The sequence below is a fragment of the Neoarius graeffei genome, chromosome 19 (genome assembly GCF_027579695.1).
Source record: "Neoarius graeffei isolate fNeoGra1 chromosome 19, fNeoGra1.pri, whole genome shotgun sequence".
NCBI lineage: Eukaryota > Metazoa > Chordata > Actinopteri > Siluriformes > Ariidae > Neoarius > Neoarius graeffei.
Genome location: NC_083587.1, coordinates 38,031,224 through 38,319,581, shown reverse-complemented (window position 1 = coordinate 38,319,581; position 288,358 = coordinate 38,031,224). Strand labels below are relative to the sequence as shown.

At 41.7% G+C, this 288,358-nt stretch overlaps 3 protein-coding genes across 5 annotated transcripts; 2 read left to right on the top strand and 1 right to left on the bottom strand.

Annotated features, from left to right (window-relative positions):
• Positions 1 to 71,359: 71,359 nt before the first annotated feature.
• On the top strand, positions 71,360 to 84,827 carry LOC132867244 (arf-GAP with SH3 domain, ANK repeat and PH domain-containing protein 1-like). Its single transcript, XM_060900043.1, has 6 exons — positions 71,360 to 71,568; positions 80,613 to 80,691; positions 83,544 to 83,608; positions 83,711 to 84,228; positions 84,327 to 84,446; positions 84,710 to 84,827. Exons 2-6 carry the CDS (start codon positions 80,645 to 80,647, stop codon positions 84,782 to 84,784), a joined length of 825 nt encoding a protein of 274 aa, XP_060756026.1. The 5' UTR covers positions 71,360 to 71,568; positions 80,613 to 80,644; the 3' UTR covers positions 84,785 to 84,827.
• Positions 84,828 to 86,349: 1,522 nt separating this feature from the next.
• LOC132867242 (elongation factor 1-alpha-like) lies at positions 86,350 to 88,543 on the bottom strand. The gene is made up of 7 exons (XM_060900042.1): positions 88,400 to 88,543; positions 88,131 to 88,310; positions 87,748 to 88,044; positions 87,495 to 87,645; positions 87,121 to 87,377; positions 86,650 to 86,884; positions 86,350 to 86,462 (listed from the first exon to the last, which is right to left on the bottom strand). The coding sequence occupies exons 1-7, from the start codon at positions 88,541 to 88,543 to the stop codon at positions 86,350 to 86,352; spliced, it is 1,377 nt and encodes a 458-aa protein (XP_060756025.1).
• Positions 88,544 to 90,477: 1,934 nt separating this feature from the next.
• Positions 90,478 to 252,588, top strand: fam49bb (family with sequence similarity 49 member Bb). Of its 3 annotated transcripts, none has more exons than XM_060900048.1 (12): positions 90,478 to 90,779; positions 159,491 to 159,573; positions 197,094 to 197,175; positions 207,492 to 207,613; positions 209,305 to 209,410; positions 218,668 to 218,807; positions 227,355 to 227,432; positions 233,219 to 233,335; positions 233,445 to 233,524; positions 233,621 to 233,747; positions 234,051 to 234,121; positions 252,148 to 252,588. In XM_060900048.1, exons 3-12 carry the CDS (start codon positions 197,103 to 197,105, stop codon positions 252,191 to 252,193), a joined length of 960 nt encoding a protein of 319 aa, XP_060756031.1. In that variant the 5' UTR covers positions 90,478 to 90,779; positions 159,491 to 159,573; positions 197,094 to 197,102; the 3' UTR covers positions 252,194 to 252,588. The 3 variants fall into 3 exon arrangements, with proteins under 3 accessions (XP_060756031.1, XP_060756030.1, XP_060756032.1); XM_060900047.1 differs by lacking the exon at positions 252,148 to 252,588 and adding an exon at positions 240,806 to 241,596 and having other exon boundaries at positions 90,479 to 90,779; XM_060900049.1 differs by lacking the exons at positions 90,478 to 90,779; positions 252,148 to 252,588 and adding an exon at positions 240,806 to 241,597 and having other exon boundaries at positions 159,516 to 159,573.
• The last annotated feature ends 35,770 nt before the right edge of the window (positions 252,589 to 288,358 follow it).

Here is a 288,358-nt window from a genome sequence, read left to right as displayed (position 1 = left end):
TCTCTGGTGTGACTTTCTGCCTCAAATTGTGTGATTCCAAATGTGTTTGGAATCTAGTCAGTGCACTAGGAAGTGCATCAGCTATATTTGTTTTATGTTTATTCATGAGTGATTCATGACAATAGAGCAGAATCATGATTCCTCTAAGATTTGGGATACTGTGTTCTTCTCTGTGGGCACTAAGGGACTCAAGCTTGGTTGGAGGGAAAACAAAGGGAAAATTGGCAGATATACTTTCCTGTTGCTGTGTGCAATGAGGCCTCTGTGGCATAATAACAACTCATTTTCTTTTTGATGAAAAGGCTTGAATTAAAAACAATCTAAATATTATTTTCTCTAAAGCCTTGTATTTTGACACACATCAAAGAAGGCACAGGGGAAATTAAATCAGCTTAAAAAGGAAACAACACTTCTGATGGCTTTTTCAGTGCAGGCTGTGGAAGCATGTAAAAGGGAGATGGGCAAGGTACTGACGACACTGCAGAGCGCATAGCAGGACACCAAATACCCGTCTACAATCAAATTTCCCTCAACAGTCATAGGGGCATAGGCACCCAAGTCCTTTGAGTCCTGGACATTAGTGACATGGCGAGCCACCAGTGAGCTAGTCCATGAGTCATGGCGGTAGACCAGGTGACCCCTCTTCAGATCTTTGGCGAACACTGGGATCATGTCACTGGCTGAGGTGGCTGTTCCACTGGATGTGGTGATGAAAGTGACGTGGTCATCTGACAGGGCGAGGGGCTCTGAGGATCCTTCTGTGGTCAGCAGGACATAGAGCTCCACTGCAGAAGGGTGACGGTCCAGCCACAGGATGACCTCACTGAAGACCAGCTGTCCGTCAGCATCCATGGCAAGGACCCTGTCCCCCAGCCTCAACTCTGCCATTGTCTTCTGTTTCCCCTCACTAGTGACCACAGTGGCATGAGCAGGGAAACACTTATCCACCTGACAATCAGGATTATAGTGCAACTCCTCATGGCTTGGTAGCGTTGCCATTTCTGCCCTCACCTGAGCAACTGTCCAGTCATTGTATTGAGACCAGTAATCATGTCTTTTGTTCGGGGAAAGATCAGCCTCTAGATTACAACCGACAGAAGTCCATAGCTTTGCCAAGCAGCCCACTGAATGAGGTCCTCTTTCATAGTCATAGTCACACTCTCCACTCTCTCGAAAAAATATAATTCAGTATACACAATAAGTATTAATTATTGTAAATACTTGCAGATTCTGGACAATCCGCCCTACCCAAATATGTACAGATATTTCTACTGGCATGCTTCTATGGAGAGAAAAACAGGAACAATCATTAGATGCAAAATAGCTTAGGGTTCAAAAGGCTTAGGTTGTTCCAAAATAAAGCACTCAGCACAGAGGAGTAACTATGTACTTCATAAGCTTTCTTTTGTAAAGTGCTCTTTTGAACACTTATTTTCCACAGGTGTAATTCGCCTATCTCACCATTTCCAGGTTCGGTGTTTGATTTCCTGCCGCTTTATTTTATGGTAGAAAACAATGGCAGTGCAGTTTAAAATCTGTCATGTGCCTTAGTGCACTGACTCAACTTAACTTTTCACATTTTTCGTTAATTTCCAACAATTGAAGACAAGAGACAACAGTGGGGTGCAAGCAGAAGAGATGGTGTTAAATTTGTTATTCGCAAGGGAAGTAACCTACACTGGTTTGTAGGCTATTCTACACTTTTATTACAATGACGGGAGTACACGGCTGAAGTTGGACTGTTCCCAGTCGCTTTAACTGGAGTACACTACAGTCCAGAAAAAAAAACAGTGTGTGAAGGGGTGACAGCTCAGCAAGTAAGAAAACTCAATGGAGAGTAAGACAGAGCAAATACAAGCACAAATGGGAGAGGTAGCCTTCCAGAGACACGCTCCCCTGCCCCGGTGTGACCAATCCTCTTGGGGCGCTTGTTAACTGGGGATAATCATCAATAAACATCTGGGCGTCATCACATGCAGTTAGATTTACCTTTCTGAGTGCAGTTTCAATACGCCGTGATACGATGAAATGGTGCTATCTTTTATGAAAAAAGCCATGATTTATGCTGCACTGAAGATGGCTATAACGTATCATTAAGCGTGATTTGCTATCTTATCAACTCATGGTCACATCCGCAGTAAGTAAGGTAAACCTGACCTGGTTTGAGGTGGCTTTCAAGCAATGCATGCTAGGCTTGATTTTGACTGAATGGAAGTTTTTCATTGGGCAAAAGTCCGTGAAACATAACCAGAATGCATTGCTTTCAACCAGGAATCCAGGCCCCCCGAACAAGCCCATTAATTGAACGTGATGACGTCCAAATGTTTATCCCAAGTTAAAGGTGCACTATGAGTTCCTGCATGGTTTCAGCGCGATTTCATTTTTGTCAAAAATCGTAGGCATCTTCCTTTGATTAGCTAGCTGCCTGCCCCCTGAATACATTGTGAAAAAGCCCGGTCTCTGGAGACAACACGGGGCTGTAAACGCCAAACAAACACTAGGGGGACAGGTTGAGCACCAAAATATAACAAACCATTCCAGCCAATCACCAGCAAGATGGTTGGGGGAGGGGGTGGGAGCTAACAGAGTTGAGTAGCGTGAATCTGCGAGCCTATCTAGCTGGACAGCGCCGATAATTTTTTGAAAATGGCTGAGGCACGACCGAAGAAATGACACATAGAGGAATATAGGGCGAGAAGAAGAGAAATTGAGAAGGAGCGAACGAAGACCTGGGTTTACATTAGGGAATCGTTCCAAAGGTGGAGAAAACTCCGCTGGCAGAAGGGCTTCCAATCCGATGCACAGGTGGTTAAATTCTTACTGGACAGGTAGGTAAAGTCAAGATTGGTTGCAAGATTCATGCACACTTGAGCCCTCGTGCCAATCAAGTGATTATTTTCTAAAGCTTTCTCACGACAGCGAAACTACAAAGTTGTGGTAACTATGGTTGTAGGTTGTACTGGCTAAGGTAGCTATGTAGCTATTGGCTAACAGCTAGCATTGAAGTGCATCTAACAAACTGGTAATGGTAATGTTACTTGTATAAGCGGGATAAAGAAACTTGCGTGCATCTATCGGTGACGAATGCACGGTCGAGGTGTTCGTGTCGTTCATTATCCCTTACTTAGTGACTAACGTTACCTAGACTTGTCTTGTACATTACCTAGTCCAGCACTTGCTAACCTAAAGTTTTGCTGGAGGATGTTGTTCTATAAATGTCATCTCAATTGTTTTAATGGGACAACTATGAACAGCTTAGCACAAATCCACTTTCCATTTCCTTGCGTGTTCATGACAGTTACAGAAACATGGGAGGGAGGGCGAGCTTGCTCTGTTTTTGTTTGGTATTTACGTGGAACGTTAACGGAAGTGGCATTATGCACTAACCCATCCAACCTGCAGGATGATCTTAACAAACTCTCTACGTGGACTGAAACCAATAAAATGAAACTGAACCCGGGAAAGTGTAAAGCCATGCAGGTCTGCTTTGTCCGGAACCCACCTCCACCCCCTGTTCTCACCATTGGCGGCCATGAACTTGAGGTCGTCAGTATTGCCAAATGTTTAGGAGTAATCTTTCAGTCAGACCTGAAGTGGGGCACGTATGTCACAGAAATGACTAATAAAGGGAAAGAGAGGCTGTACCTCCTATGTAGGCTGAAGCAGTTTCAGTTACCCATACAGGACCTGCTTACAGTCTACACAAGTTTCGTATGACCGGTCCTGAAGTATGCAACACCTCTGTGGCATCCAGGCTTAACGGACAGCCAACGGATGAAGATAGAGAACATCCAAGTGCGTGAAACTAAGATCATCCTTGGCAACAACTTTCACAGTTACTCTGCAGCTTGTGAAGCTCTACGACTCCAAAAACTTGAGGACCGACGTGTTATGCTGTGTCTGAAGTTTGCCCAGAAACTGTACAAGTCTGAACAGTACAAACATTGGTTTCCACGACTGCGGGGACAGATAAGTGGTAGGGAAACTAGACAGAACAAAAAACTTGATCAGTTGCCAGTTCGCACTGTACGATACTCTAAAAGTCCACTTCCTTACCTTGTTCAACTTCTGAATAGCACATTGTAATTGGAATGGCTAACTATGATGTTTTACAACCCCGATTCCAAAAAAGTTGGAACAAAGTAGAAATTGTAAATAAAAACGGAATGCAATGATGTGGAAGTTTCAAAATTCCATATTTTATTCAGAATAGAACATAGATGGCATATCAAATGTATAAACTGAGAAAATGTATCATTTAAAGAGAAAAATTAGGTGATTTTAAATTTCATGACAACAACACATCTCAAAAAAGTTGGGACAAGGCCATGTTTCCCACTGTGAGACATCCCCTTTTCTCTTTACAACAGTCTGTAAACGTCTGGGGACTGAGGAGACAAGTTGCTCAAGTTTAGGAATAGGAATGTTAACCCATTTTTGTCTAATGTAGGATTCTAGTTGCTCAAATGTCTTAGGTCTTTTTTGTCGTATCTTCCGTTTTATGATGCGCCAAATGTTTTCTGTGGGTGAAAGATCTGGACTGCGGGCTGGCCAGTTCAGTACCTGGACCCTTCTTCTACGCAGCCATGATGCGGTAATTGATGCAGTATGTGGTTTGGCATTGTCATGTTGGAAAATGCAAGGTCTTCCCTGAAAGAGACGTCGTCTGGATGGGAGCATATGTTGCTCTAGAACCTGGATATACCTTTCAGCATTGATGGTGTCTTTCCAGATGTGTAAGCTGCCCATGCCACACACACTAATGCAACCCCATACCATCAGAGATGCAGGCTTCTGAACTGAGCGCTGATAACAACTTGGGTCGTCCTTCTCCTCTTTAGTCCGAATGACACGGTGTCCCTGATTTCCATAAAGAACTTCAAATTTTGATTCGTCTGACCACAGAACAGTTTTCCACTTTGCCACAGTCCATTTTAAATGAGCCTTGGCCCGGAGAAGACGTCTGCGCTTCTGGATCATGTTTAGATACGGCTTCTTCTATGAACTATAGAGTTTTAGCTGGCAACGGCGGATGGCACGGTGAATTGTGTTCACAGATAATGTTCTCTGGAAGTATTCCTGAGCCCATTTTGTGATTTCCAATACAGAAGCATGCCTGTATGTGATGCAGTGCCGTCTAAGGGCCTGAAGATCACAGGCACCCAGTATGGTTTTCCGGCCTTGACCCTTACGCACAGAGATTCGTCCAGATTCTCTGAATCTTTTGATGATATTATGCACTGTAGATGATATGTTCAAACTCTTTGCAATTTTACACTGTCGAACTCCTTGCTGATATTGCTCCACTATTTGTCGGCACAGAATTAGGGGGATTGGTGATCCTCTTCCCATCTTTACTTCTGAGAGCCGCTGCCACTCCAAGATGCTCTTTTTATCCCCAGTCATGTTAATGACCTATTGCCAATTGACCTAATGAGTTGCAATTTGGTCCTCCAGCTGTTCCTTTTTTGTACCTTTAACTTTTCCAGCCTCTTATTGCCCCTGTCCCAACTTTTTTGAGATGTGTTGCTGTCATGAAATTTCAAATGAGCCAATATTTGGCATGAAAATTCAAAATGTCACACTTTCGACATTTGATATGTTGTCTATGTTCTATTGTGAATACAATATCAGTTTTTGAGATTTGTAAATTATTGCATTCCGGTTTTATTTACAATTTGTACTTTGTCCCAACTTTTTTGGAATTGGGGTTGTATTTTGTATATATATTTGTTTGTGATTTTAACTCTAAGTATGTTTGACTTGTCAGTGTACCTTTTATCTAATGTACAGAACATGTAATTCAGCTCTTGGGCTGCCAAATGCTCTTTGAATAAAACTCAAACTCAAATGCAGGGACTCATATATAGTGCGCCTTTAACAACACCTCGAGAAGATCGGTCACACCGGTTACCAGCTATAGAGTTGGCAAGAAACCTGAACCTGAAGCCTGTAGTTTTTCATGTTAGCATTGAATGCCCCCTGGTTTGTAAGGTGAAAATCCCTATGGGAAAATTATAGGCAAAATTAAATTAATGCAGGCACAAACAAAGTGTCAATGACAGAACATGTTTAGATGACCTCGGCATTCGGTAGGCTGAGTTAAAATACATACACTGGTAAAAATAAGTATTTCACTAGTTCATGATCTGAAATTTGAGATGCACATATAAGACAATGGTAGGTGCGGTCCTGACGAGCCTCTCTTGATCCAGTTGGCTCTGCGCTGGCAGAGCTGTCCTGCACGTCAGGACCAGGATCACAAAGTGTAGGCTACCGCCGGATGCTGCCACATCCCCACGAGCACCCAAGAAGCTCATAAGATCAGGGCAGATAACCGCGCCTGTGTGGTAACAAGGGAATGAGTTAAAGATGAATGCTACAAGAAGAGCGTGTTGGGCAAGGTCATAGGTTGAGGTCCAAGAGTGTGAGCCGAATCGTGCAGAAGTCAACTGCACTGGCAGGAGTCAAGAAGGACCTGGTCATAAGCACCCCTCTGATCTTTTCAGTTACGTGGCAAACGTTTCCCAAAAGCAACATATAATACAAAACATCCACTATACATGAACTGGATCACATGATCATGTGAAGGGCAAATTAATTACCTTCAAACGCTAAGTAGTGGTTCTAGTGTAATGCTAGCTTAGCTGTGCGAGTAGAACATAGGTAAAACCTCCCTCCCGAAAGCCTAACAGACATGCTAGTGAGTGACGCTGGCACCCTAGGGTTTTAGCTCACTCGCTCGCGTGCTCGACTCCCAGTCCATGGTGCTGCTAAGTCGCAGGTTCGATCCCGGGCGTGTGCAGGGCTGGACCGTGCAGGAAGAGGCAGGTTACACTAGCAGAAGTGAAAATGTTCTGGAGGGTGTTAGGAAGGTTTGGTGTACCCCATAGGCATAGAGACCACTAGTTTAAAGTGCTGATGACACGTTTTTGACATCTTTGGTGATGTTTTATAACATAAAAAGTAATTCCCGATGATCCATATATTAATTCATGAGGGCGCCTATTTTACAAGTTATGATAAAAAAACGCGGCTATTTGGGCAAATTTGACAGGGCTGCAGCACCCAGGAGACGGAGGAGGAGCTATATGACGTCAGCGAAAGAACCTTCCTCCTAACTTACCAGTTTATTGTTGATGCGACAGGTGTTCAGTTTGTCATTATTAGTATTAATATATATATATATATATATATATATATATATATATATATATATATATATATATACACACACACACACACACATATATATATATATATATATATATATATATATATATATATATATATATATATATATATAGTTATTATGCCTTCGCGTTGTGTTGGCTTTTGCTCCAAAACCTACAAGGATGGGGTAAGTTTATTCAAGTTTCCCAGAGATCCCGAGCTGCATGCGAAGTGGGTGAAGCAAGTCAGGCGCACTCGTGACAAGTGGGAGCCCTCACCAACATCCGTCCTGTGCTCTGAACACTTCGATTTGGATTGTTTTGACACCCTTCCCAGCTTAAAAGAATCTCTTGGGTGTTCAGTTCATCACAAACGTGTTTTACTACCATCAGCAGTGCCTACACAGTGTTGCCAGATTGGGATTTTTACCGCCCAGTTGAGCGGTTTCAAGTGCATTTTGGTGGGTTTTGAACATATTTTGGGCTGGAAAACGTCAGCAGTATCTGTTGCCATATTTTGGGCTGGTAAACGTCAGCAGTATCTGTTGCCATATTTTGGGCTGGTAAACGTCAGCAGTATCTGTTGCCATATTTTGGGCTGGTAAACGTCAGCAGTATCTGTTGCCAGATACTGCTGAAGTTTTCCAGCCCAAAATATGTTCAAAACCCACCAAAATGCACTTGAAACCGCTCAACTGGGCGGGAAAAATCCCAATCTGGCAACACTGCCAGTATTCCGGAGGGGGTCTACTCGTAGCTATGCCAGATCCAAAGACAGTCCTCCTGTCAGAACATGTGTTGTGAAACGACATAAGATAAAGGTGCGTAGAGCTATAGATTCTACATGATAATCATAAATGTAATCATAAAGTCGGCGTGATATCAGTCATGTATTTGCTTGTGAAAGCTTGCAGCTTTCATGTAACTGCCGCCTAGCAACGAGAGGCAAAGGGTAAAGAGGGTAGACTATCATAGATTCTATTCGGAAGAGATCAACACAATTCTAGACTCCCAGAAGAGGAAGAGCTAGCACTAAAGAGTTCACCGGCATTTTCATGCCCCATTTCCATTGAGTAGAACCAGAGTAGAACCATACGATGTCTATGAGTAGAACAGCCAGTGAACCGCAGCGTGTTCTCCCGCTGACGTCACAACATGGCCGCGAGCCACGGACCCAGTTTTCTTGCGCTGTGCAATTAAAAGTTGGATATTCGCATAACAACAGCTTCTTTTCACGTAATTATAACAGAAATCTAACATGTTTGCCATGTTGTATAGTTTATTTAAGAAATTGCATAGAGTCATGTTCGTGTCATCAGCCCTTTAAAGGCAAAACTGCTAAAATAAAATTAAGGAGAGGTGGTGGGTTGCAGGCAAATGTTGGAGCAGTCGCTAGCACCAGCTGATAGGCAGAGAATGAGTTTCAAGCTAAATAGATGGCAAAGGGCATGTGGCAAATTTCATCACACTTCTCCTGAACTTATGTTTCTAAAACACCATTTAATGCGTAATTTTTTTCAGTATAGGTATTTCTAATTGGACTATTGACATTCAAACATGTAAAGAAATCAGAACTTTAAAGCTCAAAAATATTATGTGTAATGAAGCAAAATGGAGGGGGGGAGAAAGTATTGAACACACCAAGAAAAAACTAAACCAGGACCAGAAAAGTCAAGGAATCAACTATTATGTAATAAGTAATCTGAAGGTAATTCTTCCTCCTATCTGTGCATAATAATACCAGCCAGATTAGTACATTTTGGTGGGCCACAAAAAGATTTTTCAATATTTAAGTGTGTCACAAGAATGTCTCATGATACAATGGCGAAGAACTCTCCCGAAATATCTACAACCTTATTGTTGCATATCAAACATATGGGTCGGTGAGAGGTATAATTACCTTCAAACTATAGATTCAAGCTGGTTCCTTATCTTTCTGTGCTTTGGTTCGCTGGTTTTCTAGGTGCATTCAATACTTCTTCCCCCTGCCATTTCACTTTATTACACCTGATGATATTTTGGGGGATTTCTTTACATGTGTGCATTTCTTAGGTTGATGCCAATGTCTGGTCAAAATTTCATGTCAATAGTCCAATCAGAAATATCTATACTGAAAAAAATCTTGACATGTTAAATACTTATTTTCACTGCTGTATCTCATGAAAATGTTTGTCAAAATAACGATGTTGCTACTAAAAAGCAAAGCAGGAAATCTAACGAACTACAAAGTGCCAGTTGGCATGAGTTCACACTACAGACTATAGTGATCAAACTCTTCTGTAATCAGTATGCTAAGTTCTTGATTGTTGTGAGAAAACTACAGTTAGCATCTGCCGCTTTGGTGACGCACTAGCAAAGAAACCTGGGACAAGGTATTCCTGTAGTCCATTCTGGTGTCCTGATAGCGAAGGCATAGCAACAGTCAGATTTCTGAGATATAATGGGTCGGAAGACCACACAGACCCGAAACATGTACTTTTTATTGACGGGCAATAAACATGGAGGGTCTTGGACTGTTAATTAACCATCAGCACCTTTATTTTGTTGATTTCCTGAAACATCATTAATTTTCTCATAGGAATTTTTCCTTGGGAGCCTTGGTCAACATAGTCAAACTCTAAACTCATCATGGTGAAAATACCCTGGTTTCAGGTTGCCCTTAACTATCACTTCAACCTTTGTCTATATCCACCTATGCAATAGGGGTTACTAGACCAACCAATACTTGTGCACAAGATTTCAGAGGATCCTTGGAGGTTGAATAGTTGGTTGCAAAACACAGAGCACCTCTCTCCCTCAAACATGGAGTTACAATTGGCCTGGCCATTGGGAATGGAGAAGAGATCACACCTGGCTCTGCACTGGATATGTGTAAAGCAAGACTGTGATTCTTTATGGAAAAGACATCCATCATGATGATTACAACGGTAGGAGTACCCAGCAGAGAAACCTGGGCTCCTCACAACAGATGCTGTCCACTCTGTGAAGACAAAATCACAACATATTGGCAGGAATGTACTGTAGGCACAATTCAAACAGAGGTATTAGATGCCTGGATAAATAGGAAAGGTAATATTATGTATTATTCAATAATATTGGTTTACAAGAATCTACATTTCAGTGGACATTTACTCAAAACTACAAAATATTAGATATAGAACTTGCAATACAGACCTTGATTTTGAAACAGCAGCTGACAGTATGAGCTGGCTGCAGAGTGGTTTTCTATACATATATCCTTCCAGCCATTTCCTTCAATGTTTCCTTTAGCTTTGCCCATGTATTCACTGCCATAGGTCTCAAGTTTTAGTGTAATACATTCTACTTCGATGGGATTAGAAGATGTTATTTTATGGAACTCTAACTCTTGATTTGCACAGCAGAATTCAGAGAGATGTTTGGCGTCTGAGCGGTTGTGACGCCCCAGCTTGCCTGTGCTGGGTTCGTCACATTTCCAGTTCCGTTTGCCAGTGTTATTGGCTCTGTGTTGTGTCTGTCTTTGGCCTGCAGGGGGAGCTTTCCAGTCCTAGTGACGTAGGCTAATTGATGGCGTGATTGGAAGGTGGATAAGTATGGGCCTGGCAGTCTACCGGGGGGTGGCCTACTCTCTCCTGGCTACATCGCATTGGGGGTCAGAGCGGGCTGCGCTTGACCCCTTTTTGATTTACTTTTGCAGTACACTTCATTATGCTGATGTACACTACAGTTTTGCTTTATCTTTCATGTACTGACTTTTGTATATAGTTACTTTACTTTAATAAATGTCTTTTGTTAATTGTGCAACGGCGTGGTTTCCCCTTTATGTTGTGGCTGCCTTGAGCCAGGCGGGCATGACAGAGGTCAACAACCCAATAAGTCCATTCACCTGACCTCCATTGCTGGACTTTTCCATGGAGTTTGTAACCTTTTCTATAGGTATGGATCAGACGGGCATTTGGTTCACATGAAGAGACATTTCCCCATTCACCCTCTCTGCATATTATCTGTTCATGGCCAGAAGGATGATACTGGTCCTCACATTCCAGCACTAAAACATCCCCTTCCTTAAAGTCCTCTGATTTCAGTGGTGATGTAAATCTGCCATGGGAGACATGAGGTGGGTCTGGACAGCGTATTGCAGAACAGGATGGCAAAAGAGAGTAAGGCCAGGTCCACTTCCCCGTTGTCAGGTCACAGCTAAGGCGAGAAGATCCCAAAAGTATGTATCCATGCTCACAAGTGAAGTTAATCCTAACTTCTCCAGCATCAGAATATAAATTTATAAATCTTGCAGTTGTGTTTGAGATATATGGAAGTGGTGGACAACAAACTGGTATAGGAGGCTGAAATTCGCCAAAGTGACATCTATTTTCAAAAGATAAATATAGACAAGTTTCTGTAATAGATGAACCATGGCTGATGATGCTTCCCTGATGAATGCATTTCTTAGGAACACATGGTTGGAGGTGACTCTCTTCTGAACAGAGGATCAGTGGGCTGGAGACAAGCTGAAAACCTTCTTGGCACTTAATCACCACTGCTGGACCAAACTGTGTCATCTTCTCCTCAGTAACTGTAGTGCCCTCAGGTGCACTAAAGTGAGGGCACAGACTAGGAGTCACTATTTCTATTAATTCTTTAGATAGACTTTCCAATCCTTCTATACCTGATGAGAGAGATAGTGTGTACCCCATCCGTGGTTCTAAATCTGTTATCTTGGCACTGGTGAGGGAGGTTTCAATCTTCTGAGGTATTGCATCCCTATGACCATACAGAACTAAATATGTATACCTGCAGCTGTTTGGGTCAGATTCAGTAGGTGGGGGAGCCCATTCAATTTCTACACTGTCATGAGAGATAGGAGTTACAGTTAGATTAGTTGGGGGGGGGGGGGGGTTGGTGGTGTTCTCTCCATAGCCTCAGTGAGCACAAGGACAGGTAACTCGCACAGAGTCGCATAGAATCTAACACTGTACATAACACCTGAGAGAAGCCCAGAGTACCTGATGACAGATTAGTTTTCCCAATGGAGACTGTGACTGAAGAATAACTGATCAGAGATCTCCAGGCAATACTTCAGTTGAACTGTATGGCCTCTCTCATCATCCAGGACATTAACCCAAGCGTCTACTACTGTTTCATTTACTGCTTTCAGAGAAAGGGTGTGACTGGTAGAGTTTAATTCTAGGAGAGTTGGATCGATATCTAAGGCAGAGTTGACGAACAAGCTCATTTCTGTTGTATCATTAGCAAAGACAAAATCCACATGTTGATAAAATGATCCATTGTTGTTCCAGTTATCCAGAAGAATAGTGAGAGAATTTCGTTGGAGGAGACTGAGCAAAGAGTTGTTACGGCTGAATGAAATGACAAGGGTCCCTTCCTGCAGGAAAAAACAGGCATCCTCAGGATTGAAGTCTCGAATGAAAATGTGGTCAAGGGCTTTATCTGAAGCAAAATTATTAATGCGTTTAACGCCACTGCTGTTACCTAAAATATACATATAATTTCCAGGTCCACCAAAGAGGAAGTCTGACCCATGCCATGGTATGAGTGTGTCATTACCAAACTTCCCCACTAGTTCATTGTTTTCATCATCGCTGATGATAACGTTATTGAAGTTGGTTCCACTCACTGCCTCCACATCTGTATAGGTATCATTCTCAGCATCTGCCCATTCGCCTGTACCCAACCTCAGGTCCACTTTGACACCTGTGGATGTCTTCACATCTCCACTGAAAAAGATGGTATCTACTCCTGACCCCCCATCTATCTGGTCAGCTCCCCAGCCACCATAAATCATGTCATTACCTGGGCCCCCACTGATGTCATCATTCCCAGTTCCACCAAACAGAACATCATCCCCACTGTGACCTAATATGACATAATTTCCTGCGAGACCCTCTATTCTCACATAGACACCCAATATGCCTGTCTGGTATAGCGCCACCAACTGGCCAAGGAAAGAATAGGGTTTTGAATATGTGTGTTTTGACACATGATGAATTTTAACATGCTCCTCCTAGACGGTTCATGAGATTCATGTCAAATTTTTTATACGTGATGCCAAGATATCCAATGGGCCTGCCTGTTATAGCGCCACCACCTGGCCAAGCAGGAAATGTGCCAGAAATTGGCAATGCCTTAACTGATTGATCTGACACTTTACAAAATATCGTGTATTATGATTGTGATGATATTCACATGTGTAATTCAGATGCCTAGCACAGCGCCATCATCTGGCCAAGCAGGAAATGGGCAAAAAATGTTCAATTCATTGACGGATTGATCTGAAACTTTACAAAATATTGGATATCATGATTCTGATGATATTGACATGTCTAATTCACAGGCCTAGCACAGTATCACCATCTGGCCAGGCAGGAAATGTGCCAAAAACTTTCAATGCTTTTACGGATTGATCTACGACATGCCTGACATAGCACCACCAACGCACTCACATGCATGCGCGCACACACACTCATACATGTAGCACGCACACACTCATACACATACACAGTTGCAATCATATACACACACATGAATACTCACACAAGAATGGGTGACATACAATTCTGTGCACACACATACACACACAGTCGTATGCATATTTATGCATACACACAAACACTCTCAGAAGTATGCACTCACATGCACACGCAACATCTATAAACACTCTCTCTTTCACACACACTTTCTCTCTCTGTCTCTCTCTCTCCCCTCTGACAAACAGACACACACACACACACACACACACACACACACACACACACACAATAATAGTGACCTGCCATCATTGTGCATTTTGTTGCAGACATATGAAAACTCTGCATGTATATATACACACACACACACACACACACACACACACACACACACTGCAGACAAAGGAAAGCTAAGATGACTTAAGATTACAGCGTGAGATAGAGATAAGGAGGAGACATATGTATAGTTTTGTGCATATATAAATGTACATCTTCACACCATGGAAACAATCACACACACACACACACAGTCTTTGTCTGTCTGTCTCTCATCCGTCAAGCGGTCATGGCATTTGCAACATGCACATCACCTTTGAACATTTGATGAATATATGACATGTGACTGTTTTGTTGGGTGGCAGAATGTCCTGGGTTGCAGAACCACACGTGCGAGGGCCCGTCAAGGCCGTTAGCGGCTTTAATTATTATTATTATTATTATTATTTTTCTGTTGCGCTTGGCTTTTTTTGAGGCATTTCCCATGCACGAAAACTCATGAAATTTGATACACACATCAGTCATTGGAACCACTTCTCACCCACAGACATTTGGTCCCAGGCGTGGCCCAGGGACTTCATAGCGCCCCCTAATGTCATGGAGTCCTTGGATTGGCATATAGTTTCAGCTACGCATACCAAATTCAGTACGTGCGTAGTTCGTCCCAAGACGAACAACTTTCCTATATACATTGCATTAGCCACGCCCAGCAGGAAGTGAGGTAATTGGGCTTATATGTGTTTGGACACATGGTCATTTTTAACGTACTCCTCCTAGATGGTTCATCATATTCATGTCAAACTTGGCAAACATGATGCCAAGATATTGCTGATGTTGAATTGTGAAGGGATTTTTGATATGTTGTAATATGTTGAAATGGCCTTATGATTTTAATATCTTGCCACATAAACAGGAAATGTGTCAGAAAGCCACAGTGCATTGACTGTATGGTCGGACACTTCTTACTTCAATAGATATTATGATTATTATGATAACCTGACGCCCAATGGGCCTGCCTGTTATATCGCCACCACCTGGCCAAGCAGGAAATGTGCCAGAAATTGGCAATGCCTTAACTGATTGATCTAACACTTTACAAAATATTGTGTATTATGATTGTGATGATATTCACATGTGTAATTCAGATGCCTAGCACAGCGCCACCATCTGGCCAAGCAGGAAATGGACAAAAAGTGTTCAATTCATTGATGGATTGATCTGAAACTTTACAAAATATTGGATCTCGTGAGTCTGATGATATAACATATACAATTCTGTGCACACTCATACACACACAGTCATATGCATATTTATGCATACACACATACACTCTCTCACAAGTACACACTCATGCACACGCAACATCTATGAGCACACTCTCTCTTTCACACACACACTTTCTCTCTCTCTCTCTCTCTCTCCCTCTGACAAACAGACACAAAATAATAGCGGCGCTCCAGTGGAGCACCATACCTGAGAAAAAATGGTAGACCCATCGGGTCGATTTTTTTGTGGTTTGTCCGTTTACGTTTACCACCAGTCATACACACCGCCTAGTGGCCAGTGTTAGTAATTACCAGTCATACACACCGCCTAGTGGCCAGTGCTAGCCAGTAAAGAAATAAAACAAAAGAGACTGGCTATGATATAAGAAAATTCTGCAACCCAGAAACAGATGGGAGCTCCGCTTTTAGGCAGTGCCTAAATCTATATATTGGTGACCTGCCATCATTGTGCATTTTGTTGCAGACATATGAAAACTCTGCATGTACACACACACACACACACACACACACACACTGCAGACACAGGAAAGCTAAGATGACTTAAGATTACAGAGTGAGATAAAGATAAGGAGGAGACACATGTATAGTTTTGTACAGATATAAATGTACATTTTCACACCACAGAAATACACCCACACACCCACACTGTCTATCTCTCATCCGTCAAGCAGTCATGGGATTTGCAACATGCACATCACCTTTGAACATTTGATGAATATATGACATGTGACTGTTTTGTTGGGTGGTGGAATGTCCTGGGTTGCGGCACCACACGTGCGAGGGCCCGTCAAGGCTGCTAGCGGCTTTAATTCTTATTCTTATTCTTATTAGGCCCCGAGCACCGAACGGTGTGAAGACCCTATTGTTTTTTGAAGGATTTTTTTTTTTCTGTCGCGCTTGGCTTTTTTTGAGGCATTTCCCATGCATGAAAACTCATGAAATTTGATACACACATCAGTCATTGGAACCGCTTCTCAGCCACAGACGTGTGGCCCAGGGACTTCATAGTGCCCCCTAATGTCATGGAGTCCTTGGATTGGCATATAGTTTCAGCTACGCATACCAAATTCGGTACGTATGTAGTTCATCCTAAGATGAACAACTTTCATATTTACATTGCATTAGCCATGCCCAACAGGAAGTGAGGTAATTGGGCTTATATGCGTTTGGACACATGGTCATTTTTAACGTACTCTTCCTAGACGGCTCATCAGATTCATGTCAAACTTGGCAAACACGATGCCAAGATATTGCTGATGTTGAATTGTGAAGGGATTTTTGATATGTTGTAATATGTTGAAATGGCAATATTATGAATTTTAATACTCGCCACATAAACAGGAAATGTGTCATGAAGTCATAATACATTTAATGGCTGAAACCTTTCAGGTTATTAGGGAATGTGATAGAGATAATGTAATGTAATAATGAGATAATAAAGAAAATGATAAATATGACAACTTAAAACTGTTTTCTGCAATAGTTTTTTTACTAACTTTAAGAAGAATGCACACAATTGGTGAACAACAGGGTGCATCAATGGCAATTGTTAGACATGCAAACAGCTGAAGCAAAGTCGTGTGTTTTGGGCCTGCAGAACTACTGTAGCTGCAAGGAGAAGACTGGTGTTTACTGGAGAAAACACCATGAATCATTTCAAAAATGAAAACAATAAATGGCAAGTAGAACCAGCTGAACAACCTTAGCCGGCATTATTTCAATCCCCAAAGATGATCTTTTTTAAGATTTTTTGGGGGCTTTTTTCACCTTTATTGGATAGGACAGTGTAGAGACAGGAAATGAGCTAGAGAGAGAGACGGGGAGGGATTGGGAAATGACCTCGAGTCGGAATCAAACCCGGGTGCCCGGATTTATGGTATGGCGCCTTAGTCGACTGAGCCATGGCACCCCCCAAAGATTATCTTTGATGATGTGAGATTTTGTGTCCGACAGCAAAATCAGTCTGAGTGTCGTACAGTATACAGCTGGCTGAGGAAGTTCTCGAGTATCTTCTTCATTATAGCAGGTAACAGCATAAACATGTTTATGCAGTCATACAATCATCAGAGCATTACATTAAACACAGAAAAACAACTGTCACCTTTCATAACCATTATTATCAATATTAATCAATGTGTTGTAATAACTGTAATTATCATCAGTGCAATTGTTATATCAATGTTCATTATTCAAAAATAATCATTATTATCTATAATCCATGAATAATTGTTTGCATTACTACTACTACTACTACTACTAATAATAATAATAATAATAATAATAATAATAATAACAACAACAACAACAACAATAATAACTTTTTTAATAATAATTAAAAAAAAACCTCACTTTTATAACATTTTAATAATCACTACTTATTAGCTATATTAATAATTAATAGAGTAGCAATTATTATAATTCAGTATTATTGCTACTTAATTAATAAGCAGTGATTATCAAAATGTAATTTAATAATTAATAAGTAGTAATTATTATCAACTACTACTTAATTATAGTAATAATTAGTGATTATTAAAATGCTAAATTGTGTTATAAGGTTAGTTAAAATTATTATTTAAAAAGTAGTAATTATTATTATTATTATTATTATTATTAGTAGTAGTAGTAGTAGTAGTAGTGATACAAACAATTATTCATGGATTATAGATAATAATTTGTTTTTAATAGTGAACATTGATATAACAATTGTACTGATGATAATAATAATATTAACAACAAGTATTACTAGTAGCTCATGACCATAGGTGAGAGTCGGAACGTAGATCGACCGGTAAATTGAGAGCTTCGCCTTTTGGCTCAGCTCCTTCTTCACCACAACGGACCGGTAAAGCGACCGCATCACTGCGGAGGCTGCACCGATCCGCCTGTCGATCTCACGCTCCATCCTTCCCTCACTCGTGAACAAGATCCCGAGATACTTAAACTCCTCCACTTGAGGCAGAACTTCTCCACCAACCTGGAGAGGGCAAGCCACCCTTTTCCGGTCGAGAACCATGGCCTCGGACTTGGAGGTGCTGATTCTCATCCCAGCCGCTTCACACTCGACTGCAAACCGCCCCAGTGCATGCTGAAGGTCCTGGTTTGAAGAAGCCAACAGGACAACATCATCCGCAAAAAGCAGAGATGAAATCCTGTGGTTCCCAAACAGGATTCCTTCTGGCCCCTGGCTGCGCCTAGAAATTCTGTCCATAAAAATTATGAACAGAACCGGTGACAAAGGGCAGCCCTGCCGGAGTCCAACATGCACTGGGAACAGGTCTGACTTACTGCCGGCAATGCGAACCAGACTCCTGCTCCGTTCGTACAGGGACCGGACAGCCCTTAGCAAAGAGCCCCGAACCCCATACTCCCGAAGCACCCCCCACAGAATACTACGGGGGACACGGTCAAATGCCTTCTCCAGATCCACAAAACACATGTGGACTGGTTGGGCAAACTCCCATGAACCCTCGAGCACCCTATGAAGGGTATAGAGCTGGTCCAGTGTTCCGCGACCAGGACGAAAACTGCATTGTTCCTCCTGGATCCGAGGTTCGACTATTGGTCGAATTCTCCTCTCCAGTACCCTGGAGTAAACCTTCCCTGGGAGGCTGAGAAGTGTGATTCCCCTATAATTGGGGCACACTCTCCGGTCCCCTTTCTTAAAAAGAGGGACCACCACCCCAGTCTGCCACTCCAGAGGCACTGTCCCTGACCGCCACGCGATGTTGCAGAGGCGTGTCAACCAAGACAGCCCCACAACATCCAGAGACTTGAGATACTCAGGGCGGATCTCATCCACCCCCGGTGCCTTGCCACCGAGGAGCTTGCAAACCACCTCAGTGACTTCGGCTTGGGTAATGGACGAGTCCACCTCTGAGTCATCAGCCTCAGTCTCCTCAGTGGAAGACATGACGGTGGGATTGAGGAGATCCTCAAAGTATTCCTTCCACCGCCCGACAATGTCCCCAGTCGAGGTCAACAGCTCCCCACCCGCACTGTAAACAGTGTTGGCAGAGTACTGCTTCCCCCTCCTGAGGCGCCGGACGGTTTGCCAGAATTTCTTCGAGGCCGACCGATAGTCCTTCTCCATGGCCTCCCCGAACTCCTCCCAGTTCCGAGTTTTTGCCTCCGCAACTGCCCGAGCTGCAGCACGCCTGGCCTGCCGATACCCGTCAGCTGCCTCGGGAGTCCTGGAGGTTAACATGGCCCGATAGGACTCCTTCTTCAGCTTGACGGCATCCCTTACTTCTGGTGTCCACCACCGGGTTCGGGGATTGCCGCCACGACAGGCACCGGAGACCTTGCGGCCACAGCTCCGAACAGCCGCGTCCACAATGGAGGTAGAGAACATGGTCCACTCAGACTCAATGTCCCCCGCCTCCCTCGGAAGCTGGGAAAAGCTCTCCCGGAGGTGGGAGTTAAAGACCTCCCCGACAGAGTGCTCGGCCAGACGTTCCCAGCAGACCCTCACCATACGTTTGGGCCTGCCAGGTCTATCCAGCTTCCTCCTCCGCCAGCGGATCCAACTCACCACCAGGTGGTGATCAGTTGACAGCTCAGCCCCTCTCTTCACCCGAGTGTCCAAGACATAGGGCCGGAGATCAGATGAAACGACTACAAAGTCTATCATTGACCTCCGACCTAAGGTGTCCTGGTGCCACGTGCACTTATGGACACCCCTATGCTCGAACATGGTGTTCGTTATGGACAAACCGTGACTAGCACAGAAGTCCAATAACAAAACACCACTCGGGTTCAGATCGGGGAGGCCGTTCCTCCCAACCACGCCCCTCCAGGTGTCACTGTCATCTCCCACGTGAGCATTGAAGTCCCCCAGTAACACAATGGAGTCCCCAGTCTGAGCACTCCTCAGTACCTCTCCCAGGGACTCCAAGAAGGCCGGATACTCTATACTGCTATTTGGGCCATAGGCACAAACAACAGCAAGAGCCCTCTCCCCAATCCGAAGGCGCAGCGAGGCGACCCTCTCGTTCACTGGGGTAAACTCCAACACATGGCGGCTGAGCTGGGGAGCTATAAGCAAGCCCACACCAGCCCGCCGCCGCTCACCACGGGCGACTCCAGAGAAGTGGAGTCACCTATGGTCATGAGCTTTGGGTAATGACCGAAAGGACAAGATCGCGGATACAAGCGGCCGAAATGAGTTTCCTTCGCAGGGTGGCTGGGCGCTCCCTTAGAGATAGGGTGAGAAGCACAGTCACTCGGGAGGAGCTCGGAGTAGAGCCGCTGCTGCTCCACATCGAGAGGAATCAGCTGAGGTGGCTCGGGCATCTTTTTCGGATGCCTCCTGGACGCCTCCCTGGGGAGGTGTTCCAGGCATGTCCCCCCGGGAGGAGGCCCCGGGGAAGACCCAGGACACGCTGGAGGGACTATGTCTCTCGGCTGGCCTGGGAACGCCTCAGTGTTCTTCCCGAGGAGCTGGCCGAGGTGTCTGGGGAAAGGGAAGTTTGGGCTTCCCTGCTTAGACTGCTGCCTCCGCGACCCGGTCCCGGATAAAGCGGAAGAAGACGAGACGAGACGAGAAGTATTACTAGTAGTATTATTGTTTATTATTATTATTATTAGTAGTAGTAGTAGTAGTAGTAGTAGTACAGTTATTTTATATCAATGTTCACTATTTAAAAAAATTATCTATAATCCATGAGTATTTGTTTGTATTCTACCAATTACTACTTTTTAATAATTATTTGTAATAATTTTTACTAACTTAATTTTATAACATTTAATAATCCCTAGTACTTATTAATCACTAATTCATAAGTAGTAATGATTAATAATCAATAATAAGTACTACTAATAATAATTATTATTATTAGTGGTTATTATTATTATTATTATTATTATTATTATTATTATATTAAAAACACTGTTGTAGACGATAGGTAATAAAACTAAAACACTTTTTGTACAAATTATTTATATTGTACGATATTTAGAATTATTGTATTTTCTGTAGCTCTTTTTAATTGAGTTTTGAAATAAAGGTTGTTTATATATTTATATTAAACTTAGTACAATAAACAATGTTAATTATGTAAACAAATGATGCTAATCATTATTATTATTATTATTAGTAGTAGTAGTAGTAGTATTATGTCCTATAAGTCCCATTTTCCACCTGACTCTTGTGCGCATGTGCGAACCCCCCTGCGTTTCACTCCGGAGCGCTTGACCTCTAACACACGCGCGCGCCTCGTGTCCATGAAAAACCAGTTGCCCAGTCCGCCGTGTCCCCAGCGCTGCGTTACCGTCTTTAAACACATTTGTGCAATCCAGCGCTTTTTATCGTAAACGGTTCTTCTCCTTATTTTGGGGGTATTTGTCATCCCCCAACCACTTGTCGTTAAACAGACATCTTCCCATAATTATCAATGGTTTCTAGTGCCCACGTAAGCTACCTGCACATCTCTCACTCTTCACAACCACCGCACTACACCACACTTCCTCCAGTAGCCTCCTAACATTAGTTCTTGATCTACGGAATGCACAGAACGCACAGAACCAATGCTGCCCCCAAAAGGTACGCTGGTCACTTTTAAAGTTATGGTTAAAAAAATACCCCAAACCGGATGGAGACATTTCACTCGTTCGGTCCAATATTAAATTTAATACCTCCCTTTCGAAAATTCCAGTCATTCCAAACAATTTAAGACGTTTTTAGGCCTTGAAAACTGAAAGTTGTATTTAAGACTTTTTAAGGACCCGCGGGAGCCCTGGCACCAAATGGTGCTCGGGCCCTAATTAAAGCCGCTAGTGGCCTTGACGGGCCCTCGCACGTGTGGTTCCGCAACCCAGTACATTCCGCCATCCAACAAAAGAGTCACATTTCATATATTCATCAAATGTTCAAAGGTGATGTGCATGTTGCAAATGCCATGACTGCTTGACGGATGAGAAATCATCATCATCGGCGGACACTCGTGGTCGAGTACGTCTGTCCTCCTTCATGGTCCTTATGGGTCTTCAGATGGGCAAAGAGGCCAATCCTGGATCCACATACTTTGGGGCAATGTGGGCATGGGTGGGCAGGGGTAGTTAGGGGTTTTGGTGGAACTTTATTGGTGGAGGTGATCCCTTTCTTCTGTTTGCGCTTCTGCTCTGCAGCACTGTGGAGATCATTGTTGTATTGTGCAGCCCCCTCTCGAACCGCTCGTCTCCAGGCAGGCCTGTCCTTCACTGTACTCTCCCAGGTGTTAAGGGGTATATGGCACTTCCTGATGTTGTCTTTAATGTTGTCTTTGTACCTTTTCTTTTGGCCTCCTGGAGCACGTTTCCCTTGGACAAGCTGTGAGTACAGGACTTGTTTGGGTAGCCGATAGTCTTGCATTCGGATGACATGGCCAGTCCATCTGAGCTGGTGTTGTGCGATGATGGCTGTGATGGTAGGGATGCCAGCCTCCTCCAGGACGCTGGTATTTGTTCAGCGATCCTCCCAGGTTATCCTGAGGATTCTCCGGAGGTATCTTTGATGGAAGGCTTCGAGTGCTCTCAGGTGCCTACTATATGTGGTCCAGGCTTCTGACCCATACAGGAGAGTGGGGAGCAGTACCGCTTTGTAGACTAGGATTTTGGTCTTTGACTGGAGATCACGGTTTTCAAACACCCTTTTCTTTAGTCTTGAGTATGCCGCACTGGTGCAACTAAGGCGGTGGTGTATCTCTTCATCAATGGTGGCTTTAGATGACAGAAGGCTGCCAAGATATGGGAAGTGGTCCACATTTTCCAACCTGGTGTTTTCAATAAAGATGTTTGGGGGAGTGATGCTGTCAGGTGGTGGCTGGTAGAGGATTTGAGTCTTTTTGATGTTTATGGCCAGACCAAGCTGTTTGTATGCTTTAGCAAAAGCAGTCAAGGTGCACTGTAGGTCCTCTTCTGAGAGGGCTACAATAGCATTATCATCTGCATACTGCAGCTCTGTAATGGATACGGTGGTGGTTTGACCTTTGGCCCTGAATCTGTTGATGTTTAGAAGTCCGTCAGTCCTGTACATAATTTTGACTCCCTGTGGCAGCTGGTTCCCTGTAAGATGGAGGATGCTGGCAATGAAGATGGAGAACAGTGATGGTGCAATAACACATCCCTGTTTAACTCCTGTGTCAACCCGGAATGGTTTGGTTTCATCTCTAAAGCCAGTCAATACAGTGGCAGACATGTTGTCATGTAGCAGCCTCAAGACTCGGATCTACTTATCAGGGCAGCCAATTTTTGCCAGGACCAGCCATAGAGCTTGGCGGTTAACAGAATCAAAGGCTTTAGTGAGGTCTATGAAGGCCATGTATAGAGGTTGATTCTGTTCTCAGCACTTTTCTTACAGCTGACGAGCAACAAAGATCATATCCATGGTGCCTCTGTTTGGACAGAATCCGCTCTGTGACTCAGGAAGAGTGCTTTCTGACAGGGGGGCGAGTCTGTTGACCAACACCCTGGCTAATGCCTTCCCTACGGTGGAAAGGTGGGAAATGCCTTGATAGTTCCCACATTCTACCTTGTCACCCTTCTTGAAGAGGGAGATGACTAAGGCATCCCTCAACTGTGCAGGTATTTCCTCTTTTTCCCATATTTTGACAAGCAGGGTGTGGATGTGTTCAAGAAGGACAGGCCCGCCTTCTTTCAGAACCTCAGCTGGGATACCATCAGGCCCAGGAGCCTTGTTGTTTTTCATCTTCCTGATGGCGTCCTGTACCTCTCCCAAACTGGGTAGTTCTCCCATACTTTCAATGATGGGCAGTTGAGGGAGTTGGTCCAGGGCCTCAAAGTCAGGGGTAGTGTCCCTGTTCAGAAGCTCTTCATAGTGCTCCTTCCACCTATGTGTTATAGCCTCTTTATCCTTCATCAGGGAGAGCCCATCCTTAGAGTGAAGGGGGGTCAGGCAACGATGGCTAGGTCCATATACGGCTCTTGTGGCTTCGAAAAAGCCTCTGGTGTCTCCAGAGTCAGTAAGCTGTTGGATTTCCAGGGCTTTCTGTGTCCACCACTGATTCTTGAGTGCCCTAACCCTTGATTGAACAGCTGCTTTCACTTTAGCATGGACTTCTCTTTTAACATTGCAGTTGATGTCATTCTGCCAGGTGATGAAAGTTTTTCGCTTGATGTTGATAAGCCGCTGGATTTCGGTATCATTCTCATCATACCAGTCTTGATATTTCCGCGTCTTCTGACCAAGGATGGTTTTGCAGGAGTTCATGATGGTGGAAGAGAGGGTATCCCAATGTTTTTCAATATCCAAGGGGTACTGATCTGGCAAGTCTGCACTCATGGCTGCCTGCAGCTGTTGTTGATAGGCTGTTTCTCCCAGTCGCTCGATGTTGAACCTTCGTCGAGGCTGTCCTTTTTGGTGCCTCCTTTTCTGCATCAGACGGATAGACATGGTGGAGCAAATGAGGCGGTTATCAGTCCAGCATTCATCAGCACTGGTCATTGCTTTCGTGCTGAGTACATCTCGATGGTCCTGGGAGCGGACAATGACATAGTCAATGAGATGCCAGCATTTTGAGCGGGGATGCATCCAAGATGTTTTGAACTTGTTCTTTTGACGAAAAAGCGTGTTGGTGATGACCAGGTCATATTCGGAGCACTTGGTTAACAGCATTAAGGCATTGGAGTTAGTGTTTCCAACCCCTTCTCTCCCCAGCGTGCCTCTCCATAGATCATGGTTTTGCCCGACTCTGGCATTAAAGTCTCCAAGAAGGATTAGTTTGTCTTCCTTGGGGATTTTGGATAGAATTGTGTCCAGGTCAGCATAGAAGGCCTCCTTTACATCCTGCTGCGCATTGAGTGTTGGGGCGTAAGTGCTAATAACAGTGGCCATCTGACTGCTAGAAAGCATCAGGCGTAAAGTCATTAAGCGCTCTCTGATGCCTACAGGAAGTTCATGGAGCTGGTTGACGAGGTTGTTCTTAATGGCAAAACCCACACCATGGATTCGCGGCTCATCAACAGGCTTCCCTTTCCAGAAGAAAGTATAGCCCCCTTTTTCCTCCTTCAGCTGCCCTTCATCAGCCAGGTGGGTTTCAGAGAGAGCTGCAATGTCAATTCGGAATCTTTTTAGTTCCCTGGAGATGATGGCTGTTCGTCTCTCGGGCCAATCACTGGCTTGGTTGTCTATGAGGGTTCGCACATTCCAGGTTCCAAAATGAAATTTGTGTTTCTGACCGCATGGTGGTGACCCCTCTGGATGCGGTAGTCCAGACAGGGTCATAAGAGGCAGGCTATGTTTAGGGTACCTTTTCTAACCCTCTCCTCTCTTGGGGTGAGCAGAGCAGATCCTAAAAAGGGCTGCTCAGTCATGGGTGCAGCTACCGAAAAGCTCTTTCTGCCTCATCCAAGAGCTTAGCGATCTTCTTGCACCCACCGCCTGTGTGCCGGGTTGTGGCTAGGGGCTGCCAGACTACACAATCCTGCCCCCGTCACCACTTCCTGATCGCCACAGGGCTTTGTATCCAGGATGTGAAATGGAATGGGTTTCCTTTCGGGAGGATGCCTGCGCGTGGCATCTTTTAACGTGGGGAGACTGATGTGCCTGCAGCCACCACACGGTCCTTGGCAGAGAGAGGCCTGGATCCAGTGACATGGAGTCCAAGACAACTGGAGGTCACCCTCTGTTGCAGCCTTCATCCGCCCTCTCAGCCGTTGTGGTACGTCTCCCTGTTGCCATCTTCCGCCTGGTCTGCCGTTGAGGTCTTTGCTATTTACCCATAGCTGGGACAGGGGTTGACGGGCAGCAGGGCATGTCCACACTGTAGTGGGCCTGCATGCCGCGTCTCTGGGGCCCCCTGCTACTCCGAGATCCCGTACAACTTTGCCTGGAACCGCAGGGAACCAGTTACCATGTGTGGCCACGAGGAGGCATGTACGACTCTTGGCAATGGAGAGGCTATGTACCGGCAGAGGAGACTTAGGCACTCGGCTCCTCTTTTCGCCCCCCGAAAGAGGTGGCTAGCCAGCGGTGGTAGCTGAAAGCAGAGAGCAGCAAGCAGAAGCAACATGCAGCATGCACTAACATGCACTAACCGCAGGCACTATTTCTACTCCAACACTACTGCACTGATGCATCACATGCCCTGTGGTACAACACACACAACATGAGAGATAGACAGACAAAAACAGTAAGTGTGTGTGTGTGTGTGTGTGTGTGTGTGGTGTAAAAATGTACATGTATATATATGTACAAAACTATACATGTGTCTCCTCCTTATCTCTATCTCACGCTGTAATCTTAAGTCATCTTAGCTTTCCTGTGTCTGCAGTGTGTGTGTGTGTGTGTGTGTGTGTGTGTGTGTGTGTTTCTGTGGTGTGAAAATGTACATTTATATATGTACAAAACTATACATGTGTCTCCTCCTTATCTCTATCTCACGCTGTAATCTTAAGTCATCTTAGCTTTCCTGTGTCTGCAGTGTGTGTGTGTGTACATGCAGAGTTTTCATATGTCTGCAACAAAATGCACAATGATGGCAGGTCACTATTATGGTGTGTGTGTGTGTGCCTGTTTGTCAGAGGGAGAGAGAGACAGAGAGAGTGTGTGTGTGAAAGAGAGTGTTTATAGCTGTTGCGTGTGCATGTGAGTGCATACTTCTGAGAGTGTTTGTGTGTATGCATAAATATGCATACGACTGTGAGTGTATGTGTGTGCACAGAATTGTATATGTCACCCATTCTCATGTGAGTATTCGTGTGTGTATATGATTGCAACTGTGTATGTGTATGAGTGTGTGCGTGCGTTTGTGCATGTGTGTGTGTGTGCTACATGTATGAGTGTGTGTGTGCGTGTGCATGCATGTGAGTGTGTTGGTGGCGCTATGTCAGGCATGTCATAGATCAATCCATCAAAGCATTGAAAGTTTTTGGCACATTTTCTGCTTGGCCAGATGGTGATACTGTGCTAGGCCTGTGAATTAGACATGCCAATATCATCAGAATAATGATATCCTATATTTTGTAAAGTTTCAGATCAATCCATCAATGAATTGAACATTTTTTGCCCATTTCCTGCTTGGCCAGATGGTGGCGCTGTGCTAGGCATCTGAATTACACATGTGAATATCATCACAATCATAATGCACAATGTTTTGTAAAGTGTCAGATCAATCAGTGAAGGCATTGTCAATTTCTGGCACATTTCCTGCTTGGCCAGGTGGTGGCACTATAACAGGCAGGCCCATTGGGCGTCAGGTTATTGTAATAATCATAATATCAATTGAAGTAAGAAGTGTCTGACCATACAGTCAATGCACTGTGGCTTTCTGACACGTTTCCTGTTTATGTGGCAAGATATAAAAATCATAAGGCCATTTCAACATATTACAAGATATCAAAAATCCCTTCGCAATTTAATGTCAGTGACATCTTGGCATCACGTATAATAAATTTCACATGAATCTCATGAACTGTCTAGGAGGAGCATGTTAAAATTCATCATGTGTCAAAACACATATTCAAAACCTTATTCTTTCCTTGGCCAGTTGGTGGCGCTATACCAGACAGGCATATTGGGCGTCTAGATGTCTTAATAATCACATTCCCTAATAACCTGAAAGGTTTCAGCCAAATCATTAAATGTATTATGACTTCATGACACATTTCCTGTTTATATGTGGCGAGTATTAAAATTCATAATATTGCCATTTCAACATATTACAACATATCAAAAATTCCATCACAATTCAACATCAGCAATATCTTGGCATCGTGTTTGCCAAGTTTGACATGAATCTGATGAGCCGTCTAGGAGGAGTACGTTAAAAATGACCATGTGTCCAAACGCATATAAGCCCAATTACCTCACTTCCTGTTGGGCGTGGCTAATGCAATGTATATACGAAAGTTGTTTGTCTTGGGACGAACTACATATGTACAGAATTTGGTATGCATAGCTGAAACTATATGCCAATCCAAGGACTCCATGACATTAGGGGGCGCTATGAAGTCCCTGGGCCACGCCCGAGGCCAAACGTCTGTGGCTGAGAAGCGGTTCCAATGACTGATGTGTGTATCAAATTTCATGAGTTTTCGTGCATGGGAAATGCCTAAAAAAAATCCAAGCGCTACAGAAAAATAATAATAATAATAATAATAATAATAATAATCCTTTGAAAAACAATAGGGTCTCGCACCAAACAGTGCTCTGGCCCTAATAATAATAATAATCCTTCAAAACACAATAGGGTCTTCACACCGTTCAGTGCTCGGGCCCTAATAATAATAATAATAATAATAATAATAATAATCCTTCGAAAAACAATAGGGTCTCGCACCAAACGGTGCTCGGGCCCTAATAATAATAATCCTTCAAAAAACAATAGGGTCTTGCACCAAATGGTGCTCGGGCCCTAATAATAATGATAATAATCCTTCGAAAAATAATAGGGTCTTCACGCCGTTCGGTGCTCGGTCCCTAATAATAATCCTTCAAAAAACAATAGGGTCTTTGCACCGAACGGTGCTCGGGCCCTAATAATAAGAAGCCACCGGATAACAATACAGTGCATTGCTTTGCATTGCACTGTAATAATAATAACTAGATTTGCAATTCCCAGGAATTATACGGTTCATGCAAAGCAAACATTTAAAAAAAGTGCACTTACAAATTGACAATAGAAAAAAAGAAAAAATGTAGAATAAAGAGGAGAGTTGTTTAGACAGTAAAACAGTTACTAGACAAGTAGCAAAGAAAATGTTAAAAAAGGACTTCAGCTGATGTTACTGGGATATGCATTTGAAAAGTAGAGTGGTAGTTCTAAGGACTGATAAAGGGAATCAATTAGACGTGAAGTTAACACAGTTGGAAAGCTGAGGTTGTGCAGTTTCATCTGATTTGCGAATGCTATCTGTGTGACGAAGACTCTGCGAGCATTCTAACAGAGAAACGGGTGTGAATTCTCATGCACTTCTCACACACTTCGCGTGTGTCAGGCCCATTGGTTTAAGTGTGGGCACATAGCTCTGAGCCCTGTGTGGAGAGCATGGATCTTAGGGATTTGCTTAGGGTTAAAGTAAGGTATGGCAGCCATCCCTAGAACTTGAAAGAGCGAGCATGATGTTTGGGGTTGGGCTCAGGGGTAGGGTAAGGGCTGGCACGCAGCCTTGGGCCCTGTGTGGTGGGCCTGTGGCTAGGGGCTGGGCTCAGGGTTAGGGTAAGGGCTGGCAGGAAGCCTGGGCCCTTGTGGGGCAAGCCTAGGGCTTGGTGCTGGGCTTAAGGTCAAGCTGGCATGCAGGTCTGGGCCCTGTGTGGTGAGCCTGGGGCTTGGGGCTTAGGGTTAGGGTAAGAGCTGGCATGCTATGAGGGTTGTCCTGTTCAAGCCTACTCCACCATGAGGGACAATGAGGGGTCAAAGGAGAAAAAAAAATATTCCTCAACATTTCTTTGAATTTATGTGTAAGTGCCCTGTAAAGTTCAGATTAAATCAAATAAATAGTAATAATAGGTGGTTATGGTGGTTGCCATGTTGGTTGCTATGTTGATTGCTGGGTCATCATTGTTGAAGTGGTTCCCAGGAGGTTGCAAGGGTACTTGAGGTTGTTGCTATGCCGTTGCTAGGGCAGATATGGTGGTTGCTATGCTGGTTGCTACGTTGATCATGTTGGTTGCTATGGTGATTGCTGGGTCATCATTGTGGAAGTTGCAAAGGAAGTGGGTGATGTAATGTAAAGTAGTTCAAAATAGTTAGGTAGGGCTGAAATATGTAATAATTACAAGGTCTGATCGTCGTGGAGCACATGTTAGTAACACTACCATCCATTCCTTGTCTAATTCTGCCATCTAGTGGGCACAAATTGCAATCGCATGAAATTTAGTAGCTGCATGTTGTGGTTATTGTGTGGTTGTTTACACTTGACAACTGTAGTATATTAACAGCTAAATAATTAGTTGTTTAATGACCTAAATACTGAATAGATAAATAAGTTGATGATAGAAAACAGAAGAAGCAGTTAATTTATTTAATAGAAAATAATTTATTAGTTTAATACAGTTGATTGGTTACAGGTAATAGTTGATATTCCATATTACACATTACCTGTTTAAATGATTTATTGAAGGTACATAATAAAGACTGACAGCTCAAACCACATGACTTCAGTTTAATTAACATTTTACATTACACAACACCAACTTTTATTTACACCCACTTTTATTTTATACACACTGAATTGAGATGTATTGACCTGCATTTGACATTTTATAACACAGAACGCTTTTTCTATATAACCTGATTGGTGTGCATGTGTTATTGTGGGTTGGAACGGCATAATACATTGATTAGTATTCACTACTGCAGTCCTCTTGTACAAACCCTAGGATAAGACAAGCAGACCTGACTTATCAGAAGATTTATTATAGAAGATTTATCAGAGCCTACCTAGGTAGGCAGGGTTACAATCACATCATTGTTTTTATCAGTTAAGTAACTAATTATTAATCTCTCAAATAACTATATACTGATTGACCTGTTAACGGTCCATTAACTATTAACTAACTGTTAACTATTAAATAATGACTTACTGATGTTTAACAGTGTGTCTATTTATCGTTTCTAGGCGACGGTTATTACACAGCAAATTCCCCAGTGTTGAATTCACCCAGAGTGTTTATATTGGTCCAATTGGGCATGGTTACCGCTAAGGTCATATCCATCGAGGTCAGTTTACTGGAATCCATAAACAACAAACTTGATATACTTGAACATCTTCATGTGGACATCGAGGAATTAAAGGCCAGTCTCGCATTCTCTCAATCACAGATCGACACACTCGTATTAGAAAACAGTGGACTAGAAGGAAATGTCACAAACATATCCAACCACGTAACTCATCTCATTAGCGAAAATAGAATCATGAAAGAAAAAATACTAGACCTCCAATGTCACAGCATGTGCGACAACCTCATTTTTTCAGGAATCCCACTACCAACAGCTACACCTGATGATCCGGAGAAGAATTCATGCAGTCTTCCCTGAAAATCCCATCAGAGGCAGTCAACAGGATTACCTTTCATCGAGTCCACCGTCTCACTTCCAAAGACAATAAAAAGCCACCTCCGATAATAGCCAAATTCGAACACTACAAGCACAAAGAACTCATTAAAAGCAAAGGAAAAGAAATGAAAGGCACATCATATGGATTAAACAACCAATTCCCATAAGAAATCCAGGAAAGAAGAGCAGCCCTCTTGCCTATAATGAAACAACTCAGGCAAGAAGGTAAACGAGCCACACTGTCTGTCGATAAGCTTTAAGTCAATGGAACACTCTACCGCGACCGCAATATCACCACCTGGTTATAGCAGCTCATACCCCACGCCAATATTTATCTTGATTGTAATTTTGTCACCCTCCCCTCCCCCTAACTTACTCTACTGGCTCTGATGCATCGAACTCTGTCTCCACACCTTTTTCTCTTCCTATGCCTCTCTCTCTCTTTTCCTCCTGTTCACTCCATCTCATTTTTTCTCACAATGTTCAGTGTATTTCAATGTGTTGTGTCTTTATATGTTGGCTCGTATGTCCTGTCTATTTTTGTTCAATATGTCTATAGGCTGAATTTAAATTGTGATTATGTTTTCAATACTAAACAGGAAATTATCATGTTGACACCACTCCAGAACCAGATTTCTACCTCTGTATTCATTGAATCTATCCCACCCCCTTTCCTGTACAACTCAAACACATGCTATGCTACATACCTATCCCTCTCCCTCTCTTCCCTCTCTCCTTTTTAAGTCATATACATGCCTGCTCACACCCTCACACACACACACAGCCCATCTTCTCATCACACGTTTTCATACCTTTAAGATCATAACATGGCATCACTTACATTGCTGACTTGGAACATCCGTGGGATTGGATCTCAGGCAAAGAGGATCAAAGTCTTAAATCATTTGGATAATTTAAAAGCTGACATATGCCTCTGACAAGAAACTCACCTCTCAGAATCAGATTACACCCGTATCAAATCAACACAATTCAGTTACCTGTTTTCAGCACATTACAACACAAAACAGAGGGGAATTTGTATGTTGATTAACAAAAGAATCTCTTTCACTCATAACACCACTATCACAGACCCAGAAGGACGTTTTATCATTATAAACATTTCAATTAACAACACCCCTGTTACAATTGCTAATGTTTATGGCCCTAACACAGATGATCCAGTTTTCTTTCAGAACCTTTTTGCTTCCATCTCAACTTTATCTGACTGTCCCATCATAATTGCAGGCGACTTCGATACAGTTTTAGACCCCACAACAGACAGATCTGATCATTCAAAAAACAAACGAATCTGGCAATCAACAAAAATAAAACAGTTCATGAGCGATTTTGGCCTTGTTGATAGTTGGCGGCTTCAGCACCCAGATTCCAAAGACTACTCTTTTTTCTCACCAGCCCACCACTCTTATTCCCGCATTGACTATTTTCTCACCAGCAATTCTATCATGCCAAATATCTCTGATTCAACAATTCATCCCATAGTCATTAGTGATCATGCCCCTGTAACAATCAAATGGAACAGAACCCCCCCCCCCCCCCCCCACAGAAATACATTAATAGATGGCGCTTCAATACTTCCCTCTTGCAAGACCCCAAGTTTAACAGTTTTATTAGGAGAGAGTGGGCATGCTTTCTAGAAATGAATGATTCCTCTGGATCATCTCCTTCCCTTCTGTGGGAAACAGGAAAGGCAGTGCTTAGAGGAAGAATAATCCCATTTTCAGTATACAAAAAAAAGAAAGAAAAAGAACAGGAAATAGAATTAAATAACAAAATTAAACAATTGGAAGAGATCAACGCAAGCAACCCAACAGAAGAAACGCAGATTGAACTAAGGTAATGTAAATTCAAAGTCAATGAAATATTTAATGGACAAACTCAATTTATGATCCATCGTTTAAGGCAAGAAAATTTCCACCATAGCAATAAATCAGGTAAATACTTAGCAAATCAAATCAGACAGAACATAGAAAAAGCAACAATCCCAGTCATAAAGAACTCAGCAGGGAAGCTAACCAGCTCACCTGAAGAAATAAATCAGGTTTTCTACAATTTCTACAATAAACTATACTCTTCAGAAATAAACCCCAACCAGGATGCCATTGACTCAATTCTTAACAGCATCAACTTACCACAACTCGGTGAAAACCAAACAAATAAACTAGTCACCTATAACTCAACAAGAACTGTTCAAGGCTCTTAAACGTATGCCTAATAATAAAGCACCAGGTCCAGATGGCTTCCCTACTGAGTTCTACAAACAATTTTGGTCCATTTTGGCTCCACTTTTTATCAGGATGCTCAATGAATCAAAACAAAAAGAAAGACTTCCAGCTAGTATCACCACAGCTTCAATTTAACTTCTCCTTAAGCCCAATAAGGATCCAACAATGCCATCCAGCTACCGGCCAATCTCCCTACTCAATGTTGACGACAATAAAATAATCACTAAAACGTTAGTGCACAGATTAGAAAAGGTCTCCCCATCCATTATCCACCCAGATCAGACTGGGCAGAATTTCTTCCTCCAACACCCACAGATTCATCTCATCTCATTATCTCTAGCCGCTTTATCCTTCTACAGGGTCGCAGGCAAGCTGGAGCCTATCCCAGCTGACTACGGGCGAAAGGCGGGGTACACCCTGGACAAGTCGCCAGGTCATCACAGGGCTGACACAGACACAGACAACCATTCACACTAACATTCACACCTACGGTCAATTTAGAGTCACCAGTTAACCTAACCTGCATGTCTTTGGACTGTGGGGGAAACCGGAGCACCCGGAGGAAACCCACGCGGACACGGGGAGAACATGCAAACTCCACACAGAAAGGCCCTCGCCGGCCCCGGGGCTTGAACCCAGGACCTTCTTACTGTGAGGCGACAGCGCTAACCACTACACCACCGTGCCGCCCACCCGCAGATTGTTTAACATAATGTACCACTCCTCAACTACTGTATACAAGTAAAAACCATTATAGCAACTCTTGATGTGGAAAAAGCTTTTGATAGGGTCAACTGGAATTTCCTGTTTTCCACATTAGGGCGGTTTGGTTTTGGGGAATCATTCATTAATTGGATTTAAATTCTCTACACTTCACCTTCAGCCACAGTGATCACCAATGGACTAACATCACACAGTTTCACTCTACACTGGGGAACTAGACAGGGATGCCCACTCTCCCCTTTATTATTTACCATCTTCATTGAACCTCTAGCTGCTGCCATCCGTCAGAACCCCCACATTAAGGGAGTTCAGACTCTAAATATGCATCATAAAATCAGCCTCTATGCCGATGACATCCTACTTTTTCTTCAAGACCCCACAGTATCAGTAAAAGAAACCATTAAACTCATTGACACATTCTCTAATATTTCTGAATACTCAATCAATTAGAATAAGTCTGCAATTCTTCCATTACACTCCAACAGCTGGGATGTGACAGCCCATTCATCACCTATCCCACTATGTACTAATTATATCACATATTTAGGGATAAAGGTTTCCCCCAGGCTGTCAGACTTATTTAGTCTAAATTTTACCCCCCTGCTCAATTCAATAGATGATCTCCAGCGATGGATGAACCTTCCACTATCCATCATGGGCAGGATATCAGTCGTCAAAATGTCAATATTACCCAAAATAAATTATTTATTCTCAATGATTCCGACACAGCCCTCCCCACCCTGGTTTAAATCACTAGACTCAACAATTATTAAATTCTACTGGAAAAATAAGACACCAAGAATCAAACTGACCACTCTACAAAAACCTAAAATACTGGGAGGACTAGAGGCTCCACACGTCCAACATTATACCCTGGCCAACCAACTTTGTTACATCCTACCCCCTCAGACAACACCTGGTTAGACACAGAACAAACCATCTGCAAGGATATTCATATCTCAGACCTTCCTTTCTGTAGTCAGTCAGTTAAAAAACATCCATCCTTCAAAGCGCCAACAATATCATCTAGTCTGACAGCTTGGTGGAAATTCTATCACATCACTGATTCACCTGCAGCGCCGTCAAATTGCACCCCAATTTGGAATAACCCCGATTTCACTGTCAACACAAAAACACTCAATTTTCTCACATGGATAGGCAAGGGCATCACTCAACTTCATCACATCATTCAAGATAAAAATCTGGCTTCATTCCCTTGTTTGGTCCAGAAGCACAGCATTGAGAGTAAACACTTTTTAGAATACCTACAAATTAAATCATCTATCCAAGCAAAAATTAACATCCAGACAGCGAACCTAGACATCCCCTCACCAATCATGGAGTTGATCAACATTCCCTCCCCCCAAAAAATTCTTTCCAAAATATACAAAATTATATCTCGTTTAGAAAAAACTTTAAGCCTACCACATCACAAATGGGAATCAGATTTGTCCATTACTCCCAGTGCCGACTTCTGGACCCAAATCTGTAAAAACATCTACCTCATGACAAAAAATTGCAATCTACAATTAATACAATACAAGGTACTTCACAGATTTCACTTCACTGCACAGAAACTGTATAAAATGGGCTTTGACTCTGACTTGTGTTCTCACTGCATCATAGGCGGTTTTAAACGGGGGCCAGGGGGGGCCAGTGCCCCTGTAAAATTGCTCCTGGCCCCTGTTGTGGCCCCTGTGCTGAACAGATAATAAGCTTTATTAATTTCGACGTGCACTGGCTCGAAGATCGGAACTGACATGACGGAGTGTTCTACACGGACTCCTTAAAGCGCTGCACGCACACTGTTACCTGCAGCAGAAAGACCAGCAGCAGCGCGAATTGTAAACTTCGGACGTGAGAGATAACAGCTGCAGCCCTGCAAGGACTAGGCTACTGCAAAGAGGCGAAGGTAAGGAAAATTATTCAATTTCGTAACGTCAGTGTTTGCACATATCCGTGTTTTACTGTTGTTGTTCACTACAATAATAAATCCATTTTATTGTGCTTTCTTAAAAGTGCGTTGCACAGCAATAAGTAGCCTAACTTAATATTTTTGGGAAATGGGTAAAATAACCGACAGTGTTTAACCTTCTTGTAAAACTTGAATGGCCTTGTGATATGTAGAGGCTACATTCCTCTCCGTTTACTTTTTAGTATAGGCCTACTGTAGGCTATCATCATGAAAAGGAGCAAGAAGGACATTATGTCCTTTCCTGTTGGCAAAAAGCAACATAGAGAGAGTAAGGAAGATGAAGATTATGAAAGAGGAGAGAGAGCCAGAGGTGGAGAGAGAGCCAGAGGTGGTGGTTGGAGAGGTGGAAAGTGAGGCATCTGAAAGGCAATCTGAGAGTGAGGATGAAGACATTCAGGATCAGATTGAGGAACAGAATGAGGGACAACCCAACGAGTCATTGGGACAACCAGATTCACCATGCATATCAAGTACAGCACCATCAGGTTTGTGATGTTGAATAAATGTGTGTGTGTGAGCAGTGTCGGCCTATAGCCTACCCTGAAAGTGTGAAGTCTGAATAATAATTAATAAATATAAAATAAAAATAATAGATATAATAATAAATTAGGCGGCACGGTGGTGTAGTGGTTAGCGCTGTCGCCTCACAGCAAGAAGGTCCTGGGTTCGAGCCCCGGGGCCAGCGAGGGCCTTTCTGTGTGGAGTTTGCATGTTCTCCCCGTGTCTGCGTGGGTTTCCTCCGGGTGCTCCAGTTTCCCCCACAGTCCAAAGACATGCAGGTTAGGTTAACTGGTGACTCTAAATTGACCGTAGGTGTGAATGTGAGTGTGAATGGTTGTCTGTGTCTATGTGTCAGCCCTGTGATGACCTGGCGACTTGTCCAGGGTGTACCCCGCCTTTCGCCCGTAGTCAGCTGGGATAGGCTCCAGCTTGCCTGCGACCCTGTAGAAGGATAAAGCGGCTAGAGATAATGAGATGAGATGAGATGAGATAATAAATTAATAAATGAATAATGATAAATAAATGAATAATGATAAATAAATGTTGTTCTCAGTCGAACTCTCATTTTTACTGTATTCATCTTTCTCCAGATATCAGCAAGTGCTTGAACGACACTCCAGTGCAGCCACATCTGAAGAAAAGGTTCATTGTGTGCAAAAATAGAAATCTTATTTTACAAAAAAGAGAAACATGGTTTTAAGATTTATTGAGCACAATTTATTTTATGTTTAGGCTATTGAGGTATTTCACCTGACGTCACAGGGTCACAGGGTGTCTGCCATTTTGAAGGTCAAGCTAGCTAATGTCAACAACATAGTAGCTAGTATGTTACTGTAGCAATGTTTACGTTCAGTCATTTGGATGACTGTTAAAACCTTTCAGTCTCAAGTTTTTCCTTTACTGTATTTACTAGTTTACTGTAATTATGATCCGGCAGCTATTTACACCGGATCCAGTGTAAATAGCTGCCAGAGCGCGCTCCGGCTTGCTCCCCCTCAAATTAAGCAGCACGCTCCGGCTTGCTCCCGGAGTGCTCCGGCCGAGGTTCCGGAGCACGCTCCGGCTTGCTCCCCCTCAAATTAAGCAGCACGCGCCGGCTTGCTCCCGGAGTGCGCTGCTTAATTTGAGGGGGAGCAAGCCGGCGCGCGCTCCGGCAGCTATTTACACTGGATCCGGTGTTTCTGTGTATATTTATCCTTTGCTTCTTTCCGACTAAGATTATCCAAGTAATCCGGTAGTAGAGATTTGTTAGCTGTAGTTTTCATCAGACATCTGACATCTTTGCTTATCTTCAGTATGTAAAAGTTCGCATGTCCCCCAAGACAAGGATAGCGACGGTTGCTAACGTAAATGTGACATCAGTGCAAGGGGTCTATTGATGTATGTTGCATCATGAAGAGGAGAATCAGACAACAGTGACCACGGACTGTTGAGTAGCTGAAGTCTTGTATCAAGCAGTAATGGGCAAACATTTCCAACTGCAAATCTGTAACAATTAGCATCCTTAGATCCTATACAATTTAAAAAGTGTTATTAAAAGGAAAGGTGATGTAAAACAATTGTAATAATGCCTCTCTCCCAACTTCTTTGTGTGTGTGTGTGTGTGTGTGTGTGTGTGTGTGTGTGTGTGTGTGTGTGTGTGTGTGTGTGTGTGTGTGTTGCAGGCATCAAATTCTAACTTTGTTTTGATTTCCAAATTACAATTAAGTTGGTCAGTAAAACTATTGAAAAATATTTTTCTTTGTACTTTTGTCAGTTAAATAAAGGTTCACGTGAACTAACAAATGACATTTTTATTGCATTTTGGAAAGTACCACAACTTTTCTGAAAATTTGGTTTGTACTTGAAAAACAAACAAACAAAAAAACATGCATACAGAATGCTGAAATGCAGACACTTGGGTGCAAAGATGAAGACATCACTTCAATTGGTTATATAATCCTGCCTGGGAAAAAAATGTCAGAAAACAATAAAGCAAACTGTAAAAAGAACGGTATTATCTTGTATTAGCAGTCAGTAGTAAATTCAACCAAGTGCTACATATAATATAGTAAGAAGCTAGTGATGGGGAAGAAATGTTAAGTTCCTTTACTGAGTTTATTTAAAAAAAAAAACTGGTCAGAAAAACAAGAGAACTTTAAAGTGCATATCCTGAACCAAATTCAGTTGTTTTTTTTTGTTTGTTTTTTTTAAATATGAATGTCCCTTTACACACTCATCCAGAAGGGTAATTTTGCACAAGGCCATCTGTCTACAGCAGAAAAAAATAAAATAACAAAACGCGTCTGGAAAAATCCCAAGGGAGTCTGGAGCCAGATTCGTGACGTCACCTGTGGAAGCGCCAGCAGGCTGCGCGAGCTTGCATGGTTTCAGTGCACAGCCTGTGTAGACCAAGTTTAGCAGCTAGCGATTTTGCATTGAAATATGGAATTGTCACCTGAGCGCAATGCTACTTCACCTTTCAGGGATGAGAATTTTCCACCGATCGGCGGATTTCCGACTTTTTCAGACCAAAATGATCATTTTTGAGATCGATGTAAATCCGTTGAGAAATTTTCGGGGGGGGGGGGGGGGTGTATATGGTTAACGATCTGTGGTCACCTTATAACGTCTTGATTCTTGGTGGGCTCCGGGTTAACACACTCGAGTCTTTCAACATGTCATAACTAACATTCACTTTTGCGACAATGTTTGACTTATTTGTGGTAGAATTTTCAGGAAATCCCATCGCGTGCAGTGTATAAACACAAGTACGCAAGCTCTCCATGCATGGCTTGCAATCACCGTTCACCAACCGTACACACTGACGATATGCATTGGTAACATCGGAAAGACGCATGTATTCAGGTGGGATATTTTAGCATATCGACAATGGCAAAAGTCCTAGATAAGAAAGAAGAGGATCGAGCAAGGGAGATTGATAAAGGTGCAGGAATAAAGAACTGTTTTCGATGGGCTTGGTTAGAAAGAACACTGAATGTCGAGATCGACAAGCAGACTGTCACAACGAAGCTCGGTGATCACATACGGAAAATAGATGTCCCAGGAAAAGTACTTTGCTCATTGTGTTCTGACATGACAAACTACGCTAGTAGAGGGGCAAGGACTATCAAACTTCACATATACACCAAAAAACACAAAGGTAGGTTGAAAATTATTTTGCCTGTTCAATGATTCATTATATTTATAATGTATATCACACGAATCAATGCCATGGTGTGTGTGTGTGTGTGTGTGTGTATCATAATCAAATACACGTCATATATAAGTGTGTATCTTTTATAAATGGGGTTAGCTTATCTAATGTACAACCCCGATTCCAAAAAAGTTGGGACAAAGTACAAATTGTAAATAAAAACAGAATGCAATAATTTACAAATCTCAAAAACTGATATTGTATTCACAATACAACATATCAAATGTCGAAAGTGAGACATTTTGAAATTTCATGCCAAATATTGGCTCATTTGAAATTTCATGACAGCAACACATCTCAAAAAAGTTGGGACGGGGCAATAAGAGGCTGGAAAAGTTAAAGGTACAAGAAAGGAACAGCTGGAGGACCAAATTGCAACTCATTAGGTCAATTGGCAATAGGTCATTAACATGACTGGGTATAAAAAGAGCATCTTGGAGTGGCAACGGCTCTCAGAAGTAAAGATGGGAAGAGGATCGCCAATCCCCCTAATTCTACACTGACAAATAGTGGAGCAATATCAGAAAAGAGTTTGACAGTGTAAAATTGCAAAGAGTTTGAACATATCATCATCTACAGTGCATAATATCATCAAAAGATTCAGAGAATCTGGAAGAATCTCTGTGCGTAAGGGTCAAGGCCGGAAAACCATACTGGGTGCCCATGATCTTCGGGCCCTTAGACGGCACTGCATCACATACAGGCATGCTTCTGTGTCGGAAATCACAAAATGGGCTCAGGAATATTTCCAGAGAACATTATCTGTGAACACAATTCACTGTGCCATCCGCCGTTGCCAGCTAAAACTCTATAGTTCAAAGAAGAAGCCATATCTAAACATGATCCAGAAGCACAGACATCTTCTCTGGGCCAAGGCTCATTTAAAATGGACTGTGGCAAAGTGGAAAACTGTTCTGTGGTCAGACGAATCAAAATTTGAAGTTCTTTATGGAAATCAGGGACGCCATGTCATTCGGACTAAAGAGGAGAAGGACGACCCAAGTTGTTATCAGCGCTCAGTTCAGAAGCCTGCATCTCTGATGGTATGGGGTTGCATTAGTGCGTGTGGCATGGGCAGCTTACACATCTGGAAAGACACCATCAATGCTGAAAGGTATATCCAGGTTCTAGAGCAACATATGCTCCCATCCAGACGACATCTCTTTCAGGGAAGACCTTGCATTTTCCAACATGACAATGCCAAACCACATACTGCATCAATTACAGCATCATGGCTGTGTAGAAGAAGGGTCCGGGTACTGAACTGGCCAGCCTGCAGTCCAGATCTTTCACCCATAGAAAACATTTGGCGCATCATAAAACGGAAGATACGACAAAAAAGACCTAAGACAGTTGAGCAACTAGAATCCTACATTAGACAAGAATGGGTTAACATTCCTATCCCTAAACTTGAGCAACTTGTCTCCTCAGTCCCCAGACATTTACAGACTGTTGTAAAGAGAAAAGGGGATGTCTCACAGTGGTAAACATGGCCTTATCCCAACTTTTTTGAGATGTGTTGTTGTCATGAAATTTAAAATCACCTAATTTTTCTCTTTAAATGATACATTTTCTCAGTTTAAACATTTGATATGTCATCTATGTTCTATTCTGAATAAAATATGAAATTTTGAAACTTCCACATCACTGTATTCCGTTTTTATTTACAATTTGTACTTTGTCCCAACTTTTTTGGAATCGGGGTTGTAGCATGTTGGGGAGAATCATAGTATCATATCAATATTTCTGATAAAATTTTAGGTATGATACCATGTATAACTCTCCTGCTTATTGCTCATTTCATAGGGGGACGGGGGATTGCTGGCATGTGCCGTGCGGGAGTGTCTGCCCCAATTTTTTAGGCCAAGATGAACTTATAGTTTTTGATTTAAAAAAAATTTCCAATATGTAATGCCAATTGTACATGCCTGTTCTTTCATTCAAAATCACCATCTTGATCTTCAAATTGACCATATGGTATATGTATTACATTACACAATATCCTGTCCAGATAAAATCTAGTTAGTACACACAACAGTTGAAAGGGAAGTGATAAGTGATGTTGAATGTTGCCTGCTTAATATACAAGACCTTCTGCTACCATGATAACATCAGAAGAAAGCTTAAGAGAATTATATGATATAACTTTTTTCTGGTTTGCACTTCATTTTAAACGATTAGAGTATTCAAAGACATGAATAGCAAAAATGCAGAAATATAATACTGTAGAGCTCGTTTATATTAAAAGGTGCATTGATTTTTTTTTAAATCATCAAATCTCTCAAAGTTTAATATAAAATAGGAGAATTACATTGGAGCGGCACGGTGGTGTAGTGTAGTGGTTTTCTGTGCGGAGTTTGCATGTTCTCCCCGTGTCCGCGTGGGTTTCCTCCGGGTGCTCCGGTTTCCCCCACAGTCCAAAGACATGCAGGTTAGGTTAACTGGTAACTCTAAATTGACCGTAGGTGTGAATGTTAGTGTGAATGGTTGTCTGTGTCTGTGTCAGCCCTGTGATGACCTGGTGACTTGTCCAGGGTGTATCCCGCCTTTCGCCCGTAGTCAGCTGGGATAGGCTCCAGCTTGCCTGCGACCCTGTAGAAGGATAAAGCGGCTAGAGATAATGAGATGAGAATTACATTGATCTTGCTCCTGAATTTACCCGTGATATGCAGTTTAATCTTTAAGACTGCCACTGAGACTTTGTCCACTGGATGGCAGCAGAGAATTACACAGAAAATGAAATGACGCCTGTGTGTTTTTTGTCTTAGTTGATGCAGGCTGCAGAGGGGAAGTTTAATCCAAAGGTTCATGTGGAGTATGACTGGAATCTTCGACTGGAGGACATGGATGAGAGTGACGATGATCTTGACGACAAGGTGTGATATTCCACACCCCTCTTTGCTCTAGTAATTTTCCATCCTCTGGAAAAATAGACATTTTCTGTCTAAAACCATACACAATTAAGCACACAATCGTGCTTTTGCCTCACCTCTTCTCTTCCTCAGCGAAGTCCAATTAAGAAAGACCGGAGACCACAGAGTTTCTGTCACTCATCCAGCCTGTCGCCTTATGATAAGCTCTCCCTCCCGGCTTTCTCTGGCCAGCGTGATAAACCGCGCCTTTTAAACATCTGTGCTTTTTAAAACCTCTTCTTTTTTTTTTTACACACATTTTAAACATCTGTGCTTTTTAAAACCTCTTTTTTTTTTTTACACATTTTAAACATCGGTGCTTTTTAAAAACATCTTTTTTTTACACATTTTAAACATGTGCTTTTTAAAAACATCTTTTTTTACACATTTTAAACATCTGTGCTTTTTAAAACCTCTTTTTTACACATTTTAAACATCTGTGATTTTTAAAACCTTTTTTTACACATTTTAAACATCTGTGTTTTTTAAAACCTCTTTTTTTTACACATTTTAAACATCTGTGCTTTTTAAAACAACTTTTTTACACATTTTTGCACATTTTACACATCTGTGCTTTTTTAAAACCTCTTTTTTGCACATTTTAAACATCTGTGCTTTTTTAAAACCTCTTTTTTACACATTTTAAACATCTGTGCTTTTTAAAACCTTTTTACACATTTTAAACAAAAACCTCTTTTACACATTTTAAACATCTGTGCTTTTTTAAAACCTCTTTTTTACACATTTTAAACATCTGTGCTTTTTAAAACCTCTTTTTTTTACACATTTTAAACATCTGTGCTTTTTAAAAACATCTTTTTTTACACATTTTAAACATGTGCTTTTTAAAAACATCTTTTTTACACATTTTAAACATCTGTGCTTTTTAAAACCTCTTTTTTACACATTTTAAACATCTGTGATTTTTAAAACCTTTTTTTACACATTTTAAACATCTGTGTTTTTTAAAACCTCTTTTTTTACACATTTTAAACATCTGTGCTTTTTAAAACAACTTTTTTACACATTTTTGCACATTTTACACATCTGTGCTTTTTTAAAACCTCTTTTTTGCACATTTTAAACATCTGTGCTTTTTTAAAACCTCTTTTTTACACATTTTAAACATCTGTGCTTTTTAAAACCTTTTTTACACATTTTAAACAAAAACCTCTTTTACACATTTTAAACATCTGTGCTTTTTTAAAACCTCTTTTTTACACGTTTTAAACATCTCTGCTTTTTAAACATTTTTTACACATTTTAAACGTGCTTTTTAAAACCTCTTTTTTTTACTCATTTTAAATATCTGTGCTTTTTTTAAAACATCTTTTTTTTTTACAAATTTTAAACATCTGTGCTTTTTAAAACGTTTTTTACACATTTTAAACATCTGTGCTTTTTAAAACATCTTTTTTTTTACATATTTTAAACATCTGTGCTTTTTAAAACCTCTTTTTTACACATTTTAAACATCTGTGCTTTTTAAAACCTCTTTTTTACACATTTTAAACATCTGTGCTTTTTAAAACCTCTTTTAACATATTTTAAATATCTGTGCTTTTTTAAAACCTCTTTTTTTACACATTTTAAACATCTGTGCTTTTTAAATTTTTTTTACACATTTTAAACATCTGTGCTTTTTAAAACCTCTTTCTTTACACATTTTAAACATCTGTGCTTTGTAAAACCTCTTTTTTTACACATTTTAAACATCTGTGCTTTTTAAAACCTCTTTTTTTACACATTTTAAACATCTGTGCTTTGTAAAACCTCTTTTTACACATTTTAAACATCTGTGCTTTTTAAAACCTCTTTTTTACACATTTTAAACATCTGTGCATTTTTAAAACCTCTTTTTTTTTATTTTAAACATCTGTGCTTTTTAAGGCCTGGTCCCACTGGCCGATGGACACAAAACGTATGCAAAAAGGACACAGCGGACGAGCAAAATTTCGGGGGTGGCTCTATCCGTTTTCATCCGCTCCAGAAATGGACAAAATTGGCGAAAATTTGCGAAAACAGAACGGAAAAGAACGGTCGTGGGTAGTATATAGCGGGGATGTTAAACGCATGTTCATAGGAAGCCTAGCGGATGAAAGCGGATGGAAGTTGATGACAGCTCCGAAGGGGTTACCGGTGATAACTGAGAAGCGGACGCATAGCAGAAAGAGCGGATGCATAGCGGATGAAGGGGCTGCATCACGTACGCCTAACGGAAACAAAGGGGATGTTGCGCGGATGTATATCGGATGCAGACCGTTCACTGCGCTAGGTGTCCTTCTGCATACTCTAGACATACTCCAGACATTCTAAATATACGAGATACATCCCAGATATAAACGCTTTGTCCGTTTTGAATACTTTATATACGAGATGCATACGCTTACATCCTTTCTATTTCCGTGCTACTAACGACGAATAGACGTTTCATGTACCTTATGTTTCCTCCCTCTTTCCGTTTTCAGCTGCAGCGGATGTGAGTTGCGAGGATGCCCAGAGGATGCAGAGAGGATACAGCAGACGTTTAACGGATGATGACGGACATAGAACGTTTGTTGCTCGTATATGTCGTGGATTTACATCGTACATGGCGGAAAGTTCATCCGTTCTAAAAGTTTTGTGCAGCTCAAAACTTTTTGCGCGGATGAAATCACAGTGGACGGATGCTCGATGGATAGAGCGTATGAAGCACGTATGCAATGAGTACACAACAGATGCATAGCGTTTTCCAACGGATGGCAAAGATTTTTTTACGTTTTACATACTCTTTGCATCCGTAAGTGCAGTGGGACCGGGCCTTTAAAAACATCTTTTTTTTACACATTTTAAACATCTGTGCTTTTTAAAACAATTTTTTACACATTTTAAACATCTGTGCTTTTTTAAAATCTCTTTTTTACACATTTTAAACATCTGTGCTTTTTAAAACCTCTTTTTTACACATTTTAAAAATCTGTGCTTTTTTAAAACCTTTTTTTTTACAAATTTTAAACATCTGTGCTTTTTAAAAACATCTTTTTTTACACATTTTAAACATCTGTGCTTTTTTTAAAACATCTTGTTTTACACATTTTAAACATCTCATACCCTAGCATCGTTAGCTAGCACCTCTTGGCAGACAATGCACTGTGGCAGTGGAGCATCTTCAGATCCAGTCCATGAAAATCCAAACTTTAAATAATCATGGTCATACTTCCTTCTTTTTTTACTTGGCCCAGACTCTGTCTCCTCACTCACTGTAGCTTTAGGTACTAAAAATCGATCCATTTTGTCTCTGGCAAAGGCTAGCTGAAGTTCGCTAAATGTCTGCAATAGTAACTTATTCTGGTTTATTTTTCCTCACGTTGCACCCCCCCGAAGAACTCTGGTGCCCCCTAGGGGAGGCGCGCCTCACACTTTGAAAAGCCCTGGTCGAGAGGATATTCAGGTGTGCTCGTATTTACTCACTGATTGATTTGTGAGGGTTATGTAAGCCTCCAGTAATCTATAAATCCTTCATTGCCACAAAAAAGAAAGATAATCAGTTAATGCTAATACTGTAAAAGAACTGGGTTTCACTAATTCATAATTTTTTGTGTAACTGTAGCAGTTCGTATGGATGGGTGGAGCACAGAGGGACGGCAGGCCAGAACTGAGTTCACAAAACTCTTTTATTTTCACTTTTCAGTGTCAATTTCACTCTCTCAGCCACACACGCACGCACACACTCCAGTTGTCTGGTTGGGGAGAGAGCTCCGTCTGCTCTCGCTCTCTCTCCTTAAATAGGGCGCGGTCACTGGGGAAGACACACAAACACATTAATTAACCTCAGGTGCAGTGATTCTGCCACTTACCTTCCCTGACTCTGCCCTCCAGTCACAGACCAACGCTTGACCACGCCCCCGCTGCCACATACCCCCACCGCCCGACTCAGGCCGGGTGGCCGTCCGGCCTGCAGCCGACCCCCCCCCCCTTGACGGGAGAGGAAGTCCGCCACGACCATCTGCGCCCCCGGCCTGTAGATCACCTTGAAGTTGAAGGGTTGGAGTGCTAGATACCAAGGGGTGATCCACGCGTTGGCATCCTTCATGCGGTGGAGCCACTGGAGGGGTGTGTGGTCCGAACAGAGGGTGAAAGGGCGTCCCAGCAGGTAGTAATGGAGGGCAAGGACCACCCACTTGATCGCTAGGCACTCCTTTTCAATGGTGCTGTAGCGCCCCTCACGCACTGACAGCTTCCTACTGATATACAACACTGGGCGGTCCTCCCCCTCCACCTCCTGGGACAAAACAGCCCCCAGCCCTCTGTCCGATGCATCCGTCTGTAACATAAAGGGGAGAGAAAAGTCAGGGGAGTGTAAAAGTGGCCCCCCACACAGTGCAGCCTTTACCTCAGAAAAAGCCCGCTGGCATTGCTCCGTCCACTGGACGGGATCTGGTGCCCCCTTTTTAGTCAGATCAGTCAGCGGGCTGGTGACATCCAAATAATTAGGTATAAACGTACGATAATAGCCAGCCAGCCCCAGGAACTGTCTCACCCCCTTTTTGGTCTTGGGCCTTGGGCAGGCCGCAATTGCTGCTGTCTTGTTAATTTGGGGACGCACCTGCCTGTTGCCCAAGTGGAAGCCCAGATACCGTACTTCCACCCACCCAATCGCACACTTCTTCGGGTTGGCTGTGAGACCCGCTCGCCTCAGTGACCTAAGGACGGCCCTCAGATGTTGGAGGTGCCTCGGACAGTCATTACTATAGATAATGATGTCGTCGAGGTAGGCGGCTGCATAGATGGCGTGGGGGCGGAGGACCCTATCCATCAGCTGCTGAAACGTAGCGGGCACCCCAAACAGCCCAAAAGGAAGTGTGACAAACTGGTGTAAGCCAAACGGTGTGGAAAAGGCCATTTTTTCTTGGGATACTGGAGTCAAGGGGATCTGCCAATAACCCTTTGTTAAATCCAGTGTCGAGTAAAAGCAAGCCATGCCTAGTCGATCGAGCAACTCATCGATATGAGGCATTGGGTACGTGTCGAATTTAGACACTGCATTGACTTTTCTATAGTCTACACAGAACCGGACCGACCCGTCAGCCTTGGGTACCAAGACCACCGGGCTGCTCCAGTCACTTGTTGTTCTTGGGCCTGCCGCAAATTCTCCTGGGTTAGGTGGGTGAGTGTGTGGAGTTTTGCGCGCAGGTCAATAACGTATTGGATTTCATTTTTACTTGGTGAAGGTCCCTCCTCCCAGTTTTCCCGCAGCACATCTAGAATGCCGTGCGGCTTACGCCCATATAACAATTCAAACGGGGAGAACCCCGTGGAGGCTTGGGGGACCTCTCGCTCTGAAAACAACAAGGGTTCGAGCCACTTATCCCAATTACGTGCGTCCTCACTTATGAATTTTTTAATTATATTATTGAGGGTGCGATTGAACCGTTCAACTAAACCGTCCGTTTGTGGGTGGAGCGGATCAGCTTAATACCCAACAACCCATACAGTTCGTTCAGTGTACGTGACATAAACGAGGTGCCTTGGTCAGTCAGAATCTCTTTCGGGATTCCAACTCGGGAGATGATGCAGAAGAGCGCTTCCGCGATACTGCGTGCTGAGATATTGCGAAGAGGCATCGCTTCCGGATATCGCATTGCATAGTCCACCAGAACTAATATAAAGCGGTACCCTCGTGTTGACCGACACTAAAGGGTAGTTGTGAACATCCCCGTGCACACACAACACCTTCACCAATTGTGCTCCCCCCAATGCCTCATCTTGCACCAGGTTTTGGTGGATTGAGGTCTGATTACAACCAGAATCCACCAACGCCTGATATGTATCCCCTTGGACACTCACCGGTATGCGATACGCTCCGTCCCAATCGAGGGCGGCTCCTGGTGTGTCAGGGATCCGAACCACCGCGCCCACCTCCATTACCGAGCACTGCTGTTTGGAGGTGGCCCGGCTCCCCACAGCGCCAGCAAACCGGCCCGGGCTTCCTCTCCGCACTGGTGCTCTGGGGCTCACTCACCTGGGGGGGGGGAGAGACAGACACAGAAGGGAGAAACGGGAGGGCACCATGGGTGCGGCGGGCCGGCTGGGGTGGCACCGGCCCCCGCCTCCGCGGTGGGGGAACGGGGCGAGGATGAGACACAGGAAGAGAGAGAGAGGATAGGAGAGAAGAGGTTGTCTGCTGTCCTGCCGTCGGGACAGCCGCCAGATGGTCCTCCGCCAGCTTGATTGCTTGATCCAGCGATGCCGGGCGGTGGCACTGGACCCACTCTGCAGTTCCGGCTGGTAGGCGCGCGATGAACTGCTCCAGTACTACCTGGTCGATGATTCCCTCGGCATCGTGGTTGTTGGCCCTCAACCACCGCCTGCAGGCGTCCTGGAGTTGCTGGCCAAACGCGAATGGCCGGCCGACTTCCTCCAAGCGCAAAGCGCGGAAGCGCTGCTGTTGTTCCTTGGGGGAGCGCCTCACACGCTGGAGGACAGCCCGGCAAAGGTCCACATAGGCCAGCCGGCGGTCGGCGGGGAGCTGTAGCACGGCCAGCTGCGCCTCTCCCATTAGCAGGGGGAGGAGGAGCGCAGCACACTGTTCCACCGGCCACCCCGAGTTTTCTGCTACCTGCTCAAAGAGTGTGAGAAAGGCCTCGGGGTCGTCCTGCAGGCCCATCTTCGTTAGGGTGAGGGGGGACGGGCCCGTGGCAGTGGAGTTGGTGGACCCCGCTGACGCGAGGAGGTGCTGGAATGCCTGTCTCTCTTCCTGCTGAGCCAACACCAGGGCCTCAAACCACTGTTCCTGCTCCTTCCGGAGGGCAATTAGCACCTGGTGCTGGCTTTGCTGGGCCGTGGTGAGGGCGTGGACCAGGTCGGTGAAAGGGGAGGACTCCATGGGGCTGTTCTGCTTCTGCGCTCCAATTCCCGGGTTTCGGCACCACTGTAGCAGTTCGTATGGGTGCGTGGAGCACAGAGGGATGGCAGGCCAGAGTTCACAAAACTCTTTTATTTTCACTTTTCAGTGTCAATTTCACTCTCTCAGCCACACATGCATGCACACACTCCAGTCGTCTGGTTGGGGAGAGAGCTGCCTCTGCTCTCGCTCTCTCTCCTTAAATAGGGTGCGGTCACTGGGGAAGACACACAAACACATTAATTAACCTCAGGTGCAGTGATTCTGCCACTTACCTTCCCTGACTCTGCCCTCCGGTCACAGACCGATGCTTGACCACGCCCCCGCTGCCACAGTAACTAAAAACATACAAACAATTTAAGCTTGCTGGCATAATCTGTAGAGAAAAATGCAGCAATTTGTTAAGACATAAAAAATGAACATTGAGGTTTATGTTGGATCGTTTTATTTACAGTGGGGCAAAAAAGTATGTAGTCAGCCACCAATTGTGCAAGTTCTCCCACTTAAAAAGATGAGAGAGGCCTGTAATTTTCATCATAGGTACACTTCAACTATGAGAGACAGAATGGGGGGAAAGAATCCAGGAAATCACATTGTAGGATTTTTAATGAATTAATTGGTAAATTCCTCAGTAAAATAAGTATTTGGTCACCTACAAACAAGCAAGATTTCTGGCTCTCACAGACTTGTAACTTCTTCTTTAAGAGGCTCCTCTATCCTCCACTCGTTACCTGTATTAATGGCACCTGTTTGAACTCGTTATCAGTATAAAAGACACCTGTCCACAACCTCAAACAGTCACACTCCAAACTCCACTATGGCCAAGACCAAAGAGCTGTCAAAGGACACCAGAAACAAAATTGTAGACCTGCACTAGGCTGGGAAGACTGAATCTGCAATAGGTAAGCAGCTTGGTGTGAAGAAATCAACTGTGGGAGCAATTATTAGAAAATGGAAGACATACAAGACCACTGATAATCTCCCTCGATCTGGGGCTCCACGCAAGATCTCACCCTGTGGGGTCAAAATGATCACAAGAACGATGAGCAAAAATCCCAGAACCACACGGGGGGACCTAGTGAATGACCTGCAGACAGCTGGGACCAAAGTAACAAAGGCTACCATCAGTAACACACTACACCGCCAGGGACTCAAATCCTGCAGTGCCAGACATGTCCCCCTGCTTAAGCCAGTACATGTCCAGGCCCGTCTGAAGTTTGCTAGAGAGCATTTGGATGATTCAGAAGAAGATTGGGAGAATGTCATTTGGTCAGATGAAACCAAAATAGAACTTTTGGGTAAAAACTCAACTTGTCGTATTTGGAGGAGAAAGAATGCTGAGTTGCATCCAAAGAACACCATACCTACTGTGAAGCATGGGGGTGGAAACATCATGCTTTGGGGCTGTTTTTCTGCAAAAGGACCAGGACGACTGATCCATGTAAAGGAAAGAATGAATGGGGCCATGTATCATGAGATTTTGCGTGAAAACCTCCTTCCATCAGCAAGGGCATTGAAGATGAAACATGGCTGGGTCTTTCAGCATGACAATGATCCCAAACACACCGCCCAGGCAACGAAGGAGTGGCTTCGTAAGAAGCATTTCAAGGTCCTGGAGTGGCCTAGCCAGTCTCCAGATCTCAACCCCATAGAAAATCTTTGGAGGGAGTTGAAAGTCCATGTTGCCCAGCGACAGCCCCAAAACATCACTGCTCTAGAGGAGATCTGCATGGAGGAATGGGCCAAAATACTAGCAACAGTGTGTGAAAACCTTGTGAAGACTTACAGAAAATGTTTGACCTCTGTCATTGCCAACAAAGGGTATATAACAGAGTATTGAGATGAACTTTTGTTATTGACCAAATACTTATTTTCCACCATAATTTGCAAATAAATTATTTAAAAATCAGACAATGTGATTTTCTGGATTTTTTTTTCTCATTTTGTCTCTCATAGTTGAAGTGTACCTATGATGAAAATTACAGGCCTCTCTCATCTTTTTAAGTGGGAGAACTTGCACAATTGGTGACTGACTAAATACTTTTTTGCCCCACTGTATGTGTAAATTTACACACACTCGGAGGCATGAGTAGCATACTTTTTTTCCCCATCTCTTTGTAAATAAGACATTCATGAATAGGGGAGAGCGGGGTAAGATGAGCCACTTTTTACATTTTTCATCATAACTACATGTTAAAGCCATTTTTGCTTCCAGTCTACACACCATACCAAATTTCAAAGTGTACTGTTACTATATGAGCAAAAAATAATTGATAAGCTCTTATGGTTAGAGTGATATTACCTCTTGAAAAAAAAATGTCAAGTGGCTCAACTTACCCCATGCATGGGGTAAGATGAGCCACTGTGTGGGGTAAATTGAGCCAACACAAAACATGTTAGGTTAACAAAGTAAACAACTTTTATTATTAGAAATGCAATCAATGAATCAAGTCAAGTCAATCAAGTGGGGGATAGGGCCGTTGCATAGAGAAGGGGAGATGAAGAGAGAGGTGATAGAACGAGATGGGATAGGGAGGGATAGATAGATGGATAGAGAGAGATATGCGTAGATCATGCACATGATGCGCATCATGCACACCTGTAATAACAGAGGGCATTATTTTATTTATTAAAAACCTTTTAAACATCTCATCTCATCTCATTATCTCTAGCCGCTTTATCCTTCTACAGGGTCGCAGGCAAGCTGGAGCCTATCCCAGCTGACTACGGGCGAAAGGCGGGGTACACCCTGGACAAGTCGCCAGGTCATCACAGGGCTGACACATAGACACAGACAACCATTCACACTCACACCTACGGTCAATTTAGAGTCACCAGTTAACCTAACCTGCATGTCTTTGGACTGTGGGGGAAACCGGAGCACCCGGAGGAAACCCACGCGGACACGGGGAGAACATGCAAACTCCACACAGAAAGGCCCTCGCCGGCCCCGGGGCTCGAACCCAGGACCTTCTTGCTGTGAGGCGACAGCGCTAACCACTACACCACCATGCCGCCCCTTTTAAACATATTATTTATATTAACATGTTATTTATTTGTTTGTTTATTTTTTGTTGTTGTTGTTGTTGTTGTTGTCATATATGACCAGTAAATGTGAAAACTTAAGTGTCATCCATATTGGGTAAGCTCAGCCACCAATGGGGTAAGTTGAGCCAGTGGCTCAACTTGCCCCACATCTAATGGCTCATCTTACCCCGTGGCCACCATTTTGTAGAAAAATGCTAATAAAGGGGATTAGGCTAATCAAAATTATTTTTATTAGCATTCATATCATAGCTTAGAAAGCCACTAACTTAACCCTAATGTGTCTAAATATTATTCTACTTTTGTCTTCTCTAAATCATCTTCACTGTGGACAAACATGGAATTGACTTAGAAAGCACAAAAACACATTTTTATAAATATCTCCCTCACCTAGTTTGACATGTGGTGCTCCTCTCCACAAGTGTAAGTAAATGGTCCCGCCCCCCTTTGAATGTGGTCACATGGTCACATTTGTTTACTGTTTCTTAGAAACAGGGGGTGGCTCATCTTACCCCCTGGCTCATCTTACCCCGCTCTCCCCTACTAAATTTCTTGTGTAAATGTGCCGATGGATGATTTACAAATAAATCCATTGTGTGGAGAGGAAAAAAAACAACCACCACCTGTCTGTCGGTCAGTGACTTCAGTTTTCTAAACATGAAAAGAGCTGCTTCTGTAGCAGATCTTTTGTTGTAGCCAACTGCATGCATTTATGTAAATTATTTCACTCAAGGCTCATCATACCAGACAGTAAATAGACAGAAGTCTGTGTTTCCACAGTCTCTCCACTTCACAATCTGTGTATCTCGGCTGTTCACAGAACGTGGCACGAGGCCACTCCTCTGGTAAGGTGAAGCGCCACTGTTAAACAAACTATAACCACGTCACATTATTATTCCTGGGTTTCACGTGACGTCACATCCGGCTCATTAGTTATTCAAAACTTTAGCTGGTGTTCTACCAAAGTTCAGTTGACAAAGCGCTTGTATGGAGAAGGTGCATTGCTCGCATGAAAAATGCCTTACACTTGCGTTGTTTTAGGTTGTTCAAATCGATCAAACCGTGAAACTGATAAAAGCTTCTTCTGGGTTCCCCGTGAACTAATAAAAAAAGGGTGAACAAACACAGGATTTCACAAAAAGACGTCAAGAAAGGTGGCTTTTGAATGTCTCACTGAAATCGAAGGGAGCCGAGTCGAAGCACACTGGAGTTTGCAGTGATCACTTGGTGAAAGGTTTGTATCTCCCGCTCAGCTATGTCCTTAGCATTTTCCAAGTACTTTTCTTTTTATGTGTCGTTATTTTACGGTACTTTTTTTTTTAAGTCACGAAGCGCTAAAGCCCCCAGCTGTTTCTTTGTGTACTCCTCACGAAGTCCATATGCATAAAGGTCGCGACAAAATTCTTACCCAGCCATACAGTTACAATGTGCTGGGATCACTTCTCTGTCTTGTTTAACTAAGATCCAGGTCTTTAAAGGGGTTTCTGATGATCTTTGTGAATGATTTACCTGAGAGATAAGAGCCAACACAAGTGAGAATCAAGTGAAAATGTTATATATTATAGACTCATTACACATAAACTAAAATGTTTCAAGCATTTTTCTATTTTAATTTTAATCAGTATGGCATACAGTACAAAAACATTTTAAAAAAATCTCAAAATATTAGAATATTTCATTTCGAGTTTGAGTAAAACAGTATGAACACAGTGTATCTCTCGGTCTAGTTCAGTACACACAACCACAATCATGGGGAAGACTGCTGACTTGACTGTTGTCCAGAAGATGATCACTGATGCCCTCCACAAGGAGGGTAAGCCACAAAAGGTCATTGCTGAAAAGGGTGGCTGGAAAAGGTGCACAAGCAACAGGGATGGCCGCAGTCTTGAGAGGATTGTCAAGAAAAGTTGATTCAAGAACTTGGGAGAGCTTCACAAGGAGTGGACTGAGGCTGGTGTCAGTGTATCAAGACCCATCACGAACAGACATCTTCAAGAAAGGGGATACAACTTTCGCATTCCTAATATCAAGCTACTCCTGAGCCAGAGACAATGTCAGAAGTGTCTTATCTGGGCTAAGGAGAGAAAGAAATGGACTGTTGCTCAGTGGTCCAAAGTCCTCTTTTCAGATGAAAGTACATTTTGCATTTAATTTGGAAATCACGGTTCTAGAGTCTGGAGGAAGAGTGGAGAGGCACAGAATCCAAGGTGTTTGAAGCCCAGTGTGAAGTTTCCACAGTCTGTGATGATTTGGGGTGTCATGTCATCTGCTGGTGTTGGTCCACTGTATTTTATCAAGTCCAAAGTTAACACAGCCATCTACCAGGAGATTTTAGAGCACTTCATGCTTCCATCTGCTGGCGAGCTTTTTGGAGATGCTGATTTCCTTTTCCAGCAGGACTTAGCACCTACCCACAGTGCCAAAACTACTACCAAATGGTTTGCTGACCATGATATTACTGTGTTTGATTGGCCAGCCAACTTGCCTGACCTGAACCCTATAGAGAATCTATGGGGTATTGTCAAGAGGAAGATGAGAAACACCCGACCCAAAAATACAGATACGCTGAAGGCCACTATCAAAGCAACCTGGGCTTCACTAACACCTCAGCAGTGCCACAGACTGATCACCTCCATGCCACACCACATTGATACAGTAGAGCCCCAACCAAGTATTGAGTGTATAAATGAATATACTTTTCAGAAGTTGGACATTTCTGTATTGTAAATCCTTTTTTGATTGATCTTAGGGAATATTCTAATAATTAGAGATACTGGATTTCTGATTTTCATGAGCTATAAGCCATAATCATCAAAATTAAAACAAAAAAGGCTTTAAATATTTCACTTTACATGTAATGAATATAGAATATATGAAAGTTTACCTTTTTGAATTAAATTATGAAAAAAAGGAACTTTTTCATGGTATTCTAATTTTTTGAGATGCACTAGTATATCTAAAGCGAGCAATGGCTTCTAGATTACGAGCATACTCTGATTAAGTTATCACTAGTTGTTTGCACTACGGCAGCCGTTTTGGTTTGCTAGACCACCAGCTGTTTTACTCAGAGCATTTTTTAACATAGTTACTGGGAGACCAAATGGTCTCCCAGTGGCTAGATTTGGTCTCCTAGTCAATGCCAAACCAGCTTCACTGGGAGACCAAATTTTAAATCAAGTTATGTCTTATCATTTGGTTCAATCAGTTGCAATTAATTAACCAAGTATACATTTAACAAGGAAAACGAAGATCTATGTTATAAGATATACACACAAGATCATGTTGGTTAAGAAAAACAAAACTAAAATTTGGTTACTGAGATGGCTGATGTCAGAATCCGATGTCACTACTGTGTAACTTTGAGTGTCTTTGACATAACATTTGTGCTTGGTAATTGCTCTTGATAGCTGTGTAGTCACTGTAGTGTGTTTGTCTGTATGGTGATTGGTGAACCATGAATATGCCGCAGCGGTGCAGCCGCATGGACTCTGGGGCCTGTGATTGTATTGCCCAGACCAGTTGGTCTCCTAGTGGAAAATCCTTAAAAAATGCTCTGGATTTACCAGAAGTGAAATCGCTAAGAAAAGTCACGTGACTGAAACCCAAGAATAGCCACCACATTGTCTTATTTTTGCCAAAGTTAAGCATTTAACTCCTCTTGCCTATCACTCATATTAGTTGTTTGTCTAGACCGTTGTAAAGAAGGAAGTTTATAAAAATGGCCCTCCGCAAATTTTGAATATAAGCTGAATGAAAATAATTTAGAGCAGTTTCATCGTGCCAGCTTGGCAAAGCCAATTCTTTTGTTTTTGCTATACACTGAAGACATTTGGGTTTGAGATCAAAAGATGAATGAGAAAATAGGTCATAAATTTCGACTTCCATTTCCTGATTTTTTTTTTCATCTAGAATGTAATTTCCCTAATATTAACAGCCAGATGTGTTAAACCATGCGAAAGTATCAGAGATGTGAGAAACCATACTATACAGAGCAAGCAAAGCTGGACTCAAAAGAAAAAAAAAGAAAAACAGAGATGATACAAACCCTTTGTTCCCATGATCATTATGAGGAACGTGAGGTCCCTTGCTAATAAGATGGACAAGTTCAAGGTGCTGATCGAGACCCAAAAGGAGCACTGGGAATGCAGTTTTGTTTGTTTTACAGTGCTGAGGCTGTATGAGGGTATTCCAGACCCAAATGCCTCCGTCAGCAGCTTTCAGACAATAAGGGTACACAGAGACACGAGACTGAGCAGTAACAGGAAAGGTGAAGGGATTGCACCATTTGTGAACATGCTGTGGTTAAAGATTGTCACTGTTTAAATGTTGGCTTTTGGTCTAAGTCCATCTTATCCATCAAGGGAATTCACGGTTGCCATTGTGTACATTCCACTGGCAACTGATGTGGAAGTCACGTGACGTCATCCACTCTGCTGTCATGAGACTTCAGACTCTGCACCCGAAGGTTTTTCTTTTGATTTCATTCCTAGATGACTACAGACTTTATGAGGAAGCTCAGGTCTTTTAATGTTTCCAGAAAGATGTTGGAGCTCTTTTACCAGTCTTTTGTTGCAAGTCAAGTTTGTTTGTATAGCGCTTTTAACAATAAACATTGTTGCAAAGCAGCTTTACAGAATTTGAACTACTCTAAACATGAGCTAATTTTATCCCTAATCTATCCCCAATGAGCAAGCCGGTGGCAAGGAAAAACTCCCTCAGACGACATGAGGAAGAAACCTCGAGAGGAACCAGACTCAAAAGGGAACCCATCCTCATTTGGGCAACAACAGACAACATGACTATAACATTAACAGTTTTAACATGAAATCAGTTTCGTTGATGTTATAAACTCTTCATTGATGGAAACTTGAGTGCAAAACTGTTCATGACAACTGCAGTCCTAAAGTTAGCAAGTCAACTGTAGTCCTCAGCCATAAAAGCATTACTGTAAGAGTCCAGAGCGTCCTCCAGGTGTGACTTTCAACTGTCCTCATGGGGCCGTCCTCCACAGGAGCGATGCAAGTGCTGTTATCTTTGCAGGGAGGCAGCATTCGAGCAAGGAAGCTCAATAAACTTTAGAAGACTGGCTCTGTCCTGGGATGCTCCATTGACAGTTCTGATGTGTTTGTAGAAAGGAAGACACTAAATAAACTAGTCTGACAATGCACAATGTCCTGGCACAGCGAAGAACTGTTGGCAAAACAAAAAAAAAAAACAGACCAATACCATTCCTTGCTACAGCAGAGTTGGAGGAGTCTGTTGCTGAATGTGCTCCGCTGTTAGACCCATAAATAACGGAGGGGATGTAATAATACAATATCCAGGATGGATTGTTTTGATTCGGGTCTGGTGGATTCTTGCAAATGGTATTACGAGCACTAGGTGGAGCCAGAGGAGCCTATCTCTCGCACATCTACTGCTGGTGGGACATAGTAGCAGTTTTAGCAAATATGACTCTTTTTATTCAGGTTACCTACTGCAACTTTAAGTGTTATTTACTTTCAGACTAGCTGTTCCTATAGTTTTGCTCGCATAAAAATTGCATGGCCTGCCACCAAATGTGCCATGTTCTAACATACTTGGATATAAAGATAAGGAAATGAAAGCTGAAATCCTGATCTGTCGTCTCGTTCATCTTTTGATCTCGGACCATACAGTATGTCTTCAGTGTATAGGAAAGCCAAAAGAATTGGCGTTGCTGTTCTAAAACTTGAGGGCACTGCATGTGACGGGCAATAGAACTGTATCACAGATCACGAATAAGTGCCATCACTAGTGACTGGTTTAAAAGCTAAGGTACAGTGAGCACATCTTCATGGAACACTTCTGCAACCTCCATGAACAAAATCTTTATCTTCTGAAGGCAGCTTTAAATGATCAGATATTTGATGTCAAGTTAAATCCACTTTTCATTTATTATTTGTTTGCCACTACAGGTCTGGACAGGAAGTATCAAGAAGCATCTGTTTTTAGTAACCACATATACTGAAAACTTCGATGCTTGAATTTAGGTTTCGTAATTTCTATCACCTGATATTCATACAGAAACAGGCAGATGTTTCTCCCAAGAAAACCGTAGCTGTAGTCGATACAGAGCAGAAGCAAGGAGAGAGTGAGAGAGAAGGAGGGCTTGAAGTGGGAGGAGATGAAAGACAGGAAAATGGAGAGATTCAGTCAGAGTAAACGCTGCTTATTATACACATCTTCAGCACGTTTCATTCTGAGTGAAGTGAAAATAAATAGCTAAAGCATCATCAGGGAGGAGAATAGTCAGAGAACAACAAAGCAGTGTCAGGTTAAATGTTGAAGACTGGAACAGCAGTATGGGGGTAGAAGAGTATATGGAATAAAAAAAAAGTGGGTAAAGATGTTTTTCTGTCACTTACATACGATGCATTCTATTATGAATTATTCCACAAAATCGGGTCGTACATGAGCTGATAGGCAAGGCACGTGGCGCAGAGTCGGCTATAAACCATGTACGATAAGATTTAGTGGAATAATTGTTTTATTCTATCCACATTCACTGGATTTTGAGAAACAGAGCATTTTTATTTTTTGCAAATTCGATAAATAAAAACTTTATACAAAATGTCCGACAATCATTTCCACTTAGAATCTAAACAAACTGGCAAAATGACAGCAGCAATTTGTGAAAAATGCAATAATAATAATTCTTTAAAAATAAAAAAAGACATGTTCTTACCATCAAATACTTTTATTCCATATTTTGTTGCTTTTTTTTGGGAGGGGGGGAGGAATGATTTCTTCTTTCTTCGGGTTTTTGGCGGTTGGTGAAAACCCACCGACTAGGCTGGAGTGTGGAAGAGGAGATTTTTTTTTTTGGGGGGGGACAACTATATTCTTTTAGCTACTTCTGTTTCTTTTAAATACTTTAACAATTTTTGGGGTGTTGTTCTCGAGTAGAGCTTTTATTTCATCCTCAGTTGGTTCAGTAACACGTGCCGCCATTTTGTTTTTCTCTACTCACGGTATACAAGCTGATAGCCTAATAGTAGAGTAGCCAATCAGAGCGTGGGATTGCTCATATCCAGTGAATGCGGATAGAATATTTCTCAATATGTCACGCTTGAGGATATTGATTGTGATACATTTGGGTACTTTTTGTTTGCGAAGGTGTTTTATATCATAAAAAAAGCATCACACCTTGACTTGGAGATATGAAGTTTATCTTCTCGTGTTGAAAAATTTATCACTCGTTCACTTCATATGTTCAGCATGCTCACCACATGAAGACAAGCTCTGTATTATCACGCCACCATGTTATATTCTTTTTATTATACAGACACATCCACAAAAAAATAATAATTTTGAACCAGTTTGCCATTTTAATGTATATCACGTCAGCAGGAAAACACTGGGAATGACGTCATCGGAGTGAAATATCGGGAATTATTATACATACAGGACACTTTTTTTTGATGGAATAAAAAAAAAACGTATTCTGTTCCATTCTAGCGTGTTTCATTCATTTGATTTGATAGCATGTAGTATTGTTAGTACATCGCTTATCCTACGTGTATTATGTCATGTGGCCAACGTGCGATTTTTCTTTTTATTATATGAAGAAGAAGAAACCTTTATTCGTCACATGCACACTTAAGGCGCAGTGAAATTCATCCTCTGCATTTAACCCATCTGAAGCAGTGAACACATGCACACTTGGAGCAGTGGGCAGCCACACTACAGTGCCTGGGGAGCAGTCAGGGGTTAGGTACCTTGCTCAAGGGCACCTCAGCCCAAGGCCGCCCCACGTCAACCTAACTGCATGTCTTTGGACTGTGGGAGAAACCAGAGCACCCGGAGGAAACCCACACAGACACGGGGAGGACATGCAAACTCCACACAGAAAGGCCGCTGGGTTTGAACCCAGAACCTTCTTGCTGTGAGGCAACCGTGCTAACCACTACACCACCGTGCTGCCCTATATAGACACATAGGCCAATAGGCTGTCCAAGGTAATGGACCAGGTCATCCATCCGGACCAAACATATTGTGTTCCCAGTAGATTCATTTTCAATAATGTATCTTTGATTCGTGATGTTATTCATGTTTCCAAACTTCTTGGAATTGATGTGGGGCTGGTTTCACTAGATCAAGAAAAAGCCTTTGACAGGGTGGAGCATAGGTATCTATGGGACGTTCTACTTGCCTTCGGTTTCAGTGAAGGCTTTGTAAGAAAGATCAGGGTTTTGTACAGTGATGTGGAGAGCATCCTCAAAGTCAATGGTGGTTTAAAGGGCTGATGACACGAACATGACTCTATGCAATTTCTTAAATAAACTATACAACATGGCAAACATGTTAGATTTCTGTTATAATTATGTGAAAAGAAGCTGTTGTTACGCGAATATCCAACTTTTAATTGCACAGCGCAAAAAAACTGGGTCCGTGGCTCGCGGCCATGTTGTGATGTCAGCGGAAGAACACGCTGCGGTTCACTGGCTGTTCTACTCTGGTTCTACTCAATGGAAATGGCGCATGAAAACGCCGGTGAACTCTCTAGTGCTAGCTCTTCCTCTTCTGGGAGTCTAGAATTGTGTTGATCTCTTCCGAATAGAATCTATGATAGCCTACCCTCTTTACCCTTTGCCTTTCATTGCTAGGCGGCAGTTACATGAAAGCCACAAGCTTTCACAAGCAAATACATGACTGATATCACGCCGACTTTATGATTACATTTATGATTATCATGTAGAATCTATAGCTCTACGTACCTTTATCTTATGTCGTTTCACAACACATGTTCTGACAGGAGGACTGTCTTTGGATCCGGCATAGCTACTAGTAGACCCCCTCCGGATTACTGGCAGTGTTGCCAGATTGGGAGGTTCCCCCCCCCAGTTGGGCGGTTTCAAGTGCATTTTGGTGGGTTTTGAACATATTTTGGGCTGGAAAACTTCAGCAGTATCTGTTGCCAGATACTGCTGAAGTTTTCCAGCCCAAAATATGTTCAAAACCCACCAAAAAATGCAATTGAAACCGCCCAACTGGGCGGGAAACCTCCTAATCTGGCAACACTGTGTAGGCACTGCTGATGGTAGTAACACACGTTTGTGCTGAACTGAACACCCAAGAGATTCTTTTAAGCTGGGAAGGGTGTCAAAACAATCCAAATCGAAGTGTTCAGAGCACAGGACGGATGTTGGTGAGAGCTCCCACTTGTCACGAGTGCGCCTGACTTGCTTCACCCACTTCGCATGCAGCTCGGGATCTCTGGGAAACTTGAATAAACTTACCCCATCCTTGTGGGTTTTGGAGCAAAAGCCGGCAACACAATGCGAAGGCATAATAACTATATATATATAATAATGTATAATAATGTATAATAAAAATACTAATAATGATAAACTGAACACCTGTCGCATCAACAACAAACTGGTAAGTTAGGAGGAAGGTCCTTTCGCTGACATCATATAGCTACTCCTCCTCCTTTGTCTCCTGGGTGCTGCAGCCCCGTCAAATTTGCCCAAATAGCCGCGTTTATCATCATAACTTGTAAAATAGGCGCCTTCGTGAATTAATATATGGATCATCGGGAATTACTTTTTATGTTATAAAACATCGCCAAAGATGTCAAAAACGTGTCATCAGCACTTTAAGTGCTCCCTTCAAAGTTGGGAGGGGTGTAAGACAGGGTTGCTCTTTGTCTGGAATGCTGTATTCTTCCTACATAGGTTAAGAGGGGCCTTGAGTGGTGTCATTACCTGGCTTTTTCCTTCCTGTTCGTCTATCAGCCTACGCTGATGACATAGTCCTGCTAGTTAGTGGGAAAAGGGATATAGAGGTAATTGTTAATATACTTGGTGATTTTGGGTCAGTTTCATCAGCCAGGGTTAACTGGTCTAAAAGTGAGGCTCTATTGCTTGGCCAATGGGAGGAAGGGGTGCCAAGGCTCCCTGATGGACTGGGGTGGAAAAAAGATGGTTTCAAGTATTTGAGTGTTTTTCTGGGGAATGAGACAGTCCTGAAGAAAAATTGGGAGGGTGCAGTGGAAAGTGTTCATGGGCGGCTTGAAAGGTGGAAGTAGCTGCTGCCGAAAATGTCTTACGGGGGCGTGTGCTTATTATAAATAATTTGGTGGCCTCATCTTTTTGGCATCGCCTGGCTTGTGTGGATCCCCCACCAGACCTTTTGAATAAACTGCAATCTGTTGTTGGGAACTTTTTTTGGGATAAATTACATTGGGTACCACAGTCTGTTTTGTTCTTGCCTAAAGATGAGGGGGGGCATGGCCTTATACATTTTCAAAGCAGAACTGCTGCCTTTAGGCTGCAGTTTGTGAAAAGACTTTTTACTGGGCCCACAGTTGTGGCCTGGAAGCTTCTGAACTGCATGATTTTAAGAACTTGTGGGAGTTTGGGGATTGATAAGTCACTTTTTTTGACAGCACCGCATAGGATCGATGGCTCAAGGTTACCTCCTTTTTATCGTTCTCTTCTAAAAGTCTGGAGCATGTTTAATGTGCAAAGGCAGGGGGCACATACTTCCTTACACTGGCTCCTACAAGAACCTGTTATTGGTGGTGCAAGAATGGACATTTCCTCACCCGATTTCCCTTCGCTCCAGAGGAGGTGTCTTGAGTCAAGGATTATCACACTGAAGGATGTAGTAGACCTGGCAGGGTCAGACTTTCAAAACGCAAATAGGTTTGCTGTCTCCATGGGGCTAAGGTCTCTTCGTGTGGCCAAACAGCTGCTGGATAAGTGGCGCACCACCTGCACTGCAGATGAATCCATGCTGCTTGGGCGGTATTGTTCAGGAGTAGTGCATCCAGATATGTATGATGACTTCCCTGGGTTGGAGCTCTCACCCATCTTGGATGAGGGTGCCAATCTACTTTTATCAGGCATAACCACAGTTGGGTTGAGTGTTGCTACTGGGAAACAGTTTTATCATCTCATCTCATCTCATTATCTCTAGCCGCTTTATCCTTCTACAGGGTCGCAGGCAAGCTGGAGCCTATCCCAGCTGACTACGGGCGAAAGGCGGGGTACACCCTGGACAAGTCGCCAGGTCATCACAGGGCTGACACATAGACACAGACAACCATTCACACTCACATTCACACCTACGGTCAATTTTTTAGAGTCACCAGTTAACCTAACCTGCATGTCTTTGGACTGTGGGGGAAACCGGAGCACCCGGAGGAAACCCACGCGGACACGGGGAGAACATGCAAACTCCGCACAGAAAGGCCCTCGCCGACCCCGGGGCTCGAACCCAGGACCTTCTTGCTGTGAGGCGACAGCGCTAACCACTACACCACCGTGCCGCCCCAGTTTTATCATGCTTGTGTAAAAGTATTTAATAAGAAATGTTTACTGAGCAGGGATGACACGCCTTGGCACACTGTTTTAAAGTTAAGTGTAAGCGTAAAACCAGAATGGAGAGCACTTTACAAACCACCATTGCCTAAAAGAGTGGGAGATCTACAGTGGAGGCTCCTTCATGGGGCGGTTGCTGTTAATGCTTTTGTCACTGTCTTAAATCCAGCTGTTAGTCAAGATTGTCCTTTCTGTCTTCAGAGGGAAACTGTTTTTCATGCTTTTTTGCACTGCACAAGGCTCTTGCCTTTGTTTACAATTTTGAGACGCTTGTTTAATTGTTTTAATGAGGAGTTTTCCTCAGAGACTTTCATCCTTGGATTTAGATATAAGAAAAGAAGACAAAATGAGTGCAAACTGTTGAATTTTATTCTGGGTGAAGCAAAAATGTCTATTTATGTCAGTAGAAAAAACAAAATCGAGAATCAACCTGGAGATGATGTATTAGTTCTGTTTCCTGCTCTTGTCAAGGCTAGAATCTTGATTGATTTCCAGTTTTATAAACTTATGCAGAATCTAGAAACTTTTGAAGCTGTGTGGTGCTGTGGGCAGGCACTATGTACTGTTATTGATGACAACTTGCACTTTAGCCATCTCCTATAGTTTTTTCTTTTCTTTCTTAATTTACATTTTATTTTACACAAAAGGTTAACTGTATGAATTTTGCTGGGTTTTTGTAAACTAATAAAGAATCATTTAAAATCTCAAATCTCTCTCTCTCACAGCACCTCCTCTGGCATTCCTTGGTTCTCATTCACACTATGCTACTGTGACTAGCACTCGGCCGTGCATCAGTGACTATCTGCCTTTTTTGCATCCTTGCTCTCCTTTTTAATCCTGATATGACCTCATTCTGAGCCTCTAGTGGAATTTAACCCACTGACACTGCATTGTGATTAGAATCAGAGCTGTTTGTAGTTTACAGTGAGGGGAAATAAGTATGCGCAGAGACACATCCGCTTCAGATTTACACATATATCTTTTGCCTTATGAACAAAAGTATGTATTCATAAGCATAAACTAAGTGATGTTTAAAACAAGATTGATTGATTGATTGATTGATTGATTGATTGATTGATTGATTGATTGGTGGGGGGGGAGCGTTCAGACCCCACAAATGAACAACATTAGGACTTTGTTGCAAAGCTGTTGTTGGCAGTTACAGCTTCGAGACATCTAGGGGAAGAGTAATTCGGCGTTTGCAAAATTGTGGTTCAGTTTTAGCTCATTTCTCTTGACCAATCATCATCATCAGCTCCCCAAGGTTACAGAGGTCTCTTTGATGAACTTCTGTGTGTAACTTGTGTTCCTGTTTTCAGGTCATCCTTTTCGACAGCTGGCTTCTGCCTTCCTTATCATGAATCCGAGAGCATGCTGTGAAATCTTGCGTACGATTACCGGTAGTTGTAGTGCTGTAAACTTTTCACCTGCATATTACTGAATCACTTCGATTGACAGGGATGTTTATGGGATGCTTTTTGCTTCGAATTTTGTAGCTTATGCTTTTGAGTGTTGTTTGCCCTGAGACCTTGAGGAAGGTCTTGAACTTCAACTTGATTGCTACCAGTTGTGTGAAAGCTTTTGAACATCTTTTACACCAGGTGCAATTTGTGAAAACTTTTTTTTTTTTTTGCAGAAGCAACAGTTAAATCTAGAACTTGATTTATAAATTATTTGAATTTAGTTTTATATAAACCCGACATTGACAGTCAGGTCCATAATTATTTGGACATTACATTATTGTTGTTATCGGTGTTAACCTAATAATGAATGTTTGTTTTATCTGTAACTGCTTATCCCGTGGGGGGCGAGCTGGAGCCTATCCCAGCTGAGCATGGGCGAGAGGCAGGGTACACCCTGGAAAAGTCGCCAGCTCATTGCAGGGCTGACACACACACAAAGACACAAACAACCATTCACACTCACGATCAATTTAGAGCCACCAATTAACCTAACCTGCATGTCTTTGGTTTGTGGGAGGAAACCCACGCAGACACAGGGAGAACATGCAAACTCCACATAGAAAGGCCCTCGTCGGTCACTGGGTTCGAACCCAGAACCTTCTTGCTGTGAGGCAACAGTGCTAACCACTACACCACCATGCCGCTAATAATAAATATGAGATTGAAATGCAGACTTTCAGCTTTAATTTAAAGCTGTACCTGAACAGTGTAGGAAATACAGCACTTTTTGTATGTGGTCCCTTTTAAAAGGACCAAAAGTGATTTGGACAGCCAAACACAATCATTTAAAAATGAAGCTCTCGTTTTCGGTACTTAGTTGCAAATCCTTTAGTTGCAAAGTCTTCGGTTGCTTTTGAAGCATTTGGTGAGTTCCTTCTTTTCTCTGTACTCTTCTCTTCCCATCATTTTGGTAGACACTGATCTTTGTTTCATCTGTCCATCGGATTTTGTTCCAGAACTGTACAGGCTTTCTGATATGTCTTTGGTATGCTCCAATCTGGTCTTCCTGTTTTTGAAGCTTACCAGTGATTTTACTTATCTGGTGAACCTTCTTGATTTAGTCTCATGAAAACTTCTCTTGATTGTTGACTTCGACACGGATATACCGACATCATGGAGGGTCATGTTGTGAATGGTTTTTACTTCATCACAGGAAGAATTCTTCTTCCAGAGTTTTTTTTTTTTTTTTTTTTTGGGGGGGGGGCTTTTGGTGCTCCTTAGCTCACCAGTGGTGTTCTTTCCTTTTAACAGCAGCAGATTCCAAACCTGCAGTGCTGTACTTGGAAGCAACTCTAACTGCTTACTTTTAAGTGAAATAATGAGGGATTAGCACACATCAGACCATATAACAGCCAAGCAGTCAATACCCTCAAATGAAAGGTGGCTGCACTTTAACTCATATATATAAGTGTGTGTCTGTTTGCCAGTTTGTAAAATGTCTGCCTTGCTAGATCAGCCCTGGTCCACTGTAAGTGCTATTAATGTGAAATGGAAGTGTCTAGGAGCATCAATAGCTCAGCTCCTGTTAAAGCACAGTGCATAATGTGTACAATTTCCATAGCCGCTGTTCCAACTGCCTCTGGAACCAACGTCACCACAAGAACTGTTCGTTGCAAGCTTCATGAAGTGGGTTTCTATGCTTTCGGCTTTTATGCTTAATGAATACATATTTCTGGTACATTTTGTTCATATTCCCTGGTACAAAATCAAAAGACATTGTGTGTAAATTTGATGTGGATATATGCACTGGAGGTATAATAAATGAGAAGAAAAATGTCTACAAATACTTATTTCCCCTTAGTATACACCGACTGACCATTGTCATTGTTTGCTACTTAACATGACGCCGACACTAATACTGACCTGAACCTTTAGGTTTTGCTCGATGTCCCTTTCCATTGCAGTTTAACTGCATGATCTGTTGCTGAAGGAATGTCTCATCGTAGCTTTGCCCGAGCTGTCGCTTATCTTTTCTTGATGATCTTGGACTGAGCTTTTCATTGGCTGCTAAAGTACAGAAATGATCTCACTGTTGGCTTTAGCATAAATGACTAACATTCCTTCAAAAGTATCATTTTTAGTTTTAGAAAACCTCTCTGTTGTAATCTTCCATGCGGTCTGTGTTGAGTTGTTTGTCCAGCGATTTCTATTAATGCATTTCGTTCATATTTGCACTTCCCTGCTGCCACCAGTGTCTCTGGTTCTGGAGTCACTCATTTTCTTCTAACATAAACCTGAACTCTCCCCTTTTCTGAAACCCCTCTGTGGTTTAGTCTGGTTTCAGCTTTGTTCTTTAATATTTATTTTTGTCACCATCTTAATCACCACTTTTTCATTCTGGGTCATGTTCAGTATAAAAATGTTCCCTCAAAGCTGGTGTAATGTAAACATCATACAGTGATGCTTGAAAGTTTGTGAACCCTTTAGAATTTTCTATATTTCTGCATAAATATGACCTAAAACATCATCAGATTTTCACACAAGTCCTAAAAGTAGATAAAGAGAACCCAGTTAAACAAATGAGACAAAAATATTATACTTGGTCATTTATTTATTGAGGAAAATGATCCAATATTGTATATCTGTGAGTGGCAAAAGTATGTGAACCTCTAGGGTAAGCAGTTAATTTGAAGGTGAAATTAGAGTCAGGTGTTTTCAATCAATGGGATGACAATCAGGTGTGAGTGGGCACCCTGTTTTATTTAAAGAACAGGGATCTATCAAAGTCTGATCTTTACAACACATGTTTGTGGAAGTGTATCATGGCACGAACAAAGGAGATTTCTGAGGACCTCAGAAAAAGCGTTGTTGATGCTCATCAGGCTGGAAAAGGTTACCAAACCATCTCTAAAGAGTTTGGACTCCACCAATCCACAGTCAGACAGATTGTGTACAAATGGAGGAAATTCAAGACCACCGTTACCCTCCCCAGAAGTGGTTGACCAACAAAGATCATTTATTTTTTATTTATTTAGCTTTTTTGCCATAGGAAGATATATATATATATATATATATATATATATATATATATATATATATGTACATACATCATGGCATGGGAAACCACAACAGCTTGCGCCAATTACAGTGGCCCCATTGTACCGAATCTTCATGTCTTTAAACTGTGGGGGAAACCGGAGCACCCCCACGCGGACACGGGGAAAACATGCAAACTCCACACAGAAAGGCCCCTGTTGGCCGTGAGGTTCGAACCCAGAACCTTCTTGCTGTGAGGCGACAGCGCTAACCACTACACCCAAGAGCAAGGCGTGTAATAGTCAGTGAGGCCACAAAGGACCCCAGGGTAACTGCTAAGCAACTGAAGGCCTCTCTCACTTTGGCTACTGTTCATGAATCCACCATCAGGAGAACACTGAACAACAATGGTGTGCATGGCAGGGTTGCAAGGAGAAAGCCACTGCTCTCCAAAAAGAACATTGATGCTCATCTGCAGTTTGCTAAAGATCACGCGGACAAGCCAGAAGGCTATTAGAAAAATGTTTTGTGGACGGATGAGACAAAAATAGAACTTTTTGGTTTAAATGAGAAGTGTTATGTTTGGAGAAAGGAAAACACTGCATTCCAGCATAAGAACCTTAGCCCATCTGTGAAACATGATGGTATCATGGTTTGGGCCTGTTTTGCTGCATCTGGGCCAGGACGGCTTGCCATCATTGATGGAACAATGAATTTTGAATTATACCAGCAAACTCTAAAGGAAAATGCCAGGACATCTGTCCGTGAACTGAATCTCAAGAGAAGGTGGGTCATGCAGCAAGACAATGACCCTAAGCACACAAGTCGTTCTACCAAAGAATGGTTAAAGAAGAATGAAGTTAATGTTTTAGAATGGCCAAGCCAACATCCCAGAGTTGAAGCTGTTCTGTACGGAGGAATGGGCTAAAATTCCTCCAAGCCGGTGTGCAGAACAGTTACCAGAAACGTTCAGTTGCAGTTATTGCTGCACAAGGGGGTCACACCAGATACTGAAAGCAAAAGTTCACATACTTTTGCCGCTCACAGATATGTAATATTGGATCTCATTTCTTTAATTGGGTTCTCTTTATCTACTTTTAGGACTTGTGTGAAAATCTGATGTTGTTTTAGGTCATATTTATGCAGAAATATAGAAAATTCTAAAGGGTTCACAAACTTTCAAGCACCACTGTAGATGAGGACTTAAAAAAATGTAGATAGTCTAAATCATAACCTATAGAGAAATTATGGAAAAATGCCTTTTTTCAGTATACTGCATCTCAACCTATGATCTGCAAGATGGAGCATTCTGCTGAGCTTAGGGTTGCTAGATAATGGCTCGTGATTTAATTCAGTTCAATTGCATTTATATAGTACTTTTAACAATGGACATTGTCACAAAGCAGCTTTACAGAAAACTGGTTATCCAATTTAAATTTATCCATAATGAGAAAGTCAGCGGTGACGGTAGCAAGGAAAAAAAAATCCATGAGGCGACGAGAGGAAGACACCTTGAGAGGAACCCCTCATCTGGGTGACACCAGAAAGTTCAATTATAAATAATTTCTGTTCTGTAACTGTGTTATTGACTAAGTCAAGTCATCCGGAGTGTATTAACTCGAGTATGAGCGTTTTTAATTTTAAAGGTCTTGTATCAAACTGAAGTTATCAGCTGTTCTTAACATTTGCTGTCCAGGCTAATCAAGGAAGAACATTACAGCCATTTTTAAGGTGTCTGTAAAACAGCCATTGTGAAAACAATGTATATGTAAAGAACAGTAAGGTGGTGCGATGTATGTGTAAACCTGTTACAGCATGTTCGATTTTATTCCTCTTATACCACTGCAGTTTGTGAATGATTTGGGTTTTTTTTTTCATTTATTAATGAATGACGTACTTTCCACACATTTTATAGTTTTGTTTAATGTTGTGCAACCTTTCCAGCAAGTTATCAAATATAGTAGCCGTAAACAATCATTTTAATACATTTTTCTTTCTTAAACAACACAAATTATTCTAAGTAGCTAAAATCATTTTTCTGAAATCACAAATGACCCTGATACTAGAAAAGTAATGACCCATAATTGCACTACCCGGTGTAACCCAGAAGGGGACGAATTCCCTTTTGACTCGGGTTCTTCTTAATGTTTCTTCCTCATGTCGTGTCAGGGAGACGCATTCCATAACTGTTTTTAATAAATGTTTCCGTACAGAATAATTCAACACATCAGCGATTTTATGCTTAGTTAAATAACATTTGTTTTGATCTGTTTATTAGTAACCATGCACATGTATTATGTAGATTGCCTGTCGTACATGTCTCTGTAAATTAACTGTTACTATAGAAACAATAACACATTAGAATGAGCGCATCGGTGATTTTACCTTACAGTTGGCTCTGTTATCAGAATTGCTGAGAGAGAAAATTTTTAATCAGCAACTTCTAACCCATGAGATTTGAGAATTCGCCAGTGCTGTGCTAGTAAAATGTGACTGCTGCTTATTCGCATGAATCATTTGAAGCTGTTCACTCATAAATCTAAACACAATTAGTCTGCAAAAAATAAATATGCCAGTCCAGAAAGAGGAATGAGGAAATCCTGTTTAATAAACCAGAATCAATAAAACTGGTATTTAAAGTTAGCTAGCAATAGCTAGGCTTACCAATATCACATTTAATAATGCTAAACGTGGTATGCCAAAAGCAATGTTAAATGAAACGCATGTTAAATTAATTAAAATATAGTTAACTGTATTGCGTCTCTCTCTCTCTCCCCCCCGACCATTTCATCTACCTCATTCTGTCTTCTCCTCCCTTGTTCCCCTCTTTCTATTTGTCAGAACAGAAAAAGATATCAGTCATTGCTCTTGCCCATGATTTCATTGCATGATGATTTTTTTTTTTTTTGAGTGTGTTTTGTGTTCTTGTTTGTTTACCCTTGTTCTAGCTCCGCCATCGTCGTCATCCTCCCCGCTCTCCCCCGGCTCCCAGATCCCTGCTAACAGCAGCTCCACATTATCCAAGAAGAGACCCCCACCCCCTCCCCCCGGCCACAAACGCACGCTGTCAGACCCCCCTACCCCACTCTCTCACTCCCCTGTGTGTAAAGGTGCGCTCTTGCGGGTTTATTCCCATCACAGAAGCTAAAAACAAGGGCCCCTTTCCTCTCGCCTGGCTTTAAAATATTAGCTATGATGGTATAATCCAAGATGGCAATGTGAGGTGTTTGTGTAACACCTAACATTTAACATCTAAATCCCCATCATCCTCCAAAACCTTTATGTAACTTAATATCACTATGACAGGAATGCAATCCAAACAGGAATTCAAAATTAGTCAGATGAAGAACACGAAATAATTTGCTCGGTTTGGCCCCTCATCGCTCACTTTACCTGATGAATGGTCACAGAATGGACATGACTGTGAAGGTTTATTTATAATGATTCCCATCATAATTAGTCAAAAACCATCTGCAAATACCCGTTCCAATATTTAGTTTTATAGACTAGTTTTAAATGCTAACTTGATTTCGCATTATTAGGTAGCAGTTGGAAGCATTGCTAGTTCTTGCCAGCATTTTAAGAAGGGGGGGGGAGCGAGCACCAGTAGCCCCACTCCCACTCCCACCGTTCCCCCCCCCCCCCCCCCCCCCCCCCCGAGTTCTCAGAAATTTACAATGGTGAGATTTTCAGTTTTGATTTCTGTTTCAATTTCAGTTTTAATTCACATTTGATTGTTACTTTGTTTTAATTTAAAATGCAATATTTATTGCTGTATTTCATACCAACATTTTTTAAATCAAAAGATTAGACATTATTTTGTGTATAAACTGAAAATTTTAATTGTAAAATATATTTTTCCCCACTAGTGATGGGGCAGTATGCAATTTTAACTTTTGTGCTCTAAAAGTTTGTTGGTTGATTTTATTCTACTTATCTCAATCATAAATTAATTGAAAAGTTAAAGCGAACAGTAAATGAACCTTCTGCTTAAGAATTGTGACTTTCCTACATGACAGCTCAGAATAGTTTCCTGTAGCTCTTCTTTTCTTTCCATGTACACGAAAATGCAGCTGTCTGGCCGAAGTGACATTAAAATAATTGTGTTTCTGCTTCACACTGATCGTCTCCCATCAGCAGTTGAATTATGGATATTTTATTTCAGAGTCCAGTTTCAATACAAATACAATGTTTTAACATTTGAGAAATTGAATTAATAATCACATCACATTATCTCTAGCCGCTTTATCCTTCTACAGGGTCGCAGGCAAGCTGGAGCCTATCCCAGCTGACTACGGGCGAAAGGCGGGGTACACCCTGGACAAGTCGCCAGGTCATCACAGGGCTGACACATAGACACAGACAACCATTCACACTCACATTCACACCTACGGTCAATTTAGAGTCACCAGTTAACCTAACCTGCATGTCTTTGGACTGTGGGGGAAACCAGAGCACCCGGAGGAAACCCACGCGGACACGGGGAGAACATGCAAACTCCACACAGAGAGGCCCTCGCCGGCCCCGGGGCTCGAACCCAGGACCTTCTTGCTGTGAGGCGACAGCGCTAACCACTACACCACCGTGCCGCCCCTGAATTAATAATAATAATAATAATAACTTAGCTTGGAGGACCAGGTATGAGGAATGGGACCCTGGTTAATTCACAACATGTTCTTGTTCATGTCTACTCGTTTAACACCAGTTAATGATGGTGTTTTAACCATACCATTATGTGTATATATGTGTGTGTGTGTGTGTGTGTGTGTGTGTGTGTGTGTGTGTGTGTGTATAAAATATAATATAATTTTATATTTAAGTTATTCCATGAAATTGAGTCGTATATGTGCTGATAGCCGACGAGGCACGTAGCACCAAGTCGGCTAATAAGCCATGTACAAGATTGAGTGGAATAATTTTTTTATTCTGTCTACATTCACTGGATTTTGAGAAACGGAGCTTTTTTGTTTGTTTTATTTTTAATTTGATTAAAACTTTATACAAAACATCTGATAAAATAATTTCTGCTTAGGCGGACTTCTTAAAAACTTATCGATGGCTGCACGATAGGGTTTTTTGTTTGTTTGTTTGTTTGTTTGTTTTTGGGTACAACATTGTAGTGTTGTATTTTTGTAGAAAGTGTCATCTTGCTGTCATGCCGAGGTATAGAATAGATTTAGACATTTTAATTCTTTCTTGGGTATTTCAGTTATATAATTTTCAAACTTCGTTGAGCTTTTGAACTAGTCTAAAAAATAATTCAACAAATTTTAATGCTTAAAGATGAAGAATGGAAACAAACCGGTGAAATGACAGTCGCAATTTGTGAAAAATGCTGTAATAATAATTCAAAATAAAAAGATATGTTCTTACCATTGAAAACATTCATTTTATTTTTTGTATTTTTGGGGGTTTTGTTTTTGAGTAGAGTTTTTATTTCGTCCTCAGTTAGTTCAGCAACATGCTCCTCCAGTTTGTTTTTCTCTGCTTACTGTGTATGAGCTGATCGCTTAGTAGAAGAGTATAGGGTCGCCAATTAGAGCATGCGATTGCTCATATCCAGTGAATGTAGATGGAGATATAGAATACAGTGGTGCTTGAAAGTTTGTGAACCCTTTAGAATTTTCTATATTTCTGCATAAATATGACCTAAAACATCATCAGATTTTCACAAGTCCTAAAAGTAGATAAATAGAACTCAGTTAAACAAATGAGACAAAAATATTATACTTGGTCATTATTTATTGAGGAAAATGATCCAATATTACATATCTGTGAGTGGCAAAAGTATGTGAACCTCTAGGATTAGCAGTTAATTTGAAGGTGAAATTCGAGTCAGGTGTTTTCAATCAATGGGATGACAGTCAGGTGTGAGTCGGCACCCTGTTTTATTTCAAGAACAGGGATCTATCAAAGTCTGATCTTCACAACACATGCTTGTGGAAGTGTATCATGGCATGAACAAAGAAGATTTCTGAGGACCTCAGAAAAAGTGTTGTTGATGCTCATCAGGCTGGAAAAGGTTACAAAACCATCTCTAAAGAGTTTGGACTCCACCAATCCACAGTCAGACAGATTGTGTACAAATGGAGGAAATTCAAGACCATTGTTACCCTCCCCAGGAGTGGTCAACCAACAAAGATCACTCCAAGAGCAAAACGTGTAATAGTCGGCGAGGTCGCAACGGACCCCAGGGTAACTTCTAAGCAACTGAAGGCCTCTCTCACATTGGCTAATGTTAATGTTCATGAGTCCACCATCAGGAGAACACTGAACAACAATGGTGTGCATGGCAGGGTTGCAAGGAGAAAGCCGCTGCTCTCCAAAAGAACATTGCTGCTCGTGTGCAGTTTGCTAAAGATCACGTGGACAAGCCAGAAGGCTATTGGAAAAATGTTTTGTGGATGGATGAGACCAAAATAGAACTTTTTGGTTTAAATGAGAAGTGTTATGTTTGGAGAAAGGAAAACATTGCATTCCAGTATAAGAACCTTATTCCATCTGTGAAACACGGTGGTGGTAGTATCATGGTTTGGAACTGTTTTGCTGCATCTGGGCCAGGACAGCTTGCTATCATCGTTGGAACAATGAATTCTGAATTATACCAGCGAATTCTAAAGGAAAATGTCAGGACATCTCTCCATGAACTGAATCTCAAGAGAAGGTGGGTCATGCAGCAAGACAACGACCCTAAGCACACAAGTCGTTCTACCAAAGAATGGTTAAATAAGAATAAAGTTAATGCTTTGGAATGGCCAAGTCAAAGTCCTGACCTTAATCCAATCAAAATGTTGTGGAAGGACCTGAAGCGAGCAGTTCATGTGAGGAAACCCAGCAACATCCCAGAGTTGAAGCTGTTTTGTATGGAGGAATGGGCTAAAATTCATCCAAGCCGGTGTGCAGGACTGATCAACAGTTACCGGAAATGTTTAGTTGCAGTTATTGCTGCACAAGGGGGTCACACCAGATACTGAAAGCAAAGGTTCATATACTTTTGCCACTCACAGATATGTAATCATGGATCATTTTCCTCAATAAATAAATTACCACGTATAATATTTTTGTCTCATTTGTTTAACTGGGTTCTCTTTATCTACTTTTAGGACTTTTGTGAAAATCTGATGATGTTTTAGGTCATATTTATGCAGAAATATAGAAAATTCTAAAGGGTTCACAAACTTTCAAGCACCACTGTATATATATTGTGTGTGTGTGTGTGTGTGTATGTGTGTTTAGTAATGTAATGTTTGGTTTTTAAGTTATATATGGTTATAATACTCTCAGCTACATATAGTACTGTGTGTCAGTAAACATTAGACACAAAAGATAGCAAGTGTTAATCGGAAGGTTCACATGCTCATGTAACTGGAGTGTTATTTGAATGACTAACTCTTTCAAGGCCCAACACTGCTAATGGAAAGCTCAGACTAACAATCCTAGTTTTCACCTGACTCCTCTGCTGATTCCACTTTCAGCACTTTGCATGATGATTTTTATGTAACTGCCAAAGGCAAGCCTGGTCATAGTCTTTAGGTTTAAAAAACAAAACACAAAATATGGACTTTAAATTGGAAAATAAATAAGTCTATATACCCCTATTAAAATTGCAGGTTTTTGTGATGTATAAAATAAAATTAAGCCAAGATAAATTGTCCAGGATTATTTTTGCACTGAAGACACTGGAGTTTGAGATCAAATGATAGATACAAGATGATTGATCAAAATTTCAGCATTCATTTCCTGATATTTATGTATAGAATGTGTAGAAGCAGCCCCACAGCATGCTGCCACCACCGTGATTCACTATGGGGATGGTATTATTGGCTTTCTTTTAAATTTTATAATAGAATAACATTTTCCGTCACATGGCTTGAAGTGATTTAGGTAGACTTGGATATTATTTATTTATTTATTTACTTACTTACTTACTTACTTACTTATTTGTTGAGGTGGGCCTAGCCACCCTAAACCAAAGCCCAGAGATGTGAAGAATGAGATATTATTGTGACATGCAGGAAGTGAGCAGTACTTGCCCATATACTGCTGCAGCCAGATTCCTTTAATGGTGCTGTTGGTCTTTTGGCAGCCTCCCTGAAAGGTTTTTGTCTTGTCCTTTCGTCAGTTTTGGAGGGATATAATGCCACTGTGGTGCCCCATTTTCTTTATTAGATAATGATTGTTCCATGGTACATCTGATGATGTGGAACTTCTCTCCTGATCGATACTTTATGACAGTGAGATACTGCATGTGCTTTGTGAGCTCTTTATGGACCATGGCATCAGCAGTTGGATGAAAAGCAAGATTTCAAGAAAATCTTCACAGCTGATCTTTATTTTCCATTAGTCAGGATTATTTCAGTGATGACAGTATGATCATTAGATTTGAACATGGGTTTGAATGTGATTTTGGTTATTTCTGAGCACAGTGACATGCCCCGTTATAAAAGGGTCTGCACACATGCAGCCAGCTTATTTTATTTTATTTTTCAGTCCAACACCCCCTAAATGACTAAATCAAAATAAAAATTCCGCTTGTTTTTCACTTGAGTTTTCTTGGTTGCTATATTGCGTTAATGGTGGAAAAAGATCTGACATGATTTATCTTTCATTTTATCTTTGAATTTTTTTTTTAACATCACAAAAACCTGCTATTTTTATATCCGTTGTATAAAGCTTAATTTGGAAAATTAGGAGATGATGTGTCTTGGATCATTGGGCATTGCCTGGTTCTGAAATTCCCGAAGCTTTAGGACTGAATTATACTTCTGCAGTTGCGTATCCGAGTACGTCATGCATCATGCGGTGATGCTTGCACATAACGTGAACATGTCCGCTGGGGCGGTGTCACAGGAACCACGTGAGGATTGACAAAAATTTCAAAAATAATCATAAAGGAGAGTTCTGTGTTTTCACTCTTGGATTAATAAAAATGACAACATGGGTGTAACTTTACTTTGAAAAATGCTTGGGGGGGGGCCTTGCACAGTCAAATATAAACCAAATCAGTTCTCACTGAAGACATTACTGAAGCATTTTTACTTGTCTGTATTAAAGCAGTATCAGGTGGTTCATGTACAGATGCACTTCATGTAAAAGTGTTCAAATTTAATAGTGTTCAAGATTAAGTTGACCGTTGTAATGATAGCAGCCAGCATAAAGCCTTGCACTTTATTGTTCACACATCTCGGGGTTAAACTGCACAAGAAATAATTGTTTAATCCATGTTTTTCCTCCTTTTCCCCCCCATGTGCAAGTTCTCTGTCTTCACCAAATGTTGCATCTGCCTCAAAATATTAGTCTGAGGCCAATTCAACCTCAAAGTTATTTTAAATATGTTCAGATCTGAAACCATAATTCTTAGTCTTTGATTCCACAAGGACTGCATTGTGACTCAAGCATACCTGTGCAAAATGCACATGCAGCTATGAAATGCACTCAAACACACAATATTTGCATGGCTGCTGTTCTATTTAAAAGATTATTAAAATCATTATCCACCATCATTATCCAGTCAACTGTCAATTAGCTAGAAATTTAATTCGAATTGCCCGCTATTCTAACGAGGAGTATACATGAGCATTTTTATTGATCAGTTCTATCTTAATTGAGACACCATGTCCAAATTTGTTGTTCTGTGGCCTAGTGATTAGGTTTGCTAACTACCCTCCATAGTCCATAATCTGATCTCGTAAACCATAGATTTTATGCTAGAGGTACAAAAAAGTGCTAGCCAAGTGAATTAATTGAAATATAAAACCTGTATCTCAGTGCTGAATTTGCTTTCCATGCTATTCCAATTGATGTGTCCCAGTGGATTTACAGCAGGACCCCTGACCCGACTCTCCTCAGTCACAGATATTGAGCTTGTCCTGCTGCTCTGAGATTTTTAATTTTTTAACAATTCTGTAATATATTTTGTGTGTGTGTGTGGATATCAAATTAAATCTGCAGCCTTCTCCCTGATTTATGTCAGAGTTCCATCACCTTTTAAGGTCCATTTAAACCCCTGCACATGGCACAATATCATGATCGCAGTTTTCTGAAAATTAATCCATTTAGAAAATGATGTGATCATATTGGTGTATGACTGACATACAACCCCAATTCCAAAAAAAGTTGGGACACTGTGTGTAAAAAAAACAAACAAACAAAAAACCCCAGAACATGAAGATTTGCAAATCATGGAAACCCTATATTTCATTGAAAATAGTACAAAGACAACCTATCAAATGTTGAAACTGAGAAATTTTATTTTTTGAAAAAATAGGCTCATTTTGAATTTGAGGTCAGCAACATGGTTCAGAAAAGTTGGGACAGGGCAGCAAAAGACTAAAAACAAAAATGTGTAATGCGCAAAGAAAAAAAACTGAATTAGGTTTCTTGGCAACAGATCAGTAACATGATTGGGTATAAAAAGAGCATCCCAGAGAGGCAGAGTCTCTCGGAAGTAAAGATGGGGAGGGGTTCACCGCTCTGTGAAAGACTACGTGGGCAAACAGTGCAACAATTTAAGAATAACGTTCCTCAATGTACAATTGCAAAGAATTTGGGGATCATTTTTGGTACATAATATCATTAAAAGACTCTGAGAATCTGGAGAAATCTCTGTACGCAAGAGACAAGGATGAAAATTGACATTGGATGCCTGTGATCTTCAGGCCCTCAGGCGACACTGCATTAAAAGTAGACACGTGTCTGTAATGGAAATCACTGTATGGGCTCATGGACACTTCAGAAAACCATTGTCTGTGAAGACAGTTCCTTACTGCATCCACAATGTAAGTTAAATCATATATAAACAATATCCAGAAACACTGCCACCTTCTCTGGGCCTGAGCTCTTTTATGATGGACTGAGGTGAAGTGGAAAACTTTCCTGAGGTCTGATGCATCAAAATTAGAAATTCTTTTTGGAAATCATGGACACCATGTCCTCCAGGCTAAAGAGGAGACGGACCATCCGGCTTGTTATCAGTGCACAGTTCAAAAGCCAGCATCTGCATTAGTGCATATGACATGGGTAGTTTGTACATCTGGGAAGGGATCATTAATGCCAAATGATTTTTACATGTTTCAGAGCAATATGCTGCCATCCAGACAAAATCTTTTTCAGGAAAGGCCCTCCTTCTTTCAGCAAGACGATGCCAAACCGCTTTCTGGACGTATTAAAACTGCATGTCTCTGTAGGAAGAGAGTCTGGGTGCTAAACTGGCCTGCCTGCAGTCCAGACCTGTCTCCCATTTAAAACATTTGGCAGATTATGAAGCGAAGAATACGACAAAGGAGACCCCAAACTGTTGAGCAACTGAAACTGTATATTAGGCAAGAATGGAACAACAAAACTACAGCAATTGGTCTCCTCAGTTCCTAAACGTTTACAGAGTGTTATTAAAAGTAGACGTGATGCAACACAGTGGTAAACATACCCGTCCCAACTTTTTTGAAACATGTTGCTGATATCAGATTCAAAATGAGCATATATTTTTCAAAAAGCAATAAAATTTCTCACTTTCAATATTTGATATGTTGTCTCTTGTACGATCTTCAAAGAGATATAGGGTTTCCATGATTTGCAAATTATTGCATTGTTTTTATTTACAGTTTACACAAGCGTCCCAACTTTTTTGGAATTGGCGTTGTAAAACACAGGCCTGAGAAACTAATAGTGAGAGTCAGTCTAAACTTTTTACAAGGTGTATTTCAACCGCTTGTCTCAGTCGGTTCTATATAAAATTTGTAGACTTTCAAAAAAAAAAGCGTCTTCAGTTTACATAAGAGAGATGAAATGTGGGAGAAATTGTATTGTTTACTTTTCATATGGATTTGAAACAAAGTCTGAAACCTTTAAACCTGAAGGAACTGGCACATTTGAGTACACAGACAGACAGGCAGCACCACCCACCAGTCATCAGTCACTTGGAGGCCAGTTGACACAGAGCACCGTATATACAGTTAACTTTCTAGAGGAAAGCAAGCTGGAGTGTCCGTGTGTGTCTGCGCCTTGTGATACAAATGTGCAAATGCGCATCACTGCAGAAGTATAAACCAGGCCTTTTAACTTTGTGATGTTCTGTTGTGTTTGCTTGAGTGGCAGAAGTTTGAGATGAGTGAAACTAAAGCATGTATTTATTATTATTATGTACCTTGTACTTTAGGAAGTGACTCCACACCACCTCCAATCAATAAAATGTCTCCCATAACAAACCGGTTTGAAGGCATACTCCAACAACAGAGGTAAATAAACTATACAAGTGATTTAAGGCCTCAGTCAAAATGTTTCTGAGTTGAATTATGCCATTTAGTTCAAGTTACATTAATGTACGTTAAAGCTAGACGGCCTTTCGATTTCATAAAATTGGTGAAATTTAGTTCCCTCTGAAATTTGGTCATTGTGATGTATGTTTATTCCTGTAATATCTCACAAAATATCAGGCCATTCTGTGGTTGGGAAATTATTTAATTTGGGGGGATTCCCGAGCAAATAACGTGCATGAAAGTGCTCACTTCGCGCAGTCGAGCAGACAGAGGAAGTCTGTGAGCGCATACGCATGCATACGGCAGATTCTACCGTAACTGGATCCATTAACCACTTGCCCACAAAATAAGAAATTTTTCTTGTCCTTTTTTCAGTGAGGTAATATTTTCAAGATTGAAAATATGGTATTTGGTCTTCTAAAACAGCACATGTCATTTAAAAATACACTGAGTATATCAATAAAAGATTTTTAAAGAATAAAGTTCTATTTCTTTGACATATCTGACAGACATAACTCCCATTTTAAAAATCACTTTCATTATCCCTGTTGCTATCGTCAGTGAATTTCTGTCAGATGACCTGACGATAGACTCAGCCATTGTGGATCTTTGGTAGTTATCGTGTGGAAGTAGGCTTTATAATTTTTGGGTGTCAACAGATAGAGTTGAAATAGATTAACAGCGAAAAAACTATTTCGTTCATGACGAGAAGCCCACAGTTATTTTTAAAAAATGCTATCGTCAGTCTGTCAGTCAAATGCACCTGACGATAGCAAAATTCAAGCCCTCACCATGCACATGTTGACTGACGCAAAGAGGAAATTCTACTGCGCATGATTTTTGTGACAGCAGACATTTACTTCCGGGCAAGACTTGAAGTTCTGACAGCTAGATTTCATTAAATAAATCAAGGTAAGATTTTCAGTCAGCTATCCTGACGATAGAAATTTTTGACGATAGAAACATTGAGAATATATTTGTGCATTCATATTTAAATTTTTCTGGAGGAAAACTATCGTAAGTTGAGATAAATCAGAGCCACTTGTGACCCTTTCAGCCGACAGGCCATTTCAATGTGTTATTTCCCCGCGAAAGTGACACAGTCGTGTCTATCGTCACTGTTCTGACAATTATTGTTGATATTTCAATTTTGAAAATAAACTTTATCTTTTATATTTCAATATTTTATTTTATTATTTGGTTCTAGTGATGAGGTATTTAATATTATTACTAAATTTGTCAGATTAAAAATGTAAGAAACAGTTTTGTTGCTATTGTCATCTAGAGTGTCTGTCAGAATATTATGGTAGACGTTAGTTTGTCTGTCAGATTTTGATGATAGAAACCGATGTGTTTCTATTGTCATTTAGCATGTCTGTCATGTCAGGCTTTTATTAATTAGTTACCAGGACTACTGTCCTAAAATTTACTGTGAATGTCCAAGACCCCAAATGCTACTAGAAAAACTTAATAGAATGATCAAAATAATCAATTCAGCAATTTAAGGAGATGGGACTTACAGTAACTGGCCTCTGTTATGGTAGAATCTGCCATACCTGAGTCGTTGTTGTTTTCATCTTTAGGGTTTTACAGCAGCTGACATCCACAGTGTTGCATTACCGCCATCTACAGGTTTACCTTTGACAGTACACTGACAGTTACATCATTCTGTTGCTAAATGAACAGCTGATCACACCGAGGTGCTCGCTGACTGCCGATATTTATTATTAGCTTGGTCCTGTGTTTCCTTTCCTTCGCAACACAACATAACGTCTTTTCTTCTCGCTTTCCATTACTGTAGTCGGTCTTTCATGTTTCATTCGTACACTCATGTCTTCCATTTTTCTCTCCGGTTTCAAATTTGTATCCCACAATGCCTTGAGCGAACGGGGAAAGCCCACCACGTGATGTATGATGTAGTATCTTGAATTGGGTCATGGTGAAGCAGGAAAAAATAGCAGAGAATTTAGGGCCACATGGCCCTAAATTCATTAATTGTTCTTTTTTTTTTTTAATTGGAAGCTTTTGGTCCACTAAATAAAAATTACTGGGTGTCAGGGAAAATTCTTTTTATGACCTACACTTGAAAAATCTGAAAGGCAGTCTACCTTTAATAAAATAGAACCACCCTTAAGTTCAAATCTATGACATTTTTGCTGCAATCTGGTTAGAATTAAAATCATTGATGCCATAACATCCTCCAACAATCTGTCTAAAGAAACAGGAATTTTAACTGAAGTTTTAAGCTTATCATTCCTGGGCTCCGTTTCGCTCTATGCTCCTATGAAACCATTCATGCTGCTGAGCACAGTTACTTTGCATTAGAAAGGTCACACAAGACAATAAAGATGTTTGTTTTAGTTCAAATGTTTTGAAGTACCGGTAACTTCCTGTCGCCAGATTTGTTTAGACATACAAAGCAGATATGGCCATGTGGACAGGTGGAAACATGGTTACACAGAGTGACTTTTCCTAGCATTTCAAATTTGCTTTCTTAGCAAAGCATTAATTTTAGGTTTATCACAACACACACACGTAATTTTAAATATAATGAAAATGCTATACTATGTAGTTATAATTGGTAATACCTGCTACTGGCTCTGATCAGCAGGCATATCCTTGATTCCAAGATTAGATCTGTAACAGAACCAGCTCTTAGACATCATATATAAGCTTCTACAAGAATAAATATTTACTATTGTTTATTTCATGTCAAGTAAGTGACTCAATTTAAAAGTTTCTTGTAGAATTAAATAAGGAACAAGCCATTCATTTGGTTGTTAATTATTTTGTATCAGTCTCTCAGCTGGGTTGTTTTAACTGTTCTTCAGCACAGCGTCAAGTACCACTAAAGCTACACTGGGCCCCAGGGTCCTTCCCACACTACCTCAAAAGTGTAAGTTACTTCTTCTGTAACTTGGAAGATTTCAAGCCAAGGATCATGGTGTTTTGCAGTTATATTTGGTAAAAAACTGATGCTTCCTGCTTGTGCCCTTAGTTGTCCTGCGTAAGACAGAAACAATTCACCACCCCCCAGTGGACAAACCCAGCCAGCCTCCAGAGCCAGTGCTGTTCCAGAAGTCTCCTCCAGGGTCAGACACACCACAGAAAGTCCCTTTACCTGATAAACCCCAGCCAGGGGACCTCCATCCTAAACCCCAGGTCTCAGAATTACCACCTAAACCTGGAGAACTACCCCCAAAACCACAGCTCTTTGACCTGCCTCCAAAACCTCAGCTGGGAGACCTACCACCCAAACCTCAACTCAAAGACTTCCCACCCAAACCACTACTTTCTGATCTCTCCATCCCCAAACATGGAGTCCCTGAACCTGCACACAAGCCCCCTCCTGGAGAGATGGCTCACAAATCTGAGCCCTGTGATGATATGCCAGTGACTAATCAACAAGCTGAACCATCACCTCAGTTCACCCACTCCACTGAAGACACCAACTGGAGCCTGAAATCTGGCCCAGAAACTCCAATACCACTTCTGAGGAAAAGGAAAATCAGTACAGTAAGTTCGTGAAACAGGCAGCTAATGTTGTATATAGAGCCATACCTGTGTAGGAAGTATGGCATGCATAATTTTTTTCCTTCTTTATTTGAATGTAGGGTAAGATTAAACTGCGGCGAGTAAAGACCATCTATGACTGTCAGGCAGATAATGATGAGCTCACGTTTGTAGAGGGCGAGGTCATTGTGGTAACAGGGGAGGAGGATCAAGAGTGGTGGGTGAGTAGAATGTCTTAAATTATCAATATCTTTTTGGTCTTAAAAAAAGTCATTAAAATGCATTCAATTAATTTCAGTGCAATTCAATTTAAGACCAGAGTCATTCTGCAGTATTTGCTATCTCTCTGGAACTATACAGTGTTTTAAAGAACCAGCCCCTTGCTAGTCTGTTCAGACTTCAACTGTAATGTGGTGTATTGAAGATCCCCCCCCCCCCTCAAGTTTTCTTGCTTTTCTTATGTACTTTTTTTCATCCTCCTCAGATTGGACATATAGAAGGACAACCAGAGAGAAAAGGCATTTTCCCCATGTCCTTTGTTCATATCCTGTCTGACTGACACATCAATTACTGACCTGAGGCCCACAACCTTCCCACCTTGCTCATCTATAAAGAAAAATCTGTAAATAGCTGTTGGAACCTCCCTGGGACTTTAAAACAAGAACCATGAAAAGATGCAAAAACTGAAACCTCTTATTAACTTCTTCCCCAACAGAGGTGCAGTGTGAATGATGAGTATCTAGTTTCACCAGTGTTTCCATTCCTGTTCAGCACAGCTGAAACTGCACCCAGCAGTTAGACACATCCTTCAGTTCAGCTGTTTCTTCAATGCTTTTGTATAGGATAACTGTACATATATACACAGGAGTTAGTGTTGTGTAAATATGCAAACCTGTGTTAATGTGGCAAAAAGTAAAATGTGTACACTTGTATTCTGCCTGACACCAGTCCATACCAGGGCCAGTATTGCACTAATGCACATGGAGCAGTGTTGGTATTGTATCTCAAATGGCATGGTGATGGGCTGTAATTGTTCAGGCTTATTCCCCCCCCTCCACCTCTTTACAGACCACTCCAGTATATCCAGTGATTAAAGTTATCAGGAGTTATGAGTTCAAGTTATTCACTGTTTTGCTTGTGCGACATGAACCTCTAAGCTGTGCACCTGCTTAGTCTGGCTTTGTCCTATGCATTACCGACCACATCTACTGAGCCTGATCTCACCCTTCATACACAATCTTCAAGCATTGATCGATTTCTTTTCCCCTTTTGGAGAACAATTGTGGTTCGTCATCCATTTCACCCTCCACAGTGAAGGTATTAAGATAGGGGATATTGGAAGTGTTCTGTGCATAGGAAAATTGGTCCACTTCATTCAAGTGAGGTACTGGCTGCAACTTTTATAGCCATTTTCCATAAGTTTGATACATTATTATGGATAATTAGGTGCTTTGTTCATCTTGAGTAATATGCCAAGTGTCAGGCTGAAGGGAAAGTCGTTACTAGGCCACTCAGGTTACTGCAAATGAATTAATCCTAAGCCTAGAGCAGAACTACTTGCCCTTTATTCAAGCTCTACCCACGGAGAAGTTGTCATGCTAACAGTTGTAAGAGACTAAATAAAATGCCATTTCAGGTGGACAGCTAAAACCAAAGCGTGTTGGTATGTTAATTTATCATACTAGGTCACAGTCTCAGTTCAGAACCAGAATTAAGTCATTATGTGCAAGTAGCATCATAATTTTAATATCATGCCTCCCCAAAAAAAAAGCCCACACCCTCAGCGTTCACTAGTCATGCTTGATAGCAGAGACTCCAGTTACAGGAAGACCTTAAATCAAGTACATCAAGATGTACTAAATGAATTTTAGGCTTGATACCAAGTGTTACATACCTGTACAAGAGCAAAGCCAGAAATGCGCACACAAGTTTATTTTGCAGTCTAGCAACAAAATTGTTAAGTCAAGGTCTCCAGTTATTCACTACATCATTCCACCTTGACCTTCAACTAAAAGCAGAAGCTTCACTTGGTCAAAAAAAAACAACAAAAAAAAAAAACTCATTCAACCTCAAAGTTTCGACTGCTGGTAAATAAAGGATTGCAATAAAAATCTAAATGAGCAACTATTTTAATACTTTCACTCTTTGTGCAGTTCTTCTTGCTTGATCCACCTTCTCCACAGACTTGATCACCCCAACAGCAACAGTCTGCTTCAGGTCCCTTGCAGCAAACCGCCCTGAAAGGAATAGGATAGTAGCATGCAATGTTCACACCCCAGCAGAATCCATTTCATGAAATAAAATGGAATTACCAACCCTCCTTTAGCTACCTTACTGCAAATCTGAGGACCAACACTCCTGGTGCATTGCATCCAGATGTTACATCTACAGGTGGCAAGCTAGTGCAAAGTTACCAGAACTTACCTAAAGGTGGATAGCTGAAGAAGCTTTCTACACAAAGAGGTTTGATAGGAACAAATTTAACTGTGGCAGCATCTCCAGAGACCAGAAAAGGTGGCAAGTCTTCCAGTTTCTTCCCTGTGCGACGATCAAGTTTCTCCTGTAGTTCTGCAAAGCTACATGTAACATGGGTGGTATGGCAGTCCAGCACTGGAGAATAGCCCCTTTTGATTTTGCCAGGATGATTGAGAATAATAACCTGCAAGACAACACAGTAGTGTCCAATAATGGACCACATACACCCTCTCCAAATTCCAAAGCATTCAAATAAGAACTAGAGGATATGCTCAAGTCTAGGAGTGAGGACATTTGCTTTCAAAACAGAACACAGACCAACCACAACAAAAAGGTCTAGTCTGATTCAGTTCAAGTGATTTTACCGAGCTAGTCAATGCTTATTGGTAGCATCTGGCCATCTTTGCATCTCCACATCACCTGAGCAATGAAGCTGTCGACATCAGATGGTGGGTCTTGCTGGGCATTACCAGCTACATCTCCACGTCTCAAGTTTTTGACTGCCACATTCTTGATGTTGAAGCCCACATTGTGGCCAGGCAGGGCTGTCTGCAGTCCCTCATGATGCATCTCAATGGATTTAACCTCTGCACTCAGCTTAGCTGGTGAGAAGGTCAGAACCATCCCAGGCTTCAGAATTCCAGTTTCAATTTTGCCCACAGGAACTGTGCCAACTCCTAGTCAAAAAAACCCACCAATAAGCCACAAACCTTACTCCCCTACCAAAACTAGGTCCAAAAGTCATTTATTGCAAGGAATGAGTGATTAGATCATTGCACAGTGATCAGCACAACCTCCAATTTTATAGACATCCTGAAGTGGTAAACGAAGTGGTTTACTGGCAGTGCGCACTGGTGGATACAAGGAGTCTAGCACTTCTAACAGTGTCTTGCCACTTGAAAAGCCATCCTTCCTCTTGAGCTTCCATCCTTTAAACCAAGACATCTAACAAAAAGGGTTCAGTATAGAATTACATATAGCCCTTCCACTGAGGCACCAAGGACCATGTTTAAGAACATGGCCTTTAAAAGAAAATAAATGTCTTACCTTCTGTGATGGTGCAAGCATGTTGTCACCACCCCAACCAGATAGGGGAACAAAAGGCACAGCAGTTGGGTCATAACCAACCTTCTTGATAAAAACGATTACATTTTTGACTACCTCCTCATAACGTTTCTGGCTGAAGGGTGGCTCAGTGAGGTCCATTTTGTTGACACAGACCACAAGCTGCTTGACTCCCAGGGTGTAGGCCAGCAAGACATGCTCCCTTGTCTGACCATTGCGGGATATGCCAGCCTCAAACTCTCCTTTTGCTGCAGAGACTACCAGCAGAGCAGCATCAGCCTGCAGATGAATTAACAACTTAACACCAAGTCTGTAAGAGAATGTCTGCACCCTGAAATATCCTGGAGATGAGGAACACTCATTACCTGTGAAGTTCCTGTAAGCATGTTCTTAATGAAGTCACGGTGACCAGGTGCATCAATTATTGTGAATACATATTTCTGAGTGTTGAATTTCAACAAGGAAATGTCAATGGTGATGCCACGCTCTCTTTCTGCCTTAAGTTTGTCAAGAACCCATGCATACTTGAAGGAACCCTTCCCCATCTGGAAAAATAATTTCCTGGGTCACCTTGAAAGAAAAGTTTGCTTAAAAAGAAAAATCATGACGGAACAAATAACCAACATACACCTACCTGGGCTGCAGCCTTCTCATACTTCTCCAGGGTTCTTGGGTCAACACCACCACATTTATAAACAAGATGGCCTGTGGTGGTTGATTTCCCACTGTCAACATGACCAATGATGACAAGGTTGATATGTATTTTCTCTTTGCCCATACCAGGTTTTACCTAGAACAAATTAAGCTATGAAGTACACCAAACGTTTTAAACAGGAAGGGGAAAAACCCCCAATGCTTCAATTAAATAGAGTGCTGTAATGCAGCTCAGGTGCATTAAAAAAAAAGACCCGCCCATCTGCTTCATTGCGTGCCCTAATAACATCATTCAGGCTGTCCAATTAACCATCACTGAACATGTATTAATCGTGCACAGGTTCCCAACACCATATCCTACATATATTAGTTCTTTCTCTCCCAAAACAACTGATCCAATCAGATAAAGCTCTTGCTGGCGTGAAGTGGGTGTTTCAGATGGGAATCTGTGAAAGTGTTTTAAGTATATAACACAATTTACAAATCTATATAATAAGTGGCAAAGTTTGTCAAGTCAAGTTTATTTGTATAGCGTTTTTAACAATAGACATTGTCGCAAAGCAGCTTTACAGAATTTGAATGACTTAAAACATGAGCTAATTTTATCCCTAATCTATCCCCAGTGAGCAAGCCTGTGGCGACGGTGGCAAGGAAAAACTCCGTCAGATGACATGAGGAAGAAACCTCGAGAGGAACCAGACTCAAAAGGGAACCCATCCTCATTTGGGCAACGACAGACAACATGACTATAACATTAACAGTTTTAACATGAAGTCAGTTTCGTTAATGTTATAAACTCTTCATTGATGGAAACTTGAGTGCAAAACTGTTTGTTTGTCTTGACCGAACGTTGCCATTTCTCGACAGATTTTCACCAAATTTGGCAAGTAGGTTGGGGGATGACCTGGAATTTTGCAAATATAAACAAAATTCATGAACAGGCCCCAGGGAGGTCCCTAGAGGGCACAACATCCATCCATCCCCCCCCCACCCTCCCTCAATGCCTGTCACGTTACATTTATCAACATAAACTCTTGACAGATCTTCACTAAACTTGGCACATAAGTACAGAAGATGGTCACAATTTGGCAGAACTCATAAATTCCATATCTGGGCCCCTGGGTGGCGAATGTTTGGATGTTTGTTTGTCTTGGGTTAACGTATTGTATATCACATACTTAAAATAATAATAATAATAATAATAATAATAATAATAATAATAATTACATTCGGGCGGCACGGTGGTGTAGTGGTTAGCGCTGTCGCCTCACAGCAAGAAGGTCCGGGTTCGAGCCCCGTGGCCGGCGAGGGCCTTTCTGTGCGGAGTTTGCATGTTCTCCCTGTGTTCGCGTGGGTTTCCTCCGGGTGCTCCGGTTTCCCCCACAGTCCAAAGACATGCAGGTTAGGTTAACTGGTGACTCTAAATCGACCGTAGTTGTGAATGTGAGTGTGAATGGTTGTCTGTGTCTATGTGTCAGCCCTGTGATGACCTGGCGACTTGTCCAGGGTGTACCCCGCCTTTCACCCGTAGTCAGCTGGGATAGGCTCCAGCTTGCCTGCGACCCTGTAGAACAGGATAAAGCGGCTAGAGATAATGAGATGAGATAATTACATCCATGCCTGGGTAACCTGCTAGTTTTAAATATAGACACCCACTGTTTGTGTGTGCAGTGTTTCACCCTGCTCCTAACACACCCGATGTCGTTCATGAGCTCATAAAGAGTTCTTCTCATGTGGGCAAATAAGAGCAAGGAAAACATTAAAATGTGCTGGACAGGATGCAGGACCAGGGCTGGGAACCTGTGATCTGGTTTAACTACTGCAATATGCCATCCTGGACGTTACATCCATGTTATTGCTTGTATACCTACCATAAAAGATCTGGCTCATTAACAAGCCTTCATGAAGTCCAAATGTGCCTGTTCGAGTTGGAGATAAGGACCATGTGCGGCGCATGCGCACTTCAGGGGCACGCTTGGGAACCACAGTGCCCGAAATAACGGGACGAATCAGGTGTGGCGTTCGGGCAATTGCTCCTTTAAACCACAGGGGGTAGTAGACAGTCATGTGGAGCTTTGCTATGAAAGGACATCTGAACAGATATTCAGCTCAAGACCTTATTTACTGTAAACAGTTGTAGTCAGTGCATGATAACAGAGAGACATTTTATTGTTATGATTGTTCAATGCCTTGTTGCTTTTGAACCTGTTCGAGGACAGTGCGATGACGTTTCACCAACCCGGAAATAGCAGTTAGACAGCTAAGAGAGAGAGAGAGAGAGACAGAGAGAGAAGTAAATCACTCTTCCCGGATCCCAGGCGTCGGAAGTGGACTTCTAAACATTTCTACTCCGTTTATAGGTAGGTTTTATTTGCAAATGTGATCCTTCATTTCGGTCACAGGGTCGTTGTTTGTGGTGTGGTTTGGATAAACAGTGGCACTGAACTGGGTTTAAGGGTTCATAAGGCGAGGCGGCTCCAGTGAATGAAGCAGCGTGTGAGTGGGCTTCAGCTTGTTGAGAAGGCATGGGCAACTTTACAGATGTGCTGCTTTAACAATCCTCTGCTCAAGCAGATCCACACAAAGCCTACTTCGATAGCAACATAACGGTAACTACAGTAAACAAGCTGTTACTGTTCCGGTCTGAACTTACTGTTAGGCAGCACGGTTGATTTTTATTTACTAACTGGGGGAACATCAGTATTCTCATCTTGTAGCAATTAATTAATAACAGTTCAAAGCATGTAAAGTGTGTGTGTGAGCTAAAATTACCGGAAGTCTTCATATACTAATAGGAATTCGTTCTTCTTCTCAACGGACATCACTTATGCAGATCAAAAATGACTTGTTGGCAAAAGTGACCTGTCTGTCACATTGTTCTATTCTCATTCTCAATAGACCACAGTGTGAACCTGGGCAGTGTAATGGCTTTGCGGATAATATTAGATATTACAATGTGGTTAAGCCAGAATGTGTGTCGGTTTTAAGATCTGTATTGTAGTGCATTCATTAAATGAATAAAGATCATTATCTCTTGTCATTTTTAATCATGGTGTGATTTAAAAAAAAAAAAAAAACTTTGATCATCAATCAATTTCATAAATCATCATATTAAGCTGTCATTTATATTTTTATATTTTTATATTTGTATTACCATTTCATGGCTTTTATATAAACGCCACGTTATTTGCTGAGCCGAGCCTCCTTCCCCTTTTATGGTATGGTAAGGTAAGGCTTTGAAAGTGGAAGCAAAAATCATACAGGAAGTCTGTGTGCTGGTGGTTATGAGACATTATGTGTCAGTGTGTGTGTGTGTAGCATAACCAAATCGAATACTGCTCCCAGCATGGCCATTTGTTCTGTAAGGCATCCCATCTGTGCGAGTGGGAGGATGCTGAATGCTTGCATTTCATTCCTGCTACATCAGGTGGCATCACAGAAAACCTGGGCATCGTGCCATGGTACGAGGCTCCGTTGCACCATCATGCCATGGTGCGAGGCTATGGCATAGTGGAATGATCAGGTCTGCTGCCTTTCCTTCTGTAGACTTGCATGTTTTGACAAGCTTCCAGCATGTACGTTTTTGCCATCACTGTTAATATGACTGGTGTCTGTATTGAAACGGGGCACATGTTAGGACTGAACCATCGAAGTAACGCTGAAACCGTGAATCATTGGATCAGTATGTAGAATTACTATTGCTTTTGGTGTTGTTGGTATGATATGTTTGATCTTCATTTACATTTCACTTTTAACAGAAGGCAGACTCAGATCTGAACACCCAGCTGAGAGGTTAAGGATGTTGCTCAACAGATGTGGGGATTAAACTCACAACATTCTGCCACTAGCAAAGAACCTTAGAAGAATACTCCACTGTCTTTCTGAAACTAATATTGACTTTATTGTGTCTGTAGCCTGTGTGTGATTTTCCACTGACAATAATTTCAACGTTTCTCTATACTGAGAAAAGGACAAAAACCCCTTTCTGAAGCAACTCGCTTATAAGAGAAGTTGAAGTACAGTTGTTGAAATGATCTCAAATACACATGTATGCATATTTTTGTAGAGTATAAGCAATTCATCCTTTCAGTTGCACCAGTGTGGGAAAGTTGAAAAAAGTTTATCTAGAAGCATCTGACTTGGTGTTTCTCAACCACTGGGCCGCGGCCCATCAGTGGGCCGTGAAGCACCATCTAGTAGGGCACATTTTTCTTCAAGTTAAAGCTCATTTTTATTAGGCCACAATTGCCGAGTTGCAACCGACGTCATGTCTGCCTCATTAGATATGCAAGACATGGAGTGGTGGTCAGCTAAGTTCACTGTTCACAAAGCGCTTCTATCACTAGGGTGCCTTGCTAGTTGTTAAAATGCTCTACGCTTGTTGTTCTGGGCTGTTCAAATTGAACAAACCATGAAACCGATAAGGTTTCTTCTGTGTTCCCCGTGAAGTGATAAAAAAGGGTGAAAGGATTTTACCAAAAGATGAAAAGAAAGGTAGCTCTTGAACCGTTCACAGTGATAGAAGGGAGTTGAGAAAGAGAACGCTCGAATTTGCAGTGACCACTTCGGGAAAGGTTTGTAAATTCCTCTGATTTATTTCGTTCGCGAATCACTTTTTTTTGCCATTTTCTGTTATTTCATGATGTTTTGAAGTTCAGGAGACGCTGAAGTCCTTATGTGGTTTTGTTTACTCGTTGATTGTGATGGCCATATTATAAACTAATGCATATATAATATGCATAATACCCATGTCTTTAAAGGAGTTTCTGTGCCCATGTCTTTAAAGGAGTTTCTGTGCACCTTTGTGAATGACTGACTTAGCTGGAAGAGAAGAGCAGGGAGGATTGAGAATCCAGTGGCTGTGGTTTGTTTACACCCGATACTAAAACGTGTAGCATCCTAGCAATCATCATGAAGATGCGTACAAAAAGCCCAGAAATTCCTCCTTACCCGGGTAAAAAAGATACAGGATTTATCTTGTCATGTCCTGATCCCCAGATCTTTAACCCAGCCAGATATAAAAAGTTGTACTCCTCCATGCTCTTCCAGGTTTTCATCTGTGTGTCCGTATAGAACGATGTCTGCAGCAGCAGGTGGTTTGAGATGTTAGGGAACTCAACGGATGGATCATTTTCCAGCTCCTAGGAAAACAATCCTTTTTCTGTTAATGTGTAAGGCTCTATCCCATTGAGTGGTTTCTATATCCACTTCTTTTGAGTGTACTTGTTGGTTTTAATCACTTGCTTGTTTGCTGGGCACAAACATGGCAATAAGTTCTTGTGTTAATGGACCAGACTCCACTTTTGGATCATTAATCCTTTTTGACTGAGAACGCCCTGCATGTATGGTTTGGTTTCTGGCACATCCATAGAGTTTTAAATACCCATACAATACCTACAATTAAAAACAGTTTGCTTTTATTACATTTATTTAATTCCTGGGCTCCCATCTGTAACAGGGAGTTATGTCGCATCCCATTAATCCACTTTACAATAGATTCTCATCTCATCTCATTATTAGATTCTAATAGAATAGATGAGCCAAAATAATTGGGGCTCTTTTTTTAATGGGCCCCGACTCGATACAAGTATGAATAGGTGGGCCATAAAGCAGAAAAGGTTGAGAACCCCTGCTCTAACTAACTAACTTAGCTTGCTATCTCAATTTACTTTATTACTGTGATCATCTGTCATAACAGATCATGTATTGCTTGCCTGGCAAACTAGTGAACTTGGCTAAGAAGCGGTAGCTAGCATAATTGAACCTCAAATTTGATTATTCAGATATATTCTGTCTAAATCATGCCTTTGATATAGCGTGTGTTTCCACCCACAGCAAAATGGTAAGATATCTTTGGATAACATTTTGGCGAGGAGCGGAGGTGTTCTCTTGCAGTACACGTAAAAGATGTTATTTGATTCTGGACACATCTTTATTTTTGGCAGCCTCTGAGTTGACCCAAGCACATGAACCCTGAGGTGCTACTGAAGACAAGCCTCAGTTAAACAGTAAGATGATCTTGTCCTAATCTCAAAACTTCAACTTAATAGTAGTTTTTGGTTATTTTGGCTGTAAATGTGTATCAAAGGATGTGGGAAATGGGGGTGCTGAAGGTGTTAGAGCACAACTGACTTTCAGGATTCCTTTAATGATGTATAGATAAAAGAAATTTTAAAAATGTAAGTAGTTATGTATGTCTGTTATTTTCTAGCCTGGGCCTGCTCATCCTAAGCGTGACGCAACACGAGGGCCTGTTGCGAGCTTAGTCTGGCCAGGCAAGCTATCTACAGCTCTTCCAAGCTCCTGAAAAATCGGGAGCCAATCAACTTTGAGCATCTCCAACGGCCCTGAGTAGAGGCGTGTTCAAGGCAGTGACGTAGTAGAACTGCGACCGGAAGCCATAGATTGTTTACAGAATCTATGCCGGAAGCGCTTCATTCACTAGAAACATTACGAACATGGAGCAAGTTCTCATTGAAAACGGAGCAAAGAGCAGCCCTGGAGGTATTTATTGAAAGGAAGGATGTTTTCGCCTTGCTCCCGACCGGCTTCGGTAAGAGTTTAATCTACCAGTTAGCCCCGTCGCGTCACATACGTCAGAGGAAAGAGTGATGTGATTGGTTTAAGCTTCGTCACAGCCTTTTCTGGCTTCGACTAGTAGCAAACTGAGGCATTTCAGGGAGGCGGGTCAACCACGCACTTTGGGAAACGGTTGGGCTTAATATCTTTGCCAGACCAAATGCTCGCAGAGCTTTGAAGTCGCGTTAGCCAGACTAGTTATTTTCCACACCACAAACTTTACTTGCTTTATTATCCCCTGGTATATAATGTAGGGGGGATATAGTTATCACTCTGTCCGTCTGTAAACATTTTAGTTTCCAGAGCATCGGTCAAAAACTATTAGGATTTTTTTTTTCCATGAATCCTGACAGTTATGTTAAGTGACTAGAGCAGTTGTGCCTTTTGACATTTTGGAATTTCTGTGATTTTTTTTTTTCCTGTATTTCCATGGCAACCAATTCAACTTTGGGAAATTTGGAGTGGGGTTTCATGTGGGGGGATATGTCATCTCCTGATGACTCTTGTTATTCTTTTGTAATGCTGTACTATGTATTTGCACCCAGAAAAACACTTATGTATGGAGAAATAAATAAAAAAGCCAATTTTGAACTTGGATATTCTATTTGGTTTGTTTTTCTTTTCTCGGTGCTTTTCTTTTAAGCATTACTCATTTGTTTCCTCTTCAAATGCGATGGTTGAATTTGAATTCAGGTCAGAAAATGGTGCTTTGACTCTTAAATGCCCTGAAATGTCTCAAAACCAGACGATTTTGCAAGTCTTCATATATTTTGACTAAAATAAAATCACTTAAAAATCAAATCAGTTATAACCAAAACATGGGATTTGGAAATCACAGTGGAGCTTCCACTTACTTGGTGGCTGTGCTCAGTTCCACAGATTTGAATGAGTGTGTGAATATATTGTCCTGTGATGGGTTGGATCCGGTGTGAATGTGAATTCTCCCTCCATGTGCCCAGTGTTCCTTGTTGTATGACCATGTGGTCATATTTACGATTGAAAGATTCAGCAGTTACTGAACCGTATCTGTATGCCTTTGATGATGCGACAACAGATGTCAAAGAAAAAAGATTTTGATTAAATTTTCTCCATTCCCTGGAGTATCACCCTGATTGCTGAAGAAAATGGTTAGCAGCAGTCAAGCAGGGGAAAAAAAAAAGTTTGCTGGCTAGTTACATTAGCTGTGTATGATGAAGTGGTGATTAGTGATTTCATTACTGCTTACTTTTAAAACAAAATCATTGGGATTTATCGGACTAAACTAGTGTTTAGCATTTTTTTTTTACATATTTTATGTTAAACATTAGTAAGAAGATTTCAAATTAACAAAAAACAACTGATTTTCTTTTCCTTATTTTGTACAAAATTAATAGAAGTGTAAAGAAAAGCTCGGTAGAGTATGTCCTCGTGTAGTCAGTGGCTTTTTCTCTGATTTATGTCTTTTAAAATGTGATGAGAGTTTGCTGTGGAGAGTTTCTAACAAGTTAACGCTAATAAATGTGGCTTGTGCAATCGAGAACCAGGTTTTTTATATATATATATATATATATATATATATATATATATATATATATATATATATATATATAATGTGTGTGTGTATAATATAATATAATATGTGTGTGTGTGTGTTTTATTTACCAGCTGGGAGGTCTGTATGGTGAAATCCCGTGACCGAGGTCTTGAAAGTACTGAGCGAGGCCCTCTGGGCTGAGGTCAGTATTCAAGACCGAGGTCATGGTATTTCACCATACGGACCGACCTTAAGCTGGTAAATTTTATATATTTTTTTTTTTTTCTTTACCAAATTCTAACAGAAAACGAGAGTGCCCGAAAGGGAAAACTGAGCCGAGCCGCCATTTTGAATCCTCATTCACGGCTGTAATGCAAATGGCTTCCTCCTCGGTATACAAGTGCGCTTCCATGGCAGGAGAAAAAATACATTTTGCCGCCTGTGTAGTCCCCTATTTATACAAATAGGAGTCATTCAGGATTCAGCCATGTTTTTGCTCAGCGTAACGGAGGTTTTTAGCTTTCTCCTGAAATGTTTTATTTTATTTCTTCTTCCTCAGGGTAGTAAAACTCTCTTTTGCTGTGAAGATTGTCGTTATCGCTATCCATGATGTAAAATTAATGCTATTCTCCTGAGAAATGCTGGCAAAAATTTATGATTTTTGATAATCTTCTTATTAAAAAAAAAGATAAATGTTGACAAAAATTGCTACTATGTTTGTTGTGAACGAACGAGTCGCCAGAGGTCCGTAACCGGGGTCCGTGTCGTAGGATACGGACCCGCTCGCCAGCCAATCAGAGCGTGGGATTTGCTGGAAACCGGACCGCGAAAAAAATAATGAGAATTATTATACATAAAGGCCACTTTTTCCATGGATTAAAAACATGTATTCTGTTCCCATCTAGTGGGTTTATTGATAGCATGCAATATTATCATATCGCTTATCCTCTATGTATTACGCCACTCTACCCGATGGAGAATGAGCGTGCAATATTGTTATAATATTGCACATTGTCAAGATAACACGACGTCACACATCGGAGATGTAAAACTTCCGCACAAGCGAGTTACAGTGACAATTTGTAAACAAACATGGCTGCCAAGTTTGCTTCATTTAAAACAGAAGATTTTGAGAGAATTTTGGCTGCCAGGTGGCTCCACTGTGTGTAGCTGTTGTTGTTTTTAAAAGTAACTAAGTAAATTACACAGGGAAAAAAATAATATTCAGCTTGACTGCGCTAGCGTTGGCCTTTGCTAACATTACACTGGCTGAAAGGTAACTGGACTGCCGCGCTAACAGCACAGAGTCAGGGGGTAAGCTAGCATTGGCATTCGCTAACACTAGTGATGAATGCTACACTGGCTAGAAGGTAACTGGACTGCTGTGCTAATGGCACTGAGTCTCAGCTAAGCTCACATTGGCCTTTGCTAACGCTCCTGCTCAATGCTATATTGGTTGGAAGGTAACTGGATTGCCACACTAACAGCACTGAGTCTTGGCTAAGCTAGCGTTGGTTTTCGCTAATGCTCATACTAAGTGCTACACCGGCTAGAAGGTAACTGCATTGTCGTGCTACCAGCAGCGAGTCGTGGCTAAGCTCGCATTGGTCTTCGCTGACACTAGTGATGAATGCTACACCGGCTAGAAGGTAACTGGACTACTGCACTAACAGTACCGAGTCGCAGGTAAGCTAGCGTCGGCCTTCGATAATGCTGATATGAAAAGTGTGTATGTATAATAATAATATTAGCTGGCTTTTTTTTTGTGGTCTATTAGATATATTCCGTTCAGCTAGCATGTTACTAAACAAGTCGAAGATGAGTTCAATATGGAATATATCTGATAGACCACAAGAAAAAGCCAGCCGATATTATTTAAATGTTCCAGTGTGTAATAACAATGTCTTGCTAAATGTGGAACCTCACTACTTAAAAATAACCATAAAAGCCGACAGCTTTACCTTATCCCTCCACACAGTTTTACTTAATTACAAACCATCAAGGAATATTTCAGCCTCTCCGATCCCTTTCTTTATTCACTGCGTCAGTTCATGGGTTCAGTTTTGTTTCTCTATGACCTTATGTTTCATATTGTGTATTATTTTGGGCCAGCTGTTATCAGCTAATCAAGTGTTAAACGACAGGGCGTATGATGATATGTTGATTAATCTGTCCTTGTGTAATAAAGTATTTCTGAGATGAATTTAGGACAGATTTGGCTCATGTGCATCCTGAGCTTTTCTGACCAAGTTCTCTATTGCTATACATGTTGTTTCTTCCTTGCTGTATGTTCACTCTCGTGTCTCTTGTGGGCGTGTGGTGACCGATATTATTGCTGCTTGTGGGCGCGCACTGTTCAGTGTTTTGTAGTTGTGATAAGAACAGTAGTCGGCAAAGTTGAATCCCATCTATGGTTAACTCGTTGAACACAAATTAGGATAAATAACAAACTCCTCAGTGCGAAAAGTTTATCTGATTTCCATGTTGCATGCTTTGTGCAAGCCTTTTGTGCAAATGTAACTAACTGCACTTACTACATACAATCACCAGAGGCACCAGTCGTCTCTGCTTCTTCTTTCCGTGATTTTAGTTTTGTTCATAATGTCTCTCAACATAATTTAATGAGATGTTTTATGTGACATGATAAGAAGAAACTACAGCTTTTTTTTTTCTTTCAAGTCGAACAGTAAATTGGAATAATTACAGCTAGGAACTAAAGTTGTGAGTGGGGAACCAAAAAAAAATGTTGCACCATATGTGAGTTAGGATTGACCTGAGCAATCATTCCAGCCAGATATTTTGATGTGTTGCGTCATAAAGACTATAATTTGTGTCAAGTTGAGAGAATTTCAATTAAAATGTCACTTATCACACTGTGATGCTGTCGCTGAAATCATGGCTCTGTGTTGGGATCGAGCAACCTGTTACTTGCTAGTATGAACACGGTGAGATTTTGTTTCAAAATGGTTTCTTTCCACCGTCATCCACTGTATAGTCCTTTCTGCAAATGAAGACACATCCCACTCATATTATTTGGCCTATTTTTACACTTTGGTTTGGATTTTTACTTCATTTTCTCCCAATTTGGTCATTTGCTGGCTCTCGCTGTCACATGACCACGACAAACCATGGAAGGTGAAGGCGATCATGTGATTATTTGTGACCTGAGAGATGTGTGAAGCCAACTGCTGCTGCTTTTAATGCTGTGTCGCACACTCTGAGGAAAACACTAACTGCCCTCTTCAACATGCTGTACGTTCACCAACACTCACAATTGCTGTGTTGCTGTGACTGACAGGGTCTGATAGGGTCTCGTTTATCAAGCTGAATGTGAATGAATTTATTTCTAAATTGTTCATTTGAAGAAGAACTTTATCACACGTACACTTAAGCACAGCGAAATTCTTCTCTGCATTTAACCCATCTGAAACAGTGAACACACTTGAGCAATGAGCACACACACATACCCAGAGCAGTGGGCAGCTATGCTACAGTGCCCAGGGAGCAGTTGGGAGTTAGGTGCCTTGCTCAAGGGCACTTCAGCCCAAGGCCACCCCATGTTAACCTAACCTGCATGTCTTTGGACTGTAGGGGAAACTGGAGCACCCGGAGGAAACCCACACAGACATGGGGAGAACATGCAAACTCCACACAGAAAGGCCCCTGTCAGCCACTGGGCTTGAGCCCAGAACCTTCTTGCTGTAAGGTGACAGTGCTAACAATGACACCACCGTGCCACTACACCAGCATTTACATAAGAACTTTTGGTATTCATGAAATTCCTGTAAATTTGGAATTGTAGCCTATTTGTGCTCCTGAGTGTGTGTCAATTTACGCTGAAGAAGACTAATATAAACTTTGACTTGATAGACTTCAAATCATGACATTCACATGGATTACTTCTACTTTCACGGTGATGTAGTGGTTAGCACTGTTGCCTCACAGCAAGAAGGCTCTGGGTTCGAGCCCAGCGGCCGGCGAGGGCCTTTCTGTGTGGAGTTTGCATGTTGTCTGCGTGGGTTTCCTCCAGGTGCTCCGGTTTCCCGCACAGTCCAAAGACATGCAGGTTAGGCTAATTGGTGACTCTAAATTGACCGTAGGTGTGAATGTGAGTGTGAATGGTTGTCTGTGTCTATGTGTCAGCCCTGTGATGAGCTGGCGACTTGTCCAGGGCGTACCCCGCCTCTCGCCCATAGTCAGCTGGGATAGGCTCCAGCTTGCCCATGACCCTGTACAGGATAAGCGGCTACAGATAATGGATGGGCAGACTTCTACTTTCACATATGGAATCTACTATTGAGTTTAAATTATATTAAAATGATTTTATTATGTTTACAGTATTTAGCAGATGCCCTTATCCAGAGCAGCTTAATCAAAGTCCTTTGAAGTCTCTATCAAAAACTCCTCCTCATGCTCGTTTACTAGGTCAGGGACTAAACGTACCATTGAGAAAATTTAGTATAAACCAGTTGCTTAAAGTTATTGCACACTTTCACACAATTTTACTAAAAGATTGGACCTCATTAACAATATATGTGGGCTTTAAAAAAAAATTTAATTTTGGTTTTCTCTGTAATTGAGGCAAGGTCAATTCCTACACACCGGACACTGTCTCCACTATCACATGACAGCTAGAAACCAGGGAGGATGAAGGCTATCACATGCTTCCTCTAAGGCATATGAAGCCAGCTGACAGCATCTTTTTGAACTGATGCACATGGAGAAAAATGCTATTCACCCACTTCTATATGCACACGCTCCGGACGCTCATGATTGGCGAGTGCCACTGTACTTGACAGGGGAAGATGGAGTATGCCATGCCTCGCTCAGCAGCCACCACTTAAAAGAAGAAAAAAAACCCTCCCATTCTCAAATCTGATTGGTCAGAAGGTGTTTGCGTTTTTATTAAAATTTCTAATCACCTCAGCTTGGACAGTAGTTCAGACTGTAATTCACATTTTTATTTTAATACACTTGTAATATCTTGTGGTTTCCATGGTAACAGCTAATTCACAGAGATTTAGTCTGTCTGTCTGTCTCTATCTATTTGTATGGTGGATGATCCACATAATCTAAACCTAATAATAAGTTGATTCAAAATACTCGTTATTTAACAAGGTTAATCACTGATATGGTGACATTTTCTGTCAAAAGATAATAAAAAAAACATTTTTGGAAGGAGTCTCCAGTGTCGGCACTTTCCTAAGAGGGATAAAGTTTTCAACAGGAAAGTGTGAGGACAGTGGATATAGTGGTTTTTCACGAACATCATGAGCAGACAAGTTGCCAGGTCATCACAGGGCTGACACATAGACACAGACAACCATTCACACTCACATTCACACCTACGGTCAATTTAGAGTCACCAATTAACCTAACCTGCATGTCTTTGGACTGTGGGGGAAACCGGAGCACCCGGAGGAAACCCACGCGGACACGGGGAGAACATGCAAACTCCGCACAGAAAGGCCCTCGCCGGCCATGGGGCTCGAACCCGGACCTTTTTGCTGTGAGGCGACAGCGCTAACCACTAGACCACCGTGCCGCCCAAGTAATAATAATTAAGATGAAAAAACAGAAATCTGGCGTGTGCATAGGTATTCATCCCCAAGTCAATATTTAATCGAGGCACCTTTTACTGCAATTACAGCTGCAAGTCTCTTGGGGTATTAGCTCAGCACATCTAGCCACTGGGATTTTTGCCCATTCCTCAAGGCAAAACTGCTCCAACTCCTTCAAGTTAGATGGGTTGTGTTGGTGTACAGCAATTTTCAAGTTATGCCACAGATTCTTAATTGGATTGAAGTCTGGGCTGTGATTAGGCCATTCCAAGATATTTAAATGTTTCCCTTTAAACCATTCCAGTGTAGCTTTGCAGTATGTTTAGGGTCATTGTCCTGCTGGAATGTAAACCTTCGTCCCAGTCTCAAATCTCTGGCCAATAAACAGGTTTTTCTCCAGAATTGCCCTGTATTTAGTGCCATCCATCTTTCCTTCAGTCCTGACCAGCTTTCCTGTCCCTGCAGATGAAAAATATCCCCACAGCATGATGCTGCCACCACCATGCTTCATTGTAGGGATGGTGTACTCAGGGTGTTGGGTTTGCGCTACACATGGCATTTCCCATGTTGGCCAAAAAGTTCAATTTTAGTCTCAGCTGACCAGGGAATCTTCTTCCATGTGTTTGGGGAGTCTGCCACATGCTGCTGGGCAAACTCCAAATGTGTTTTCTTACGCAATGTTTTTTTTCTGGCCACGCTTCCATAAAGCCCCACTCTTTGGAATGTACGGCTTAAAGTGTCCCTATGGACAGATACTCCCATCTCCACTGTGGATCTTTGCAGCTCCTTCAGTGTTCTCTTTGTTGCATCTCTGATTAATGCCCTCCTTGCCTGGTCTGTGAGTTTTGGTGGTCGGCCTTCTCTCGTCAGATTTGTAGTGGTGCCATATTCTTTCCATTTTGCTATAATGGATTTAATGGTGCTCACTGGGATATTCAAAGTTTGGGATATTTCTTTTTTTTATAACCCAACCCTGTTTTATACTTCTTCACAACTTTGTCTTTGACCTGTTTGGAGGCTGCTTGGGTTTCATGTTGCTTGCTTAGTAGTGTTGCAGAGTCAGGGTCCTTCCAGAACAGGTTGATTTACACAGACATCATATGACAGATCATGTGACACTTTGATTGCACACAGGTGGCTCTTAATCAACTAATCATGTGACTTATGAAGTGAATTGGTTGGAGCAGCTCTTATTTAGGGGTTTCATATGAAAGGGGGTGAATACCTATGTACACTCCAAATTTCTGTTTTTTTTTCATCTTAATTATTGTTTGTGTCATAATAAAACAACAATTTGCACCTTTTAAAGTGGTAGGCATGCTGTGTAAATCAAATGGTGCTAACCCTCCAAAAATCCATTTTAATTCCAGCTTGTAATGCAACAAAACATGACAAACTCCAAGGGGGATGAATACTTTCGCAAGACACTGTAGGTTCAGCAAAGCACTCTTCCTGTGCCGAGAATCAGGGTGTGTGTGTGTGTGCACGTGCGCGCGCACACCTCTTAAACTTGATTTCACCATTATGTCTTCTAGAATGTCTTCACATTGCACGTGTCTTATACAGCAGTGTGTTGAACACTTCCTGGTAGAACATGTTGGGTAATTTTTGTGGCGACATCTTGAGTCAGCTTTAGTATATTGTATGAGATGATCTCAAAAAAAACCTTGGCTGAACTTTATAACTGACTATGTGATGACGTGTTCTTCCTGCCAGCTTATAAGGTGAAGATGTAATAATAGACCTGTGATGAAAGAAAATTAAAATTCTGCTCACGTCCTCAATCAGCACAGTCTAGGCTTGTGTAGAAAATGGGGACTCATTAACAGAAATGTTCTTTTAAATTGAGTTTGAAATAATGAGGTCCCCCCTGCCCATTAGCATCATTTGTTTGCATTTCACCACTGTCTCTACCATACCGGTATTTGTCACACTACCCAGCCCACCTATTGCTGGGTTTCACGTGACGTCACATCCGCCTCATTATTCAAAACTTTAGCTGGTGTTCTACCAAAGCTCAGTTGACAAAGCGTTTGTACGGAGAAGGTGCATTGCTCGCATGAAAAATGCCTTACGCTTGCGTTGTTTTAGGTTGTTCAAATCGATCAAACCGTGAAACTGATAAAAGTTTCTTCTGGGTTCCCCGTGAACGAACACAGGATTTCACAAAAAGACGTCGAGAAAGGTGGCTTTTGAACGTCTCACTGAAATCGACGGGAGCCGAGTCGAAGCATGCTAGAGTTTGCAGTGATGACTTGGTGAAAGGTTTGCATCTCCCTCTCAGCTGTCCTTGGTGTTTTCCAAGTACTTTTCTTGCTATGTGTCGTCATTTTACGGTACTTTTTTTTTAGTCACAAAGCGTTAGAGTCCCCAGCTGTTTCTTTGTTTCCTCCTCACAAAGTCCATATGCATGAAGGTCACGACAAAATTCTTCCCCAGCCATACAGTTACAATGCGCCGTGATCACTTCTCCGTCTTGTTTAACTAAGATCCAGGTCTTTAAAGGGGTTTCTGATGACCTTTGTGAATGATTTACCTGAGAGATGAGAGCCAACACAAGTGAGAATCAAGTGAACTGTTGTTCGTTTGCACTTCAACTTGCAGCGCTTCGTCGTAAAGATGTGAATGAAAAGCTTAAAAAAAAACAAACGTAATTACACGGGCAAAAACAATACAGGATTCATTCAGCAGCGACTTGATACCAAGGTCCTTTACACAGCCACATACAAAAAAGTTGTAAGCCTCCATACTCTTCCACACTTTCATCTGTTCTGTGGTGTAGAAGGATGTCTGCAACACCAGATAATTCAAGATGTCGGGGAACTCGACTGAAGGGTAGTTTTCGAGATCATATGACACATCCTTCTTTCCTAGGGTGACCAGATGTCCCGGTTTTACCGGGACAGTCCCGATTTGGGGTTGTGAGTCCCGACAAAAGTCTGTCGGGACACGGATATGTCCCGGTTTTCACCACTCACTACGTTTGCGACTGAGCAGTGTGGGAATCATTAGCGGAGAAATGTCTGCATTTACTATTTTTGATGAATTGACGGGAATCGCAAACTTTCCTGGTTACTGCCCCCTGGCCCTGTGGCATGGGTGTTTATTTAGCCACATTATTCCAGACAACAGAACGGGTTGCCATGCAACAATAAAATAAACATTAACTGGTGCGAATGTTCTTTGTCTAGCAGCTAGCAGCAGTAATGCCGCAGAAATTATGCCGAAAAGAAAATGTACCTTTTCCAAAGATTTACAGGGCACCTACCCCTTCCTCCAAGAGGTGCAGAACAATGCGCACGAAGCCTACTGCACACACTGTAATGGCCCTTTTCCACTACCCTTTTTCAGCTCACTTCAGCTCGCTTCAGCCCGACACGGCTCGCGTTTCGACTACCTTAGAGCAGCACGACTCAGCTTGCTTCAGCCCTGCTTAGCACCCAAAACTCGCACGGTTTTGGAGTGGGGCTGAAGCGAGCCAAACCGAGCCAAGTGGGGCTAGGGGCGTGAGCAGACACTCCCCTGTGCACTGATTGGTGAGGAGGAATGTCCTCACATGCCCACACACGCCCCGCAAGCACGCTGGGATCTGTAAACACCGTAAACCCGGAAGAAGAAGAATTACGAATTACGAGAATTTCTGAAGCCTTATGCGCCTTGCCTCATCTATACGCTCTTGCCAGTATCTGTTGGCGTTGTCGGTGACAACAAGCCACAGAACCAAGACCAGCAACACTAACGACTCCATGTTTATTGTTTACTATCCGGGTCGTGAGACTACCGCTTAAAAGATCACTGATTTCACTGTTTGCGCCGCCTAACGATATCACGTGACGTCCACCCACTTTCGCTAACTCCACCCAATGTGTCCACCCACTTCCAGCCAGCACGGTTCAGCGCGGTTGTAGTCGAAATGCAACTCTAACAGCCCCACTCAGCTCGACTCAGCCCAACTCAGCACGGCACGGCTCAGCCCAACTCAGCCGCGTTGGTAGTGGAAAAGCGGCATAAGTGTTCCTTCTCCGTAGCCCACGGTGGTAACGCCGATATACAGGATCACATTAAAACGGCTAAACAGTCGCCTTAGCTTTGTTCCTGTGCTTTGTTCCTGTACTGAGTTGGGTAGCCTATGTTGCAAATGATGTGCGCTCCTGTGGGGGCTTTCCTCGGGCTGTCGCCCTTCTCCTCCTTTATTGCTGTTTTGTTTGAGTGTATATTCTCAAATCACTTGTCTCTTTTTTTTTTTTTGTTTCTGTTTAACATACCATTCTGACAGTTTGGCCATATTGCTGTGTTGAACAGCTTGTTGCACCTTCCATTAAAGTGTTCACTTTTGTACACATCTTCTTGCTTTATTCATTCAGTTGTGGGGAATGGTTAGTAAGGTTGATTCTGACCTAGGCTATGTTGAGGTCACATATCTACTTTAAGTTCATGCTATAGTGCATACAATTTTAGAGATATAGCCTACATGTGCATATGCGTTCTTCTTGGTGTTCTCACAAACAGGTGAAATAAATCAGTTTAAATTTGGCCTATGGACATAGCCTGGCCTATTCTCAGCCATTACAAAATCTGTTGTCTGACCATAATTTAACTGATCTGTATACCACTATGCTACTAGATAACAAAATGCCTGTTTGTTTTATTTCATGTGAGATGTTGATAAATGTGAGCTTCAACAAAATGATAAGAGCACCTCTCTGAGTGTCACGTTTACGTAAAAAAAAGGTGTGCGTGCACGAGCATGGTCACGCGCAAAAGTGTCCCGGTTTCAGACTAGGGAAATCTGGTCACCCTATTCTTTCCCAGACTGTAGGGGTCGATTCCATTGCACATAGCAATCTTCTGAATATATCTAAAGCAAGTAGTGGCTTCTAGATTGAGTGTACCACTGATAAGTTATTGCTAGTTGTTTGCACTACGGCAGCCGTTTAGACCATCAGCTATTTCACTTCTGGTAAAACCGCTAAGAAAAGTCATGTGACTCAAACCCAGCAATTTGTAACTTTTAGACAAGCATCATAGCAATGGTCACACTCTGAGACTTTAATTAAACATCTTGTGATGTGCAAATTATTATTTTTCCCTGAAATGACAAAATTGAGGGCGGCAGAGTGGTGTAGTGGTTAGCGCTGTCGCCTCACAGCAAGAAGGTCCTGGGTTCGAGCCCCGGGGCCGGCGAGGGCCTTTCTGTGTGGAGTTTGCATGTTCTCCCCGTGTCCGCGTGGGTTTCCTCCGGGTGCTCCGGTTTCCCCCACAGTCCAAAGACATGCAGGTTAGGTTAACTGGTGACTCTAAATTGACTGTAGGTGTGAATGTGAGTGTGAATGGTTGTCTGTGTCTATGTGTCAGCCCTGTGATGACCTGGCGACTTGTCCAGGGTGTACCCTGCCTTTCGCCCGTAGTCAGCTGGGATAGGCTCCAGCTTGCCTGCGACCCTGTAGAAGGATAAAGCGGCTAGAGATAATGAGATGAGATGAGATGACAAAATTGAGTCACAAATTTGGGCAGTGTACCGCCATCTTTGCCAGAGCAAATTATATTCACCTCACAATCATGCATACTCTGTCACGTTCATTTAAATCAGAGAATTTGGTTTAAGTTGGGTAATGCTTTTGAAATTCAATCCAAACGATACAGCCTGTTTTAGGAGGAAATGCAGCATTTCCTCCAAAGCCACGCGCCCAAAACATGCCAGCTAGTGTAAGTGTTGAGAGCTCATGCTACATGTACTTTTGCTAAGTAGCTAGGTTGACAAATCCAAATTGACTGGAATATAACAGTGTTACTTAATTTGTCTAATAACACCTATGTTCGTAAAATATGAGTGACTATGAAGTAAATATGGGATTTAAAGTGCAAAATTGCGAATAACTCACTCCCTGCACGTATTCTTGACTGAACTATATTACTTATAGTTGTCTAAGCAAAAAATAAAACATAATGTTTAAGGAAAATGATTAATGACAAGGTGGTTTGCCTGATGTTCTGAAATTTTTTCCTGCCTAAACATTTTACTACCCATAACATAAATTAATAACCATATCTGTTGTTTTGTCTGACCTTGAGAGAATATCCTACCAGTGTAAATATGTTCTTCCCTTAGTGTTTTAAAGTGGTAATACATTATTATTGATAAAAACACTCCATAAATACACTGCAACCCTGCTATAACAAACTCCTTGGGGGATGTCCAGTAGTCGTAATATTGAAATGGACCCACTCGTCATACCAAACACTCTCATTATATGCGAAATGTTCTGCACATTCTCCTCATCACGAATTTCTCCTTCCGAATCACTATCGCAATTCATTGACTGAGTTAAAGGATCACGAATGGAGGTGATGATTTCTTTGTCTGTTATGGAAATGATTGAGGTTACTGGTGTATTATTCTTGGTGTCCGTCCACTGACTCTGTATGTTTTCAAAATCTTCATCATTCAGTTCATTCATGTGTTGAAAATCACTGATGATGTCATTTATGTCATGCCGTGGGGCTGGGAGGAGGGTATAAAAACGCTGCTGGTACACTTTAACTAGGTGTTAAGTTTAACTATATCGGCGGTCATTTCATCCTTTTATCGATCCTTTGATCACCATTCTTGATAATTGTTCTTGATTGACACCTAAGCGAGGTTCGTTAAGCCTTTTGTTTTATAGTGTTAACATGTATTGTTGACTTGACTGCAGACTCGATTACTTATTGTTTTGTCTCTGGTGGGAAGAATGATGGTTATAATTTAAGGAAGAGTGTTTATTTACAAACAGGTAGGCAAACAGTTCCAAAACGTAAGACAAAGACGGGTTGTGAAACAGGCAATGGTCATGCGAGACAAAAACAGAATGGTGGAAGCAAAGACGAAAGGCAGAGTCCAAATATACAAAAATAAAGTCAAAACCAGAAAGGCAAAAACAGATACAAGACTTGGTAACGTGAGACACAAGGTTCAGTGTGTACACTTTACCAAATCTGTGTGTTTAGTTCCTTATAAGCTCATGCTGTGATTGCGCTCTAATCCGGAACAGGTGCATAATACTGTAATGAGTCCTAATGGCGCTGAGTGTGTGCGCTCCGAGTGCCAGTGCGCGTGGATGTGACACAGTGATTGATTGATTTATTATTTTATTCTATTTTTTTGAAGACTCCAACTTGTCGTCATTAAAGGTGGGAGACACAAACTTAGTTTGTTATATGCAAGAGTTTGTTGTAAAAGAGTTCGTTATAGCAGGGTTGCAGTGGGCGTGCTTTGGATATGTGATTAATACAAATATTCTTCACTTTTTGGGAGGAAAAAGTTGACAGAAACGAAACACAAATCTGTTTCGTGTTTCATAAGCTAATTATTTATGAATAGATAATAACCAGAGAATACTCTGTGATTTCTCACATAACACCTTTTAGAAAGAAATATGAACAGCAATCATGATATCAGAGAGATATGCACGAACACTACAAAATACTAGAAAATGAACCTCGTTTCTTTGTATAAAGGCAGCAAACCAACAGTCATTCCATTCACTCGATGGCAGCATGTATTTATGGGCTTGTGTGGAGTAGTGAATGATCTATTGTGCTCAGTTAACTCGAGTAGGACATTTTCATAGGTAGGAAGAAAATTTTTAAACGCCGACACAAAGTAGATGATCCCACTCCCAGTACTACCCGACTTTCCAGTAACTGCATGTCCCAAAGCATTTTATTCCCTTTATATAATAATTTACTATTTATTGAATAACAGCATGTTGTCTATTTTATCCCTTTATTGTTACATTATGTTGTGGAACATCCACAGTCCAAGCTAGTTTCTGCATTATAACCGCTAAACAGTCTTTCCCTCACCAGCTTCTCTTTTTCTCTTTCTCGAAATGAATAAGACAAAAAGTGCAGCTTATCAAGTTCTGCAAAGCTGTCCATCTTGAAGACTTCCCCATGTCTGAAAACCAATAATAACTTTTACCTCGTGCGACCATTGCCTGTTTTAAAGCTCTGACAAAGATCTGACACAATAACATCCTTCCATCGACGTTAAATATCCTTCTTTATATAATGAACATATCATGTAAGTGCACACCTTTTTAGACGTTGTTCAAGTCTGTTACTGTAGGAATGATAAGAATGATAAAATTAAGCACATTAATATAAACTTTGCAGCCTGCATTACTGTCAGAGCTGCTGTTATATAAACTTAATCAACTTCTTCTGAGCAGTCAAAATCGAATGTTCATAAATGATGAAAAAATAAATAAATTAGTGCCTCAACTGCATCCGAAACATTCACATCTACATAGAGCCGTGGCTTTCAGCAGCCCGTGTGTAACTCGACTGAAAATGAATCACTTCTGGTCCATCATCTGTCATTTATCAGAAGCAGTGAAAATGGTGCATTCATGCATCTGAATAGTCGCTCTTTTTCATGTCTGCAGATGAGTGCCTTTAAATTCTTTTCACACTTTCTATATTTGGGGAAGAAATTTGTAAAAGTTGTACCAGTGTCACTATTTTGAGTTACCCATTAATGTTAAACAGTAACACTTCATTGAAGAGTGGAGTAGGCCTAACTTTTGCACAGTCTGCATATTTTTCCTGGCTCTTGTTATGACAAGTGTTGGTATGCAGAATGAGCTATGCAGTTCTGCTGATGACCTGGAATAAAATGAATCCTTTTAAATATAAAAAAAAAAAAACTTGTGCGTTGTGTGGTTTTCTGCTTTTCCTTGTTTCACCATAGACTGTGCAGTGGTTATCTTGGTGTCAACATGGAAACATGCAAAGTGGCCTTTATATACAGACACTTATTGTGGCTATAAATACAGTGGTATGCAAAAGTTTGGGTACCCCTGGTCAAAATTGCTTTTACTGTGAACAGTTAAAGTGCCATTCCACCATTGGATGTATTCTTTGGCATAAAATACAATATATTTTATGACAACATGACTAGACAGAGAAATCTTTTAGCTTCAAAGTGATATATCAAACATAATTTTTTGACAACGACAAGTATATTAATTTTGCGACCAAAGTCACCTACCCTTTTAATTTCCGCGCGGTAGTGAAACGTGATGTCATTGGCAGGTTCCCCTTCTTGTGTACCATGTGTCGGTCTATTTTTAGACCAGGAAACCCCCAAAGTGAGAGAGTCATTTCTCCTCGTATATGGGGGCCAAAAAAATTGCGAAAAATTGCGTTAATTTTTCAGTTAGCTAGATTTATTGGTATTATCTAGATTTATTGGTATTATTTTTATCGCGTTCTATCCGCCATTGCTGATAATATGTCACACGTCACGTGGTACACAAGAAGGGAAACCTGCCGATGACATCACGCGCGGAAATTAAAAGGGTAGGTGACTTTGGTCGCAAAATTTAATATACTTGTCGTTGTCAAAAAATTATGTTTCATATATCATTTTGAAGCTAAAAGATTTCTCTATCTAGTGATACCATTTATATATGTTGTCAAAATATATTGTATTTTATGCCAAAGAATACATCCAGTGGTGGAATGGCACTTTAAGCAAGTTGAAGATGAAATGATCTCCAAAAGGCATAAAGTTAAAGATGACTCATTCCCTTTATATTTTAAGCACAAACAATTTTTTATTTTCATCTTTTACGTTTTCTAAATGACAAAAAAGGAAAAAGGCCCGAAGCAAAAGTTTGGACACCCTGCATGGTTAGTACCTAGTAACACCCCCTTTGGCAAGGATCACAGCTTGTAAACACTTTTTGTAGCCAGCTAATAATCTTTCAGTTCTTACCTGGGGGATTCTCTCACATTCGTCCTTGCAAAAGGCTTCCAGTTCTACAAGTTTCTTGGGCTGTCTTGCATGCACTGCTCTTTTGAGATCTATCCACAGATTTTCAATGATGTTTAGGTCAGGGGACTGTGAGGGCCAGGGCAAAACCTTCAGCTTGTGCCTCTTGAGGTATTCCATTGTAGATTTTGAGGTGTGTTTTGGATCATCATCTTATTGTACAGTAGGACCCATCCTCTTTTTAACTTCAACTTTTTTACAGATGGTGTGATGTTTGCTTCCAGAATTTGCTGGTATTTATTCGAATCCATGCTTCCCTCGCCCAATGAAATGTGCCCTGTGCCACTGGCTGCAACACAACCCCAAAGCATGATCGATCCACACCCATGCTTCAGAGTTGGAGAGGTGTTCTTTTCCTGGAATTTGGCACCCTTTTTTCTCCAAACATACCTTTGCACATTGTGGCCAAAAAGTTCTATTTTGAGTTCATCAGTCCACAGGACTTGTTTCCAAAATGCATCAGGCTTATTTAGATGTTCATTTGCAAACTTCAGACGCTGAATTTTGTGGCTAGGACGCAGGAACGGTTTTCTTCTGATGACTCTTCCATGAAGGTCATGTTTGTTCAGGTGTCGCTGCATAGTAGAACAGTGCATCACCACTCCAGGGTCTGCTAAATCTTTCTGAAGGTCTTTTGCAGTCAAACAGGGGTTTTTATTTGCCTTTCTAGCAATCCAACAAGCAGTTCTTTCAGAAAGTTTTCTTCCTCTTCCAGACGTCACCTTGATCTCCACTGTTTTTCTGTTAACTGCCATTTCTTAATAACATTACAATCTGAGGAAACAGCTACCTGAAAACACTTTGCTACATTCTTGTAGCCTTCTCCTGCTTTGTGAGCGTCAATTATTTTATTATTCAAAATGTGAGGGAGTTGCTTAGAGGAGCCCATGGCTGTTGATTTTAGGAACAAGTTTGAGGAGTCAGAGAATTTAGACAGCTTTGAAATCAGCATCATCTGACCTTTCCTAACGAAGAATTTGAACAAGCCACAGCTCAATAAGTTAATTAAGGTCTGGAACCTTGGTAAAAGTTACCTGAAAACTCAAATGTATTGGGGTGCCCAAACTTTCACATGGTGTTCCTTTTCTTTTTTCACTCTCCAATTGTACAAAACAAAAATAATACACACATCTTGCAGAAAACGCTGAAAAGAAATCTGTCGCCTTTACCTTTTATGCCTTTTGGTGATCAGTTCATCTTCTGCTTACTTAACTATTCACAGTACCGGTAACAGACATTTTCAGTAAGGGTGCCCAAACTTTTGCATGCCACTGTATGCAGAGCTCTCTTAAAGATAAAAGGCTACAAATGGGCCTCCTATAGTTCAGTAACTTCCTGCAGTGATGCATAATGGTTCATAACAAGGCTATTGCTCATTAGTCATCACTGTGTGGGATCCATTTAACTACCATGAACCAGAACAGTGTCTTTTGAAATGAAATGAAGTTGGAGGTTATGTTGATTTTTACATCTTCATGAAATATAAGACAACTTAGGGTGGCACGGTAGTGGAGTGGTTAGCACTGTTGCCTCACAGCAAGAAGATTCCGGGTTCAAACCTCATGGCTGATAAGGGGCCTTTCTGCATGTTCTCCCAGTGTCTGCGTGGGTTTCCTCACACAGTTCAAAGACGTGCAGATTAGGTAAAAATACCCAGCCACTGGGGTTGCACAAGACAGTGCATACTTAGTGCCAGTCCCAAGCCAGAGGGTTGCGTCAGGAAGGGCATCTGGTGCAAAACCTATGCAGAACAGATCTGCTGTGGTGACCCCTAATGGGAGCAGCCAAAAGAAGACGACGACATCTTAATGAAATCTTGCCTTGGGTTGGTCATGCCGTCACAATGTGAACTGGCAACCTGCATGGTGACCAGGCTTTTAGGCAGGATTTTTTTTTAGGGAGTCTAACTTTTTTGCAGGTGTCACTGTATGTGGCGAGGTGTAGCGGCGCGTTGAGCGCCGCTGGCACGAGTGTTTTAGGGGGTTCCGGGGGTACAACAGATTGGTAATACAATATCAACTTTGGGAACACCAAAACAAAATACACTGCAAACTGCGTATATTTTTAATGAATATTATTATTAAAATGGGTATATTTCTGGGATTTTTTGAGCTGGAGTTGCATATTAAGCATGACAAATTAGCTATAAAGCTTTCTGATCGCAGAATACTACATAAATAAAGCTTGTTGTAGCTGTGTTTGTCTCAGTCAGTAGTGCACCTATTGCAATTGCATTACATGTGACAACCAACCCCGAACACAGTGTGACAACCAACCCCGGCTGACCAGTTTTGCTTTCAAAGCCGCTAGCGTCCAAAGATTTAGTATAACCTACTATTTAGTATAGCCTACTAGAAATACTACCCGCCGGCTCGACTACCACACTCTCCACTACGTAGCCTGTAATGTTGGGAAAATCTGCATGAAAATGTGTTATTTACTGTTAAAAGGATTTATTCGGGATAAATAACATGTCAGGTAAGGCCGGTTTTCTATAGACTACATTCCACATTTAGCTGCGGCAATATAGTCTACGGCTATATTGTCTGGATATTTATGCCAGTGTCTCCTAGGCATACATCTTTTCCCCCTCTGCTCTGGGAACGCATATTACAAGTGCTTTGTACACCAAATTTATTTAATAACCCATTTATTTATAACGAGGGCTCTCACAACTTTGAAATTAGTGCAGCCATAGAAACGCGTGTTTCTGTAGCTCTGCGGCGGGTGCCTATATTTTGTACTCTGGGCTCGTGCTGTTGCTATGGTAACCCTGGGCGTCTTCGGGAAAGACAGCTGTCAAAGCGAGACTTCTGAAATTTCCAAAATGGCGGTGTCAACAAAGCTTGTAGATCCTCGGAAAGCTCAGACTCGGCGATTTTTTAACATATTCAGCTAAGTTACCGGACATAACACGGGCGGAAATATTAGGGCGTCTTTAGGGCGTCGTACTAAAAAGTAGGGCGTCCAATTTCTTGTTTTTTTCAGTACAGGGCGTCGAAAAGACGCCCAGACGCCCCTCTATCTAAAAGCCTGATGGTGACACTTTATGAATAATCTACATAAAGTTTGTTGGTGACGTCCAAAGTTATTAAAACAAAACCTACACACAAGGACCCATGTTGAATTAAATTGCTTGCTTTTTAAATTTTTCTTTGGTCAAATAATTGTAGGTTCTCCAGTCTAAAGACAACTCGATTAAAGCCCTGTCCACACAGATATTTCTGTAAGAATACTTTTTACCACTTGTCCTGTCTACTTGCACATACACAGCATTTCTGAAAATATATGTCCATGTGAAAATTCAGTGCCAGTTTGCAAAGATGCTGGGGTCATGATACAATGCCCCGGACCATAGAGGATTAAAGGCCAATTTATGCTGACAACGCAGTCCTCACAGATGGCGTCGCAGATAGCGTCTGCGTAGCCCCCCCCTTTGCAGACGCTCTGCGCGCACCTCCCAAAAATTGTGACCACCGCAGAAACCTCGCAGACAAGAGGGCTCTGATTGGTCCACTCTACATCCGCTGTACACGCACTTCCGCTTCCCTACTTTCCCGGTTTGGTTTGTTTGCACGACCACCATTTTTAAAAACACGAGCGAAGATGGAGCAGCACGAAGAGCGGTTGATCGAGGAAGTGAGGAAGTACGTACATCTATACGACTCCAGTTCTAGTCATTATAAGTAACTGGAGGATAAACACTCCACTAACCACACCCACCAACTACTCCTAGCGATTTTGCGACTTCGCGCCCCCTTGCGTTGTAGCGGTGAATAACATCGCGCACGCCTATTACTCCCAGCTCAACGATAAATTACAACTGTCTGCGAAAAGCTATCTGTGAAAGCCTTGTCGCAAGAGCATGCAGAGGCCCTAACGCTTGAATCTTTTGACCTTCTGATCAGTACTCCAGAGCCTTTAACCACTGAGGCACCACTGCCCTCAAAGTCAACACTGCCCTTGTATTCCCTATCAGAAACATCCTCATGCGAGTTCACTAGGTCAGGGACATAGAGTACCATCAGTCTAAAAATGCTGTTGGGGAGGTTAATACAATATGAAAAGAAAATGCATGAGAAGGATTTTGTTTAAATATATGATGGATAAAGTGCCAGTTGAAGTGCTTGGTGAAGAGGTAGGCCTTCAGTTTTACTTTGAAGACAGTGTGTGACTCAGCTGTTCAGATTGCCTGGTGGAGTTCATTCCACCAACTGGGTACCAGGACAGAGATGAGTCTTGATGCATGTCTTCCTTGTACATTGAGAGATGATGGAGCCAGTCAAGCCTTGCTTGAGACTCAGAGGGAGCATGGTGCAGTGTGTGTGTTATGGTTGGCAGTGGTCCATTTTTGGCTATGTAGGCATGCATCATTATTTGACATCTGATGCAAGAAGCTAAGGAAGCCAGTGGAGAGAGTATAGCAATGGAAAGAATTTGGTTGAAGTTGAAAACCTCCATGTAGCTGCATTCTGGATCATTTCTGGGGGTCAGATGGCACACAGGGACAGACTTCCAGGAGAGAGTTGCAGTAGTCCAGTCTCAAAATTAGAAGAGACTGAAAAAGCACATGATTGTCCTCTGTGGATAGAAATAGCCAGATCTTCCTGATGTACTGGGGAAACCTGCATGAGTGGTGTGGTTGTGTAGTGGTTAGCACTGTCGCCTCACAGCAAGAAGGTTCTGGGTTCGAGCCCAGTGGCCGACGGGGGCCTTTCTGTGTGGAGTTTGCATGTTCTCCCCATGTCTGCATGGGTTTCCTCTGGGTGCTCCGGTTTCCCCCACAGTTCAAAGACATGCAGTTGTAGGTTAACATGAAGTGGCCTTGGGCTGAGGTGCCCTTGAGCAAGGTACCTAACCCCTAACTGCTCCCTGGGCGCTGTAGTATGGCTGCCCACTGCTCTGGATGTGTGTGTGTGTGTGTGTTCACTGCTTCAGATGGGTTAAATGCAGAGGATGAATCTCACTGTGCTTGAGTGTGCATGTGACAAATAAAGGTTTCTTCTTCTTGAGTGAATGCAGTGACTGATTGTGAAATATGAGTGTTGTCCAGGGAGATCACAAAATCTTGACAAGGGGATGTGTCTCCAGGAATGCACAGCAGATTATTCTTTCTGGCAGGAATCTCCAGAAAATCTGAAGTAACTGGCTAAAAAAAAAAGTTGTAGGCAGCTCTGGAATTTGCAGCGGTGAAGCTACCACAGTGCAACAAAGGTGCGCTAATGCTTAGGAGGTCTGGGGGCAGCAGGGGCAGCCCCCCCCCAAAAAAAAAAAAAAAAAAATTTTTTGTAATTTACATGCCTTCTGGTGGCTTCTGGTACATTCTCAGCTAGTAAATTACTAACCATTTGCCTGTAAAATACTTGCAAAATATGTATGAAATTTCCCTCCAGATGTGTGTATGCTTGGCTTTCTCATTTACCCGCTGCCTGGCTCTGTAACATAACTACATGGTATAACATAACTACATATTCTACAGTGTGGTCACATGATCCAGTTCAGCCATTCAGAGTGCGAAAATCGACCAACAAAGATGGCGTCGCTTCCGGTCATGTTGGACCCAAATCAAAGGCAATTTTCTGGTGAAATAATTGGATCTGCAGCAAATTATGGGCAGCGGAGATGATATACACGTAAATTGCTTGAAGTTGAAAGACACGGGTTTTTTTTTTTCCTGGGCTTGAGTAGGTGGAGAAAACCGCCGGTTGCAGGCGCTTATGGACATCTCTGTTCTAGGATTTAGTTTCAGCTGATGAGCTGCTAGCCATGATGTCTGCCAGACATTACAAAATCCAAGCAGAAATATGAGTTTCTGAGGAAGGCAATGGAGAGGGTGAGTTGAGTGTCATCAGCATAACAGTGGTCTGGAAACCCATGTGAAGATATGACCTTATTAACAGAGTGGGTATATTGAGAGAACAGAAGAGGATCTAGTACTGAGCCTTGTGGGACACCATTGGAAAGTTTGCATGGAGCAGATGTGGATCTTCTCTATGGAAGATGAGGACTGATGATAGTTTGGCTGGTCTTGCAACATGAAGCTTCTCAGTGATGACAGTTTCTGTGGAGTGTGGCTTTTTGAAGCCAGACTAATTAGGATCTTGGATGTCATACTCTCTAAGGTAGAGAGACAATTGATTTGTACAAGAAAAGAGAGAAGTGATACTGGTTGGTAGTTCCTGAAGTCTGAGGTATCTAGAGTGTTTTTGTCCAGAATGGGAGTAACCTTGATGTCTTGAATGCAGTTGGTACATGGCCAGATGTTATGGATTCATTAATGAAAGAATGGAAGAATTTACTAATCTTCTTGTCAGAGTAGGTTGCAAAGCCTTCAGCTGTCAGTGAGGAGTGTGAAAGAGGAGGCAGAGGGTTAAGAAGTGGGGGGGGGGGGAAATGATGTGCAGGGGCATGCAGTTTTCCCTTGTACAAGACAAACAAGTGTTGCCAGGCAAAACAAACCTTGCCCGGCAGCACTTATTTTATACCTATATGTTGATAATAGTAATATTGCGCAATCATCAGCTGTCAGGTTATAGTCCTATGAAAACCCATGACTTTGAGTTTGACATTTCAGTCATTTAAGGTCATGGTTCCAAATGAAAGCCCATATGACACTTCCTGTAAGTTGATAATGGTAAATATCTGTCTACCATCAACCATTTCAAGTTATAGTCCTCTGAAAATCCGTGACCTTGAGTTTGATCTTTAAAGGTCACTCAAGGTCAAAGATCATGGTGCCAAATGAAAGGCCATATGGGATTTCCTTGATGCTCATAATAGTAAACATTTGTCTATCGGCAACTATTTTTGAGTTATAATGGAAAATGTTATTTTGACCGAGAGATTGACCTTTCCGGTAACCTTGAGCTTCATCTTGACCCGATTACCCCAGACGGTAGATTGTTAACAGACAGACACACAAACAAACAAACAAGGTCAAAGGTCATGGTGCCAAATGAAAGCCCTTATATGACTTCCTACATGTTGATGATAAACATCTCTCTAACAGTTTTCGAGTTATAATGGAAAATATGCAAATGTTAGCAATGGCCTTGACCCCCAACCGCTAAGAAAACTATGAGAGATACTCAATCATGCAGCATATCCGTGGAAGCAGAATTGAAAGATGAGCATTTTGGAATTGGTTTGAAGTAAATATGATTAATATGAAGGAAGATATTGCGAAAAAAAACTATTTTGACCTTTTTGGTGATCTTGACCGGATGACCCTCAAAATGTTGGGGGTTCTATTTGAGATCAATGCCCATCTATCCTGAAAGTTTCATGAAGATTGATCCAGCCATTTTCCCGTAATGTTGCTAACAAAAACAAACAGACAAACAAAGAAAACAATACCTTGCCCCCTGGTGGACTCTGTCCCAGGTGAGGTAATTATAAAATCAGAAATTACAGAGCACAAGGTAGCAACCTGGTGAACAGCACATGTGCCCTAACTCATTCAGAACACATGCAAAATTGCAATCGACTACGCAGTTTGATGCTATGAGGTCAGCATTTTCAAAAACGTACATTTTCCGTCCACACAAAAACGGGGAGAAAAAGGAGTTTTAAAAATATCAAATTTCTCGGTGTTTTTGAAAAGCTTCATTTTCAGTGACCTAAAGCACTGCTTTCGTGTGGACAAGAGGCTAAAACTAAAAGAAAGTTCAGTACTTACTTTGGCTTGATTTAGTACTGTACAAACAGTACATGTATAGGAATGCACCAGTCCCACATTTTCTATTTTCAATACAATATCAGAGTTCAGTGTATTTTGCTAATACCCAGTACAGGTCCAGTACAGACATCCTCTTCGTAACTGTGAGATTGATTCCTATGTCTGGCAAAACATTAGAGGAGTGGTGCCAGAATGCTTTAAACAAGTTGTATCCTGTGTTCACATGCAAGATCTGCATCGTGTTAGTCATCACATGGCCATGGCATAAAATACACCGGGCAAGTAGATCAGAAAATTTGGCAAATCCAAACTTGTACTCAAGTATTTCAGTACAGTTCCGGCCCCAACACAATACTCAGTACTGATCTGCAATCTCATCTCATCTGATCTCATTATCTCTAGCTGCTTTACAGGGTCCCTGTTCTACAGGGTCGCAGGCAAGCTGGAGCCTATCCCAGCTGACTACGGGCGAAAGGCGGGGTACACCCTGGACAAGTCGCCAGGTCATCACAGGGCTGACACATAGACACAGACAACCATTCACACCTACGGTCAATTTAGAGTCACCAGTTAACCTAACCTGCATGTCTTTGGACTGTGGGGGAAACCGGAGCACCCAGAGGAAACCCACGCGGACATGGGGAAAACATGCAAACTCCACACAGAAAGGCCCTCGCCGGCCACGGGGCTCGAACCCAGACCTTCTTGCTGTGAGGCGACAGCGCTAACCACTACACCACCGTGCTGCCCCCTGATCTGCAATATTCCTATTAAATAAATAGATTGTTTGTTCTTGAATGTATTAGGAAAACAGGAAAACGCAAGTTCAAATTCCAACATGGCTGGCCATCCAAAAGACTTACAGGCCTTGCTTTCTGGATGGGAAGGTAACTCGTTGTGTCTGTGTTTGAGCTCATGTACAGAATACGCTCAGCTGACTTTATAAAATGTAGGAATGCATTTCTGACCGCTATTTTGTCACTGCCATAACAAGTTATGAGTGTTTGAAATATGCTCTATAATATATCAGTCGGCGGCACGGTGGTGTAGTGGTTAGCGCTGTCGCCTCACAGCAAGAAGGTCCAGGTTCGAGCCCCGTGGCCGGCGAGGGCCTTTCTGTATGGAGTTTGCGTGTTCTCCCCATGTCCGCGTGGGTTTCCTCTGGGTGCTCTGGTTTCCCCCACAGTCCAAAGACATGCAGGTTAGGTTAACTGGTGACTCTAAATTGACCGTAGGTGTGAATGTGAGTGTGAATGGTTGTCTGTGTCAGCCCTGTGATGACCTGGCGACTTGTCCAGGGTGTACCCCGCCTTTCGCCCGTAGTCAGCTGGGATAGGCTCCAGCTTGCCTGCAACCCTGTAGAACAGGATAAAGCGGCCAGAGATAATGAGATGAGATGAATATATCAGTCCATATGTCAAAGCAATGGCTGTAAACGAGATTCGCTGAGACCTGTCCGGGACATCGAAGGACGGAAGTAAAACGTACAGCGGAAATCAAAGTGATCAACATCTGCCAATGTTGTCAAAAGACACGCATGCCCTCCTTTGAATGCTGATGTAATCAAGGCGGAAGTTTTGTTTGTTTTCATAGCAATCGGGAAAGTTTGAAAAAAGTAGGCAGGAATTGTCATTTAAACTCGGTTTTTGTGCAATATTTAATTTGGAAAACAGTTTTCAAAATGGTGGCACTGACACCTGGCTGACACGTCACGTTTTGAAGTCTCGCACAAGTCTCGTGAAGATCGCGCGGATAAGCGACGCCTGCCGTCGACCGAACAAACTAAATTCAACATGGCTAAAAACCGAATAGGCCGATAAGTATAATATTTAATTGCAATTAGTTGCCAATATGAGTCATGATATAAGGTTGCTAAAACCGAAAACGTAATTGAATAACACGTTAATTAAGAAATAAAGCAAGTTTAAAAAGGACTTCAGTTTCCCTTTAATCGAAACTGGCTTGTATAGTACTGTGCAGAAGTCTTAGACACATAGAAAGAAGTGCTGTTGACCAAAAATGGCTTGAAAATAATGAAATGTTTCAATGTTAAAAAAAAAAAAAAGCAGTAAGCCATAATAAATTAAACAAACTCAATATTTGGTGTTGGACAACCCTTTGCTTTAGAAAAATGGTAGTCTCAGGTACAGTGAGTGCAGTTTTATAAGGAAATGAGCTGTAGGTTTTACTGAGCATCTTACAGAACCAGCCACAGTTCTTCTGGACACTTTGACCATCACACTCGCTTCTTTAAGTTTGCACCAAAACCCAGTAGCCTTCATTACATTTTATTTTTTAATCTGAAAAGTGCTCTCTTATGTAATATGCTGCTTAGATACAAACTTTTTTTTTTTTCTGTAACATTTAATTTTGTGGGCGGCACGGTGGTGTAGTGGTTAGCGCTGTCGCCTCACAGCAAGAAGGTCCGGGTTCGAGCCCCGTGGCCGGCGAGGGCCTTTCTGTGTGGAGTTTGCATGTTCTACCCGTGTCCGCGTGGGTTTCCTCTGGGTGCTCCGGTTTCCCCCACAGTCCAAAGACATGCAGGTTAGGTTAACTGGTTACTCTAAATTGACCATAGGTGTGAATGTGAGTGTGAATGGTTGTCTGTGTCTATGTGTCAGCCCTGTGATGGCCTGGCGACTTGTCCAGGGTGTACCCCACCTTTCGCCCATAGTCAGCTGGGATAGACTCCAGCTTGCCTGCGACCCTGTAGAACAGGATAAAGTGGCTACAGATAATGAGATGAGATGAGATTTAATTTTGTGCTGGAAAACGAACGTTTGGAACTTTGTAATGACTCAATAGCGCAGAAGTCATAAAATAGAAATCTATAACAAAGTTTGTATGGGGAAAAAAATAGGGGGCCTAAGACTTTTGCACAGTACTGTATTTCAGACTTGGCACTGCTTAGTAGCATGTATGGAATTGGGAAGAACTTTGCGTCTAACAGAGGTGGACAGTAACAAAGTACATTTACTTGAGTACTGTACTTAAGTACACTTTTTGAGTATCTGTACTTTTACTTGATTTTTTTTTTAAACTTATGACTAACGTCACTACATTTGAAAGACAAATATTGTACTTTTCACTCCGCTATATTTCTGTCAAGGTCCACGTTACTATGAAGCAGCTTTGAAAGTGGATGTTTTTTTCTTTTCTAAAACGCAATTGATTTTTACGCAGGTGACACTGAGACAGCCGATCAGTAATCACTCAGGTCACGTCCATAGACTGTATAAAATCAAGTTCAATGATTTCTCCGCAGCATTATTTAACACGATCAGTTGATGGCAGAATGGAAGGAGGCGGTTCTTCTGGGAAATGCACGCACTCGTGGCTTTACCTAGAACCCATGTTTCAGTTTTCTGAAAGGATTAAAGATTCGTTTCGTTTTAAATGTTTGCTTTGTTTGCCGAAAACGAACCACATCATGGCCTTCAAAAACCCACCGTCCGACCTGCGGAAGCATATTGAGGTATATAAATGTTTTATTCCAAGAGAAAGCTTGCACTGAAGTTGTCTGTGCTTTTAGAGCTAGCGATAACGTTGCAATAGCTATGCAGTCTGGTTAGTCAAACGACTTTCTATGGATTTGCCCACCAAGTTGCCATCACCTTGTCCACGGCTAATGTTTACACACAGCTAGTTAACTTGGACACCGTTAGTTAGCATGTAAAAACGGAGTTTTGCGAACATGCATAACGTTAACTTATCTGAAGGTGCTTTCAGAAATAAGTTTTAGCATAATCTTGCCAAATAAACAGAATGTAGAAATATTTCTTTTCTAGTAGCGTTAGCTACCCAATATGATTTGGAGTTTGAAAAGAGTTTGCTAGCATGTCAGGTGGAGTTTCACTGACTAGCTAGCTTAACATTAAACCACCATGATGACACAGCATGCATTCATTTTGTGAATTCACAAAATAATCCAGTCGGTTGCTTCAGAGGCATGAGGTTTTGTAAGCATTGTGTCAATAATACAACAATGTGTTGACAGAAAATGTACTTTTAATACTTAAGCATTTTTAGAAGCAAGTACTTCAGTACTCTAACTTAAATAAAAATATGACTGGACAACTTTCACTTGTATCAGAGTAACATTTAATCAGCAGGATCTGTACTTTGACTTAAGTAATGAAGTTGGGTACTTTGTTCACCTCTGGTGTCTAATTTACAACAGAATTTCAATTTTTTTTTTTTTTTGTAAATTACTGCTGGAATCAGTGGCATTTCTGCCTCTTGCACGAGACACATTTCCGTTTTGCATTAGATTTAGAATAACACAACAGTATTGAACTTTTCCCCTCAAGCTCATTCATTTTTAATGACATTTTCTCATTTACTAAGAAAGACCAAGATCAAATCACTTTGTATCAAATCAAGTGATAAGTCTGACTGTGAGTAAGGAGCTGAGGTTTAACTACTTTTTGATGCATTAATGAGCTTGGCATTGCACCCACCCTGTTTTATTAGTCTTCCTTTAACATTGCATATTAAACTCCACCCAGGAACATAATGGAACATTGAGCACATCAATTTGACTAAGCTCACTGTCAGTATATTATTACAGCTGGAAAGACTTGTGTCTGTGACGTCCCTGGTCTAAAGAGAGCATGTCTCCTTTCTTGTCTTATTTGTAGTTATTTGTGCTGAAGCTCACAATTCGCACATTGAACAGACAGCTGGTCATGATGCAGATTTAGCCAGTGCTATACTGGTTAAAATTATGGATGGTCTAAAGTTCACCATGAGATTACTGTGGATGGGACCACATATTGTAGAAATCATAAAGATGGCTGTGGATGTTCTTCTTTGGGTAGCCTTAGGACTGCAATTGCTTAGAACAGTTTGCCTTCAAGTCTCCATTGCTATACAGTTAAGTTCGGTTTCAGGCAATAGATGTAAAGTTAAAACCGTAACTGATTCAGAAATTAATCTGATGCTCATATGAAATTTCTTGGCACAATCAGCAGGATTTGACACTATAGTATATAGCTGTAGAACAATTTTTTTTTTTTTTTAATAATTCCACTATTTATTTGGTGTCACCCAAATGAGGACGGGTTACCTTTGAATCTGGTTCCTCTCAAGGTTTTCTTTTTTTCTTTTTCCTTGCTTACATAATCTCTGGATCACTCGTGATTTAAATCTAGCCTATACATTTATATCCATATTTCTGTGAAGCTGCTATGTGACTGTGTACATTGTTGAAAGTGTAACAAATAAAACTGAATTGAAAAACACAAGGCTTTAAAGACATCCAGTACTGTGCAAAAGTCTTCAGTGCCTTATTTATTTATTTTTCATACAAACTTTATCGATTTCTGTTTCATGACTTTTACATTATCGAGTCAGTACAAAAACATTTGTAGAGTTCCAAATGTTCGTTTTCCAGCACAAAATTAAATGTTACAGAAAAAAAGTTTTTGTATCTGAGCAGCATATTACATAAGAGAGCACTTTGTTTCATTTATTATGGCTTATTGCTGTTTATAGTATTTTTTTTTATGTTGAAACATTTCATTTCATTATATTTAAGCCATTTTTGGTCTACAGCATTTCTTTACATGTGCCTAAGACTTCTGCACAGAACTTTAAGCCGTGAACAACTTCTGTGACCATGTTAACATTAATTTCACTGAGTTTTTATGATGCGTAATGTTGTCACAAACCTCTCTCTCTTTGGTATAGCACCCTGATACCCCTATTCGACCAACAGGGAATGGGTTCTTGAACCGGTTCCATTCAGGATTCTTTGAACCTTGTTGCCACTTAATGAACCAGCCCACATTTTCACCAGTTTTGAGCAGAACTGTTATAATCAAGAATGCGTCATGAATGGAGGGTGTTCCACAATTCACAACAGGAGTAAACAGTAGTAGCAAGATGTTGGTACATGTTGATTACCTGCAAGCTTTTGTTCTGTTATTGTTGATGTTTGTTTTTGGTCCATTTTTTTCTGAAGATGATTCCTTTTCTGTTGTGTTTTCCATTGCTGCGCTCCGCTTCCTCTCCAAACTAATGATGCTGACTGATGATGTCATAGTTCGCACTGGAAAAACTAGCTATATTTTTGTTTCAGCTGGGAAACAACTTTTCAGGTTCCAAACCAATTTATTTTTGGTCTAAATGCTCAGAGTGATGAAAGATTTGGTGCGCAAGCAAGAATGGAACCTGTTCCCTGTTGGTCGAAAAGGGCTATCAGTGGACTTGTCTGATTAGTTCCCATGTAAAGCAGGATTCTTTGTTTTATCTTATCAGATAGATTTGCCAGTGTTTATTCAGCCTTTATTCGTTTTCAGATTTGGAACCAACCAATAAAAACACTTGCCGTTTACACAGAGGCCTGGCGCAACAAAGTGGTTAGAACACAAGCAATTTTTTTTTTTTTTTAAAGAGTCTGGATTTGGAGCATAGCAACTTTTGACAGTTTTAAAGTGGAAAGAGGTTTAACTTTAGGTAAAAATGTGAAGCGACGTGAAGGTAACTGTGAAGTAATAACTGTTTTACACTCACAGGTAATACAGTAAGCCCTCAGTATTCGCGGGGGTTAGGGACTGAACATGGCCGTGAATAAGCCAAAATCGCGAATACTTGTAAACCCCCCCCCCAATAAAACTGCTCACAAATGCTTCATTACGTCATTACCTTCTTCTGGCGCTTAGGTTCCTTGGCAGGAGCCTTAGAAGATGCAGAGCGTTTAGGAGCCATTTTAGGGCGTAAAAATTATTCAAAAATACCAAGAACGCACAACACGTGAACAAGTCTAAACTACGGGAACCGCGAGACTGTACTGTACAATGCGCTCATTCGCATCAGCCAATGAGCAGCAGCCCGCCATTCAAACTTCAGCCAATAGCGAGCGAGCATTCGGCTCCGAGAATGTAGCAGTGTGTAAACATTCGATATGTTCGCCGCAAATGACAGTGAATTGCTGAGATTTCCGCGAATGTATAGGAGATATGTTCTATATAAAATCCCGCGAATATGTGAATTCGCGAATACTGAACCGCGAATAGGCGGGGGTCTACTGTACATGCTATAATGAGTAACTTGAATTGTATATAAAAACATACAGGAGCTCAGGCAAACACCCTTCATAAAGCCCAGCATCCCCTTTTTTTTGTGTTAAAGATTTCATAATTTTAAAGGCACATATGGAAGGTTGCTAATTAAAGGAAAAACCGGTGGCTCTTTTGTACTGTCGGAAGCAATTTTGTTGTCATGGTTTGTTTCCAGTTGTTGCATTAGAGGAAAGCATCACTGCAAATCAATACAGGGTTTTCCAGACTGAACTCCTTTATCCTTTGATGAAACATTTATATCCTGACATCTTTATCTATAGCAAATTAGTCAAACTTGCTGACTGGTAATACAACAAAATGGACAGACAAACCTGACATGCAGGGTAAACCACGCAGCTGGTTGACAAATCAATCAAAATGGAGTAAAAAAACAAAACAAAAAACCCCCACCATGGTGTCTTAAGGCCAATTTATGCTGACAACGCAGTCCTCGCAGATGATGTCGCAGATAGCGTCTGCATAGCCCCCCCACCTTCGCAGACGCTCTGCGCGCACCTCCCAAAAATTGTGACCACCGCAGAAGCCTCGCAGACAGCGTCGCAGACAAGAGGGCTCTGATTGGTCCACTCTACATCTGCTGTACACGCACTTCCGCTTCCCTACTTTCCCGGTTTGTTTTGTTTTCACGACCTCCATTTTTAAAAACACGAGCGAAGATGGAGCAGCACGAAGAGCGGTTGATCGAGGAAGTGAGGAAGTACGTACATCTATACGACTCCAGTTCTAGTCGTTATAAGTAACTGGAGGATAAACACTCCACTAACCACACCCACCAACTACTCCTAGCGACTTCGCGCCCCCTTGCGTTGTAGCGGTGAATAACATCGCGCACGCCTATTACTCCCCGCTCAACGATAAATTACAACTGTCTGCGAAAAGCTATCTGCGAAAGCCTTGTCGCAAGAGCATGCAGAGGCCTTAAGTGTGTCTGTGGAGGTTCTCAGTCATCAAGGTCATTGTAAACCGTAGGTGCGAAAGAAGGCAACTTGACTTGCTTGAAATTCTTGAAGACGTTTCACCTCTCATCCAAAAGGCTTCTTCAGTTCTGTCTGACTAGTGGGGAGTCAGTATTTATCCTCTAGTGGACCAAAAGCAAACCTAAGGAGAGTCGTTGAAGTCATATGGGTCGTTGACCCTCTCAGCCATCCTATAGGTGTTAGGGTCACTGGAGGCCGGGTGTGAATGGTGTTAGCAGCCTAGAGGGTTGTTAGGGTGATCTGTGGGCCGTTGGCTCTCTCCGCCATCATGCGAGTCAGCTGAGGTTACATCCACACGACAACAGCAACGAGATTTAAAAAAATAAATATCGTGTCCACATGGGCAACGGATCAGTAAAATATCAGGTACATATGGCAACGGCGGCACGGTGGTGTAGTGGTTAGTGCTGTCGCCTCACAGCAAGAAGGTCCTGGGTTCGAGCCCTGGGGCCGGCGAGGGCCTTTCTGTGTGGAGTTTGCATGTTCTCCCCGTGTCCGCGTGGGTTTCCTCCGGGTGCTCCGGTTTCCCCCACAGTCCAAAGACATGCAGGTTAGGTTAACTGGTGACTCTAAATTGACCGTAGGTGTGAATGTGAGTGTGAATGGTTGTCTGTGTCTATGTGTCAGCCCTGTGATGGCCTGGCGACTTGTCCAGGGTGTACCCCGCCTTTCGCCCGTAGTCAGCTGGGATAGGCTCCAGCTTGCCTGCGACCCTGTAGAAGGATAAAGCGGCTAGAGATAATGAGATGAGATGAGACATATGGCAACGCAACGCTTGCTGAAAATGATGCAATACACATGCCACACCTCTAGGTGCGCTGTAAGACGGTCCCATCGGAGACACCACAACAATAGAAGAAGTAAGGATGCATGCGCATAAACTATTATGCGCGAGACTTCATATTAGCCACAAAGTCAGAAAAATCTGTTCGTAAAATTACGTTATAATGACCAAATACAATGAAAAGTATTTTTCCAGTCTCACCTGTGAAAGGTAATCCCATGTGATCTCGTTTGGACGGCAAACCTGTTGGTACAGTTAAACGCAGCACATGAATGAGGCATCTTTATTCTCCGCTTTGACCCATCCAATATGGCGGCGAGGATGACGTATGATTCTACGCGGAAGGCGGCGTCTTTAATGGTCCGGAATAAATTGAATGCTACACGTTGATGGGTTAATTTGTTCTTCTACGCCCTTTTTGAGGAATGTATTGTAGGACTTAAACCAACATCTGAGGAGGTGAGATCGCTCCTTTTTTTTCCTCTGTTTTTGCTGGCGGGATTGACTCTCTCTCTCTCTTTCTCTCACTTTGCACCATTACACAATAAATATTCACAGTGAAAATATTTTGTAAGCGCGTTTCATGAACCAAGTTATAGGATTTGTTGACAACTCACATCGAGTTCGTTACACTTCTACCTGGAGTGAAGCACATGTGGTTGTGACATCATCGTAAACAAATCCGTTCTACTCATCCAGACGACTTCGCAACGGCGCCGTTGCCAGATCTTTCCACTCTGGAACCCATTCTCAAAATATTTCGTTTTGGGGCACCCAAAACGCCAGTGCCGTGTGGACGCCAGGCCGAAACGATAAACAATTTTATCAGATTCACCTGAATCCGTTGCCGTGTGGACAGGGCCTGAGTCTTGGTGCGGATGTGTATTCAGTTTTCTGGGAAGTGTGCCAAGGACTGCATTGTAGGTGGCTGATAAGTGTCCTAAGTTGTTGCATTACCGCAAGACATCACTTCAGCTTCAATGCACAATTCTCCAAGTCTCTGGAATTGTACAGTACTTTGTGGATGAACACTATTCTTCTACAAGATCTTCCCTTAATTGGTACTCTGATGATGGCTGTGAAGAGTCTTAACATATCACTCTAAAATCTCCCATAGGTGTTGAGGTTGAGATTTGGTGACTGTGAAGGCCATTATAGCATACGATTTATATCCGTTTCATCCTTATTCGGTACCCAGTGGATGGGAGCGCTATCATTCTCAGAGAATAAGGCCCTGTCCATGCGTCCTACTACTTCTTCTATTGTTCTGGTGTCTCCGATGGGACCATCTTACAGCGCACGTAGTGGTGTGGCATGTGTATTGCATCGTTTTCAGCAAGCGTTGCGTTGCCATATGGACCTGATATTTTACTGATCCGTTGCCCATGTGGACGCGATATTTAAAAAAAAAAAAAATCTCGTTGTCGTGTGGATGTAGCCTAAGTTTTTAAACTTTTCTGGAACTCATGTTTAACTCTCTAATTATACTATTACCAACTTGGGATTCAGAATTATGGAGTCATTGTTATTAGAAAAGTTGCCTTGAGTTTGTAATTGTGTACCACAGAAATTATAGAAATTAGAGGACAGCTTTGAAATTAGCTTTATGGGAACATGTATATGCCTCAGCACATTTGTGCTGCCACAAAATCTTTAATTTATTTGTTATTAATACTTATCACCCCAGTTTTATCATAGTAACCATGTCAGAGAAATTAAGTGAGCTGGGGAAATTATTAAATAATATTGTCTGGCTTTTTTTTCGTTGTGTGTGTGTGTGTGTGTGTGTGTGTGTGTATGTATATATATATATATATATATATATATATATATATATATATATATATATATAATTTATTATTATAATACACTATTCAAATCAGCATTCTCGAAGGCCAATGTTAGCTGACCCACGACTCGGTGCTGTTTGCGCGGCAGTTCAGTTACCTTCCAGCTGGTGTAGTGTTAGCGAAGGTCAGTGTTAGCGTGGTCAAGCCAGATATTATTATTATTTTATTTTATTTTATTTTCCCTGTGTTATTTACTTAGTTACTTTTAAAATCAATATCGATAACTACACACCTGGCAGCCAAAATTCTCAAAATCTTCTGCTTTTAACGAAGCAAACCTCGCAGCCATGTTTCTTTACAAACTGTCCCAGTCACTCACTAGCGCAGAAGTTTTACATGCCCGATGTCTCTTTTCCAGTTTTTCGATGTCCATTGGTATGTTTTTCTCTTGTAAATATGCATGAAGAATATATAATGAAGTTTTGGTAGCCTTTTGGGTGTTCAGCGCATCTTCAGTTTTCAGTTTATTTATTTAGTGCTTAAACCTAGCAGTAGCACTGGATTAGCCTTGTCTTCTCTTTTTCCTGGCGGACAAAGAAATGATTGTGTGCATTCGCAGCAGAAAAGTTTTGTCACTGGATATTCGCATGAACTCTGACATGTGATGTTGTGTTGTCTTGACAACGTGCAATATTGTAACAATGTTGCATGCTCATTCTCCATTGGGGAGAGTGGGGCAATACATGGAAGATAAGTGATATGCTAACAATATTGAATGCCATCAGTCAACCAACTGGAAGGGAACAGAATACATGTTTTTTATTCCATGGAAAAGTGGCCTTTATGTATAATAACTGTTAATAACTGATAAACCACCTACATGGGTAATATTTTATACTGGACTGTTAAAGTTACTTATAAACCAGAGATTTAAAAAAAATGAAGATCATGGGAAGAGCGGTATGAGGACTATCAGCAGCAAAATGTCATAAACTGAAGGAACAGAAAGTAAGAGGGTAATCTGCACATCTCTCCAGTGGTGTTATGGCTGTGGAGTTAAATTTTAACATCTTAGAAATGTTGAGGTTGTTTCATATGGGCTGAATCTATTAGTTCTAAAGGGACAAGTTTTGCCAAAAGCAGACATAATGAACACTGGATGGAAGCTAGACCCCAAGATTGAGTCTTCTGGAGATAAAGCACATTAGCAAAGTTTCACAGACTTTCCCACAAATGCACTCAGTGAGTCTGAGCCCTGTGCTGAACTGCTTGAATGCACCTGATTCAGTCCATTGATTCAGTTCACGAAGTTTCATAGTTCACAGGCCTTGGGTTGGGATTATAAATCACGCCAGACATGGAGATGGGGAGATGGTTCATCGCCTCTGCTTGTCGTGTGTGTGTGTGTGTGTGTGTATGCACACACACACACACACACACACACACACACACACACACACACACACACACAATACTGTGCAAAAATCTTAGGCCCCTTTTTTTTCATGCAAATTTTGTTATAGATTTATTTTATGACTTCTACATTATAGAGTCAGTACAAAGTTCCAAACGTTCATTTTCCAGTACAAAATTAAATGTTGCAGAAAAAAAAAAAGTTTGTATCGAAGCAGCATATTACATAAGAGGGCACTTTTCAGATTAAAAAAGAAAACGTAATGAAGGCTACTGGGTTTTGGTGCAAAATGAAGACGCGAGTGTGACAGTCAAAGTGTCCAGAAGAACTGTGGCTTGTTCTGTAAGATGCTCAGTAAAACCTACAGCTCATTTCCTTATAAAACTGCACTCACTGTACAACCCCAATTCCAAAAAAGTTGGGACAAAGTACAAATTGTAAATAAAAACGGAATACAGTGATGTGGAAGTTTCAAAATTCCATATTTTATTCAGAATAGAACATAGATGACATATCAAATGTTTAAACTGAGAAAATGTATCATTTAAAGAGAAAAATTAGGTGATTTTAAATTTCATGACAACAACACATCTCAAAGTTGGGACAAGGCCATGTTTACCACTGTGAGACATCCCCTTTTCTCTTTACAACAGTCTGTAAACGTCTGGGGACTGAGGAGACAAGTTGCTCAAGTTTAGGGATAGGAATGTTAACCCATTCTTGTCTAATGTAGGATTCTAGTTGCTCAACTGTCTTAGGTCTTTTTTGTTGTATCTTCCGTTTTATGATGCGCCAAATGTTTTCTATGGGTGAAAGATCTGGACTGCAGGCTGGCCAGTTCAGTACCCGGACCCTTCTTCTACACAGCCATGATGCTGTAATTGATGCAGTATGTGGTTTGGCATTGTCATGTTGGAAAATGCAAGGTCTTCCCTGAGAGAGACGTCGTCTGGATGGGAGTATATGTTGCTCTAGAACCTGGATATACCTTTCAGCATTGATGGTGTCTTTCCAGATGTGTAAGCTGCCCATGCCACACGCACTAATGCAACCCCATACCATCAGAGATGCAGGCTTCTGAACTGAGCGCTGATAACAACTTGGGTCGTCCTTCTCCTCTTTAGTCCGAATGACACGGCGTCCCTGATTTCCATAAAGAACTTCAAATTTTGATTCGTCTGAACACAGAACAATTTTCCACTTTGCCACAGTCCATTTTAAATGAGCCTTGGCCCAGAGAAGACGTCTACGCTTCTGGATCATGTTTAGATACGGCTTCTTCTTTGAACTATAGAGTTTTAGCTGGCAACGGCGGATGGCACGGTGAATTGTGTTCACAGATAATGTTCTCTGGAAATATTCCTGAGCCCATTTTGTGATTTCCAATACAGAAGCATGCCTATATGTGATGCAGTGCCGTCTAAGGGCCCGAAGATCACGGGCACCCAGTATGGTTTTCCGGCCTTGACCCTTATGCACAGAGATTCTTCCAGATTCTCTGAATCTTTTGATGATATTATGCACTGTAGATGATGATATGTTCAAACTCTTTGCAATTTTACACTGTCGAACTCCTTTCTGATATTGCTCCACTATTTGTGGGCGCAGAATTAGGGGGATTGGTGATCCTCTTCCCATCTTTACTTCTGAGAGCCGCTGCCACTCCAAGATGCTCTTTTTATACCCAGTCATGTTAATGACCTATTGCCAATTGTCCTAATGAGTTGCAATTTGGTCCTCCAGCTGTTCCTTTTTTGTACCTTTTAATTTTTCCAGCCTCTTATTGCCCTGTCCCAACTTTTTGAGATGTGTTGCTGTCATGAAATTTCAAATGAGCCAATATTTGGGATGAAATTTCAAAATGTCTCACTTTCGACATTTGATATGTTGTCTATGTTCTATTGTGAATACAATATCAGTTTTTGAGATTTGTAAATTATTGCATTCCGTTTTTATTTACAATTTGTACTTTTGTCCCAACTTTTTTGGAATCGGGGTTGTACCTAAGACTACTATTTTTTTTTTTTTTTTAAGCAAAGGGTCATCTCATCTCACACAAATATTGATTTTGTTTCATTTATTATGGCTGACTGCTGTTTATAGTATTTGTTTAATGTTGAAACATTTCATTATTTTTAAGCCATTTTTGGTCTACAGCGTTTCTTTACATGTGCCTAAGGCTTTTACGTGTGTGTGTGTGTGTGTGTGCGCGCGCGCGCGCACACGTGTGTGTTAGAGTACCAGTCAAAAGATTGGACACACCCACTCGTTCATAGTTTTTTGGTTTTTTTTTTTAACTGTTTTTTACATTGTAGAACAATTCTGAAGACATCAAAACTATGAAATAACATATGGAACATATCTGGAATTATGTGGGAAACAAACAAACAAAAATGTTACACACCCTCCCAAATTTCATATTTTAGAGTCTTTAAAGGAGCCACTGTTGACCTTGATGATACTTTGCACACTTTTGGCATTATCTTGAGGTAGTCACCTGGAAAGCTTTTCAATTAACCGGTATGTCTCGTCAAAAGTTAATTAGTGGAGTTTCTTTCCTTCTTAATGTATTTGAGGTCAAGTAGTAAATAATAACAATACAGTAAATAGCCCTATTCCACAACTTCAGTTATCCATATTATGTTAAAAACAGCTCAACTAAGTAAAGAGAAACGAAAAAAAAATATCATTGAATCAGGTGTGTCCAAACTTTTTACTGGTACCATATTTTCATGCCGGTCCTTCTGGCATGAAAATACAGTACCTTACACTTGGTTATCTGTAATACTGTTATGAGTGTATCAGGTACTCCAGTATTGCTGGGGGTTTTACAGATAGTAAAGGTTATAGATCAGCTTTTTTTCTAACCTGTCCTGAGGTCCTATACACTCCACTCCTTACCAGAGGCATAAATATTTTATTACCTGCTGCCAACACACTTCTACCAAGCTCTAAAGTGCATTCAGTGCCAGGTGAGCACACCTGTGGACTGCCATAGATGCTGGTCTCACTCCTTTAGTTTCTTACCAAAAGCTGTTCTCAGACTAGTAGTGATATCGGGGTTTTTAAAGAACCCAGCGATGCTGTTGTGTGCAACCATGGAACGCTTTCCTGTCCTTTCGTCTGATCTAGACATCTAGCTATCTTTTGAATAGATCACATACAATACTTGATACTGACAGACTGCCAGGATAAAAAAAAAAGAAGCAAAAACAAAACACGCAACATAGTTTTAACTAACCATCAGTTTCTTCTGCTATTACAGCAGATTTTATTCTAGATCTTATGAAATCCCACTGGAAGTTTTTGCAAAGTGTTGCATCACTGTTGATTTTCTTGATACTCTTCCTGTCGCAACCTATTGTGGCTTTAACTGGATTTGTTTGCTTCTTGAAAAGAGACTACTTAGAAAAAGCATAATTTGTCCAATGACTGTCTTATAAGCCACTTTTCAGGGCAGGTCCAGCATTGTGGATATAAAATTTGTGCTTGTAGTACTTGTGCTGAACTGCTTAAATGCACCTGATTCAGTTCACGAAGTACTTCAGAGTTCACAGGCCTTGGCTTGGGGTAATAGATTACACCAGACACTGGGATGTTTTATCACCCTGCATCTTTTGGACAAAAATAATTGGGGGGAAACAATCAACACGCACATTATGTTCTATAAAAGTTTCGTGAACAAAATAATAAATAATAAAAACGGTACAGAGTTTTTGATTACAAGAGTCATCTAGACATCCTACAGTAATTTCACTTCAAGTTTAGTTGCATAAATCATTTAATGCTCAAACGTAAACAAGTCTTTAATTTCATACTAATATAGACAACATACATTAGCAGTAATGCTACACTGTACGTGACGGTAAAAACTGCAGCTTTTTTAAGCAACAGAAATTCCATGGTTTTATTAGAATCCTTTGTTTTAAATTAATTTAATCTATTCATCTCAGAAAAGCTTCACACATGAACATGCCAGATTGCTGAATCATAAGTAGTTTCTTCTTATTATTATTATCTCACACGGCCATAGGCCAGTGAGCTGTTGCCATCACGCGGCGTCCGTCATCCATCTGTCTGTCTGTCCAAAATTCACAAAAATCGCTACTCCTCCCTGAGTTTTCACTGGCTTTTGATTCTGACGGTTTTGTTTGGAAGATCTAACCAGTCTGCACAAAAGTTACTCCCTGGTTTTGTGATCTCTCATCAAGAAGTTGCTAATTAGGCCGATTAACGAACTTTTTCAGGAAAATCACTACACCTCACTGAGTTTTCAATGGATTTTGATTCTGATTATTTTGTTTGGAAGATCAAAGTGTTCTAATTGTCCCCATGAAGAGCAACTTAGCTAATTATAAATGAGTCTGGTTTCTCATGGTATGGCTGTGTGAGCTACTGCATCACTGACGCGCCGATAGCCACTCATTAAGCTATAAAATAACGATTGTAGATCTTATAGTGTACTGCATCCATAGTAGAATTCCATTTGAGAGTCAACCACAGAATCATACATGCAAGTGTGTACAGGAAAGTATTACATGTAATATCCCATGTCTCAGACACACTTTTTTGTTTTCTATATTTTAATTAGAAATTTTAAGCGTAATTTACAATTCCACTCTTCATGAAGCATCTATCTTGAAGGATAAAAAGTTTAGGAAATGTATTATTTTGATATACTTGAGGCAATAAAATGAAAGCATGATAAATATTTGATTTCCTTTGAATACATGAATAATAAAAATAAATACTTTTTTGACTCAGCTTAATTTCATTTTTAGATAACAAGCAGGTTTTCTTGGTATGTGGTAAAACAGGAAATTATTATTATTATTATTATTATTATTAGGGCGGCACGGTGGTTTAGTGGTTAGTGCTGTCGCCTCACAGCAAGAAGGTCCTGGGTTCGAGCCCCGGGGCCGGCGAGGGCCTTTCTGTGTGGAGTTTGCATGTTCTCCCCGTGTCCGCGTGGGTTTCCTCCGGGTGCTCCGGTTTCCCCCACAGTCCAAAGACATGCAGGTTAGGTTAACTGGTGACTCTGGATTGACCGTAGGTGTGAATGTGAGTGTGAATGGTTGTCTGTGTCTATGTGTCAGCCCTGTGATGACCTGGCGACTTGTCCAGGGTGTACCCCGCCTTTCGCCCGTAGTCAGCTGGGATAGGCTCCAGCTTGCCTGCGACCCTGTAGAAGGATAAAGCGGCTAGAGATAATGAGATGAGATTATTATTATTATTATTATTATTATTATTATTATTATTATTAACCAACTGTTAAAGATCAAAACAAAAATACAATCTAGGGTATACACAAACATATTGTTCACAAAGCTATTATTTATTATTATCCATTATATAATTTTGAAAAAAAAAAAGATTCTTTACTTTAACTGTTTCCCCAGAAATCAGTATAGAAAGAAAATATTAATGAATCCAAATTTTTTTTAAAAATGTGTAAAATGTGAACAGAGTTGAACTAGAAGTATGACTCTGCTGTTCTACAGGCTGTTATCTGGTTAAAATGTGCACTCAGACCAATAACCTGTCCAAGGCAGTCATTATGGAAGTGCATTAAGGAAAGTCTGTCGATCCATCCATCAATTATCTATAGCACTTATCTGTAGGGTCACGGGTAAACTGGAGCGCATCCCAGCTGACTTCAGGCGAGAAGTTACCTTGGGGAGGTTGCCACTCTATCACAGGGTTAACACAGAGACAAACAACCATTCACACTCACATTCACACCTATGGGCAATTAATGCCGCTTTTCCACTACAAACGCGGCTGAGTCGGGCTGAGCCGTGCCGTGCTGAGTTGGGCTGAGTCGAGCTGAGTGGGGCTGTTGGAGTTGCATTTCGACTACAACCGCGCTGAACCGTGCTGGCTGGAAGTGGGTGGACACATTGGGTGGAGTTAGCGAAAGTGGGTGGACGTCATGTGATGTCGTTAAGCGACGCAAACAGTGACATCAGTGATCTTTTAAGCGGTAGTCTCACGACCCGGATAGTAAACAATAAACATGGAGGACATGGAGTCGTTAGTGTTGCTGGTCTTGGTGCTGTGGCTTGTTGTCACCGACAACGCCAACAGATACTGGCAAGAGCGTGTAGATGAGGCGAGGCGCATAAGGCTTCAGAAATTCTCGTAATTCTTCTTCTTCCGGGTTTACGGTGTTTACAGATCCCAGCGTGCTCGTGGGGCGTGTGTGGGTGTGCTCCTCCTCACCAATCAGTGCACAGGGGAGTGTCTGCTCACACCCCTAGCCCCATTCGGCTCAGTTTGGCTCGCTTCAGCCCTACTCCAAAACCGTGCGAGTTTTGGGTGCTAAGCAGGGCTGAAGCGAGCTGAGTCGTGCTGTTCTGAGGTAGTCGAAACGCGAGCCGTGTCGGGCTGAAGTGAGCTGAAAAAGGGTAGTGGAAAAGCAGCCACTTGACCAAATCCACATGTCTTTGGACTGTGGGGGAAACTGGAGCACCTGGAGGAAACCCACGCAGGCATGGATTTGCATGAATATGCAAACTCCACAGACAAAGGCCCCAGTCAGGCACGAGGTTCGAACCCAGAACCTTCTTGCTGTGATGTGACCGTGCTAATCATGTTGATCAAAGTGTTTGGGTAAAGCTGACTTTGAAAATCAGGAGGTAGTCATGATGGAAAAGGTATGTAAGCTACCGTATAGCAATAAATTAAATATTCTGATAATTGTTTTCTTGTTGCAGGATAGATTAAAGGGGAACTGAAGTCATTTTTAAACTTGCTTTATTTCTTAACATGCTATTCAATTACATTTTTGGTTTTATTAACCTTATATTGTGACTCGGATTGGCATATTATATTACACTTATCGGCCTTTTCGGTTTTTAGCTACGTTGAATGTAGTTCGTTTGGTCCACGGTAGGCCTCACTTATCCGCGCGATCTTCATGAGACTTGTGCGAGACTTCAAACGTGAAATGTCAGCGCCGACATTTTGAAAACTGTTCACACAGCGACCAGATCACCATATCATATAACTTCGAACCAACGTGGAGTAGAGAAGAGTTGGAAAGACGACAGGATAAGGACGAGTCCGTCGCGCTGGTATTTACATCATTACTGTCGCACAATTAAAACGTGCCAGATCAGGCGGCTGGTGGGTTTTTAAAATAATAAATACATGCATGTATTTTTGTGATAAATACATATTATACTGAGCGCATTTTCCACATAATCCTCACTAAGGTTTCGGACAGCACTACAAAATGGCGTCCCCGCTATTATAGTGCCCTATATAGTGAGTAGGGAGCGATTTCAGACACAGGGAAAACTTCTGCCTTGATTACGTCAGCATTCGAAGGAGGGCGCGCGTGTCTTCTGACAACGTTGGCAGATGTTGCTCACTTTGATTTCTGCTGTACGTTTTACTTTCGTCCTACGATGTCCCGCACAGGTCTCAGTGAATCTTGTTTACGGCCATTGCTTTGACATATGGACTGATGTATTACAGAGCATATTTCAAACACTCATAACTTGCTATAGCAGTGACAAAATAGCTGTCAGAAATACATTCCTACATTTTATAAAATGAGAAATAGAATTTTGATAAAAAAATTTGCCTTCAGTTCCCCTTGAATAGTCACAAAGTTCAATCAAATTGAATTTATTTATTTATTTAAGATCCTTTGCATTTTCCACCCGGTGATTGAATAATGTATTGTGTAACCTCTCAGGCAGAATGTGCTAGAGCCATTTGACTGAAGTATACCTTAGGGTAGTATCAGGCTGCGACAGCCTGTGACTAGTTGGAGACACAACAATTGCGATAAAATATGCGAATTAGCGACAGTTTTCACTTGGAATCACACTGAATTGATATTCGCATATTTTATCGCAATTGTTGTGTCTCCAACTAGTCGCAGGCTGTTGCAACCCAGTGAGATACACTCGCACTTCCTGTCTCACTGAAACTGACTTGAAAAGGGTTCGTGACGGCTTTGCGACACCAGCGACGCATTTACGGCTATTTTGAGAGAAATTTTGTCGCTTGAATTTTTTGAACATGTTCAAAATTTCAGCGATGAAGGAGCGACACTTTGCGACTCATGCAAGGAAATTGAGAAGCCCCGCGAATGTTTCAAGACGCTTTTGAAACTCTCTCGCGAATGACGTTCACAATTTGTCGCAAGCTGTCGCAGCCCAGTGAGATACTGGCTTTAGTTATCAGACGTCACATGGACACATCATTTTTTTTTTAAAAAGATATGACCATACTAGGCCTATCTGCTGTTGGGTTTGAGTACAGTCTTATTACACTTATATATTTTATTCATATCTATACTACTAAAGGAAGGCTGTCTGTCTCTCTGTCGGTTCACCCATACAAATCGACGCTTTCAATTTTCCAAAACATGGGATGAGTGCCAATTCAACACACTATTCATTTCCCGTAGGCTACGTGCTCACGCTTGCACACTGCTAATCCAAGACACTATCATTTCCCATAGGCTACTTGCTCACACTGACACACTGCGCACAGCCTCAGCGGGGAATCCCCTCCCCCACTCGCCTGAGAGTTTCGATTGTATGCGACCTCGCAATCAGCGCTCCTCGCCAAGGACTTCCGCTAGGGCCGAGTCTACATCACTGAGGAGACCCGGGGAGCGATTTACGTCATTTTGACAGAACACAGTGAAAACGTATATCTCACAAAGGTTCACTCAACCCTCCACTGCGCACCATTCAGAGGAAATCAGGTTCACAGGCAATAACTACTAGTTTATCTCTATGACGACACTGCAGCTTGTTCAAACATGCAGATTTATGTGAATCCTTTATCGTTTGACAGCACTAAAATATAGGCCTCAGTGGACTGTTCAGTTTTTTGTTTTTTTTTTACTGTGTTTCAGTATCTGAGAAATTGTCGTTTTTAAAATGTTGATCTATATATTTTTGCCTTCTAATAACATCTGTACAACTTATCAGCTTTTTAATTTTTTTTTAACTTTAAGCAACATTTTGTTGTAAAACATATATTTACACAGTAGGATGCAATTTATATCATTAACTCATTTATAACCTTATAACTCCAAGTTCCCAATGTGCATAGCATTTATCTTTAGTGTATTTAATTGCCAGGTATTTTTTTTATTTTCTTTTTCCTTCTTCCCCTGATGCATGATAGACTCTGGGATTTTAAAAGGCAAGCTTGTTGCCTCCTTTAGTACTCATGCAGGGTGCAGTGTTTTTTATTTTTTATTTTTTTTAAAGGTAACCATTAAGCAGTATTGTCTTGCATTTCACCAAGCGTCTGACCCTTTCGTAGGCCCCTAGCTCTATGTTGCACAGTGATGGAGGTTGTTTCCTTCCTTTCCCCTTCGTGAGAGTGAAGCCTATTGTGTTCTTCGGGACGCTGAGGGCGGTGTAATGACGCAGAGTTACCCCTTGATGTTGTCCGAGAGTGTTTTATTCCTTTGGTACCACAGCAATTTGCTAAAGATGCATTTTGTTTGTATTCATGAAAGAACACACTGTACATTTTATTCATTTCGTGATGTTGAACTCTGGCGAAAGATCCACAAAAAAGGTTGGTTACTGTTATTGCTTATGTTGTAGCCATTTCCTTACCAACTTCTCTTTGATTCTTGAAAATAAAGATAAGATAAAATAAGATAATAAGAAAAAAAAAACAATTGCAGCATGTTTTGCTACCAAGAAACTGTAAAGCTCTCTAAACTGATATGAGCTGTCCACTATACAAGTCCCTGTGTATGTTGCTATAGAAATGATAATATATTAGAACTAGCATATTCATTTCAAGCTTGTGCTTTATTTTGCAGTTGGCAGGACTGTCTGAGCTGCTTAAACAACATTTTCTGATCGATAAGAATCAAACTTACAACTGTGCTGTGGTACATGTACGTAACAATATATATAACATTGTCTCCATCAGAGGTGGAAAAGACACCCCAAATTGTTGGTTGCCTAAATTTTGGAAAAGACACTCCAAACATTGGTTGCTCCTAACCAGAGGTGGACAAAGTACCCAACTTAATGATTTGAGTCAAAGTACAGATCCCACTCGTCAAATGTTACTCCGATACAAGTGAAAGCTGTACAGTCAAATTTTTGCTGAAGTTAAAGTACTGAAGTACTTGCTTTTAAAAGTACTTAAATATTAAAAGTACATTTTCTGTCAACGCATTGTTGTATTATTGCCACAACGCTTACAGTACCTAATGCTTCTGAAGCAACTGACTGGATTTCCTGACTAGCTTGCAGAACCTGTAGAATAAACACCTTTAAACACAGATTTCTACATTTCGTTTACTTGGTAAGGTTATGCTAAAACATATTTCTGAAAGGATTTCAGATACATTAACGTTATTCACGTTAGCGTAACTCCGTTTTTACATGCTAACTAACAGTGTCCAAGTTAACTAGCTATATGTTATCGTTAGCCATGGACAAGGTGATGGCAGCTTGGCAGGCAAATCCATAGAAAGTCGTTTGACTAACCAGACTGCATAGCTATTGCAACGTTATCGCTAGCTCTAAATGTACAAACAACTTCAGTGCAAGCTTTCTCTTGGAATAAAACGTTTATATACCTCAATATGCTTCCGCAGGTCGGACGGTGGGTTTTTATAGGCTGTGATGTGGTTCGTTTTCGGCAAACAAAGCAAACATTTAAAACGAAACGAATCTTTAATCCTTTCAGAAAACTGAAACATGGGTTCTAGGTAAAGCCACGAGTGCGTGCATTTCCCAGAAGAACCGCCTCTTTCCATTCTGCCATCAACTGATCCTGTTAAATAATGTTGCGAAGAAATCATTGAACTTGATTTTATACAGTCTATGGATGTGACGTGACCCGAGTGATTACTGATCGGCTGTCTCAGTGTCACCTGCGAAAAAACAATCACGTTTTAGAAAAGAAAAAACATCCACTTTCAAAGCTGCTTCATAGTAACGAGGACCTTGATAGTAATGTAGTGGAGTGAAAAGTATGATATTTGTCTTTCAAATGTAGTGAAGTTAGTCGTAAGTTTCCACAAAAAAACCCCTCAAAGTACAGCTACTCAAAAAGTGTACTCGAGTAAATGAACTTTGTTACTGTCCACTTCTGGTCTCCATAATATCATGTGGGCCAGCTTTACAATATCAGTGTCACAATTAAAGATGAGGTATGACATTGTCAGGACTACAACATGAGCTGGCTTGTCTCTGCACGGAAAACTGTGTCTAAGCTGAACTCATGTTTTGGATGATAAGTTTGAGATTTATTGTAATGTATAATATGAACACTTCAAATAAACTCACAGAAATTGCATTGAGAATTTACTCCAACAAATGTCATGCAGCAATTTGCAGACACACGGGTGCACGTGTGATAAAGCTTACTCATCTCATTATCTCTAGCCGCTTTATCCTGTTCTACAGGGTCGCAGGCAAGCTGGAGCCTATCCCAGCTGACTACGGGTGAAAGGCGGGGTACACCCTGGACAAGTCACCAGGTCATCACAGGGCTGACACATAGACACAGACAACCATTCACACTCACATTCACACCTACGGTCAGGTTAGTTAACCTAACCTGCATGTCTTTGGACTGTGGGGGAAACCGGAGCACCCGGAGGAAACCCACGGGGAGAACATGCAGACTCCGCACAGAAAGGCCCTCGCCGTCCACGGGGCTCGAACCCGGACCTTCTTGCTGTGAGGCGACAGCGCTAACCACTACACTGTGCCGCCTGTAAAGTTTACTTAATATTTTAAATTCATCAATACATTTAAACCTCTACTTATTACCAGGGTACTTTTAAAATCTAAAGTAATACCAAATAGTCATTAGGTAAGCTAAGTTTGCTAGCTAGTATTGTCTCGTTTACACCATCAAACAACAGCCTACTGTTTACTGCATTCAGGTGTTTTTTTTTTTCATGCTGCTTGTGCCACTGTAGGAGGCCAGTTTCAAAATGCATATCTGGAACATTGCCTTTGTCTTACCATGTCTCAATATTAAGTGTTCCCACACAGCTGACGTGTTCGGCATTTTGTCTTCCCTTTAACGGCCAAGGTGAACTGAAGTGTGATGAGAGTGAGGGTGATGTCAGTTTCCTAATCTTATATGCCCAATTGTATACATTATCACATTTTAACAGTGCAATTAAAACGTATAAAATAGTACAATAATGTGCTGGCAAAATGTATTTTGCAGTTTGCCTTCATTGATGGCCTACATTTTGGGGAAAAACAACTAATATCTGAATCTCAGAACTGAAAACTGAACAGGCTTGTAGTACTCGAGTCTGACTCGTGTCTTAATTTTAAGGGCTCGTGACTTGACTTGGATTTGAGCACTGATGACTTGGACTCGTGCATTAACTGCATTCAGACTGGTAAATTGGAGATGAGGACTTTATTTTTTGTAACATGCCATAATAATTCGGCAGAAGATATTCATATCTACATTCATTTTATACTAGTTTGATGGGAAGATTAACATTTAATATTTCCACTAATTTTTATCCCTCGCTGGCCAAAAGGCCCGTGAGGGATTATGTCATGGCAAAGTCCGTCCTTCCATCTGTCTGTCTCTCTGTCTGTCTGTCCATCCGTCTGTCCCGGAAAGGGTTCTCACCTTCTGAAATCAACTCCTCTCACAATTTTTGAAGGAATTTCATGAAACTTGGCAAAAGTCTTTGTTATAGGACAGTAATGCGCATATTGCAATTTCGTTTGCAATATATTGTAGCGGGGGATATTGTGCTCTCAGAGCACTCTTCGTGTTAGACTAATTTGTACACAAGTGCCAACAGCACAACAAACCAAATCCAAGTTCCCTGCCCTGTAGTTCCATGGTGTCAGAATCGAAGCTTCTGTTTTTGAGATGCATCATGTTTGTGTAACTTGGTTATGTTTTTGAAATGCACACAAGTGCATTTGTTACAATAAAGCACATTAGATTATGTTTTTGATATGGGTGCGTTAACGTTAGTGTCATCAGCCTTTTCCTAAATATTCCTGATAGAAGACTTTTTTTTTTTTTTTGTGAATTTATTGTAGGCTATGGTATGGAACATACATCTTCACACTACTCAAAGCTATCAATATGTTTTTGTGTGTGTGTATGTGACAGCTGTGTCATTTGTGTCGGACTCTACTCGGCCTTGACTCAAAATTTTCTTTAATGACTTGGACTTGACTTGGACTTGAACACTGGGGACTCGAGATTGGACTCGGACTCGAGGTTTAGTGACTTGACTACAACACTGAAACTGAATACTTACCCAATGAAAGAACATCCGAATGGTTGAATATTCAGGTCCAGCCCTATTGGTAAATCCCACCTAGTATTTTTAGTTCATCAGTACATTTTACGCCATTACTTATTGCAAAAGTTCTGTTATAATTTAAGTAAAATAATTGAATTGGAAGTGAAAATGTTCTGAAACTGAACACCTGTTCTGAAATCAGACCATCTTGTCTTTATTAAAATAACAAAGGCTTAATACTAATTTCACTTTCAATGTATCTCAAATTATCTGAATTCAAAACGGTGTCCAGCAGAAACAGACCAACTTACTCAATATACACAGCGCTGCCACAGTTAATACATTTACAAGATAGTGAGACGCTAAGGTACATACAGTACCAGTCAAAAGCTTTTCAATTTCAACAAGCTGTACCTTGTCAAACGTTAATTAGTGCAATTTATTGACTTCTTAATGTGTTTTGAGATCAAACAGTAAATAATAAAATACAATAAATAGCATTATTCCACAACTGTAGTGATCCATATTATGTCAAGAACTGAACAGCTAAGTAAAGAGAAACGACATCCATCATTACTTTAAGACATGAAGTGGCCTTTTAATTAATAAAAATAAAGATAAAACACTGCATGCGAAGGTGTGTCCAAACTTTTGACTGGCACTGTATACGCATAACTAATAAACACTTACCAATGCTCAGATGTTATTAAAATACATTTCAAAAATAATATATATATTTAGTCAGTGCCTAAAAGCAGAGCTCCTGATGAGTTTCTGAGCAAAATATTTGCAAAGGCACAAAATCATCCTGAATAGAAGAATAATATTATAGGATATGAACTATTGAATTGTTTAGTGTTGTGTATTTTGCGTCAGTAAATTGCTACACTGTCTTGTGACCATGATGACAATAATGAGATGCACATCAGTTATGAATACATATTTATTCCTTTCTTTGACACTGCATGCCATGTACCAGAAACAATATCACAACATTTTATTATGGTGTGACTCTGCTGGGTGCCTGGTGGACAGCAGTGAACCAGCACTTTCCCTTTACATCATTACTATATAGTGACGATCAAATATGAAACTTGATATGACAAACACTTGTATAGTTACATCTGTTATATGTATATCCATGCGCACTGGAGCTCGGCGCTTGCAGCTACAGATTGTAAAGTGTGTGCACACCATTAGGACTAATTACCATGCACCTGTTCCTGATTCGGGCTCAATCACAGCGCATACATATAAGGACTCTCGGTAACGCACAGACTTTTTGAAAGCTTTGTATTTTGTATCACTTTTCTGGTTTTGACCCTGTTTGTGTTTTTGGACTGGGAGTATTCTATTACCTCTGATATCCTGTCTGTGCCTCACTCGACCACTGCCTATTATTCGACTCTGCCTTTCTCAGTTTTGGATCTGTTTGCTAGTGTGCTTTCAGGAAAACTCTTCCTGCACTTACATCCGTCTATCGCCCTTACATGACAGAAAATGTCAACTGTCCAACAAGCTAGTGGATTAATAAAACTGTTTTAACTAGTTTATGAAACTGTCATGAATATTTTCTGGAAAATATGTTGGTAAATAATCCCACGTTATTTAAAAAAAAAAAAAAGAAGCAAGTTAAAAATAAGCACTGGATTTAAAAAAAAAAACCTGTCTATGTTATGTAAATAAAGATACAGATTTTGTTGTCTGGTGGTCAAGTGTTTGAGAGATGTTGCCTTGCACTTACATTTGGGTTCCCTGTGGTGGTACATGTATGGTCAAACAGTCAAAAATCAGGTCGTTGCATTACCATATTCTCTGAAGTATTGGGCTCCGCTCCATGTGCAAAGCTCCACTAGTATGTTAGGTTTTTTTATACATAGGCAAGTCTGCTTTATTACTAATAATTATTAATCAGCTTTATTAACCTAATTATTGGGCTAACCTTCTAAGGGATGGCAATTAGCGTTAACTTGCAAGTGTGTGTTAGTTTAGCCACAGTTGAGCTTGTAATAATTGGCATTTGGAAATGAAGTAAAACTACCTTCTTTGTCACAGAGAAAAATATTTCTTGAATGCCACATCCTGTGAACGTCCAGTGTACCCAAAAGAAATCCAACTGAAAGACCCAGAAAGAACCAGTTTCCTGCAGGCTTCCCTCAGGGAAATTTATACGACATAAATATGCACAATGTTAAGTAACATGTAATGGGCTTTTCTGAAATAATATATTTTTTACTGAATAAAATTAGTTAACAGTGTCATGGTTGTGCCGCAGGACTGCATTTCCTATCGGCTACTGCATGCCACCTGATCATGACACTCATGTTGTCATGTTCATGTTGTTCACTGCTTCGCTATCCTCGTTTTGTTTCTCACTCTTTGTGTTTTGTGTGTTTTCACTTCCAGTTAACCAAAATCTGCACTTGCATCCGCCTCCTCTGCAATTCCTGACAAACAGGTGTGGATTGTACCCAAAATCAGACTGCAGCTGATAACTCGGTTATTTTATGTAAAAATTCTGCGGTTCTTGTGTATTTATATTTATTGCCCCCCCCCCCAAAAAAAAATGTGTATATATATATTACAGTGAAATTATTATCCGCTTTTGTTCCAGTCATAGAGGAGTCCTATCTGTGTATTTATTATTTATTTAAAAGTATGTTCTCCTTGAAGCTACACGGCCTTTCGATTTCATAAAATCGGTGAAATTTAGTTCCCTCTGAAACTTGGTCATTGTGATAGATGTTTTTTTCTGCAGTATCTCAAAAACCAGGTCATTCTGTGGCTGGGAAGTTGTTTAATTTGAGGGGATTCCCGAGCAAATAAGGTGCATGAAATCGCTCGCTTCGCACAATCAAGCAGACAAAGGAAGTCTGTGTGTGCATGCACAGGTTTAACTACTCCGTTTTCTTTTGGGTTTTATGGCAGCTGGCATCCACAATGTTGCATTACTGCCATCTACAGGTTTAACTTGACTGTGCACTGACAGTTGCATCATTCTGTCACTAAACGAACAGCTGATCACACCGAGGTGCTCGCTGACCGCCAATATTTATTAGTTTAGTCCTGCGTTTCCTTTCCTTCCCAACATATCTTTTCTTCTCGCTTTCCGTTACTATAGTTGGTCTTTCACGTTTCATTCGCACACTCGCGTCCTCCAAATTTGTATCCCACAATGCCTTGCGCGAACGGGGAAAGCCCATCACGTGATGCATGACATAGTATCTTGAATTGCGTCATGGTGAAGCAGGAAAAAATAGTGGAGAATTTAGGGCCACGTGGCCCTAAATTCATTAATTGTTCTTAAAAATAAAAAACAACCCGAATAAAATTGGATGTCTGTGATTTGAATTCAGTAGCTTTCAGTCCACTAAACAAAATAACTGGGTGTCGGGGAAAATTCTTTTTATGACCTAAACTTGAAAAATCTGAAAGGCAGCTTATTTAGCTTTAAGAGTAGTCAGACATCACAGATCAGCCATAAACACGTGCAGTCATTTCAGAGAAAACCCCTCTGCTATCACCTTTAAAGGTACCGCAGCACTTATTACTCAGATTTATAGCTTCCTTTGTAATTTGACCAACCTGCAGAATGTGGTAATCTCTGGGGACAAGACTGAAGACTCTGAAGTGTTTTATGCCTCCTGGGATTCTTGACTATGATCCGTTGCTTTAAGGGGTGTATGATATATGATATATTTAGGCCCAAGGAGTTTATTCCTTTTGCCTCTCTGGGTTGTTTCCTCCTCTGCTGTTTATAATAGACATGGTCTCGGCCACATGCATATACATTCAGCTATTTGCAAACTTCTGAACCTTGAAAGTTGCATCCTGATTGGCTAATGGTACTTCTGTGTGTGCTGACTCCTGTGTGTGTACACTCTTCCATAATCTGGTTTACAAAACAAACTTTTGAATACTAGGACACAATGAGCACGACATAGTAACAGGAAAGAAGTTTATGGCATTATGCCTGAACAACCTCAAAGTGGCTAGTAATTGAGATAATCCTTGCGTGTTTACAGGAAAAGGTTTGTGGTTGGTAATGTCAGTCAGACAGCCTCTTCCTGTGAAAGTACTGTATGTGATGTGACCCAGTATAATCGAAATAAAAAGGTTCATATACAACTTATTTGCAACACCAGCTGTATGATTAATACGTTGGGGTTGGGCTGTTCTTGACCAGTTTTAGTGTCAAAAAGTACCAGACTCTTTAGTGAAAGCTACGTGTCTGCCCCACAAGACTCACAAAACTGATTCAATGGAGAAAGATCTTGATATGTTGCAGTTAATCAATTCAGGATGAAGTAGGTTACTTTGAAATTCTTCTTCTTTTTTTGAGGTTTTAGCTTATTTTTCTCCAACCACTTCCCAAATTTATCCCCACTTTTCCATCTCACGATCTACATTTTTACTACCTTAATACATAAGGTATATAAAAAGTTATATTGTGGTTTAATAAAGGAAAAACAACAGACTAGCTCTCTATTAGCAGGTGTGTGTGAGAGAAAGTGTGTGTGTGTGTGTGTGTGTATGTGTGTGTGTGTGTGTGTGTGAGAGAGAGAGAGAGAGAGAGAGAGAGAGAGTGTGTTTCTGTGTGTGTGTGTGTGTGTGTGTGTGTGTGTGTGTGTGTGTGTGTGTGAAGTCAATTTATTTGTATAGCGCTTTTAACAATAAACATTGTCGCAAAGCAGCTTTGCAGAATTTGAATGACTTAAAACATGAGTCATGAGAGCTAATTTTATCCCTAATCTATCCCCAATGAGCAAGCCTGTAAGGATGGTGCCAAGGAAAAACTCCCTCAGACGACATGAGGAAGAAACCTCGAGAGGAACCAGACTCAAAAGGGAACCCATCCTCATTTGGGCAACGACAGACATCATGACTATAACATTAACAGTTTTAACATGAAGTCAGTTTCGTTGATGTTATAAACTCTTCATTGATGGAAATTGAGTGCAAAACTGTTCATGACAACTGCAGTCCTCAGCCATAAAAGCATTACTGTAAGAGTCCAGAGCGTCCTCCGTGTGTGTGTGTGTGTGGGGGAGAGGGTGAATGTGTGTGAGAGAAGGTGTGCGTGAGAGAGAGAGAGAGAGAGAGTGTGTGTGTGTGTGTGAGAGAGAGAGGGTGAGAGTGTGTATGTGTGAGAGCGAGAGTGTGTGAGTATGTGTGTGTGTGTGTGTGTGTGTGAGAGGGAGAGAGAGAGAGAGAGTGCGTGTGTGTGTGTGGTGAGAGCGCAAGTGTGTGTGTGGTGTCACATGATGATGCCAAGACTTTGATTTTAGTTATTTGAGATAATAAATCTGTTTTTCATGATTCTTTTACTTGCAGTTATACTGCAGACGTCTTGAGGAAGTTTTCTGTTTCAGTTCCTCGTTCTGTTTACAGAGACATTGAATGCTGGAAAAGCACATGATTAAAATAAACTATATAGAAGATTTTGTTCTTTAGTTTACATCTATTAAAGTACACGAATATATTGTACCTTTTTTATATTTTATACAAATGTTGAATCATTTGTAATATATTTAAAAAAGCCTATTTTCTTTTAAATAGGACAATTTAGTAATTTTCTTTAGTGAATCACATAAGGAAGGATATGGTGTCAGTACTTGTTGCTCTTTGCAAATGAAGAGGATGTTTTCAGCATTTCACTCCATGGTTTAGCTAATTACAATCTCTGACTGTTATGGGAAATGATTTAAATATGTTTTAGCTGATACTGAACTTGCTGCATTCTTTGAAAACTTTTGCTCGGTCTGTAAGCTTATTGTGTAACTGATGATGTTGATAGCGTGCTAAAGCTTGAGTTCAGGATGAGAACCTCAAATCTGCTGCAAATGGGAGGAAGTCAGTGCAGAAGAGGAAGTGGCCTGATCACCTCCCACTCTCCACCGTCTTACTGTCTGCTACATGCCCTGCTAACAAGTCACTGCACCCCTGTGCTTCAGAGATTCATCCAGTGTATCCTCAATACTGTTTTTGTCATTCACGTCATGCTGACATGCGAATGACTAGTGAAGTGCCTAATATACAGTTAGGTCCATATATATTTGGACACTGACACAAATTTTGTTTTTTTACCTGTTTACTGAAACATATTCAAGTTATAGTTATATAATGGACATGAACATAAAGTCCAGACTTTCAGCTTTCATTTGAGGGTATCCACATTAAAATTGGATGAAGGGTTTAGGAGTTTCAGCTCCTTAACATGTGCCACCCTGTTTTTAAAGGGACCAAAAGTAATTGGACAATTGACTCCAAGGCTATTACATGGGCAGGTGTGGGCAATTCCTTCATTATGTCATTCTCAATTAAGCAGATGAAAGGCCTGGAGTTGATTTGAGGTGTGGCGCTTGCATTTGGAAGATTTTGCTGTGAAGAAAACATGTGGTCAAAGGAGCTCTCCATGCAGGTTAAACAAGCCATCCTTAAGCTGCGAAAACAGAAAAAAACCATCCGAGAAATTGCTACAATATTAGGAGTGGCAAAATCTACAGTTTGGTACATCCTGAGAAAGAAAGAAAGCACTGGTGAACTGATCAATGCAAAAAGACCTGGACACCCACAGAAGACAACAGTGGTGGATGATCGCAGAATAATTTCCATGGTGAAGAGAAACCCCTTCACAACAGCCAACCAAGTGAACCACATTCTCCAGGAGGTAGGCGTATCAATATCCAAATCTACCATAAAGAGAAGACTGTATGAAAGTAAATACAGAGGGTTCACTGCACGGTGCAAGCCACTCATAAGCCTCAAGAATAAAAAGGCTAAATTGGACTTTGCTAAAAAACATCTAAAAAAGCCAGCACAGTTCTGGAAGAACATTCTTTGGACAGATGAAACCAAGATCAACCTCGACCAGAATGATGGAAAGAAAAAAGTATGGCAAAGGCGTGGTACAGCTCATGATCCAAAGCATACCACATCATCTGTAAAACATGGCGGAGGCAGTGTGATGGCTTGGGTATGCATGGCTGCCAGTGGCACTGGGTCACTAGTGTTTATTGATGATGTGACACAGGACAGAAGCAGCCGGATGAATTCTGAGGTATTCAGAGACATACTGTGTGCTCAAATCCAGCCAAATGCATCCAAACTGATTGGTCACCATTTCATAATACAGATGGACAATGACCCAAAACATAAAGCCAAAGCAACCCAGGAGTTTATTAAAGCAAAGAAGTGGAATATTCTTGAATGGCCAAGTCAGTCACCTGATCTCAACCCAACTGAGCATGCATTTCACTTGTTAAAGACTAAACTTCAGACAGAAAGGCCCACAAACAAACAGCAACTGAAAACCGCTGCAGTAAAGGCCTGGCAGAGCATTAAAAAGGAGGAAACACAGCGTCTGGTGATGCCCATGAGTTCAAGACTTCAGGCAGTCATTGCCAACAAAGGGTTTTCAACCAAGTATTAGAAATGAACATTTTATTTACAATTATTTAATTTGTCCAATTACTTTTGAGCCCCTGAAATGAAGGGATTGTGTTTAAAAAATGCTTTAGTTCCTCACATTTTTATGCAGTCATTTTGTTCAACCCACTGAATTAAAGCTGAAAGTCTGAACTTCAACTGCATCTGAATTGTTTTGTTCAAAATTCATTGTGGTAATGTACAGAACCAAAATTAGAAAATGTTGTCTCTGTCCAAATATTTATGGACCTAACTGTATAAAATTAATCATTTTATAATCGGGAGACTCCTTAGCCCTGTGTTTTGGTGTGGGAACTGAGGTTCCGTTTTCAGAACAGACCACTACCGTTAAGTCCTCGAGCTCTTAACCTGTAAATACCCCAGGGCGTAGAATGACTTGGAGTGACACAATACTCAGTTCCTGCCTTCTTTCTTAGTAGAAAAAGGAAGAAAGAAAGTTGTTCATGAGAAATGAATGAAGTATAACAAAAAGTATAAAAATCTCAACCTTGCTTGATTAGGTTGGATATTTAATTGGATTACATTTAGTCATTTAGTTTTATTAATTTGTCAGAAATTCTTTCAGCTAAAATGACTCCAAGGAAGATAGAATCAAAAGAGCAAGTATCATCAAACTGACCAGAATCATATGTAACAGAAAACGAATGTCGCAGAAACTAGTGTTGTAGTACTTGTGACTGGTCTTGGTCTCGAGACTGATCGCAAGAACACCTTTTGAAGGTCTCAGTCTCGTCTCGTCTCGGAATCAACCACATTTTTACTCGGTCTCAGACATGGAGGACTCTGGCTTTTATTTCAAGACCACAACTGCAGGGATTTCACTAAATTGCCGATGCATTGTCTGACTTATTTGCTAACACCGTTACTGCTTCAAATCTGACACCAATAACATGACTCATTGCTAAATTTAAATTTTTCTTCCTGTTAATGGCCATCACTCCTCCCCACTCCCTGTCACAGACACTGATCTGTTCCTGGTCTTGACTCAGTCTCACCCTGTCTTGGTCTTAGCTTAGCCTCAACCCTTCAAAGTCTTGGTCTTGTCTTGGTCTCGATACACTCTGGTCTTGGTCATGACTTGGTCTTGACTACAACACTACCAGAAACTATTACACTGATTGTAATAGTTTGCACCAATCACGGTTTCTGAATGGGGAGAAAATACCATCCATCCATCCATCCATCCATCCATCCATCCATCCATCCATCCATCCATCCATCCATCCATCCATCCATCCATCCATCCATCCATCCATCCATCCATCCATCCATCCATCCATCCATCCATCCATCCATCCATCCATCCATCCATCCATCCATCCATTATCTGTTGCCACTTATCCTGTGCAGGGTCGCAGGCATGCTGGAGTCTATCCCAGCTGACTATGGGCGAGAGGCGGGGTACACCCTGGACAAGTTGCCAGGTCATCGCAGGGCTGACATAGAGGCAAACGACCATTCACACTCACATTTACACCTACGGTCAATTTAGAGCCACCAATTAGCCTAACCTGCATGTCTTTGGACTGTGGCGGAAACCGGAGGAAACCCACGCAGACACGGGGAGAACATTCAAAATCCACACAGAAAGGCCCCTGTTGGCCGCTGGACTCGAACCCAGAACCGTCTTTCTGGGAGGCGACTGTGCTAACCACTACACCACCATGCCACCCATTTATCTCCAAAAATAGAATTTCAAAGTGTTCAAAACGATATGGGTGTCAGATGACCTTCTCAGTCTCCAGACCGAGTGTAGGCAGTGCAAGACAAGTGGGTAAAGATTTTTTTTTTTCCCAAGCAGTCTTGCAGAAACAATAATCATGGCTTACAGGATACAGAGGCTGGGAGCTGTTACAAAGATAAGATTCAAGATAGCTTTATTGGCCATGTGCAAGGCCATGTGCATTGGGATTCTCACTTGTTTCAGCCTACTTGGTTACAGACAGTACAACGCAGGACACATCTCATCTCATTATCTCTAGCCGCTTTATCCTGTTCTACAGGGTCGCAGGCAAGCTGGAGCCTATCCCAGCTGACTACGGGCGAAAGGCGGGGTACACCCTGGACAAGTCACCAGGTCATCACAGGGCTGACACATAGACACAGACAACCATTCACACTCACATTCACACCTACGGTCAATTTAGAGTCACCAGTTAACCTAACCTGCATGTCTTTGGACTGTGGGGGAAACCGGAGCACCCGGAGGAAACCCACGCGGACACAGGGAGAACATGCAAACTCCACACAGAAAGGTCCTCGCTGGCCGCTGGGCTCGAACCCAGAACCTTCTTGCTGTGAGGCGACAGTGCTAACCACTACACCACCGTGTCGCCCCCTGAATTTATGTAATATTTCTTATTAGAAGATTATTAGAACTTAAATATAAGTTTATTTAGCTTACTTTTAGACACTTTTACTCATTTCCAGCTTGAAATTTTCTTATTCTATTGGCAGATATTTTTTGTTAATTTTAAGCATTTAATTCTGGAAAGAATCAAACATGTCTGCAAATAGATTAAGAAAATTTCAAGCTTGAAATGAGTAAAAGTGTTTAAAAGTAAGCTAAATAAACTTATATTTGAGTTCTAATAATCTAATAAGAAATATTAGATAAATTCACCCATATTAAAGATATTTCTCTTAAGATATTTTTTGCAGGGTATACAGACTTTGGCATTTAAATGGAGCTGTTTGAGGAACAGTGAGCCGCTTTCACTCATTAATGCTACAAAGGCTGGTCACAAAAGTCTTTCAAACGAGGAATAATACAATTGATGACTCATGATTGATGACTCACTTCCCTCGAAGTGAAGTTTTGCTGAATATGACAATTTCATGAAACCTGAGATGGCTATGAACAGCACAAGGCCACTGCTGGCTCAAACTGTGAACCTATTTAGATCTGAAGCGGGCCTTATTTTGTGGATAACGCAGTCTTTCATTCTGATTTAACCTAAAGCTGATAAATGAGTAAATCTACTTTTTGACTGTTCTTAAACACCCTGAAGTCACGTGTTTCCACTGGGATTATTAACCACTATAATAAAAGGCTATAGTGTTGATGCCAGACCTAATATAACATCGAGTCATGTTTGAGCATCATATTATTCTGCGAGTTGTAGGATGTTTGTCTATGTTGAGTGTAGAGTACATAAGGCTACATGACACCTTTATAAATCCTTCATGACACGTGACAATAAGCCTATTTAAATATTTATAAGGGCTTTTTGCAATATGCATCGGTCATAAATATTGCGTTTGTCAATTTTAATGTCAAAATTTGATGTTCTTGGCCGACTGCTCACTTTATATCTCAGTCTACTGGTGTGTCAGAGTAGGTATACAGTAAGGATTATTCCAGTATTACCAGTATTACAATAGTGGTGCTAGGTTTCATTTAATGCTAACATTTTGTGAAAACGTTTTTTCATTACTGTATACCTACTTTTGCAGCCCTGTGTGTGTGTGTACATAACCATAGTGACTCACCAGGGATTTTTTTTTTAAATAATAGATGATAATGTATTAAAACATGCACACTCCATGTTAAATTAAATCCATAAGTATTTGGACAGCACTGGGGTACTTTTATTTACTAAAACATTGCAGCCATATTGGCTGAATTACGTTTAAGTTCACAAATGCATAAGAATGAAAACATTATATTAAAAAAAGAATACAAAAATATAAAAATTGATTTAAACTTTAAAATTTGACTAGAATTGAAATATTAAGATGTAAATGCAAAACTCATTATAAAACTATTCTTCAAACATTCAGTCTTGCAAGGGGGGCAGGCAAACTTCCTAGAGTTCCTTAATGTGTAAGTGCAAATGTTCCTTGCAGGGAGGAGCTTGGCGAGCCTATGCTGGAGGTTAGAAGTAATCTCACCAAACAGTTTGGATGCCGTTGCCTCTCTTCTTTCAACAAGTATGCAAAGACCGGATTGCCCAAGGGTTTCTCCGTAAGACAAACCAGGATAGATGATTTTAAGAGCCCGTTTCTGCAGCCTTTCTAGGTCGTCACTTAGGCCCTGTCCACACGGCAACGGATTCAGGTGAATCTGATAAAATTTTTTATCGTTTCGGCCTGGCGTCCACACGGCACCGGCGTTTTGGGTGCTCCAAAACGAAATCTTTTGAGAACGGGTTCCAGAGTGAAAAAATCTGGCAACAGCGCCGTTGCGAAGTCGTCTGGATGAGTAGAACGGATTTGTTTGCGATGACATCACAACCACATGACTGTCAGTGCTTCACGCTGGGTAGAAGTGTAACGAACTCGATGCGAGCTGTCAACAAATCCTATAACTTGGTTCATGAAACGCGCTTACAAAATATTTTCACTGCGAATATTTATTGTGTAATGGTGCAAAGTGAAAGAGAGAGTGAGAGAATAGCCCTTAGGGCAGAGTCTTTAGTCCAAACACTGCGGAAGCAGTACCAAACCGCGCACCGACCGTGCGCTTTCCAAAAACAAAAACAATCCCGCCAGCAAAAATAGGAAAAAAAAAAAAGGAGCGATCTCACCTCTTCAGATGTTGGTTTAAGTCCGACAATACATTCCTCAAAAAGGCTAATGCTACAGAAGAAGGCTAATGCTACAGAAGAAGGCTAATGCTACAGAAGAAGGGATTTATGCGCATGCGTCTACTTCTTCTATTGTTCTGGTGTCTCCGATGGGACCGTCTTACAGCGCACATAGTGGTGTGGCATGTGTATTGCATCGTTTTCAGCAAGCGTTGCGTTGCCATACGAACCTGAAATTTTACTGATCCGTTGCCCATGTGGACGCGATATTTAAAAAAAAAAAAATCTCGTTGCCGTTATGTGGATGTAGCCTTAGGTACTCTGGTAAGGCATGGTGATAGACTTGGCAGGCATATTCGAGGATTGATCGTATACAAGTGACGTAAAACAGTATTAACTCACTTGGTGCAATGGAGGATCTCTTGAGTTGCCTCGAGAAATACAGTCTAACAGAGGCCTTCTTAACTAACTCTTGTATGTGTACATTCCACTTTAAATCACAGCTAATGTTCAGACCTAAAACTTTGACACTGTTCACTGTCTCTAAGGGCTTACCATTAACTACTATCGGCTCAAGATCAGGCTTGTTCTTTGCAAAGCTAATCCTGAGTTCCTTGCATTTGGTTTCATTCAGCTGAAATCCTTCAGAGCTAGATTGACTGGAAGTAGTGATCACAACAGATTGAATGAATGTTGCTCTCCTGGCCTTTCTCCACTACTTCTGAGATTGTGGTGTCGTCTACATATTTCCACATGTCGATCAGTGCAACGAGGTCGTTGATCATATTATGATGTGTTTATAGCTTGCCAAAGGAGTGTTAAATTGAGAAAATCAATCTTTGTGTTTTATAGCATAAACTGAGCTGAAGAAGCCTTTATAAATGTTTTTCATGATGTAGGTGTCATGTAGCAGTGTGTGCTCCTGAAAGTAATAGAAAATGCTTAGCGTGACCTGTATGTTGTAATTGTTGTTTTCTTTCTTGGTGAGGGAGTGGGTGTCTGGCGGACCAAAAAAAAAGAGACATCAGAGGGAACCGAAATAGAGAAATGCTTGAGCATGTGCAGTTCCAGTATTTAACAGTGTTGTATACTCCCAGTCCAGTTTAGACCGATAGCTTAGTGATTTTCAGTACTGATTCTGTCTTTCTCATCAACTTTCCTTCCCTCCGTTCAATTCATGCTATAACTTCTCATCTCATCTCATTATCTCTAGCCGCTTTATCCTGTTCTACAGGGTCGCAGGCAAGCTGGAGCCTATCCCAGCTGACTACGGGCGAAAGGCGGGGTACACCCTGGACAAGTCGCCAGGTCATCACAGGGCTGACACATAGACACAGATAACCATTCACACCTACGGTCAATTTAGAGTCACCAGTTAACCTAACCTGCATGTCTTTGGACTGTGGGGGAAACCGGAGCACCCGGAGGAAACCCACGCGGACACGGGGAGAACATGCAAACTCCACACAGAAAGGCCCTCGCCGGCCACGGGGCTCGAACCCGGACCTTCTTGCTGTGAGGCGACAACGCTAACCACTACGCCACTGTGCCTCCCATGCTGTAACGCAATAGAATAATTTAAGGTGGTATGTATGGACTCGTCTTAGCACAGCAATATCACACACAAGGGTTATCTATCGATCGATCGATCTTTAAGGATGTTTACCTGTGCTATGCGTGAATCAGGCACAGCAGCACTGCTGAGGGTTTTACACACTGTGTAAACTTAAACACATTATTAGACACTCTTTGGACTTTGTTGTTGATCCATCTTATAGATGTACTGGGAGAGATTATACTTCAGTGTGTATAATGCAAATTATCATCTAGCCCTTAATTTGACCCTTTTTGGGCCACTTCATTTCTGTTAGCTGGAGAATTTTGGTTGGCAAACAATTTTTTGCATGTGCATATATACAGAGCTCATTGCACTGCTGACTCTGGCAGTACCTGTTTACATTGTGGTGAGATTAGCAAGTTTTGAGACTGTATAATGATTGACGCATCTGATTTGATTGAAGCTTCTGTTAAAAAGAAGTGCGGTTTATTAAATGATAAGCTTTTTAACGTTATTCTGTCTCAAACATTTAATTGGACATTTGTCACAAGAGGGGTTCTTATTCAGGGCACCACGGTGGTGTAGTGGTTAGCACTGTCGCCTCACAGCAAGAAGGTTCTGGGTCCGAGCCCAGCAGCCGATGGGGGCCTTTCGATGTGGAGTTTGCATGTTCTCTTCGTGTCTATGTGAGTTTCCTCTGGGTGCTCCGGTTTCCCCCACAGTCCAAAGACACAGGTTAACATAGGACGGCCTTGGACTGAGGTGCCCTTGAGCAAGGTACCTAACCCCTGACTGCTCCCCGGGCACTGTAGTGTGGCTGCCCACTGCTCTGGGTGTGTGTGCATGTGTTCACTGCTTCAGATGGGTTAAATGCAGAGGGTGAACCTCACTGTGCTTGAAGTGTGCATGCGACAAATAAAGGTTTCTTATTATTATTCTATAATAATATCGTCTCTCTTCAGCTGACTACTGCTACGATTTAATAAAGCCAACCAACTACAATATGGACATGGTCAGAGATCAGACCTAGGATTTAATTAATCTCTCTCTCTCTCTCTCTCTCTCTCTCTCTCTCTCTCTCTCAGTGTGAGTTGCAGTGCAGGACTGCGGCCTTGGCCAAGTGCCTGGGTGGCTTTTCCTCCTCTCACCTTCCTCTGCTCATCTGCTGGTAAGCAATTATCTGTGCTGTACAGTGAGTGTGTGGACATGGTATTGCTGGAGATGCAGATGTATTGTACTTGCATGCATATCAGCTAGATGATGATGATGATGATATAATAATAATAACTATTACAACACCAACATTATTATCAACATCCCATTAGCTTTCATTTATTATGGTGCACTTCTTATGCACAGTGATTTCCTCGTCCAACACACTGTCATATTAATCAAATTAGCCTTTACAGCAGCCACTGTCAGAAAAAAAAAAAAAAAGCCTCCTGGTTAGAATCACTACAAAATACAGTATTCGTACTATGTTTTGCTATATTTCAGCATTTACCTATAATTTAACTCGTAAATGTAGCCGAATGTAGTAGCACATGCTCTGGTGGCAGTTACATTTAAAGCTTGTGCCCTGCCACAGAGCCTAGAAGTGAGAATCACCGGATTAGTGAGCTTTGTGATCATAAATGGTGTTTATAGTAGAGCATGGTTATAACATTTAATGATATTTACACATTATGTTTGCTAAACCAGTGTATGAAAGAACAGAAATGAACACTTCCTGCCCTGATTTTCACAAGCACTTGTGGACTCTTAGACACAGTGATTCATAAATGCGTCATTAAATGTGTTAATATTAAGAACCCTATATTCTGTCTTTCCCTCTTTAGTGTATATCAATTAAATGTGATGTGTAATACATGATAATTTAAAATTTTTATATATACATATTAATCAAAATCAAATTTTTATATATATATATATATATATATATATATATATATATATATATATATATATATATCCCAGCTCTCTCTCTCACACACACACACACACACACACACACACACACACACAGTGTGTATATATACACACACACACACACACACGAGGGTAAGTCAAAAAGTTATAAGACAAGTTAGCAATTTCTCTGCATATCCTCCGTTTAAGTCTAAACACTTCTGCAAGCGATGTTTCCATCGGAGAATTCCTTCTTTTTTAAAAATATTTTAGATTAGATAAAACTTTATTGATCCCTTTGGGAGTGTTCCCTCAGGGAAATTAAGATTCCAGCAGCATCATTATAGATAAACAGAGAAAATAAATAGAGAAAACTTCTAGATAAATTAAAATAAATTATTTACATATACAAATATAAAAAGAATAAAATATGGGGAAGGGGGGGAGGGGGAAAAGGGGGGGGGCAGGAGAGATATTGCACATTATATTGCACATTGTCCGGTATTGCTTATTGCTAGGCTATTTTGAATTCCTTTTGAGATATGGGCAATTCCATGTAAATGTCAACCTCACCATGCAAAAATAAAGCAACATGTAATACATCAAAACCACTCCCAGAGATATCACCTAGGCCTGTATTTTACAGATGCGAATAAGTTGAACCAATTTGTAACCAACCTAATATGTCACTGTCAGTCTTTCTTTCTTATAATGTAAACCCCAAGCTAAAATCAACTTTGATCATGTACAATTCTATATTATTGCCACAAGCCACAGAAATGTATGCTAAAATCCACAAAACAGCAAAACAATAGCCATCCTAAATATTATTTAAGAACTTTGATAGTTTTAGCTGATATTTAGAGAGTTTTTCAAAGGGTTATGGTGGTTAAATTGCTGATTTTCTAAACATATGCCATGTCTATTTCAGACGCGTCACATCCATAACGGAATTTCGTCACATCCATAACGCTGACTTTTCCTTCCGAAACTCTGCATGAAATACAAAATCTCATCTCATTATCTCTAGCCGCTTTATCCTTCTACAGGGTCGCAGGCAAGCTGGAGCCTATCCCAGCTGACTACGGGCGAAAGGCGGGGTACACCCTGGACAAGTCGCCAGGTCATCACAGGGCTGACACATAGACACAGACAACCATTCACACTCACATTCACACGTACGCTCAATTTAGAGTCACCAGTTAACCTAACCTGCATGTCTTTGTACTGTGGGGGAAACCGGAGCACCCAGAGGAAACCCACGCGGACACGGGGAGAACATGCAAACTCCACACAGAAAGGCCCTCGCTGGCCACGGGGCTCGAACCCGGACCTTCTTGCTGTGAGGCGACAGCGCTAACCACTACACCACCGTGCCGCCCGAAATACAAAATATTTTAAACAAAGATTTTTTAATATTCACCTTGGACCCCTCTATCAAATGGATATCTCCATTTCGACATTAGGTTTACAATTTCACAGAGTTTGATAAAAATGTACAGTCACCCAAGAAAAGTGATACTTTTTCTGTCACATCCATAACGCATCTTTTATTGGCATTTTCTGGCATGCCCTAGATGTACTATGGGAATTGTTCTTGTTCTATCACTTCTCCAGTATGGTACAGCCTTAAAATATGCAACACCTGTTTAAATACTGGGAGACAATAAAACATGCACTGGGTCATTTGTTGCCATTTTGAGTTCAAGTGTCGCGTCCATAACGCTGGAATTGCTCATATGCGTGTGTGATATATATATATATATATATATATATATATATATATATATAAATATAAAACACACACGTATGTGAATATATATGTGTGTGTGTGTGTGTGTGTGTGTGTAATATATATATACACATACATGCATACAAACATATATTCACATACACGGTTGAATTGAACTGATGTGTGTGTTTTTTTTTTTTTTTTTTAAAACAAGTAGTCAGTACTTTGTAGGGTCTGTATCTGGTGTGCCAAATGATGACAAACTATGCGGATTAGCATTTGTGGTCTGATAACAGCAGTCACGACTGGTCAGCTCAAACTGGCTGCTGCTTGTAATTTGCATTTGAAAGTTGAAACTAGTTCAGCTTTGTTTTTGCTCTGCCTCAGGATTCTTGCCTCTCACAAGTAAAACTGGAAATATTTTATCTTATTGCTGAAATGTTGCTCAAACAGCTTTTGGTAAAACCTTCTCTTATGCCTGTCTCATATGAAGACTTTTTACATGATATTGACATACTTTAACTACCCTCATCTTAGATTCATTTCTAGGGGTCAAAAAGTGTTTAATTTATTTATTTTTTATTATTCTTTTCTCAATAGGACATACTATTTTGAAGCTTTTTGTTTGAGGAAATCACATACACAACAGATGAGGTTGATGGAGGCTGTGACATATTGTGCCAGAGCAGGAAGGAAGCATTTTGTAATTGGATTTCAAAAGATTTCAGTTGTGTGCAATTGACATACTGTGAAATCTAATGTGATAACATACCAAATTGATGCATAAATAATGGAGATTTGCACACGGATAATATTTTGACCGTGACAAAACCAGTCTCAGTGTTTTCAGGAGTTACTGTGTGTGTGTGTGTGTGTGTGTGTGTGTGTTACTCTGTGGCATGCTCACAGCTCCTTGTGGCAGGTTTGAGACTCTCATCTGGCAACCGGGTTTAAAGGATTAACTTCAGTCTTATGACTAGGAACCTCTGAATGCTGTACACAGTCAGGAGAGGGCTAGATCTGTGTTTAAAGCTGTTCAGAGGTCATCTAACAGTAGTAATATTTCCTGATTTCATCATGTAACTTGAGCAATGTTAGCAGTAGGACAGTGCTGCCCCCACCTGGTGATGCCACTGTAGCCGGAATGTATTAGACTCCTCTTATTAGCTGCTGTGTATTCAATGTACGAGTCATGTTGCTTTTCACGATCACTGCCTCTGTAGTGGATTTGAGTGACCAAAACCTGCTCCGTTTTGTCTGTTTTTGTGCTGAAAATGCCAAAATCCATATATTGGCATTTAACACAGGTATTTTATAAGCATGCTATCTGGATAAAGGCTTTATATCTTAACCCCACGTCCACAGCATGAAACATGGCCACCATAAGAAATGTAGTAGACAGTGACTGGATTTCTGATTGAATTTCAGTGCATGGTCATCTTGCATCCTATGGCCAACTCTCTGTTGCTTAGCTTTGTGAGGTCCTCATGAAGTTAACAGAATGTTTATTTTGTTTATACTATTATTAATGTTGTCCTCTATTTTTATTCTTGACGTCAGATCAGGTGGGCGATAAGATGAACATCATATGACATTGGGAGACGTTACTACAGTACAAGATGTGTCACGATATACAGTACCAGTCAAAAGTTTGGACACGCATACTAATTCTTTTTTTTTTTTTTCTCTATTATGTGGTAAACAAAAAAGTGTTAAAACAAAATGTGTTTCATATTTTAGATTCTTCAAAGTAGCCAGCGTTCACCTTGATGATGCTTTGCACACTACTGGCATTATCTTAACCAGCTTCATGAGGGAGTCACCTGGAACGCTTTTCAGTTAACCGGTGTGCCTCGTCAAAAGTTAATTAGTGGAATTTCTTGCCTTCTTAATGCATTTGAGATCAAACAGTAAATAATAAAAAATACAGTAAATAACCCTATTCCACAACTCTAGTAATCCATATTATGTCAAGAACCGCTCAACTAAGTAAAGAAAAACTAGAGTCCATCATTACTTTAAGACATGAAGTTTCTTTTAATTCATAAAAATAAAGAAAAAACATTGAATTAGGAGTTGTGTCCAAATTTGATGATTTATATCATGAAGGTCATGTCGTAATTTCAGTGATGACTACTGGTGGATAGCGTGAGTATGGGGGTGAGGCCAGCAGCCGATGCATAGATTTTGCATCTGAAGGGGGCGTCAGCAGTTTCTGGCACTTTTCTCCTTATTTCTGGCTTGGCCTGATTTTATCTGGTATGTTCTCTTTTCCTCAAAAGTGGATGACCCCCTTTCAGACAGTGACCCTCCACAGTGGACGGTTAGGAGCAGAGGTGAACAGTAACGAAGTACATTTGCTTGAGTACTGTACTTAAATACACTTTTGAGTATCTGTACTTTACGTGAGTTTTTTGTTTTTTTTTTTGGAAACTTATGACTTTAACTTCACTACATTTGAAAGACAAATATCGTACTTTTCACTATACTACATTTCTATCAAGGTCCTCGTTACTCGTTACTATGAAACAGCTTAGAAAGTGGATATTTTTTTCCTTTTCTTTTCCTTTCTTGTGATTGTTTTTCGCAGGTGACACTGAGACAGCCGATCAGTAATCACTAGGGCAGGGGTCACCAAACTTTTTTCTCTGGGGGCCACATTGTCGTTCCTGACTGTGATGGGGGTCGGGGTCGGGTCAGCTATATCACATAGAATTGTATAACCCAGACAAATATGACCACCAGCAGGCCTCATTGTGTAGTAGAGATTACTAGCCTGGCACGGCCATCCCCACTACTATATCCCCACTACTATATCCATACTACTATATCCATACTACTATATCCCCACTACTATATCCCCACTACTATATCCATACTACTATATCCTCACTACTATATCCCCACTACTATATCCCCACTACTATATCCATACTACTATATCCATACTACTATATCCTCACTACTATATCCATACTACTATATCCCCACTACTATATCCATACTACTATATCCCCACTACTATATCCACACTACTATATCCATACTACTATATCCCCACTACTATATCCCCACTACTATATCCATACTACTATATCCACACTACTATATCAACACTTGATTCCTGGCACATATTTGTTTATCTTTACTAGTGGTTTGCAAAAGTAGTAATCGAGTCTTCACACTTTGTTTTAATTTGAAATACCACTGATATTCCATTTATTTATTTTCTAATAAAAATAATATCAAAGCTGTCAAGGTAAGAAACATCTGCCTATTTTTGGTGATTGACACTGGCAAAGGTGAGTGGAAAATTATAAATTGTAGGTAGGCCTGTTGATATTATTAATAATATAAATAATAATTGTATACAGCACTTAATAAAGGTCAAGTAAATAGGCCTATAAAATAAATACATTTTAAAAAACAGTGAAATTATAATAATATGAGCAGTAGATCAATAGATCACAGCAGTTGTGCTGTGTCCTGCACGTCATTGCTCTCATCCATGGCCAAAGCAAAAAACTCGAATTCTGATGCTCTCTCATTCAGCTGGTCAGACACGTTGTCCCCCAAATCTTCGGTTCGCCTGGTCATAGTAGGTGCGGAGAGACTCGCCGCGTTGAGCGCATCCTTCTTGTCGGGACACACCTCCTCGGCCACAGCAAGCATGCATACTTTAACAAAGTCCCCATCAGTAAACGGCTTTCCATGGGTAGCTAGTAGGTGAGCTACCTTATAGCTAGCTCGGACAGCAGCCCAGTTGATCTGGGTTTGGCGAAGGAATACATTCTGTTGTGCAGCCAGTCCGCATTTCATCCTCAGAATCCTGTCTTCTCTTGTTTGCCCTCGCAAACTAGCATACTCTTTGTGGCGGGTTTCGTAGTGACGATGCAGATTATATTCTTTGAAAACTGACACACTTTCTTTACATACAAGACAAACTGCACGGTCCTTACACTGAACAAAAAAATAATCGGTGGTCCACTGTTCTTTAAAAACTCTGCACTCTCTGTCAGCTTTTCGCTTACCGCTCGCCATTTTGCTGGCCTGAACACTGACAGTTCTCTGCGCATGCGCTGCCTGTCACTGCTTCATCACGAGCATATGACGAAAATTTGGAAAATATGAATAGTTCATTTTATAACTAAATATCAATTTTAATTGATAAAATCAACAAAATACAAAATGCAGACATGTTATTATTTGCCAAAAAGCAATTTAAAAAAATAGGCTATGACCACTTTTGGGGATTGCCTCATAGGGCCGGTTCAAGTGATGTGGGGCAGAGGGGCTGGGGGGCCAGTCAAAGGGGGGTGGCGGGCCGGATCTGGCCCGCGGGCCGTAGTTTGGTGACCCCTGCACTAGGGTCACGTCACGTTCATAGACTGTATAAAATCAATGATTTCTCTGCAGCATTATTTAACACAATCAATTGATGGCAGAATAGAAGGAGGCGGTACTTCTGGGGAATGCACGCACCCATGTTTCAGTTTTCTGTACGGATTAAAGATTCGTTTCGTTTTAAATGTTTGCTTTGTTTGCCTAAAATGAACCACATCACGGCCTATAAAAACCCGCTTCCACAGGTTGGACGGCATATTGAGGTATGTAAACGTTTTATTCTAAGAGAAAGCTTGCAGCGAAGTTGTCTGTGCTTTTAGAGCTAGCGATAATGTTGCAATAGCTATGCAGTCTGGTTAGTCAAATGACTTTCTATGGATTTGCCCGCCAAGTTGCCATCACCTTGTCCACGGCTAACGTTAACACACAGCTAGTTAACTTGGACACTGTTAGTTAGCATGTAAAAACAGAGTTACGCTAACATGAATAATGTTAATTTATCTGAAGTTCCTTCAGAAATATGTTTTAGCATAATCTTGCCAAATAAAAAGAATGTAGAAGTCTTTCTTTTCTAATAGCATTAGCTACCCAATATGATTGAGTTTGAAAAGAGTTTGCTAGCATGTCAGGTGGAGTTTCACTGACTAGCTAGCTTAACATTAAACCACCATGATGACACAGCATGCATTCATTTTGTAAATCCAGTCGGTTGCTTCAGAGGCATTCGGCATCGTAAGCGTTGTGGCAATAATACAACGACGCGTTGAGAGAAAATGCACTTTTAATACTTAAGTATTTTTAAAAGCAAGTAGTTCAGTACTTAAGTAAAAATTTGACTGTACAGCTTTCACTTCTATCAGAGTAACATTTGACCAGTGGGATCTGTACTTTGACTTAAGTAATGAAGCTGGGTACTTTGTCCACCTCTGGTTAGGAGCAGCTAACTGCCAAACCGTTTGCTGCCAAACTAACTGCCAAACCGAATGCTGCCAAACCGTTTGGTGCAACAGAGCGACCTTCACTTCCAGACCGCCGGCGTGTAGGTTCTTGACTACGACTGCCAGTACTATCCGGTACCTGTCGCTTCGCCAATCTCCCATCGCTGCTGGACTCTCCAGCCACCAGGTCCTGCACACAGGTTTGTTTAAGGTGATGTAGTTGTTGTGATGTACCACAACTACTGTACCCTCTTGTCCTCATTACCTGAATCCGATGGCAAGCATTGCAAGACAACCAGAGGTGATTCAAACGCAGTGGGATAAGTTGCGTGTTGGAAAGCAACAGTATTTCCTAATGTCCCACGGCTGTGTTAGGAAGGTAGGGTTTTAGCCAGAGCCCTGTTTGTTCACTCTGCCGCAAGGCCAGACTATCCAGGGCACATTTGTCAGAATTACTGATGGAGGAGGAGTTTGCTTTGGAGTATGAGAAGTGATCAGACTTGATGGGGTTTATATGATGCCCACCAAGCCTGGCAAGATGGTATCTGCGAGTTACGCATCACACCCCACTTACGCCCCTATACTGTAGGAGGTATGTCCAAACATTTGAATGGTACTGTATAGGTTTGCTAAACAAGCAAGATTGGGTTACATTTAAAAAATAAATCAATAAAAATAAAAAATTTAATTAAAGATGCATGTTGTACAACCCCGATTCTAAAATGTCAGGATGCTGTGTAAAACGTGAATAAAATCATTAAATGTTAATAAAACAATCATTCTAAGCCCACAAAAAGAACAGTTCAATGAAATAAATAATTGAAAGCCCAATATTGCCATGACATTTGTTTGTGTGTGTGTGTGTGTGTGTGTGTGTGTGTGTGTGTGTGTGTGTGTGTGTGTTTGTTTGTTTGTTTCCTGGCATTAAGTATACTGTGTGATTTCCCAGAATGGCCTATCTCACATGCTCCTATTTAAATCTTGCACGGCTTTGTAGCTCTTAAAGACAGCATTGATATCTTGAACCTCTTAATACCTGGAGTAGTTTTCTTTAAGTGACATTCTATCAACAAAATTATGCAACTGGCATGTACAAAAGTGTTTCATAATGCTCATGGTTAACGATCAATGGCTCAACAGGTGGCACTATTGAACAGATTATGTGACTTGTATGCATTGTGTGTGAGGATGGCATTCTTAGTGCTCACCGTGTTTTTATGAATTTACTACATTTTACAATATCTACTAAAAAATCTCAGTGTGAATCGGATATCAAATTATCTGGAGGAAGATGTGATTAATAGTGATCTATAATGAAGGAAAGATGAAGCTATCCTATGATGGCCACTGATGTTCAGGGACACTGTTTAAAAGCAGTAGAATATAGAATAAAGTTATACAACCCCAATTTCAAAAATGTTGTCCCATTTGCTGGCATCAAATTCAAAATGAGGGTATATTTTGCAAAACACTATTTTCAATGAAATATAGGGTTTGTGTGAGTTTGCAAATCATCGCATTCCGTTTTTATTTCCGTTTTACACAGTATGCCGAGGTGTCCCCCCCCCCCCCCCCCCCCCCAACTGGGCTTATAATATTTTGAGAATAAAGTCATAAAATTTTAAGAAAACTCATAGTATTATAAGAAAGTCGCAACATTTCGAGAATATGCACTATGCTGTCGTAGTTTTATGACTTTGTTTGAAATATTAAGGCTTTATGCTTGAAATCTTGTATTTTTATTTTTCATTCTGTATGGAGTTTGCATATTCTCCCCATGTCTGCCCGGGTTTCCTCCGGGTGCTCCGGTTTCCCCCCACAGTCCAAAGATATGCAGGTTAGGTTAACTGGTGGCTCTAAATTGACCATAAGTGTGGTCAGAGGGGAGAGAATTTTAGGGGAAGCTCGGCTTCCCTTGTTGTCTCTGAGAAATCGCCCCTGCTGTACATGCGCCAACTTATATTATTAATTCAGTGGTGCTGAAAGGGTGGTGGTGTAGTGGTTAGCACTGTCGGCTCACAGAAAGAAGGTTCTGGGTTCGAGCCCACTGGCCGACGAGGACCTTTCTGTGTGAAGTTTGTATGTTTTACCCGTGTCTTCATGGGTTTCCTCTGGGTGCTCTGGTTTCCCCCACAGTCCAAAGACATGCAGTTAGATTAACTGGTGGCTCTAAATTGACCGTAGGTGTGACTGTGAATGGTTGTTTGTCTCTGTGTCGGCCCTGTGATGATCTGGTGACTTGTCCAGGGTGTACCCCGCCTCTCGCCCATAGTCAGCTGGGATGGGCCCCAGCTTGCCCGCGATCCTGCACAGGATAAGCAGTTATGGATAATGGATGGATGGCTGGATTACAGAAAACAGCACTGTATTAACAAATGATTAAAAACAAAGAATAACATTTTAATCAGTTTATTATTCGCCTGAGAGTATGTCTGGTGTCTACCATACTAATGTATCATTACATACCATTCACAAGTCCCAGTGAATTAGCCTTGCCTGGAGAACCGAGTGTGCATTACACATTCACGTAAACCGTTTATTCATCTTGCAGCCGGCATTAGTGTCAGAGCCGTGGTGTTACAGAAAATTAGTTTGCACCTTCTGGCTAATCACATTTGAGAATTCAGCATCTGTGGGGTATTAGAACCTTTTTGTCAAACGATTCACATTTTATTCCAGAGAAATTAGCCAAGAAGCCTTTGTCACATGTACACTCAAGCACAGTGAAATTTAACCTCTGCATTTAGCCCATCTGAAGCAGTGAACACACACAAGTGAGCAATGAGCACACACATATACCCAGAGCAGTGGGCAGCTATGTTACAGCGCCCGGGGTAAGCTGTGGGTTAGGTGCCTTGCTCAATGGCACTTCAGCCCAACCTCAGGCCACAGCTACCCCATGTGAACCTAACCGCATATCTTTGAACTGTGGGGGAAACCGGAGCACACAGACACGGGGAGAACATGCAAACTCTACACAGAAAGGCCCCCGTCGGCCACTGGGCTCGAACTTAGAACCTTCTTGCTGTGAGGCGACAGTGCTAATCACTACACCACTGTGCTGCCCTAATTATTTTTGTTATTTAAATATTATTTGAAATAACGGTTTCAGTAAGAACAGGACCGGCAGTGTGTATATCCATGTACAGTACACAGAGTCTAGTGTGGTTATGTGAGGCATCTGAAAAGCATGAGGCAGATTTGACTTGGGTTTGATGACTCATGTAAAATGCTCGCAGTGGCATATGTGGATGTACATGCTGAAGGGAGGGGAAGGATTATTTAAACATTAAGAGGCTTGGTTTCCTTTTAATTTAGCAATGTGTCATCCATTGATGGTCTACGCTCCTTATCCCACCACATGCCGCGTATCCGGACTAAAGTTTCCTAAGCGCATTTCACTGCCTAGTAAAATGTTTGTGGGCAGTAAAAAGCTTAAGTCCTGTTTGGCCACCTCACTGCACCATCAGTGAATTACCAAACTCCTGATTATCATACCAGAGCAGTATACATAATGCTACCAGAAGGAAGTTTTTGAACTCCCTGGTTACTCCTTGTCCTTTTTATCCAAATCAACTAACATTTGAGTATTTGACGGTTAAGGACACAGAGGACATGACTCTGAGCCCTAAGAAACCTAACCACTAACGTCCTACCGCCCACCTTTCCTTTGATTATCTAAATGTAGAAATATTTGTAGCGCCAAGCCCTCAAAGAGGGAGTGGCATGTTCCATACTTTAATCTCTCAGCGGTCACCAGAGGGTGCTATGTGCCTTACAAATCATCCCAATCCCCTTAGCACAAATCTTCTGCATGCCAAACACAGCACCCAAACCCTGTGCCAGTGCCCCACCCTTAGTAAGGAAATCTCAACTCCTCACCAGATTATCACCATTAATCTGAATTTACATCGGGCTCTCTTCATGTGATTTCTATCTGTATGATGACTGAGTAATAAAGGTGAGCGAGACATGGTTGAAGGGTCACCAGGGGTTTAGGCTAGTGGAGAGTGGAGTGATCGATACTGTTTCATTGTTACTCTTAGATATCTGGAGACAAATTGTGCCCATGATACAGATGCATGACAAATTTGACATTGCTGAGAGCCTCAGTGATGATTTATAGCTGGTGCCCAAGAAAAAAAAAAAAGTAAAACAAAAAGAGTGCAGATGAGTACAGAGCGTAAAGTTAGGTGTTCGCTCTACTTATTTACAGTAATATACTAGAAATACAAAGGTAATAATAGAATAATGTGTGGGTGGTGGTGTGTGGGTGGGGGGTGGTGGTGGTTGTGTTTGGGACACGTTTTATAACTTGGTGAGGACAAAACGTCTTCAGAAGGAGAAGAATAACTGACAATTTTGACCTTACGTTGACATTTGGCTCTTCCTCATGAGGAAAACTGCTTTTTGATATCAAAGCTGCAGCTTTTATTTAAAAACTAAAAGAAGACAGAAGCTTTTCTTTGGGTTACTAAGGTTAGGTTTAGGTACAAGCATAGCATTAATTAGCTGCGTCAATAATGATGTCATGGTAGGAGTAGTAGGTTATGGCATTGTGTGTGTGCGTGTGCGTGTGTGTGTGTGTGTGTGTGTGTGTGTGTGTGTGAGGGCCACAGCCCTGCACAAATCTGTATTCAGAGGTTGACTTCCCTACGCTGGTCCTGCACCAACCTCTTCCTCCACGTCGGTCAGATCCCTGCAGTAAGGAGTGGTGCAGTCACATACGACCTTCGTTGTCATCTCCCCCCAGTTTTTAAATCTTGGAGAAGATGCCTGTGATGTTACAGTGTCTCCTGCGTGAATTCGGACGAAAAGAAAGTTCCATTGATGAGCAGACGTTTTATTATTTTTTTTAAATAAACCTCAGTCCTTTGTGGCTCAATTTTCTCCCATGCATCTTCAACAGAGTTAGCATTTAGTAAAGATTATGCGGATCAGGGTGCTGTTGAAACGCAAACAGAGTGGAGGCAGAATGCATATGATGAGTGTTTGATGATTAAATAGACTTTGTAGGGTTTGCACAGGTTTGGCTTCCAGTTCTTCCCCAGTCCATCATTCAAGGTGCCACATTTTGACTTGTGTGTTGTTGCTATGGTTTCATGCTTTGATCATGAATGGCATCATGAAGACTAAGAGGTGCTATTGAAGAAAGGACTGAAGGAAGGCTTAACCAAAATCCTGCTCTGAACCTGGTCTGTTCGTTCCCATCGCATACCATTGACTCATTTCTGCAGATCTGACATGTAGTTAAAAAAAAAAGAATAATTATTAAATATTATTTAAACAGATAACATACAGTGATTTTGACTAAGATAACTGGAATTATGGTTAATTTTGAATAAGGTTGATGGCTTTGAACTTTTTTTTTTTTTGCCTGTCACCCATTAAAACATTGTTTTTCTGATTGGGCATGCCATTATTATTATTATTATTATTATTATTATTATTATTATTATTTTGGCCCTTTTCAGGCTGCAGAGGAGCTGTTTATTTAATAGTTGGCCATATGGAGGGACAATAAATTACAAACAAGCACTTACCCATTTACACTGTGGGTGTGGCGCGTGCCGGTTAAGGGCTCATCCTCACATTTTCTGCCTCTTTGATTGGATGTGTGTCCTGGGGTCCAGGCTAATGCTAATAATGCACCAGCACACCCCAGGAGATTTAGGTCAGTTTGAAACTGCCTGCACTGTTTCTGCCAAGAATGCCACTGCAGACTGACACAGTGGAGAATTGCGCATATTCACACCCTCCCATATACAGACGCATGCGTATGCATATGATTAATACCCAGGACGTGTTTGCAAACTGTAGCACACACATAAGCCAGGCATACTTATGTATGGAAAAACTATTGAGATGATTAGTTCACTATATGATTTAGCATTGTAGCGCCCAAGGCAGATGAACCCCGTACAGTAGGTCAGTGGAGATTTTGTTCTATTTCCATGCACTAACAAACAATCCAAGTGATCAGTTAATGCTTAAAGGAACACTCCTACTTTTCATCCTTATCTCTTTTCACCTCGTCTGTATTGTATGTGTGTTTACCATAGACAAGAATTTCACCACATTCCTCTGTACTGAAGAGAAAACTCTAAACTCATGTACGCATCATGAGTCTAAGAGCAGTTGTTGAAGTCCTCAGTAAGCATTAAAATATGCGGTAATTAAAATCTAAAAATAATTGATAGCTGTAGAATAATACAGACATGACAGAAAGAGAGAATGTTTTACCGAAGCTGCTTTTATCTAGCTATATCCATATTTTTATAACAGTCCACTAAAAATCATTCTGTTCCTTCGTCTTTGCAAAGCATGATCAAATTGAGGCAGTTCTGCGTTTATTTTAAGAAGCCACATCCTCTTAGAGGTACAACTGGGGAATTTGTTCTGGGCCATGGGGACCAAGGGGTGTCACTGACATGATGAAAATAGGCCATATTCAGAGTTCAGTTAAGTGCACTGAGTGAGGAGTTAATTCAGACCTCAGAGGTGACTACAGCCGTATAGACTACTCAGACAGTTGTGCATCACCAGCTGAAAGTGAACTGTAACCATAATAGATGACCACAGAGCAAATGTACAGTTGCGGTCAGAAGTTTATATACATGGACATGAATGTCATGACGATATTGGACTTTTAGTGATTTCATCGAATGGTTCTTTTTCTGTGGCAGCATGATTGTACTCGTACATATTTAATAGAAAAATACTTTTGTTCACAAGTTTTGATTTATTTTGGGTTTTGTGAAATCAACACAGGTTCAAAATTATACATTCAGGGGCAGAGATTTACTGTACATCAGTGGCGGCTGCTGGTTTTTAAAACAGGGGAAGCCCATTTTATGCATTCATCATAAAACCTGTAGGCCGGATATCAAAGCATAGAAAGGTGTGCCCCATTAGCATAGTGAACTAGACAACCCTACCTAGTGGCAGAAAGTATTTTTGCTTGTACATTTCATGTTATAGTCTGGCTTGCCAGGCTAGTGCCTCATATCCTTAATCAAAAATATCAAACATCCAAAAATCACTGGCTATTCAACGAAGAGCCTTGAACATCATACCCTGATATGCAACACAGAGTCTTTAACACAACACCCAGCTGTGCAACACGTCCTTGAACATCTTCTGCAACACAGTCTGGAAATTCATAACCAGGTAGGCTATGCAACACACAGAACCTTGAATATTATACCCAGGTATAACCTATAACACAGAGCCCACCATTCTCTTAATATTACTGAACAATATACACACTTCAGATTCATGAACATGAACACTATTTATACACAAATTCTGCCCTCCGCTCCTTTTCCAGAAAATGGTCAGTGACCCTGTCATACCAGCTGGTTGTGCTTTCCAGAGACTTTACCAATTTCTGTTAGCAGCTAGCACTGCAGATCCCAATAAGGCTCAAGCTAGCCTACAACCAGATTGAACTGCAAATGAAATAAACGAGTGAATTCACGAATAATCAAACTGATAGAATGGATGAAAGTTAACGGAGCACAACGAGTAATATTTACATTTATTTACAGAGTAATGTACAGAGACCTCAATGAGAAGAACCGTTTATATGAAAAGAAATTCGGACAGCACTTTAGCACACGACTACACTTTCTCGACATCCGCTAGGGACTGACTGATCATGCTTCTGTGTTCCTCGCCGAAGTACCGCCCTCCTCATGTCTTTCAAACACTACCTCCAATAATCCTTTATCAGCCCGGCTTCTTGTCCCTCCCACTGTCTCGTTTAGTCCCAGAGAAGCCCGGCTTCCCTGGAAGTGACAATTTTGTTGATTTTAACCAATAACAACTAGCCGAAATTGGCTGTTCAGAGCTGTCTCGTAGACTGCAACGGATACCCGGCTGCCAGTCAGTGTTGCCAGATACTGCTGACATTTTCCATCCCAAAATATGTTCAAAACCCGCCAAAATGCACTTAAAACCGCCCAATCTGGCAACACTGCTGCCAGTCCATAGAGCCCATTGAAATAAGAAAGGTTACAGCCTGGCAGCAAAGGTGATTCTCGTAGCGAACTGCAAGTTCGTCAGACATCACTCAAATAAGTTACAGGATAGTTATGAACATAAATACAATCTTGGGCATATATTATGTTATGCAAGTTATTGTTTTAATGAGAATTCAACGTCGTAGACGCCGCAGTTTGGGGAGAGAATTTTAGGGGAAGCTCAGCTTCCCTTGTTGTCTCTGAGAAATCGCCCCTGCTGTACATGCGCCAACTTATATTATTAATTCAGTGGTGCTGAAAGGGTGGTGGTGTAGTAGTTAGCACTGTCGGCTCACAGAAAGAAGGTTCTGGGTTCGAGCCCACTGGCCGACGAGGACCTTTCTGTGTGGAGTTTGTATGTTTTCCCCGTGTCTTCATGGGTTTCCTCTGGGTGCTCTGGTTTCCCCCACAGTCCAAAGACATGCAGTTAGATTAACTGGTGGCTCTAAATTGACCGTAGGTGTGACTGTGAATGGTTGTTTGTCTCTATGTGTCAGCCCTGTGATGATCTGGTGACTTGTCCAGGGTGTACCCTGCCTCTCGCCCATAGTCAGCTGGGATAGGCTTCAGCTTCCCTGCAACCCTGCACAGGATAAGCGGTTATGGATAATGGATGGATGGTGCTGAAAGTTTTTTATGAAAGTTTTTTTAAAATGCCTTTCAACTTGCCAAGGCCTCTAAATTTTCTGTTAGTGATCATGATTGACTACAGCTGGTAACTTCTCTATGCCAACATCAGAAGGGACAGCACTCATTGGATTGTCTAACAGTAGCAAAGTCCAAGGAGCTCAGTGCAGATCTGCGAAAGAGGATCATAGATTTACACAACTCAGAAATGTCTCTTGGAGCCATTTCTAAACAACTGCAGATTCCAAGATTATCAGTTCAAACAGCTTTACATAAATATAAGTTACTGGGATGTATAGCCACATTCTACACCTTGAAATAGCATAATGAACACATACACGTAACTTCAATGTGCACACACATGACTTTAGCCAATGTCACATTCATTTTCCTATCTTGGTGCATGAAATAAAGAATCAGTCTTTTCATGAGCAGTCACTCCTGTAACTCTAAGCAGCAGATACAGCGCAGCATACGTACCTGAACATTCACTAACTTTGACACCACCTGATGAATGGGTTAAAAGTGTATGTTTTGTGTTCGGCAGGGCATCATGCAACATGAACTGATTACATTGTTAACACACCACTACATTCTTTCCTTAAAAAAGTAGTCTTATCTGTGAAAGGACGAATTGTACAGATTTAGTGTCTTATTTACAAGTTTGTCATTAACTGAAGATTTTATTAAAGTTTTTTTTTTTTTTTTAAACTGCACCATCAACTGCTATTGTGCCTTCCTTATATATACAGTACCAGTCAAATCTTTGGACACCCTTACTCATTCGTGGGGTTTTCTGTATTGTGACTATTTTCTACACTGTAGAACAATACTGACGACATCAACACTATGAAATCACACATGGAGTTTTTTTTCAGCAAAAAAGTGTTAAAAACAAAATATGTTTATTATTTTAGATTCTTCAGCGTAGCCCCTGTTTACCTTGATGACGCTTTGCACACTATTGGCATTATCTTAACTAGCTTCATGAGGTAGTCGCCTGGAAAGCGACTTCAATTAACCGGTGTGCGTCGTCAGAAGGTAATTAGTGCAATTTCTGGCTTTCTTAATGTGTTTGAGATCAAACAGTCAATAGTAAATAATAAAAAAATACAGTAAATAGCTCTATTCCACAACTGTAGTAATACATATTATGTCAAGAACCGCTCAACTAAGTAAAGAGAAACGACATCCATCATTACTTTTAAGACATGAAGTGTCTTTCAATTAATAATAAAACAAAACATTGAATAAGGAGGTGTGTCCAAACTTTTGACTGGTACTGTACAGTACGTTTCAAGTCACTGGTGAACAACAGTAAAAATGTGTCATTTCTTGTCTGATGTATGATGTGTATAATTTTATACAGATGCTATAGAGTTTAGGTTAAAAACCAGGCTGGAAAAACACTAGAGTATTCCTTTAAGTCCAGAACCAGGGATAAGCTCCACAGCAGTGGGTCACTTTCGAGAGTAAGGCTATAATTATATAGCCTTATGATATATCACATGGACTCCTAGGAAATAGCGATGGTTCTTTTTTTTTCCAAAATTGAGAAATTAACAGTATGACCAAGTGCACTACAAGAGGTGTTGACAGTATGGTGGGCAGTGAGCAATACTGGTGCTCACTTTCAGCTGGGTCTGTCTCTCTCTCTGTCTCTCTCTCTCTCTCTCTCTCTCTCTCTCTCTCTCTCTCTCTGTGTCTTATCTTCATACAACCGTTTCACACTTGCTGTTGGAAACTTAGAATTTTGTGGCCTTTTTATCCCCGTCAGCTGTTCTAACAGCTCTGTGCTTGAATTGGATTCCGTCCTATGAGCCAGTTCATGTTGGTTTAATGAATACATGCGAACGCACGTGTTTAAAATGTAAATCAAACAGTCAGTCTATTGAATGCTCAGAATGAAGAAAAAAGAAATGCATTCTATATAAACATCAAAAGAGCAGAAATGCAAAAAGCAAGCAGTACATTGCATTCATGTAAATGAGCACACTCTCAAATGAAATGTTGCAGGTGCAAATGTGTGATTTGTTCCCCAACGCAAGACAGAGTTAGTAATCATTCATTTCTGATTTGCCAATAGGATTCATAGGGTTGCATGGTGGTGTAGTGGTTAGCATTGTCGCTTCACAGGGTCTGAGTTCGAGCCCAGTGGCTGACGGGAGCCTTTCTGTGTGGAGTTTGCATGTTCTCCCCGTGTCCGCGTGGGTTTCCTCCGGGTGCTCCGGTTTCCCCCACAGTCCAAAGACATGCAGGTTAGGTTAACTGGTGACTCTAAATTGACCGTAGGTGTGAATGTGAGTGTGAATGGTTGTTTGTCTCTGTGTGTCAGCCCTGCGATGACCTGGGTGACTTGTCCAGGGTGTACCCCGCCTTTCGCCCGTAGTCAGCTGGGATAGGCTCCAGCTTGCCTGTGACCCTGTACAGGATAAGCGGTCACAGATGATGATGATAATAATAGGATTCTTCACACTTTATAAACAGAATAATGCCACACATGGAAAAACAGATGAAATGGAAAAGAACTGCTTTAATTATCATTTCATTTTTCCAATGTTTAATGTGTATTAGTGTTGTTGTGCTCAAATTCTAATGTATATCAATAATATGTAAGTGAATATTCTCTCTCTCTCTCTCTCTCTCTCTCTCTCTCTCTCCCTCTACCCCCATGGCAGTATCCACATGATGGAGAAAAGAGAGGGGGAGGGAGAATGTGTCTTTCTGGCACCATAGTTCATTCAGACGTGGACTTCCATGCTGCAATTTTGCAAAAGAACACCATTCTCATTTAGTGTTTGTGTGCGTGTGCACGTGTGTGTGTGTTCAGTTTTTGATCAACTTGATTTAAGGGGTGTTGAACACTGTTCTTTTGCGTAAGGCTGTGGGTGTGCAAATGTTCCGTTGGTGGTAGATTTGCAGAGTGTTTAAATAAATACTACTAGGAAATCTTTGATTAACTCAAATAAAAGTTCCCCCAAATTTTCCCTATTTCTTTTTTCCAACAAATTAGAGGCAAAATGATTAGAGAAATGCATGTGGTTGTTTTTATCCTGTCTTTGCCTCTTGACCTAATTTCAGTAAGTAGGTCAGTTCACATGGTTAGTCAGTGTAAAGGCTAATCTCTAAATCGAGCACGAATGTGGAGTATTCTGAACTCCAGGTTCCATCCCGTCTTGTTGCTGAGGACGGGTGTATTATGTTGAAGTTTTTAGCGCATTACCTCATCGCCATTCATGTATTCATGCTCAGGCTTTTAAGTTGTACTATTTTCCTGTCCTCCGCCTCTTAGGCTGTAGCCTCATTGGCTTTTCAGCAAGGGTTGAGACTTTTTTCAGCACCATGGATACAGCACAACGCAGGAGAGCTCAGCTTTAACCAATCGGAGCACAGGAGTGAATTCGTAAGCACCACGCGGCCTCAGATGATCCCCTGCATGGACCTCAGTCCTTCCGTAGCTACTGTGCTCAAGCACGCAATCTCTCAAAGGGGGAGGGGGGTGTTGATGGTATGCCAAGCACCAAAATCTTGCCTATGGTACTATCTTGGTCAGTGAGGGCTCGCATAGAGAGATCCTGTGTCCTGCAAAGGAGTTTATAATCAGAACACATCATCCTTAAAGTTTTTCATGTTTTTTTTTTAAAGAGTATCATGCCTTTAACAACGCAGTACGAATATCTCCGAGCCTCAGTCTATCAACATTTCTTCTCCTTTGCTGCTTTGAAATTCTAATAACGTAAACAAACTAGAAATTTACACTCGAACATGCACACTACTCACGTGATTGGTCCATTTTATGTTATCGTATTATAACCATCTTGGATCTTTATTGAGTTTAATGAAATCTACTGAAATGCACAGCCAAAGATTTCTTTTGAAATAGTCAAACAAACAAAAAGACCCTCCCGCCACCGTGGTCCTTTCAAAGCCATGCCCAAACACGCTCTTGTCTTGACTTCCACATTGCTGACCCCACCTTTAAAACAATCGACCTTGAAACATGAGTTAAATATTCTCAGTTGCAGAGATATATTTTTGCCTTAAAGCTTATTGGTAGTACTTATTTTTATATTCTATATCAAGAATATTACAGATGGAGTCTGTATGCTAGTTCCCTCTAGCATGACCCCATTGCTGTGCTAATGAGATGGAGTGTGGCATTGTGGGTAGATACACTGGGAAGGGTGGTAAACAACACTGGCACCTATTGGCCTGGACTCTGATCTCAGACTTCCTCACCACTGACACAAATCATACGACAACCTACTAACACCAAACGCTCACAGAAACTCATTACAGCTTCAGTCGCTGAAATATAGCTGCTGCTGCTTCTTCACGTGTCAGGTCTGGAGCAGACATTGACGATCCTGGCCCTTCAGCCCTCTCTGTTGTCAGCTAAGCATATAAACTCTGTGTTCTTGAGGTGGTCGTTTGTGTATTCTCTGACTCTTGGTGAATGTTATTTGCCGTCTTCTTTGGCTTTTTGAAATACAGCGAATGCGTAATTTTGTGGCAGGTCACAAACCCTCCATTATCCTTTGCAAGACACACATTTGAAATTGTTTCTTATTTTAGTGTATTTTAGGCTAAAACGCATTTTCTGAATTGCTTGGCTGCCTCCAATTTACACTTCCTATATTTGGTTGTATTCAGTCTCCTCTGGTTTTTCTCCCAGACTTTAATTTCTTCCTGAAATCTGTACCAGAATGCACACAAGCCACTTAATTGACATTTAGTAAGACAGCCTGTTTTTCAGACAGCTCTTTCGGAGGTTGCATCTCTGAAACTCATTTTTCTGAACTTTCTAAAACTCCTTTCTTTTTGATTAAGTGGGAATGTGGTGCAGTCAGCATTAAATGTGTGACGTCCCCAACCCCCCTTCGATTTTTCTTAAATAAGCCCATGGATTAATGAATTTAGGTTTACAGTTGGCTTAAAATTTTGTATCTGCTAATTCTAATAATTCAGTTACTTGGTTTTTAATTTTCTCTTGCCTGGATTTTGAAACAATAATCAAGGAATATTCATGTTTTATAAGTGTTTTTCCTGTGTAACACTTGTGCAGTTTGAGGGGGGAAAATGAGGAGATGGGAGTCAGGATGCTCGAAGGTGCATTTTATTTCACTTCTCACTTTCTTAGTGCTTTTCAGGGATTTTATTTTATTCATCACACATGCATACACAAACTATGATCACGACTATGCCGCCTCAGCGCTCTCTCTCGCTCTCTCTCTCTCTCTCTCTCTCTCTCTGGTTATGGACTTCCTGAAAGCAAACAAAAGACACACATAAGCTGGTGATAACCAGGCATAGGGGCAAGTCACCATGTGTTACCTGCTGGTTCGACCCGCCTTTTTTTTTTAATCCACATCTCCGCCGCTGCTACCACATCCTGTTACTGACATGGTTTAAAGGTGTTTTCCTATTGAGCTTGATATAATAACCCAGTTAATCCATCCATCCATTATCCATAACCACTTATCCTGTGCAGAGTCGCGGGCAAGATGGAGCCTATCCCAGCTGACTATGGGTGAAAGGCGGGGTACACCCTGGACAAGTTGTCAGATCATCGCAGGGCTGACACATAGAGACAAACAACCATTCACACTCACATTCACACCTATGGTCAATTTAGAGCCACCAGTTAATCTACCCGTAACTGCATGTCTTTGGACTGTGGGGGAAACCAGAGCACCTGGAGGAAACCCACACAGACACGGGGAAAACATACAAACTCCACACAGAAAGGCCCTCGTCGGCCACTGGGCTCGAACCCAGGACCTTCTTGCTGTGAGGCGATAGTGCCAACCACTACACCACCGTGCCACCCCAATTAAGCCAGCAGTTATCTTTATTAGCAAACTTATGTTGTATCTCGGCTGATGTGCTTTCAGTAAGATGTGTAATGACTTGAAAAGGTAAGCAGGTTTGCTTTGTTAACTCCTATTTGAGTCTTACTGTGGACAGTTCATCAGGAGCAACAGGATATTTCCTGATGGCCTGAGGTTCACTTTGGCCTGCTCTGAGCAGTCAACTTGACCAGTGATAAATTAATATAGAAAGCAGCAATGAGTTGGCAGACCTCCTCGGAACCCACGCATCAGGCGTGACTCCCCATCGCAGGGGGTGCACGTGACAGAAACGACATCATCACATCTCTACTTGCTTCTTGAACAGATAATATTTTAGACAAGTCACCAGTGAAATCAACCGCCGGAAGTAGGGCTGGGTTCCGAAACCCAGTGCTGAGGTTCCTGTACTATCTGTATCTACTGGATTGAATCACAACATGGATTTTGGTGCCTCATTCTGGTGCCACTTAAATGCACCACAGTAAAGTTGGTTTTATACTGGACATTTATTGCACATTTGAGCTTCTCTCTTCTACACTGCCCAGCCAAAAAAAAAAAGTCACACACTAATATTTCCTTGAACCGCCTTTAGCTTTGATTATGGTGTACATTCACCTTGGCATTGTTTCAGTAACCTTATCTAATGTCACAACATCTATTTCCTTCCAGAGTTGCATTAATTTTTCGTCGAGATCTTGTCTTGACAACAGGAGAGTCGAACCACTCTGTAAAGTCTTCTCCAACATGCAGGAATAAAATATAAAGACTTTTAATAGGGTTAAGGTCGTGACTCTGTGGTGGCCAATTCATGTGTGAAAATGATTCCTCATGCTTTCTGAACCACTCTTCACAATCTGAGCCCTAATTTTATTCTTGTGCCATCAGGGAAGGAAAAAAATCCATTGATGCAATAACCTGGTCATTCAGTACATTTCAGGCCGTCAACCAAATTCATTTTATTGCTCCATAACGTTGCTGAGCCTCGACCTGACCGATTGAAGGAACCTCAGATCATAACACTGCACAATACACGATGGGTGCATCACTTCTTCATGCGCTTCCCTTCTTACCTTGATGCTCCCATCATTCTAGAATAGAGAAATCTGAATTCATCAGAACACATGACCTTTTTCTGTCACTCCAGAGCAAATTGAAGCCTTTTCTTCTGATTAGTTTCACCAAGTGTTTAAGTGATCTCTGATCAGTCAGTCAAGCTTTTTCCGAGCACATTTCTTCCACAAAGTTGATGGTTCACCACTGTCTTTCCAGGTTTTAATAATGCGTCAGACAGTTTTTAACCTAATTTCAATAGTCTCCCTCGTTTTATTTTTCTTTCTTGATTCAGGCCAATAATTTGACTGTTCTGAAACACAATAATGTCATTACCACAGGATACATCTTCTGACATGGTTGATTAAGAAATGAGAATCTACTCACTGCATCAGTTAGGGTTAAAATAATTGTTGCTAGCTGAAGCACATTAATCACTGCAGTAATTATCCAATCAAAGGCTCTTAACTATTTGCTTATTTAAATCAAAATCACAACCTTTTTTTTTTTTTGGCCAGGCAGTGTATATATGGTGGAAATAGACACGGGAAGTGGAAAGAGAAAAAAGTACAACTGAATATATTTTTACATTTTTTCCACTGTAGCTAATCTGTCAGAAACGCATGTCAACAGCGCTTTATTGTAATGGTGAAAGTAAGGGACTTTCTAAAAATTGTATGACATGGGCACCTATGTAAGATTCTACTTTGCAGGATACCTAATGTAGTGTTGCAGTGTACTCACAATAGACACGGTTGCCTTGTACCATGCCGAAGGATGATGGTCCCCTCCCCACTCCACCGCTGGCCTGTGCTCACATTGTGCTTTACGTTCCGGGCCCGAGTACGCTTTAGCATCAGGTTGTGAAAAGTGCTCTCTCTTTGAAGTGATATTTTTTTTTTTGTCAGTGTTTTTAAAAATGCTGATAACTTGCAAACATCTCAAAGCTGTTAAAACACATATAGCCTGAGTCTCATTTACTTTATCTTTGTAAATATTTTGCTTGTGTACCCCGAACATATTTGTTCTGATATTTTGTATTAATAAAAAATGGAAAGGAAAGTACTCTCATGTAGTACGACAGGGAGTCTTTCTACACTGTGGCTTATTTGGAGTCGTTTTGGGCGCAGTGACACATGGCTCTCTCACATGCTGTAGGCTACAGGTTTATCAATTATTCACTGCAGTGATTTCCAGTAAATTGTACTGCATGCACAAGAAAAAAATTTATGGATGCAGCTGAGCTGACATTGAAGGAGAAATTTGCAGCTTTACTCACATATTACAATTTGTGTTCATCAGTAAGGTGAGAACCGGACCCGTTATTAACCCAAATAGTCTCGAATGAATAAAAAAGTTCACATCATGCCGTTTGAGTACCATGCTTGGGCAAAGTTGGTGATTACACTACACTGATGTGTACCGTGCTGGAGTCTGACTGAACTGTGCCCGAGTACACCTCTTTCAAGTGGTCCAAGTGAACCACATACAGTACGGATCGCCCAGTGTGCATACAGCCAGAAATGTGTATTTTCCTCCTCTGGAATGGAAAGAGAACAAGGTACAATTGAGTATATTTTTCCATTTTGTCCTGTTAAAGCCCACTGAAGTTAATCTTTCATAAAGCCAGGTCACAAGCATTTTAAAGTAATGGTGAAAGTAAAGGACCTTGTAAAAAATGCATCACCTGGGCAACTATGTAAGAGTCTACCAAGATTATATCCTCTACTTTGCAGTATATCTAATGTACTACAGTGTTATGATACAGTATAGCTTTAGTACGGTGGGATGGAAGACTCACTGCAAGTAAAATATTACAGTAACCTAATCAAATCATTCATATATACATACAGTGGTGCTGAAGTTTGTGAACCCTTTAGAATTTTCTATTTTTCTGCATAAATATGACCTAAAACAACATCAGATTTTCACACAAGTCCTAAAAGTAGATAAAGAGAACCCAGTTAAACAAACGAGACAAATATTATACTTGGTCATTTATCTTTTGAGGAAAATGATCCAATATTACATATCTGTGAGTGGCAAAAGTATGTGAACCTCTAGGATTAGCAGTTAATTTGAAGGTGAAATTAGAGTCAGGTGTTTTCAATCAATGGGATGACAATCAGGTGTGAGTGGGCACCCTGTTTTATTTAAAGAACAGGGATCTATCAAAGTCTGATCTTCACAACACATGTTTGTGGAAGTGTATAATGGCACGAACAAAGGAGATTTCTGAGGACCTCAGAAAAAGCGTTGTTGATGCTCATCAGGCTGGAAAAGGTTACAAAACCATCTCTAAAGAGTTTGGACTCCACCAATCCATAGTCAGACAGATTGTGTACAAATGGAGGAAATTCAAGATCATTGTTACCCTCCCCAGGAGTGGTCGACAAACAAAGATCACTCCAAGAGCAAAGTGTGTAATAGTCGGCGAGGTCACAAAGGACCCCAGGGTAACTTGTAAGCAACTGAAGGCCTCTCTCACATTGGCTAATGTTAATGTTCATGAGTCCACCATAAGGAGAACACTGAACAACAATGGTGTGCATGGCAGGGTTGCAAGGAGAAAGCCACTGCTCTCCAAAAAGAACATTGCTGCTCGTCTGCAGTTTGCTAAAGATCGTGTGGACAAGCCAGAAAGCTATTGGAAAAAATGTTTTGTGGACGGATGAGACCAAAACAGAACTTTTTGGTTTAAATGAGAAGCGTTATGTTTGGAGAAAGGAAAACACTGCATTCCAGCATAAGAACCTTATCCCATCTGTGAAACATGGTGGTGGTAGTATCATGGTTTGGGCCTGTTTTGCTGCATCATGGTTTGAGCCTTTTTTGCTGCATCAATATTGGATAATTTTCCTCAATAAATAAATGACCAAGTATTATAATTTTGTCTCATTTGTTTAACTGGGTTCTTTTTATCTACTTTTAGGACTTGTGTGAAAATCTGATGATGTTTTAGGTCATATTGATGTGGAAATATAGAAAACTCTAAAGGGTTCACAAACTTTCAAGCACCACTCTGTGTGTGTGTGTGTGTGTGTGTGTGTGTGTGTGTGTGTGTGTGTGTGTGTGTGTGTGTGTGGTTTGATAAATTTGGGTACTTTTTGTTTGTGAATGTGTCTATATCATAAAATCACATATGGCTTGAAGATATGAAGTTTATCTTACCATGTTGAAAAACTCGCATTTTTCATATGAAATACATCGTGGATCTGAGTGACATATTTAAATAATATCGGCTGTATTTGAGTGGTATATCAGATGTATTCCATTCAGCTAGCATGATATTGAATGAGTCGAAGACAAGTAATACATATGGCCTACATCTCTTCTAACCCGAGTCACTGGAATGATGGGTAATATGCTGTTTTAATGGGCTAATCCTGACTCACTCCTTTTTTTTTTTTCCATGGCTTCTTCCTCTGGCTGTCTGAGACTTGGGGTTCATCTAGAACACACAAGCTGTTTAATTACAGCAGGAGTTCAGCAGCTGAGGAACTGAGCACAGAGGTTTGATGCATATTTAGATCCCTAAAGTGAGGATGGAGCACATTAAAGGGTGCACTGGTGTTTGCTCTGCCCCTCTGCCCTGTTAAAATTGAATTTTCACCCACTAATTTGGTTTATTGGGAACCGTCTTCTCTAATGATGCCTAAATCGTTCCCAGACACACGCACACACAATTTGAAATAATCTGTCCCACCTGCTGTCCTTGCTCTTTTTCTCCACAATTTCTCCCAGGGTCGGTTCTCCCAGTAACAATTGTATGCTTGTACATTTATTATTGCTAATGCACAACAGAGCTAGTGTCTTTTTGAACTCATTTCAAAACACATAGTTAAATAGTTAAGTAGTCATTATTGAATCAAGGAAAAATACTTTAGTCTGATGATCCTGAGCTGCTGTGAGTTTCCCTCACAATCCTGTAATAGTGAATGTGAGTCAGCGCTGTGTCAGGTTGGAATTGGCAGGAACTGTGTATGCGTAAATAATGTAGGATGCACTGCTCCAACATCAGACACAGTAAATATCAGGGAATGATTAACTTTTAGCTTTCCCTGAACAGTTAAGGCATTTATTTGTTCTTTAATTTGTGGGAAGTGAGTGAATGATTGACATCCAGTTCATCTGTGTTATGCAATTGAGTGACTAGAACCCTGTGCTCTCCTGATCCATTTCTTTTTATTGTTTGGTGAGGATTTACTATGTTAACACTATCCAGTGAGCAGTTACACCGTAGCAGGTCCACGACGCATAGACACAGTGTTTGATCAGGTAGACGGTAGCTACTTACTACCTGTGACAGCTACGCGGATGTGCATAATAACATTATTTTATTCTTATAACACTTCTGTAATACTGAGCATGTGAGTTGTGAATGCTTATTCTGTGTCTAATAAAGCAACATACTACTGCACTAAATAGTATTCCACTACACCACTAGTGTCATACCTATTTAGGTACTATTTAGGCGTATAATTTAGTGTGCATTGTGTGGTTTATGACGGAACCTTAAATTCTGTCTAAATGTGTGTACGCAGAGCAGGGAAGGTGCCACGTTGCCCATGTGATGACATGTTTTTGTCAAGTAGTTCCCACCATCTTTTTGTCCTACATTAGTCCTGCGTTAAAACGACCCATGGCAAGATGAGTTCCAAGTAGAGTCAAGTCCCAGGTCTTAAACATGGAATTAAAAAAAAAAAAGCAGAAATGTTCTGCAATTAATTTAATGCCACATTAAAAAATTCACACAAGTGAACTAAGTATTGTATAGTATATTTATCAAAATAATGAACGAACGTTTATTAGTTTTCCAGATATAATCTTCACTCCATTATTACAACCCCGATTCCAAAAAAGTTGGGACAAAGTCCAAATTGTAAATAAAAACGGAATGCAATGATGTGGAAGTTTCAAAATTCCATATTTTATTCAGAATAGAGCATAGATGACATATCAAATGTTTAAACTGAGAAAATGTATCATTTAAAGAGAACAATTAAGTGATTTTAAATTTCATGACAACACCACATCTCAAAAAAGTTGGGACAAGGCCATGTTTACCACTGTGAGACATCCCCTTTTCTCTTTACAACAGTCTGTAAACGTCTGGGGACTGAGGAGACAAGTTGCTCAAGTTTAGGGATAGGAATGTTAACCCATTCTTGTCTAATGTAGGATTCTACCGGTAGTTGCTCAACTGTCTTAGGTCTTTTTTGTTGTATCTTCCGTTTTATGATGCGCCAAATGTTTTCTATGGGTGAAAGATCTGGACTGCAGGCTGGCCAGTTCAGTACCCGGATCCTTCTTCTACGCAGCCATGATGCTGTAATTGATGCAGTATGTGGTTTGGCATTGTCATGTTGGAAAATGCAAGGTCTTCCCTGAAAGAGACGTCGTCTGGATGGGAGCATGTGTTGCTCTACAACCTGGATATACCTTTCAGCATTGATGGTGTCTTTCCAGATGTGTAAGCTGCCCATGCCACATGCACTAATGCAACCCCATACCATCAGAGATGCAGGCTTCTGAACTGAGCGCTGATAACAACTTGGGTTGTCCTTCTCCTCTTTAGTCCGAATGACACGGCGTCCCTGATTTCCATAAAGAATTTCAAATTTTGATTTGTCTGACCACAGAACAGTTTTCCACTTTGCCACAGTCCATTTTAAATGAGCCTTGGCCCAGAGAAGATGTCTGCGCTTCTGGATCATGTTTAGATACGGCTTCTTCTTTGAACTATAGCGTTTTAGCTGGCAACGGCGGATGGCACGGTGAATTGTGTTCACAGATAATGTTCTCTGGAATTATTCCTGAACCCATTTTGTGATTTCCAACACAGAAGCATGCCTGTATGTGATGCAGTGCCGTCTAAGGGCCCGAAGATCACGGGCACCCAGTATGGTTTTCCGGGCTTGACCCTTACGCACAGAGATTCTTCCAGGTTTTCTGAATCTTTTGATGATATTATGCACTGTAGATGATGATATTTTCAAACTCTTTGCAATTTTACACTGTCAAACTCCTTTCTGATATTGCTCCACTATTTGTCGGTGCAGAATTAGGGGGATTGGTGATCCTCTTCCCATCTTTACTTCTGAGAGCCGCTGCCACTCCAAGATGCTCTTTTTATACCCAGTCATGTTAATGACCTATTGCCAATTGACCTAATGAGTTGCAATTTGGTCCTCCAGCTGTTCCTTTTTTGTACCTTTAACTTTTCCAGCCTCTTATTGCTCCTGTCCCAACTTTTTTGAGATGTGTTGCTGTCATGAAATTTCAAATGAGCCAATATTTAGCATGAAATTTCAAAATGTCTCACTTTCGACATTTGATATGTTTTCTATGTTCTATTGTGAATACAATATCAGTTTTTGAGATTTGTAAATTATTGCATTCCGTTTTTATTTACAATTTGTACTTTTGTCCCAACTTTTTTGGATTCGGGGTTGTATATAACAGACAACAGTACAAATATACAGTGCATTTACATAAGACATCGTATGTAACCAATTTCTGATGATCCATATTTTCAGTCGACACTGTCTTTCTTTCTTTGAACACCAGTGCATGTTTGCTGTGTGGAGGTATCTCAAGTCTTTTCAAGTTGTACATCAACGCCATATCCAGTCAAGAGTCTGAGTTAAGGTCCAAGTCTTTTATTGTCAAGTTTATGATTTGAATCCACACTTTTGATTAGACATCTTTTGGTTAGTGACATCACATGAGACTTGGAATGCTACTACCAGTGAAGCGTGAACTTCATGATGAATGGCTGCAAAAGTCTGCAGTTATTATTTGCATCTGAATAACCATTTTTTAAAATTGTCTCCCTGAGTAAATGGAGTGGAATGTGAGCTTGTTTCTAGCACAAATGATTGCATCAGAAGATCAGCATACAACCCCAGTTCCAAAAAGTTTTTGCTGTGGTCTGACAAGTCCACATTTTGAATTTGAGTTTTTGGAAATTATACATGTTGTGTCCTCCAGGCTAAAGAGGAAACAGACTGTGCAGATTGCTACAGCACAAAGTTCAAAAGTCAGCATCTATGATGGTATGGGGGTATGCACATCTGTGAAGGTCCCATTAATGCTGAAAGGTACACATGGGTTTTGGAGCATCATACGCTGCTATCCAGATTACCTTTTTTCAGGGATGTTTCTTCTTATTCCAGCAAGACAATGCCAAGCCACATTCTGCATGTGCTACAACAGCATGGCTTTGTTGTAAAAAACTGCAGGTGCTAAACTGGCCTCCCTGCCTTCCATTGAAAATGTGTGACGCATTGTGAAGTGCAAAATGTGACGACAGAGACCCTGGACTGTTGAATAACTGAAGTTGTATATCAAGCAAGAAAAGGAAAGAATTTCACTTTCAGAACTTCAACAATTAGTGTCCTTAGTTCCCAAATATTTAGTGAGAATTGTTAAAAGTAAAGGTGGTATATTGCAGTGGTAAACATGCTCCTGTCCCAACTTGTTTGGAACATGTTGCAGGCATCAAATTGAGTGTATATTTACAAAAAAAAACAATAACGTTTTTTTTTTCAATATCAGTCTGAACATTACATATCTTGTCTTTGTATTGTGTTCAACTGAATATAAATTGAAAAGGATTTGCAAATCATTGCAATATGAATAATGTTTTACACAGCATCCCAACATTTTTTTTTTTGAATTAAGGTTATACATATAACCTGGGACAGGACATTCATGAGATTATGACCTTATCAGGTATCACTGGCCCTTTAATTATATCATAACGCATTTGGAGGATTTGATTTCAAAATGGCCATCACAAACTGTACAATCATATTGTATTATATGCAGTGTTAATGTAAGCATCCATCCATCCATCCATCCATCCATCCATCCATCCATCCATCCATCCATCCATTATCTGTAGCCACTTATCCTGTACAGGGTTGCAGGCAAGCTGGAGCCTATCCCAGCTGACTATGGGCGAGAGGCGGGGTACACCCTGGACAAGTTGCCAGGTCATCACAGGGCTGACACATAGACAACCATTCACACTCACATTCACACCTACGGTCAATTTAGAGTCACCAGTTAACCTAACCTGCATGTCTTTGGACTGTGGGGGAAACCGGAGCACCTGGGGGAAACCGGAGCACCTGGAGGAAACCCACGCAGACACTGGGAGAACATGCAAACTCCATACAGAAAGGCCCCCATTGGCCGCTGGGCTCAAACCAAGGACTTTCTTGCTGTGAGGTGATAGTGCTAACCACTACACCACCATGCCGCCCTGGCATTATCATTATATCTACATTTTCCTTAATAGTTCATAAGTCTGTTTTAAATGTTCCAACTTCATCAAAATTTATTAAACCTACAGTGTTCCATAAAATTGCAAGACATGATTGGTCCAGAATACTTCAGTTAAGAGTTCTCTTTTAACTAAATATGCTTTCCCTCTGATATAGTATTTTAATACGTTTAGTGGAGCACACGGAATGCAAAATATACTGAAGTGTGTCTGTTTATTATTTATAAATATTATTCATATGTATTATCTATTTTTACTTAATGTCTTAATCTCCCATGATGCTCATGACTCCTTACTAATTGGTAAATAGTCTGAGGTGGATGAAAGAGAGCTTTCATTAGCACCAAGAAACTGTGTTCATCCATCCATCCATCCATCCATCGATCATCTGTAGCTGCTTATCCTGTTCTACAGGGTCACAGGAAAGCTGGAGCCTATCCCAGCTGACTATGGGCAAGAGGCGGGGTACACCCTGGACAAGTCGCCAGGTCATTGCAGGGGAAACTGTGTTCATGCCACAGCTGATTTGGAAACAAAATACTGTGTGTCATATTAAAAGATATATGATATTCAAAATAATTAGTTTTTCTTTTGTTTCAGACATGTAAAAGCTTTTTTACCTTTACCTGACATGTTTCGACGGTGTAACTTCCGTCTTCATCAGAGGGTCACCCCTCTGGGGTGACCCTCTGATGAAGACGGAAGTTACACCGTCGAAACATGTCAGGTAAAGGTAAAAAAGCTTTTACATGTCTGAAACAAAAGAAAAACTAATTATTTTGATTTAAGAAGAAGACATAATGAACGTAATATATTTAGATATATGATATTCTTTTTAATGGGGCAAATTCTACTTGGGCACTTTCCGTACACCCGCATGCATCAACAGAGTATCACATCCAGTGGGGTCCAAAAGTCCGAGACCACATTGAAAATTTGTGATTTTTTTTTCCACATAAAATTGGAAATAAACAGAAGATTTTAGAATTTCTAAATATTTAAAACAAAGAATGTAAATTTTCATTGTTTGAATGTTTTAAATATTTAATTTTCACGATTCTGCACTATTTCTAGGTCCTGATTTAAATGTAAGCAAATTTGTGACATTGATCTTGTTAACTGCTTTGTACAAAATGTCAGATTATCCTCATGGCTAATCTCTTCTCTTGAAGCATGATTTCAGACAACACTTCAGTGGACTTGATCTAAAATGGATAACAAGGTTTTGTACAAACTTGTGGAGTCCATGTCAGCTCGAGTGCACACTGTTATTAAAGCAAATAAGGGACATACCAAATAGTAAGAAACCCTGAAATTCATGTAAATATTTCAAAGATTCTCCTTTTCACTCAAATTGTTGATAATTCTAGAATTGTAATGACAATTGTAATATGAAATTATGAGATTAGATATATGAAATTTATCTAATTTCATGTATCTATGAAATTAGAAATTAGACTATATTAGAAATTATGTGGCAGTGCAGTGGTTAATACTGTTGCCTCACATCAAGAAGTTCCAGTTTTGAACCTCATGACCGATGGCGGTCTTTCTGTGTGGAGTTTGCATGTTCTCCCTGTGTCTGCCTGGGTTTCCTCTGGGTGCTCTGGTTTCCTCCAACAGTTCAAAAGACATGCAGATCAGGTTAAAAAACACAGCCACTGGGGTTGCACAAGCCAGTGCAGGCTTAGTGCCAGTCCCTAAGCCCAAATAGATTGGCAAGGGTTGCCTCAGGAAGGGCATCCGGTGTAAAACCTATGCCAAAATGTGGATCATGATGATCTACTGTGACAAACCCTAACGGGAGCAGCCAAAAGAAAAAGAAGAAGGAGTAATATAAAATTAGAAAAGAATGCAAAATGGAAACATTTTCACTCGTGCACTCAGACTTTTCGGACCTCTTGTATATGTGTTAAGAAAGCATCTTAACTTCTTTATGATTTTGGATACCTGAGTAAGATTGTGCATCCGAATCCTGATGGTGCCACAGCCATCCGTGGTCAGGAGCCCAAGAGAGCAGAATTGGCCATGTTCTTACGGAGGGAGGGGTGGTGTTCATCCTCAAAATTAGTGTGGGAAAATGCACAGTTTGAGTGCTGAGTGTCATCAGTCTCTCTCGGTTTTCCTGCCTCTGATGCTATCTTTTTCTCTACTACATACAAAGCTATTCACCACCTGTGTTCTCTCTTATGGGGGAAGGCAAATTCTCTGTGATCTGTCATTGATGAAGTGTGGGATGTGTGTGAGAATTTCCAGAGGTCTGTATGAACTTGTTTTCAGCAGGCCACAGGTTTTACCACCCATCAGAGGAGAGGGTAGTCTGGGAAAATTTTCTCTCCCAGGTGCACATGTTCTAAGAATCAACTGACAAAATCCCCCAACTGTAGAATATTTCGAATTCCTGGCTTTGAATCTGTAGCTAACGCTGGGGTTGAACTTTGCAGATGCTTGGTGTTGGTTGGTTGCCAGATGAAGCCTAGCAATCTCAGTCTGGCTATTCTACATAGACATTTGTTCACATTAGGCTTGAAATTATTAGTCAACAAAATCGACAATGGATAACTGATAACGAATAGTAATATTTGCTGCCAATATATCGTTTACTTTAATAGCAAAAACACCATGTCTATTATTCACACAGGATGCAGTGTAGAATGCACATTCATAAACTGATGACGGGAAAAAAAATGCGAGAAATTTTGATAGTCATTTTATTTGACTTTTATTGTCTTATATTCTTTATAGATGATTTATAGAGGTATACTTCTGCTAAACAATTGTAGTCATTTGTTAGGTCAAATATAAAGAATGCAGCATGTGTTGATTTTATCTCATGTTATGGATTGTTGCAGGACACACACACACACACACACACACACACACGTTCAATTTACAACTGCAAATATGTGTTTTGTAACATAGCATACATTTTTTCATCCTTTCACCTGAAACACTGGTTATATACAGTACTGTGCAAAAGTCTTATGCACATGTAAAGAAATGCTGTTGACTAAAATGGCTTACAATAATGAAATGAAATGTTTCAACATTAAAAAACCCCATAAACAGCAGTAAGCCATAATAAATGAAAGAAAATCAATATTTGGTGTGAGATGACCCTTTGCTTTAAAAAAAAAAAGTAGTCTCAGGTACAGTGAGTGCAATTTTATAAGGAAATGAGCTGTAGGTTTTACTGAGCATCTTACAGAACCAGCCACAGTTCTTCTGGACACTTTGACTGTCATATTCGCGTCTTCATTTTGCATCAAAACCCAGCAGTCTGCATTATGTTTTGGTTTTTAAGCTGAAAAGTGGTGCATTATGTAATATGCTGATCAGGTATAAACATCCCCCCCCCAACATTTAATTTTGTGCTGGAAAATGAACATTTGGAACTCTAAAATGTTTTTGTACTGCAGTCATAAAATAGAAATCAATAAAGTTTGTGTGGAGGAAAAAAAATAGGCTGCCTAAGACTTTTGCACGTGTGTGTGTGTGTGTGTGATGTAATATTCTTTTTTCATCCAAATAATCATTCACATTTTTTGGTGGGGGCGGCACGGTGGTGTAGTGGTTAGCGCTGTCGCCTCACAGTAAGAAGGTCCGGGTTCGAGCCCCGTGGCCGGCGAGGGCCTTTCTGTGTGGAGTTTGCATGTTCTCCCCGTGTCTGCGTGGGTTTCCTCCGGGTGCTCCGGTTTCCCCCACAGTCCAAAGACATGCAGGTTAGGTTAACTGGTGACTCTAAATTGACCGTAGGTGTGAATGTGAGTGTGAATGGTTGTCTGTGTCTATGTGTCAGCCCTGTGATGACCTGGCAACTTGTCCAGGGTGTACCCCGCCTTTCGCCCGTAGTCAGCTGGGATAGGCTCCAGCTTGCCTGCGACCCTGTAGAACAGGATAAAGCGGCTACAGATAATGAGATGAGATGAGATTTTTTGGTGGATGTTGTTTGATGCAAATTTTCACAATTAAACTCTGAAGGCTTTGGCCTCAATCCCTACTGTATCTGGTTTTTAATGGCCTTTGTATGGCTCGCTCTCTGTTTACACTGTCAAGCGACAAGTCTCTTGTGTTCTGCTAGCTTCAGTGGCAGATTTGCAAAGCAAAGTTATTGTACCAGATACAGACACTCACCAGGGAACCAACACAACTTTCTTTCTGAGCTTTATTTTTCTTAGTAATGCCTTTATACACATGTAATGAGAGGTTACGTATGACAAGAAAAGATGACACCACAGGTTCTTTTTAGAAGAAGACGACTTTATTTATACATATTCATTTGTACACTCAAGCACAGTGAAATTCCTCCTCTGCATTTAACCCATCTCAAGCAGTGAACACACGACACATGCATGCACACACAAGTGAGCAGTGAGCACACGCACATACCCAGAGCAGTGGGCAGCTATGCTACAGCACCTAGGGAGCAGTTGGGGGTTTGGTGCCTTGCTCAAGGGCACTTCAGTCTTGATATAGAGGGAGGGTAAAGTGCTGTTCATTCACTCAACTCCCTTTACACTTTTTTTTTTTACTGCCAGTCCTGGGAATCGACCCGGGAACCCTTTAGCTCCAAGGGTTCTCTAATCTTCAGGCCATGGCTGCCCCCATTTTTAAAGATTTATTCTATTTTTAGTAAATGAGCTGATTATAGGTACAAACTAAAATTGCAAGTGAAGAAAATTTGGACCACACATGCCATCAGATTGGTCTGTAGAATCATTTGTGGCAGTTGTTTGAATTTGATGCTTTACTGTCATGTCTGTGAAGATTCTCAATCATCCAGGTCATAGTAAACTGTGGGTGGTAGAAATGGGCAACTGGACTTGCTTGAAAATTCTTGAAAACGTTTCACCTCTCGTCTCACCCTAACGGGCAATCCTTTGATCACCCTAATGACTCGCCGTTCACACCCAGCCTCCAGTGACCCACACCAACATGATGCCTCAATGACACCTTAGATGAGCTGGTCATCAGAATTCTAATTCTGATCCAGGAGAAGATAAATATCTGATACTCCCTATTAGTCAGACAGAACTGAGGAAGCCTTTTGGACGAGAGGTGAAACGTTTTCAAGACTTTTCAAGCAAGTCCAGTTGCCCATTTCTACCACCCACAGTGTGCTTTACTGTCATAGCTCAAGAAAATCTTAATAGAAGTGTTGGTTTGTTGTGCAGTTACTTTGTTTGCTGCTGTCGCTGAGCTCACAGCATGACACAAATACAAACGAATGGCCACCTGTCATTTTGTCACGTGCCAGTACGAACGTAGGGTGACATTCAGGGAAGGTCAAGCTGTTTTTTGCATCATAGTTTCTGGATTTTTCTGGACTTGGAGTAAGATATGTGGTTCATTATGATAAATTTGCCACTTTGAAAGGGTAAGACATGGTGGCTTCCCATGTGACCCCTGAATTAGTTTTTACCACAACGCTCTTAACCCTGTGCACTTTTCCCAGGAGACTACAGAACTAAAGCTATTTAGAGCACCGCTTTCTGCTAAGACAGTACGTTGTGTTTTTATTTCCTAAAAATTTGATAGAGAGTGCTTGGGGCCCCTCTACAGGGAACTGAGTTGAAGCTGTATGCAGACACGCATGGTTGGCATGAGGCACTAAAGCACAGGGATTCCTGTAACTCGCATGTACTATGTGGGTGTGTCGCAAGGCTTGCGGTTGGTGATGACATCTGGTAGGGTGTTCTTGGGCAGGAAAACCACACAGCCTGTCTGGAGAGGGGCAAGGGGGGTGGGGGCAGAATGGCACATCTGGGTTCTGGCACCACTTGGCGAGTGAGGGAAAAAGACCGAAAGGAAAAGGCGCTACATTTTGGATGGGAGACACAGGAGGTCATAATATGCCTTCGTCCACTTGTCAGTCTGACTCTATCATGTTATTTTTCCCCCTCTCTCTTTTTCTTTTTAGGTGCCTGTCATGGGGAACCTTCTAAAAGTTTTGACGTGCACAGACCTTGATGAAGAGCCCAACTTCTTCCTCGATTTTGAAAGTGAGATTCTGAGTTTATTCATGCATCTCAAGCACAAACATGTTTCAAAGAAAATTTGAGCATTTTCAATCGAATGCTGATCCACCATACCTGTACTGTATGTGCAATTACTGCAACGATACACTCAACATGGTTTCCTGTACTGAGAAACATATGAATGAATTCCTTCATAAACATTTCTGTAGTGAGTAGTAACAGCCCTAATCTGTTTGAAATTTTCCATTGAAGGTAGCTCACTAGCTACCTGCATTTCAACGTGTAACGTATCTTTTCCCATTTTCATTGAGAGTTCAAACAACACACACAACTATCAGTTAGTTTAGAGCTAGCTCATAATAAACCACCTAATTACACTTCAAAAGATATCTAACAACCTAGAGTTCAAAATAAAGTTAAAAAACAAATACAACCTACTGTACTTTTGTCTTTTTTGTCTTAACAATGCTCCAGACAAATTGGATCACTTCCTTAAGTAATTTTCAATACTTTGTTCTGTTTTCCTCATGGCATTTTGCTGTTTTATGGCACCCTTACTCTTTTATGCATTAATTATTATATTTTATGTGTTTAGGTTTGGCTGGTTTTTTGTTTCATACATCATGCATACAGATAGCAGGCATGGTGTACATAGCCTACTGACTTATACAGTAATTTTTCCATAGGCTAGCAGTGGTGTTGCCTACCTGGGGTAGCATGGTGCTCTAGGACATAGACACAACTTGATTTCAGGAGCATCTATATAAAACACAATGTACTATTGCCACCATAGGAAATTGCCCATGTTGCTGCAACCCTCTCACAGTTTAGGGAATGAGGAACTGGGAGACAGGCTCGACAACTCAAGGTGCATTTTATTTTTAGTTTAGAGATCACTTTTCAGTGACTTTATTTTTCTCTGATTTTCACACACACACACACACACACACACACACACACACACACACACACACACACACACACACACACACACACACACAGCACCTGATAGTTCAGCTCTCTTGCTCTCTCAAGTTACTGGCTTCTCCCTGAAAGAACACACAAGACACACAAAAGTAAAACGCCATTAACCAAACACAGGTGAATCTCATCACGTGTTACCTGTCAGTTCTACCTGACTCCTCACCGCCCACAGCTGATGCTCGAGCACGCTCCCGCTGCCATAGTTGCCTAAAGCAGGAACTGCTCCTGATGAGTGAGTATTTAATAGCAAAATCGCCCACGTCAGTCTTCAAACCATTCAGAAGTTACCCATGAGTTATACACATGGAGTGGAGTTCACAAAACATCCTACAGCCCATGCACACATTACAATTCCATTATCGTAATTGAGTATCTTGTGGCTACATCAAGTTGTGCATATAACCATCAGCACATGATATTAAAAAAATAGCAACATAATAGGATGTGCTGTTTTATAAGATTCCAAAAAAGAACATGAATGCTGTGTTGTTCAGCCAAACCAAATTTGGCAGTGATTAATGTGATATTTACTGTACAGCCAGGGCTATTCATGTTGCAATATTTTGCAAATATGCTGGAATCCTATTAGATCTTTATTTCAGCATTTGCCACTTTGTTTATTCATATACCATCATATGGTGTTTTTATTTTCATTTAAAATTTATCTCTTGCTTTTATTTTACATTGTGTTACATTTGACAGAAAATGGACACACCTAACCTGACACCGAATATGTATAACTTTCCCTATGTAAATATTGATGGAACGGTGGGCTATTGGGCGTTCGTCATTTCCGAATACCCTTCAAATACTATGTAATTATATACAGTGGTGCTTGAAAGTTTGTGAACCCTTGAGAATTTTCTATATTTCTGCATAAATATGACCTAAAACATCATCAGATTTTCACACAAGTCCTAAAAGTAGATAAAGAGAACCCAGTTAAACAAATGAGACAAAAATATAATACTTGGTCATTTATTTATTGAGGAAAATGATCCAATATTCCATATCTGTGAGTGGCAAAATTATGTGAACCTTTGTTTCAGTATCTGGCGTGACCCCCTTGTGCAGCAATAACTGCAACTAAACGTTTCCGGTAACTGTCGATCAGTCCTGCACACTGGCTTGGAGGAATTTTAGCCCATTCCTCCGTACAGAACAGCTTCAACTCTGGGATGTTGGTGGGTTTCCTCACATGAACTGCTCGCTTCAGGTCCTTCCACAACATTTTGATTGGATTAAGGTCAGGGCTTTGACTTGGCCATTCCAAAACATGAACTTTATTCTTCTTTAACCATTCTTTGGTAGAACGACTTGTGTGCTTAGGGTTGTTGTCTTGCTGCATGACCCACCTTCTCTTGAGATTCAGTTCATGGACAGATGTCCTGACATTTTCCTTTAGAATTCGCTGGTATAATTCAGAATTCATTATTCCATCTATGATGGCAAGCCGTCCTGGCCCAGATGTAGCAAAACAGGCCCAAACCATGATACTACCACCACCATGTTTCACAGATGGGATAAGGTTCTTATGCTGGAATGCAGTGTTTTTCTTTCTCCAGACATAACGCTTCTCATTTAAACCAAAAAGTTCTATTTTGGTCTCATCCGTCCACAAAACATTTTTCCAGTAGCCTTCTGGCTTGTCCATGTGATGTTTAGCAAACTGCAGACAAGCAGCAATGTTCTTTTTGGAGAGCAGTGGCTTTCTCCTTGCAACCCTGCCATGCACACCATTGTTGTTCAGTGTTCTCCTGATGGTGGACTCATGAACATTAACATTAGCCAATGTGAGAGAGGCCTTCAGTTGCTTAGAAGTTACCCTGGGGTCCTTTGTGACCTTGCCGACTATTACATGCCTTGCTCTTGGAGTGATCTTTGTTGGTTGACCACTTCTGGGGAGGGTAACAATGGTCTTGAATTTCCTCCATTTGTACACAATCTGTGTGACTGTGGATTGGTGGAGTCCAAGCTCTTTAGAGATGGTTTTGTAACCTTTTCCAACCTGATGAGCATCAACAACACTTTTTCTGAGGTCCTCAAAAATCTCCTTTGTTCGTGCCATGATACACTTCCACAAACGTGTTGTGAAGATCAGACTTTGATAGATCCCTGTTCTTTAAATAAAACAGGGTGCCCACTCACACCTGATTGTCATCCCACTGATTGAAAACACCTGACTCTAATTTCACCTTAACTGCCAATCCTAGAGGTTCACATACTTTTGCCACTCACAGATATGTAATATTGGATCATTTTCCTCAATAAATAAATGACCAAGTATAATATTTTTGTCTCATTTGTTTAACTGCGTTCTCTTTATCTACTTTTAGGACTTGTGTGAAAATGTGATGTTGTTTTAGGTCATATTTATGCAGAAATATAGAAAATTCTAAAGGGTTCACAAACTTTTGAGCACCACTGTAAATGTCAAATGATCATCGTTACACTCTACCAATGTCTGAGGAGAAGACAGACATGAGAAAGTTTTACCAAAGCTGTCCTTACGTCCCTTTTTACAAAAACAGGAGTACCCAAAGTTATTTTTAGTTATTTATGTGTGATCAGACCCACATAATGATGCATAGCTGTAAATTGTTTCTTCTGGAAAAAGGCATGACAGCCATTATTATACAGATTCAAGGCTTAATACTCGTATCACATATTGACTAACCCCAACAACTACCTTTTATACCTGCATTTGAAACGAGTTTCCAGCTTTATAGCTTTTTTCCTCGATAATACTATAACTCAAATTATAATAATAATTAGCAGTAATAAAACCCAAATACTATGCCACCGTTCAACTCGTACCTAAGAAACTAAAAGAAAGAAATGTAATGCAACAATCATGTCGAAATGTAATGTAAGAAACTAACAGAAAAGTAATGTAACTATGAATAGACAAGTTTTCCTCATGGCCTCCAGCTCAAGTTTCTACTGTGTGTCTTTTCCAAATCATTGCTTCCACCATGGCATGATGTCTGGAGTCAGAATAAGCTGCAATCACGAACAATTCCTTAAATAAACAACAATCAAATACAACCCCGATTCCAAAAAAGTTGGGACAAAGTACAAATTGTAAATAAAAAGGGAATGCAATAATTTACAAATCTCAAAAACTGATATTGTATTCACAATAGAACATAGACAACATATCAAATGTCGAAAGTGAGACATTTTGAAATTTCATGCCAAATATTGGCTCATTTGAAATTTCATGACAGCAACACATCTCAAAAAAGTTGGGACAGGGGCAATAAGAGGCTGGAAAAGTTAAAGGTACAAAAAAGGAACAGCTGGAGGACCAAATTGCAACTCATTAGGTCAATTGGCAATAGGTCATTAACATGACTGGGTATAAAAAGAGCATCTTGGAGTGGCAGTGGCTCTCAGAAGTAAAGATGGGAAGAGGATCACCAATCCCCCTAATTCTGCACCGACAAATAGTGGAGCAATATCAGAAAGGAGTTCGACAATGTAAAATTGCAAAGAGTTTGAACATATCATCATCTACAGTGCATAATATCATCAAAAGATTCAGAGAATCTGGAAGAATCTCTGTGCGTAAGGGTCAAGCCCGGAAAACCATACTGGGTGCCCGTGATCTTCGGGCCCTTAGACGGCACTGCATCACATACAGGCATGCTTCTGTATTGGAAATCACAAAATGGGCTCAGGAATATTTCCAGAGAACATTATCTGTGAACACAATTCACCGTGCCATCCGCCGTTGCCAGCTAAAACTCTATAGTTCAAAGAAGAAGCCGTATCTAAACATGATCCAGAAGCGCAGACGTCTTCTCTGGGCCAAGGCTCATTTAAAATGGACTGTGGCAAAGTGGAAAACTGTTCTGTGGTCAGACGAATCAAAATTTGAAGTTCTTTATGGAAATCAGAGACGCCGTGTCATTCGGACTAAAGAGGAGAAGGACAACCCAAGTTGTTATCAGCGCTCAGTTCAGAAGCCTGCATCTCTGATGGTATGGGGTTACATTAGTGCATGTGGCATGGGCAGCTTACACATCTGGAAAGACACCATCAACGCTGAAAGGTATATCCAGGTTCTAGAGCAACATATGCTCCCATCCAGACGACGTCTCTTTCAGGGAAGACCTTGCATTTTCCAACATGACAACACCAAACTACATACTGCATCAATTACAGCATCATGGCTGCGTAGAAGAAGGGTCCGGGTACTGAACTGGCCAGCCTGCAGTCCAGATCTTTCACCCATAGAAAACATTTGGCGCATCATCAAACGGAAGATATGACAAAAAAGACCTAAGACACTTGTGGAACTACAATCCTACATTAGACAAGAATGGGTTAACATTCCTATCCCTAAACTTGAGCAACTTGTCTCCTCAGTCCCCAGACGTTTACAGACTGTTGTAAAGAGAAAAGGGGATGTCTCACAGTGGGAAACATGGCCTTGTCCCAACTTTTTTGAGATGTGTTGTTGTCATGAAATTTAAAATCACCTAATTTTTCTCTTTAAATGATACATTTTCTCAGTTTAAACATTTGGTATGTCATCTATGTTCTATTCTGAATAAAATATGGAATTTTTAAACTTCCACATCATTGCATTCCATTTTTATTTACAATTTGTACTTTGTCCCAACTTTTTTGGAATCGGGGTTGTATTATATTCGCCCCTAAATTAAAGAATAGAATGTCACAGACCCTCAGCTGGGTGCTTACTGCTGTATGCGCGCGCACACACACACACACACACACACACACACACACACACACACACACACACATTTAGCATCAACTACGTAAATGTGCTTAGTGAAAGGCTTGAGGTTCTAAAAAAAAAATGTTTCTGTATTTAAAGCCCACTGAAGTTCAAAGTTGTGGTTGTGATTGCTCCTTAGATGAGCGCTTGAAGTTTCCAGTGTTTAAAATTCCACAGTTTGCTTTACTGCCCCATAAATGTGAACAAGCTCATCTGTGGAGGTCTGATTAGAACGCATGTGTTTCCTGCTGGGTTGCAGCACTGCAGTGTTTAGTGCACAACTCTGATTCTTCAGCTAATTAACAAATCCTCCATGAGGTACATCAGCTGTGTTACAGTGCGAAAGTGCACAACTGTTCATTGCTGTGGTCTTCCAGGAATGTAGGATAACAGTACTGAGAAGCTGATATCACACACTGTACCTGCTGTTTTGATCTAATCTGAGCAAGAATGTCAAAAACTCTTACTCAGCCTGTCATCATTATGGAACATCAGTCACGTGGGTACATGGATAGATTCTCGGGGTGTACTGATACACTGAATACAAAGATACTATATGGTGGTGTGTCAGTACAGTGCATTTTCAATACAGCAAAAATAAGCATTGCCTGAATATATGCCTTAGATTTCTATTTTCAATTGATTAAGACATTCAGCATTATAAAACTGAAATACAGTATGTTTCAGACTCTTGGCAGGATGAAACCACATCTGTGCATTATAATGGAACAAAAAGCACAGGGCTTTTCTTATTCTTTTCTTGGATAGCGTTGGTGTACAGTAAGTCACGCAGCTCTCTGTAGCCCTATAGGTGTTTTTGAATCTTCACGACTAAATATGAACCCAACCCAAATATGAACTTCACAATCACCACGGTGCCTTTTTTAATTGTATTTTATTTTACTTTTTTTAAAGCCTGGATTCAATCAACAAGGAAAGTGCAGCAGAGAGTTTGGTGTGTGTGTGTGTGTGTGTGTGTGTGTGTGTGTGTGTGTGTGTGTGTGTTGCTTCACATTTTCCTTTAGTTTTAAAGACCGACACATAAGGGTGAAGTCAGACATCTTTGCAGTATTAGCATGGCATATTGCACACGTATTAGGCGGATTCAGTCCACTGCTCACTAACAGTCCGTGTCTTAATATACCAGAAAGCTGGAGTGCTGCCAAACGCCATACCTTAAAGACTTTCTTGAGGCTCTATTAGCGCTTGCTTGCTGCTCACTGAAGCCACTTCTGTTTTTCTCAGGCTAATACAAGAGACACTAGCTTCAGACTGGTGCGCCATGTTAGACTGGAAATACGTGACCGCCATGCTTGGAATAATGAAGTAGCTGGGTGAAAGGCTTTTTCTTTCTTTTTTTTTTTTGGAATCAAAATGAATCATAAACTATCTGTCTACTTTAGACAGGAAACATGTGACCTAGGGTTAAGTTTAGGGTCAGAGCTTGAGTGTGGAGGTCACACGTTTCCTGTCTAGAGTGGAGCTCCAGTCTGCAGCCGGATCCTTTTCAGCTACTAACCTGAAACATATTATATGATGGCATTGAATTGAAAGCCATATCAAAAGATATGATACAATACACTGAATCATTTAAACCCTGAATAGATTAGCACTTGCACATTATTCCTTATGTGAAACATACAACCCCGATTCCAAAAAAGTTGGGACAAAGTACAAATTGTAAATAAAAACGGAATGCAATAATTTACAAATCTCAAAAACTGATATTGTATTCACAATAGAACATAGACAACATATCAAATGTCGAAAGTGAGACATTTTGAAATTTCATGCCAAATATTGGCTCATTTGAAATTTCATGACAGCAACACATCTCAAAAAAGTTGGGACAGGGGCAATAAGAGGCTGGAAAAGTTAAAGGTACAAAAAAGGAACAGCTGGAGGACCAAATTGCAACTCATTAGGTCAGTTGGCAATAGGTCATTAACATGACTGGGTATAAAAAGAGCATCTTGGAGTGGCAGCGGCTCTCAGAAGTAAAGATGGGAAGAGGATCACCAATCCCCCTAATTCTGCGCCGACAAATAGTGGAGCAATATCAGAAAGGAGTTCGACAGTGTAAAATTGCAAAGAGTTTGAAAATATCATCATCTACAGTGCATAATATCATCAAAAGATTCAGAAAACCTGGAAGAATCTCTCTGCGTAAGGGTCAAGGCCGGAAAACCATACTGGGTGCCTGTGATCTTCGGGCCCTTAGACGGCACTGCATCACATACAGGCATGCTTCTGTATTGGAAATCACAAAATGGGCTCAGGAATATTTCCAGAGAACATTATCTGTGAACACAATTCACCGTGACATCCGCCATTGCCAGCTAAAACTCTATAGTTCAAAGAAGAAGCCGTATCTAAACATGATCCAGAAGCGCAGGCATCTTCTCTGGGCCAAGGCTCATTTAAAATGGACTGTGGCAAAGTGGAAAACTGTTCTGTGGTCAGACGAATCAAAATTTGAAGTTCTTTATGGAAATCAGGGACGCCGTGTCATTCGGACTAAAGAGGAGAAGGACGACCCAAGTTGTTATCAGCGCTCAGTTCAGAAGCCTGCATCTCTGATGGTATGGGGTTGCATTAGTGCGTGTGGCATGGGCAGCTTACATATCTGGAAAGACACCATCAATGCTGAAAGGTATATCCAGGTTCTAAAGCAATGTATGCTCCCATCCAGACGACGTCTCTTTCAGGGAAGACCTTGCATTTTCCAACATGACAATGCCAAACCACATACTGCATCAATTACAGCATCATGGCTGCGTAGAAGAAGGGTCCGGGTACTGAACTGGCCAGCCTGCAGTCCAGATCTTTCATCCATAGAAAACATTTGGCGCATCATAAAACGGAAGATATGACAAAAAAGACCTAAGACAGTTGAGCAACTAGAATCCTACATTAGACAAGAATGGGTTAACATTCCTATCCCTAAACTTGAGCAACTTGTCTCCTCAGTCCCCAGACGTTTACAGACTGTTGTAAAGAGAAAAGGGGATGTCTCACAGTGGTAAATATGGCCTTGTCCCAACTTTTTTGAGATGTGTTGTTGTCATGAAATTTAAAATCACCTAATTTTTCTCTTTAAATGATACATTTTCTCAGTTTAAACATTTGATATGTCATCTATGTTCTATTCTGAATAAAATATGGAATTTTGAAACTTCCACATCGTTGCATTCTGTTTTTATTTACAATTTGTACTTTGTCTCAACTTTTTTGGAATCGGGGTTGTATGTATGAAGTCTAACGGAAGCTTTTTTATCACAGATGTTGCATGTCCAGAACATTGATTTTTATTATTTGTTTGTCAAGACTAATGAGACAATGAATAAAACGCTTTATTTAGAATGCTAAAATGGTTGCTTATACTGAAATTTTATATATACATATATATTTGTGTGTGTGTGTGTGTTCCTGTATTTTTAGACATTTGGGTGTCCTTTCAAAGGCCTACTTGTGTAGTTTAGAAAGCTCTACTGTCACACAATACTCTCTCCAAATGGTTAGAGGCGAAAATGTCACATTTCAGCATCATTACAAACAGAAATGAAATCATCATATATGGCAGCATTTTTTGACGTTATTCATCAGTAGAAATACAGATGAGTACAGATTTGTTTCTACCATAGTTGAAAATGGTAAAAAAATTAACCCTGAAACAATTCAGAAAATGACCAATTAACAAATTAATTAGTTTTTATTAATAGAAGAAGAACAACAACAACTTTATTCATCACACATGCAGTTGTGAAATTCCTCTCTGCATTTAACCCATCTGAAGCAGTGAACACACACATGCACAAACACATGAGCAATGAGCACACACACATACCCAGAGCAGTGGGCAGCTATGCTACAGCACCTGGGGAGCATTTGGGGATTAGGTGCATTGCTCAAGGGCACTTCAGCCCAAGGTTGCCCCATTTTAACCTAACTGCATGTATTTGAACTGTGGAGGAAACCCACACAGACACAGGGAGAACATGCAAACTCCACACAGAAAGGCCCCCCATCAGCCGCTATTGATTAATGAGTATCAACAAATTAAGTTTGCAAATATTACAAATGGGAGGATTCAGAAGCTGTTCAGAGGAAACATTAAGTGGTTGGAGGCAATTAGAAGGGTTATAACTGTGGAAATCAAGTTACAAGCCAATACTTCGGTCATATTTGCAAAGGGAGATGTAAACTTTTTGATTTTGATAGCATTTTGATTGTTTCACTATTTTATAGCTGAACATGCATCAAGATATGTATGGGTTTTTATGTTACTTTGAATATTGTGACATGAATCCTGATATATCTTGTTGGTTAAAGGTAATTATATGCATGTTCTTCATTTTGTCCTTTATACTGGATCCAGATGCATGTTAATTGTTGGCAAATCTCTACGGAATATTATGTACTAATCCAGATTTAAGGCACAATTTGGTGTGAGCCACTTTAAAATGGCCACACATGAACCTTTTAATGTATTCAAGTCATTTAAAAATAATCTGGAAAAAAGTTAATGTAATGCAGTGTCATACCATATCATTCCCTGAATTTGCAGCATGTTTGATAGTAAATATGGTTTTCTTTTGTTTTCTAGATGCACAGCCCACGGATGCAGAGCGAGAGACGTGGAATCAAGTGGATGTGGTCCTAAAGGATGCCCGAGCAGTTCTCGATGAACTTCAGGCCTATAACGGAGCTGTGAAAGAGATAAGAGAGGTACACACAGGCCCACTTCTTCTCATTCAGATTTTGCATTTGCTTATTAATAAAACTGAATGGCAAATACTTAAAATTTGAAAATAGTCATGGGTGTTGCAAAAAAAAAAAAAGTTTTACTATTGCCTGAAGAAAAAAAAAAATCAGTATTTTTAGTTGGTTGGATATTTTAAATGACTAGCAAATAGTTGTAAAAACTGCTAAAAGTATGTTCAGCAAACAGATTTAACCTTTTAATGTTTGGCTTGCCATTTTTAATGCCATCATCTATTTGCTTCTCTTAAGAATATTCAAAACAGTAGTTGATCAAGGCATGTTGATTCACCTTTTTATCTAGATACCGTATGTTTCTGTTTTTGAAACATGAATAGGAATCCAACGACACATCTACACATCTATGCAGATCCACTGAAAATAAATCTAGGCTTTATATGCATACAACAGCAGCATTAGTCAATTTCATGGGTTTTTGTTATTTTTATATTTGAAGTGTGTATACACACACACACACACACACACACACACACACACACACGTGCGCTGGAAAAGCTTCAAACGATCAGGCATCCCATGTTGCGTTATTCAATTTGCCGATTGATCGTGCCTTTGAGTTATTCAGAAAGCGTGTCAATGTGACTGATGATCATGTTGCCACGGGGACTGTTGCTATACCAACTCAGTCGCCAGAGAATGCCAGCTTTGCTATGGCTACTGGTGAATGGAGATGAATGCACCCTTTTATTTTCTTTTTTCATTCACACTGCATTCTTTTTTTTTAGCAAAACCATTATAGTTAACAAGATTTACACACTGTTTATCAAAGCTTAATTAAAAGAAATGTAAAAAAAAAAAACACCACCACCACTGACATTTATGACTTAAGTATGACAGTGTATTAGGGCCATTGTAGGTTAAAAAAAAAATAAATAAATAAATAAAAATTTTAAAAATGGAGCAAAGGGAAGAGGTAATAGTCTGGGGGGATCCCTCAGAATTTCTGAGATTACAAAGTCATAAATTAAAAAAAAAAAAAAACTCAGAAATTCCAGGATTAAAAAGTCACAAATTTTCAAGATTGATTGATTGATTTTATTTATTTGGCACGGAGTCAGATCGCTTCCCTTTGCAAGGTCGGATCAACGTCATCACACCACAGACGCCACGGCTGAGCTGATTTATAGGAAATGCAGACTTTCCTCCTCAATCATGCAATATAAATGAATTAAGCTCTCAGAGATTTTCTCCTACATTTCCCAAAATTCACTGCAGCCAGGAAACATGAGGTTTTTTCTTTTCTTTTTTTTTTAATCTTAAATTTGTGACTTCTTAATCTTGAAATTTCTGACTTTTTAATCACAGAGAATTTCTGAGGGGTTTTTTTTCTGATAAATTTTGACTTAAATCTGAGTTGAAATTCTGAGTTTTTTCTTGGAATATTATCCCCCTCCTCCAGCTACCTACCTACCTACTTACCTACCTACCCCATACCATACCATACCATACCATACCATAGCATAATACCTAAGAGATTGTATTAAAAAAAAGTGTCATTAAAAAGCTTGTATACATTTTCATATTGATGATCTTCTAGCTCTGCTTCTGATAACCTTTATCCTGACACTGGTGTGTTTGTAAGGTCCAAGTATGACGGCAAATCTGATATTTTATTTTATTTTATTTTATTTCTTTAGGCAATCCAGAACCCCAGTGATGAGGCATTGCAGGACCAGGCTTGGGCTGCGGTCGTGCCCCTTGTGGGCAAACTCAAAAAGTTCTACGAGTTCTCTCAGAGATTAGGTAACTCATCATGTTTCCTCACAGTCAGATCTGTGGCTGTATGACCAAGCCTTCCTTTGCATGACCCAATCAATGTTTTAGAGCAGCGAGAATATAATGCAGAAGCTGTAGTTTGAAAAGGGCAAAAGAGCCACAGATGTCAGGAATCACATGATCACACCTCTCCCCTTGTGTGTTACACTTGTGTATATATTTTTGCTCTGAACATGCCTGTTCAGCTGGGAACCTTTTGGTAAATTCTGATCAGATGTGTGTAAACTCGCACAAACACCTGAGGGTCTCTGGAGAGACTGTATGTGCTGTAGCTAATGCAGCATGTCTCCATGTGAAAGCACCATTTTAGGCTGCTAATTTAAAAGGAGTTTGACCGGAAAAAATTTATGTAAAGGTTTTCTTAAGGGCTACATGAAATAAGTTCATATCGCATTATAAGGAATTAGGAATTCATAAGTATATTATAACCAGGTCTTTCATAGAAATTGATGGCATCGTTGTTTAATAGAAATACTTTAGAATATATAGTACCAGTCAAACGTTTGGACACACTTACTTATTCATAAGTTTTTATGTATTTTGACTATTTTCTACATTGTCGAACAATACTGAAGATATCAAAACTATGAAATAACATATGGCACATACAGTGGTGCTTGAAAGTTTGTGAACCCTTGAGAATTTTCAATTTTTCTGCATAAATATGACCTAAAACATCATCAGATTTTCACACAAGTCCTAAAAGTAGATAAAGAGAACCCAGTTAAACAAATGAGACAAAAATATTATACTTGGTCATTTATTCATTGAGGAAAATGATCCAATATTAGATATCTGTGAGTGGCAAAAGTATGTGAACCTCTAGGATTAGCAGTTAATTTGAAGGTGAAATTAGAGTCAGGTGTTTTCAATCAATGGGATGACAATCAGGTGTGAGTGGGCACCCTGTTTTATTTAAAGAACAGGGATCTATCAAAGTCTGATCTTCACAACACATGTTTGTGGAAGTGTATCATGGCACGAATAAAGGAGATTTCTGAGGACCTCAGAAAAAGCGTTGTTGATGCTCATCAGGCTGGAAAAGGTCACAAAACCATCTCTAAAGAGTTTGGACTCCACCAATCCACAGTCAGACAGATTGTGTACAAATGGAGGAAATTCAAGACTGTTTTTACCCTCCCCAGGAGTGGTCGACCAACAAAGATCACTTCAAAAGCAAGGCGTGTAATAGTCGGCGAGGTCACAAAGGACCCAGGGTCATTGATGGAACAATGAATTCTGAATTATACCAGCGAATTCTAAAGGAAAATGTCAGGACATCTGTCCATGAACTGAATCTCAAGCAAGACAACGACCCTAAGCATACAAGTCATTCTACCAAAGAATGGTTAAAGAAGAATAAAGTTAATGTTTTGGAATGGCCAAGTCAAAGTCCTGACCTTAATCCAAACGAAATGTTGTGGAAGGACCTGAAGTGAGTAGTTCATGTGAGGAAACCCACCAACATCCCAGAGTTGAAGCTGTTCTGTATGGAGGAATGGGCTACAATTCCCCCAAGCCGGTGTGCAGGACTGATAACAGTTACTGGAAACGTTTAGTTGCAGTTATTGCTGCACAAGGGGGTCACACCAGATACTGAAAGCAAAGGTTCACATACTTTTGCCACTCACAGATATGTAATATTGGATCATTTTCCTCAATAAATAAATGACCAAGTACAACCCCGATTCCAAAAAAGTTGGGACAAAGTCCAAATTGTAAATAAAAACAGAATGCAATGATGTGGAAGTTTCAAAATTCCATATTTTATTCAGAATCGAACATAGATGACATATCAAGTGTTTAAACTGAGAAAATGTATCATTTAAAGAGAAAATTTAGGTGATTTTTAAATTTCATGACAACAACACATCTCAAAAAAGTTGGGACAAGGCCATGTTTACCACTGTGAGACATCCCCTTTTCTCTTTACAACAGTCTGTAAACGTCTGGGGACTGAGGAGACAAGTTGCTCAAGTTTAGGGATAGGAATGTTAACCCATTCTTGTCTAATGTAGGATTATAGTTGCTCAACTGTCTTAGGTCTTTTTTGTCGTATCTTCCGTTTTATGATGCGCCAAATGTTTTCTATGGGTGAATAGATCTGGACTGCAGGCTGGCCAGTTCAGTACCCGGACCCTTCTTCTACGCAGCCATGATGCTGTAATTGATGCAGTATGTGGTTTGGCATTGTCATGTTGGAAAATGCAAGGTCTTCCCTGAAAGAGACGTCTTCTGGATGGGAGCATATGTTGCTCTAGAAGCTGGATATACCTTTCAGCATTGATGGTGCCTTTCCAGACGTGTAAGCTGCCCATGCCACACGCACTAATGCAACCCCATACCATCAGAGATGCAGGCTTCTGAACTGAGCGCTGGTAACAACTTGGGTCGTCCTTCTCCTCTTTAGTCCGAATGATACGGCGTCCCTGATTTCCATAAAGAACTTCAAATTTTGATTCGTCTGACCACAGAACAGTTTTCCACTTTGCCACAGTCCATTTTAAATGAGCCTTGGCCCAGAGAAGACGTCTGCGCTTCTGAATCATGTTTAGATACGGCTTCTTCTTTGAACTATAGAGTTTTAGCTGGCAATGGCGGATGTCACGGTGAATTGTGTTCACAGATAATGTTCTCTGGAAATATTCTTGAGCCCATTTTGTGACTTCCAATACAGAAGCATGCCTGTATGTGATGCAGTGCCGTCTAAGGGCCCGAAGATCACAGGCACCCAGTATGGTTTTCCGGCCTTGACCCTTACGCACAGAGATTCTTCCAGATTCTCTGAATCTTTTGATGATATTATGCACTGTAGATGATATGTTCAAACTCTTTGCAATTTTACACTGTCGAACTCCTTTCTGATATTGCTCCACTATTTGTCGGCGCAGAATTAGGGGGATTGGTGATCCTCTTCCCATCTTTACTTCTGAGAGCCGCTGCCACTCCAAGATGCTCTTTTTATACCCAGTCATGTTAATGACCTATTGCCAATTGACCTAATGAGTTGCAGTTTGGTCCTCCAGCTGTTCCTTTTTTGTACCTTTCACTTTTCCAGCCTCTTATTGCCCCTGTCCCAACTTTTTTGAGATGTGTTGCTGTCATGAAATTTCAAATGAGCCAATATTTGGCATGAAATTTCAAAATGTCTCACTTTCGACATTTGATGTGTTGTCTATGTTCTGTTGTGAATACAATATAAGTTTTTGAGATTTGTAAATTATTGCATTCCGTTTTTATTTACAATTTGTACTTTGTCCTAACTTTTTTGGAATCGGGGTTGTCTAATATTTTTGTCTCATTTGTTTAACTGGGTTCTCTTTATCTACTTTTAGGACTTGTGTGAAAATCTGATGATGTTTTGGGTCATATTTATGCAGAAATATAGAAAATTCTAAAGGGTTCACAAACTTTCAAGCACCATTGTATGTGAAATTGTGTGGTAAACAAAAAAGTATTTAAAGTTTCATATTTTAGATTATTCGAAGTAGCCACCGTTTACCTTGCACACTATTAGCATTATCTTAACCAGCTTCATGAGGTAGTCACCTGGAATGCTTTTCAGTTATCCGGTGTGCCTCATCAAAAGTTAATTAGTGCAATTTCTTGCCTTCTTAATGCATTTGAGAGCAAACAGTAAATAGTAAATAATAAAAATACAGCAAATGGCCCTCTTCCATGACTGTAGTAATCCATATTATGTCAAAAACTGCTCAACTAAGTAAACAGAAATGACATCCATCATTACTTTAAGACATGGCATGTCTTTTAATTAATAAAAATAAAGAAAAAACATTTAATTACGGTAGAAGGCGTCACCAAACTTTTGACTGGTACTGTATATCCTTGTATTGCCTGGTGAAAATGCACTCTCCTTTATCTCCGATACTTCCACAAGTGATGGAAAGAAGATGTAATTTTGTTAGCAAAAAAAAAACATGAGCAGTTAAGCCATGAGCAGCCTCCTGACAATAGAGGCTTTGCACCATCACGTGACTCCATAGCAACGGTAACTACGCTGCCATGCCAGGGGACACGCTTGTAGTGCTTCATTCAGACGAGTTAGTTGTTCTTGACCAGTATGGGAAGGTTTTGCTGCGTTTTTGGATGTGCAAATCGTTTTGAACGAAACAAAAACATCAGATTTTTTAATTTACCAAAAGTAATTCATCATCGGGAGGAAAAACTAGAATGATTTCTAAATGTAGGAGGGAAAATGGGGAAAAAAAAACATTCAGCAGGACTCTGTGTCAAATGGAGAGGTCAAAAACCTGATGGAATGCTCACTTCATTTCCATGGAGGTAAGAATTCCAAAAAAAAAAAAAGTAATATTATCAAGTGCATTTGCATTCAGGGATCCTTCAGCACGTGTTGTGTGTGTGTGTGTGTGTGTGTGTGTGTGTGTGTGTGTGTGTGTGTGTGTGTGTGTGTGTGTGTGTGTGTGTGTGCGCTTGGGACCCAGTCATTATATGGTAGGGAAACACCTGATGCTGATCTGAGCACAATCAGCATGCGCTATAAGGACACAGAAGCTTTGTGAAGTATTATTCTCACTGTCACGTTTGTTTCTAGCCATGTTTATGACTCTGCTTTCGGTTTCGTGTGTATGTGTGTGTGTGTTTTTGTAAATATCATGCCTACTAATAAACACTCTTCCTGCACTTAGACCCGTCTACCGCCGCATACCTAACAGAATACTTCACAAAGTCTCTGTGAAAAGTGTCCTTACAGCACATGCTGATTGCACTCAACTCAGTATCAGGTGTTTCCCATAATGACTGGGTCCCAGGCGTGCACACAATGTGCTCTGAAGGATCCCCGAATGTACATGCACTTTTTAATTTTTTTGGAATTCTTACCTTTGTGGAATTGAAGTGAGCATACTATATAGGGTTTTTGACCTGTCTGTTCCACACAGAGTCCTGCTGAATGTCGTCCACCCCCCATTTCCCCTTCTACATGTAGAAATTTCTCTACACCCTCCCCGATGATTAATTACTTTTGGTAAATTAAAAAAATCTGATGTCTTTGTTTTGTTCAAAACAAGTTGCACATCCAAAAACGCAGTAAAACATTCCCATACTGACCAATACCAAATAACTTGGCTGAATGAAGCACTACAAGCGTGTCCCCTGTCATAGCGGCGTAGTTACCATTGCTATGGGGTCAGGTGACGGTGCAGAGTCTCTATTTACTACCATTTGGATACCATTCCCATCATTGCAAAAGAAACCTCTAGAAGAGACGTGACGAGACTCCAGACAGGGTCTTTCATTGAAACCTGCCCTTGACCTTACAATCCATGTAATCCACAGCCTCACCCTCCATGTGTTATGTAAGCCAGTAAAGTAGGTCGGTCTTACCCACTATTTTGACATTGAACTTGTTAATCGGGTCACTAGTCCCTTTAATTGTCTTGTGGCAAATTGGCAGATGATCCAAACACTGAGGTCAAAATTGGCTTGATCTGTCAGAGTTAATCATTTTAGCAACAGTGCCAGTTTTTTAAACTTGGTGATTATACATAATTTTGCTGTGGCGTTAAGTAAAATTAACACATTCCTCACATGTTGCTTCAGAAAGTACATTTAGCCTCAGCTTTATGGTACACCATGTTCAGTTGACATGCTGCTTCACTCTGTTCTCTCCCTCACTACAGTCTCTCAGCATGCTCTGGGTGGAACTGATCTGATATAAAGTGACATCCTCCCACTTCCCCATCCCCAGCATTGCCCCAGTGCCATGGCACTAGGCTCTGTGTGTTTCAAATCTGTTTTGACTGTCGTTTTATAGGTCAGAATCTTGGAGCTGTGTAGTTACCATGGGTAATGGTGGATCTTAAGCTCATAACTGTTTTTAAATCATATGAAATCATTTTACATGATGTATTTAAATTTCAAAAGCCCAAAACAGATTTGTTCATATAGTTCATACGTCATTTAATGTTACTCCAATGACAGTTTGGATTAAAGATGCAGCTGAAGTTGGCTTAAATCAGCCAGTTTGTCTTTGACTATAACTATATTGCAGATATAGTAGAAACCAGAGGTGGACAGTAACGAAGTACATTTACTTGAGTACTGTACTTAAGTACACTTTTTGAGTATCTGTACTTTACTCGAGTATTTTTTGTGGAAATTTATGACTAACTTCACTACATTTGAAAGGTAAATATCGTACTTTTTACTCCACTACATTTCTATCAAGGTCTTCGTTACTCGTTACTATGAAGCAGCTTTGAAAGTGGATTTTTTTTTCCTTTTCTTTTCTAAAACATGATTTTTTTTCGCCTGTGACACTGAGACAGTCTATCAGTAATCACTAGGGTCACATCCAGGGGCTTCAAAGTTTGGGAGAATATCAGGGTACAAATAATTTACAGCAGGGTGCAAAATGGTGAAATGTCTGCCAGCGGCAGACATAATGCACGCAAAGCGTGCAGGGATATATATATATATATATGCAAGTACGAATTTTTCATGGGGCAGGATGGTTTGGAACAGGCCATCTAAAATTGGGATAACATTTACCCGGGACAGGTATTTGAGGCGGGTCGTCTAGCTTAAGCTTGATTAGCGTTGTTACGCACGCCAGTGTTTCCCACAGAAATTTTGGAGACTATGGGGGCAAGCCATGGGGGAGGCGCGGGGGTTGTTAAAAATTGAGTGATATGTTAAATATTAAGTTATTACTGAAAAACTATTGATTAAAAAAACAGACACTGAGAAATGGTCCTATAAACAACTTTACCAATATAAAAGATTACCAGGACTACAAAAATGCAGAAAAATAGGCTTTACTTATCCAAATGCTCCTGTTGGTTCAAAAGTTAAAGTGCATAGAACCTCACAGCACAACATGAAGTTACCTTCAAATATAATATAAATGCCTCAGCTTTCATGTAAGAAAAAAAAATATTAATACTAGTACTGTGTGCAGTCAGTCTCTCCTGAAGACTAAATTAAACAATAATTATAAACTAATAAAATAAATGGCTCAGGCTTCATAGAAGAAAAAACACAATTTGAACAGAATCTCACAGTATGATGCTGAAGCTGCCTAAACAATGGAAAATAAAATACCATTTTGGCAAAAACGTTGTCATCCATTAATTTCTTGTATTAAGTAAAAAAAATATGTTGCCAGATACTGCTGACGTTTTACAGCCCAAAATATATGTTCAAAACCCGCCAAAATGCACTTAAAACTGCCCAAATTGGGCGGGAAACCTCCCAATCTGGCAACACAGGTGGCAGTAATGGCTGCACTCATGTCGAGGATATAAACACAATCTGGCAACACAGGGCAGTAATGGCTGCACTCATGTCGAGGATGTAAACATAGTTGACGCGGCAACGGACATACATGACATAGTGGATGTAATTTACGTTCACAACTTTTTTTGCTGTCAGAAATATTTAATATTAAATTTTGTGACTCGACTGACAATAGCCGGCGGCATAACAAGCCATAGCCGGCGATTTGCCGCCGGTGACCGGCTACTTTTAAGACCGCTGACATCACATCCATAGACTGTATAAAATCAAGTTCAGTGATTTCTCCACAACATTATTTGAACTCGATCAGTTGATGGCAGAATGGAAGGAGGCAGTACTTCTGGAGAATGCATGCACCCATGGCCATACCTAGAACCCATGTTTCAGTTTTCTGAAAGCCAACCCACTCCCTCCGCCTCTTCTCCTTTTTTGGAAAAAGCCAATCTTCTTGTTCTGCCTCTTCTCCTCTTCCGGAAAAAGGCAATCCACTCTCTCTGCCTCTTCTCCTCTCTTGGAAAAAGGTAAAAACTTCTTCCTGAACCGGCCCCGTTGTTACAGTTCACTACACAACAATAAGGCATTTTTTATTTTTTTTTAAATTCCTGAACACGTCTGCAATCAAGCCGAACGGCAATGAAAACACACGTAAGTGGACTCACCTCAAGCGGTTTGTCTTAAATGACGTCACGTCCCGAGTGGTCACGAGAATAGCCGAACAGAAATTCGCCACGATCCACGCTAACTTATTTTAATTATTACTTATTAACAATACTTCTTGGGACCAGAAGAAAATTACAGAGGGTTTTTTAACATATAAAGTTTCAAATGTGCATAAAATTAAAACCGTTGCCTATGACCTTTAAGTAATGAAGCTGGGTACTTTGTCCACCTCTGGTAGAAACTAGTGTGGTAGTCAAGACCACCTGAACTGAGACCAAGTCATGACCAAGACCAAGACTTTGAAGGGTTCCGATCAAGTCAAGGCTGAGACTAAGGCAGGGCGAGACCGAGTCAAGACCAGGGACCAGACCAGTATGTGTGAGGGGGGGCGGGGACAGAGAGGGGTGACACCAATTAACAAGAAGAAAAATTTCAAATTAGCAATGAGTCATGTTACTGGTCGCATTGGAAGCAGAACATTTTACATTCAAACACAGTAATGACGTGAACAAATAAATCGGACAATGCGGAGGCAATTTAGTGAAATCCCCACAGTTGTGGTTTTGACCGAGAGAAGACCAAGTAAAAAAGTGGTCAATTCTGAGATGAGAGTGAGACCTTCAAAAAGTGGACCTTCAAGACCAGTCTCAAGTACTACAGCACTAGTAGAAACTATATAACTTGATATGGAAAGTATCTAACTTTCTACTTTACTATGATTTAAATAGAGTTGTATTGTTTCATGTAATTACTGAAGCACACTGTGGTTTTTTTTTTTGCGCTGTGGGTATAGGGAGACAGTAAAAATGGCAGATGTAGGTTAATCTCAGCTTGTAAGCGTTTAACCCTCACTTAAGGGTTTAGACAGCTAGCATAACAGTGAACCATGATCTCATGAAGTAAGGCTTATGTAAGATGTCCACACACACACACTGCCTCTGTGTTTATTTATTTTTTAATAAATCCAATGGATGGATTCAATAAAATAATTTCAGGTTTTAAATGAGTAAAAATATCTGGAAATGGGTTCCATCGTTGATAATAAATATTAGATAAATTTGGTAACATCTAAAGTGACTATGAAAGTTTCACTCAAACTTGCTCTAGCAATTCTACTAAACAGGCTCGTGAATTTCTGACTCATGAGGAATGCATGCTAAATTAGAACACATTTTATATGATATACTGTATATCGAGATATTAAGACTTCACCCCTTTTAAAAAAAAAAGTAACCTGTGTATGACTGTCTATAAACCTTGTCCTTTGCTGACCTTTGACCCTACAGAGGCAGCACTGCACAGCCTGTTAAGAGCCCTGACCAACGAGACATACAGTGATGCCACACAGCACCTGGAGCGAGAGCAGGCCCTTGCGAAGCAGTTTGCTGAGATCCTGCATTTCACACTTCGCTTTGATGAGCTAAAGGTGGTTCACAAACCTCAAACACACTACACACAGACTGATGAAATATAATAATTTGTACCACAACACGTTTGAATTCTTGATTATGATTATTTACAAGACATTGAAGAGAAAATTTTTGATTTTCTCTGACACACAGCAGTCAGTGCTGGTTGTTTTAAGCAGTTTTAAGCATTTTAATTGTTGGTAAAGTGCTGTGGTGTAAGCGGAATTGCACACTCGAGACCATGCTCTTATATGAAAATAATACACTTTAGGGTGTTTCACATCATACGTTATTTGTCCATCTAGCATTATGGTCTGTTGTGTGTTCTTACTTACCTATTTCGTTATTATAATTTTAGATTTTACAATGGACAGTGAGGCTAGGGTTGGTTTTGATGGTTAAATATGCAAATATTTCATTTATTTTACCTAAATTATAAGGATTTATTAAGCAGTCAGTGATGGTCAATATAAATGATAAAGATTGGCTCATAAATTACTGTGTTCGGGACTGTGCCATTTCACATGACAAAGAATTTTGCTCTGAGCATGAATAGCCAGTTCCATCATTCTCAATCTCCTTTTCTATTTTTTTTCTCTTTTCACTTCACCTTGCTAATATTCTATATTAAACACCTCAAAAGGAGAAATAGTCATGAAGTCATCCTTATCTTTCCCAGTAATAGAATGGTTTCTGTTCACACATGAGCCCTCCTTATAATTTCACGGGAATTAGACTGTCCTCATCCTGGCTAGAATGAGGCCATTCTAGCTTGCACACTTGGGCCCATCCTCATTAATAACCATTGAATTTCACTGTAATCATATACAACCCCAAATCAGAACAAGTTGGGATGGTATGGAAAACGCAAATTTAAAAAAGAAAGGAGTGATTTCAAACTTACTTTGACTTTTATTTCATTGCAGACAGTATGAACCCAAGATGTTTCGTGTTTGTTTTTCTGGTCAACTTCATTTCATTTGTCTCATCTCATCTCATTATCTCTAGCCGCTTTATCCTTCTACAGGGTCGCAGGCAAGCTGGAGCCTATCCCAGCTGACTACGGGCGAAAGGCGGGGTACACCCTGGACAAGTCGCCAGGTCATCACAGGGCCGACACATAGACACAGACAACCATTCACACTCACATTCACACCTATGGTCAATTTAGAGTAACCAGTTAACCTAACCTGCATGTCTTTGGACTGTGGGGGAAACCGGAGCACCCGGAGGAAACCCACACGGAAACGGGGAGAACATGCAAACTCCACACAGAAAGGCCCTCGCCGGCCCCGGGGCTCGAACCCAGGACCTTCTTGCTGTGAGGCGACAGCGCTAACCACTACACCACCGTGCCGCCCCCATTTCATTTGTTAATATACAAAATACATTGGTGCAGGGCAGTTTAGGGCTAGTAATGAGGTAAAATAATTAAATAATGATGTGATTTGAAACAGGGGACGTCAACAGGTGATTGTAATCATGATTTGGTACAAAATTTGTATCCAGGAAAGGCCTAGTCTTTGAGGAACAAAGATGGGCTGAGGATCTCCAGTTTGTCAACAAGCGCGTGAGAAAATGATCAAAATGTTTAAAAACAAATGCTCCTCAAAGAAGGATGGGAAAGAATTTGGATATTTCCCCCTCTGTGGTGTATAATATCATTGAATGATTCAAGGAATCTGGAGGAATTTCGGTGCGTAAAGGGCACAAGCCTAAGCTTGTGATCTCCAATCCCTCAGACAGCACTGCATCAAGAAACATCATTCATCAGTAGCTCATATCACCACATGAGCTTGGGATTACTTTGGCAAACCTTTGTCAAATACCATAGTACGGAGTTACATCCATAAATGTCAGTTAAAACTTTGCTGTTCAAAAAGGAAGCCTTATGTTAACTGTGTCCAGAAGCGCTTTCAACTATTCTGGGCTCAGAGGCATCTGTGATGGACCATCGCACAGTTGGAAACGTGTATTGTGGTCAGATGAATCAGTATTCCAGTTCTTTTTTTTTTTTTTTGTGTGTGTGTGTGTGTGTGTGTGTGTGTGTGTGTGTGTGTGTGTAAGAAATGGATGCCTTGTGCTCTGGACCAAAGACAAAATTTTTGAGGGCAATACAGGTGAAAGATTATTTACAAATCATTGTTTTCAGTTTAAATCTCAATTTCAGCATGCTGTTCCAACTTTTTCTGATTTTGTACTTTTTTTTAGGTTATATTTACCATCAATACAAGTTAGTTGTGTTGTCCATCTTTGGGAATGTTTTTTGTAGAACCCTACAGCTGAGTAGTAGAACACTGCAGTAATAAGGAAAATAAGGACATGTAACTATCCATAGACCTTTCAAGGAGCCATTTTTGGAAAGTGTATGTGTGAAAAGGGCTGTACATAACTTTGTTGATTACAGGTGAACAGGCTGTGTGTATTCAGATCATCAACATACCCTAAGGGTGGCATGGTGGTTTAGTGGTTAGCACTGTTTCCTCCCAGTAAGAAGGTTCTGGGTTCGAGCCCAGCAACTGATGGGGGCCTTTCTGTGTGGAGTTTGCTTGTTCTCCCCGTGTCCGCATGGGTTTCCTCCGGATGCTCCGTTTTCCCCCACAGTCCAAAGATATGCAGGTTAGGTTAATTGGTGGCTCTAAATTGACCGTAGGTGTGAATGTAAATGGTTGTTTGTCTCTGTATGTCGGCCCTGCGATGATCTGATGACCTGTCCAGGGTGTATCCTGCCTCTCGCCCATAGTCAGCTGGGATAGACTCCAGCTTGCCTGCGACCCTGTACAGGATGAGTTATTGCCATAGAATTACACAATGAAAGCTTATCGGGTAACAGCTCTCTCCTTGCATTTTTTTTTAATTAAGTATTACACCACATCACAGATCGGTTCATTATTCTTGATTTTGCTCCCTTGGCTCCCAGCTCCGTATGGCTGTAGCATCGCAGGATCAAATGTGCTTCTAATGATAAGCACTGCTCAGGAGCTCTGAATTTGCACGTTCTAATGTTTTTGTGTCTGTAGTAGCAACTTATTCACATGTAACTTATATGATGCTCCACCTAATCTAAGTCTAATAATAAGTGTTTTTTATCCTTGTTAATTAACAAAGAAAAACATATATAATCATATAATAATGTCTGTAAGGAGTTGTTTATTAAGCGTTTATGGATGGAGTTTTAGATGTCGGCGCTTTGTAAAGTTGAGTCAGTTTTCTGACAGTGGAAGGTCTTTAGGACAGAGGAGTTTGCACTTCCTGGTTTCTCAGTAATACAACAAACTGCAGGATTTAAAAAAAAAAATTTAAATCTTATTAACTTGAAAAACAGAGTTTGGTGAGAGGATGACTATGAATACAGTAGCTGCTACAATCTACATGAAAACAGGAACTAACTTGCTGTGCTACAACATTAAATATAATAGGTCATTCATGGATAAATTAAAATTTGTAATCATTGGCTATAGTGAAAGAGGACTAACACACTTCAGAACATGCTGTTACTGGAATATATTCCAGTAGACTTTGGGGTGGTAAAAGAAACTCCACTTTGCATTGAAGCCTCATCACACCACCGTACCACTGTTTCCTTTCCTATGATATCTTGTTTTATTCCTTACTTAGCAAAGTGAATGTTTTGGCCAAATGATTTCTTGGATATGTAAAGCTCTGAACACTTGGGCCACTACAGAGGGCATTTTTCCTCAAATGCTGGTTAATGACCAGGCTGATTAGCTTAATATCTTAAGCTTCAATGTCTCAGTAACTGCATGATAATACACTTGGCACTTTAGCTCATTAGAATACTGTGTGTAGTAGTGTGCCTGTGTAATACCTGTTGGATTAAAGTGGCAAGAGAGATATTTATTTTCCCCTTGTCGCATTGTAGCCACTGTTATTTTTGGGATGCTCCAACTGCACAGTAGAGAGCATTTTCTTCAGAGCCCCAGTACTTTGAGTTACTGTATATTTCCCTGTGCCCTGTGACATTGTATGTCATGTCAGTTAGTTTATGCATGACCATCCACTCCATTCGACCTGCATGTCTGTGTTTGAGACACTGCTACAACTTTAAAGGGTTGCCTTGTATTTTAGCTAATGTAGCCACAGAAGCTGACCTCATATGTCACAAGCAATCAGATCCACTTCTGTCTAGCGTGAGCCTTGTTTGTCCCAAAGATATTTCCTTTGCCGTCTCCCATTCTCTCGCACTCCCTCTCCCTCCATGCTAGAACACACACACGCGTGCACACACTCACACACTCTCTCTCTCTCTCTCTCTCTCTCTCTCTCTCTCTCTCGACACTCCAGGGCAGTGGGATGAGATGGCCCAATTAAAGATTCCCCCAGATGGGGGTGCTAAAATCAGACAGGTAGGTGGTGGAAAGTGGAGTGCCATCCATCCTTGCCCTGCTTGGGGCATCAGCTTGGTACTGTGACCTAATTTAGCCTGCCAGTGTAATTCGGCACACGAGAAAGGACTATAATAAATCGTCTAACTCTGAACAGCCAGCGCAGTAACAGACCGCACCCCTGAAATATGATAACAGCTCCTACAAAGACCTATTTTTAACCTATTCTATAAATATGTAAAAATGTTCCATAACTCTGGTTCAGTTAAATTTGGCCAATGATTAGGCAGTAACTTTGATAAGTGTTTTGAAAAATTTAAAAAACATTTACACATTTTAAAACATTGAAATACTATACATCATAACAAAAATATTTGAAAGTATGAAGGTATAAAATGTGATAGTGATGGAAGCCAAGGATGGCTGTGCTTGCAATCTTTTTTTTTTTTTTTAATGCCTGTTTCTCCTGATAATGAGAAAATGACTGCATTATTTTGAGATAATAAAGCTCATTTTCTCGTGGTAACGAGTTAATTATTTATTAACTATTTATTAATAATTGTATTTTTTTATTTAATATTTTCATTTTGTTTTATGTAGTTATTTTAGTTATTAATCAATTTATTTTTTCATTCAGTCATTACTGACAGGTTGAATGAAAGTGAAATCATGTGTGATGCCCTTAATTCCGGCGCACACGGGCAATTTTCTGTCACTTGGTCATGCAATATTTTGACGCAAGCGAAAAATTGCTTCGTGTGCGGATATTTGCGGCAGTGATTATTTTTTCTTGCTTGCAACAGATTGCAGGTATGAAACATGCTTGATATTCTGCGACAAAAAATCACCAGTCGCTGACTTGTTGAGATATCACCGCATGTGCATGTCTTTGCGATAATGACGCGATCACCTCCAAAGGCTAAGCCAATCCCCACCCGCGAAGTAGTCATGTGATTTCCATGTGGCTTGCATCCCCCTCCCCAAATCGCCCACTGGTCGCAGATAACGCGCACACGCAGCTACCTGAGAGGGGAAACTTGTGTCCAAAAATCGCAATACGCTTGCGACGAGAAGTCGCCCGTGTGCACTGGGCTTTAGATGTCCAGGGCTGCACGTGTGTCACAATGGTCAGATCAGCGTGTGCCTACCCTGTTCCGAGAGGTGCGGGCAATCCGTTAACCCCATTCATGATTGGGACTGGGGATCACAATTGTTCCCCATGAATGAGGAATTCCCAGTAAGTGTGGGTCATAAGCCCATGTTGATTAAGTCCTTGCCCTTTTGTAGATGCTTCCTGTCGCTCCTACTGATTATGAATTAATGAAAAAATAAATAAATGAATAAATAAAAAGCAAGGCTACATAAAAAATGAATACATTTTAAAAACAAAATAAATTGATTTAACAGTTAATGAATGATTATTAATAAATAATTAACTTATCACGAGAAAATTACATTAAAAAAATGATTGCAAGCCTAGCTGTTCTTGGGTTCCATAGATGGCAGATTATAGTTAGTTATGCTTATTCTTTTGTCTGCATTTTTTTAATGGTTAGTATTTTTATCTGTATGAATTTTCCTATTCATTTGTTCATTTATTCATTCCATTGTCTTCGCTTTATCCTGGTCAGGGCAGGAACCTATCCTGGGAGCACAGGGTGGGAGGCAGGAATACACCCTTGATGGGACACCACTTGATGGGATTGCAGTTATTTATTTATTGACGCCTGCATGCTGCATTTTTACATTTTGATGGAACATTCTTTACTGCCATCTGATTTTACTGTTTCAAATAATCAACCCTAATATTGTGCTTCCTGAATCTGAAAAAACTCACCTATCTCAGGGTCACAAGCTCAGGTGCCAGGTACAAGCAGATTATATGTGTGGTGTTACTGCTGGTTGTCTGTCAGACAAGTAGGTTCAATAGGCAAATGAAGAACCGGGGGGGAGGGAACACAGTCGTCTTTTTCCGAGGGCAGGTATGCTCAAATGTGGCATTCTCCTGTTAGATTATCAAATATTCAATCTCCCATTTCCCAAAGTATGCACAGACGAAATCTGTTCGGAATATGGATTAAGAAACAGACAAAACTGAGAAGAGTACCATGCTGTCATAATGCTCACCTCATTTAAATGCATACTGAGTGAACATCTACGATGCTACAGAATTGAATGACATCTTTTATACAGTACCAGTCAAAAATTTGATCACACCTTCTAATTCAATGGTTTTTGTTTATTTGTATTAATTAAAAGACACTTCATGTCTTTAAGTAACGATGGATGTCGTTTCTCTTTACTTAGTTGAGCGGTTCTTGACATAATATGGATTACTACAGTTGTGGAATTGGGCTATTAATTGTATGTTTATTATTTACTATTTACTGTTTGACCTCAAACACATTAAGAAGGCAAGAAATTTCACTAATTAACTTTTGACGAGGCATGCCTGTTAATTGAAAAGCATTCCAGGTGACGACCTCATGAAGCTGGTTAAGATAATGCCGATAGCCTGCAAAGTGTCATCAAGGTAAACACGGGCTACTTTGAAGAATCTAAAATATGAAACATATATATTTTTTAAACACTTTTTTTTGTTTACCACATAATTTCATACGTTATTTCATAGTTCTAATATCTTCAGTATTGTTCTACAATGTAGAAAATATTCAAAATACAGAAGAACCTATGAGTAAGTATAGTAGGTTTATCCAAAAGTTTGAATGGTACTGTACATTTGAAATTATTTCTATTGAACAGTTTCTTTGAAAGACTTGGTTGTAATAGACTTCATCCATCCGTCCATCCATCCATTTTCCCATCCTCAGGTTTGAGGGTTGGGGACTCTGAACTGCTGCACCATCTCCTTCCACATTTCTTGATCACGCTCCAGGGCTGTACAATGTGCAAGTGACCTTCCCGCCCATTCTTTGATGTCACCTCATCTTTTTTATTGTCTTCCTCTGGATTGCTTTCCATTGATTCTTCCCTCAAAGATGTACGGGCACAGGTTTTGGGCTCTGATCATATGGCCAAAATACTGTAGTTTCCTTCTCTTGACGGTTTCAACTAAAGGTCTTTTGTGTGCCCATCTCTTCCAGAACTGATTAATTTGTTCTGTATTCTGTCCATCTTATCCTTAGAGCACGTCTATAGCAATCCATTTCGAACACATTCATTCTTCTTATATCGTCTGTCTTAGTAGTCCATGAATCACAACCATAGAGTGCTACTGGCCATACAAGTGGTTTTAAAAGCTTCAACTTTGTTTGTTCAAGGCGCGGTCTTTCCAACCCAATCTTGCTGCTCCAAGTTTAGCTCGAATTTCTTGACTGCAATCAGCCTCACAATCGATGACTTATGAATTCCTAATTCCTTATAATGTGACATGAACGTATTCATGTAGCCCTTAAGAAACCCTTTACGTATTTTTTTCTGGTTAATTTCCCTTTAAATTAGCAGCCTAAAATGGTGCTTTCACATGGAGACATGTTGCATTAGCTACAGCACACACAGTCTCTCCAGAGACCCTCAGGTGTTTGTGCGAGTTTACACGCATCTGATCAGAATTTGGCCTTTTTATGTCATTCAAGGAAAGAACAACTCCGTTCACGGCTGTAATGTTAGCCGAAGCATCTGCGCCATTTTTTCAAGGGTACAAATATGATATGCTACACCAGAGACTTATCAGGAGACGATAAAGACTGTGGTTACGTTCCTTTGGAATGTTACATCTCTTTGAAAGCTCATAGTCTCGTTGTACTTTTGAGTAAACTACTGATTAAACTCATGATCAGTCTCCTCTATGTGTCTGACCTTTCACCTCACACTGATCTCCTCTCTGCACCCTGAAAACACGTGCTCTGAAACAATCATGTTTGTATTAATCCGTTCCTACCCCACCTACTCTCCCATACACAGACATCATGTCTACTGAACCTACCTTCTGCTTAGTAACATTTACTAATGGGAGCAAATGGGCAAAACGAGCCAAATGCTGAGAAAAGCAGGGTCGTTCTGACAATCCGAAGGAGTCAGAGGGAGTCGGTTTAATCCCATGATTGTGTTCTGCATTTCAAATTGCCTCAAGTTGTGTTTATTCTGCATTTGTTAAGGGTCCTGTCATAGAAAGGCATGCAAAATATCTGACTCTCACTCACACACAAACAGCTAAATTCACAATTATTAATAATTTTTTTTTAAATTTCCCCTCAGATGACAAATCCTGCCATCCAGAACGACTTCAGTTACTACAGGAGGACTCTGAATCGCATGAAAATTAATAATGTCCCAGTAAGTACCTAGAGAAAGCTAACCCCCCCATCTATGTTGATATTATATTGTGTCCTAATCCCATTTTCTTCTTCCTATTGTGCTATACTTCTTATTTCATTCTCATTGTTTCAGTTAGTATTTGTATTTATATAAATGCTGCCTTTACTACATGTCCATCACACACTCGTATTCAAAACACCCCTTTGGGGACCTCTGAGACTGAGAGACAGCTGCCTCCAGAGGTCAGATAAGTTTGACTTGCTTGTATTGAAAAGTGCACCGAGGTCACACACTCGTGCACCTGAACCACTGCACATACACTCTCCCTTGAGACGCATTTCTCTCGGGTGCTAAAATCTGAATTGAGATCTGCTTATTATTCACCTCTGAGATACTTCTCATGCTATTCCCAGAGGAGTAGGGCTGGTAATCCCCTCTCATTCCTCTCTGCTGAACTCCGTAACCCCTCAGCTATGGCAGCTCCCTAGACCCCAGCACAGTAACTCGGCTCACTAGCCACCAGCAGGTACTGAACTAGTTAAATGTGGGACATGTTTTTAGGTTTGGCCCTACTAGAATTTGCAGGTGTTTGTAATCTGTTCTACTCTGAATTCAGTTATTCCTGAAATTGAACAAAATTACTGTGAGGAATCAAAATAAATTTTTTGGCTGTCATTCAGGGTGTTTGTTTTTTTTTTTTTAATGTAATGCTAGTTATAGATAGAATATATTAAGCTGTCTGTGAATCTGTAATTACGTATGGCGTAACCATCACGTTCTAAAAATGAATTTCCAGAACATTCAGTCCTGGCACAGGTCAAGCAACGCTGATCATTACACCATCAGCCTCTCTTATGACTACCACAGCTCATTAATATAATTAATAACATACATTAAAAATTGACATCATTTTTAATGTGCTGCGTTATAAATAATGGATTAGCAGGGGAGCCAGCCTTACTCCTTACACCATTTCGCAGAGTTTAGTGCTAAAACACCTGACCCAAACACAACTGATTTTAATCAGTTGCGTTACATGTATCTGAATATTACAGGGAGGTGTTTAATTATAATTTGCATTAGGAGTATTTAGCACCCATGAGAAACTCACACTGATAAACCCAGTGTTTATATCTCATTCATCTGTCTGTGTATGTAATCTAATTTGATTGATTGCTTCCTGAGGTCAAATCTATTGCACTGCTAATATTTTGGACATATTGGGGTCATCTGTTCTAAGATTAAGCCTCACTCACAACCCGCCATACGTGCTGTCTATGGTAAAAAAAAAAATTGGCAAAACCGTGCTTGAGACTTGCGCGATACTTGCGTGTGTTTAGCGCCGTAGAAGGTCGCAGACTGCCCGTGGAGACTTTTGGTCTTGCACATGCAAATTCTACGGGTCTTGTGACAAATCAAGAATGCATACATTACGTACAGGACCCATACTCCTTTTGTACACCTGAACCAAGTCAGCAGCATGGCTAGTAGGGGCTTTTTGCGATGACCGTAAGATGCACAAATGACGCACGGTCATTGTACGAATGACGTGCCTCAGAAGTACTACACAAGTATTCCACACTTGCTATTTGTGCGGCCCGCAAGACAGAAGTACATCTCACTTTCTACCCCTATGTGTGGTGTGCGCGCAGCGCACGCGACCTGCACGTGACACAAGGGGCAAGACTCTGTGTGTATATATATTGGGGGAGGAGCCAAGGAACCGATCATGTAGCATGTAACATTGTAGAAGGAAAGAAGACCACCTCATTTGCTGTTTTTATTTGAGTATATGTTAAGCCTCACTCACAACCCACCATAAGTGTTTTGAACACGCACTGGTCGCAGGGTTTGGTAGCTCGCAGCTGTGTCACAGGGTCGCAGTGAACCCGGGGGAAAGTTTGGGGGAGGAGTACAGGCAAAGTACTTGTCAAGTACAGGTTGCATGCCTGACTTCCTTGAGGTGTGGGAAAAATTACACCGTTAGCCCGTGGAAAGTGTATGTCTGACGCATGTGATCAATGCATGTTCAGTGAGTGTGGAGTGCGTGTGACTTGCATTTTACCAGCTTCCAGCGCTCCGAGTACAGGCCACACTTGTGAAGCATGTGTGACACGTGATTAGCACGTTACAATCACTCATAACTTGCGTGTGATGCAAGCCAGGAGTGGATATAAAACCAGCGTGTCTGCAGCATTCTGCATCTGTCTTTAGACTGAAGAACATTGGATATTTTGTGGGAAAAATTTAAAATTTTTCAGTTTAAAGTTTAGAAAATGGGACCCAAGAAGAAGCGAGCAAAAGTGAAGTAACCCAGCCTGAAACAGCAGAGGGGGAGGAGGAGGAAGAATTTGATGAGGATGGTAGCAGCACCAGCGAGCCCTGCATGAACAGGGAGAAGTATGCCTTCAAGCCGGCAGAAGACACAGCACCCTGCCAGAGGGATTTTCACAGGTAAATACATATGCTTTAAGCATTCATTTCAGTATCTATATGCTTATGTAATTAATATTATATATGCTGATTTTCATGTATGTTTCAGCTAATGATGCCTGGAAGTGAGAACATTGCAATCCCATCATCGCTGTCAGGCCATTGTGCCATGCTCAGTGATGAGGACAAGGACATCCCGACACCCCGTCCGACCACTCAGCAGGAGCAGGACAGTAGCTTGGAGTCAGAGTCAAAGTGTGTTTCAGCACTCAGACTGTTGGGCTATTTACTGTAGTTGGGATTTTTTACAATGCGTTATTCCCTTATGCTCATGTTTTATTATTTGACGTTTACATGGTAAATTAACATATCCTCAAATAAAAACAGCAAATGAGGTGGTCTTCTTCCCTTCTACAATGCTACACGCTACATGATCAGTTCCTTGGTTCTTCCCCAATATATACACCCAGAGTCTTGCCCCTTGGGTTGCGTGCGGGTCGCGTGCGCTGTGTGCACGCCACACATAGGGGTAGAAAGTGAGATGCACTTCTGTCTTGCGGGCCGCACAAATAGCAAGTGTGGAATACTTGTGTAGTACTTCTGAGGCACGTCACTCATACAATGACCGTGTGTCACGCGCGCGTTTTACTGTCATTGCAAAAAGCCCCTACTAGCCGCGCTGCTGACTTGGTTCAGGCGTACAAAAGGAGTATGGGTCCTGTACGTAGTGTATGCGTTCTTGATTTGTCGTAAGACCCGTAGAATTTGCATGTGCAGGACCAAAAGTCTCCACGGGCAGTCTGCGACCTTCTACGGCACTGAACACACGCAAGTATCGCACAAGTCTCAAGCATGGTTTTGCCAGTTTTTTTTTACCATAGACCACCCGTAGCAGCACATACAGCGGGTTGTGATTGAGGCTTTAATTTACCATGCAAACGTCAAATAATAAAGCATGAGTATAAGGGAATAACGCATTTTATTACATTATAAAAAATCCCAACTAAATACCCCAACAGTTTGAGCACTGAAACACACTGTGACTCTGACTCCAAGCTACTTTCCTGCTCCTGCTGAGTGGTGGGACGGGGTGTCGGGATGTCCTTGTCCTCATCACTGAGCATGGCACAATGGCCTGACAGCGATGATGGGATTGCAATGTCCTCACTTCCGGGCGTCGTTAGCTGAAACATACATGAAAATCAGTATATATAATATTAATTACATAAGCATATAGATACTGAAATGAATGTTTAAAGCATATGTATTTACCTGTGAAAATCCCTCTGGCAGGGTGCTGTGCCTTCTGCCGGCTTGAAGGCATACTTCTCCTTGTCCGTGCAGGGCTCGCCGGTGCTGCTACCATCCTCATCAAATTCTTCCTCCTCCTCCCCCTCTGCTGTTTCAGGCTGGGTTACTTCACTTTTGCTCACTTCTTCTTGGGTCCCATTTTCTAAACTTTAAACTGAAAATTTTTAAAATTTTCCCACTAAATATCCAATGTTCTTCAGTCTAAAGACAGATGCAGAATGCTGCAGACACGCTGGTTTTGTGTCACACGCAGGTTATGAGTGATTGTAATGTGCTAATCACATGCATCATGCACGCTTCGCAAGTGTGGCCCATGCTCGTAGTGCAGGAAACTCATAAAATGCAAGTCACACGCACTCCACGCTCACTGAACACGCACTGATCACGTGCGTCAGACATACGCTTTCCACAGGCTAACAGCGCAATTTTTCCCACGCCTCGAGGAAGTCAGGCATGCAACCAGTACTTGACAAGTACTTTGCCTGTACTCCTCCCCCAAACTTTCCCCCGGGTTCACCGCGACCCTGCGACACGGCTGCAAGCTACCAAACCCTGCGACCCGTGCGTGTCCAAAACACTTATGGCGGGTTGTGAGTGAGGCTTTTGGCATATCATGTGAAAATTCAAATTCAGTCCAAACTGTTTAGTCTCATTGAAATCCAGAATTGAATGTAGAACAACATATTTTTGACTGAATTAAAATGTTTCTCTGTTTTTGAGATATTACAAATCCAAAATTGAAATAAAATTGGCTTAATTTTTAGAAAACTGACCTAATATTGTGTCTTAAGATAATGTGGTCCAAAATGGAATTCATTAACACATGAGCTCAAATGTTTTTTCTTAAGTTTTTTTTTCTTCCCCCAAAAAAATATTTACATGGAAATTGGCAGGCACATAGATGGTTGTATACTGAATACACAGTTTAAAAATTAGCAAAACCAAATTATGCAAATTAGTATTTAATTAGTGTTAATTATGCTAATTAGATCAAACCATTAAATCGGTACACTCCCTTCCTCAAAGTTTCACCAAACGGCTTTATTTGTGCAATATAAAGCTGATCTTAACTCTCATTTATACATCACAAAGGAGGAGAAATCAATGTTAATTATATAATATGCAGAAATAAGCACTGAATATCATTCACATCTACCATTCTCTATCAAAATAAAAAGGTAATAAGAATATTTCTAATACCCTCTCTGTGCTCTGTAGGTCTTTGTATTTCCAAGTAGGGCCTACTAGTGTTTATATGAAAGAATATAAATGATTATTCCGATTAATATTCACAGCTTTCAATTCTAACCTCGAAACAACTGTGTGAGCCGCATCCAATAAACAATTCAGATTAACTGAATTGAAACTGACACTCGCGTTTCTGACTTTCGATTTTTTATATCAGTCCGACCACTAACATCTCAGTATTTTTCATCAAAACAGCTACGGTTATATTCTGAAATAGTCATTTATTTACACGCATCAGTTTGATTTGAAAAAAAATAAGTAGGTAAAGCTATGAAAACTCACTTCAAAGTCTCCTGTGAATCATAACATCAAAACTAGCAGACGGAAAATTTTGCTGAATACTTCATCAGAATCCGTGAGAGCTACAGAGCATCCCTATAAAAGTTATCTGATTGATATCCACGAGTAATCCAATCAGAAACCAATCAGAAGCGAGAGAGCCTGACCGCTTTCCCGTGACTCAAAAAGCACCGGTAGTTTCCCGATGTCTCATGAGCGGAGTGCGCACTCTGTTGTACCAGTTTCAACCTGCCGTTACTCCCAAAGTACTGAACAGATCTTAACAAGATAATTTTTTTGGAAAGCAGAAATTATAAGCTTTTTAATTATAGTATTCATGATAGAAAATATTCAAGAGTTAAGCAGTGACAGATTTGGAAACTTAAATTGTGCATGCAGGCGCTCATTTTCACAGCATGGCTAGCGAGCATCTGATATGCCTACTAAGGTTTGCAATTTCTGTCCTCTTTCTTTCTCGCCTTGTCATCTTTTTCTGCAAATAAATATGAGCAGAAATATGTCTTTCTTTGCAGGCAGAAAGAGAAAATGAGGTCAACAACGAGCTAGCCAATAGAATATCTCTATTTTATGCAGATGCCACGCCCATGCTGAAGACTTTGAGTGATAGCACGACAAAGTTTGTATCTGAGGTAAGAAATGATAGTCTTCCAGTTAAAAATGAGCAACACAGATCCAATTGCCCTGTTAATAAGATATGGGAAGGACAAAATGACACAAAGGCATTCTCTATTTCTACAGAACAAGAACTTGCCTATTGAGAACACGACAGATGTGTTGAGCACCATGGCAAGTGTGTGTAAAGTTATGCTAGAGACACCGTAAGTTGTTCTTCCTTGCTTATCTGAAATAAACTAAAATACATAAAGTACTGGATTTGAAGTCTCAGTGTTCATGGGCACGCTGACTCTTTGCAGTGAGTACCGTAGCCGTTTCAGCAGTGAGGGCACCGTGTCATTCTGTTTGCGTGTCATGGTGGGTGTCATCATCCTCTATGACTATGTCCATCCTGTCGGTGCTTTCGCCAAGTCCTCCAAAATAGATGTGAGTAAACTTTAGCTCTGAAAAAATTGTTCTTGCATGCATGCTGATGCCAGAATGTTTTTTGGTTAATAGTTAAGATTTTATAGAAAGTTTAAAAGTGTTTGAAATTGTTAATGAATGTATAAGTTTCATACTGCTGGGACTTTCTGTAGATCAAAAAACAAACCAAAACTATAAAATTTTACATATACCACCCCGACATAATCAACTCAACCAGAAATCAAGCACAAATTACGCCTGCCAGTGTGGTCCATCATAGTGTGAGTATTATTATTCTAACCTCACTTTTGTGTCACTGAACAGATGAAAGGATGCATTAAAGTTCTCAGAGATCAACCTCCAAACAGCGTGGAAGGCTTATTAAATGCTCTCAGGTAAGAAAAACAGGAGAAACCTTCTGCACTGTAACCACAAAAAATGTAGCCATGAACACTGATCAGCACAATCAAGTTCGAGGCAGAAAAAGCACAATTAAAACAACAGAAAGTCTAACGAAAACAATAGGGTTACATCACCTTTGTGCTTGGACCCTAAGCATTTTAAGCACCAGATGGTTATATTTTTGTTTTCTGAATTTACTTGCAATACATACATGCCTACATTTATGCAGGTATCCAATCAGCCAATTATCAAGCCAAGAGAAGAAGCCTTTGTCACATGTACACTCAAACACAGACTTAATCACACAGTGAAATTTAACCTCTGCATTTAACCCATCTGAAGCAGTGAACACACACATGTGCACACACAAGTAAGCAATGAGCACACACACATACCCAGAGCAGTGGGCAGCTATGTTACAGTGCCCAGGGAGCAGTTGCGAGTTAGGTGCCCTTGCCCATCCTCAGGCTGCGGCTGCCCCATGTTAACCTAAACGCATGTCTCTGGACTGTCGCGGAAACCAGAGCACCTGGAGGAAACCCACATAGACATGGGGAGAACATGCAAACTCCACACAGAAAGGCCCCTGTCAGCCACTGGGCTCAAACCCAGAACCTTCTTGCTGTGAGGCGACAGTGCTAACCACTACACCACCGTGCCGCCTCATTTTAAACATGCTGTGCAGAATTCTTACATATGCATCATCAAATGAAATTTCAGCATTTTCTCATCACCAGCTGTGGGTCTGAGTTGGTCTGAGATTACAGGACAGGAAATTAGTCTCTTTTTCACTATATACTAATTGTTTAAGTATTCAATTACTCTGGTATTGTTAATTGGATTACTTTTGAATTACATTTCTGTTTTAAATGCAATCATTTGGCAGATGCTTCATGTAAACTGAGTAACAAGTGAAAATACAGTCCAAGCATAGAGTTGTGAAAGGACGTGTTGTAGATGCTTCACTCATAGTCTGGTCAACTATGAGTGAAGTCGACAAGAAATGTGTGCAGTAATTTCAGGAAGTAGTCACAGCTAAACACTAAAGTTTGAACAAATACTTATGAGAGCTAAACACTAATCACAAGAAGTCAGTCCAACTATGAAGGTTATACAGTTCTCTCCAGAAGTATTAACACCCTTAATGAAGGGAAAAATATATATATAAAAATAATAATACACACAAAAATATATATTTCAAGCTCAAATATAGAGATGTATAGAATATTTTTTAAAATGTTTTTTTTTCCCAAAAACAAAAAGGTTGTTTTTTCAAGAAGAAGAACTTTATTCATTACACGTACACTTGTGAAATTCCTCTCTGTATTTAACCCATCTGAAGCAGTGAACACACACATGCATACACACATGAGCAATGAGCACACACACATACGGTACCCAGAGCAGTGGGCAGCCATGCTAACAGCGCCCAGGGAGCAGCTGGGGGTTCGGTGCCCTGCTCAAGCGCACTTCAGCCCAAGGCATCCCTATGTTAACCTAACTGCATGTCTTTGTACTGTGGGGGAAACCGGAGTACCCGGAGGAAACCCACACAGACACGGGGAGTACATGCACACTCCACACAGCAAGGCCTTCGTCGGCCGCTGGGCTCGGACCCAGAACCTTCTTTCTGTGAGGTAACAGTGCTAACCACTACACCACCGTGCTGCCCCATAAAAAAATAGAGATTTAAAAATGACTGGCGCCCTGACAGTTTAATAATTTGTGATGCCTGTCCTGGGAACAGTAGAATCTCTTCATGTAATGTTTAATAAGATTGGAGGCATAGAAGTTTTAGGTCCACTCCTCTATGCAGGATGTCTTAAAGGTGCAATAGTTTCTTCTTTTTGTCTTTTTCTCACTTTGACCTTAAGTTTTAAAATACAGTGGTGCTTGAAAGTTTGTGAACCCTTTAGAATTTTCTATATTTCTGCATAAATATGACCTAAAACATCATCAGATTTTCACACAAGTCCTAAAAGTAGATAAAGAGAACCCAGTTAAACAAATGAGACAAAAATATTATACTTGGTCATTTATTTATTGAGGAAAATGATCCAATATTACATATCTGTGAGTGGCAAAAGTATGTGAACCTTTGCTTTCAGTATCTGGCGTGACCCCCTTGTGCAGCAATAACTGCAACTAAACGTTTCCGGTAACTGTTGATCAGTCCTGCACACCGGCTTGGAGGAATTTTAGCCCATTCCTCCGTACAGAACAGCTTCAACTCTGGGATGTTGGTGGGTTTCCTCACATGAACTGCTCGCTTCAGTTCCTTCCACAACATTTCAATTGGATTAAGGTCAGGACTTTGACTTGGCCATTCCAAAACATTAACTTTATTCTTCTTTAACCGTTCTTTGGTAGAACGACTTGTGTGCTTAGGGTCATTGTCTTGCTGCATGACCCACCTTCTCTTGATATTCAGTTCATGGACAGATGTCCTGACATTTTCCTTTAGAATTCGCTGGTATAATTCAGAATTCATTGTTCCATCAATGATGGCAAGCCGTCCTGGCCCAGATGCAGCAAAACAGGCCCAAACCATGATACTACCACCACCATGTTTCACAGATGGGATAAGGTTCTTATGCTGAAATGCATTGTTTTCCTTTCTCCAAACATAATGCTTCTCATTGAAACCAAAAAGTTCCATTTTGGTCTCATCCATCCAAAAATTTTTTTCCAATAGCCTTCTGGCTTGTCCACATGATGTTTAGCAAACTGCAGACGAGCAGCAATGTTCTTTTTGGAGAGCAGTGGCTTTCTCCTTGCAACCCTGCCATGTTGTTCAGTGTTCTCCTGATGGTGGACTCATGAACATTAACATTAGCCAATGTGAGAGAGGCCTTCAGTTGCTTAGAAGTTACCCTGGGGTCCTTGGGGACCTTGCCGACTATTACATGCCTTGCTGTTGGAGTGATCTTTGTTTGTCGACCACTCCTGGGGAGGGTAACAATGGTCTTGAATTTCCTCCATTTGTACACAATCTGTCTGACTGTGGATTGGTGGAGTCCAAACTCTTTAGAGATGGTTTTGTAACCTTTTCCAGCCTGATGAGCATCAACAACGCTTTTTCTGAGGTCCTCAGAAATCTCCATTGTTCGTGCCATGATACATTTCCACAAACATGTGTTGTGAAGATCAGACTTTGATAGATCCCTGTTCTTTTAATAAAACAGGGTGCCCACTCACACCTGATTGTCATCCCATTGACTGAAAACACCTGACTCTAATTTCACCTTCAAATTAACTGCTAATCCTATAGGTTCACATACTTTTGCCGCTCACAGATATGTAATATTGGATCATTTTCCTCAATAAATAAATGACCAAGTGTTATATTTTTGTCTCAATTGTTTAACTGGGTTCTCTTTATCTACTTTTAGGACTTGTGTGAAAATCTGATGATGTTTTAGGTCATATTTATGCAGAAATATAGAAAATTCTAAAGGGTTCACAAACTTTCAAGCACCACTGTAACCTGGAAATAACCTATGCTAAACACAAGTGTTGCCAGGCAAAACAAACCTCGCCCAGGAGCACTTATGATGAATATGAAGGAAGATATCACGAAAAAAAAGGTACCCTATGGGTACATGTGGCTACTGCTCATAAATAAAATTGTTTTCTGATACTACATCTATACAGTAAATATAGCATACATACATTTACTCTGAGGCAGTAGCCACAAAAATGAAGCATAATCCAAAAATGAACAATTTAAAAATCACAGAAGTAAAATATACCAAGTGTCTGTACTTTATATTATTCTACTCTTACCTCTTACAGTTTTCGAAACTGAAACCTCTGAACCGAGGCTGACATACACACGCTGTCACCATGACCCAAACTCTTGTTTCCTGGAAATGGCCCGGCGTTAGAGCTCAGTGGAACGCACTTTCCCTCTGTAATAAGCATAAACATGTCTGAAAGCAATTTCTTTAGTCTAGTCAATTTATTTCGAATGGTGAACCAAATTGTATACACTCACTAGCCATTTTAATCTGAACGCGTGTATGCGGATGTACAGTGCATGATTGTTACACTTACATTCTTACAGCACGATAACGTAGTGGCTAGCGCCTGTATATGAGGCAGTAGACACAACAAAAACGATTTTGACCTTTATGGTGACCTTGACCGGATGACCCTCAAAATGTTGGAGGTTCTATTTGAGACCAATGCCTATCTATCCTGAAAGTTTCATGAAGATTGATCCAGATGTTTTCCCATAATATCGTTTACAAAGAAACCCGACCGAAAACAATACCTTGCCCCGCTCACTCCGTAGCGGGCGAGGTAATAATTGTATAAGCCATGGCATCAATAAAAGTGTATCACGTGGCTGAGAAAACCTGATTGGAAAAACTGTGTTATGGGCCGTAGTGCTTGTTTGTGTATGAGCCACCTGTCAGTCTTTTTATTGTCATGTGCACCACCCTCCCACTCTGCCCATCTCAGGCTGTTTGAAAAGAAATAAACATGGCTGAGCACAGTCAGAAATGTTTACAGTGAGAAAAATATCATGGTGTGTTTTTTAAAAAAAAAAAAAGTATTGACAAGAAATTCAAGTTACCGTAATATAACTAGAATACAACCCCGATTCCAAAAAAGTTGGGACAAAATACAAATTGTAAATAAAAATGGAATGCAATGATGTGGAAGTTTCAAAATTCCATATTTTATTCAGAATAGAACATAGATGACATATCAAATGTTTAAACTGAGAAAATGTATCATTTAAAGAGAAAAATTAGGTGATTTTAAATTTCATGACAACAACACATCTCAAAAAAGTTGGGACAAGGCCATGTTTACCACTGTGAGACATCCCCTTTTCTCTTTACAACAGCCTGTAAACGTCTGGGGACTGAGGAGACAAGTTGCTCAAGTTTAGGGATAGGAATGTTAACCCATTCTTGTCTAATGTAGGATTCTAGTTGCTCAACTGTCTTAGGTCTTTTTTGTCGTATCTTCCGTTTTATGATGCGCCAAATGTTTTTTATGGGTGAAAGATCTGGACTGCAGGCTGGCCAGTTCAGTACCCGGACCCTTCTTCTACGCAGCCATGATGCTGTAATTGATGCAGTATGTGGTTTGGCATTGTCATGTTGGAAAATGCAAGGTCTTCCCTGAAAGAGACGTCGTCTGGATGGGAGCATATGTTGCTCTAGAACCTGGATATACCTTTCAGCATTGATGGTGTCTTTCCAGATGTGTAAGTTGCCCATGCCACACGCACTAATGCAACCCCATACCATCAGAGATGCAGGCTTCTGAACTGAGCGCTGATAACAACTTGGGTCGTCCTTCTCCTCTTTAGTGCAAATGACACGGCGTCCCTGATTTCCATCAAGAACTTCAAATTTTGATTCGTCTGACCACAGAACAGTTTTCCACTTTGCCACAGTCCATTTTAAATGAGCCTTGGCCCAGAGAAGACGTCTGCGCTTCTGGATCATGTTTAGATACGGCTTCTTCTTTGAACTATAGAGTTTTAGCTGGCAACGGCGGATGGCACGGTGAATTGTGTTCACAGATAATGTTCTCTGGAAATATTCCTGAGCCCATTTTGTGATTTCCAATACAGAAGCATGCCTGTATGTGATGCAGTGCCGTCTAAGGGCCCGAAGATCACGGGCACCCAGTATGGTTTTCCGGCCTTGACCCTTACGCACAGAGATTCTTCCAGATTCTCTGAATCTTTTGATGATATTATGCACTGTAGATGATGATATGTTCAAACTCTTTGCAATTTTACACTGTCGAACTCCTTTCTGATATTGCTCCACTATTTGTGGGCGCAGAATTAGGGGGCTTGGTGATCCTCTTCCCATCTTTACTTCTGAGAGCCGCTGTCACTCCAAGATGCTCTTTTTATACCCAGTCATGTTAATGACCTATTGCCAATTGACCTAATGAGTTGCAATTTGGTCCTCCAGCTGTTCCTTTTTTGTACCTTTAACTTTTCCAGCCTCTTATTGCCCCTGTCCCAACTTTTTTGAGATGTGTTGCTGTCATGAAATTTCAAATGAGCCAATATTTGGCATGAAATTTCAAAATGTCTCACTTTTGACATTTGATATGTTGTCTACGTTCTATTGTGAATACAATATCAGTTTTTGAGATTTGTAAATTATTGCATTCCGTTTTTATTCACAATTTGTACTTTGTCCCAACTTTTTTGGAATCGGGGTTGTAAACATTGGCACCACTTTTCCAAAAGGGAAATTTATTACTGGTGATGGGGATGAAGTATGAAGCACGGAATTAGTGATGTTGCTTCTAGACAAGTCTGTAAACATAATCTGTGTAATGCTTTATGGTGTTTGAATGGCAGCTTCACATAATGAATAAAGTGAATGTTTCTGTTACTAAGTGCCAGGTAAGGCAATACTTTGGATGAGACACTTTTACAGAACTGAATGCTGTGGAAAAGCTAAATTATTGTGTGTAGTATTTATTTTATGCAATAATTTTTGCTCATTTTTTGAAACAGATACTGTAATATGTGTTGAGATTTGAAAAGCAAACCTGAAACACTGTAATATACAATAACAATAAATACATCTCATCCGGTATCTTCATCAAGATGAATTGAGTTCTTATTTTCAGCTGAAAGTGTAGTAAGTTGACTTAAGTCAAATAAAAAATGTTTGTTTTTTGCGCAGGTACACGACAAAGCATCTGAATGATGAATCAACTGCTAAGACCATTAAAAGCATGTTGCAGTAAGCTGCATCTCGGGGATACACACCACTGGCCTCATACAAGTGTTCAGGGGACACACTCACTCCCCGGCAACAGCAATGCACAGAATGTTTTTTTTTTTTTTCTTTCCTTCTAAAGTCAAAATCAGACATACCATTTGGACTTTTTTTCTTCTTTTTTTAATTGCATGCTATTGGAATTTGGTGTTTTTTGTGCCAAATCACTTCTTGCTGAAATCTTGGTTTTAATACATACAGCCATATAAATGATGGCAGCTGCATTTTAGGTAAAAAAATAAAGAAATAAATTATTTTTCTGATTATTAGGTTAATTTTGCTTGTTTCCCTATAAAAGGGAGGGAGAGAGTTTTTGACTTGAAAATAAAAAAAGTATATTGACAGAGAAATATAAATATATATTTTATTTAGTTTGAATTAATATTTAATATCATGCCCTCTGCATGATATAATGTATTTAAGAAACAAACAAACAACAAAAACCTGGCATTTCAAAATTGTCTGAGTGCTTGGTTGTGTGCAAGTTTCAGAAAAGTGAATTAAATTATCTTTTAATATTAAAATGGTACTAGTCAAAACTGAGGTCTTCAGATGGTAGTAAATGTTTAAATTTTATATTTTTTTTATAGGTTTTGATTTTTTTTTCCATAGATGTGATTGTTTTTCTTTTTTGAAAATCAGCTTCAATATTTCTGGTGAATTAAAAGTGAGTTTTTGATGTATGATGATATGAAATGTGATGTTTTAAAACAATTAAAAAGAGCCTTTCATTTTTGTAACTATTTGTTTTATTTAGAGATTTGCTGAATTTTTTTTTTGAGTTTTTGTTTTGTTTGAAATCTTGACATTCATTTGTACCAAACAAAAAAAATATTTATTAATTATTTTTAATTAGTGGCTTGTTGTGTGTGATTTTGCAAATGAATACACTTTAAATGAACTTTGGATATTTTCAATTATTTTCAAAAAATTCCAAAGAATAGTGACTTTGTTTTGTAAAAATCATATAATATTTACCCTTTTTCAGTTTTATGGCAAACTATGCAGGTATATTGCAATGGACTTTGCCATGTTCCAAGGATAGGATTTTAAAAATGAGTATTTTAAAAATACATGTGATTGTAAATCCTGAAAGACATCAGCTTAGTACTGAAACACAATGTGCACGCGCAAAAGATACAGTGCCTTGAAAAAGTATTCATACCCCTTGAACTTTTTCACATTTTTCCACCTTACAACCACGAACTTAAAAGTTTTTTATTGAGATGTTATGTGATAGACCAACACAGAGTAGCACATAATTGTGAAGTGAAACGAAAATGATAAATGGTCTTCAAAATTTTAAACAAATAAAAATCTGAAAAATATGGTGTGCATTAGTATTCAGCCCCCCTGCGTCAATACTTTGCAGAGCCACCTTTTGCTGCAATTACAGCTGCAAGTCTTTTGTGGTATGTCTCTACCAGCTTTGCACATCTAGACACTGAAATTTTTGCCCATTCTTCTTTGCAAAATAGCTCAAGCTCAGCCAGATTGGATGGAGAGTGTCTGTGAACAGCAATTTTCAAGTCTTGCCACAGATGCTCAATGGGATTTAGGTCTGGACTTTGACTGGGCCATTCTAACACATGAATATTCTTTGATCTAAACCATTCCATTGTAGCTCTGGCTGTATGTTTAGGGTCATTGTCTTGCTGGAAGGTGAATCTCCTTCCAAGTCTCAAGTCTTTTGCAGCCTCCAACAGGTTTTCTTCTAGGATTGCCCTGTATTTAGCTCCATCCATCTTCCCATCAACTCTGACCAGCTTCCCTGTCCCTGCTGAAGAAAAGCATCCCCATAGCATGATGCTGCCACCACCATGTTTCACAGTGGGGATGGTGTGTGCAGGGTGATGAGCAGTGTTAGTTTTCCGCCACACATAGCGCTTTGCATTTAGGCCAAAAAGTTCAACTTTGGTCTCATCTGACCAAAGCACCTTCTTCCACATGTTTGCTGTGTCCCCTACATGGCTTCTGGCAAACTGCAAACAGGACTTCTTATGCCTGTCTTTCAACGATGGCTTTCTTCTTGCCACTCTTCCAAAAAGGCCAGATTTGTGGAGTGTATGACTTAGTGGTGCTTGAAAGTTTGTGAACCCTTTAGAATTTTCTATATTTCTGCATAAATATGACCTAAAACATCATCAGATTTTCACACAAGTCCTAAAAGTAGATAAAGAGAACCCAGTTAAACAATTGAGACAAAAAATATTTCACTTAGTCATTTATTTATTGAGGAAAATGATCCAGTATTACATATCTGTGAGTGGCAAAAGTATGTGAACCTTTGCTTTCAGTGTCTGGTGTGACCCCTTTGTGCAGCAATAACTGCAACTAAATGTTTCTGGTAACTGTTCATCAGTCCTGCACACCGGCTTGGAGGAATTTTAGCCCATTCCTCTGTACAGAACAGCTTCAACTCTGAGATGTTGGTGGGTTTCCTCACATGAACTGCTCGCTTCAGGTCCTTCCACAATATTTCGATTGGATTAAGGTCAGGACATTGACTTGGCCATTCCAAAATATTAACTTTATTTTTCCTTAACCATTCTTTGTTAGGACGTTTGGTTTGGTCGTTGTCTTGCTGCATGACCCACCTTCTCTTGAGATTCAGTTCATGGACAGATGTCCTGACATTTTCCTTTAGAATTTGCTGTAATAATTCAGAATTCATTGTTCCATCAATGATGGCAAGCCGTCCTGGCCCAGATGCTGCAAAACAGGCCCAAACCATGATACTACCACCACCATGTTTCACAGATGGGATAAGGTTTTTATGCTGGAATGCAGTGTTTTCCGTTCTCCAAACATCACACTTCTCATTTAAACCAAAAAGTTCTATTTTGGTCTCATCTGTCCACAAAACATTTTTTTCCAAAAGCCTTCTGGCTTGTCCACGTGATCTTTAGCAAACTGCAGACGAGCAGCAATGTTCTTTTTGGAAAGCAGTGGCTTTCTCCTTGCAACCCTGCCATGCATACCATTGTTGCTCGGTGTTCTCCTGATGGTGGACTCACGAACATTAATATTAGCCAATGTGAGAGAGGCCTTCAGTTGCTTAGAAGTTACCCTGGGGTCCTTTGTGACCTCACTGACTATTACATACCTTGCTCTTGGAGTGATCTTTGTTGGTCGACCACTCCTGGGGAGGGTAACAATGGTCTTGAATTTCCTCCATTTGTACACAATCTGTCTGACTGTGGATTGGTGGAGTCCAAACTCTTTAGAGATGGTTTTGTAACCTTTTCCAGCCTGATGAGCAAAAACAATGCTTTTTCTGCGGTCCTCAGAAATCTCCTTTGTTCATGCCATGATACACTTCCACAAACATGTGTTGTGAAGATCAGACTTTGATAGATCCCTGTTCTTTAAATAAAACAGGGTGTCCATTCACACCTGATTGTCATCCCATTGCTTGAAAACACCTGACTCTAATTTCACCTTCAAATTAACTGTTAATCCTAGAGGTTCACACACTTTTGCCACTCACAGATATGTAATATTGGATAATTTTCCTCTATAAATAAATGACCAAGTATAATATTTTTGTCTCATTTGTTTAACTGGGTTCTCTATATCTACTTTTAGGACTTGTGTGAAAATCTGATGTTGTTTTAGGTCGTATTTATGCGGAAATATAGAAAATTCTAAAGGGTTCACAAACTTTCAAGCACCACTGTATAGTTGTCCTGTGCACAGATTCTCCCACCTGAGCTGTGGATTTCTGCAGCTCCTCCAGAGTGATCATGGGCCTCTTGGCTGCTTCTCTGACCAGTGCTCTCCTTGCTCGCTCTGTCAGTTTAGGTGGACGGCCATGTCTTGGTAGGTTTGCAGTTGTGCCATACTTTTTCCATTTTTGAATGATGGATTGAACAGTGCTTCTTGAGATGTTCAGAGCTTGGGATATTTTTTTATAACCTAACCCTGCTTTAAACTTCCCCAGAACTTTATCCCTGACCTGTCTGGTGAGTTCTTTGGTCTTCATGATGCTGTTTGTTCTTCAGTGTTCTCTAACAAACCGCTGAGGCCTTCACAGAACAAGTGTATTTATGCTGAGAGTAAATTACACACAGTAGGACTCTATTAACTAATTAGATGACTTCTGAAGGCAATTGATTGCACTGGATTGTATTTAGAGGTATCAGAGTACAGGGGGCTGAATACTAATGCACACCACATTTTTCAAATTTTTATTTGTTTGAAATTTTGAAGACCATTTATCATTTTTGTTTCACGTCACAATTATGTGCTACTCTGTGTTGGTCTATCACATAAAATCTCAATAAAAAAACTTAAGTTCGTGGTTGTAAGGTGGAAAAATGTGAAGTTGTTCAAGGGGTATGAATACTTTTTCAAGGCACTGTATATGTGCGTGTGTGTGTATGTATGTGTGTGTGTGTGTATATATATATATATATATATATATATATATATATATATACACACAAATATGGTGTGTGTACAAAAAACTAAGTCAAAAATTTGGAAACGCATACGCATTGATAGGTTTTTCTGCATTTTGGAACAATACTGACGACATCAGAGCTTTTCAATTAACAGGTGTGCCTTGTCAAAAGTTAATTCATGGAATTTCTTGCCTTCTTAATGTGTTTGAGATCAAATAGTAAATAATAAAAATACAGTAAATAGCCCTTTTCCACAACTATAGTAATCCATATTATGTCAATAACCGAACAACTAAGTAAAGAGAAATGACATCCATCATTACTGTAAGACATGACATGTCTCTATGAACTCCACAAGACCTCTGAAGGTGTTCTGTGGTTTCGGGCACCAAGATGTTAACAGCAGATGTTTTAAGTCCTGTAAGTTGTGAGGTGGGTTCTCAATGGATTGAACTTGTTTGTCCAACATGTCCCACAGATGCTTGATTGGATTGAGATCTCAGGAATTTGGTTTATGTCTTATGTTGAAAGATATTTCAAACCATTTCTGAACAGTTTTTTGCAGTGTGGCAGGGCACATTATCCTGCTGAAAGCGGCCACTCCTATTAGGGACTACTGTTGTCATGATGGGGTGTACTTGGTCTGCAACAGTGTTTAGGTAGGTTGTATGTGTCAAAGTAACATCCACATAAATGCCAGGACCCAACATTTCCCAACAGAACATTGCACAGAGTATCGCACCACCTCCATCGACTTGCCTTCTTCTCATAGTACGTCTTGGTGCCATCTCATCCCCAGGGAAGCAATGCACACACTTGTCCATCCACAAGATGTAAAAGAAAGCTTGAATCATTAGACAAGGCCACTTTCTTCCATTGCTCCATGGTCCAATTCTGATGCTTGCATGCCCATTGTAGGTGCTTTCAGTGGTGGACAGGGGTCAGGATGGGCACTCTGACTGACTGGTCTGCAACTAGACAGCCCTAAGTGCAGCAAGCTGCGATGCACTGAGTTCCATCACCTTTCTACCATAGCCAGCATTAACTTGATTGATTGATTGGGTGGCATGGTGGTGTCATAGTTAGCACCATCACTTCATTGCAAGAAGGTTCTGGGTTTGAGCCCAGTGGCTGACAGGGGCCTTTCTGTGTGGAGTTTGCATGTTCTCCCCGTGTCTGCGTGGGTTTCCTCCGGGTGCTCCGGTTTCCCCCACAGTCCAAAGACATACAGATTTGGTGTGGCTCTAAATTGACCATAGGTGTGAATATGAGTAGTTGTTTGTCTCTGTGTGTCAGCCCTGCGATGATCTGGTGACTTGTCCAGGGTGTACCTGGCCTCTCGCCCATAGTCAGCTGGGATAGGCTCCAGCTTGACCATGACCCTGCACAGGATAAGCGGTTACGGATAATGGATGGATGGATGGATTATTTATTGCTACAGTTGTTCTGTGGGATCAGAGCAGATGGGCTAGCCTTCACTCACCATGCACATCATACATCATCACAGGCAATCTCTCCTCAGAAGTGGTCAGAATTTCTGTTGATACATGGTAGTACTGGATAAATGTTTTCAAGGTCGGTGGTTTGAACCCTTCTGCATTTTTGTCTTCTGACCTTCTGCTTGGGAAGTGTGTTCAGAAAGAACCCCAAACAAGTATGGTTTTAACAGAGTTTGACAAATCATAAATGCATTCCAGCAGGCAAGTGGAAGTTCCAAAGAAGTGAAATTGGCTCGGATAAAACTGATATCTTCAGTAATTTAAACTAGTAATGTATAACAAGCTAGTTAAGTAGTTAAATGCATTATACAGAGTATATGATTATTATCCTTGTAACAAAGTTTTTAACGTAGCACAGTGTGCTTTTGTGTTCTTGAGAATAGGTGAGCAAGTTGCTGTGCAATATTTTGGCTAAGAGATGTGCTGTTCTTTCTGCAAAAGGCACCTGAAAGAGATTATTCATGTCTGACTAATTTCATTTTTTTTTCTCTTGATATTCTTTAATCACAAGGTGACTCTGGTTTGTGCTAGCATGACAGCTTTGCACTGGACTTTTTGCTCAGTTTTGTCAGGGTATGTCCACATGTATGTGCTCCAGTTCAGAAAAGATTGTCTCTCCTCTGTGCACGTTAATTAATCCTTCTAGTAAAAACTGTTCTACTGATGGCAGATCATAAAGAGCTGTCTTTTTAGCTACATCTCTGCTGGACAACTATGCATCAAAGAAAAGCCTGGACAAGCAATCTGCTACTAATTTGTCCCCCTCCCGAACCACTTCAGTGCTGTACCAACCTACTGACCATTCTGTTCTTTCTGATTATTATTCAGTATGTTATGTAAATAAATGTTTTATTCTGGATGCATTTTACACATTGATTCATTTAATGTTAATCATTTCCGCAATCCTGTTTTCTCCAATTAATTAGATTTGATATTGTTATATTAGTTTTATGGTGGAATATTACAACTTTTCTACTACCAAGATCACATCTTCAAGACATACTCTGCAGCATTTTATATAATTGAGGTTTTAAATGTGATGCTCATACACAATGCTCACTTCCTCTTGGCAATGAATGAGAGCACTCTTTTCCAGGTAATAGCATGTTGGACAGTTCTCAGGCTGAAAGTGAGAGGAGACAGTGAGGGTTGTGGAGGATGTGGTGGGAGCCAGGGCCCCTCACGAAGTGTCGGCTCAGTCAGCATGTGGTCCTTGTGCAGTTTACACCCCCACAACTACAAGGCTGTGTTTAGTACTACATTTCCACAACCCTACACTCATGTCCATGTCTTTCAAAAGCTATCAATCAGGTTCTCTCACAAAGATGCACTATCTGACCAAATGTACCGTATGTGGAAACCTGACCATCACACCTGTATTTGAGACTTCCTTAAACTTTTTTTTTTTCACAACGTTGGAAGCGCCTGATTCTATAGAAGGTCATTGTATACTGTAGCATTACAATTTCCTTGACTGTAACTAGGAGGCCCAAACATGGTCCAGCATGACAATGCTCCTGTGCACAAAATGAGCTCCATGAAGACATGGTTTGCCAAGGTTGGAGTGGAAGAACTTTAGTGGCCTGCACAGAGCCTTGATGTCAGCCACTGAACATCTCTGGCATGAAATGGAATGATGACTGCACCCTCGGCCTCCTCACCTGATATCAGTGCCTGACCTCACTAATGTGGCTGAATGAGCACAAATCTCCACAGCCACACTACAATATCTAATGCAAAGCCTTGCCAGAAGAGTGGAGGATATTATAACAGTAGATGAAGGACTAAATCTGGAATGGGGTGTAAAAATACATCTATATGGTCAAAAAACCTTTGTTCATATAAGGTATATTCAGACAAACTGTTAGTGTGAGACCTCCATTCTTGCATTTCATGTAACATCACACTGTATATTTGCTGCCATTTTGAGGGAACTGACAGAAAGGGAACTAACAGCACCAATGTTGCTGTGTGCTTTATTAAGATTTTTTTTTTAATTTATACTGATAATTGAGTTGCCCTAATATGCGACAGCATACAGTACATCTTCAACAAGCAACAGTGCAGTGGATCCTCCCTGTCATGCTGCTACATTATAGGCCAAATTGGGGAGTTTATCTCAGCAGCAAGTATTATGAACATTAGTAAAAGTTAGGTAGCTGACATCAACTTGCCCTTCATGTAATGTCAGAGATTTTTCTCCTACTGATGAGACACCCTGGTATCCTTTACCCACCTGGAAATAGAGATGGTAGCCTTTTGTCTTCTTAAGAATAGGTTAAGGGGTTGTATATGAAATATGCACTGCTATTTTTCAACTCTACTTACATTCATATTGTGCAGGAAATCCTGAAATTTGGTCCCAAATACAGTGACCACAAAAGACAAAACCACATGACTGAAACTGGATGATATGATCATAAGTCAAACTCTTTAACTCCTTATTTTTATTATTCTTCAACAATTCTCTCTCTCTCTCATACAGAAAGAGAGAGAGAGGATATTATATAGTTGTGTGAAGATATGAAGTTTATTTTTGAGTGGTGAACATATTCACAAGTGAGCGAAGCGAACAAGCAAAAATATTTTCAACACAAGAAGATATACTTCATATCTTTGCACCACTGTGTAATGTTCTTATTATACAGACACATTCACAAACACAAAGTACCTAAATTTATCAAAACAATTCACAGATTTCCTCATGAGTGACAGAAAGAGATTTATGTCATGACTTTGGTTCTCCATGTCCCGGATGTAGCTTGTATGAAAAATACTTGTGTTCATATATATATACAGGGAGTGCAGAATTATTAGGCAAGTTGTATTTTTGAGGATTAGTTTTATTATTGAAAAACAACTATGTTCTTGATGAACCCAAAAGACTCATAAATATCAAAGCTGAGTATTTTTGGAAGTTGGAGTAGGGCTTTCTTAGTTTTAGCTATCTTAGGAGGATATCTGTGTGTGCAGGTGACTATAACTGTGCATAATTATTAGGCAACTTAACAAAAAACAAACATATACCCATTTCACTCATTTATTTTCACCAGGGAAACCAATATAACAACTCAACATTCACTACTATACATTGCTGGCATTCAAAAACAAAAAAAAAAACAAATCAGTGACTAATATAGCCGCCTTTCTTTACAAGGACACTCAAAAGCCTGCCATCCATGGATTCGGTCAGTGTTTTGATCTGTTTGCGATCAACATTGCGTGCAGCAGCAACCACAGCCTCCCAGACACTGTTCAGAGATGTGTACTGTTTCCCCTCCTTGTAGATCTCACATTTGATGAGGGACCACAGGTTTTCTATGGGGTTCAGATCAGGTGAACAAGGAGGCCACGTCATTAATCTTTCTTCCTTTAGACCCTTTCTGGCCAGCCATGCTGTGGAGTACTTGGATGCGTGTGATGGAGCATTGTCCTGCATGAAAATCATGTTTTTCTTGAAGGATGCTGACTTCTTCCTGTACCACTGCTTGAAGAAGGTGTCTTCCAAAAACTGACAATAGGACTGGGAGTTGAGCTTGACGCCATCCTCAACCCGAAAAGGTCCCACAAGCTCATCTTTGATGATACCAGCCCATACCAGTACCCCACCTCCACCTTGCTGGCGTCTGAGTCGGACTGGAGCTCTCTGCCCTTTGCTGATCCAGCCACGAGCCCATCCATCTGGCCCATCAAGACTCACTCTCATTTCATCTGTCCATAAGACCTTAGAAAAATCAGTCTTGTGATACTTCTTGGCCCAGTCTTGACGTTTCATCTTGTGTGTCTTGTTCAGTGGTGGTCGTTTTTCAGCCTTTGTTACCTTGGCCGTGTCCCTGAGTATTGCACACCTTGTGCTTTTTGACACTCCAGTGATGTTGCAGCTCTGAAATATGGCAAAACTGGTGGCGAGTGGCATCTTGGCAGCTTCACGCTTGACTTTCCTCAGTTCACGGGCAGTTAGTTTGCGCCTTTTTTTTTCAACGCGCTTCTTGCGACCCTGTTGACTATTTTGAATGAAGTGCTTGATTGTTCGATGGTCGCGCTTCAAAAGCTGGGCAATTTTAAGAGTGCTCCATCCATTTGCAATATATGTCACTATTTTTGACTTTTCTGAGTCCGTCAAATCCCTCTTCTGACCCATTTTGCCAAAGGAAAGGAAGTTGCCTAATAATTTTGCACACCTGATATAGGGTGTTGATGTCATTAGACCACACCCCTTTTCATTACAGAGATGCACATCACCTGGTATGCTTAATTGGTAGGAGGCTTTCAAGCCTATGCAGCTTGGAGTAGGCCAACATGCATAGAGAGGGTAATGTGGTCAACATACTCATTTGCCTAATAATTCTGCACTCCCTGTATATATATATATATATATATATATATATATATATATATACACACACAAACACACCACGGTCAACTGGTGCTTTCTGGGTGGGGCTTGTGTGTTCTCCTCGTGCCTGCATGGATTTTCTCCCATAGTCCAAACACATGCAGATTAATTCAATTGGCTACTCTAAATTGCCCATATGTGTGAATTGCTGTCTGTCTCTCTGTGTTGCCCTTCCAATAGATTGGCAACCTGTCCAGAATGTACCCTGCCTCTCACTTGAAGTCAGCAGGGATTGGCTCAAGCTTCCCCATCCATCCATTATCTATAACCGCTTATCCTGTGCAGGATCTTGGGCAAGCTGGAGCCTGTCCCAGCTGACTATGGGCGAGAGGCGGGGTACACCCTGGACAAGTCGCCAGAGCATTGCAGGGCTGACACACAGAGACAAGCAACCATTCACACTCACATTCACATCTATGGTCAATTTAGAGCCACCAATTAGCCTAACCTGCGTGTCTTTGGACGGTGGGGGAAACCGGAGCACCCAGAGGAAACCCACACAGACACGACGAGAACATGCAAACTCCACACAGAAAGGTCCCTGTTGGCTACTGGGCTCGAACCCAGAACCTTTTTGCTGTGAGGCAACATTGCTAACCACTACACCAACGTGCCGCCCTACAATGGATGTGGGAAAGAAAATGAATGTATATATTAATGAACTTGGCGATACTTTATTGTTGCTTTATTATTGATGAAGACTAAACTGCTTAGTGTTTGAATATGACTGCATGGTTGCTTTGGCAAAACAACCTCACAATGTGAATTATCTGGACATCCTGATGCCCTCCTTTGAAAAACATGGGACGTTTTCCATGTGTCTGATGGATGCTGATATAAAACTGCTTCACTACTTCATAACAGACTTTTCAAAGAAAGACCCAGAAGTGTCACATGTGCACTATCAATAAAGGAGTTAACTGTTGCTGTTTTTTTTTTAAACAGTGAGACAGAGAAAGTTGGTTACAATGGGGATAAGAGTCGAGCTTGACAGCCAGACCACAACCTCCCGACTAGATTGCAACCCCACCTCTTCAGGGTTTTCTCTTCTAAGAATGACAACGTATTTCTTGAGTCAAACACCCACCCACCCAACAACACCACACATGCTGATACACTTCCTCTGATGATTTCCTCTAATTGGCATGGTCTCCTCCAAGAATGGTATTGCAGGGGGTTCATGAGACTGATGGAAATGTTAACATCCTAAAAAGTTTTGCCATCAAAAGTTTTAATGTTCGTCTGATTAAAATTGCAAGGGCTACTTAAAGAAAACAATTTAGTTTTAGCTGACAAAAAGGTTGGGAACTGCTGTTCCAAGGGTAAGCTCGCTAATGATTGTTATAACAATGGTGGTTTGTTTTTCATGGATTGTATATTATAATCTAAACAATGTTTTTCAAAGAAAATGGCACAATAATTTTGTGTAGTAGGTGTTCGTTGAACAGCTAACCTTAGCCAGTTAGCTCATTTATTCTTTGTGATTAAGAAGAGACATTATCTTGACTGAGGAGCAGCAAAAGCTTGAAATGGTAATAATAAGCAGTTCATCCATGTCAAGTGATCAAGAAAGATGCAATGCCAGCCTCAGGCTGTTGTTTTCTATTGGCCCATGCTTCCATGATTGGCAGAGTTGCAGGGTCAAAGTTCACCTAGATTAATGGCACAGGTTGAAATTTGAGGAGGTGGAAAATGTAAAATTAACAACCATCAGCAAGTAAATGCCTTTTTTTTTTTTGCATTCTGGCTCCTCTTCCATTCAAGTGAATGGGCTTTTTTGGGCTTTGTGTGTGTCCATAGATGCCAATATTTCATATGGAAATGTTCCTATTTTGCTTGGGAAGTTACACCAGGTAATGATGGAGGAGACTCAGACATCTGATGCCACTGAATTGCCTCAGTAAATGGATTATTGTTGTAGACTTTTATCATTATTTTAGAGATTAACATATATTTTTCCTGCCCAAATCATCAAACCTTCTTCATTGCCTACCTCTACCTGATCCTGTATTTACATGCAACATTTGTTTCATGGTCATAGAAAGAGTGATTACCTTCATGCTTCTGTCCAACTATGCATGACCTTTCAGTTTTCTTTCACACCAACTGTCATCACAAAACACTCTGTCAGCTTTCTCATACAAGTGTGTGCTGATATATGCCACTCCAATTTAGCTGAGGTGTAAAAACATGCCACTCTTTGGTTCACCAGCGAGTTTATGCCTGTTGGGTTGTTTCACCCCTCTCTGGCCCCTTTCACTGTTTGTTCTGGGAAATAATGTAAGAACAAAACTGTTACTGCATCAAAACTGTTAAGTCCATGGCCTGTAATCTAATTGGCACAGAGAGGCGTTGTATTGTCAGTAGGCAGAAGTATGGAGGCTGCAATCATGCCCACCCAGAGGTTTCCTTTCTGTAGTGTTGCCTCAGTCAGGGAGATAGTGGAGCCCACCACTCAAACAAACCTTCATATTCTGATCACTATTTAACAGTCCATGTCACATTGGCTCAAGCCTTCTCAATGCTCTAACGGATTTTAAAGTATCCAGCATATATACGCAGTAGTGCTTAGAAGTTTGTGAGCCCTGTAGAATTTTCTATATTTCTGCATAAATATGAGTTAAAACATCATCAGATTTTCACACAAGTCCTAAAAGTAGATAAAGTGAACCCAGTTAAACAAAAGAGACAAATACGTATATAATACTCTGTCATTTATTTATTGAGGAAAATAAGTCAGTATTACATATCAGCAAACATGCTAATAAACAGATCCAAAACGGAGACAAAGGCAGAGTCAAAAAACAGGCAGTGGTCGAGCAAGGCACAGACAGGACATCAGAGGTCATGCAATACTCACAATCCAAAAACACAAACATGGTCAAAGGCAGAAAAGTGATACAAAATGCAAGGCTTTTGAAAAGTCTGTGTGTTACTGAGTCTTTATATGTATACGCTGTGATTGCGCTCTAATCAGTAACAGGTGCATGGTAATTAGTCCTAATGGCGTGTGCATGCTTTGCAATCTGGCTGCGCTCCGAGCTCCAAAGCACATGGATGTTAAAGATGTGACCAGACAACTGTTTGCCATATCAAGTTTCATATTTGATCGTCACTATATAGTAATGATGTAAAGTGAAAGCGCTGGTTCACTGCTGTCCACCAGGCACTCAGCAGAGTCACACTGTAATAAATGTCGTGGTGTTGTTTCTGGTACATGGCATGCAGTGTCAAAGAAAGGAATAAATATGTATTCATAACTGCAATGTGCATCTCATTATTGGTATCACTGTCACAAGACAATGCAGCAATTTACTGATGCAAAATACACAACGCTAAACAATTCAATAGTTCATATCCTATAATATTATTCTTCTATTCAAGTTGATTTTGTGCCTTTGCAAATATTTTGCTCATAAACTCATCAGGAGCTCTGCTTTTAGGCAGTGCCTAAATATATTTTATTATATTTACATTATATAAGGTTCAGTTAGCTTTGCACAGAAACAGCCAGTAGAAATGTCCTTCAAAGGAGTATATTTTACTTTTTATTTTGAGTACATTTCAGAGCCTGTTCTTTTGTACTTTTACTTGAGTAAAGAAGTTAAATCATTACTCCTACTTTTACCAAACTATTTTTTACACAAGTATCTGTATTTCTACTTACGTAAAGAATAATGTGAACATGTGTTATGTGTGTAAAGAATGTGCGAGTAAAGAACTTTTGTGACCTCTGGTAATTTACACCAAAAGCATTTCTAAACGTTTTTCATCATCTCCACCATACACATCTTTCAGAAAGCATATGCTTCTATTTTAACCAGTGTTTAATTAAGGTGATATATTTTCACTGGGCCCATCTCATCTCATCTCATCTCATCTCATCTCATCTCATCTCATCTCATCTCATCTCATCTCATTATCTCTAGCCGCTTTATCCTGTTCTACAGGGTCGCAGGCAAGCTGGAGCCTATCCCAGCTGACTATGGGTGAAAGGCGGGGTACACCCTGGACAAGTCGCCAGGTCATCACAGGGCTGACACATAGACACAGACAACCATTCACACTCACATTCACACCTACGGTCAATTTAGAGTCACCAGTTAACCTAACCTGCATGTCTTTGGACTGTGGGGGAAACCGGAGCACCCGGAGGAAACCCACGTGGACACGGGGAGAACATGCAAACTCCACACAGAAAGGCCCTCGCCGGCCACGGGGCTCAAACCCGGACCTTCTTGCTGTGAGGCGACAGCGCTAACCACTACACCACCGTGCCGCCTCACTGGGCCCATTTGAATAAAAATGACAGTAAAGAGCCTGTTCCTGCAGACTAATTAAATTGACCATTATAATGACAGTTAGTCAATATAAAGCCCCACTTTATATTCACATATGCCACAATATGGTTATAGGTTTCTAAACAAATTCATGCTACATTGCTGTGATCATATTAGCATGTGTGTAAACACATGGTTCATGGGAAAGGAAACCTTCTAGAACCTGGCTTGAGCTGTATTAATTTATAGCTATCTGAATGCGGCTTTTATCAGAGACATTCATTATAGGTGCCATCCTGAGAAATGAACAAAATGAATACAGGTTAAGTGATATTTTTAGAATACATCTGGATCAGTATCTGTTGTGAGATATAATACTGTATGAAAATTTTAAAGACTAGCCCTTCAAAAAATGGTGAGAACAAACTTGGCTATATCAAAAAGTAATGAGGACACATCCCCATAGTAATTTATGCCAATGTTCATGGGTGTCTTTTTTTTAAGGTTTTGTGTATGTTTCACCTGTAAAAAATATACATATTGTGCATTTAAAAGTCATTTACAACAATAGAGTTCATTTACATTCCTGATAGATCACTCTCAACACCATTTTTCAAACTCCTAACACATTTGATCCAACTCATGAAGAACTTAATGATTAACATCAGTTAAATTATTCATGTAAGTAGTTGGTCCCCAGAGTTGGAGTTGAGAACCTTGGAGTTAAAGAAAAAACCCAACTTGAATGCCTTGCATATAATAGCAATGACTTAATGAAGTCACCACTCCAGGGTGTATTCCTGCCTGATGCCATGCCCAGTGTCCCCAGGATCCATTGTGACTCTGAGCGGGATAAACTAGTTACTGAAGATAAATTAAATAAATCATTCAATGAAATGTATGGTCAATGGTGTCCAAGATTTATTTTATAAGGAAATTAACAGGAGAATTAAGCTTTTTACATTAAACCTCTTTCATCTACAACCCCAAATCAGGAAAAAACTGGGACAGTATGTTGAAACTGAAAACAATGATTTCTAAATAATCCATCCATTATCTGTAGCTGCTTATCCTGTACAGGGTTGCAGGCAAGCTGGAGCCTATCCCAACTGACTATGGGCAAGAGGTGGGGTACACCCTGGACAAGTCGCCAGGTCATCTTTGTAAATAATCTTTGACCTTTATTGCACTCAAAACAGTACAACAGCATATGATTTATGTTTCACCTCATGAATTTTATTGTTTTTTTCCCCCCAAAATAAACACTTATTTCAATCTTTATTCTTGCAACACATTTCTTCCACTTGTATTGTCTGACCACAATGCACATTTCCACCATGTGATGGTCCATCCCAGGTGCCTCCGAGCCCAGAGAAGATGACAGTGCTTCTGCACACAGTTAACATAAGGCTTCCTTTTTGCACAGTAAAGTTTTAACTGCCTTTTGTAGCTGTAACTCCATGTTGTAGTGCATGACGAATAGTTGCCAAAGTAATCCCGAGCCCTTGTGGTTATATCAGCTATAGATGAATGACGGACAGTTCTTGATGCCATACCGTCTGAAGAATGAGACCTCACAGATGTTCAGCTTAGGCTTGTGCTCTTGCCCCTTATGTACCTAAATATTCCTTGAATTATTTAATGATAATATGCACCGTAGAGGGTGATACATTCAAATCCCTTCGTATCTTTCTTTGAGGAACATTGTTTTAAAAAACATTTCAATAATTTTCTCACAAATTTATTGACAAACTGGAGATCTTCAGCCCATCTTTGCTCCTGAAAGACCAGGCCTTTCCTGGATACTGATTGTGTACCAAATCATGATTACAATCACTGTTGACAGCACCTGTTTCAAATCACATCATTATTTAATTGTTTCATTATTTAACTGTCTGCAATGAAATATATGTGAAAGTAAATTTAGAAATGACAGCTTTCTGATTTGGGTTTGCACATGTTGATCCATTTCCATGCTGGTTACAAAGCTTCAACTGGTATGCTAATCCCACTGTTAACACCATACTTGTTATCGTGCATCTCAATAACTAACCACGCTGAGTCTGTGTCAACTGATAACAACTGAGTTAGATAGCAGCATTGCATTCTGGTACTTTGAGTCCAACGTTGCTGTCTCCATGTCTTTTACAGGATAAAGCAGCTAGAGATAATGAGATGAGATGAGATGAGATGAGATATTAAATTGAAACTCTCTGGAAAATATGAGTGAGAAAAGAATCTCATGCACTTAGGAGCCAACATGAAAAATGACCACTTACAGTGTGTTCAAAATGGTTGAATATTTCTCCTGTTCAATACCATTGTAAATGTGCTAGCAATTTCTCCTTGTCAAATCAATGCAACACACAACTACTAACTTCAAATGGGAATATTGAAAATACCGCAGCAGCTGATAAGTGGTTAACTGTATAATTGCTAAGCACATTACAAATATTTAAATGTAAACATATTTAATGTGGTTCAGGATGGGGTATTCTTTTAAGGTAAAAATAATGTCTCTTAAGTCCAGTTATGTACCTTAAATGCACATCGACACATTACCTACACTTTCTCGGGTAAAAGACACATGGAATGCACTCTTGAGAATACAATCCCAGTAGCAAGCAAAGGTACAAGGGTCCTTTTTTTTCTGAGGTTGTATTAATTGACATTTTCACTGAGATAAAAAAAATTAAATAAAAACAAAATGTAAATTTCATAAATTAATGCAAGCAGATTTTGAAATATCATTACTTTCTGATTCCAGAGCAAAGCCGTTTAGATTACATTCATATTCACAATCTCAAAGCACACAATTTCCGGTTTAAAAAAAGTTTAATCAGTCAGCGAAACTGTGGCATTTCATCACACTGCAGTTCAGATGGCCCTGCGACGGTTATTTGTCTGTTATAACTGTGTAAATCATTGAGACGGTCCCTGATGACTTTGCAACGTACCCTGAGGGTGTGAGCTGGGCACTTCAGATTATTAGTCATGTGTGATTTCATGAATGGAATGCTGAACAGTATTGTGGGTTGTGTGAAATTGTACCGGCAGGAGCTTCCCGTAGCCACAGAGGTTTGCGTTTCAAGCAGGCCTTCCTGATCAGGGTTTTTTTTACTACTGGCCATGTGGCCTGTAAGTTACGTTTCTGTCAGAAAAGAGGATATTGGGCCACTGAGAAGGGGGAAGTGTGAAAAGGAACTGTCATTCAAAAAAACTGACAAGGTTTAATGACAAGTACAAGAAAACAGTAAAGTTGTTAAATTTCAGCTTGTGTGAAAAGTTGCTTCCACTTTGCACTTTCTTTCATCAGATATTATGAAATACTGGCAAATCTAAGTACATTCAGCCAAAGAATGAATTAATGAATGAATACGCTTGTAACCCCCAACTTCTAAAAATATCCTTTCAATGAAAGTCAGATAAGGCACTGGACAGGCACTTAAGTAAACTTTCTTGATTTGTAAAAATTAAACACAAACATTTCTGTTTTTAAAATGTTGGAAAGAGCCCATGTTTCAATAAGAAGCATTTGAAGAAGAGTTTATTTGTCACATGCACAGTGAAATTTATCCTCTGCATTTACCCCATCTGAAGCAGTGAACACACACATGCGCGCGCACACACACACACACTGGGTAGAGAAGTGGGCAGCTATGCTACAGCAGTTGGGGGTTTGGTGTCTTGCTCAAGGGCACTTCAGCCCAAGGCCGCCCCAGGTTAACCTAACTGCATGTCTTTTGAACTGTGGGGGGGAACCCGGAGCACCCGGAGGAAACCCACACAAACACAGGGAGAACATGCAAACTCCACACAGAAAGGCCCCTGTCGGTCACTGGGCTCGAACCCAGAACCTCGTTGCTGTGAGGCGACAGTGCTAACCACTACACCACCGTGCTGCTCCATCCAAAAGCACTATAAGTCTTTGCCATTGTTCATTTAGATGTAATTTCTACAAGTTTATCTGTAGATGTACTGAATTGGGCTTACAATCACTTGCGTACACTTGTGCCGGTAGTTGCCAAACACAAAGCTTCCCTGGCAATATGGCTGCATAAACAAATTTGCAGTTACAATGATGTCATGTGAAAGACCCCTATAACTCCAAATACTCCAGGAAAACCTGCTCTAGTGTAAAATCCAGCTGTTATCTCCCTCCTTGGTTCAAAATGAACATACCAACCCTTTAAACATGCAACTGCCATTGACACTCTGCTGATAATTCTGCAGACTGTGGACTTGCGAACTTCAAAATGATCCCCATCAACCATTTGAAAACACCCTGCAGCATAAAAATGCAAAGCTAATAGGAGTGGGAGAAGTGGTGACACAGCAGAGTTCCTATCACTTCCATGTTTGATAACTGGTCCAACCTTCCCATTGAGGTATATGACACACTCTTTTTAAATCTATTCCACTGGGAAAACTCGTCTCGTCTCGTCTCGTCTTCTTCCGCTTATCCAGGACCGGGTCGCGGAGGCAGCAGTCTAAGCATGGAAGCCCAAACTTCCCTTTCCCCAGACACCTCGGCCAGCTCCTCGGGAAGAACACCGAGGCGTTCCCAGGCCAGCCGAGAGACATAGTCCCTCCAGCGTGTCCTGGGTCTTCCCCGGGGCCTCCTCCCGGGGGGACATGCCTGGAACACCTCCCCAGGGAGGCGTCCAGGAGGCATCCGAAAAAGATGCCCGAGCCACCTCAGCTGGTTCCTCTCGATGTGGAGGAGCAGCGGCTCTACTCCGAGCTCCTCCCGAGTGACTGTGCTTCTCACCCTATCTCTAAGGGAGCGCCCAGCCACCCTGCGAAGGAAACTCATTTCAGCCGCTTGTATCCGCGATCTTGTTCTTTCTGTCATTACCCAAAGCTCATGACCATAGGTGAGAGTCGGAACGTAGATCGACCGGTAAATTGAGAGCTTCGCCTTTTGGCTCAGCTCCTTCTTCACCACGACGGACCGGTAAAGCGACCGCATCACTGCGGAGGCTGCACCGATCCGCCTGTCGATCTCACGCTCCATCCTTCCCTCACTCGTGAACAAGATCCCGAGATACTTAAACTCCTCCACTTGAGGCAGGACTTCTCCACCAACCTGGAGAGGGCAAGCCACCCTTTTCCGGTCGAGAACCATGGCCTCGGACTTGGAGGTGCTGATTCTCATCCCAGCCGCTTCACACTCGACTGCAAACCGCCCCAGTGCATGCTGAAGGTCCTGGTTTGAAGAAGCCAACAGGACAACATCATCCGCAAAAAGCAGAGATGAAATCCTGTGGTTCCCAAACAGGATTCCTTCCGGCCCCTGGCTGCGCCTAGAAATTCTGTCCATAAAAATTATGAACAGAACCGGTGACAAAGGGCAGCCCTGACGGAGTCCAACATGCACTGGGAACAGGTCTGACTTACTGCCGGCAATGCGAACCAGACTCCTGCTCCGTTCGTACAGGGACCGGACAGCCCTTAGCAAAGAGCCCCGAACCCCATACTCCCGAAGCACCCCCCACAGAATACCACGGGGGACACGGTCGAATGCCTTCTCCAGATCCACAAAGCACATGTGGACTGGTTGGGCAAACTCCCATGAACCCTCGAGCACCCTATGAAGGGTATAGAGCTGGTCCAGTGTTCCGCGACCAGGACGAAAACCGCATTGTTCCTCCTGGATCCGAGGTTCGACTATCGGTCGAATTCTCCTCTCCAGTACCCTGGAGTAAACTTTCCCTGGGAGGCTGAGAAGTGTGATTCCCCTATAATTGGAGCACACTCTCCGGTCCCCTTTCTTAAAAAGAGGGACCACCACCCCAGTCTGCCACTCCAGAGGCACTGTCCCCGACCGCCACGCGATGTTGCAGAGGCGTGTCAACCAAGACAGCCCCACAACATCCAGAGACTTGAGATACTCAGGGCGGATCTCATCCACCCCCGGTGCCTTGCCACCGAGGAGCTTGCAAACCACCTCAGTGACTTCGGCTTGGGTAATGGACGAGTCCACCTCTGAGTCATCAGCCTCAGTCTCCTCAGTGGAAGACATGACGGTGGGATTGAGGAGATCCTCAAAGTATTCCTTCCACCGCCCGACAATGTCCCCAGTCGAGGTCAACAGCTCCCCACCCGCACTGTAAACAGTGTTGGCAGAGTACTGCTTCCCCCTCCTGAGGCGCCGGACGGTTTGCCAGAATTTCTTCGAGGCCGACCGATAGTCCTTCTCCATGGCCTCCCCGAACTCCTCCCAGTTCCGAGTTTTTGCCTCCGCAACTGCCCGAGCTGCAGCACGCCTGGCCTGCCGATACCCGTCGGCTGCCTCAGGAGTCCCGGAGGTCAACATGGCCCGATAGGACTCCTTCTTCAGCTTGACGGCATCCCTTACTTCCGGTGTCCACCACCGGGTTCGGGGATTGCCGCCACGACAGGCACCGGAGACCTTGCGGCCACAGCTCCGAACAGCTGCGTCCACAATGGAGGTAGAGAACATGGTCCACTCAGACTCAATGTCCCCCGCCTCCCTCGGAAGCTGGGAAAAGCTCTCCCGGAGGTGGGAGTTAAAGACCTCCCCAACAGAGTGCTCGGCCAGACGTTCCCAGCAGACCCTCACCATACGTTTGGGCCTGCCAGGTCTGTCCAGCTTCCTCCTCCGCCAGCGGATCCAACTCACCACCAGGTGGTGATCAGTTGACAACTCAGCCCCTCTCTTCACCCGAGTGTCCAAGACATAGGGTCGGAGATCAGATGACACGACTACAAAGTCGATCATCGACCTCCGACCTAAGGTGTCCTGGTGCCACGTGCACTTATGGACACCCCTATGCTCGAACATGGTGTTCGTTATGGACAAACTGTGACTAGCACAGAAGTCCAATAACAAAACACCACTCGGGTTCAGATCGGGGAGGCCGTTCCTCCCAACCACACCCCTCCAGGTGTCACTGTCATCGCCCACGTGAGCATTGAAGTCCCCCAGTAGCACAATGGAGTCCCCAGTCTGAGCACCCCTCAGTACCTCTCCCAGGGACTCCAAGAAGGCCGGATACTCTATACTGCTATTTGGCCCGTAGGCACAAACAACAGCAAGAGCCCTCTCCCCAATCCGAAGGCTCAGAGAGGCGACCCTCTCGTTCACTGGGGTAAACTCCAACACATGGCGGCTGAGCTGGGGAGCTATAAGGAAGCCCACACCAGCCCGCCGCCGCTCACCATGGGCGACTCCAGAGAAGTGGAAAGTCCAGCCCCTCTCGAGGAGCTGGGTTCCAGAGCCCAAGCTGTGCGTGGAGGTGAGCCCGACTATCTCTAGCCGGTACCTCTCAACCTCCCGCACAAGCTCAGGCTCCTTCCCCCCCAGCGAAGTGACATTCCATGTCCCAACAGCCAGCCGCTGTGTCCGGGGGTCAGGTCGTCGAGGCCCCTGCCTTCGACTGCCACCCAATCCACACTGCACCAAACCCCTACTGCTACCTCTGTGGGTGGTGAACCCACAGGAGGTCGGGCCCACGTCGCCTCTTCGGGCTGAGCCCGGCCGGGCCCCATGGGCAAAGGCCCGACCACCAAGCGCTCGCATACGAGCCCCAACCCCGGGCCTGGCTCCAGGGTGGGGCCCCGGCTGCGTCCTACCGGGCGACGTCACGGTCCTGGATTTTTTCTCCATAGGGGTTTTTTGGTGAACTGCTCTTGGTCTGGCCTCTCACCTAGGACCTGTCTGCCTTGGGAAACCCTAACAGGGGCATAATGCCCCCGACAACATAGCTCCTAGGATCATTCAAGCACACAAACCCCTCCACCACAATAAGGTGGCAGTTCTAGGAGGGGGGGAAAACTCATTATTTATTTATTTTTTAATAAAATCCAATTGGGTTTAACCTGTCTTGAATTTTCCTGCAAATAACTCTTTTCTCTAATCCCATCCAGTGAAAATATGCAGACAACAACTGAAATAGACCTCCCAAAAATCTCCTCCAGGGGTGGTTTAAATACAACCCCGATTCCCAAAAAAAAAAAAAAAAGGATTTGCACATCATTGCATTCTATATTTATTTATGCTTTACACAGCATCCCAACTTTTTTTGGAATCAGTGTTGTATAACTGTTAATCCAGCCTTCTAGGTTTATAATTACTGGCGCTACAAACTTGAATTTAAACTAGGTTTAAGTTGAAATTAAACTGAGATTGACAAAGGTTTAGATTTAATCAGGATTAACTGTAAACTAAATTTAAGACTGCTCTTGAGATAGCTGTGAGAAAGACAACAGCCTGAATTCAGACAAAAATTAGTGACTGCACTGAAAACACAACCTAATTATCATCTTCATATAGAATGTACATATTTTCCATATTCATTGCACCATTAATAAGTATTTGTTTGTATTAGTTGTGTTTAAACAGCTTTATCAAAAACAATTTGGCCACCATGGTATCTATCATGACAATTTCAAGTGAAGGAAATTGTGAAGAAATTGCATTGTGGTACTAATGAAGAAGTAGTGTGCATTAATTGGACATTGGCTTTACGATGCAGCACTGGGAAAATATTCATGAACTCTCCATGGAATATTTATTTAAAGTTTAATTCAGTTTTATTTGTATTGCACTTTTAACACAAAACTTGGTCACAAAGAACCTTTACAGAAATCCAGATGTAGATTTAGAACAACTTTTGAAAAATGTGAGGAAAATTAGACTCAAAAGGGATCCCATCCTCTTTTGGCTGACACTGGACAGTGTGATTATACACTGGTGCTTGAAAGTTTGTGAACCCTTTAGAATTTTCTATATTTCTGCATAAATATGACCTAAAACATCATCAGATTGTCACACAAGTCCTAAAAGTAAATAAAGAGAATCCAGTTAAACAAATGAGACAAAAATATTATACTTGGTCATTTATTTATTGAGGAAAATGATCCAATATTACATATCTGTGAGTGGCAAAAGTATGTGAACCTCTAGGATTAGCAGTTAATTTGAAGGTGAAATTAGAGTCAGGTGTTTTCAATCAATGGGATGACAATCAGGTGTGAGTGGGCACCCTGTTTTATTTAAAGAACAGGGATCTATCAAAGTCTGATCTTAACAATACATGTTTGTGGAAGTGTATCATGGCACGAACAAAGGAGATTTCTGAGGACCTCAGAAAAAGCATTGTTGATGCTCATCAAGCCGGAAAAGGTTACAAAACCATCTCTAAAGAGTTTGGACTCCGCCAATCCACAGTCAGACAGATTATGTACAAATGGAGGAAATTCAAGACCATTGTTACCCTCCCCAGGAGTGGTCAACCAACAAAGATCACTCCAAGAGCAAGGCGTGTAATAGTCGGTGAGGTCACAAAGGACCCAGGGTAACTTGTAAGCAACTGAAGGCCTCTCTTACATTGGCTAATGTTAATGTTCATGAGTCCACCATCAGGAGAACACTGAACAACAATGATGGCATGACAGGGTTGCAAGGAGAAAGCCATTGCTCTCCAAAAAGAACATTGCTGTTCATCTGCAGTTTGCTAAAGATCACGTGGACAAGCCAAAAGCCTATTGGAAAAATGTTTTGTGGATGGATGAGACCAAAATAGAACTTTTTGGTTCAAATGAGAAGCGTTATGTTTGGAGAAAGGAAAACACTGCATTCCAGCATAAGAACCTTATCCCATCTGTGAAACATGGTGGTGGTAGTCTCATGGTTTGGGCCTGTTTTGCTACATCTGGGCCAGGACGGCTTGCCATCATTGATGGAACAATGAATTCTGAATTATACCAGCGAATTCTAAAGGAAAATGTTAGGACATCTGTCCATGAACTGAATCTTAAGAGAAGGTGGGTCATGCAGCAAGACAATGACCCTAAGCACACAAGTCATTCTACCAAAGAATGGCTAAGGAAGAATAAAGTTAATGTTCTGGAATGACCAAGTCAAAGTCCTGACCTTAATCCAATCAAAATTTTGTGGAAGGACCTGAAGCGAGCAGTTCATGTAAGGAAACCCACCAACATCCCAGAGTTGAAGCTGTTCTGTATGGAGGAATGGGCTAAAATTCCTCCAAGCCGGTGTGCAGGATTGATCAACAGTTACCGGAAACATTTAGTTGCAGTTATTGCTGCACAAGGGGGTCACAAACACCAGATACTGAAAGCAAAGGTTCACATACTTTTGCCACTCACAGATATCTAATATTGGATCATTTTCCTCTATAAATAAATGACCAAGTATAATATTTTTGTCTCATTTGTTTAACTGGGTTCTCTTTATCTACTTTTAGGACTTGTGTGAAAATCTGATGATGTTGTAGGTCATATTTATGCAGAAATATAGAAAATTCTAAAAGGTTCACAAACTTTCAATCACCACTGTAAATCATTTGTCTTCCATAATTGTGTACTATAAAGTCAAACAGCACTGAGTGTCTGAAAGGATGTTCAGTTTGAACATCAAGGTCTTTATTATTACAGCAGCAGTTCTTAGGTACAAGTCTACAGTATCCGGATGAGATCATCCACTGAAGAAAGGGTGAGATTTGGACATAAACAATTTTTTGAGAAATGCAGTACTTGGGGAGGACCATGCTGGACCACCCAAAGCAATTTCTAGGAAATACATTTTGTCTGTTAAAGTGAATTTAATGCCCCTAAACTACACTTTTTTCCTTGTACAAAGCAACAATCATTATGTTGACTGACCATGTGTTTTCGAACCGTAGCTGATCCAAAAGGTCATAAATTGTTGGAAAATCAGTAAGATCAGCCGATTTTCATGGAATCTGCTGAGACTGGTCCGGAAGATCCCGAAGGGGTATGTGACGTCACACGTGTAACAAAGATCCAAATATCAATTTCATTCATGTGCACAGCAGCGGTTAGACCAGTCTCGATATGGAATCACATTTTGGAAAGAATTCTGATAGTGATTGGGATTCTTACTGTATATGTCGGATGAAGGGGCAGATGATTATCAAGGATATTCTGGAGTAAATGGTTATCTTTTTAAGCTCCCAAGATGAGAAACAGATGCTAGTTCACGACAGTTCCCCTCACCACCGATAGCGCACCACCAGCCAGAGAGAATTGGAAACACAGATTGGATGGTTGATTTTTATTCTAAGCTGGCCACTGAAAAATATAGGGAAAATATTTACATGTACCTCAGTAAATGCAGAAATATAATCTTTAAAATGTACATTTATTCAGTGTAATTACTGAAAGAAAATATGAAGTGGGCAATAATAGGGGAATCGACGAACTGTCCAAATGTCATTTATTAAATCAGTGGGTTTCTTTTTTGCTCCAGTAATTCCCATGTGGTCGTTCTGGTGGTAATGAACACTTGATGAATCAGATTTATTATTAGTAGGCCTAGTCATGTGTAGATCTATGTGCAGTAAACACTGGTAAACAGTAGGTCTAGACTCTAGTGTCCCTACTGTCCATGCAGGTTGGCAACTACATGTACCACTACATGTACCACTGCTACCACTACATGTACTAATAAATATCTGTAGGACTCCCTATGTGTGGGTGGAGCACAGAGGACGGCAGGACAGGGACCAGGTTCCGAAATAGCATTTATTGCTAGACTTTTCAGTTAAACAATAATTCATTCAGACAGACACACACACACAACCGGCGTCTGGTTCAGGGATGAGCTACCTCCGCTCTCACTCTCCCTCCTCATATAGGGCGCAGTCACTGGGAAGACACACAAACACAGGTTAATTGCTCTCAGGTGAAGTGATTCTGCCACTTACCTTCCCTGACTCCGCCCTCCTGTCACAGACCGGCGCTTGACCACGCCCCCGCTGCCACAATATCATAATTATAATTTTATAATAGATAGAAATATGCAAATATTAGTGTCCATCATTCTGTGCCTTGACTCTAATACCAATGTAAATATATTCTAATCAATCTAACTCATTAGCTGGTGGTTATTAACTGATAACAATAAAAAAGATGTATATTTACATGGGCTGCCATCAATTTGTCAACAGCTCTCCTCTTCTTGAAAGGGGGTGTAAGTTGTACCTGGGCTGGTACACTGCACTAGCACATGTAGATGCCTGGATAGTTGGCACACTCCCTGGTTCAAAAGGTTTTTTTTTCTCTTCTGGCCTGTTATCTGTTCCATCAAGAACACCTGTCCTTCATAGCAGTTCTTGTTGAAATGCTGCTCACAAATTCCCACTTGACTCTTCTCCAGTGGCGACACGAAATCTGCCTCCTTCGTTTGCACAAACTTCACCTACTGTCACTTTAGATTAGTGTCATTTCTCGGAAATTTGTGAGCTGAATGTCCTGTTGTATATGAATTTGAGCATCCAAACACAATGCAGTGCTTTCCCATCATTATTTTTGTAAGATTCCATCAACAATATCCAATTTCAGTGAGTAAACAAGCATAGAGTCAGATGAACGGAAATGACCCAGATAACTGGAGTTCCACGTGTGACATCATGCAAAATTAGCCCTGGGGTAAGCCTGCCTTTTTGGGGATCTGAACGCTGTGATTTATCGATAGTTTTGTGGTTGATAATAAAGTAACAAATAATTTATATAATTTTCCCCCTACTTTATTAATTAATTTTGGTCATTACTAATGTCATTTTAAAGTACTATAATAAGGCAGTACATTCACTTTAAGAATTCAGACAACACTAGTAAATGGCTGCATCTCAAATAGTGCACTACTATTTGCTAAATGGGGTGGCACGGTGGTGTAGTGGTTAGAACCGTTGCCTCACAGCAAGAAGGTTCTGGGTTTGAGCCCAGTGGATGGATGGATGGATATATGCTAAATAAAGAATAAATGCACACACAGTATCCTTGAAATATCTCAACAACACACATTCATTTCTATCTTCTACTCATGATCCAAATAAATTATCGGTTTTAGTCTTAAACATCATTCTATACACCATTTACACAGTGCTCCATTTTGGACTACACTTACTCAGTAGGAGATCAGTATTGCATATCATCACTGGATATTGTCTTCTAATTGTAGCATGGAAGTGATTTTAATTTCACTCTTCAATGAAAAAAATGATCCTGCTGTTTAATACAATGCACTGCATGATGAGTAGTCCTTTTTAAAATTACTGAAAGCATAAATAACACACACACACACACACACACACACACACACACACACTTATGAATTTGCATGACCTTGGGCCTGTAGGTGGAGTCGTTGCACCAGCTTTACTGTCCTTTTCACTTTCTCTCGGTCTATAGAGAAGTAGGGTCTTGTGACTATGACCCCAGTACAGGGAGAAAAGACTGATTTAGCACATGCTCACACACAGCTTTACCTTACCAAACATAACTCTCTCTCTCTCACACACACACACACACACACACACACACACACACACACACACACACACACACACACACAGTGTCAGGTAATAAAATATGGACATACTCTCAATGGAAGCTTTGTCAAAAGTATAAAATTTGCAGGGCGGCATGGTGGTGTAGTGGTTAGCGCTGTCGCCTCACAGCAAGAAGGTCCGGGTTCGAGCCCCGTGGACGGCAAGGACCTTTCTGTGCGGAGTTTGCATGTTCTCCCCGTGTTTGTGTGGGTTTCCTCCGGGTGCTCTGGTTTCCCCCACAGTCCAAAGACATGCAGGTTAGGTTAACTGGTGACTCTAAATTGACCGTAGGTGTGAGTGTGAATGGTTGTCTGTGTCTATGTGTCAGCCCTGTGATGACCTGGTGACTTGTCCAGGGTGTACCCCGTCTTTCACCCATAGTCAGCTGGGATAGGCTCCAGCTTGCCTGCGACCCTGTAGAAGGATAAAGCGGCTAGAGATGATGAGATGAGATGAGATAAAATTTGCACTGAAGTACCAAACCTGCATCCCCATCAATATTTCAGCTGCAATGCTCAATCACAAATGTTAAAGTGAGTTGAAAATTATGTTAACACTGTAGAAAGATGAACATTTGTCAGATTTGTATAAGAAATCGTGCCCTGTCTACCTGGTTGTTTCATAGAGCATCTTTCTGTTTTAACCTGTTTTTCTGACATTTGAAATAAGACAGCTCCATATTGCTATTGCATCTGCCTTCATATATTGTTTTGAATTAAAATAAAGACTATGTGTAAAAGACACAGTTTGTTTTTGGGGGATCTGGGAGCAGAAGAGTAAAGTATTGATGAATAATTGAAGCAGTGCTGTGTCAACTTGTCTGCCAAATATTTTATTCAGTGTCAGTGGTGATGTAGTAAACTGCTGCTTTTTCAGTCACTTAATGTTTTTGAGATTTTGCATACCTTTGCAGGTACATTAATCTCAGTGACCCTTTATTTCCCTCATTATGGATAATTGGGGACACCAGTGGATGAATCTAAAGCTTCAGAGGCCAGCAAAGTCAAATGTTTGTTGTGCTTTAATAGCCGACAAAACTTTATGGTATGCTCCCTTAAGGTGAGGGGAGAGACCTTGTCCCTGGTGGAGAAGTTTAAGTATCTTTGTAGTGGTTCGTGTGGAAGGATGGAGCACAGAAGACGGCAGGACAGAGATTGGGTTGACAGAGTGTTTTATTGCCACACTTTTCAGTTTTACAACTGGTATGCACTTTGCAGACACACACACACTCTCGGCGTCTGGTTTGGGAAGAGAGCCTCTGCTCTCGCTCTCCCTCTTTAAGTAGGGCACAGTCACTGGGAAGACACACAAACACAGGTTAATTGCTCTCAGGTGTAGTGCTTCTGCCACTTACCTTCCCTGACTCCGCCCTCCTGTCACAGACCGGCACTTGACCACACCCCTGCTGCCACATACCCCCACCGCCCGACTCAGGCTGGGCGGCCGTCCGGCCAGCAGCCGACTCCCCCCCCCTTGACGGGAGAGGAAGTCCGCCACGACCATCTGCGCCCCTGGCCTGTGGACCACCTTGAAATTAAAGGGTTGGAGCGCCACATACCAACGGGTGATCCACACGTTGGCATCCTTCATGCGGTGGAGCCACTGGAGGGGTGCGTGGTCCGAACAGAGGGTGAAAGGGCGCCCCAGCAGGTAGTAATGGAGGGCGAGGACCGCCCACTTGATCGCCAAACACTCTTTCTCTATGGTGCTGTAGCGCCCCTCACGCACTGACAGCTTCCTGCTGATGTATAAGACTGGGCGGTCCTCCCCCTCCACCTCCTGGGACAAAACCGCCCCCAGCCCTCTGTCCGACGCATCGGTCTGCAACATAAAGGGGAGAGAGAAGTCAGAGGAGTGTAAAAGTGGCCCCCCACACAATGCAGCCTTTACCTCAGAGAAAGCCCGCTGGCAATGCTCAGTCCACTGGACCGGATCTGGTGCCCCCTTTTTAGTCAGATCAGTCAGCGGGCTGGTGACGTCTGAATAATTAGGTATAAACCTATGGTAATAGCCAGCCAGCCCCAGGAACTGTCTCACCCCCTTTTTGGTCTTGGGCCTCGGGCAGGCCGCAATTGCTGCCGTCGTATTAATTTGGGGACGCACCTGCCCATTGCCCAAGTGGAAGCCCAGATACCGTACTTCCACCCGCCCAATCGCACACTTCTTTGGGTTGACTGTGAGCCCCACTCGCCTCAGCGACCTAAGGATGGCCCTCAGATGTTCGAGGTGCCTCGGCCAGTCATGACTATAGACGATGATGTCATCTAGGTAAGCGGCCGCATAAGTGGCGTGGGGGCGGAGGACCCTGTCCATCAGCCGCTGAAACGTAGCGGGCACCCCAAACAGCCCAAAAGGAAGTGTGACGAACTGGTGTAATCCGAACGGTGTGGAAAAGGTGATTTTTTCTTGGGATAGAGGAGTCAAGGGGATCTGCCAGTACCCCTTTGTCAAATCCAGTGTCGAATAAAAGCGAGCTGTGCCTAGTCGATCGAGCAACTCATCAATCCGAGGCATTGGGTACGCATCAAATTTAGACACCGCGTTGACTTTTCTATAGTCCACACAGAACCGGACCGACCCGTCGGCCTTGGATACCAAGACCACCGGGCTGCTCCAGTCACTGTGGGACTCCTCGACAATGCCCATTTCGAGCATGGCCTCGAGTTCTTCCCGAACCACCTTTTTTTTGTGTTCGGGTAGCCTGTAAGGGTGGCTACGCACTACCACCCCCGGGGGCGTCTCTATGTGGTGCTCTATGAGGTTAGTGCGACCGGGCAGGGGCGAGAACACATCCGAAAACTCGGTCTGCAACTGGGCGACCTCCGCGAGTTGGGTCGGGGAGAGGTGGTCTCCACAGGGGACCGGAGGGATACCTGACGCCAATGCCCCTTTTTGAACCTCCGGCCCCAGATCTGCCTTCTCCGGAACCACCGACACCAACGCCACGGGGACCTCCTCATTCCAGAGTTTAAGCAGGTTGAGGTGGTAAATCTGTAGCGCCCCACCCCTGTCCGTTTGCCTCACCTTGTAGTCGACGTCCCCGACTCGCCGTGTGACCTCAAAGGGTCCTTGCCACTTGGCGACCAATTTGGAGCTCGATGTGGGCAACAGTACGAGTACTTTATCTCCCGGTGCGAACTCTCTAAGGCGCGCACCCTTGTTGTACAGGCGGGCTTGCCGTTCTTGGGCCTGCCGCAAATTCTCCTGGGTTAGGTGGGTGAGGGTGTGGAGTTTTGCGCGCAGGTCCATAACATACTGAATTTCATTTTTGCTTTGTGAAGGTCCCTCCTCCCAATTTTCCCGCAGCACATCTAGAATGCTGCACAGCTTACACCCATATAATAATTTGAACAGGGAGAACCCCGTGGAGGCTTGGGGGACCTCTCGCACTGAAAACAGAAAGGGCTCGAGCCACTTATCCCAATTACGTGCGTCCTCACTTACGAATTTTTTAATTATATTCTTGAGGGTGTGGTTGAACCATTCCACTAAACCGTCCATTTGTGGGTGATACACGCTGGTGCGGATCGGCTTAATCCCCAATAACCCATACAGTTCGCGCAGTGTTCATGACATAAACGAGGTGCCTTGATCAGTCAGAATCTCTTTCGGGATTCCAACTTGGGAGATGACGCGGAAGAGCGCCTCCGCAATACTGAGTGCTGAGATATTGCGCAGAGGCACTGCTTCCGGGTATCGCGTTGCATAGTCCACCAGAACTAATATAAAGCGGTACCCTCGTGTCAACTGATCTAATGGCCCGATGAGATCCATCCCAACTCTTTCAAACGGGGTCTCGATTAATGGTAGAGGGCGCAAAGGCGCTTTTGGAATGGCCGCTGGATTTACTAACTGGCATTTGCAGCATGCCGTACACCACCTACGAACGTCACCGCGAATCCCCGGCCAATAGAATCGGGCCATTATTCGGGCTAGTGTTTTATCCTGCCCTAGATGTCCAGGCATGGGATTAAAGTGAGCCGCCTGGAATACCAATTCCTGGCGGCTTTTTGGAATTAAAAGCTGCGTGACTTGCTCTTTCATCTGAGTGTCCTGTGTCACTCGGTATAATCTATCCTTCATAATAGAGAAATAGGGGAAGGACTGGGTGGCATTCGGCGGGAGCATTTGACCATCGATTACTCTCACTTGGTCAAACGCATGCCGCAGAGTCTCGTCTCGCGACTGTTCTAACAGGAAATCCACGAGGGATTCCCCGAGAGAGAGAGAGGAGGAGCCGGTGGCTCCTCACTCTGACGCGGAGATGACGTAGACGGCTCTGTGACAGCTGCTCCCGCCAAGGCGACACCGGGACCTCCCCCTGCTGACGTATGGCAGGACCCACTGTCCACTAAACGGCTCATCAACTCCCTGAATCCCGGCCAATCAGTCCCCAAAATTATCGAGTGGGTTAAGTGAGGCTTAACCGCCACCTTTACTATGCATTTTTCCCCTCGGAAAAAAATGTGGACCGACACCAAAGGGTAGCTGTGAACATCCCCGTGCACACACAACACCTTCACCCCGTGCTCCCCCCAATGCCTTGTCTTGCACCAGGCTTTGGTGAATTGAGGTTTGATTACTACCGGAATCCACCAACGCCTGATATGTATCCCCTTGAATACTCACTGGTATGCGATACGCTCCGGCCCGATCGAGGGCGGCCTCTGGCGCGTTGGGGATCCGAACCACCACACCCACCTCCATTGCCGTGCACTGCTGTTGGAGGTGGCCCGTCTCCCCGCAGCGCCAGCAAACCGGCCTGGGCTTCCTCTCTGCACCAGTGTTCTGGGGCTCACTCACCTGAGGGGGGGAGAGACAGACACAGAAGGGAGAAACGGGAGGGCACCGCGGGTGTGGCAGGCCAGCTGGGGTGGTGCCGGCCCCCACCTCTGCGGTGGGGGAATGGGGCGAGGACGGGACACAGGAGGAGGGGGAGAGAGAGAGAAGAGGAGAGAAGAGAAGAGGCTGTCTGCTGTCCTGCTGCCGGAGCAGCTGCCAAATGGTCCTCCACCAGCTCGATAGCCTGATCCAGCGACACCGGGCAGTGGCACTGGACCCACTCCACGGTTCCTGTTGGCAAGCGCGCGACGAACTGCTCCAGTACCACCTGGTCGACGATCCCCTCGGTGTCGTGGTTGTCAGCCCTCAGCCACTGCCAGCAGGCGTCCCGGAGTTGCTGGCCAAACGTGAACGGCCGGCCGACTTCCTCCAAGCGCAGAGCGCGGAAGCGCTGGTGCTGCTGTTCAGGAGTGCGCCCCACACGCTGGAGGATGGCCCGGCGAAGGTCTGAGTAGGCCAGCCGGCGGTCGGCGGGGAGCTGTAGCGCAGCCAGCTGCGCCTCTCCCGTTAGCAGGGGGAGGAGGCATGTCTCGCGCTGATCCATTGGCCACCCCGAGGTCTCCGCGACTTGCTCAAAGAGCATGATGAAAGACTCAGGGTCATCATGCGGGCCCATCTTGGTCAGGGTGAGGGGGGACGGGCCCGCGGTGGAAGCGTCGGTAGTCCCCGCCGACGCGAGGAGGTGCTGGAACGCCTGTCGATCCTCTTGCTGGGCCAATACCAGGGCCTCGAAGCACTGCTCCTGCTCCTTATGGAGCGTGACTAGTGCCTGGTGCTGGCTTTGCTGGGCCGTGGCGAGGGCATGGACCAGGTTGGCGAACGGGGAAGACTCCATGGGGCGGTTCGGCGTCTGTGCTCCAGGTCCCAGGTTTCGGCACCACTGTAGCGGTTCGTGTGGAAGGGTGGAGCACAGAAGACGGCAGGACAGAGATCAGGTTGACAGAGCGTTTTATTGCCACACTTTTCAGTTTAACAACTGGTATGCACTTTGCAGACACACACACACTCTCGGCGTCTGGTTCGGGAAGAGAGCCTCTGCTCTCGTTCTCCCTCCTTAAGTAGGGTGCGGTCACTGGGAAGACACACAAACACAGGTTAATTGCTCTCAGATGTAGTGCTTCTGCCACTTACCTTCCCTGACTCCGCCCTCCTGTCACAGACCGGCACTTGACCACGCCCCCGCTGCCACAATCTTGCATCATATTCATGAGTAATGGCAAAAGATACAACATATTGCAAATGGATCAGGTCAACGGAAGCATTGTTACCATAGCTGTATTGGTTTGTGATGGTGAAGCAGGAACTAGCAGAAGAGTCTTTCTGCTTACAGTCTACAGTATCTACAGTACATCTCTATGGCAATGAACTATGATGGAAATGAAGTTCTTTCTTTAGTAGGGTTCCGGTGCTTATTCTAGAAGCTAGACCATCCAGAAGAACCTCAGATTAGGGCTAGTTGAGGTAGTCTAGACACTTTAGATGCCCCTTGCTAGGCTCCTGACAGAGCTGTATCAGTCAGAGACTGTATTAGACTAGGGCAGACTCAGGACCCACAGTCTTGGGAAACGTCTGGATTACTATAAGGTTATTTACTGTATTTTTATTATTTACCATTTACTGTTTGAGGATCTCAAATGCATTAAGAAGGAAATAAATCAGGGGTGTCCAAACTGATCCTTAAAGGGCCGTGTGGCTTCAGGCTTTCATTCCAGCCATGCAGCAGCACACCTGACTTGGCTCATTCAGTCAACTGAACTGTCTTCACACAGTTATATACTTACAGCCACACCCACCCTTGATTAAAGGGTGGGTGTGTCAGTTGATTGAATAAGCCAAATCAGGTGTGCTGCTGCATGGCTGGAATGAAAACCTGTAGCCACACGGCCCTTTATGGATCAGTTTGGACACCCCTGCAATAAATACTGCTAATTAATTTTTGACAAGGCACACTTTTTAATTGAAAAGCATTTCAGGTGACTACCTCATGAAGCTGGTTAAGATAATGCCAATAGTGTGCAAAGCTATAATCAAAGTAAATGGTGGTTACTTTGAAGAGTCTAAAATATGAAATGTATTTTGTTTTTTTAACACTTTTTTGTTTACCACATAATTCCATATATTTTCCAGATGTTATTTCATAGTTTTGATTTGCAACATACAATGAGTGCAAAAGTTAGGTACACAAAGTGCTGAACGTATAGACAAGAAAGTTCTAGTGCCAACTGAGCAAGTGACAACAATTCCTAGTGTAATATGCTGTTGAAATACCAATACTGGGCGGCATGGTGGTGTAGTGGTTAGCGCTGTCAACTCACAGCAAGAAGGTCCGGGTTCGAGCCCCGTGGCTGGCGAGGGCCTTTCTGTGTGGAGTTTGCATGTTCTCCCCCTGTCTGCATGGGTTTCCTCCGGGTGCTCCGGTTTCCCCCACAGTCCAAAGACATGCAGGTTAGGTTAACTGGTGACTCTAAATTGACCATAGGTGTGAATGTGAGTGTGAATGGTTGTCTGTGTCTATGTGTCAGCCCTGTGATGACCTGACGGCTTGTCCAGGGTGTACCCCACCTTTCCCCCGTAGTCAGCTGGGATAGGCTCCAGCTTGCCTGCGACCCTGTAGAACAGGATAAAGTGGCTAGAGATAATGAGATGAAATGAGATGAATACCAATACTCAAACAGCCAAGAAATAAACCAACCATATAAAGTATAACCAATAGGGATGAGCGGGTACAGCATTATTTGTATCTGTATCCAGGGGCGTATCACCCGCGGGGGATGCGTACGTTTCATCCTCCCCACTTTTGTTGAAACACAATTTCAACCCCCGCACTTTTGTCAGATTAAAATGACATCATTATGAAAATTATACAGCTACTATAAAATGTGTAACAAGGAAGTAAACTATTGCCATAACTTTAGACAAAAAACAGCCACGCAACGGGCTCAAAACAGTTTTTCTCACCTGACCCAGGGCCGGCCCAAGCCTTTAAGGGGCCCTAAGCAGAATTTGATTTGGGGGCCCCCCACACCACCAAAACTACACTGCTAGCTGCCTTATTATTTCTTAGGCTACACAGTTAGTCTAGCCACCCACCATAATCTGCGTTTTTAGTTGGTTTACATTATACTGCAACTTGTGGCTATTACAATATACAGTCGGAGGAAAATGTTTGTACACCCTTTGGAATTTTTTACATTTCTGCCTAAATTGGTCATAAAACATCATCTGAACTCTCCAGCAATCTTAAGAATGAACAAACAGTGTCTGCTTGAACTAAAACCACCCAAACATTTGCGTTTTATCGTATTTTTATTGACCATAAGATGGAATTATTCACAGGATAGGGAGGCATAAGTAAGTACACCCTTTGATTTAGTAGCTGGTTGACCCTCCTCTAGCTGCAATAACTTCAACCAGACATTTCCTGTAGTTGCAGACTAGACGGGCACAACGATCAGGAGAAATCTTGCACCATTCCTCTTTGCAAAACTGTTGCAATTCAGCAAGATTCCTGGGATGCCTGGAATGGATGGCTTTCTTGAGGTCATGCCACAACATCTCGATTGGATTGAGGTCGGGGCTTTGACTGGGCCATTTCAGAACGTGAATTTTGTTCTTCTGAAACCATTCTAATGTCGACCTGCTTCTGTGTTTAGGGTCATTGTCCTGTTGCAGGACACATCCTCTCTTGAGTTTCAACTTTTTGACAGATTGCCTCAGGTTTTTCTGCAAAATATCTTGATATACTTGAGAATTCATTTTCCCATTGATTATAGCCAGTTGTCCAGGCCCAGAGGCAGCAAAGCACCCCCACACCATGATGCTACCGCCGCCATACTTGACAGTGGGGATGAGGTGCTGATGGTGTGCTGTACCGACTTTCCTCCACACATGATGTGGTGTGTTCCCCCCAAACAATTCAACTTTGGTTTCATCAGACCACAATACGTTTTTCCAGTGGCGCTGAGGAGCATCCAAATGCTTTTTTGCGAACTCCAAACGAGCAGAAATGTTCTTTCTGGACAGCAATGGCTTCCTCCGTGGCCTTCTCCCATGAATCCCATTCTTGTTCAGTGTCTTTCTTATAGTAGATGTGTCCACAGAGATGTCTGCATGTTTCAGTGATTTCCTCAAGTCTTCAATGGACACTCTTGGATTCTTTTTTACCTCATTGATGATGACTCGCAGTGCCTTTGGAGTGATCTTCGCAGGGCGGCCACTCCTTGGCAGAGTAACAACCGTTCCAAATTGTCTCCATTTATCTTGTCTCGTCTCGTCTTCTTCTGCTTATCCGGGACTGGGTCGCGGAGGCAGCAGTCTAAGCATGGAAGCCCAAACTTCCCTTTCCCCAGACACCTCGGCCAGCTCCTCGGGAAGAACACCGAGGCATTCCCAGGCCAGCCGAGAGACATAGTCCCTCCAGCATGTCCTGGGTCTTCCCTGGGGCCTCCTCCCAGGGGGACATGCCTGGAACACCTCCCCAGGGAGGCGTCCAGGAGGCATCCGAAAAAGATGCCCAAGCCACCTCAGCTGGTTCCTCTCAATGTGGAGGAGCAGCGGCTCTACTCCGAGCCCCTCCCGAGTGACTGTGCTTCTCACCCTATCTCTAAGGGAGCGCCCAGCCACCCTGCGAAGGAAACTCATTTCAGCTGCTTGTATCCACGATCTTGTTCTTTCTGTCATTACCCAAAGCTCATGACCATAGGTGAGAGTCGGAACGTAGATCGACTGGTAAATTGAGAGCTTCGCCTTTTGGCTCAGCTCCTTCTTCACCACGACGGACCGGTAAAGCGACCGCATCACTGCGGAGGCTGCACCGATCCGCCTGTCGATCTCACGCTCCATCCTTCCCTCACTCGTGAACAAGATCCCGAGATACTTAAACTCCTCCACTTGAGGCAGGACTTCTCCACCAACCTGGAGAGGGCAAGCCACCCTTTTCCGGTCGAGAACCATGGCCTCGGACTTGGAGGTGCTGATTCTCATCCCAGCTGCTTCACACTCGACTGCAAACCGCCCCAGTGCATGCTGAAGGTCCTGGTTTGAAGAAGCCAACAGGACAACATCATCCGCAAAAAGCAGAGATGAAATCCTGTGGTTCCCAAACAGGATTCCTTCCAGCCCCTGGCTGCGCCTAGAAATTCTGTCCATAAAAATTATGAACAGAACCGGTGACAAAGGGCAGCCCTGCCGGAGTCCAACATGCACTGGGAACAGATCTGACTTACTGCCGGCAATGCGAACCAGACTCCTGCTCCGTTCGTACAGGGACCGGACAGCCCTTAGCAAAGAGCCCTGAACCCCATACTCCCGAAGCACCCCCCACAGAATACCACGGGGGACACAGTCGAATGCCTTCTCCAGATCCACAAAACACATGTGGACTGGTTGGGCAAACTCCCATGAACCCTCGAGCACCCTATGAAGGGTATAGAGCTGGTCCAGTGTTCCGCGACCAGGACGAAAACCGCATTGTTCCTCCTGGATCCGAGGTTCGACTATTGGTCGAATTCTCCTCTCCAGTACCCTGGAGTAAACTTTCCCTGGGAGGCTGAGAAGTGTGATTCCCCTATAATTGGAGCACACTCTCCGGTCCCCTTTCTTAAAAAGAGGGACCACCACCCCAGTCTGCCACTCCAGAGGCACTGTCCCCGACCGCCATGCAATGTTGCAGAGGCGTGTCAACCAAGACAGCCCCACAACATCCAGAGACTTGAGATACTCAGGGTGGATCTCATCCACCCCCGGTGCCTTGCCACCGAGGAGCTTGCAAACCACCTCAGTGACTTCAGCTTGGGTAATGGACGAGTCCACCTCTGAGTCATCAGCCTCAGTCTCCTCAGTGGAAGACATGACGGTGGGATTGAGGAGATCCTCAAAGTATTCCTTCCACCGCCCGACAATGTCCCCAGTCGAGGTCAACAGCTCAGCCACCCGCACTGTAAACAGTGTTGGCAGAGTACTGCTTCCCCCTCCTGAGGCGCCAGACGGTTTGCCAGAATTTCTTTGAGGCCGACCGATAGTCCTTCTCCATGGCCTCCCCGAACTCCTCCCAGTTCCGAGTTTTTGCCTCCGCAACTGCCCGAGCTGCAGCACGCCTGGCCTGCCGATACCCGTCTGCTGCCTCAGGAGTCCCGGAGGTCAACATGGCCCGATAGGACTCCTTCTTCAGCTTGATGGCATCCCTTACTTCCGGTGTCCACCACCGGGTTCGGGGATTGCCGCCACGACAGGCACCTGAGACCTTGCGGCCACAGCTCCGAACAGCTGTGTCCACAATGGAGGTAGAAAACATGGTCCACTCAGACTCAATGTCCCCCGCCTCCCTCGGAAGCTGGGAAAAGCTCTCCCAGAGGTGGGAGTTAAAGACCTCCCCAACAGAGTGCTCGGCCAGACGTTCCCAGCAAACCCTCACCATACATTTGGGCCTGCCAGGTCTGTCCAGCTTCCTCCTCCACCAGTGGATCCAACTCACCACCAGGTGGTGATCAGTTGACAGCTCAGCCCCTCTCTTCACCCGAGTGTCCAAGACATAGGGCCGGAGATCAGATGAAACGACTACAAAGTCGATCATTGACCTCCGACCTAAGTGTCCTGGTGCCACGTGCACTTATGGACACCCCTATGCTCGAACATGGTGTTCGTTATGGACAAACCATGACTAGCACAGAAGTCCAATAACAAAACACCACTCGGGTTCAGATCGGGGAGGCCGTTCCTCCCAACCACGCCCCTCCAGGTGTCACTGTCATCGCCCACGTGAGCATTGAAGTCCCCCAGTAACACAATGGAGTCCCCAGTCTGAGCACCTCATAGTACCTCTCCCAGGGACTCCAAGAAGGCCGGATACTCTATACTGCTATTTGGCCCATAGGCACAAACAACAGCAAGAGCCCTCTCCCCAATCCGAAGGCGCAGAGAGGCGACCCTCTCATTCACTGGGGTAAACTCCAACACATGGCGGCTGAGCTGGGGAGCTATAAGCAAGCCCACACCAGCCCGCCGCCGCTCACCATGGGCGACTCCAGAGAAGTGGAAAGTCCAGCCCCTCTCGAGGAGCTGGGTTCCAGAGCCCAAGCTGTGCATGGAGGTGAGCCCGACTATCTCTAGCCGGTACCTCTCAACCTCCCGCACAAGCTCAGGCTCTTTCCCCCCCAGCGAAGTGACATTCCATGTCCCAACAGTCAGCCGCTGTGTCCGGGGATCAGGTCATCGAGGCCCCTGCCTTCGACTGCCACCCAATCCACACTGCACCAAACCCCTACTGCTACCTCTGTGGGTGGTGAACCCACAGGAGGTCGGGCCCACATCACCTCTTCAGGCTGAGCCCGGCCGGGCCCCATGGGCAAAGGCCCGGCCACCAAGCGCTCGCATACGAGCCCCAACCCCGGGCCTGGCTCCAGGGTGGGGCCCCGGCTGCGTCATACCGGGCGACGTCACGGTCCTGGATTTTTTCTCCATAGGGGTTTTTGGTGAACTGCTCTTGGTCTGGCCTGTCACCTAGGACCTGTCTGCCTTGGGAAACCCTAACAGGGGCATAATGCCCCCGACAACATAGCTCCTAGGATCATTCAAGCACACAAACTCCTCCACCACAATAAGGTGGCAGTTCTAGGAGGGGTGTCTCCATTTAAAAATTGTGTATAAATGTCTCCATTTATACACAATTTTTCTAATTGTAGACACATGAACACCAAGGGTCTTAGAGATGGTTTTGTAACCCTTTTTAGCTTTATACAAATCAATTATTTTGTGTCTTAAGTCTTCAGACAGCTCCTTTGAGAGAGGCATGATGCACAGAACATGCCTCTCATCAAAACACACCTTTTAACTGGTTTTCCAGTGGGGTGGGTAGCTTATGACACACCTCAGTGATTGGACATCAGGTTGGCTCACACCTGAGTCAAATTGTTTAATCATCTAATTAGTCTAATTAGCTCTTGGATGAGCCTTAGCTAAGGGTGTACTTACTTATGCCTCCCTATCCTGTCAATATTTCCATCTTATGGCCAATAAAAATAAGATAATGTAATTGTTTGAGTGGTTTTAGTTCAAGCAGACACTGTTTGTTCATTCTTTGTTAGGGTTTATGCTGGGATTCAAACCTGGTTTGTTGGTGTGATAATCCAGCAAACCCCCACTAGGCCACCAGGGGGAATGACTCAAATGCAGAGGTGTGAGGCAGAAGTAGAAAAAGTATCAAAAGGTTTATTTATACTATATACACTATATACAATCCAGGGCAAAACAAAAAACAAAAAAAAAAAACCCCAAAGAGTATAATCCAAAACTGGGAAGACAAAGGGAAAAATAAAATATCCAAAAGTTCAAAGTCCAAAAAGGAAAAGGCAAAAATGCGAAAGCTCAGAAGATCCAAAAACAAAGTCACTACTAAATCCAAAAGAAAAGCAAAGTGCAAAACAAAGAACACAGTACAGAGGAAACTGGAGATAAACATAACAGCACAAAGACTCCGTGACAAGAGGACTGAACTCAGGGGGTATAAATACACAAACTAAATTGAACACAGGTGAAGATAATCAGGACTAAACAGGCAATTAACACAAACACAAAACACAGGAACAGTGGCGGCCTCTAGAGGCCAAAATAAACATGACATGAAAAGGAAATAACAGCGGCCTCTAGAGGCCAAAACAGTCCTAGTCCTAACAGGACCCCCCCCCCTCTCGGAGCGTCTCCTGACGTTCCCAGGGCGATCCGGATGGGCCGAATGGAAGTCCCGACAAAGTTCTTTATCTAGGACATCCCGAGCAGGAACCCAGGAGCGCTCCTCAGGACCATAGCCCTCCCAGTCCACCAGATATTGCAACCCACCACGGACCCGGCGGGAGTCAAGCAGGTGATGCACAGTGAACACAGTCTGCCCCTGGAAGATGCGGGGGGTGGGGGGTTCCTAGGGGCAGGGGCATACGTATATGTCAGTACGGGCCGCAACAGGGAAACATGGAAAGTGGGGTTGATCCTCAGAGTCCGGGGCAACTGGAGCCGGTAGGAGACAGGGTTCACCCTGCGCACCACCTTGAAGGGGCCAATGTAGCGAGGAGCAAGCTTGCGGTTCTCCACCTGCAGCGGAAGGTCCTTAGTGGACAGCCAAACCCACTGCCCGGGGCGGAAAGCGTGTGCAGGTCTTCTATGGCAGTTGGTCTGAGTTTGGTTGGTTCTGGAGGTCTATATGAGGGTCTTCCTGACCTTGCTCCAGGTCTTGCGACACCATCTCACATATTGGTTGACTGAGGGCACCCCCGCGTCCTCCTCCTGGTCCGGGAACAGAGGTGGCTGGAACCCAAATTGGCACTGGAATGGCGACAGCTTGGTGGCCGATGACTGCAGGGTGTTGTGGGCGTACTCCGCCCATGGCAGCCAGGTGCTCCACGATGTCGGGTTATCCATAGCCAGGCCTCGCAGGGTGGTTTCCAGGTCCTGGTTGAGCCTCTCCGTCTGACCATTGGACTGTGGGTGAAACCCAGAGGAGAGGCTGGCAGTGGCTCCGATGACCTTGCAGAACCCGTGCCACACTCGGGAGGAGAACTGGGGCCCTCGGTCTGAGACAATGTCCTGCAGAAGACCAAAGACTCGGAAGACATGATTAAACATAAGTTTCGCTGTTTCAAGAGCAGAGGGGAGTTTGCACAGTGGTATGAAGCGGCAGGCCTTGGAGAATCTGTCAACTATGACCAAAATGACCGTGTTACCTTGTGACTCAGGGAGACCCATGATGAAGTCGACTGCCACGTGGGACCACGGACGCCGGGGAATGGTCAGAGGATGCAGGAGACCCTGGGGACGCTGTTGTGGGTTCTTGGTTCTGGTGCAAACCTCACAGGACAGGACAAAAGACCTTACTTCCTTCTCCATGTTAGGCCACCAGAAGCGTCTTTTCAGGAAGTCCAGGGTCCTCCGAGCTCCCGGGTGGGCGGTGAGAGGGGAAGAGTGACCCCACTGGAGAACCTTGGCCCGGGCTTGATGTGGGACGTACAAGAGGCCCAGTGGCCCGGCCCAGGACCGGGGTCCTGGCGTTGGGCTCGTCGGACAGCCTCCTCAATACCCCAGCGGACAGGGGCCACAATCCGGGACACAGGGATAATAGGGCCAACTTCATTCTCCCTGTTAGTGGCAGAGAACAGCCTGGATAGTGCGTCAGATTTGGTGTTCTTGGAGCCGGGGCAGTACGAGAGGGTGAAGTCAAACCGACTGAAAAACAGGGCCCACCTAGCCTGTCGAGGGTTCAGTCTCTTGGCTTGCTGGAGGTACTCCAGGTTCTTGTGGTCCATCCAAACCAGGAATGGATGTTGCGCTCCCTCCAGCCAGTGCCTCCACTCCTCAAGGGCCAGTTTGACCGCTAGCAGTTCTCGATCCCCCACATCGTACCGGGACTCCGCAGGACTCAGGCGGTGGGAGAAGTAAGCGCAGGGGTGCAGCTTTCCTTCCGAACGTTGAGAGAGCACCGCGCCGACACCACTGTCTGAGGCGTCCACCTCCATGATGAATGGTTGGGAGGTGTCCGGGAGGACCAGAATGGGTGCCGTGCAGAAGCGGTCCTTGAGGTCTTTGAACGCCTTTTCCGCCTGAGGAGACCAGCCATAAGATCCACCTGTCCCTTTGGTGAGGTCTGAAATGGGTGCTGCTACAGAACTGAAGTTCCTGATGAACTTGTGGTAGAAGTTAGCGAATCCTAAGAACCGCTGAACCTCCTTAACGGACTTGGGAGTGGGCCAGTCCCGGACGGCCAGGGTCTTGGCAGGGTCCATTTGGAGTTGGCCTGTCCGTACAATGAATCCCAGAAAGGAGACCTCAGGAACATGAAATTCGCATTTCTGGGCCTTGGTGAACAGATTGTTCTGTAGCAGCCTCTGGAGAACCTGGCGGACATGGTGGCGGTGCTCCTGCACGGTCTTGGAAAAGATAAGGATGTTGTCGAGGTAGACAAAAACGTACAGGTTAATCATGTCCCTTAAGACGTTGTTGATTAGGGCCTGAAAAACAGCTGGTGCGTTGGTGAGTCCGAAGGGCATCACCTGGTATTCGTAGTGCCCAGACGGGGTGTTAAAGGCAGTCTTCCACTCGTCTCCCTGTCAGATACGGATGAGGTGGTATGCGTTCCGTAGGTCCAACTTGGTGAAGACGGTGGCGCCTTGGAGCAGGTCGAAAGCAGTGGACATCAGCGGAAGGGGATATTGGTTGCGCACAGTGATCTTGTTCAGGCCCCTGTAGTCAATACATGGTCAGAGGCCCCCATCCTTCTTGCCGACAAAGAAGAAGCCGGCACCAGCAGGCGAGGTGGAGGGTCGAATGAACCCAGAGACCAGGGCGTCTTTGAGGTATTCCTCCATGGCCTTGCGTTCTGGCTGAGAGAGGGAAAACAGTCTGCCACGAGGAGGGGTAGTCCCAGGGAGCAAGTCGATGGCACAGTCGTAGGCCCGGTGCGGAGGAAGAACGGCGGCCCTGCTCTTGCTGAATACCTCCTTGAGATCCCAGTACTCTGTGGGAACTTGAGATAACTCGGTGAGATCAGGAGGCTCGGCAGGAGACACAGGAGAGCTAGAGAGCAGACAAGAGGCATGGCATGCAGGGCCCCATTCCACAACCTGGCTTGTTACCCAGTCTATGCAAGGGTTGTGGCGAGTAAGCCAAGGAAGGCCTAGAATAACTGGGAACTCAGGTGAAGGAATCAGGTGCAGGGATATTTCTTCCTTGTGACCTTGAGACTGGAGGAAGACTGGAGAAGTAACTTGGGTGACTCTTCCATCACCTAACGCTTGGCCATCGAGGGCAGACACAGACAGTGGGACTTCAAGAGGTGCAGTCGGAATATTGATGCTTTGGGTGAAGTGAATATCCATAAAGTTCCCAGCCGCCCCTGAGTCTAACAAAGCTTGACAAGAGTGGACAGACTCACCCCAGGAGATGGAGACCGGGATGTAGATTCCTTGGCCAGGGAGTCCGGGAGAGAGGGTAGGCCCCGTCACAACCCTCCCTCGGCTGGACGGGGCGGTCCTTTTCCCAAGAGTTCAGGACATGATGCTCGGAAGTGACCAGGCTTGCCACAGTAGATGCAGCACTTGTCCCTCCTTCTGCGCTCCCTCTCAGATGCGGAGAGGCGAGTACGACCCACTTGCATGGGTTCTGGACAGTCACTGAAGGAGGTAGACGGTTTCCAGGTAGAGGTAGGGAGGCTGGGGGGGCTCAAGGCTTGGTGGCGTTCTCTCATCCTGTTGTCCAGACAAATAGCATATGAGATGAGGGTTTCGAGGTCACTTGGGCATCCAATAGAGGCCAGACCGTCCTTGATGGGGTCAGACAGACCATGGTGGAAGGCTGACACCAGGGCAGTCTCTTTCCATCCACTTACTGCAGTGAGCGTTCGGAACGAGATGGCGTAATCTGCGACGCTTCCTCCTTGCCGGATGGACATGAGCTTTCAAGCTGCGTCGGTACTTATGTCCGCCTGATTGAAGACCCGAAGCATCTCTTCAGAAAACAGCTGGAAATCAAGGCACTCAGGTCCCTGTCTTTGCCAGATAGCAGTAGCCCAGGCTCGTGCCTTACCAGCTAATAAGGTGATCACAAAGGCAATCTTGCGCCGATCCGTAGTGTAGGTGGTAGGCTGAAGCTCAAAGGTGAGTTGACACTGGGTAAGGAACTCTCGGCGCTCACTGTGCTTGCCGTCGTACCTCTGTGGTGCAAGAAGGCTGGGTTCGCAAGGTGAAGAAGGCAGCATGGCAGGAGGCACAGGAGCAGGAGCTGGATCAGGAGATGCAGGCAGAGATGTCAGCTGTGCCAGGGTTTTTCCGATTTGCTGAAGCAGTTCCTCGTGGCGAGCAAGGGCCTCACGTTTGCTGGTGAGCGTACGTCCATGAGCGTCCATGGTCGCTCCGAAGCATGTCAAAGCTGCCGTAATTCCCTGAAGGTTGGCCGGGTAGACAGTTGAAGCAGCCTCTGCTGAGTCGGTCATGATGGAGTCTTTCTGTTAGGGTTTTGCTGGGATTCAAACCTGGTTCGTTGGTGTGATAATCCAGCAAACCCCCACTAGGCCACCAGGGGGAATGACTCAAATGCAGAGGCGTGAGGCAGAAGTAGAAAAAGTATCAAAAGGTTTATTTATACTATATACACTATATACAATCCAGGGCAAAAAAAAAACAAAAAACCAGAGTATAATCCAAAACTGGGAAGACAAAGGGAAAAATAAAATATCCAAAAGTTCAAAGTCCAAAAAGGAAAAGGCAAAAATGCAAAAGCTCAGAAGATCCAAAAACACAGTCACTACTAAATCCAAAAGAAAAGCAAAGTGCAAAACAAAGAACACAGTACAGAGGAAACTGGAGATAAACATAACAGCACAAAGACTCCGTGACAAGAGGACTGAACTCAGGGGGTATAAATACACAAACTAAATTGAACACAGGTGAAGATAATCAGGACTAAACAGGCAATTAACACAAACACAAAACACAGGAACAGTGGCGGCCTCTAGAGGCCAAAATAAACATGACACGAAAAGGAAATAACAGCGGCCTCTAGAGGCCAAAACAGTCCTAGTCCTAACATTCTTAAGATTGCTGGAGAGTTCAGGCGATGTTTTATGACCAATTTAGGCAGAAATGTAAAAAATTCCAAAGGGTGTACAAACATTTTCCTCCGACTGTAAAATATTCAGAGTGATGTGTGGCATATTTGTAAGTAAAACAACAAATCAGTAGACAAGACACTGTATATGTAAACAAGTTAACCAGTTTATTTTGCACTAATGTGCAAAACAAAACCTAACATACACAGTTCTTACAAACAGTACTTGTACTTGTACTTGTAACCGTTATTAAATAACAAACAAATAAATAAATCTTAAAATCTGGAATAAACCTTACATCTTAAAAGAAATCTTAAATAGATTCACAAAATGAACAGAGAAATTTGCAGCATAATAACATCAACAATAACACAACAACAACCTATTATGTTGCACTTAAAACTATTTATAGGAGAAAATATGAAAACTCGCCTAAAATAACTCACTGTTCAGAAAGACAACACTTGTCCTTTTTCCTGTCATCATCACTGCTTGATCATTTCCCTTCAAAATCTGTTTCCTGGCTTTTCGGGAGGCAAAGTCATCAGTGACATCATTATAGGAGATCTCCCGACCAACTTTGCTATTGATACTTATAAGTGCAAGCCCACTGAGTCTTTCCTGTGCCATTGTAGATCTCAAGTAGCTTTTGATTAATTTTAGTTTCGAAAAGCTCCGTTCTGCTGATGCTACAGTTACTGGGAGAGTGCAAGCAATCCTAAGAGCTACCCTCTTCCTCTTCTCTGCCCCAGATGGATAATTTCTTTTTTGAGATATGGCTTAGCCATCTAGTCCACCTATCTTCCGAAGTGAATAACTCCTGTCACGTCACGTGCGTCTGGTTGTGCAGGAGCGCAGTGGCAGCAACCAGCAGCAAGGATTAGTTAACCTAATGTACCAACTATGAAAATGATACAAAAAACATTGTGTCTTATTTTTGTGTCTTTTGTTTCTGGTATATCATGTCATTGATATTACGTTTTTTTAATTAAAAATATTTTCGCAGGTGGGCATTCCAACTGCTCTTGGGGGCCCCCTGGTGGTGTGTGGGGCCCTAAGCGGGCGCTTAATTCACTTATGCCTTGCGCCGGCCGTGACCCGACCAA

What these genes read in the sequence shown, in the direction of transcription:
- fam49bb (XM_060900049.1), top strand. Translation starts at nt 197,103, where the DNA reads ATGGGGAACCTTCTAAAAGTTTTGACGTGCACAGACCTTGATGAAGAG. An exon ending in CTTCTTCCTCGATTTTGAAA is followed by an intron (nt 197,176 to 207,491) that starts GTGAGATTCTGA and finishes TTTGTTTTCTAG; the next exon opens with ATGCACAGCCCACGGATGCA. An exon ending in GGCTTATTAAATGCTCTCAG is followed by an intron (nt 234,122 to 240,805) that starts GTAAGAAAAACA and finishes TTTTTTGCGCAG; the next exon opens with GTACACGACAAAGCATCTGA.
- LOC132867242 (XM_060900042.1), bottom strand. Translation starts at nt 88,543, where the DNA reads ATGGGCAAAGAGAAAATACATATCAACCTTGTCATCATTGGTCATGTT. An exon ending in GGATGTCTATAAAATTGGAG is followed by an intron (nt 87,378 to 87,494) that starts GTTGTGCTGATC and finishes TTTTTTGACTAG; the next exon opens with GAGTTGGCACAGTTCCTGTG. An exon ending in CTTCAGCTATCCACCTTTAG is followed by an intron (nt 86,463 to 86,649) that starts GTAAGTTCTGGT and finishes TATTCCTTTCAG; the next exon opens with GGCGGTTTGCTGCAAGGGAC.
- LOC132867244 (XM_060900043.1), top strand. Translation starts at nt 80,645, where the DNA reads ATGTCTCCCATAACAAACCGGTTTGAAGGCATACTCCAACAACAGAG. An exon ending in TCCCACACTACCTCAAAAGT is followed by an intron (nt 83,609 to 83,710) that starts GTAAGTTACTTC and finishes TTGTGCCCTTAG; the next exon opens with TTGTCCTGCGTAAGACAGAA. An exon ending in GGAAAAGGAAAATCAGTACA is followed by an intron (nt 84,229 to 84,326) that starts GTAAGTTCGTGA and finishes ATTTGAATGTAG; the next exon opens with GGTAAGATTAAACTGCGGCG.